At 41.7% G+C, this 271,556-nt stretch overlaps 12 protein-coding genes and 1 non-coding gene across 23 annotated transcripts; 5 read left to right on the top strand and 8 right to left on the bottom strand.

Annotated features, from left to right (window-relative positions):
• Positions 1 to 19,592: 19,592 nt before the first annotated feature.
• On the bottom strand, positions 19,593 to 78,159 carry tacr1a (tachykinin receptor 1a). Its single transcript, XM_030736909.1, is given in 7 exon segments — positions 19,593 to 22,651; positions 22,653 to 22,677; positions 33,441 to 33,637; positions 36,056 to 36,172; positions 36,174 to 36,207; positions 54,054 to 54,248; positions 77,433 to 78,159. Coding segments are annotated over 7 exon segments (1,293 nt in total). The 5' UTR covers positions 77,837 to 78,159; the 3' UTR covers positions 19,593 to 22,330.
• Positions 27,961 to 29,814, bottom strand: LOC115785366 (uncharacterized). 2 transcript variants are annotated; one of them, XM_030736910.1, is made up of 5 exons: positions 29,705 to 29,814; positions 29,310 to 29,368; positions 28,972 to 29,105; positions 28,661 to 28,797; positions 27,961 to 28,408 (listed from the first exon to the last, which is right to left on the bottom strand). In XM_030736910.1, the coding sequence occupies exons 1-5, from the start codon at positions 29,804 to 29,806 to the stop codon at positions 28,037 to 28,039; spliced, it is 804 nt and encodes a 267-aa protein (XP_030592770.1). In that variant the 5' UTR covers positions 29,807 to 29,814; the 3' UTR covers positions 27,961 to 28,036. The 2 variants fall into 2 exon arrangements, with proteins under 2 accessions (XP_030592770.1, XP_030592771.1); XM_030736911.1 differs by having other exon boundaries at positions 28,670 to 28,797.
• Positions 78,160 to 94,578: 16,419 nt separating the features above from the next.
• LOC115786342 (tetraspanin-15) lies at positions 94,579 to 115,228 on the top strand. The gene is made up of 8 exons (XM_030738459.1): positions 94,579 to 94,888; positions 99,313 to 99,498; positions 101,599 to 101,673; positions 102,454 to 102,549; positions 107,637 to 107,753; positions 109,168 to 109,218; positions 110,237 to 110,353; positions 113,910 to 115,228. Exons 1-8 carry the CDS (start codon positions 94,802 to 94,804, stop codon positions 114,243 to 114,245), a joined length of 1,065 nt encoding a protein of 354 aa, XP_030594319.1. The 5' UTR covers positions 94,579 to 94,801; the 3' UTR covers positions 114,246 to 115,228.
• On the bottom strand, positions 103,726 to 105,935 carry LOC115786343 (serine/threonine-protein kinase pim-1-like). The gene is made up of 7 exons (XM_030738460.1): positions 105,497 to 105,935; positions 105,029 to 105,123; positions 104,896 to 104,943; positions 104,568 to 104,789; positions 104,287 to 104,464; positions 104,004 to 104,177; positions 103,726 to 103,879 (listed from the first exon to the last, which is right to left on the bottom strand). The coding sequence occupies exons 2-7, from the start codon at positions 105,089 to 105,091 to the stop codon at positions 103,785 to 103,787; spliced, it is 780 nt and encodes a 259-aa protein (XP_030594320.1). The 5' UTR covers positions 105,092 to 105,123; positions 105,497 to 105,935; the 3' UTR covers positions 103,726 to 103,784.
• Positions 115,229 to 118,385: 3,157 nt separating the features above from the next.
• slc4a5a (solute carrier family 4 member 5a) lies at positions 118,386 to 169,638 on the top strand. Of its 3 annotated transcripts, none has more exons than XM_030737292.1 (26): positions 118,386 to 118,451; positions 132,686 to 132,747; positions 133,595 to 133,807; positions 137,760 to 137,889; positions 138,097 to 138,257; positions 142,346 to 142,498; positions 143,163 to 143,273; positions 144,125 to 144,180; positions 145,752 to 145,909; positions 146,015 to 146,102; positions 148,323 to 148,477; positions 148,652 to 148,780; positions 149,372 to 149,546; positions 155,856 to 155,989; positions 157,064 to 157,335; positions 158,663 to 158,724; positions 159,059 to 159,250; positions 160,399 to 160,512; positions 160,880 to 161,041; positions 161,207 to 161,385; positions 161,570 to 161,642; positions 165,064 to 165,132; positions 165,550 to 165,723; positions 166,066 to 166,275; positions 166,371 to 166,429; positions 168,888 to 169,638. In XM_030737292.1, exons 2-26 carry the CDS (start codon positions 132,690 to 132,692, stop codon positions 169,051 to 169,053), a joined length of 3,453 nt encoding a protein of 1,150 aa, XP_030593152.1. In that variant the 5' UTR covers positions 118,386 to 118,451; positions 132,686 to 132,689; the 3' UTR covers positions 169,054 to 169,638. The 3 variants fall into 3 exon arrangements, with proteins under 3 accessions (XP_030593152.1, XP_030593150.1, XP_030593151.1); XM_030737290.1 differs by lacking the exon at positions 118,386 to 118,451 and adding an exon at positions 119,983 to 120,001; XM_030737291.1 differs by lacking the exon at positions 118,386 to 118,451 and adding an exon at positions 131,233 to 131,260 and having other exon boundaries at positions 132,689 to 132,747.
• Positions 169,639 to 169,674: 36 nt separating this feature from the next.
• On the bottom strand, positions 169,675 to 176,339 carry ogfod2 (2-oxoglutarate and iron-dependent oxygenase domain containing 2). The gene is given in 10 exon segments (XM_030737301.1): positions 169,675 to 170,879; positions 171,142 to 171,399; position 172,445; positions 172,533 to 172,659; positions 173,219 to 173,318; positions 173,403 to 173,513; positions 175,886 to 175,942; positions 176,047 to 176,087; positions 176,090 to 176,149; positions 176,152 to 176,339. Coding segments are annotated over 10 exon segments (1,131 nt in total). The 5' UTR covers positions 176,261 to 176,339; the 3' UTR covers positions 169,675 to 170,612.
• A 535-nt stretch (positions 176,340 to 176,874) lies between these two features.
• On the bottom strand, positions 176,875 to 177,878 carry LOC115785564 (immediate early response 3-interacting protein 1-like). The gene is given in 4 exon segments (XM_030737300.1): positions 176,875 to 177,331; positions 177,439 to 177,540; positions 177,789 to 177,836; positions 177,839 to 177,878. Coding segments are annotated over 4 exon segments (246 nt in total). The 3' UTR covers positions 176,875 to 177,275.
• Positions 177,879 to 179,154: 1,276 nt separating this feature from the next.
• Positions 179,155 to 189,064, bottom strand: LOC115785563 (mothers against decapentaplegic homolog 2). Of its 6 annotated transcripts, none has more exons than XM_030737299.1 (11): positions 188,813 to 188,950; positions 186,092 to 186,502; positions 184,711 to 184,800; positions 184,323 to 184,516; positions 184,021 to 184,155; positions 183,826 to 183,888; positions 183,410 to 183,463; positions 182,310 to 182,522; positions 182,047 to 182,184; positions 181,523 to 181,667; positions 179,155 to 180,801 (listed from the first exon to the last, which is right to left on the bottom strand). In XM_030737299.1, the coding sequence occupies exons 2-11, from the start codon at positions 186,325 to 186,327 to the stop codon at positions 180,678 to 180,680; spliced, it is 1,392 nt and encodes a 463-aa protein (XP_030593159.1). In that variant the 5' UTR covers positions 186,328 to 186,502; positions 188,813 to 188,950; the 3' UTR covers positions 179,155 to 180,677. The 6 variants fall into 6 exon arrangements, with proteins under 6 accessions (XP_030593159.1, XP_030593154.1, XP_030593155.1 ...); XM_030737295.1 differs by having other exon boundaries at positions 180,678 to 180,801; positions 183,814 to 183,888; positions 188,943 to 189,064; XM_030737293.1 differs by having other exon boundaries at positions 180,678 to 180,801; positions 183,814 to 183,888.
• Positions 189,065 to 189,449: 385 nt separating this feature from the next.
• LOC115786075 (low-density lipoprotein receptor-related protein 8) lies at positions 189,450 to 201,742 on the top strand. The gene is given in 22 exon segments (XM_075074399.1): positions 189,450 to 189,511; positions 189,598 to 189,753; positions 190,042 to 190,257; positions 190,366 to 190,587; positions 192,183 to 192,398; positions 192,782 to 193,011; positions 193,670 to 193,799; positions 194,218 to 194,323; positions 194,325 to 194,406; positions 194,620 to 194,806; positions 195,596 to 195,808; positions 195,916 to 196,066; positions 196,068 to 196,097; positions 196,186 to 196,387; positions 196,752 to 196,916; positions 197,249 to 197,449; positions 199,051 to 199,600; positions 199,673 to 199,792; positions 199,972 to 200,079; positions 200,206 to 200,439; positions 200,525 to 200,897; positions 201,498 to 201,742. Coding segments are annotated over 22 exon segments (4,062 nt in total). The 5' UTR covers positions 189,450 to 189,459; the 3' UTR covers positions 201,616 to 201,742.
• Positions 201,743 to 204,434: 2,692 nt separating this feature from the next.
• rchy1 (ring finger and CHY zinc finger domain containing 1) lies at positions 204,435 to 211,384 on the bottom strand. Of its 2 annotated transcripts, none has more exons than XM_030736993.1 (9): positions 211,271 to 211,384; positions 209,381 to 209,500; positions 209,108 to 209,223; positions 208,826 to 208,904; positions 208,676 to 208,720; positions 208,522 to 208,580; positions 206,681 to 206,710; positions 206,305 to 206,425; positions 204,435 to 206,081 (listed from the first exon to the last, which is right to left on the bottom strand). In XM_030736993.1, exons 2-9 carry the CDS (start codon positions 209,435 to 209,437, stop codon positions 205,920 to 205,922), a joined length of 669 nt encoding a protein of 222 aa, XP_030592853.1. In that variant the 5' UTR covers positions 209,438 to 209,500; positions 211,271 to 211,384; the 3' UTR covers positions 204,435 to 205,919. The 2 variants fall into 2 exon arrangements, with proteins under 2 accessions (XP_030592853.1, XP_030592852.1); XM_030736992.1 differs by having other exon boundaries at positions 211,239 to 211,289.
• A 5,034-nt stretch (positions 211,385 to 216,418) lies between these two features.
• trnag-ccc (transfer RNA glycine (anticodon CCC)) lies at positions 216,419 to 216,489 on the top strand. The gene has a single exon. It is a non-coding gene; the product is annotated as a tRNA-Gly (tRNA).
• Positions 216,490 to 216,842: 353 nt separating this feature from the next.
• Positions 216,843 to 227,060, top strand: LOC115785410 (nucleolysin TIA-1-like). 2 transcript variants are annotated; one of them, XM_030736991.1, is made up of 12 exons: positions 216,843 to 217,070; positions 217,805 to 217,901; positions 218,120 to 218,218; positions 219,030 to 219,083; positions 219,379 to 219,467; positions 219,714 to 219,789; positions 219,999 to 220,107; positions 220,202 to 220,297; positions 221,681 to 221,765; positions 223,402 to 223,540; positions 224,069 to 224,217; positions 225,691 to 227,060. In XM_030736991.1, the coding sequence occupies exons 1-12, from the start codon at positions 217,042 to 217,044 to the stop codon at positions 225,827 to 225,829; spliced, it is 1,161 nt and encodes a 386-aa protein (XP_030592851.1). In that variant the 5' UTR covers positions 216,843 to 217,041; the 3' UTR covers positions 225,830 to 227,060. The 2 variants fall into 2 exon arrangements, with proteins under 2 accessions (XP_030592851.1, XP_030592850.1); XM_030736990.1 differs by having other exon boundaries at positions 216,847 to 217,070; positions 224,066 to 224,217.
• Positions 227,061 to 237,188: 10,128 nt separating this feature from the next.
• On the bottom strand, positions 237,189 to 241,338 carry LOC115786207 (uncharacterized protein K02A2.6-like). Its single transcript, XM_030738262.1, has one exon. The coding sequence runs from the start codon at positions 241,336 to 241,338 to the stop codon at positions 237,490 to 237,492; it is 3,849 nt and encodes a 1,282-aa protein (XP_030594122.1). The 3' UTR covers positions 237,189 to 237,489.
• Positions 241,339 to 271,556: the final 30,218 nt, after the last annotated feature.

Here is a 271,556-nt window from a genome sequence, read left to right as displayed (position 1 = left end):
CCATTGAGAGCATCATGCGTGGGAGCATCACCACCTGGATGGGAAACTGCACCAAGCAGGACTTCATGGCCCTAAAAAGGGTGGTCCGTTCAGCTGAACGCACCATCAGAACCACCCTCCCCAACCTGCAGGACATTTACACCAAGCAGTGCAGGCTGAGGGCCATGAAGATCCTAAAACAGCCCAGCCACCCCGGACACTCTCTCTTCTCCCTGCTCCCATCAGGCCGGCGTTACCGCTGCCAGAGGACTAAGACTGAAAGGTTGAAGAAGAGTTTTTACCCACAAGCCATCCGTCTGCTCAACTTTGAGCCCTAAACTGGACTATTATTGCATAATGTAAATATTATAATATTCTATAATTCCATGTAAAGTGTGTATAGTGTATAGTGTGAATTACTTATTTTTATTTTTATTCTTATTTATATGTGTGTGTATATATGGTTGCAGGTACAAAATACATGTCACTGTGCATTGTACTGTGTATAACTTCGTATGTGACAAATAAACACTATCTTATCTTATCTTATCATATGTGAAAAGCTGTTGTCTAAAGAGGTATAGGAATGCATCTCCAGTGATGAGTTGCTGACTACTGTGGTTTGAACATCTATGGGTTTGGTGAATATGAGCAGAAGGTCAGAAGTGATGTGCTGGAGGCTGAAGGCTGCATATTTAACTGTTACCTGTGCACTGATCCAGTAATGATTTCTAAGAGCTTCATCGACTGGAACTGGATTTGACCCTGAAGGGATGCAATCCACATTTTTAAATGAATTTGAGGAAAATTAATAGATAGTAACTGATATGTCACTGTTCGTCATGTGGGCGATGAACAAACACGCAGAAACCAAGTAAAATGACCCGTTCTCAGTTTTCTTCAATAGGTATATCTGTTAATTACAGGGTGTACCCTGCATCTCGCCCTATGACAGCTGGCATAGGCTCCAGCTCTCCCACGGTTAGAGATTCCACCGTGTTGAAGGTGGAGTGCATTTCCAGGCTGATATGCAATAAAACTCTCACTATCAACCTGAAAAATCTGCAGATTTGAATATGTATTATCATGACTCTCTAGGGTGGCACAATGTGTGCGTATCCTGACTAGAATGTGTTTCTGTCCTCAGTGGGCTGTTCTGCAATGCTGCTGACGGTGAAGTAAAATGATATGATACTCTGCTCAGCTCTCTACCACTTGCTTGAGCTCTCACCTACGCCAGTCAGAAAGCACATGCAGTCACTCAAGGGCATTAACTTACCTGGAGTTAATGCACAGCCATAAATAAACATATCCTGCCTGGGAAAAGCCCTTGAGATGTTTCATCTCATTTTCAAGTGGGTCCGAGCAAATGTTCATGCAAGAAATGGAACTGGATGCATATACAACCCACATTTGTAAGTCTAGTCTCGTGAGGACATGCTGTCATTCAGCCGCCCTCTGTAAATTAATATATTCCAAGTCTGCACAAATGTTTGGCTTCAGCACAATATGCCAGAAACAATGTGTATTTCTTTGGTTGCACAAGTAACTTAATCAAATCTGAGATCCTAGCTGGCAAAATACACAGACCTGTTATCGCCCCGCTCAGCAATGAGCAGCAGCATTCAGCTAACAGTGTGTAAATGTAACTTTTAATGCTAATGTTAAATGTGGCTGTTGTTGCTTCTGCAAAAATTATTTTGTGTAAAGGAAGTATCATGCGGGCAGCACGGTGGCGCAGTGGTTAGCACTGCTGTCTTACAGTTAGAATACCATCTGGGAGGCCTGGGTTCGATTCTACCTTGGCCTGAGCGCCTCTCTCTCTCTCTCTCTGTGTGGAGTTTGTATGTTCTCCCCGTGTCTGCGTGGGTTTAAACCGCGTACTCAGGTTTCCTCCCACAGTCCATATACATGCCCTTACTGGGGTTAGGTTAATTGGCCGCTCTAAATTACCCATAGGTGTGAGCGTGGATGGTTGTCTGTGTTGGCCCTGTGACAGGCTGGTGACCTGTACAGTGTGCACCCTGCCTCTTGCCCTATGTCAGCAGGTATAGGTTCCACCGACCCTGAACAGGATAAGTGGAAGTGACTGGATGGATGGAAGTTTAATGTCATAACACAATTGCAAGAGGAGTGTTTTTTGTAGTGCCAACAATGCTAACAGGGTGATTGCTTGAAGCAACTCACAAAACTCATTACACACACACACACACACACATTATATGTTGTGTTAACATTTCAAGCTTATAAATGTTCATTTTAGGACCTCATAAAGCTCACTGTTATTAACATTTTATGTATCAAACTAAACTCAGCATGTTAAATATGAACATTTAGCAGTTTGTACTGGAGCCAGTTCACTTTATTGAAGCAACTCTACAACTACAATGTGCAAAAGGAGCTCCTTTGTTTCCAAGGAGCCATACTTTGTTGCCATTTTTAAAGTGGTCTTGAACAATAGTTCATCCAGGTTTTCTGAAGGTCTTTCAAAGTGTTTCTTTGGACATTGGCTGCTTTTTCACCCATTTTCTGTCCAGTTCTTGTGCCTGACCTGAAAAAGGTCAGGCACAAGAACTGTTTTTAATTGAATTGTAATTGAATTTTAATTGAAGAATGTTTTTAATTGAACCACTAACACTGACCTATGAATCATTCAAGCATAAAAAAAGTGCCTAACTCCAGCAATGAGCCCATGTTGTGTCTACACATATCAGACAACTTAGCAAAGAGTCTGTCATGGTCCTGGGCCTTTTGCTTCCCCTGTCTTGTCCCCCCCCCCCCGTCATGTCTGGCAGTTTTCGCAAACAGAATCATGATCCAAAAGCATTGTTGTACCAAATTACCATATTTGCTTTTACAAATATGCTGTCTGTGTCTTTTTTCTGAGTTTTCCCCTTTTTGTTATTCGAGGAACGAAAGGCAGCCAACTTAACTTTCAACTTTCAAACAAACTTTGTTTTTCTTTATTGTATTTTCACCCACGTTCGCGTGAGTGAGTGAGTGAGTTTTACCCCATCTAATGAGACAGCAGGACTTTAAATAAATCAATTGCAGGGATATGTTCATTATAAACACATTTGTGGCAAGTCACAAAGAGAAGCAAATGAGAAACTAAATAGTTCTGCAGTGTATGTATTGAATAAATGTAAGAATTTGTTTTTTCTACATTTTCATACAGTTCATACTTTTATGCTGTTCTATAAGATCGTGAATGTTTGTAATTTTCATTTACAGCTGTTTTCTTTACATATTTTCAAACATGGTCATTCAGTAGTTTACCATAACTGTTTAGTCAGCAGGTCAGTAGGACCATAATAATGTGGCCTTAAGCCAACCATTTACTTAACCATGGTAACAACTACGTAGGCGATCATGCACTTGTCACCCATTGTCACAATTCTTGATCTGATTGGTAACTCAAGCATGAGGTGATTAAGTGAAAGTCTTAAAATAAACTGGGTTTTCTGGAGTAAGCATGACTCCTCTGACTCAGGCCAGAGCCACTATTGTGAGAGGGTGTTCTGAGAGGCAGCCACAAGTTCCTGAAAAGACCTGTTTTCCTCCTTTACAAGATGCCTGTAAAAACTGAGGACAACTGGGTTTCAGTTTGTCTTTCATCCAGCATGATTCACAAAATACCAGGGGGTCATGAGTAGGAATTAATGCTTGGATGACTTTTGTGTACTTGGATACATTTTCATTGATTATCGCTGTTAGCATTTGCAAGCATTAAATAAAGCATATGACCTCCAGTTAAACTGTCCAGCAAAAGGTCCTGGTTGAGGAGCCAGACGAAGAGCGATTCCAATGACCCTTAGGGCAGACACACTAAGGGTCCCCACCCTGGATCCAGGCCTGGGGAGGGAGCTCAAGGGAGAGCGCCTGGTGGCCCAGCCTTAGCCCATGGGGCATGGCCGGGCACAGTGCAAAGAGGAGACATGGGCGCACCCTCCGGTAGGCCCACCACCCACAGGAGGCTCCGTAGGGATTGGGTGTATTGTGTATGTGTGTCTGACTGATTGTCTCCAAACACAGAAATATCCCCCTTATTAGGAAAAGTATACTTACCTGTACAGTTCAGTAGGGGTACAGTATATTTAGCTTTTTTTTTTTTTGTTCCTGCATGTCTGTCAGGTTGTCTTTGTAACTTGTATTGAGCGTTCCAGTCTTAAACTTCCAGTGTTCTCTCAGTGTTGTCAATTTTTGATTGTTTTCCTGTAGTTTGTCTCAGCCATCTTTCAGCTGAGTTTGTTTGCTTTCATACTGACTGATTTTCTGTGTATGAAACCTTTTGCCAGACTGTTTTCTGGACCTTGATCTGTCCTTGAGTATTTCGTGTTGAGCCTTTCCAACTTTCATTTTCTTGCATCTCTGAGTGTTTTCAACTTTTGCCTCAGGCGTCTCCCTTTAGATGGTCTCAGAGAAGTGCAATTACAGTCATGTGAAAAAGAAAGTTTTCACAGGACTTTGTGCAGTCCTGTGAGTCATTGATTTCACTGTGAACTCTATTCTGGAGTCAGATATGAGGTCATCTGTCTGAATGGCTGAAAAAGAAGAATCAAGGCGTTGCAGTGATTGTAACCAGATTGAAATGCTGCCGAGGGACATTAAAAGTGCTGTGGGTAAATGAATGAAGCAACATTGTAAAGAGTGGGACAAAATTCCTCCATGACGATGTGAGAGACCGATAAGGTCATCCAGAAAACAATTACCACAAGTTATTGCTGCTAGAGGTGGTTCTAAAAGCTACTGATTCATGGAGAGTATTCATCGTTTCACATGACTGCATGGATTCCTAAAAAACTTACAGTTCACTTTTTTATTAGAAACTACACGTTACCCTGGTCTAAAAGGGTAATTCAGAGGATATTAAATAAACCTAAGTAAACAGAGGCAACTTTATGTTGAGCAGTTTATAAAAGGTGGCAGTTTTAGAAAGAAGATGACTGCATACTTTAAACCTCCCAAAAACAGTATCTGCAGATCTGCTGTACTGATGTCTGATTCTTTGGTTTTTAGGCTTGCGCTCCTGCTTTGGCTTTCATCTGTTCTTTTTTCACTCTGACAATGTTTTAGGGTTACAGTGTTAATTCAGTGCAGTACTCTGTAAATGTATTATTGTTACTGTAAACTTCCTGCTGTGCTGAGCTTGGTGTTCCCTTGTGGTAGTGACAGATGTCAAGAAAATTGGGCATACTATAGTGAATATTTCTATAATGATGTGGCTGCCTAAAATAACTTTGCCATACAACCCGCACTATGCTTTAGATAATACTGTCCATGACTCAGTGTGATAAAGTTCTTATGTCCAATATTTACCATCTATATCAATCCAGTGGCACTTGATAAGTCTGCATTATAATCTGATCAAAATATTGATGAAAGCCATTTAAGTAGTATTGGTTCTCTTCAGGGACAGCATGGTGGAACAGTGGTTAGCACTGCTGCCTCACAATTAGACTATCAAGGCCTGAGTTCAATTCCACCTTGGACCAGGTCACTCCCTCTCTCTTTGTGTGGAGTTTGCATGTTCTCCCCATGTCTGTGTGGGTTTTTTCCAGTTATCTCCCACAGTCCAAAGACATGCACTTACTGGGGTTAGGTTAACTGGAAACTCTAAATTGCCCATAGGTGTGGATGTTGTCTGTCTCTCTGTGTTGGCCCTGCGACAGGCTGGCGACCTGTTCAGGGTGTACCCTGCCTCTCGCCCTATGTCAGCTGGGATAGGCTCCAGCCCTCCCACGACCCTGAACAGGATAAGTGGATGGATGGATGTTTCTCTTCAGCATCAATATTAAAAGATATTTAGTTTTAAAAAATGTCCACACCTTTACAGCAGAATGTTTTATATGCAGTAATAATAAGAATAACAAAAAATAAGCACAGATGGTGCTGCCGGGAGTTTGTGGTTATACTGATGGACTGTAGATGTTTGCTCACCGATTCTCCCTTCATTGGTTTGGAAAATGACAGGAAGCAGATGCAGTGCAGCGCAGACGTGATAATTACGAGCTTTAATGAAAAATCAGACGGTTGTGATTTTCTCGTATGACTGGAGTTTCTCCCAGACCAGAGGCAGCGGTCAGAGAAGACTGTTTCTGTATCTGTGTGTGAACATCATTTCAGTCCATAAAAACCTGCAATAAACATCCCTCACTGTTGCTTAATGAGCTTCAGGCTGTTGCGCCACATTCAGTTGTTACAGGCTTTGCTACCCTGAAAATAATACAGAACAGAACCACTCTATACAAAGCTGATTTTAACAAGTTACCACATAATAATTCAGGTCTTTAAATGACCATTCGTCGCATGTTTTAAAAATGACATTTCTAAACCACATCTTCAGTTGTGTAAAATGCTCTGCCTGTTTTAGTTATTTGAATGCATTTTTTTCTGCCTTGCGATGCATTTTAATTAATTTCAAAATCAATTATGACTTAACATAATTTAGAATGAACATTAAATCATAAAGTTTTTAAATGTTGCAAAACAGTTATGAGCAAAGACATTTTCTTAGCAGAGTTGTTATGAGATATTGTCACAGTCCCCCTTGTCCTGCAGGTGTGGACCAGCTTTCTCTCGCTCTCTCTCCACTGTGGGTGCAGGTGTGGGTATCACTAGCCAGTTTTTTTGTAGTGGTCTCTGCACTTGCAGTAATATAGCTCAGAACTTGTAACTCTTAACTACTTAACTTTGCTTAAGTATTGTCAGTTTTGTACTTACCTTTGTTGGAAAGCCTGCTAAAAACATATCTCCAAATGTGCACCACCCACTCTCACCCCACCTGCCATCACTAGTCACCTGCCCTAAAACTTTCAGCAGTGGAGCTTTGCCCTGGAGAAAAAGAGAAGAAACTAGATACCTGTTAGATTACTTACATAAAGAAGCTCAAACTTTGTTCCCAGATTAATTGGCTCTGGAGAAAGAGAAAAAAACTCTGATTCCTGTTTAGTAACCCGCCTAAAGACACTTACCTGAGTACAGTTGCTGCCTGTGAGCTTGTCTAAAAACACTAAAAGTTGTGAAAAGTTGTAGTTGTCATACTCACCTGTGATGTTCATGTTATTCATCTTGAACTTTCTGTTAACTGGTTCACTTTTTGACCTTATCCTGCATTTGAGTTCTTCAGTGAAACCTCAACAGATTTGGAGAAACAGGAGAACGCTGAGACTTTGAAAAGATCAATAACACTCTGACACCACTCTGATGCCTCTGTGGTTAATGCAGCTTGTTACCTTAGTTACTGTAAACAACAAATGCCTGGACATGCTCAAGTGAACTATGCCCTGGCCCACTTGAAAAGGTAGGTGTGTCTCAGTGGGACTCCAAACACAAACCTTCAATGCTTCTCAGTGACAACAATTTATACCCAATTAAGCCACAAAATGCATAAAATCATCATCCTTATCTTACTCTGCAAGAGTGCTTTTCAAGAGTGCATGAAAGCAAGCACATGTGCTCAAAGAGGAGTTGGATGCTGAGATAAACTGATGTGTGCTTAGGTCTGGATCATTCAGACCTGTGTGAACCAGGCTAATGGGTGAGGGTGGACAATTGTCTTTGGGCACGTTATAAGTGCTTACTGTCAGCACACCCCAAGTTGCAGTTGATTAAAAATCCCTAGCAGAAAAACTGTTTATTGAAAACTGATGATTGATGAAAAGGCTGCCCAGTCCTTAAGTAGCTGCTGATGGCAAAAATGGCAATCCAGTAAGTGTAGTGGTGATGAAGAGGAACAGTGATGGGAGGATGTGGTAGCAGCTAGTGGAAACAATGCTTCTTACCATTTCATTACTCAAGGGGAAACTGAGGTTGTCATCACTATTTGCACAGCTCTCAAAACCAGTCTGCCACATCACCTGTGAAAGGTGTACACTTAAACTACAATATTAGAAACCACAATAATATAAATACAGAAATTGTCATGGTTCCCATGTCCTCAGTGTCATTCTCTCATGAGTGTGGGAATGTATTTGATAAGTTGCTGCCTTGGAAGGTGTGGCAGTGATCAAGATCTTGAAGCAGCTGCGTGTGCACATGTGATTGTCATCATTCATTATTCTTCTCAGGGTTGCAGGGGGGTTGGAGTTTATCCCAGCTGTCATAGGGCGAGAAGAAGGGTACACCCTGTACAGGTCACCAGCCAGCCTGTCACAGGGCTAACACAGAGAGACAAATAATCATTCACACTTATGATCAATTAGGAACCACTAATTAACCTAACCCCACTAACTGCATGACTTTGGACTGTGGGAGGAAACTGAAGAACTACGGAGAACACCCATGCAAACATGGGGAGAACATGCAAAGTCCACACAGAAAGGCCCAGGTCAAGGTGGATTTGAACCCAGGCCTTCTCACTGTGAGGCAACAGTGCTAACCACCATGCCAGTAATCATTTATTAATAACACCAAAGACAGTAAAGGTAGACATAGCACCATGCAGTCCTGTTTTAAAGACTTGATTAACAGTTTGATCGTTGCCATCTTGGTTAAAAAAAACAAAAAAAACCTGGATGGACCTGCTGGCTCTATCAATGATCCTCTACTTTGAAACACAGTACACCAAAATTTACAAAATATAAATAATTGTTTTATTCAATGTTATCTGAAATGAGGAAAGTGTTTAGAAGGGTCGTCTTTTTGCAACCACAGCTATCACCATCTGGTGGTCATTAAAAGGAATGCAGGCACAAAGCACTTCAGCACTGGCTTCATTTTTCTGACCTGAAAGCTACGTCCACATCTGCATTTATACTGTCTATGAATAATACCAACAAAATTTTGAAAGATTATTAAATACAAAAGAAATATTTGGCTAAAATAATCTCCCAGCATGGTCTGGTCTAGACCTGGGTTTAACCTCTTAACATTAACCATGTCACCAGTGACCAGGTGTAAGTACTAGGATCATGATCACCCCTTTTTAACAAAATGTTTCTAAATTTGGTATCCACAAATGGAAAAGCCATTAACAGAAAAACAAATGCTAGCTGCTCACTACTACTCCTATTTTTCTGTGCTAAACTAATGATCTAAAAGGTTTGAATGCCAGTGTAGTTGTAAGTAACCAAAAAAAGGTAATTCTAGGTTTGTAAAAATATATCCCCATTCATGATGCATCATACAAGATCCAATTTTAATGTTGTAGCCACAGATGCATAACAGGGAATCTCTTGGTATCGATAGTGACCAAAGGTTCAGTCCCATGCATAACAAATCCCAGCTTCAGCACCAGCTGGGATTTGTTATGCATGCAGTGTGCTCTGGCTGAAGGTCCGGTGCCGGACCTGACATGTTTTTAACTGATATCAACAGCACACTGAGCCTGTGCCTTGTCTGTGTGCTCTCATATATATATATATATATATATATATATATATATATATATATATATTTATATACAGGGGTTGGACAATGAAACTGAAACACCTGGTTTTAGACCACAGTAATTTATTAGTATGGTGTAGGGCCTCCTTTTGTGGCCAATACAGCGTCAATTCGTCTTGGGAATGACATATACAAGTCCTGCACAGTGGTCAGAGGGATTTTAAGCCATTCTTCTTGCAGGATAGTGGGCAGGTCACGATGTGATGCTGGTGGAGGAAAACATTTCCTGACTCGCTCCTCCAAACACCCCAAAGTGGCTCAATAATATTTAGATCTGATGACTGTGCGGGCCATGGGAGATGTTCAACTTCACTTTCATGTTCATCAAACCAATCTTTCACCAGTCTTGCTGTGTGTATTGGTGCATTGTCATCCTGATAAACGGCACTGCCTTCAGGATACAATGTTTGAACCATTGGATGGTCCTCCAGAATGGTCCGGTAGTCCTTGGCAGTGACACGCCCATCTAGCACAAGTATTGGGCCAAGGGAATGCCATGATATGGCAGCTCAAACCATCACTGATCCACCCCCATGCTTCACTCTGGGCATGCAACAGTCTGGGTGGTACGCTTCTTTGGGGCTTCTCCACACCGTAACTCTCCCGGATGTGGGCAAAACAGTAAAGGTAGACTCATCAGAGAACAATACATGTTTCACATTGTCCACAGCCCAAGATTTGCGCTCCTTGCACCATTGAAACCGACGTTTGGCACTGGCACGAGTGACCAAAGGTTTGGCTATAGCAGCCCGGCCGTCTATATTGACCCTGTAGAGCTCCCGACGGACAGTTTTGGTGGAAACAGGAGTTGAGGTGCACATTTAATTCTGCCGTGATTTGGGCAGCCGTGGTTTTATGTTTTATGGATACAATCCGGGTTAGCACCCGAACATCCCTTTCAGACAGCTTCCTCTTGCGTCCACAGTTAATCCTGTTGGATGTGGTTCGTCCTTCTTGGTGGTATGCTGACATTACCCTGGATACTGTGGCTCTTGATACATCACAAAGACTTGCTGTCTTGGTCACAGGTGCGCCAGCAAGACATGCACCAACAATTTGTCCTCTTTTGAACTCTGGTATGTCACCCATAATGTTGTGTGCATTGCAATATTTTGAGCAAAACTCTGCTCTTACCCTGCTAATTGAACCTTCACACTCTGCTCTTACTGGTGCAATGTGCAATTAATGAAGACTGGCCACCAGGCTGGTCCAATTTAGCCATGAAACCTCCCACACTAAAATGACAGGTGTTTCAGTTTCATTGTCCAACCCCTGTATATATATATATATATATATATATATATATATATATATATATATATATATATATATATATATATATATATATATATATATATATATATATATATATATATTAGTACCATCCCATTGTTTCCACTTATCCTTTCACAACAGATGTTGTGTGATCTGGAGACAAAAGAAAACACTCATTTATTTTACATTTTGTTGCTTTTATTGAGCACAAACCCCACGTTGTCACTTGTAAATAATCCTACAATTATTCTTTTACTTTAGCAGACATCAAAATTGACACCTTTTTCTTTTTTTGGACAAAAGCACAGATTAGAAACACCTGTTGCACATTAAATGTAACTGCACAAATGCAAGTTAAAAGTAGGAGGCAGTAACAGATACACAGTCACTTTAGTGGAGTACTCGCACTGAAAACACACACACACACACACACACACACACACAAAAGATAAACACTTTTTTTTTTCTCCTTTTTTAGTAGCAAAAGCATGATGGAAACAGCAGTACAGTGTATAACCCAGACTGACGAACATGGCTGTGTCTGAAAAGTGCTATACCACTACTTGCTGTCCTTTCAGATGCATGTGTCTTTTTAAAGTACACTTTTCACTCCCATGTGATCAGAGACACCAGGTCAGATATTTTTTCCACACACTGTGTAGTTAGTTACATATTTCTGCACACTGGACTTCAAATATATCATAATTAACTAATGATAAAATGCTGACTTTCAACTTTAAAGCCATTTAGAGTTTAAAAGAAAAACTTGGGTAGCAGTAGAAATTGTAGTTTTGTACCGTTTAGGGTGGGTTTGCATTTGAAAGGCCAAAAGTTCTTCTTGGTTGGATGTGAATGTGATCACCTCAAAGTAAAACTGAGAGTCAGCACTGACAAGGACGATGCTGTGATATATTTTTCATCATGTCAGCACATCAGAAAAAGACTAGAATCAACAATGTGTTAAACCTCCATGCTCTGCTGTGTGATTTCCCAGAGGCCTGTCTAAGACATTTGGTTAGCCCCGCGCCTCTTTGTTCCTAATGAAAAAGGGAATGTTGGAAAAACTGGTCAATAATGTGTGACTTAACGTTTAAAAGGGGCTCTGAATTTGGTGTAGATGTGATTGTGAAGTGTTTGTTTGTCAGTCTGTCTGTGTTAGCTCTGAGATGGACCATTCAGTGTGCCCGCCTCTCACCCTCTGACTGTGGGGACTGTACATTAGATAAGTGGTTAAAAAAAGGTTACTCATTTTCTAAAGTAGCTGGGCACTGTAGATTTGAGCTAAGTGTAAACAGTGTGTTTGGTGAGGCCTGAATTCAAATACAATATCATACACTGGTGAGCATTTCAAGTGGATTTAAGCTCTGAATTTAATTTGTAAATTGTATTGAAGGATCAATTTGATGTTGATTTTGGTCTTTTCATTGGTTCAGTTCTGCCTGTTACTGGATCTTTGTGTTGTTACTCATATCTAAAATTTGCTTAGCAGTTCAAAAAGGTCTGTTGTTGAGGCCACTGACAGCTTTCCCCACTCAGAGGTTAGGCAATACAGCAAGATTTGCACCAGTCAGTCCCAACATTAAAGCCATCGATCATCTTGTCACAATGCAACGCTGTTCAGCAAAACCACTGTCTCTGACATTTATGTGGACGTTACTTTGACCTGGTTTTCATACTCCCTAGAAACAGATCAGATCAAACATCAGGTTCCTGTGCTGGATGTGCAAGAACCAAGCGGCAGCATCTGGGCCTCAAAAATAAAGCCAACATAGAATGCCCAAACTGCAGGGTCTATGTAGCTGGCAAACTCTGTATGCCCAAAGAGGGACCTGTAACCGATAACTCTTTGCCAGGCTTCACCTCTGCTAATTTCAGCCACTGAGCAACATCTCTCATCCATGCTTGTGGTGCTTTTGGATCAATTGTAATGTAATTATCTGCCAAAGAAACGTGGCATGCTGTGAGGCAGAGCCTTGTCAAGAGGACTGTGCTTCTGTTTGATGAGTGAAATCAAAACAGCCTTGCGACAGAGTGGAGGCTTCAAAATGCTGAATTCAAACACCAATGGGTAACGTCAGTAGTTTTCTCAAATTTTTAGGGGCACACTGCACACTATGCTGAGATATGCTAATGTTTTCGGCTAATAGTTATTTTTTTAATCACCTTGGTGCAAAAATACTATTTCATGCCTGACAAACGGTGTCATCTTTGGCATTTTTATGAATTCAGCTGAAGAAATGGAAACAAATTATGTTTTTTCTTTTTGCTTGTTTTTTTGACAGGCTGCTAGTAACAAAGTACCTGAAGATAAAATTTAAAACTTTTTTATCTGCTGAGTTAGGAGCCTTTTTTCATGCTTGAATGATCTATAGGTCAGTGTTAAGTGGCTTAACAAATAAAAAAATTAAAAGAAAGTATTCCTCTAAAAATGGTCAGGCACACGGACTAATCTGAAAATGAGCGAAAAAGCAGCAAATGTCCAAGGAAAAACTTTGAAAGACCTTCGGAAAACCTGGAGAACTATTGCTCAAGAGCACTAAAAAAAAAAAAATGACAAGAAAGTCTGGCTCCTTGGAAGCAAAATACTTAAATGAATGATGGTGTGAGACTTTTGCACAGTACTTTATACAGTTTATCCACAAAAGCCGCGCCCCACAAGCCACAGGACCCAAAGGAACCACCGTCAGCATTAAGGTGTGAGACATCACAGCGGTACAAGACGGAGCATTTTTGGTAGCAGGAAGGGGGCTTACACAACACTGGATAGGTGGTTTTAATATTGTGGCAGAAGAGTGTCTGACCAACACATCATTGTTAAACATCACAGCACAAGGCTCATCCTGACTTGAACAAACTGTTACCAATGTGGCGAAACAGTGATACAGACGCAGCATCTCTGCCGCACCCTGGGAAAGATATGTAACCATTTATATTGTAATAGGTACTAGTTCTGTAAGATGTCTCTTTATGACACAGAGCACATGTTCCCCCAGAGTCCTCCAAGGACACAATTCAAACAACATATGTACTGTAAGGCTGCACTGTACATTTTGTGGTGCATTAAATATGGTTACAACACAGCACACATACAGATATCTCTATGTCATGGTTCCAGGTGTGTTCTCTATTGAGCTCAGAGTCAAAGAGTCACATTCAAAAGTAGATTCACAAAAGGGACCACTGGACAGCTTAGCATTTGTACAACATGTGAAAAAAATGTATATTTAAGAGTCTTTTCACAAAGCAACAACACAGAGCCTGACTGCAGCACAGCTCACAGTCATACTGCAGAGGCTGTCACTGCAGTTTACTTAGTTTCCAAATGTGAAGATTGCTTCTTATATTCAGACACACCTGTCAGTATGATACAGTTTTCTCTCATCGTCTGGTCAGTAGTGCACTTTGATATTAAGTGCACTGTGATTAAAGTAGCTACAGATAAAAGGCTTGTTGTATGGAACACACCAATCTGCTCCCACCTTCATGAACAAACATGTGAGAAAACATCCATGTCACTGGATCTTTTTATTTTATTCACCCCATTAAGTGATGAGACCTGCAAGCAAGCATGTACATTATACCGTGTGTGTGTGTCTGTGTTTAGCTAGTAGTCCTCTAAACTTCTTTTCTGTGATTAGCATGATTAGAGAGTGAAGGATGGCTAGAAACACAGGAAGAGATGGTGCTGATGAGGACATTCACCCCGCTTTGTGGCCTGCCTGGCGCCTCTCCTCAGCAACAAGCAGGCATATTTGTCTCCATCACTACAGCTCTCATCAGCGATGGCTGCGTGAGAGCTGTGTGTGTGTGTAGAGAGAGAGAGAGACAGAGAGAGCACTCGCTGAACAAAGTTGATTACACATTCATTAAAACCCCAGCCTCTTGTTCACCCGCTCCACTTGACCTGTCCAAGTGAGAGGCGGATGAGTGAGCGCACTCTGCATTCAGGACACGCTGTGGATTATTTCTGGCTCTATGCTTATGATTAGGGCACTGCAGTCAAATGAAAAATAAATAAATAAAAGATGATGGGATGATAAAATGGGTTTTGGAGTGTGGGTTCACAGTACCCCTACATCCCTCTCTGGGTCAGATAGCTGATGCCACATTATAATAGATGCCATGGATTTTTTGCATCATATTAGACATGTGATTTGCCCCATAAATGTGTTTGGAAGGCTTGCTTGGGATTCAAATTAATTTTAATTTTTAAAGCTTGCGCTGATTTATATCACATTATAGTTTGTTAAACCATGTCTGCATGGCTGAATGGGGTCACCTGCCTACAGCTTGACTGACAGTTACCTGTATTACAAAAGAAAAAGAAAAACAAAAAGGGTAGGAATATATGATAATATTGCAGTGAACAGCCAAAGTGAACAATTCTGATGGGGGTTGGGGGGGTTGGGGGGATGGAGCTTTAAATATTTTTATTGCTATCCTCGTGCATCTCTTCAGTTATAGCCTGGAATGAATAGCACAAACCTAAACCTGAAGCTAACTTTGAGACTCCTGTGGAGAAGGCCATCTCTGTGACCTCAGTGTCCCTTACAAGGGAGTCAAAGATTAAAAACATCACAAGGTGGTTCCAGGAAATTAAACAAAAAAAAACAAGCATAATTCTGTTACACATAAAGGGCACATTCGCTGCTTGATACCTTTTCTCTACGTAGGTTTCCCTCTTCAGATGAAACAAAACAGCCTCAGGAGTCACTTGAAATGAACTGTGCAGCTTATAGACGAGGGGATCCCTTTGTATTAAAGGTTATGAGCAAGTGTTACTAATTGGTTCATTTTCCAGTAGTGAGGCCCCAGCAGGAAAACATGCCACTGGATATACCCACAGTGCAAGTGATCCATCATGCACTCTGTAAAGGAAAGATGGATGCAGCCTCCGTGTCTGAAAGGTGAAACCTGAAGAAGTCAATGAGAGCACCCCCCTTGGCTCCTTTAGAGGGCTCCTGAGCATGATTGGGGTTATCACTACATGTATTCTTACTGACTACTGCATGATATGAAACATATCATCACCATTTTCCAGAAGGGTGATAAAACAAGATGTGTTTACCATGTGATTGACACGCCATGCCTGTATGAGCATGCAGTGTCCCCTTCCTCATCGCATCCAGTTTTCAGAACACTAAGACGGCAACAGCAAAATGCTCAGCTTGAGGCTTCACAGTGGGACTTTGCTAACCTATGGGCACCATCATGATGGCTATGTGCATTTTATTTATGCAGTCTAATTACACCTAGCACTGGTTATGGGTGCAGGTTCTGAGTGAACTCATATTCTATTAATTTATCATCTAAAAAAATTAGCTATAAAGGAATGTTGTAGCATTTTTTTGATTGATAAATATTTGATCTCTTTGAATGTTGGGGCTGATGATTTACAAGCATATCACAGTGTGTATCTTTACAAATAATATTTAGGAGACAAGCAAAAATGTTAGTTATTGGGATTTAGTTAGCTTTTGTGAAGATCTTCCCAAACCCTTCCCAGACACAGTACCCTCTTCAGATCCCAGTGGGAGGGGTGGTTGATTTACAGCTCTATCTTGGCCAGAGTTACTGTAAAATTCTGTTTACAGCCAGTTACACAGTCACACTTAATGTATAGTAACAGTGATACATATGAGGTGTGATTCAAAAGATTCCAAGATGGGGTCTATAAAAATTAAAAACCTTATCTGATTTAAATTTGGCAAATTTCCTCTTCAAATGACCCCAGCCCTGTTCTGTCCTCTTGCACATGTGGCTTTGCATTGATCCTTCAACTCAATTTTCATTGTTTGGGATTGGGCAAAGTTGCGACAAGGTGTATCTGTCGCTCTCCACATTTCAAATCTGCTCTTCCTCAGATCCTTCAGGACGTTACACTAGAAACCTGTGTGGAAAGTCTTTCCCTGGGTCAGCAGTTCACACCGCACAGTCCTGTGCATATTGTAGAAGAAAAAGACCAAGCAGGCTCCTGGGAGCTGTTCTCCACCTTATGTGATGTATTTGGGTTTGAAGACTGTGAGCTTAAAACTGTTCGTAATCATGGCCATAGTCATAGTCGGACACCCAGTTTGCATCACCAGCGCTGATCCTTTACATCAGATGCAGGTTACAGTTGATGTTTGATTGAAGTTTGAGCTCTATGGAGCACATAGTGCAATTATATTATCTATCCCACTCTAAGAGCCTCTAAAATATGTTTTGACAAATTAAAACCCTTCTCATAATGCTGAATGTGTCCTGTTGTAGAACAAAAATCCCACAGTAGAGACTGGTTTATATGTATCTGTCCTTGAGATGGTCCGCGTTTGTAAACACAATAATAATCTCTTGAACATTTACTGGACGAGCTCATTTGCCTGCAGTATTTCAGCCAAGGAACATTTTCCTGTTCAACTCACTGAATCCAAATGATCCTTCCAGGGTAGGAGGCATCGAGGGTGCAGGTCTTATTTAGAGGGTAATCGAGTTACTGTGTTCAAATAACATCAACCTCCTGCTCTCATTCTCCTCTGGCTCAATCTATTTGAGGCTATGCTGCTGAAACATAACAATGCTGAAATTGCTAAATCAAACATAACCAATAGAGCAGATGCTCTAACTGCTGTTACTGTTCCAGGATAGTAAAACACAAATTTGAATTATTGTGGATACTTGAAAAATCAAAGGTCCTAGAAACGTGTTTTCAGTTAGCTTTCATTGAACTTGAAATGATAGGATGCGGCATGAACACACAAGCCAAAATAATCAAATTTATGGTTATTTCATGTATGGAGTTGATTTATATTTTCCCACCATGTTCTCCTCAGATGTGGATGTTGATGAATTGGACAGCCATTGTGGACTAAATCAGGATTTAGCAGTAATTTGAATAAAGATTTCACTGTTTACTGTCATCAGATGTCATCGATTTGGGCTTTGATGGTTATTTACTCACTAATTCATATTTAGTTTTTTAAAGAAATTGAGCTGTCCTGTTGCTAGTCTCACAAAGGTTGGGACTGGTCCATGTTTACCACAGTGTTAGCATCCCCTCTTCATTTAGTGACAGTCTTTTGGGAGAGGAATATTGTCCCATTCTTGTCTGATAGAGGATTCTAGCTGCTCAACAATCCTGGGTCTTCTTTGTTGTATTTCTAATTTCATGATGCTCCAAATGCTTTTGAATTGAGGGCTGATAACTTGATAACAATTTGTAGATGCAGTTTTACGCCGATTGGCGAACCTCTGCCCATCTTTACTTCTGAGAAACTCTGCCTCCCTAAGATGCTTTATTAACACCCATTCATGTTTCTGACCTGCTGCAAGTAAATAATTACTGTTAACCTAATTACTTGCAAAATTTTCCTCCAGCTGTTTTTTAGTACCCCTTACTTTCCAGCCTTTTGTGGCCCCATCTCAACTTTGTGTTGGGCAATGTGTTGCTATCATCAAATTCAAAATTACCTACCGTAATATTTTCATGTAATAGTAAAACGGTCTCAGTTTAATATCTGAATGAAATATGGGTTATGGGATTTACACAGCTTCCCAACTCTTTTGAAATTGGGGTTGTATGTAGTAAAAGTAATGTTATTAATTACTTTAGAAGCTGACGAGGTGTTGACTGAACAGGGAAACAGTACTTGCCCTGGTGATGCAACACTCTTGTAGGCTTTTTATGGCCACCAATCTTAATTATTTAATGTGTTTTTCAGTGAAATCCGGTTTTGTTTTGGTTTTCTGTTTCAGACAGGGCAGACTGGGGCTAATTAGTCTTCTTTAATCTTGTGAGACATATTAGGCTTGGTGACTGGATATTATTGCAAAAAAATGTAACTTAGGAGGTGACTAAGTACGCTAATGCTAGTTCTGATCTGAAAGAGACAGGCATTTTGTACTGCCTTTGTTATCATTTGGATTTACAGTTTATTTCAATCCAGCAGTGCAAGTCAGTACTCCAACTGTGAATCATGTGACATTTTCTTTGGTGAAAGAAAATATAGAAATAACTGGCGCTTTACTCATAAAGTGCACTACCTCCATCTTAGTAGTGCTAGCATCAGCAGCCTTGGGTTTCTTCCATCCTCACGTCCCTGTCCTGGTGCAGGATATGGTTTCCCCTGCTTTTGGTTACTTGGTTATATAACTGGCTGTAAGGGCTGGTGGCCGGTGGTGTCCAACCATCTTTGACTAGTATTTTCTGGCGCTAACTCGCAAAGGCGGCAACATTTAAACATCTAGTCGACGTTCATCCCTAGTTAGTAATATCGCCTCCCAGCAACAAGGTGCTGGGTTTGGATCTCCTGGTCGGCTGGGGCCTATCAGTGGAGTTTGTTCTCCCTCTGGCTGTGTTAAATTTCCCCCACAGTCTAAATTTTATCCTTGTTATGATATTGGTGATTCTAAATGGACTTTAGGTGTGGATGTGACAGTGTGTGGTTAGCTCTCTTTCTATGTTGACCATGTGATGGAGTAGCAGCCTGTCCAGGGTGCCCTCTGCACCTCACCAGTGACCCTAGTTGGACGAGCATGTTGATAAAATGGATAAATATTCCTTCTTACTTTTGAGTAGATGCACTCGACTACCACTCAACATAATTGTGTGGTATGTGCATATGAAACCTCAAAGCTATATTCTGATGGTCTCATCAATCAACTGATGACTTGGCCAAGCAATTTAAAAAACTATGTCCATTACTCGCTGCTTTGCCGTGGTCAACGCTGGAATGTTAACTCTGGTGATAACATGCTTGGTATTTATCTTTCCTTTTCCCCTCCCCGCATTAATGTGACCTTCAATGTCAACAAGACAATGCTCTGAAAAAAGCGATATCATTTAATGAATGTGATGTAGTTATGTTGCTTCACAGCTGCTTCTCACTTTCATGTCAGCTGACACTGGAATTTATAACAACAGGCCTTGTGTGCCGAGAATAGATCAGCAGCCAGGAGGGAGCGTGTGAGAGGTATGTGTGTCTGTGTGAAAAATCAATGATGGGTGTCAGCAGGTGATCACTCTGTCTTGTATGCACACACTGAAAACAATATCCATCTTGGAACTATGTTTAACCAAGAGCTGACTGAAGTGTTCAGTATGTGAGAGCAGTGAGTGATTCCCAGTGCAAAGCCAAGTAAAAATGCCAAAACCTCTTTACTTAATTTCAGTTAAAAAAAACAAACAACAACAACAAAAAAAATCACTGAAATACTTATTAAAATGGATTTAGCTGTTGTTCTCGCACTGCGTGTGTTCTTGTCTGACAAGTGATAGTTCTGCAGTGTGTAGCAGATGTGTGTAGCTCAGGCTGTGTGTTTGTTCTGCACACAGCAAGTAATGCAAAATTTTGTATATTTAGCTGTTAGCACACTGCAGGATATTTGTATTCAAATATTCTGGCTTTCATAAATTAACTCAACTTTGTGTAAAGCACCACACATGAACTATTTCACAGATATCAGAACAGCAGTAAATATCTTATATCTAAATATCTACACAAAGTTTCTTGAAAGTTTTTAAATTTAAGATAGTTTCTTCTCCAAGAACAATGTGACCACAAGTTTACACCTCGCTGTGAATGTTTACTGCTGTGGGAGGTAATGACGGTTTGACCCTACAGTATGGCCTTGTGGCCATTTACATAGCTGGTGCCTTTTCCTGGACCTCAGCAGAATGTTTTGTTTTATTTTTGTTTTTGTCTTTTTTTTTTTTTTTTTAACAGACATTATGCTAAGCAGCAAGGTGCAACACTGGACATTAAAGAGCCACAGGTAACAGGCTTCACATTCAAGGACAAAAAGTCTACAAAGAACTCTAAACCTGATGCTAACTTGTGTCCTCTTGTAGCTGGATTACATTTTGGACTGACAGCTTAAAGAGTACTTGAAAGAAGTGATCACCACACATCATGCAAAGAAGGTTAAAGGTAACTTCAGCCGCATTAACAATATAACCTACACAGCTTAAACATTGTGCACCAGATTCACCCCAAATCAGATTTCCTTATTCATCAGTCATGTAGTGCCACTTATTCAACTAGGGTTGAGTTGCCCAGTTGTGGATTCTTAAAGCGTAAAAAAATAAAAAATAAATACACACCAAAACAAATGTTTTCATAGGTCTTATAAATTTGGGAGAAGTCCTCCTTTTTTGTCTGTCTGCAGGTAGGCTACTGATTTTGGTACTTAGAAACATGTTCTTGCAGTTTCTTTTAGCTCCAACATCGGAGGTACACACCAGCACAAGAGGAACCTTTGAGTGTTTAGTACATGTTGATGAATATGAAGGAAACCCATGCAAGTATAAGCAGAGACATGGAAGGACTTTTAAATTAGCTTTGCAAAAAACAGATGGATCTTAAAACGTGTGGAAACGTACTGGTTCAATTATTATTACGCCTTTATCCAACTTCTAGCTGACTAATACATCATGCTGAGCAAACATAAGAAAAAGCTCTCAAAGGTGTGATTCTCAGGGGACCATTCGAGTGGGTAGTTACCCTCAGTGAGTGCCTGTTTGGTCTGAAAGCATTCTAAATCTGATTTTGGGGTGAACAATCCCTTGAAAAGATAATTTCATATTGGTGCCAGCTGAAAGAATAGAGGACCTAATAGGAGTTACAGAAAGTTTCACATTTTGAAAGTGGTGCCTTGCTTTCCACATCACAAATGAAGTGTTATGTCTGATAAAGGTGGAGCAGGTTAGACAGACTCCAAAAGATAGAACACCGCATCATTTCTTTTCTGGATCATGTTGATGGCAGTGTTGAACAAATTTAATGGTGCTGTTTAGGACTGATACTGTGCAGGTGGGGTTTTTGACAAAATGTTTGTCTTCTCTTTGTCAGAAATTATGCCTCCAGCAGCTGAAGTCAATGTGTAGCCTGATGACGATGGAGGAGCCAGATGCTGCTGGTGTTTACTTTGACTGCCAGAACTCCTCAGGAGAACCTTCAGAGCGCCTCTTCAACCAGACAGGCGCTGGCTCTGCACCTTGGATTGCTCAAAAAGTCCTGCTCAGGGAGTTAGAGTTGGCAAGTTCAGAGTTAATTATGCTTTGTTGTTTACAGTTCTCACCTCCCCTTGTGGAAGAGCCTTCTAACTGAAACCCTACATCTGCCTGTGTTTCAGTTTCTGCTAGAGAGTGCCTGCTTCCACTTTTTTTTAAAACCCAGACTTTGTTTGGAGAGATCCCGCTGTTAAAATGCTGTGTTTACAGCATGTTGGTCTCATGTGGTAGTCTCACTCTAAAATAGACTGTGAAGTCGCGCAGCCTGTGTGAATCTTCTCTCTGCTCTGAGAGATGACTAGTGTGACATGCAGAAGCTGTGAAGAATGACGGTGATAGCATCTGCTTCAGTTTATATTTTGAGCTGGCATGTGCTCGTGTTGTTGAAGCACTCGCCATTGCGTTCTGGCACCTAGCAAACCTTACCAACGGCAGCTGATCATTAGCTCTGAATAGGATAAATACTTTCTGCAAGGGTGATGTAAGTGAAGCGACTGCTCTTTGAACAGTGACAAAATTTTCTAGCATGACGATCCAGTAAACACACTCGAAAAATCTATTCTTTAAAAATTCACAGACAAATGTGCACACTCTCACTGTACTTTGCATGAATGCACACAGGCAAAAGTAGCAGTGTTAACAGTCAACTCACACTCTCTCCCCGCTGTCCAGCAAAATGCTGCCTGTACTTGAGGTTTATTCCTCCAGGTTGTTACTGGAGTAGAAACTGGACATCTCTGATATTGTTTTGGAGACACTCCAGGATGATGAGCCATTCGAGGTGAGGTCCAGGGAGGAGCTGTGCGGTCTGACCTCAACCATAGCCCCGCCAGCCCCATGGCCTCCTGTAACTTTGACCTTGCGCTGCTCTATGTCATCCCCAACCTGTAGAACAGTAGATACGGTGGTCTCCATCCTGCTGGCCTTGTAAACGCTTGTCTGGGTCTGAAGATAGCGAGTAGACTTGAGTTCCAGGCCTTCGTAAGAGCCTTGAGGGACGCAGGGGCAGCAGTGGAAATGCTTGTTTAAAACCAGCTCGAAACCTGAGGAGAAAAAGCAAAAACAAATCTGGGTTTATGCCATTTGGCTGCAACGGTGGCTCAGATTTATCCATCAGCCACAGTTGCTTCACCACAAAAGATGCCCTGGTTTCAAACCTGTGCAGGGACCTTTTCTGTGGAGTTTGAATGTTCTCAAGGTTCTCCGTTTAGGAGCAGATCCACATGCCACTTTAATGCCTCCTATCTTTGCCCAGGACCAGTTTCACAAAGGGGATCATTTATCTCAAGAGTTTCACTTCCTGGTAAAAATAAAAGTAAAAAAACAAAAACAGTCCTTCAATTCACTAACGAATCTGGAGGGATGAACACTCCTGACAATAAAGCAGCTACAATATGAGAGGGGAGCCCTTCCCAGACCCTATAAAGGCTAAATCTCCTTTAGCTGCCATCCCAAATGTTAGCAACATACTTTGACAAAGCGCCAATTGCACACAAATACAGCAGTTAAATGGATTCAAGCTACAAAACACTGTAAAACACAGCAGGAGTCCTTGAAATGATGACCCTCTCCTAGTTCACATACCATTAACTCAGTTTATGAAAAATTAGAATGAACCTGAGCCTGTTAAACAATAGAAAAGGATCAATAGTTACACACTGTGAAGCTTCACTTTTGACTTTTAGTGCACCACAAGATGATGTTTTCATGCACAACTGCTCTTGATTAGACAATAATTAACAAAGCAGCACCGTCTTAAATCACACAGTAGTAGTCAAAGGTCAGGTCACATCAATGTAGCGTCTGCTGTGAGTATCTTGTATGTCTAACAGTGAACAAATACACATGTTTAAAAGCACACATCAGAACTATGGGCTTTGTATGATCATCAGGCACATCTGGCCCTCTTGTTGTCCCTGACCAGACCACATGAGGTCAACAAAAGGTCAATTTATACTATAGCATCACTCTTAAATGAGTATGCCATCATAAATTTGATCCTCTTTCAGCCACCTAACACTCTTTAATTAACTCCCCATCAGAGAATGGCTTATTGTTTTTACAATTATACAACTTTGTTACTTTAATTTTGAAGTGACTGCTACTGGTTTTATTTATTTGTTATATATTTGTTTTCATACCTACATATATGCAAGCAAGCTTCACTGTAAATGAGTTGTAACAGGTTTATAAGAGATGTGACTTTGCCAGCCCCAAAAGATGTCAGCTCACATTAAAAAAAGAAAGACTGATACATAATATAGAGTTTTTGAGAAGGCATGGACTTCTGAGTATTTATTTACTAAAGTCAGAGGTAAAGTTGTGGATGATGGAAGATGGCAGTGCATATAGATACAGTAGCTCAGCACTGTGAAGAGGTTCTCATTAATAGGTATTCTATTAGTTTACTTGTTAGTGAGTACCAAATATGCTTATGTGAGCAAGAAATATAGCCAGCTGTTTGATGGCTATTAGCAGTGTTTTCAACCAGCATGACTTCCCGATGGAGATCATGAGGACACTGGGATCTCCGCAGATTACTGTTCCAGCTGGGAGATGGCGCAGAGACAGGAAATAGAAAGAGGACTGTAAAGCTGGCATACGTGTTAGGCCCACACAGACCTCCACTGCCAAGTCTCTTTGTAGCAAACGTATGATCACTTCCCACAAATGGAAGAGTTAACACTCACCATGTGTTATGTCCCCGGTCTATGGGTACATGGACATAACATGAGATTGCGACTACCCCACTCCAACCACACCCAAGAAAAGGCCAGCAACACAGAACATCTGGAGATGCAATCAGCAGTTTACTTCTTCAGACATGATGCAATGCCAAAACAATAAACAAAAAATGCTACAGTTTCCTATCCTTACCTAACCAAAAACAAAAGGGAAACAAAAGACAAATATCTAACCTATGATCCTAGCCAATAAACGATAGAAAACTGGTCAACAAAAATGGCTTCTCACTCCTACCTGACTGCTGCAGTGCTCAATATATACAGTGTGTCAATGTTTATAATTTTCAATATACAAAACTATTTACAAAATGCGTGGTTACCATTAACAATACTGGAAACACACATTAGCACACTCCATTCACTCTGAAACACTAGCAAAATGCCTGGCTGTTTGTTGGGCCTGGGGGAGACAAGGAGAGAGGCAAGGTGGCTGTCAAGCTGGAGCATAAGAGGATGCTGCCCATCCAATCAACCAATTCCACACCAGGCACTTCCTCTGCCTGGCCAGTCAGCAGGCCTCCACTATGACAGCCCAACACACACACACACTGTGGAGGGAGGAGAGAAACAAAGCACACACCCCACATACTCTCCTGTGGGAGGGCCAAGCAGGAAAACAACACATATACAATCCATCAGAAGAACGTGCAGGACTGCCATCCCAACTCATAATCCTGGAGGAGGCTAACAGGTTACAATACAGGATGAATATGTCAGTAAGAGTGGGCAGGGTGGACGTGTTACACAAATAACAGCTGGTGACACTCACTGCTCATTGCAGACTAGGAGTGTTTGACTATAAAGTGTTGCATTTTCTACCTGCTAAGGAAATACTTGACTGCCATGATCACCGCTGTTGACATTCCCCCTTGAGCTAACACTGCTTACAGCCCGGGCTATTTGTTAACTTCTATTAGCAAGCAACAGAGTACCGGTACCCACCTGGATGGAGTGTTTGTAATAGCAGAAGAAACCTGAAGAATGTGCCTCCTAAATTAGATTAGCATGACTGTTATTACACAAGACGAGAAAACATGCTCGACCATAGTACAGCAACATCAAGCAGGGTTTCTCATAATCGACTCTCCCCCAAGTCTGACCACATCTCTTGTAAGGTCAGACACTGAGGTTGGATGAGAAGGCCTGAAACGCGCAATCTAAAGTCTAATACATCCCAAAGGTCTTCTATAAGGTTCAGGGGTCCATCTCCTGACAACAACCCCACACCATAATCCCCCATCCACAAACTTTACACTTGGCACAGTGCAGTCAGACGAGTACGTTCTCCTGGCAACCGCCAAACCCAGACTTGACCACTGAATTGCCAGATGGAGAAGCGTGATTCGTCACTCCAGAGAACACGTCTCCACTGCTCTAGAGTCCAGTGGTGGTGTGCTTTGCACAACTACTGCGTCCGAAACTTTGCATTCCGCTGGTGAAGGCTTGGATGCATTTGCTTGGCCATGGAAACCCATTCCATGAAGCTCTCTATGCGCTGTTCTTGAGCTAATCTGAAGTTTGTAGGTCTGTAGCGATTGACTCTACAGAAAGTTGGCGACCTCTGCGCACTATGCTCCTCCGCAGGCGCAGAGCTTCTGGGGGGGCTGGGAGGTTGGCACACCCCCAGCCCGGGCCTAGAGAGGGCCTGGATGGGAGACAGGATAGAGATTTCAGGTAGCCAGGCCTCTATCACGTCCAAGGAGAACTGGACAAGGGGGGACTCTCCTGAGTGCATCCAGATGAGCAATGGTGTAAGGCCAAAGGTACAGCCTACTTTACATCACCCATGAGTCATTGTTTTACATGAGGGGTTTTAAAGGCTGCCACAGTCAGGACTGAGTCATGGTTGCTAAAAACTTTACAAGACGCGACTGACTTTATTGATGTAGTAAGTGTAAAATATTGAATAAAAATGTTGTGCTGCATGACTGGCTTTATTTTCTCTCTTACATTTAACTTTATGACACGCAAAATTTTCAAGTGGATCACTGATATTTTCTCCAAGTGTATTTTGGGTGAAACTCGTCACCAACCGTCCACCAACGTCATCATCAGTCACTTGGCAACATTTTTACGGACTAAGCTAACATGAGTGGCACTTCATAACATACACATTCCCGCTGTTGCAGGCATGTGTATCTTGTAAAATGATGTTATGATGAGCTTTATTATTTGGGTATAAAGGGCCCGGTCATTTGCCCTGCCCCGGCCCGGCTCTGATTTGTTCCTCTAGTGCTCCTCAGCATCACTGACCCCACTCTATGATTTACGTGGCCTACCACTTTGTGGCTGAGTTGCTGTCGTTTGTAATCGCTTCCACTTTGTTATGATACCACTAACAGCTGACTGTGCTCCTGAGAGCGACCCCTTCTTTCACAAATGTAGAAGCAGTCTGCATGCCTAGGTGCTTGGTTTCATACACCTGTGGCCATGGAAGTGATTGGAACACCTGAATTCGATTATTAGGATTGGTGAGTGAATACTTTTGGCAATATAGTGTATAAGTCTACTCACAATCCAATGTCATCATTAAATTGGCAGATGACACAACTGTGTTGGGCCTGATCAGCAGAGGAAGATGAGACAGCATACAGGAGGAGGTGCAGAGGTTGACAGACTGGTGTGCAGCTAACAACCTGACTTAAACATCAAGAAACAAAGGAGCCCATTGTTGATTTAGTAGAAAAAGGTGGAAATATATGGGGAAGGTGTGGAACATTTAAGTTCCTGGGTATATCTATACTGGACACATGGACACAACATAATCTGATTCAAGAAGGCACAGCAGCGAGTACACCTCCTGAGTGCTCTCAGGAAGATCAACCTGCCACAACATCTGCTGGTGTCTTTCTATCACTGTTCTATTGAGTGTCCTGACCTATGGCAGCTTGGTGTGGTACAGCACACAGTAAAATGGGCAGTGTTAATGCAACACTAAAAGAGTCAATTTTAACACTGAGCCAGTGAACATATGGTCCCGCCCTGTACAGTGTTAAAATTACACTGAGCTCAGCGTTACATTTTCAGAGTTGATTTTACTCTGATTAGAGTTAAATTTAGCTATAGAGTAAAATTTAATCAGCACTCACATTGTTAATATACTTTTACTCTATGACATAAATAACACTCACAGTGTTATTTAAATATGACACTGCTACTTTAAGTGTTATTCTAAATCAACTCCTACAATTTTTCTTAACAAGTGTAAGATCTATTTACTGTTAATTAATTTAACTCTAAACAGTGTTAATGTGTAACCAATTCAGTCAGTGTCAAAAAAATTTACACAATTATATACTGTTTTTATAAACCTATTGTTAATATTTCTTACGACATACAGCCAAAGATATTTGTAGCACAAAAAGAACCCATCTTCCTTGTCTTATTAATTTATTAAGTTCAGTACAAAATAAATGCACTTAAAGGCTTCTCTGCATTTTCAGTTTGATTAGAAAGAAAAAACTTTCTAAGACAATGTGAATTTACTGGAACATCTTTATCCATTTATCTAAGAAATACATATTTTTTGAAGAACTTGACATTAGTGCCATTTTTAACAACGACAAATATCAATTGGTCAGTGACAAAGTTAAAAGCACCCATTTTCTTAAGGTCACATAAAATTTTACACAAAAGCTTTTCAAATTAGATCTTTAGATTACCAGTGACCAATTAGGAATATGTTGTTGCCGATGAAATTCTGTAGCCCCAGTTGAAAGTAATTTTGTGTTTGACATGGAGAGAGAGAGTGTTCACTACAAAGTTCTGAAGCAATTTCAGCACCTTCCTTTAACTCTCCAAGTTCCAAGACGTACATGTTGTGGAGGATTTGATTATAAACAGTTCCAAATACGAAGTGAAAAATTTCATCAAAAGCTCCAAGTGAGCTGGCTGACTTGCATGGTACGACCTGCTTGTCCAGAACAATGAAGAACTCATGAATGGTGCTCCTCTTTGTCCCAACAGCAAGTGGGTAGGGCTGCGTAGTGGAGTTCATGGCATCAGCATGTTCCTGGACACTTGTTCCACTCTAAGTATGAAAAAAAGGAAAAATAAGTGGGATTTAAAATTTCTGTCAAAAACTGCCAGAAGCTTTCCCTGTCAAAGTTCAAATCAACACCTAACCAACACTCTCTGCCCCCAAATAGAAGAATACATAGCAATAAAAGGAATGAAATTGGTTCCATATAATTTTAAAACAGAATCCATTTCATATATGAAAAGAATCATAGCAAAAGAGGAGAAAGGGAACAGGTAATAGTTGTTGCAAAAATTAACATACATTACAAACCTTCTGGAAGACCACATGGTGCTCCTCATCCTGGGATGGAGAAACCTTCCCACGTCTTTTGTAACCCTGACAGGAAGGAGGAATCAGGTGGAACAGGAGAATGATGGAAGCAAGATCACTGTCCCAGCCTGTGAGAACAGAAATAACACAGAACATGAAAATAAAGAAAAAAAATTAGAAGGCTATTCCTTTAAAGCCGAAACATAAAGAAATCCAATAGAAAATTCAATTAAATAAAAATTCTTTACAATTCCTCCAGCTACTATTAATACTTAGGTTTAAGTCCTACAGAATAAAACTACCAGAGGTAAGGGTCTCATCCAGTTCCTCCTCACTTGAAGCTCCTTCAGCACAGTAGATCACTTCTTCAAGGTCGGTTGAGGTAGGGAGAGTCTTGCTCTGCTGGATCACTTTATGCTTGAAAACAGTCGGCCACCTAAAGTAAAAGGCATTCTATTAATTGAGCACAGAAAATAAGACAAGAAGTACAACACTCATCAAAAAATAAAAACACATTGAAAATAATCACTGCAAACCATACACTACCATGTTGAAAAATTATGTAAAATAAAAACAAATGTATTCCAATATAAAACGAATGTTTGCAGTTTATGGGGGAAAAAAAAATGTTGGCACTAACCTCTCCAAAAACCTGGTAGCTACATCTTCTCCAAATTCCAGAATGAAGTCTTGCTCAATCTAAACATATGGAAAAAGAGCTTATTGCAATATAACACAAAGCCAATTCATCTCCAGGCCTTTATTTCAGGGGCAGGTTTGTTTAAAGAGGTTATTAATTTAAAAAACAAAGATCTTACTGGATTGTGTGATCAACTCATGATCAGAAACTAACTTCTTTGATTTAATTTTTTTGACCAAACCTACTTAGGTAAAGCATCAAAAGTAAAGTGTGGAGTTTGCCCAAAATGAGATGTATAGCTATTTTAGAAGGTTTTCATTTTAGAGAACAAGTCAATTCACTTATGAACACACAATTGTACATCAACAGGCTATTTGTGTAAAATGCTGAATTACCAAGCCTCTGACATCTCTGAAGCGAGGAAATTCAGTCAAGACGCTGGATGATCTGTTTTCGTCCAGGACCATCTTGCAACGGTAATCAAACATCATCTTCATTTTGTTCCTGATGGCGGCCTCATCAGAATATTTCATGAAGGAATTAGCTTCCTTATATGGCTCTTCTCTTAGGGTCACCAGGGTTAAATGAAGCATCTCCTCTGGCTGTTGGTCCACACCCAGTCAGCTGACATGATGATCTTCTCCCCTCTGATAAGGTGCTCTTCCTCTGGATGATTTTAAGCCTCCATGCTAAGTAGCCACTTTAACCATAATAGAAATCTTCCTTTAAAATAGGTTAACAGGCTATTTTATTAGAAAGGCAGCATTTGGGTCAAAAGATAAAGAATTTAAAACAACTTGGATATTGGATTTAATACTTACATATCCATTTTTGGAATAAGGATCACGCAGGTTTGGGAACTTTTCAATCATGCCTTGAGCATACATCTCTCTCACATGTTGTGGTGGTGCTGTCCTAAAGGAGCAAATTAAATTAGGGCTGCAACTTTAGTAATTAAGTATTCTATCGATAATTCCATTGATTACTGAAGTAATTGGATAAGAATTACAGTTCATCTGCATATTTTAACTTCCGTACAGCAGTTTTTCCCTGTGTGAAACAAACAGGGTGGATGAAGCAGCTACAAAGTTGTCTTTTCTTCACTTGCTGATCAGGTGGTTGATGGAGGACTTCCAGCTGCTTCCCAGTAAACGTTTAATAGTGGGTGGTTCGGGGGGGGGGGGCTTCTTTTGGATGCTAGAAAAACGTCTCCTTTTGCTCCACCTGAGCTCACGTCTCAGTAAGGGCTCCGCCTCTTTAGGTGTGTATGAAGCAAGCAGCAATAATAGCAGCGATCTAGCCGGTGTGGAGTCCGCGGGGTGTGCTCCTGTCTGCTAAATGCTGTGACAGCAGAATTCTGAAAGTAAACCGATTTTCTCAGCCCAGTGCAAGGCGTCTCAGCGCCTGGCGATCAACGACTAAAACACTGTTTTGACTCAAGAATTACTTTAAACAAACCACAAACGTAGTTGATCATTTGATATTCATCTGAGGACGATTTCATGTTCGTTGATAGTAACAAGCATAACTTTAATAGAATACCATTAAAAAGTAGAAATAGCTGAGATTTAATTAACACCGACGATACATTTCATGCTGTTTCAGAGGAACCGCAGCTCCCGCAGAAGGAGTTTCCCCCGAGGCAAATTGAAAACATAACCCGGGGGAGCTCGAGGCAGGTGTCTGAAGTCAATTCCCAAAATCAGCCCTGAAGTATATTTTATAGGTTCCTATCAACGTTTGGAAGCGTAGTGACCCGTTAATGCAATTTTATGTCTAAAATGCCATCTTTATTTAATGCTAAATATAGGATAACATTTTGAAGGTTTAAGCTAGCTAACAACTCCTCAAACATCTGTCACGTGAAAAGCATATTTTTTTCTGTCTGAAGAACCATGTTATTTTAATATGCTGCTTTGAGTGTAACGACAGTGAAAATTCAGGAAAAAATGAAAAATTGAGGAAACTTACCGAGACTTTTCCAGCAAGGCGGAGAAGTTGAAAATGGCGCCGATAAAATTCTCTTCGGTCTGGCACAAAGTGCAAGGGGGCGGAGCTTTTCAGAGTACTTTTTTACACTCAGTTTGGAGAATTTTCATTAACACTGCATTATAGTGTTTTAGTAACTCTAACCGAGTGCATTTCCTTTAACACTTGACAAGTTACACTGTAAAGAGTTATTTTTAAAAAACCTGTTTTAACTCTGAATATATACACCAACACTGCAGAACATAAGGAGGCATTTTACACCCACTGGTGTTGAACTGACTCTTATAGAGTTTACATGTTCTGACACTGCTTATTTGACACTCAGGATTTTACTGTGCAGCAGCTCTGCAGCTAACAAAAAGACCCTGCAGAGAGTCATCAGAACTGCAGAGAAAACACACACCTACCTGCCCTGGATGGTATCTTCACCTCCTGCTGCCTTTGGAAAGCAACAAAAACCATAAAGGACTCATCACAAAGTGTGTCCCTGAAGTCAGGGGTGCAATGCCAGGCAGTGGCAGCACAGCAGCAGGATGGGGTTAACTGAGAAACCGCGAGCCGAACTGGTGTTCTTCTCAACAACCAACAAATCAACTCTACTTCTCTGTGGGGTTAGCCCTAATAAAAACTCAGCAGAGCATTTAGCAGCTAAAGAGATATTTCCCTCAGGAGTTGGTCAGAGACTGAATATTAGACCTAAATTTGTCTGATGGACTGAGAAACAACTTTAAATAGATGCTAATGAAGCTCTGTGGATTCCGGTTGTGTAAACAGACTGGTAACACATTACTCATTTCAACTTCATAATGAAATCTGTGTAGCTTGCTGCACAGCCTCCAAGTAAACAAAAAGTCAGTTAATGCAGGCTTAAAGGACACAGGTGGTTATTTTTTCCCTCCTTTTCTTACTGGTAGACTACACTGTGACAATAACATCCATCCAATGTTACATGTATCCTCCAGATATTATAAATGCAAAGGAAACTATAAATCTGGTGCATGTGTGCGCCAGATTATTAATGTTAACTCTACAGAGCAGCTTCACACCAAAGAGAATAGAAGATCATGTGAGTCTACAATAGAATGAACTGTCAATGGCACCTCAGGCAAGAAGATCACAGATAAGGTCAGCTGTATGTATGTTATCTACTTTTTTTTTAACTACCCTATGAATGAATACCAATTATATACTTTATTTTCAGAAAAGAGTATAATGTAATGTTGGAGGTGCTTTCTTGATTGTATGGATAACAGATTAATATTAAAAAACTCACTATGCTTATTGTAAGCCAAGCATTCAGTCAAAGATTGTTTATTACTGTGTTACAGCTTGTGTTACATAACTGTAGAAGTTTCACAGACATAGACAGTGACAAAAAAAAAAACGTAAAAACTGGTGAGCACACAAAATGTGTAAATATCCCTGCGTTCATTAACACATTTGCAGGTGTTACCAAAAAAAAAAAAAAAAAAAGAGACTAAAAATTAATTGGAACATTGCAGCGAACACTACTGACAAAATAATTACAGAAGTGTTTTCCAATTGATTTTGTAATTTAGATGAGGAAATCACGGTAGCCTGATAGGAAACAGCTCTGTTAATGTTTTCAGTGGGACTCAGCTACTTTCAGATCCTAACTTTAGTCTGAGATGTGGAGCGTTTCCAGATGAATAATCTCAAAGTGAGCAGGAGCGACCTCTTTGAGGCAGCTGAGTTTTAAAGTGCTTGTCACTAAAACAGCAGTAGAGCATTAACGATTCATATGGTGCACGTAACAGTTTGTGTCTGTTGACCGTCACTTACGTTTACACCATTATAATGTTCTCTCTAGTAGAATTTCACATAATGTCAAGGAAAAACAAAAATGTAAGTGACACTGTGTGCCACTCTTGTCAGCTATAAAGAACAACTCTTTGATGTAGTTGAATAAGACAATTGCATCCTGAGGGTGCTGTCCACAAATTTGAAGCATACAGAGGGATGCAGTCATGTTAGTATGATCAAGAGAAATGCCTCATGCAGCTGAACCCATTACATAAAAATAAAGATAGTACTGAACGCCAATATTTAGAATGTGGAACTAATGAGGTGGTCTGTGGCAGAAGTATTTGTGTGCACAAGGGTGTGGAGATGCTAACTAACCTGTCGTTTAGGCAGCAGTAGATGATGGGGTTGTACATGGTGGAGCTCATGGCCAACCACATGATACCAAGGTAGACCTGCTGGATGAATGTTTCCTCAGCCATGCTAGGGAAGAACTGGTGCAGCAAGAAGTAGACATGGTAGGGCAGCCAGCAGATGGCAAAAGTACACACTACCACAATCATCATCTTCACCACCTGTTGGATACACAACAGCACAATTATGCTTTGTGTTGTAGATTTAGGGTTAGAGTAAAATTAAGGGTAGACAAATTACAAATTGGTATCTTTTATTAATGTTAAAAAACCTTAAGGTTATTATTGGTATGATTAAAATGACAGACATTTCAGCATCCATCCATCCATCCATCTTCGCAGGGTGATGGAGCCTATCTCAGCTGACCCTGAACAAGTTCCCATCTCTGGGCTAACACTGAGACAGACAACCTTTCACATTTATACACCAATTCTGAAAAACAGAATGCAATGATTTGCAAATCTCAAAAAAACCCAATAGAACATAGAAAACACAGAAAACAGATCTGTTTTAACATGTGTTTAAAGTGAGAAAATGTACCAATTTGAGGAAAATGTTGGCTAATTTTGAATTTGATGGCAGCAACATGTCTTAAAAAGATTGGGACAGGACAACAAAAGGCTGGAAAAGTAAGCAGTATTAAAAAAAACAAAACAAAACAGTTGAAGGAACATTTTGCAACTAACTAGGTTAACTGGCAACAGGTCATTAAAATGATTAGGTATAAAAAGAGCATCTCAGAGTTTCTCAGAAGTAAAGGTGAGCAGAGGTTCACCAATCTGCCAAAAGCTACATGTACAATTTGTGGAACAAATGCAGAATAATGTTCCTTAGTGTAAAAGACTTTGCCTCTCATTATCTAAGGTAAGAAAAATTCACCAAAGGTTTCTGAGAATCTGGAACAATCTCTGTGCCCAAGGGAAAAGGCCAAAAATTAAAAAGTTATACCTTCTCGGGCTCATTTAAAATGGACAATGGCAAAGTGGAAAACTGCTCTGTGGAAATTCTTTTTGGGAAACATGGATGACGCATCATCTGGACTAAAAAGGACAGGGACCATCAGGCTTGTTATCAGTTCAAAAACCTACGTCTGTGATTGTATGAGGATGCATTAGTGGCTATGAAATTGGCAGCTTGCACATGATATGTTTCCTAAGTTCTATTGTGAACAAAATATGCCTTTTTGAGATTTACAAATCATTGCATTCTGTTTTTATTTACATTTGGTAACACAGTGCACCAACTTTTTCAGAACCACAGATTAACCCAACATGCTATGAAGCACCCAGAAAAAAACCCCACACACAAACCGCCATTGAGCCCCACCATAGTAGGAGCCCTTCACCAAATAAGACACAGAGCCTGTAAAAGGTGTTCGTCACAGCAGTGTTACATCAGGTGTTCTCAATTGCCAGCTTGGTTTGTTATCGCCTAATGACGAGACTGCATGCTGCACTGCATTGATTGTTTCCCCCGAGGACTCAGCATTCACCTTCTGTTTTATTTACCGATCTGTGGGCTAACAGAGCCAACAAATCTGTCTGTGCTCAAAAACCTCAGCTGCTTTGAAATCGCTCTGTGACAAAATAAAAATATAACAGACACACCACCAGTGCAGTCAATAACAGACAGCGCTCAGTGACATTTAATCGAAAATATGAAAGATGAAAATGTTACAGATTGATCTCTATGTTTTGACAAACGTTTTTCGGTATGTTTTATTTTTAATTGTGAGAAACAGAAAAAGTCCAATAATAACAGTGCTTTAAGAAAAGGCTAACTAATGTGCATACAGTGCTAGCATGCTGAACTTTAGCAGATATTTACTATGTTCACCATCATCAGGCTTGGATACTAAAATCTGCCAGTTGGCACTGAACACAAGGGTGTAGTTAGTGGGAATGCAATTAGCATTGCAGGTTTTGGAGAAATCAAAGTGACCTCGTTATGGCTGTTAAAAAAGTGACAATACAATTTACCCAGAGGAGGCATGACTGTCTACACCTAATGAACAAACCATGCATCCAATATTAATTAATGAATGCCACTGAAAAGAAACATCCACCTCATCACCTATTCACAAGTCAGTAGGATACATCCTCTGGGGACCATGAATGTCTGGGCAACAATTACCTGTAATTCATCAAATACTTACTGTCTCGCTCTCAGACACTGCAGTTTATAGAGCAAAGCCATTCTAAGCTTATGCAGAACTAGACTCCACAAAAGCTGCTAAAAAAAATGTATCAAATTGAAGATGTTTATCATCATCATCATCATCATCTTGAAAGTATAACTGCACCTCCCAAGAATGGGCCCATGAAAAGAGAGAAATGGGTAGATAAGGCAGGGATAAAGAGCTAATGGTGAAAAGAGAAGATTAAAAGGCCGTGATTGGCTGAAAGAACAATAAGTGGTCTGAAAAAACAGCGTAAAATAGGAAAAGGGAATGAGAGCTGGGATTCAGGTGTGTGGTGCTATGATGATTATTTTATCACAAGGGGAGACATCAATCACATCCTGCTCAGGGCTGCAGAGCACAGACGTTAGATTAGTGAGGAAGCCCAAGTGCAGGTTACCTTGCGTTTGGCAGTCAGCTGCTCCTTGTAGCGGTCAGAAGAGTCCCCGGGGATCTCACTGGCCCAGAGAGTCAGTCCCACCACCAGATAAGCACAACCCATCACCATCAGTGGAAGGGAAATAGATCAGGATGACCACACACACGTAATACCTACAACAAGACATATATGCCACATCATTACAAATATTTCTATCCATTTAATACATACACGTTGGTAGGAGGTGACCTAAAGGTGTCAGTAAAAATCCAGAAGCCTTTGATCTTTATTCAGATACACGTGCTGCCCTTGCTCAAAGAGTCTGAAACTGGCAGCTCTGTGGATGTTTTATTTGTATCACTGCATAAAGTAATACTTGATTTGTGAATTGTTCCAGAGTGAGGCTGAGCTTGCAGTGTGCCCATCATTACTCAAGAGTTTCTGTTGTGCTGATGCTGTTGGTGAGGCAGTAATGGGGTGAGGAAGAGCATAATTTCCTGAGGGTTTTACAGCCCCATTGGTGTGAGCCATAGTGCACGGTGAGTTTGTTTTTGAATCCAACCTAAATAGTGTCAGAAACATTTCTTTGTCCCTGCCTGATTTTCCTGTGTTGTTGTCAAAGAGCGATGTGGTTGCAGTGCATCTGATAACAGGATGTTTAAATCAATTACTATTAGTTATTGATAAAAGTTTGGTGCAAGTTTTTGAATGTGATGTAAAAGAGCACTTATTATGCTGCTGAACGTCCACTGCACATGATAAGGCAGTCAGGCATTACAAAAGTCGCTAGTGTACCAAAATAGATAAGGTGTGAGCAGGAAAACCAAATCAATTATCTGAAAGCGCTCTGAGCTCATTTGTAGTTGGAATTTCCTGCTGTACATAGTAAAAGGTCTCCAGTACCCCGAAACACTGATAGCAAAATAATGAAGCTTCTTCGAGTGGACTGAATGAAATAATCATCACTGTCTTTGCCTGAATAATTAAGAGATAGCTTTACTTTATAACAAAATTTCAGATGTGAGAGTGGCAGTCAGACCTCTTCTCTGTCCAATAAATTTAATCCCTTCATGGAGTAATTAGTTATGACAGTTTCTGCATTTAGCTAATGATTTGCAAACATATCACACACACAGTGTTTGATCATGTTAGCACACTGTAAAATGTGGTGCACTGTGTATTGTGGTCTGTTAATGTTTGCATGAATGCATTAATGTCCATTAAAATGTGGAAAATTGTGTTATATATCGCTGATCTGTGCAGAGGAAGTGTGTTTAACTGTGTTCAGAGACCCCCTGATTCCAGCAGCCCGAGGAGGAAAGTCTGATTTTCTCTCTGGCCATGCTGCAGATGGACCTCAAGGACCCTTATGAGGCAATAAACTACAATTTTGTTAATTATTTTGAATACCCAGGAACAGATAAGCTTTTAGTAATACCCTACCACCACCACCACCACCACACACACACACAGATTGTGACCCTGTCAAAGTAAAGCATATCAGTGCTTTAAGCCATGCGCAGTTAAACTTTAACAGACAAGTCTGCATTATGGAGATAACGCAGTACATTTTTAAAAAGACTCCTTTACTGCAGTGGAAGGCAAATAATGGTAATGTACGTGGTCCTACAGTATATGGAAAAGATTACTGAAAATAAATAAGGACTGGAATCCAAAACAGAGGAAGCTGTAGCTTATAAATGGCATTATGCCTTCCACCCTCTCCACCAAGGAGGTTACTATGTGGATGTTAGTCTCAGTCTGTTCTCAAAACTAAGCAGCAACCTCAGGGTCTAAAAAATGAAGCCAACACAGAAGAGCAAAATGCTGCCATTCCTTGAATGTCTGGCTCTAAAAGTGAGTCAATCTCCACAGATTACCATGTTAATGTGTAACTGTGCAGAAATAAAATGAATGGAAAACAAACTAAAAACTGTCACGTAATACTGTGGCAGGCAAGGCAGAGGACCCCAATGCAGGACTCAAAAGGTGAAAGTGAATTAAATTTAAGCTTTATTAGCAAGTTTAGAACGAAAGGCTGGGCTGGCCGGGAGCCAGCTGCACAAACTACAAACTCACTGCAACTTAACTAGAACTGAGCACAAGCACAGAAATAAGGGCACACAGCAGGGAAACTAATGATGAAGATATGAGGAAAACTCAGGGCTTAAATAAAAAAGGGATAATGAGGGGAGTGGAGACAGCTGGGAACACAGGCGAACAAAATGACACTAATGAGACAAGGGAAGCAAACAGAACACAACATACAGGGAACAGAAGATGGGCAAAATATAACAAAATGAGGAAACAGAGACATGGACTTGACACAACACACTGGGAAACACTGGGGAACTAGTAATCAAACCATAACTAAATAACCAAGAACATGAGTCAAATAACTAACGTAAGACCTGAAAATACAAACTGCAGACCCATAAAAAACGAAGGCAAAAGCAAGCCAAGAAACAGAACACACAGAAAATGAAACAATAACAGAACTTCAGTGAGAAAAACATAAAACACTGGGCAAAAGGCCCAGGACCAAGACAAAAACGGTTTTAGTCTCAAATTAAACACTTTCCCACACAACATCCATACTGTACTTTTTAAAAAAATTATATTTGGAACTGTTTTAATGACCTAAATATGGGCTTTTATGGCTGCCAATTGTCAAAATCCAATGAGACCTATGGGCTTTTCCAACCCCACATTTTCTTTATTATCTCATACTCTGCTCTGGTGCAGTCCCTCAGTTCATCCTCTGTCTGAATTTTTTTTGTCACTTTTTCTAAACAAAAGGCTTGAATGGAAAGTTACCTGGGCTGCTGTGCTCACAGCCAGAGTTACATGCCAAAGATCAGGATATCAGCTCTCACTGACGTACAGATCCAAGAGTGTTTTTAGAGTATGCTATAGTGGCAGCATCGCTGTTTTTGGAACAGTACATCTGGATTTGAATCCCAGTCAAGGTGTGCATCCAGTAAGGGTTCCCAGGCTAGAAGCCCTGTGCCACCCAAGCCTACCTCAGAACATGAGTGAGAGACACTAAACTAGCTCAGACATCACTCGGCTTAACAAGGTCTGCGTCAGATGTTGGGGGAGGACATACCGAGGACAAGTGGGCTACTAGAACAGAGCACATATGGACAAGGCCTGAGAAGATGGAATTGATGGAATGGCACTAAGACAGCCGACCTAATGAGAGCATCCATAGTGCGAACTATGGATGTACACATACAAGGTAGATCTGTGCAAACTATGGAAAAGGCACAGGACAATGACAGCAAAAGTAACTCATATAACCCCTTGTATGTATACATTATTCCGAACATAAGATTAAGTGTAATACTATTAAAAGTACTATTAAAAGCTTAAGCCACCTCGGTCAAATATGTAGTTGCTCCAAAAACGAGTAATGGTTAGCATGAGTCAGGAGTTGATATTATAAATATATCTTTTGAAGAAACTGTGGCTTCATCTTTCACATTGCCATACATCACATTTTATGGAAATCATACATACTCAGATTTTCCTTAAATTTAATATGCAACTGGGACACAGCCATGTTCTTGTTGGTGCATGTTGCTTGTTGGCACACCATAATAATGTTGTTTGTGACATTTTTAACACTTTGCATGAACAGGGAGGAGAAGTATGTAAGGTTCACAGGTCGCAGGTCACAGGTCACACAAGTGCAAGAGCCTTCACTTTAAGGCTGAGGAAGATCAATTCATACAAAAGTGAAGCAGCTGGAATTCGCCTACGTTCAGATGTGATTTGTATGCACACTGGTACTTTAAGTTCTTAAGTAAACCTTTAAGTATGTATGCGGCTGGTTTGTGAGTGTTTGAGTGTACTCTTCTGAGTGACAGTCACATCAAGTATATCCTCTGCTTAGTGTCTTTGGTATTCCCTTTATTGAATCTTTTGCCAGAGAGGTGGGAAATTGGGTGTAACAGGGAGCTAAGTCCCTTACAGAAAACATGTATTAACAGTAGTAATCATTTGCAGTTCATCAAGTAAATTTCTTAGTTTCCATATCTGCTAGAACAAGGCAAAATTAAACGCTGGTTTATATCTCAGTCTTATCAAGCTTAAAAAAAAAAAAAAATGATGACAACGAAAGCAAACTGCGGCATGCTTTAAAAAACAAGATAGTAACACTCTAGTCTCACTTCCTCTCTCTCTCTCTCTCTCTTTCCTTTGCCATAATGCAGTAAACAGTCATGCCAGTAAGAACTGCCAGTGTCACCCTATCAGGGTCTGTTTTCTGAGGTCCCCAGCCTCCCACTGTGTTTCAACACTATCTCCAAATGGTGCATTTTTATTCAGACACACTGCACATTATAGAATTGCTGAAAATGACACACTTATGACACCAGATGCCGTGTCCATCCAAATGGCATATGCACTCATTCTGAAGAGCTCCTTCATCCTGTCTCCTCCAGACAGTGAATCACGAAGCAGACGTGTAAAGCAAACAGAGAGCTGACTGATTCATTCACTGATGCTGCAGATTTGCATGATTGAAGTGGCTTTATATATCTGTATCTATATCTATATCTATATATTTGTATACATACAGCATTACAGAAAAAGCTGCCTTTGCGTATACGTTGGCTCTATACAGTGTAAAGAAACAGTGCTGCCATAATGAAATGGCTCAATCTAATTATGGTAATGAATGAAAGGTCAGAGAGACTCGTAAGCTTCCACAATATGGACATCTAAATCTCACAAATTGCCCTACAAGAAGTCAGGTTTATCCATAAACACTGGCTTATCTGTTTATCTGTTATTAGCTTGTTTATTTTTGAACTTCTGAGTTTGCATGATTTCGACTTTTGGTCTTATGATTCTCTGTATTTGAACGTTCCCATTTCCCTCATGCTTATGATTATGGTCATGATCCCAGCTGAATCACTAGCATATCCCAGTCACACTGGCAAAGAGACCAGCTAGCATTGGCCAATAGTATCCACCCTTTGCACGGGAAAAATGTGTATTCCCCAACCAGTTGGCAAGTGGTTGCTTGAAGTTGCTTCTGTCACTAGGTGAAACCTTTTGCAAAGAGGTTATACAGCGCTGCACCAAAAGGCTCCTTGCGTAAGTTTCGGAGGTTTTTGGTGCAGCACCCTCTTTGTGATCTATTTACTCAGCAGCAATCTCCAGCAACCAACAACCAGTTGAGGAATATTAATTTTTTCCCTAGCAAGTGGAGGTTACCAGGGGTTGCTGAGTGGTCTCTAGGCCTTTGTGACTGATGCGTAACTTAATATTAATAACTATCACAATTTTTTTTCAGTTAGCTGCCTAGCTGAAGCTAACATAAAATTATACCATCCCACACAGATGATGCAAAATTACCATCACACTTTGTTGCATGTTGCTGTCACATGAAAATGTTGCAAATACATTTTATTTACAAAGTTACCCAAGACAATACCTAGCTTAAAGCTAGGTCAACTGGCTACTAGATGACTGTCTACCTCAGACTGTGTATAAAAGCTAAAGCAGAAGTGCCTTATAACTGAATTCTGTCTATGAAGAGACTGCCCTTGTTGCAAAAGGAAGACTGGCTGTACAGCAGTTTATGGGAAATGACCATTCAGCTTACTGGATCCTTAGCCTCAGTTAAACCTTTCCCGATGAGTTTATGGCCTCAATTACTAGTTTAAAGTCTTACTGAATACAACATGACTTTCATTTTATAAATCGGGGTTTCCAGAGTCAAAAAAAGATGGCGAAGCAGTGTATTCTTTGGGAGCAACATTCACCACTTTATTCATCACACCCTCTGTCAAAACACTAAAAAGCCTCAAGAGACAGGATTGCTGTCGCACGCAGTGAACGTCTATCATTTAAATCCATGGCCTCCATCATTTTAACACAGTTTGGTTATTCCACCTTTAAGTGCCTCTATCTATTTTCTGTGTGTTGAAGTGAGTTGACTGTGGAGCAATGTCTATGTAATTTGTAATTAGACTAAATTCCCTGAGTTTGTTTTTCCTGCCCTCCTCTGTTCTTTGTGTCAAGTCTGTGTTTTCGTTCCCGTGTTCAGTCACTTCCTGTTTTATTTTGTTAGTCTTTTGTCTCATGTGTTTTGTTTTACCTTCTGTCGTTGTTTGAGGAACTGAGTGTAGTGACCCTGAAGTATGTGCACGTCTGTTGTAATAAGACTAAGGAAAGGTGACTCAGTGGTTATTTATTATCTCCTTTTGCAGACGATACACTGGAACATCCCTTATGAGAGGGTATGTGATATCGTGCTATGCCACAATTCATAATGGCGCTCTTCAGACCGCTCACAAAAATGAATGAATGAATGAATGAAACGACCAGCATAACTAAAAAGTGACGCAATTCATGTGTCATGTCCTGGGCCGTTGGCCCAGCGTTTTGTGTTAGTTTATTTCCTGAGTGTGTCCTCCCAGTAGGTTGATGTCTTGTGTTTCCTAGTGTTGTGATATGTCTGCGTCTCTGTCCTGAGTCTGTGCCTGTTGTTTAGTCAGTATGTTCCTTGGTTTGTCACTTCCTGTTTATTTTGACAGTCTGGTTTTCCTGTGCTTTGTGTTCAGCTTTGCTTCCCCTGTGTAATTAGTTTCATTTGCCTCACCTGTTGTTCCCTGCTGTTTCCTCTTGCCCTGATTACCCAGTGTGTATTTAAGCCCTCAGTTTCCATGTGTTCCTTGTCGCGTCGTTGATGTTGTGTGCCCGTGTGTTCCTGTGCTCCCTGTGGTTCCCCTTCGTCTCCCTTCTGAACGGTTTTTGTATTGTTTTTCCCTACTTTAATAAATGCCTTTAAGTTATGCCCATCTCCGGAGTCCTGCATGTTTGTCCTTCCTCGTCCGTTTCCTCCCCGGCCATGACAGAACGACGCGACCATACTAAAGACCAGGCTAGCTCCGGCTACTTCAACGGCACTCGTCTGGCGCTGGGGGGCCCAGCATTTCAGAACAGTGCCCGTCAGCGTCCTTCATCTGCGGCTCCGCTCACTGGCTTCCCCCTTCCACTGCAGTCGCGGCGGCCACGGAGGAGGGGGAGTTCCCGGCAGCATCGGTGGGGGGCCCCCCCAGACCCGAGCGGTATAACGCCGCGGATATTGTCACAGCGTCATGCACAAACTACCGTCTCTGTGAGTAAGACTGACTCCAGTATCACAACCGTTTGGGATAAGGGGCTTTCTCACACCACCAGCTACCAGCCAGATCTCTCTTGGCTACCCGCCGATGTAGAGATAATCGATTCTCCCCTGATGGTGGACATTTTGGAGGCAGAAACTCATGCATCTCGGCCCAACAGAACAAAACAACCCACTAACAAGGACAGACGTTCACAGGACCCCGCTGCTTTTCCCCTCCCTGAGGTGGCAAAGCAGACCATCATTCGGTGGGTGGACTCGTTGGTCTTTGAGCTGCTGTCTGACCCATGCGAGATTGAGCAAAAAGCTATCACAGCCAAACTGCAAGGGCTAGTGTGTGACCATCCTTGGCTGCTGGACTCTCTGCATGGGCTCGTGAAAGACTTTGTCATCACCACCCTTCATCCACAGCCAGCGCCACAGACCTCAGCTGTAGCTCCAGCCTTCTCGTCTCCCCAGTCAGCTATAGCGCCAGCTCCTCCTCAGTCGCAGTGTTCCCAGTCAGCTGTAGCGCCAGCTCCTCCTCAGTCGCAGTGTTCCCAGTCAGCTGTAGCGCCAGCTCCTCCTCAGTCGCAGTGTTCCCAGTCAGCTGTAGCGCCAGCTCCTCCTCAGTCGCAGTGTTCCCAGTCAGCTGTAGCGCCAGCTCCTCCTCAGTCGCAGTGTTCCCAGTCAGCTGTAGCGCCAGCTCCTCCTCAGTCGCAGTGTTCCCAGTCAGCTGTAGCGCCAGCTCCTCCTCAGTCGCAGTGTTCCCAGTCAGCTGTAGCGCCAGCTCCTCCTCAGTCGCAGTGTTCCCAGTCAGCTGTAGCGCCAGCTCCTCCTCAGTCGCAGTGTTCCCAGTCAGCTGTAGCGCCAGCTCCTCCTCAGTCGCAGTGTTCCCAGTCAGCTGTAGCTCCAGCTCCTCCTCAGTCGCAGTGTTCCCAGTCAGCTGTAGCTCCAGCTCCTCCTCAGTCGCAGTGTTCCCAGTCAGCTGTAGCTCCAGCTCCTCCTCAGTCGCAGTGTTCCCAGTCAGCTGTAGCTCCAGCTCCTCCTCAGTCGCAGTCTCAGACCCCTCAGTTAGCTCCAGCTCCCTCTGCTCACCCTGCTCCCGCTCCCTTGGCTCCAGCTCCCCCTGCACCCGTACCTGTTCCGCGGGTGGGGGCAGCCACGGACGGGCTGACCTCTGCACCCGTACCTGTTCCGCGGGTGGGGGCAGCCACGGACGGGCTGACCTCTGCACCCGTACCTGTTCCGCGGGTGGGGGCAGCCACGGACGGGCTGACCTCTGCACCCGTTCCTGTTCCGCGGGTGGGGGCAACCAGGTCCAAGCCTTCGCATCGGTTTTCTGTGTTAGCTGCAGCAGCAGGGTCTCAGTCAGCTCTAGCTCCAGTCGCTCTCCCTCGCCTTCAGTCAGCTCCAGTAACTCTTCCTCGGTCCCCAGTGTCAGCTGTTTCAGTGCCCTCTCAGTCAGTTCCCTCAGCCCCTGTCTTAGTTCCTTCGGTTTTGGTCCCAGTTCCCTCAGCTCCTGCTCCTTCTGTAGCTCCAGTAGTGTCAGCTCCCTCTCAGGCCCCAGTGTCAGCTAGCTCTCGGTCTGTTTCCACGCAGCCAGATCTCCCTAGCTCTCGGTCTGTTTCCACGCAGCCAGATCTCCCTAGCTCTCGGTCTGTTTCCACGCAGCCAGATCTCCCTAGCTCTCGGTCTGTTTCCACGCAGCCAGATCTCCCTAGCTCTCGGTCTGTTTCCACGCAGCCAGATCTCCCTAGCTCTCGGTCTGTTTCCACGCAGCCAGATCTCCCTAGCTCTCGGTCTGTTTCCACGCAGCCAGATCTCCCTAGCTCCCGGTCTGTTTCCACGCAGCCAGATCTCCCTAGCTCCCGGCCTGCTTCCACGCAGCCAGTCGTCTCCCGGCCTGCTTCCACGCAGCCAGTCGTCTCCCGGCCTGCTTCCACGCAGCCAGTCGTCTCCCGGCCTGCTTCCACGCAGCCAGTCGTCTCCCGGCCTGCTTCCACGCAGCCAGTCGTCTCCCGGCCTGCTTCCACGCAGCCAGTCGTCTCCCGGCCTGCTTCCACGCAGCCAGTCGTCTCCCGGCCTGCTTCCACGCAGCCAGTCGTCTCCCGGCCTGCTTCCACGCAGCCAGTCGTCTCCCGGCCTGCTTCCACGCAGCCAGTCGTCTCCCGGCCTGCTTCCACGCAGCCAGTCGTCTCCCGGCCTGCTTCCACGCAGCCAGTCGTCTCCCGGCCTGCGTCCACGCAGTCCCCTGCACCTCGGCTATTCCCCGAGCAGCCCCTGCTGCTCAATAAAGCAGCAGTGTGCCCTGTTCCGCGGTCCCAGCCTACGCATCCGGTGCCTCACTATGTAGGCCCCGTTCAGCCCATGGGCTCAGCTCAGTCCGAGCCGATGGGGGTCTCCGCTCAGTCCGCGCCAGGGGGTCCCGCTCAGTCCGAGCGCTCCGCGCCAGGGGGTCCCGCTCAGTCCGAGCGCTCCGCGCCAGAGGGTCCCGCTCAGTCCGAGCCGATGGGGGTCTCCGCTCAGTCCGAGCGCTCCGCGCCAGAGGGTCCCGCTCAGTCCGAGCCGATGGGGGTCTCCGCTCAGTCCGAGCGCTCCGCGCCAGAGGGTCCCGCTCAGTCCGAGCGCTCCGCGCACGAGGGTCCCGCTCAGTCCGAGCCGATGGGGGTCTCCGCTCAGTCCGAGCGCTCCGAGCCAGGGGGTCCCGCTCAGTCCGAGCCGGTGGGGGTCTCTGCTCAGTCCGAGCGCTCCACGTCACCCGAGGGTTCCCCACCAGAGCCCGGGGTCGCCCTTCTCCGCCGCCGCATGCCCCGCGGTCGGCCTCCAGTGACCGCTCCCCGTCACCGCCGCCGCATGCCCCGCGGTCGGCCTCCAGTGACCCCTCCTCGTCGCCGCCGCCGCTGGGAGCGCGGTCGGCCTCCAGTGACCCCTCCTCGTCGCCGCCGCCGCTGGGAGCGCGGTCGGCCTCCAGTGACCCCTCCTCGTCGCCGCCGCCGCTGGGAGCGCGGTCGGCCTCCAGTGACCCCTCCTCGTCGCCGCCGCCGCTGGGAGCGCGGTCGGCCTCCAGTGACCCCTCCTCGTCGCCGCCGCCGCTGGGAGCGCGGTCGGCCTCCAGTGATTCCTTCTCGTCCTCGCCGCCGCCGCCGCTGGGAGCGCGGTCGGCCTCCCTCGTTGGGACTTTGCTTTGTGGCCCCTTGGCCTCTGCGGCCTCCTGAACTGTGTGTTTTTTGTTTTGGATTTCCCACTGACTCCCCTGAACTGTGGACTGTTTTTTCCCCTGCTGTTTTTGTTTTGTCATAGCTCCTGGACTGTTCCTTGTTTCGACCCCCTATTTTGGACATTGGAGCTCTCCGGCCTTGTGCCGTCGCTTTTTGTTTCATCCGGTTGTTTTTTTTGTTTTCTCATCCCCGTGTTTTTGCTCTGGTTTTTGGACTGTATTCAGCTTGTGCCATTGCTTTTCTTTGTTCGGTTCCTTGTGCTTATTGTTTTTTGCCCTTGTGCTCTACCCTTGCTCCAGTGCTTCCTTGTGTTTTTGGGTTTGTTCCTGACTTTGTTTGCTCCCTGTCTGTTTTTGTTTCGGGCCCTCCTTCCTGGTCCCCCGCCTCCCGCCCGGGTGTGGGTTTTTTTGGTGTTTTTGCCGTCGGGAGCCGGCCTTTGAGGGGGGGGGTACTGTCATGTCCTGGGCCGTTGGCCCAGCGTTTTGTGTTAGTTTATTTCCTGAGTGTGTCCTCCCAGTAGGTTGATGTCTTGTGTTTCCTAGTGTTGTGATATGTCTGCGTCTCTGTCCTGAGTCTGTGCCTGTTGTTTAGTCAGTATGTTCCTTGGTTTGTCACTTCCTGTTTATTTTGACAGTCTGGTTTTCCTGTGCTTTGTGTTCAGCTTTGCTTCCCCTGTGTAATTAGTTTCATTTGCCTCACCTGTTGTTCCCTGCTGTTTCCTCTTGCCCTGATTACCCAGTGTGTATTTAAGCCCTCAGTTTCCATGTGTTCCTTGTCGCGTCGTTGATGTTGTGTGCCCGTGTGTTCCTGTGCTCCCTGTGGTTCCCCTTCGTCTCCCTTCTGAACGGTTTTTGTATTGTTTTTCCCTACTTTAATAAATGCCTTTAAGTTATGCCCATCTCCGGAGTCCTGCATGTTTGTCCTTCCTCGTCCGTTTCCTCCCCGGCCATGACATCATGTTAATCCGCTGCTGATGTTTTGAACCTTCAGTGACTGTGAAGGCTCAGAATGTGAGCTCTGAACATTGCACTCCTTTAATAAAATCTTTTTCTTATAAAGTTGTGTGAGGAACATGGATTTATACAAAAAAAAGAGCTATATCAAAGTGATCAGAGGGAATTTAAGGTTTACAATAATAGCCATAATTTAGGATTGTCATGAATTAATTCTCAGTCACAGAAAGCCCACTTAAAAGGCAGGAGTTACACTGGGTCATCTCTGCAGCAGGTAGAGCAGACGCAGTAAGAGTGGATAGAATGAGAAACTAATCTGTGCGTGACAAACGTTTCATTTGTCTGTGGCTCAGGCGGTAGAGCAGGTCACCTACTGGCGGTTGAAGTCCTGCTGCTCCAGGCTGCATGCCAAAGTATCCTCAGGCAAGATACTGAACCCCAAGTTGCTCTCCGACACAAGCGTTGGAGTATGAATGTGTGTGAATGTTAGACAGTATAAGCACTTAGCTTAATGGAAGTGCTTGTATGAATGGCTGTGAATGGGTGAATGCAAATGTGCTGTGTAAGTGCTTCGAGCGCTCAGTCAAAGTAGAAAAGCGCTATATAAGAACTGGTCAATTACCATTTCACTTTGACATGGTGAGAACTCATGAGGTAAATGCACTTTCTGTAGTCCGACTTAAGGTCACTGTAGTTTCAACTCGCCAACAACAGGCAAGTTTTTTGGACTATTAAATTTGTTTTCCTGCCTTTGCAGTTCCCAGAATGTTGTCACCTCTGTCTCACGTCCCAATCAACACTACAGTCTTTTCCATCTTTGACAGATTTTTATTGAGATTCTTTGTGAAACTTTTCAAGTTCAGGTTCTTGATTTGTATATGAGTTTGCCTTTGTGTGCTTGTTTTTCCAAATACCAGGTCTAGTTATTTAAGCTCTTTTTTTGATTAAGTTCATCTCAAATCACTAAACTTCATATATAATCAGTGTTGACTAGCTGTTTTGTAGAACTGCTCTACACATTGCATCTACACATACTATGAACTAAAATGCCAATAGGTCAGATTAATGAGTCCCACCAATAATGAGCAAGAAAAAAAAAGCTGAAGGTTTGATTATGACCCCCAGTTGTTTGGAATCTCCCTTCCTGAGTTGACTACAGTCCCACAGGTTGAGCATTTCCAGTGCCAAAGTGTTGCATGCACTTTACAGTTCATTATGATTGTTATGGCCTTGTTGTGGGTGTATTTGGACATTCAGTGTTTCTGAGACTAGTTTTATTGATATTTGTAAAACAAACAAAACAAAAAAAACCCACTGGGTATAAAGAGTGCAGCAGGGAAGAGTGGTGGAATTAGCCAGCACGTTATGTCTAGATTTCTACTAGACCTGGGACGTGACAGTTAGAAGATGGACTCCTTGACAGAGTCATTCTCTCCAGAGGGTTCCGGCTGACCCTTGGCTCCAAGTGATGAATGACACTTTAGGGAATAGACGCTGTAATAGATCACCAGGCTGACAAACAAGCAGAATCCATTAAACCTCACTTGGAGGTCACAGCTGTACTGACAAATTATACATTGCATAATTTTAATGTGTGTGTGTGTGTGTGTGTGCATGCACACATAATATTTTTCTTTTGTGAGATGTTCTTGTGTTTAATTTCTTATGAGAAACAAACAGCAATATTCTCTCAAGGATAAAAACAATGAAAGACTCTAAAATGAGCAGATTTTGCTAATTCTTAGTCGTTTAGTGTGGTTTTCTTGCATTTGTGTGTGTGTGTGTGGGGAGGGGGGGGGGGTGTTAAAGATTTAGTCAGACATGATTAACATTAAAGACTATTGAACCAGCTGCCTTCCCTCAGCAACAGATTCATAACATCATGGCATTCACTGGTTATTTCCCTCAGCAAATACTGGAGAGTGCTAAAAGCACCAAAGTCCTTGATTGACCTGATGGCTATGGATGGAAGAATGAGGTCAACTGAGGTTAACTCTGACATCAAGGTGTTGGTCTGAGTACCAGTGGACCTCCTGGGATATCACCCATGACATTAACACATCCTCAACTGTGCTGCTGCAAGCATGCACAATCAACTCACTATAGTTAAAGCCAGAGCCCAGGTTTAGAGTTTAAGCTGCTTTTAAACAAATTTGACTAGAGAGGAGAATGTGGATCTCTGCAGATGCAAGGCATACCATTGGTCAAAGAACCTCTAAGATATTTAGAAAGAAATTTGAAACACTTTATTGAAAGTTTTACTAAAGCAAAAGTAAACTGGCCAAACAGACTTGACCTCAGCCGGTTAAGTCTGAAGAATTAGGTAGAATTCGGGTTCAGCCTAACTCTAGAATTTCTGTTTCCAATTTCTCATTGATCTCATGCAAGCTGGTCAGGGACAACCAAAGGGCTGGATGTGGCCCAGTGTGCATACCATGCCCATGTCTGCTGTAGTGGGTTAAAGGGGGACAGTTTTCTGTCTGTGTAAGCACGTAGTAACATCTATTAATACCCACCTATGAGACCTTGCATACTAATTCCCACTGACTGCAAAGACAGCAGACAGGCCATCAGATGGGGTGCAGATGGAGGGGCAACACCTACAAAGAACGACATGAGGGGTCTGACCTGGGTTCAGCTTTAATCAGAAGTGTCATTTGCAGCTTTGGTGTGAGTGTTTTCTCACTCAGCTCCAGCATGTCACTGATTACAGCTTCATTAAAAAAAGTAATAAGTGCAGCAGGCACCCCATCATGAACAATGTAATTACTGTTGCGCCATTCATAATAAGCTATATTTCCATGGAGAAATGTGACAGAAGAAGGGGAAGGCAATGACAGACTGGCAGCAGAGCCGGGTAAACATTGTTGCTGATGAGCTGAGAGGGTGCCATCAGCAGGTCTGCGATCAGAGCCATGTTGCTGTGTGAATGCCTGCGTTTGTGCGTCACTGTGTGGGTGTTTTTCTGTGTTTGCATTTATGGAATCTACCTGTGGTATTGCCGTCAAATGTGGTAGTGAACGGACGCGCCACTACAATTACAAAAAAGACAAACAGGAGAAACTGCAGGTCACTGAGGTGGTGTGAAGTGGGAGTAAATCCTTTTTAGACATGCTGTGTTCATCCAGCTTTTTCTAAAGCAGCCTTCAAAGTTTTCATAACACAGCAAGGCATCCATGTGTGCAAGGAGAAGATTAAAACGTACATTTGCACAACAATACATTTCCTCGCCTTTTCTTTGATCTTAGATCATGGGGTGAGGGGAGATGCGGTTGGAGCACTTCGACAGAAGTGACAGCTTTTGCTGTTTTCTCTGTTCAGGCAATGCATAAATGTGGTGTTAAAATGATTCATGTTAATGTAAAGTCACTGCTATGATATGAAAGCTCTCTGGTTCTTTTTTAGCAATCCAAAGAAACATGATGTTTGGAGGAAAGGGGACGGGTAAGCCCTGACTGAAGTGCCTGACCAGCCTCTCATAGAAGTAGTTAAACATTCTCAGTGCTTATTTTAACCTTCTTTAACATGCAGCATCTATCATCCAAATGAATGGCACACATCAAACCTCCATAGCACTTACAGTTTTAATTTAATTCAATTCAATTCAATTCAATTCAATTCAATTCAATTCTTTAAATAGCACCAAATCACCGCCTCAAGGCACTTTATATTGTAAGATAAAGACCCTAAAATAATATAGAAAAAACCCCAACAATCAAAACAAACCCCCTATGAGCAAGCAATTTGGGAATGGTGGGAAGGAAAAACTCCCTTTTAACAGGAAGAAACCTCCGGCAGAACCAGGCTCAGGGAGGGGCAGTCATCTGCCCCGAAACGGTTGGGAGTGAGACAGGACAAAACACATGCTGGGGAAGAGAGACAGAGATTAATAATAACTAATGATTAAATGCAGAGTGGGATATAAACAATGCATCATGGGAACCCCCCAGCAACCTAGGCCTACTGCAGCATAATTAAGGGTGGGTTCAGGGTCACCTGTTCCAGCCCTAACTACAAGCTTGTTCCATAAGGACCGTTTTAAGCCTAATCTTAAAAATAGAGAGGGTGTCTGTCTCCAGCATCCAAAGTTAGAGCTCATTCCACAGAAGAGGGGCCTGAAAGCTGAAGGCTCTGCCTCCCGTTCTACTTTTAAATACCCAGTAAAAAGCTTGGACACACTCATGTGAGTGTGTCCAAGATTTTTACTGGTACAGTAATTCATGATAAGAGTACTTGCCTGTGAATACAATCAAGCATGGTGTTAGTTCAGGCAGACTGCAAAGTCAAGCACAGCAGTAATCCCAACAGGTGAGCTGATCTTGATGATCTTAACCCATTTTGGTTCCCTCCATCCAATCCAAAGCTCAGATAGGGTGCTCTACTTAAGCTGCTGTGCCCTGCTCACAGTTGCTGCCCATCTGCAATCCACTTTGCAATCCAAATCCACCCCAGCTCCTTCTTTTTTTAATGCTTTTTCTAACTTAATCTTATATCTGTTAGTAATGTCTACTCTGCTCTGTTCTGGGGCCTTGCTGCTGCTTTTCCTGCCTCTGACTCAGGCCTGATTTAGACTTCTGTATTGGGTCTTTGTGGGGTCTACATACGTAACAGGAAACCCCTCTGGACCCTGGTAATTACAGTCCTTGTGGGCTGCGTCGACCAGACGTGTAGCTGCATTTCCAGAGAAAGGTGCACGTCAGGTTATGTTGTAGGTTAAGTTTAAATCAGGCCTCACCATGAAGATGCAACAGAGACATGCTAGGAAATATAAATTATTGCACATGAAAATACCGGTCTTCTTTTGACTGGTAATGATTGTAAAAATATATATTATTTTTTTATGTAAATTCTGGCTCTTAAGGTCCCTGTCTACACTGTAGTGTGTGTGGCTTGGATGTTTGGCCTTCCCTCTGCAGAAGGATAAATATTGTGTGACTCTAGAAGGTTCTGGTGCTAAAGGAGAAATGGATCAACATAAATTAAAGTCACAGGTTGTGGCTGTGCATTAAGGTTGATTGAATATATAAATGCGTAGTGTAAGACAATGTACAAGGTCAATATAAGTCACTAAGTGTCTGCCTGGCAGACATTTCTTCTAAATGTTCCCAGTAAAGAGAGCATTAAGCAAAAAGTCTTTTTGCTGCATGATAGATAATAACCAGTTTTAAATAAAAGTCACTGCAGAGTGCTGAAGAGAAGAAAATTAGCTACAGAATATTCAGCAGTATAAGAGATAAAACTCTGACCCCAGGTGACTGAATCAGAAAAACAGCAGGTATGCCTCAGGAGTAAAATTTCCTAAATGTTGGTTATAACTTTACTATTTGAATTCTGTGCAACCCTCAATTCCCTCAACTCTTAATTCTCTTGATCTTTTGCAATTCAAATAGCAATAAATACATTAAATAAAACAAAATAAATAAAATCAAGTCTGCATTTGGCCACTTAAGTGGATGACTGAACAGGCTTTTTCATTGATAGAATTGAGGCTGGCTTTCAGATAAGTTGGAATCAATAGCACAGCAAGGCCACTTGTTCAAAATGCACCACGTGCAGTCAGCCGGCTGTGGTTTAATAAACAGCTAAATGAGGCCATATAGGTTCTGTTGGTTTTAGCCTTCTGTTTTGTTGTCCCATACAAGGTTTAGCTGGTTGCTGTCAGACTCCACTTTCTTTGAAAGCTTGTTAATTAAGACTAAAAGCCAAGGACAAGTGTTAGTAAGCTACAATATTGTGAAAAGCTAAATTAAGTGGGGATAATGGGTCTTAGCTTTGACTTGAAGAACACTAATTTTTATACGGAAAATATTACCCTGAAACATTTCTGATAAAAAGCTTAAAGGTTACATCCATCCATTCCTCCTCTGTCCAGAGCTGCAGTTGGGATAGAGCTTATCCCAGGTGATATTACAAAACATATTCTTTGGTGCTTTTTTATTACTGAATATTCAACTGTCTTTTATGCTTTTATGTTTTTTGTTTGTTTGTTCAGTCTTAAAAGCATTCATATTCACATTCATAGTGATATTCATATTAAAATCCTTCTCATCAGATGACACGTACGGTAGCTAAAGTCAAGTACTCATAACGCAAAATGCTCCATTTCAGTATCATATACAGTGAGTGTGTCCAAACTTTTGACTGGTACTGTATATTATAATATAGGATCATAACTATTGAATGATTAATAGTAAACTGACTGGTTCTTATATAGCGCCTTTCTCTGCATGAGCACTCAAAACAGTTCATACAGCACGTCTCATTCACATAAGCACTTTCTACATCTACATACCTCCTATAATTAACTCCAAAATACAGTTAAGCAAAAGGTAGTATAACACGGACAGCAAGCAGATTGCACAAAAACTGTCCAACACTGTTGGGCATTGCCAGATCTAGCCACATGGCTCTGAGCCACCCCTGTTAGACATGCCCCTGTGCCTAATTTTTTCTTAGTAGCTTTCTTCCAAAGAGAAAATGAATGTTGAAGTAAGCCCTCAGTCAAATCTAATTGTCCTTAACTGGACTGTTTTTCCATTGGAGAGAGAGAACACCAATCTGCTAAGATGTGCCTTCAATTCCTCCACTCTGAGGCACAAAAAGCTTTCATGCTTTTATCATTTTCACATACACACAGCATCCTCCCAAATTTGGCATCAATTGGAAAGCAATTAACTGGGCTTGTTGACTATTTGAATAATTGCTCCCAAGAGAGACTCACTCACATTGTTTTGAAGTCACACACAGTGTATTCTGGCCAGTTGATATAACACACCACCCGGTCGGGGAGCTCATAAGTGTTGGAGTAGTAGTACTGAGGGAAAGCCAGGAGCAGCGCCAGAACCCAGATCACACCCACCACCACCTTGGTCTCTGTGGAGGACATGCGCTGCTGCAGAGGGTGGATGATGGCCATGTATCTGCAGAGACACAAGCAGCAGAATGATGATGAATAACACAGTGAGAGTGTTTTCAGCCTTGAGGGTAACCTCACCTGTACAGCTCAACATCTAGTAGATTCCAAATACTACAAGTAAGGAACTTTTCTAGTAAGATGATGCTCGGATTACTCAGGAGATAAATATCAAGAAAAAAATAACACTTTATATTGCCTTCCAAACCTCCAAAAAATACTACTGCTGTAAATTATGCCATAAAAGAGACCTTAATTTTGGAGCTTATGCAAAACATGCAAACCAAATGTAATGAAGCAAAAGTCAAAAGGAAGGAAAAAAGAAACAGAGGTGAATGAACTCCCTTCTATCCTTCTATGTGTTGTTTTGTTGGCTGGTTCATCAGTGTGTCATTTTATTCTGCATTCCTCTTGGTTGGATAGCAGATATAGACTGCAGACAGAGTGTGAGGTTGGCATCCTAAATTTCTGATACTCAGAATTTTGCAAAAGGCTATGCAAGGGCTTTACACCTCTCTCTCACTGTGTGACACAGAAGCACCAGTATTGTCATGATTCATTCAGGCAATCATCTTTTGTCCTGGACAGCCACAAATTGCAACACTGTCTATACTTGGCTGTCTATTAACTTGTGACGTCTGTCATGTAAACCTAAAGGAAACTAAGAGCCAGTACAAACATATTGTCCATGTGTCTGTGCTGCAGTACAAAGTTAATACAACACTGATGAGAACAGCCTTTAGAATAGTAACCACTTGGATAACATGAATATTTGTTTACCATCAGTTTTTACGTGTTATACATAGCTTATGTCTGCTGTTAGCAGGTCTGTAGTTCTCACCTTGTGCTCTGATATTACAGCAGATATGCACAGAAATATGACTCCACAGTGTTACAGAAATTATGTTGGAAGAAACTGTTACTAGGTAACAGTCATGCAAGAAAAAACAACAAAAAAAAACAGTGAAACAAAACACCAGAACTACAAGACCAGACTTTAATGCATTATATATTATCCATATCCTACATACAAGTGTGAACAAGGACAGGATAAAGGGCTATGCAGATGGAGGATTCTTTTTTTCAGTGTGGGATCACAAGTTTATTAAGTCCTTATGTGGTGTAAAAAATGTGCAAAGAGTTTCTTTTATTTGCGTTTTTGGCCACAGCGGCTTTTGTTAGCAGTGGAGAGAGACAGGAAATGGAGGAAAGATACAGGGAAAGACACGCGGGCAAATTGGCAACAGGCCGGGACACGAACCCGCGCTGCACCGCGGCATATGTATGTGGTCGCCGGCTTCACCACTAAGCCACCCAGGCGCCCGCAAAGAGTTTCTTGAGGGTAACTTGAACCACATGCCACAACACAACCTGCAGGACGTGAATATTCACACGCACTTGCCCGCGCAGCATCAACAAAAACATTTAAGAGCCTTTTTTATTTTTAGATTTACAGGTCAAACATCACATGATATTTTGATTTGTTCAAAAAATCATTTGCATTTTCATGATTAATCTTTTTTTTTTTTAATGTGCACAGGCTCCTAAAACAATGCTCCCCAGAGAGACACCAACACCGGAGCTGCAGTGTAAAAGTGTGTCATGAAATGTGTGAAGAACTCCACTCAAATAATCTCCCTTGATGTTTAAGTAGCCATATTCATGCTCCTAATCAGAGAAAAAGGGGTGCAGGAATAATTTTAAAATGACCTTGCACATCATTAACACTGAGCTTCATTTGGAAGTCTGTAAAATCATTTCATTGTGGGATCTCATTTTTCCTGAGTGAAAGTGCAATAATTTAGGGTGAGAGGAAAATACTTTCTTTCAGTTCTTATTTTAATCCTCTGTGTTGATTTTTTTACTTACATTTATTAGAGATTCGGTTGTATTGACTTACTGCACCTTAATCCCTTAAATCATGTTTTTCCTGATAGCTCAGTAGCCTTGAAGCTATGTTGATCTGGTGAAGTGCTTATGATATAGAAGTCATTTCTCAGGGACAAATTTCATTTCTTAATTTCATATATGAAAAGCCTAAAACTTTAATATTTTTGTTGTACACTGTATACTGTTATTAATTTTTGGCTCTCTTTTCAGCAAAGCTCTCCAGTCAAATGCCATCCTGAGCCAAAGAGGTCTAATTAAAGGCTTAATCCCACTAATAACCCAAATGAATCTACTCAATGGGCATTCTCAGTCTAATTATATCAAGCACAAGAGCAGGCTTTTGAAATCAAATGCTCCCCGCAGTCCACTGAAAGCAGGAGATCAGTACCTCGGCTTTACTTTAGCTCTGCTTCAAAAGACCATGTGGCTTTTTCTTCATGTAGGTGAGTCATATTCAAGCTGTTGAAGTCAGATTCAAACACACACCTGCAGAGAACAGTGGTCTGCAGTTATCACTACTACCATGCAAGCTGGACACAAGACTGTGAAAAGTATAAAAAATACATGTTTAAAAAAGCAGAGCTATGTTTCACAAGGGAATATTTTTTTTAGAGTAAGATCTGTTTTACCATTTAAAATTCCAAAAATGCCAATAAATTTTATGCCAATAATGCCAATACAAACTAAAATCTACCTGTTAAATCCAGCCACCATGTTAAACTAAAACTAAAACATTCGGCTAAGACCTGAGAAGACACAAATACTACAGACAGCAGCCACTTACAGTATCTTAGACATCAGTCATACAGGCCTATAGACTGGTTGGTGACCACCAGGCAATTTCTGGTTGCTAGGAAAAATTGTTTTTTCCCTGACCAGCTGGTGAGTGGTTGCCTGAGATTGCTGGCTGTCACCAGGTGAAATTGGTCAGCAACAAAGAGGGTGCTGCACAAAAAAAAAAAAAAACCTCTTTGTGATTGCTTTGATCACTATCTGATTGCCACAGTTGCCTGTAAGCCAAGCAATCAGTTTCACAATGACTTCCAGCAACCTCCAGCAAACACTCCCAACCACTGGGGAGTACTTGTTTCTTCCTAGTAACAAGTTGCCACACTGTAAACCCGGATAAGCTGAATCTACTTAAAAAAAACCAAGGTAACTCGTTGCCTTAATTTTTTTAAGTAATTAAATAGTTTATTTAACTCAGCCTGTTAAGTAAGCACTACTCCATTTCCAGTTGACCTAAATTGTATCTTTTAATTGACCATACTTATCTTTTATAGTTCATGAAAAAAATAAGATGTCTTTTGATCAATCAATTCCCCCTATCCTTTTCATGGTTGTGGGGGGGGGGGGGGGGGCTGGAGCCTATCCCAGCTGACAAGGCAGTAAGATACAGGGTACACCCCGTACAGGTCACCAGCCTGTTGCAGGGCTGACACAGACAACCATTCACACCTGTGGGCAATTTAGAGAGACCAATTAACCTAACCCCAGTAACTGCATGTCTTCAGATTGTGGGAGGAAACCCACACAGACACAGGGAGAACATATAAACTCCACACAAGGTGGAATTGAACCCAGACTATCAGATAGATATTCTAGCTGTGAGGCAGCAGTGCTAACCACCACACTACCATGCTGCCCAGTAACACAGATATTTTTTACAGTGTTGAACTGTGTCTGTTTAAATTTGGTAAATAAACATGATAAAACTCAGCCCTGCTGAATGCTGGTACATTAACATTTACAAATAACATTTGTCCATGGAACAATAAAAAAACTATATGAGAGAGCGTTGTGAACAAAAACACCAAATGTCAACTATTCCAACAGTGAGAGGCCAGAGCCAAGCCAGAATTGAACCCAGACCTTCTAGATGGCATTCTAACTGTGAGGTAGCACTGCTAACCATCGTGCCACCATGCAGCTGTGCAGTAATCTAGTCTGTTTAAACTGGTATAAACTAGATTTTTAGCAGGTGCAAAACTTGATGATATTAAGTTGTTTGAACTCAAACACATGATTACAATAAAATAGACCATCAAAAAGTACAGTCCACTCAGCATTAACAAGTAATGTTCACATTCTAGGTAATTTTAAGTAATATGAACTCAGTATTTTTAAGTGGAATCAAAATCTGGGTTTACAGTGCAGGCAGTCACCAACTGGTCTTTAGGATGGAGCCTTAGCTTAGCATTGAAATATTTCTAAAGCTCACTTATTACTATATTTTATTTTGTATAATCTCTATAAAAGCCTATTTTAAAGACATTTCCTGAGACTAGATGTTGCTAGAAGTTATCTGGTCCCAGTGCTAAATGGACTGGTTCTTACATAGCGCTTTTCTACTCTACTTGAGCACTCAAAACACTTGAGTCAAAGTGCCTCATTCACACAATCACCTTTTCTACACCTAAGTGCTTTCTATCTAACATTCACATTAAAAAACCTGGATTAGATTCAACTGTTTTGTCAAATTTTAGGCCTATTTCTAGGCTCCCTTTTCTATCAAAAATCTTGGAAAAAGTCATTTATAGCCAACTGAAAGCCTTTTTAGATGAAAATGATATCCTTGAAACTTTTCAGTCTGGTTTTAAGCCTCTCCATAGCACCGAGTCTGCCCTGCTAAGGGTGTTTAATGACATTTTCCTAACTACAGATGCGGGAGACTATGTGATTTTACTTCTTTTAGATCTAACGGCTGCTTTTGACACAGTGGACCACAACATTTTAATTTCTCGTCTAGAATGTTGGGTGGGTATTCGGGGCACAGCTCTGGAGTGGTTCAGGTCATATTTGACCCAGAGAACATTTTCTGTTGGCCTAAACGATTTTAGATCATCCTGTGCACCTCTGTCGTGTGGGGTGCCTCAGGGCTCAATACTTGGACCACTACTGTTCTCTCTGTATTTGCTCCCCCTTGGTTCCATTCTTAGGAAGCATAAAATTGCCTTCCACTGCTATGCAGATGACACCCAGATTTACATGCCCCTAAGTGATGCGAACGCCGTCCACACACTAACGAAATGTCTCGATGACATCAAAGCTTGGATGGCTTCAAATTTCCTGAATTTTAATGATAAAAAGATGGAGGTCATCATCTTTGGTCCGGGCATCACGGGGAGGGTCACTCCTGTGGATCTGGGTTCTTTATTTCAATATGCTAAGCCCACGGTCACAAATTTGGGTGTCAAAATGGACGAAAACCTTAAGTTGGAGGGTCAGATTAATGCTGTGGTTAAGTCTAGTTTCTTTCATCTGAGACAGCTCGCCAAAATAAAAAATATCTTGTCGAAAGATCACTTTAATACAGTGATCCATGCCTTTGTTACAACCAGGCTGGATTACTGTAATTCTTTGTATTTTGGCGTAAATCATTCCTCACTGTCTCGTCTTCAGCTTGTACAAAATGCTGCTGCACGGCTATTGACTGGAACACGTAAGAGGGAACACATCACTCCAGTTTTATCTTCTCTGCACTGGCTTCCTGTTTATTTTAGAGTTCATTTTAAAATTCTTTTATTTGTTTATAAGTCCTTAAACGGCCTTGCACCACCCTACCACGCAGAGTTGCTGCATCTACACTCCCCCTCCTGCCCGCTTAGATCTGCTGACCAACTGCTGTTGGTCATACCGAGGACTAAGCGGAGGCTCAGGGGGGACAGAGCATTCGCCGTGGCAGCTCTCAGGTTGTGGAACACTCTGCCTATGCACGTCAAACAGGCCTCTTCACTAGCTATTTTTAAATCTTCTCTTAAGACCCACCTTTTTCACCAGGCGTTCAAACAAGCTTGAGATGTTTGTATCGCAGTGTATTTATTTCTTATGTATCTATTTGTTTTTTAGTCTAATTTTATCCTGACTTTTGATTGTGTATTTTATTTTTATTTTATTGTTGCTCTTTTATTTTTATGTTACTGATGCTCTTATTTATTTTTATATTTTATTGATGCTCTTATTTCTGGGTGTTGACTTTCATGTTTGTCTTTTGTTGTTTTTATTCTTCCATGTTCAGCACTTTGGTCAGTGCTTACTGTTTTAAAGTGCTCTATAAATAAATTGGCTTGGCTTTGCTTGGCTTGGCTAGTAGGTGACCTGCTCTCCTCCACATGTCAAAGCAATCCTTTAAATTCTTATGATGAGCAGCAAATGTTTTAAATGGAACATTCCCAAAAATGATGTAACCCAATCAGAATATTTCTACAGGCAAGAATGGCCTTTTGGTTTTATTAAAGTACAAAAAATCATTTAGAGCTGTACAGCAATGCCTTTCCCTCACAACTGATTTTTGCCTGCTACTGTTTTCTAGGCTCAGCTGTCACTATTCTGTGTCACTGAACTGAACCTCTCCACCATCTTTGAGGTGTTTTGAGAAATTTAAATGCAATTATCTGACAACATGGAAATCTCATTCTTGATTATCCGCATGTTTGATTTGCAGTGATTTTTATGCTGAATGCCGTTCCTGATGCTACCTTCCCCATTTACTTGCGTTTGGGACCAGCATGAGGAGTACACTGGCTCCCTTGCCTCCTTGGCTGGGTTCCCCTCGTAGATGGGTTAAGGAGTTGAGTTAGTGAAGGTAGAAATACAGTGCAGGCAGGCTGGAGTAGCACCCAGCATCTATGCCTGTCTCCTACTCTTCGACTTCAGCTCAGCCTTTAATACAATAAATCCAGTTCAATAAAAGTATAATCCCTTCAGTAAACATTTGGACATAACCAGATTGGGTGCTTTATGTAGAGTCAATGACAGAGGATTAAGCTAACTAACCTTATATTTCACACTTTGATACATACATTTCACTACAGCCCATTCATCATGGAGTAGCATAACCATAATTGGATTTAATAATAGCCATATAAGTTGTACCATGAATGGGTTGTCCAAGCAGTCACTTGGTGCCTCCCTAGCTACCCAAAACCCAACAACACACAAACATTCACAAGCACACACCCATGCACACATGCACATAATCTAAAGAGTTAAAAAAAATGTATATCCGTGATCCATGTCTCCCAGCTGCACTACCTCCAGTTGATGCCTTCTTGAAGGCTCTGTCTCATTTTCTGCATAACATCTAGTCAGTTTCTCAGCACAATAAGGATGCTGAACACTTATCTCCAACTGTGATAGAGAGCCAAGACCCTTTCCAATCTACAGTGTTTCCAAAGGCCCACATTTCTATGTCTCTGAATGAAACAGTGCTGGCTATGACCTGACCTAACCACTGTTGCAATCAGTGATGTTGAATACACCTATAATGTAGTTACAGACCATTCTTTAAAGTTTCTCTTTGTATTTGCGTTTGTGTGCCCAGTCCAAACAGGGCACCATTGCATCAAAAGAAAAAATAACGTAAAGCTAACAGGGGGATGAATAGCTTGTATAGATATTTATATTCATCTGTTTCAATACACTCAAATTGATTTAATTAAATTCAATTTCAATTCAATTATAATTATATAGTGCCAAATCACAATGAACCTAGCCTCTAGGTAAGGTAAAGACCCTGCAATAATTACAGAGAAAACCCAACAATCAAAACGACCCCCTACAAGCAAGCATTTGGTGACAGTGGGAAGGAAAAACTCCCTTTTAACAGGAAGAAACCTCCAGCAGAACCAGGCTCAGGGAGGGGCAGTCATCTGCCACGACCGGCTGGGGGTGAGGGGAGAGACAGGACAAAACACATGCTGTGGAAGAGCCAGAGATTAATAATAACCGATGATTAAACGCAGAGTGGAGTATAAACAAAGTAAAAAGAGTTGAATAAAAAGAAACACTCATGGGAATCCCCCAGCAACCTAGGCCTATTGCAGTGTAACTAAGGAATGTTCAGGGCCACTTGATCCAGCCCTAACTATAAACTTTACCATCAGTCACCAGAGTCTTTAGTGTCAGCTACTGCAGCATTCTGTCAGTCCTCAGCATCTGCAGTGCCACCTCATCAGCCTTTGGAGCCACTGCAGCAACCTGCACAGTTCCAAACTGGGCAAGTGAAAAGGCCTGTGCAGCTGGGCCTCAGCCAAAGACCGTTTCACCTGCATTTGCTGACCCCAGGCGTCTTCAGTCTGTTCATGGCCTGGCCAGCCCAAAAACAAAAGAGAATCCGGCTCCGTCCAAGTGTCCCGAGCCTGAGCCAGAGAGTCCGGCTCCACCAGAGAGTCCAGAGTTCATCCGTCTGCACTGCTGGCCCCATGGCTGGCCTCTTGAACTGCTTCATCTCTGCTGCTGGCCCAGCAGCCGGCCTCCAGAACTCTTCGGTCTGACCTGCCTCTACCCATGGCCAGGCAGACCACCAGAACTATGATTGTTTGGACTCCTTTTTGATCTAGTTTTGTTTGTTCTGTTTTGCAACTACAGGGAGGCTTTTAGTGCAGCATCACATTCCTTTTGGCAACCAGTTTTACCCAGCAATAGCCAGCAACCAGTTGCCAACTGGTTGGGGAATATGTATTTTTCCTCTCATGACTGGTGGTTGTAAGACATTTGCCAACCAGTTTCCAGGTGTAAACAAAGCCATGGCCTTTCAACTGGTATTTTTCTCTATATTTATGTTTGGTCTGAAACATTTTATGTCATGATTGGTGGAAAAGGAGTTCAAATGGAGCAGTTGCTATCAAATATAGCACAATTAAAGTGAAAACTTAAATTTATGGAAAACAAATGAAGATCCTGAAGTCCCTGAACATTGCAACAGCAGGACCAAATCTAACATCTAAATCTAACAAACGTTGATCTTGGCTATACGAAATATCAATAATTATTATTTATATAAGAATTGTGACTAATGACTGCTTCATACATTCAAACCCTTTTTCACTTCCCTTGCAATCTCATTACATTTCAGTTTAAGCACATTGGTTCTGTTAGATTAAATCTTCTGTTGAAGCCGATATTTTTTTTTAAAAAAACCAACGCTTCTAGGGCCAAAAGTCATTTCATTTTCATGGACTTGCTGGTAGAGATCTCTGCTCCCTGTGTTTCCATTCCCTTCATCCATATCTGGATAAACACACCTTTGAGACTTTGCACTTCAAACATTTGTCTGTGGGCAATATCTGATTCCTCTCAATAGGATTCCTTCTCTTAAGGTAGCAGGCAGCTTGTGCAGCCAGGGCTAGATTTAATGTCTGACACACCTCCAATTATCCACAAATAGAACCTTAAATTGCAATGGCAATGCAGCGGTTCAATATAAACACCATGAGGCTGCTGGGCAGTTTTCCCAAGATGTAAGTGATTACGAAGGAGGCAGTGAAGGTAACAGATGAAATTACCTGCCTTCTAGGTGCTTTTTTTTTCTTTCTTTCTTTCCAAATTGTATTTGAAAGTAGGCTGTCGTAATTTAACCATGAATTTATTTTCTATGGTCCTTGGACTTTTTTGTTTTTCTGCAGAGGAGCATCACCTACCTGAGCTTTGTTGCCAACCATGTCCATCCCTTTATGACCACATTGTGTCCATCTTCCAAAGGCTGTGTCCAGCAGAATAATGTGCCGTGTCACAAAGCTCAGGTCATCTCAAAATGGTTTCATAAACATGGAAATGAGTTCTCTGTACTCAAACAGCCTCCACAGTCACCAGATCTGAATCCAGTAGAGGACCTTTAGGATTTGGTGGAACAGGAGATTTGCAGATTTGCAGTCTGCAGCAATCTTGCTATACTGACAGCAAGGTGTACCCAACAAAGTGTCAGTCTATCTGAGCTGCAAATTTCCCATCTCGACCCTCCACCACCCTATCATCTACCTCTAAGCTTCAGTGAGATGTTTCACTCATCACTCCCCAGTGTCTTTGCTATGATCTTGGAGCTACTAAATATGAGCTGTGTGTGGTGTGAACTAAAAATATATAACACTGTTTGGCTATTTTCTGACCTCGTCCTTTTTAGTGTTTTCTAGAATATTTAAGTCAGATTCTATACAACTTGAAGCTTTTCTGGATTTGTCTTCACTGTTCATGGAGTGGCTTTCTGTAAGTTTTTCCCACCTCTTGTCCAATTGATGTTTTTTTTGTTGTTGTTTTCAGTTGCTTGTGTTTTGTCTATTGTTTTGTGTTTTCTTAGTTTGTAGTACAGTGAGCTTTCAGGACCACCATACTCATTTATCTTATGGCTTAATTTTTTAAAATTACAATAAAGACACCAAATGAAATAACAACATTAATAACAGTAACCACCAGTCAGCTAAGTACCCTCGATTAGGCGCATTAGGCAATTTTTTTCAAGCTCTAATTTGAGTTGATTTTTGTTCAGTGACAGGAAATGACAAGTGTTGATAGCAGTGTTTATTATTCACTCAGAGGCTACATGGCTCCGCGGCAGCTTTTCAAAAATATCTAAATATGTGAGACTGACTGATGGATGTGCATTTACAGATGTGAGAGCGAGTAGTCTTTCGCAACGCGTGGAATGAAACATGTAGCACAAAAATAAAAAAGTTTACTGTTTTACTTAGATTGTGTTTGGCAGTGTATATAATAGTATTTCCCCTTATTACTACTTTCTTTATACAAAATTAGTTAAAATCAGAAAAAAAAAAGTGCTGCATTTCTCTAAGGCTGATCCAAAAGGTGCTCAAACACCAGCTCATTATAGAAAAAGGGTTGCTTAGGCACTCTGTTTAGGATAAAATCATGTACCTAGTTTATTCTTGGAGCAATTCAACAAGCAAAACAGACCAACGCGTATTGACTCCAAGTCTTTATCAGGGTCTGACAAATATACAATCAGTCAGGATTAAATACCAGCCCAGGGTGGCAATCAACCAACACCTGTGGTAAAGTATTTTAACCCCCTAATATAAGTCTTCTTATTTTAGGCGCTTCTGTGACAAACACGTCCATGACTTCTCAGATGTGTAACCATAGTAACACTTCACATCAACCTATACCAGCGAATAAGCAGTTCAAACAGCGCTTTGCTGTGTTTATGTCAGTCCTTGTATTTTAGCAGTTTCTCATTAGTGATGACTAAAACATGAGCACACAGCTATTATCTCTGCTGGGAAATCACGAGAAATGCCCTTCCTGCCTTCTCCTATACTCTTATGTGTGGTTCAGGCCAATATGAGTTTCTTAACGATCCAAAACACATACAAGGTAACAAGTTTTCCATAAGTTTTTTTGACAGTTGTTGGGAAGTACTGAATTTTAGCTACATCTTGTCGTTGCTTGCTGATAGATGAGCTGCAGTCATGTTATTATCATGATTAGCACGAGTGATTCTTCTGCTTGATCACAAATTACTAGCAGACCCTACAGTTTGCTAGATAGCTCTGTGTTCACCTGTTAAAGTCTCTTTCCTGCAAACTTTAACAGGACTTTAAATGTTGTAAGAATGATGAGTTGAAGAAGCGGTACAGTAGATTTACTTTATGAAGAGCCATATGACAATTAGAGCTCAGTCAGGATAAACTTCAACATGTTCAGAACTACATCATTGCAAAGCATACCCCACCTGACCACCACACTGACCTTCCTGCAGAGGCATACTGTCAGTATCATGGAAGGAGATGAGCAACTGCCATAACCACATGATCAACCTGCTGGAGACCGTCATGTCTCAGCTACACCAAAGTGTACTCACTCAAGTGTACTCACTCATCCTACTTGTTCATTTGAATGCTGCTAGTATGATTCATATAGAATTATTATGCTGTATGTCAGATACTAAGACATATTTTGATAACGTTTTGTATTTTATATTAGGTCTATATTTGTAAAACATGAACTACCATACTGAAAGGAACTGCATTTAGTCGTGTGCTGGAATTTAAAGACAAATCAGTTCTAGTGGAACAACATAACACTGGCATGCAGGTTTTTTGGAATGTAAACTAATTGTTAAATAAATTTTGGTTAATAAATAAATAAATAAAAATCTGTCTCTGAATTTTAGGTACGCTATATTGCCAAAAGTATTTGCAGATCTGATGATGCGATTAGAAAATGGATCACGCCCCTCCAGGTCTCACTGTCATTGATCACGTAAGTATTGAAGTCTCCCAGTAGGATGATAGAGTCACCGGATGGAGCACTCTTGAGCACTTTGCCCAGCAACTCCAAGAAGGCTGGGTACTCTGAACTGTCATTTGGCACATAAGTGCAAAAAGTTGTCAGGACCTGTTCCCCAGCCCAAAGGCACAGGAAAGCAACCTTCTCATCCACAGCTGAAAACTCCAACGTACAGGTAGCAAGCCGAGGAAATACAATAATACCCATCGCAGCTTTCCGCCTCTCACTGAGGGCAACTCCAGACTGGAACAGAGTCCAGCCCCTCTCCAGGAGACTGGTTCCAGAGCTCAAGCCATGCGTTGAGGCAAGCCTGACTAAAGCTAGCCGGTATCTCTCAACCTCATGTACTTGCTCAGGCTCCTTCCCCACCATAACCCCCCCTCCACTAAGCTTTACACTTGGCACAATGCAGTCAGACAAGTACCGTTCTGCTGGCAACCGCCAAACCCAGACTCATCCATCGGATTGCCAGATGGAGAAGCGCAATTCATCACTCCAGAGAACACATCTCCACTGCTCTAGAATCCAGTGGCAGCGTGTTTTATACTACTGCATCCAACGCTTTGCATTGCGCTGGTGATGTAAGGCTTTGATGCAGCTGCTCAGCCATGGAAACCCATTCCATGAAGCTCTCTACGCACTGTTCTTGAGCTAATCTGAAGTGAACATCAAGTTTGGAGGTCTGTAGCGATTGACTCTGATGAAAGTTGATGACCTCAGCGCACTATGCACCTCATCATCCGCTGACCTCGCTCTGTGATTTTACATGGCCTACCATGAGTTGCTGTTGTTTCCAATCACTTCCACTTTGTTATAATTCCACTAACAGCTGACTGTGGAATATTTAGTAGCAAATAAATTTCACGACTGAACTTGTTGCACAGGTGGCATCCTATCACGGTACCATGCTGGGATTCACTGAGCTTCTGAGAGTGACCCATTCTTTCACAAATGTTTGTAGAAGCCCTCTAAATGCCTAGTTGCTTGGATTTATACACCTGTAGCCAAGGAAATGATCGGAACACCTGAATTCAATGATTTGGATGGGTGAGTGAATACTTTTGGCAATATGGTGTATTTTTTCCCTAGTAAAAGTACAAAATGGAATGAACCTGTGGAGTACCAGGCCATAAAGGTACATTTTTGTCACTAAGGGTGCACAAATGTTCTTTTAAACATACAGACAAGAAGGCACAAAAATTTGCCATATTCAAAGCTGGAGGGATAAAGGATTTATACCATTTCCAATCATGTGCCTTGATTTCTTTAGGTGCACCAGAGATATATTGCTGCCAGAGCACACGGGAGCAATGCTCATTTAGCATAATCAGTTTTGGTCCAGAGAACACAGCAGTGTTTGTTCACATATGGCTTCTTCTTCTTGTGCACAGAGATTTCCTGGAATCTTTTGATGATACTATGTATCGATATTATGTAGAATATAGAGAATGCTGTGCCTTTATTTTCTCAGAGACCTGGCTTTCGAACAGTGTGCCTAACTCGGCGATGCAGCTGCAAACACATACACTCTACTGAGGGGACAGATCAGCAGCATCAGGGAAGAACAAAAGAGGCGGTGTTTGTGCTTACATCAACCACAGGTGGTTAACAAACACTGCTTGCCAGATGCTGAACTGTTACTACTGAAGTGCAGATAACTAACTTCAAACAGTCTGACCACATCTCCCTGTTCCATCACTTCTGTTTATCCTTTTCAGGGTCGCCATAGGGCGAGAGACAGGGTACACCCTGCACAGGTCGCCATCCCATCGCAGGGCCAACACAGAGAGACAGACAACCATTCACACTCACACCTATAGGCAATTTAGAGTGACCAATTAACCTAACCCCAGTAACTGCATGTCTTTGGACTGTGGGAGGAAACCCACGCAGTCACGGGGACAACACGCAAACTCCACACAGAGAGGCCTGGGCCAAGATGGAATTGAACCCTGACCTTCTAGATGTTATTGTAGCTGTGAGGCAGTAGTGCTAACCACCACACCACCGTGCTGCCTGTTCCGCTATCCAGCATACAGACAAATCCTCAGGCGAACACCCCCAGTGAGTAAACATGTTAAAGTATAGAACAAGCACACAGACATGGTGCTGCAGGACTGCTTTAATAGTACTGACTGGGATGTTTTAAAAGCTGCTGCAGTGCGTGAGATCTGCTCTGTTGACCTAGAGGAATATGCAATAGGAGTAACCAGCTACATCAGTACATGCACTGAGAACTACCATCATCCTCCTGCCCAAGAAGAACCCAGTCACCAGCCTCAATGTCAGTTGCACTGACACCCACCATTATGAAGACCCACTTCAGTTTGCTTACTGACAGAACAGGTCGATAAGCAAAGAGGATGCTGTGAACGCTGCCACCCCCAAGGTTGTGTACTCAGTCCGATGCTGTACACTCTCTTTACTCATGACTGTGTTGCTTCCCAGCACAACACCAGTATCATCAAGTTTGCTGATGATACCACAGTAATTGGACTAATCACTGGAGGTAATGAGACAGCATATAGGAGAGAGGTGGCAGACCTGGTAGCATGGTGCCAGGACAACAATCTTTCCTTAAATACCAACAAGACTAAGGAAATGATTGAGGATGGTGCAACACACACCACTCCATATAGGGAGAGAAGTGGTGGAGAGGGTGAACACCTTCAAATTCCTGGGCACTCACATCAGTGACGATCTTTCCTGGTCACATAACACCACTCACCTGGTAAAGAAGTCACAGCAGCGTTTGTATCTCCTGAGACGGCTGAAGAAGTTTGGCATGCCAGCTGAAATTCTTAGCAGCTTTTACAGGGGCACCATCGAGAGCTCCCCAATGGCCTCATAGTCTGGTTTGGGAACTGCTCTGCACAGGAGAGAATGGCTCCTCAGAGGGTAGTGAAGACTGCCAGATCCATCTCAGGAGTTGCCTTACCATCACTGGAGGACATTTACCACACCAGGGTCATCAGAACAGCACGGAACATTATAAAAGATCCAACACACCCACAACACGGCCTCTTTACACTCCTGCCACCAGGGCGGCGGTATCGGGTTGCGAAATCAAGAACCACCAGAATGACGAACAGCTTTTTTGCACAGGCTATTCGACTCGTGAACTGCCACCTCTGACATACACATACACAGTGCTCTGCTTTGTATTTTGGACTGCAAATTCCACTATATGCATATGATACTTTACACCTCTGACACTTTACACAAAATTGTTTACAATAACCCTGTTCCAGTGCACAAACATACTTCATTCACTGGAGTGGTCTATATTTTTAGATATTTCAATATTTATTATTATTGAGCCAGAGCAGAAGAAGTACAGAGTAAGAATGTCATTGTTCAGTGTAACTGTCTGTTTACTGTGCACATGACAATAAAACGCTCTTGAATCTTGAATCTCTTGTACTGCAGATGATGAGAAAGTCAAAGTCTTCAAACTTTTACAATGTGGAGCATTATTTTAAAATGATTCCATTTCCATTTCTTTGCACATTTCTTTCCATTTTGACTCCTAAAAGGCTCCACCTCTCTAGGATGCTATTTTAAGAGAGAAAGTATCATATATCTACCTCAGTAAACAAACACAGGTCCCATGGTTCCACGAAGATGGCTGTTTAGCATGCTTTCTATTATAGTGTTTAACATCTCGGCCTCTTTGGACATAAATATGCTGACTTTGCAGTCTGCCTGTGTCCTTCTAGTTCTATTATTTGAAATACTTATAAATACTTTAAAATAAATTAATACTTGATTTCTTTTAAAGGTCTAAAGCCGAAGCTGAGACAACCCCATGATATTGTATTGTTTGTTTTTGTCTTTTTTGTTTTGTTTTTTTAATCTCTCAGTTTGTTGTTGTATTAATATTTCTTGCACTTTCCATGATTAATAAAATGAACTGAATTACTACCACAAGCGTCACTATACACTCTGATTTTACTACCCTGTGACCCCTGTGGTAGTAAAAGGGTTAATGGTTGAATTTTTGTGGAATGTATAATTGGATGCTGAACTGGATTGTGTTTTTGCACATTAAATAACACATAAAACTAACAGGATTAAATGTGTGTATGGTTTGGAAGTCAAATGGGGAAAAAAAAAAAACTTAATAACTACAAACAAAAATTACACTCAAATCTCTTCCGGCTGATTTGCAAACATAAGAAAGCAGGACTTCTCTGTCAGTATTTTTCCTGATTATAGTCATGTCAGAGAATCCTCTTGTTAGGAGCCATCAGATTCTTCCCATTTTTTCATGCACAGAGCATGAATCACAGAGAAGCAGAAGGGAGGCAGAGGCCAGAATAACTTCCCGTGATGGTCCCTTTGGAGATAGCAGATGCAACAGGAAAGGGAGAAGTGGAAATTGGAGGAAGGACATGAGATGGAGAGCTGGAGAGGAGAACACATTAAGCTGTAGCAGGTATGTAGCAAGCTATCTGTTCCTGTGACCTGTTCTGCCTGGGACAAGCAGTCCTTTAACTACAGCAGGTAAATATAAAAGATACTTCAGTGATTTTTAATTTCTTTGTTTACTCCTCAATCGCATGACTGAGTTGTTGATTAATTGGTGCCCTTAAAGGATTCCTTTATGAATGCCAGTGACATTTATCACACTGCAGGGACTTCAAAACAATATATTGTTACACCTTTAAACTGTATCATTTGTCATGGTCCACAAAAGCAGTGGAGATGGAACAGATCCTGAGGCCGGTCGCGGCGGTAGTGGCAGGACTCCTTGTGAGGCTTGGCAGTGTCGGAAGCAGAGGTGCTCAGGTGGCATGACTGGTGGCTGGCCATGGCGGTTGCTCTGGTAGCTCTGGTGGTGGTTCTGGAGGTAGTGTGGGTTACTCTGAAGGCTGACGAGAAGCTGGAGACTCTGAAAGCTGATGTGGAGCTGGAGACTAAAGATTGATGACACGACACTGAAGGCTGGGACGACTAAGCAGATTCAGTTCCTCAGGTGATGACGTCCTCACCTGAGTAACTGGTACAGGTGCAGGGACCGGCTGTGCTCTGCAAACCCTCACATTGAGAACAGGAATGGGCCCGAGGACCAGCTGGACCCAAGCCACCCACAGCTGAGGAACGGGTCTGGGTGCAGGGTGCTCAGGCACAGAGGACGCCTCAGTCAAAGCCGCAGTCGTTGAAGGGGGCCACAAAGGTGCATCGCACACAGTCTTTAGACTCCAAACAGTCCTTTCCACTCGCTTGCTCACTCACTTGCTCACTCACACATGACAAAATATCTTTTTTGTTGTGAGCTGGCTCAAAAATAAAACATGGATTATTGTTTCTCTTTTTTACTGAGCTGGAAATTAAATCTTGAGTCTCACTCACAGAGAGAAAGTTCTTTGATGGCCCGGAGCCACCACGCATGGGCAGAAAAGCAGATGAGAGCTAAGGATGCACAGGGCGCGCAGCATGGATCGCTGTCGAGGAGGACAGCTACCACAGCAAGTCTAGCTGCTGTGGTGGAGTGAGTGGTGAGCAGCATTGTCAAGGTCCCTTCCACCAGCCAGGACCTGAGCGTGTGGTGACTCAGGTACTGGGACGAGCCACAGCTTCTCTTCCATGACGCGAAGAGCCACTAGCTGCCTGTCACAGTGGTCAGAGTCTACTGTCACGGTCTGCGAAAGAAGACCATATGGCGTGTGGAGGGTGAGGACCCAAATGCGGGACTCACAAGCAAGCAGATGGGGATAAATATAAATTGAGCCATTATTGAGGCTGAGAACATGAGTAAACAAATATATCAAGGTAGTTAAAGAACTGCAGTTCCTCATGTGGCCACTTCATGTTAGGTACAGGAGCCAGTCAGTTACCATAGATTTCCATGTTAAAAGCTCAACTTTCAAATTAAATAAAAGCCATTCTAAGCATAACTGTTTACCAGGATTATAATACTTCTTGGATTTTACATTATAGTTCAGTTTTATTTATTTTTAGCTTTTTTCCTCTAATTCAGTTAGTTTTTTTTTAATTAGTTTTTAGAGTGATTTGCTAATTTTTATATTTTTTTATTTTCCACAACAAGACACTTGCTTCTCTTTGTCTCGCTCTCTTACTCAAATAAATACCATACAGGTCTCTGCTGCTTTCTCCCAACTTTTGCATTATATTGCAGACGGTGCAGTGACACACACACACACACACACACACACACACACACACACACACACACACACACACACACACACACACACACACACACACACACACATTATTTTGTTTGTTTTCGTTAACTGTAATAACCTTGCTGTTTACTTTTTTCTGGTAAGATGAATTTGTTTTAATCAGAATCAGGATAGCTGAAGCAGGTGCTAGAATCTGATGTTTTGGGGAGCAGATTTTATCTCTGAGCGTCCTTGACGGTGACTTCTCCAGGAATGCTGCTGCCTGTTCACGCTTAAAGTAAACTAATAGAAACAAAGTATTTTGTTTCTACAACAAATTCAATTTCAGGTCCTGGTCCCCATAATGACATTATGTCAAATCTTGTAGGGCATTTAACTAAGGTTAAATATGGAAAAGAGGTTCCTGGTTGTACAGCATAACAGTTTCATTAAGTAACTTTTAGCTGGTCCATTAATAGCTTAGACAATATTAGGCTAATTCACCTGTAATGCATATATACATGATGCTAATTGGCATATATTTTATGTCTGACTCATCCTGTCTAATCAGTTTATAGAGTTTCTTTAGACAAATGGGCACTTGAATATGCATACTTGTGCCTCCGCACCAGCTCATTCAGAATTATCAGTGTGTGTAATTGCAGCCTTTCGTCTCTGAATAAACTTTACATTGATTTTTGCCAGTGTCTCTTAAAGACAGAACAGCTACCAGTGACAGTTGCACAGATGACAGAAACTGAAGAGAAATATGGGCCCCCTGAAAGAGACAATCAGAAATTTCAGTCACACCCTTCACAGTGCGGTGAGCACAATGATTATTAGTACGCTGAATACTATTTAACAATATCCAGCAATGTGTGCTCTCTAACCCCTGCAAACTGGAGCATACCCCTGGACGCCTCATGCAAAACAGCTGGTGAAGAGCCAGTACACACGGTATATATTTTTATGTAGATGCATTCATTTACTCAGATGGGCAATTTAGGACTTCTCTTTCACAATATCTGTGGAGTTCAAGAGTGTGGTCCTGAAGAGACCCACACAACCTATTGGACTGGGCACCAGCAGATATTTTTAAATTCATCATTAAAACTGAAGTACTGAATCTACTCATTACACTCGTGATAGTGTTGGGAATTTTTATCACTTTATATTGGTATTTACTGCTACTATTTTATATCACTTATTAGTACTTATATCAGTCAAACACATTGGATTAATGAACACTGTATGCTGTAGATTAGTAGGATAAAACTGAGGCCTGTTATATTTACTCCCATGGATGTTCAGGGCCTCACTTTTATCACCTGTTAAATCCGCTCTCACTCATGTTTAGAGCCTCACTCCCACCTGGTGAACACTTTGGGTTCATTGTTAGGGCTTTACTTTTATTTAATGCACAACTTTTGGTTCACATGACACCGTGTCACCTTTATGATATAATTCAAGTTGCTTAGGACTATGTGCCCTTGAAATATGGTTTTGTAGACCCACCTGTGCTTGTGTAATATGAATAAGTGTGGGTATAATTTCTGTCTAATTAGATAAAAGACTGTCCAAGAGAGTTTTTATAGCGGAAGTCTTAAAAAGACTTCCTAAGGAGTACTTTGGAGCAGTAGTTTCAGCTTGAAAAAGCCATCATTTTGACAACTGTTAAAACTGCTGTAGATTATGAAGAGCCCCAGTGAACTGTGTCCTTGAGCCTGTGCAAAAAGGAGCGAAACTAGTGGCGTCCATAGTGGGTTGGTCGGCGATCAGGTTTCAGGAGATGACACTTTATGCAAATGGAGAGGGGTCACCATCAACTGCTGCTGTTTTTGGCACCTGTAAAATGTGGCTCATTGCATTATGTGATTGCTTGCACTAAGCAGAAAGAACACTTCATGCCATTAAGGCCTTTCTGAAAGCATCATCTCTATAATTTTACACACTCAGAATGTAGACACTTAATAATATGGATGACATCATTCATCCTGGAAAAATACTGTGCACTGTGTTGCTGTATATACTCAATAATCATGAGGAGTGGTGAGTTTTGAGTTCAAGAGGCTGAACTGTCGCACAAACGTAGGTCATGTCCCGCAAATATGGTGCATTCACAGCAAGCTAGCTTATTGCTAGCATATGAATTGAGGTTTTGCAGACACGTGACCACTAACAATGTGACGTTAAGTTGTCTGCCATTTTGGATGTGTGACAATCACGGTGACAATGTAGGGTCAAGTGAATAAGTCACAGACGTAAAGACTGTTCCACAACCATCTGGAAACCACCGATTTACAGTTTAGACTTTTCCAAAATTTACTATCTCTCATCCAGCAGTTAGCAAGTATTTGCAGACAAACATGAGAAACTACAGGTAAGTGTGGCAACACACCAGCAACCAAAGCAATCACTATGAGGTTTTTGGTGCAGCACCTTCTTTAAAATCAGTTTCACCCAGTGAGATCCAGCCACCTCCAAGAACCACAGCCAACCAGTCAGGGAATACTCCCTTCTCCCTAGCAACTGGTGGTTGCCTCATGTCCAATATGGTGAACAACTCTTCAGCAATGTGTGCATGATGTCATGTGAGAAGCCTCACACACTGCACACTGTCTATAAGGCCTGATAAAATACAGACCATAAAAAAACTGCAGCCATGCAACCAAGTTGTACATAGCCCCAGGCTGTATGAGGATTCAAACCCAATCATTAAAATACTGAACAATCAATTAATTTGTTGTAGTCTTTTCCTCACTACAATAATTAGAAATTTTAGGCTTGTACGGTATGTTGAGAAATTCTCTCAGGTCCCTCTACACAAAATCCAGGGTGAAAGTAACAGAAAACTGGATTTTACAAAGGACCCAATGAATCTGGATATGGCCCCAGCAGATGTTTCTACAGCTGAGATTTCTTTTTCCCAATTACCTCAATGCAATCAGCACTGGAGCAGTACACTGATTTCAGCACTGCTAATCTGTGGCTAGTGCAGTGTAAGAGCACCACAGGAACGACTGCAGAAAGGATGGAAATGAAAAAAAGTCTTCTCAGCTACAGCAACACTGCCTCCTCTCCCCTATTTATCACATAGATCAAACAGATATTATCTATTTGAAATAAATGAATTCATATTTATATAATTATACAGTACAGCCATACAAACTGGTTCAGAAGGTGTGTCCTCAGCCCCCTCTTCTACTCCCTCTTCACACATGACTGTTCTCCTATTCACACCATTGTCAAATTTGCAGATGACACCACCGCTGTAGGACTGAACAAGAACAAAGACGAACCTACAGGGAGGAGCACTGAGATCTGTGGCGATGATGTGACAGTGACTACCTGGACCTAAATAAAACCAAAACCAAGGTGATTATAATAGATTTCAGGAGATCCAAATGATCTGCGCACTCCACCCTCTACATTGACGAAGAGGAGGTAGAGAGGGTGGAGAGCTTAAAGTTTCTCAAGCTCTCCACCTTGGTGAGCCTCACCTGGTCCAAGCACATCTCTCACCAGGTGGGGAAAGCAGAACAGAGACTATATTTCCACAGGAACTTGCATCAAACCCACCTCCCCTGATACCTACAGTTCAGGTTCTACCACTCCACCACTGAGAGCCTCCTGACCTACGGCTGTGTGGCTCAACTGCTGCATGGTGGAGGACAGATAAAAACCTGCAGCGGGTGGGGAAAGCATCAGAACGGGTGATAGGGTCCACAACCCCCCTCATGGACATCTACATGAGCAGACTCCAATGGAAAGCCAGTATAGTTAATAACCCCTCTCACCCTGGACACTCCCTTTTTAACCCCCTCCCTTCTGGAGAATGCTACAGGTCACTCATGTCAAAAACAGACAGACTCAACAACAGTTTCTACACACAGGCTTCCCCTCACCTCCTGAATGAAGACCTGATGATCCTTTTTTTTCTTTTCCTATATTTTATATTGTTATTTTTATATATGGATTTATGCTGCAACTGATGAAGAGCTGCCAAACTATTTTTCATTGTTCCTGCAACAGTGACAATAACTTTATCTCATAAAGAGCTGAAATATTAACCATGAACTGAGTGCTGTCTGTCAGTGATGGATCACAGTGGGAGCTTACCACCTCTGAAATATTCATCTCTGAAATATATATATATACACACACACACACACACACACACACACACACACACACACACACACACACACACACACACACACACACACACACACACACACACACGTGTGTGTTTCAGACTGAGGGGCACATGTCTTCACTCATTCCCACACACAGATAATCACCCACACTGAAATATGGATACTGCACAGTTTCACGCACACAACACACAAGGACATACACACGTAGACATACAGACACGAGCAGAAAGCCAAGAATTTGCAGCAACACACCCATTATCACTCACACAAACACACACACATGAACAGAGCAGAGCTTTCTATGCATTCATTTTGATTCAGCATTATTAAGGTGCTGCCCCATTGATGAAAAGTGTTCCCACACAATAACGTTCATTAAGAGGAAGCAAAGACTTAGATGTGAAGATATAAATCCCCCAAAGGTTGTTTTCAGTCACAGGAGCATAAGTTATGACATGAAGACATAATATACAATTATGTACTGCTTTTACCAACAGCTTTGCTCTATTTTACTTGCCAAAGGCTTACTTAATCCAGAAGGCAATGAACTGATAACCATGACTCCTGGGTGGGGGTCTGTGTACTTCCTGTGCGTCATGCATTCTTTCGCCATATGCAAACAGAAGGGGTAGTGAAGGAAAGTGATGAATGAAGTTTCTAATTTAATTTGAAACTATTTTTTTCGAAGAGCACAAAGAGTCAGTAATATTTAACCAAACGAGTAAAAACAACGTGACAGCCGTTTCAACCTTTTACACACACCTAAACGTTTTTAGAAACCAGTAACGGTCTGTGTTTCATTTGATTACATTTTGATTGATATTATTTATGTAGGTGTGTACTCTGCGCTTTGATGAAATTCTGAAACATAAACTGTGTGATTTTATTAGATGACCCAAGGTTTTAGGGGTGTTTTCCAAGACACCTGGCAGACATTCACCATTTCTCGTGCATTTTGAAAGCAGAAAGGCTGTGGAAACAGCAGCTTACCTGTCCAGGGCGATGGCAGTCATTGAATAGATGCTGGCAAATACAGCGGCGATCGGAAAGAAGTTGTGGAAGCGGCAGTAGGCCAGTCCAAAGTACCACTCGTTGTGCACTGCGTAGGTAAAGTTGATCACCGTGTTGAACGCAGACATGGAAGCTTCAGCGAACGCAAGGTTCAGGAGAAAATAATTGGTGACAGTCCTCATGCGCTTGTGTGCCATAATTATCCAGATGACGGTGATATTACCTACTACGGACACAATAACTATGCAACTGTAGGCGATGGCCCAGAGGACGATTTTCCAGACCGGCTGCACAAACTGGTTCCAGTATAAGGTGATGTTATTGGTGTCGTTGGAGTTGGTGGTCCAAATTGACGCATTGGTAGTATTGAATAAAGGCTCCATTTTGCTGGTTACAGCCAAAAGGGTCACGAAACTACTGGATAAAGCGGCAGTTGATTACTCAACAAAGTTAACGATGCCAAACGCAAAGCAAATAATGGAAAGTTCCCGAAAGCTTCACGCTCGTTTTGAAGTCCACAGTTGTAGTCCGTGAAGACTCCGCGCTCCTGCAAATAGTAGATTCAACGAATCAGAGGAGGTATTTGAAATAGAAACTTCCATATCAATCTTTGCACCTTTCCCTCTTTTTGCTGTGCGTAAAAACGGAAACACGTCTTTTACGCGCATTACAGCACCAGCACAAGTCTGCCGCTGGTGACAGCTCCGCTCCGTCTGTCTCTCAGTGTGTGTGTGTGTGTGTGTGTGTGCGTGCGTGTGTGTTGTCCTCCTGCTGCTCCTCTTCTCAAACTGAGCGGCTGCACACCGGCTCTTATGAAGCGAGCTTCTGCGCATCCGGCGAACAGGCGGGCTCGGTAATTATGATTATGGATGAGCGCAGGTAACTTATTCACTCCATCCATTTAGACCGTAAGTGGATGCCAACTGGATTTCCACGCCTAAATACCTCATCTAATGTAATTTGCTTATAATTCCTTCACGAACAATTATGATGTACATAACAATACTACTAATAATATACAATAAAATGTTTTTTTGTGGCATTATTGGCGCAATTTATATAAATGCCACCTGTGAAAACGTGTCATAATTACAACGTAAGATAGGGACACGTTGTTTGGCCTTTCGTTAAAATACCCCAAAGTTGCACATTACATAAAAATTACTTACAGTATCATTTATGTCTGTGTTCATGAAAGTACTCACTACTTAAAATACTGTTCAGTTTGTCGCTTCTTGCTCTTCTGTACCTGAATTTTAGAGTTATTACTTTAAGAATAATTACGTGGTAAATGTTGTAAAATCACATCATAAGTTTTGCACTACATTATGAAGTGCTACCAAAAATTATTTTTCTAACTGTTGCTTGTAATGTGATGCCGGTCCCACAATGAACACTACCCCCTCTTGTGGTATTGCATTCCAGACTGGGGTGATTTGATTGGCGATTGATTGCTTCACGGGATATAAAGATGCGAGTAATGCACCTCTACAGTGTCTTATGGCAAGGAGAAAGATGTGGGATTGATCCAGAATCCATTAGATCTGTCAAAGAAAGCAACGTGAGAGGATGAATGAATTCATTAAGAAGGCTACTTTGGGGCTTGCCATTGGACTATTTATAGTACTGGAAGACTGGAGAGTGTGAAGCTTAACTCTTCTCACTCTGTGATGGTGGAATAAGGGAATCTTTGGTGCCAAGAATGAAGTAGCAGTGATAAATATTTTAACCTTCTGGCATTTATATGTGTTTTTAATAGTCTACTGACCTCTCCAAGTACTTTAAACTGCAAGCAACATTAACACTTAGCTATTGAATAGTGTTTGTTACATAACTACACAATGTGCATTACTGGTTTAAACTCTTTAGAGAACAGTCTTTGCATTTAAGAGTCAGTTTGCTTTTGTTTACTGAGGAAGTGCTGCTTCAGTCCTGAGCACCACTCAGTAAGACGCTTGTATGGATCGACTGTCTTGCAGAAATCAAATAGAATTCTATGAACGGTCTGCAGCTTCCAGATGTGACGAGGCGCGTTATATTTTTCTAAAGCCAAGAATTCAAGGCCGGCCTTTCTTTAATAGAAAGCTGGTGATTACCACAATAATACTGCATTCTTATGAATAAATTCATAACTTCGACACTGTTTTCTGCCTCTGTCTGCACTGTTCTTTTTATTGCACTGCATTTATTGCTTTCACGAATGCTGGCTCTGTGTGAATGCTGACTGCTCAGCATCCAGTATCTCATGTAGGCCACCTCCTGTAGGACCCCTTTGTTGGCTGCCTTATTACTGTAACAAAAAAAAGAGAGAGAGAGACTGCACTTTTAATATTTTGACTACCTTCAGCCATTTGCTGGCCATATATTTTAATTAAATTAATATTTGATTCTAGTGGTATCAGGTCAGAACTGCCTCTTGAGACTCTGTCCTATGATAGTTCTAGATGCCATATTTCAGAACCTTTTTAATGAATTAATTTCCCCTGAACAAGCTGCGCTTCCACAGTGTCCTTGGGCAATACACTGAACCACATAATGAGCTAATTTTCATGGGAATGTAATAGAAATGTGAGTAACCCATACACAGAGGTTAAAGTGGGAGTTCCGGTGAAGCGGTCCAGCATGGAGAAAAAATTATTTGGCAATAAGTCAGGTAATAATTTGTATTGTGAGTTGTAGTACATATTTCTTTGTGTGCAGGCTGTGATCAGCTGACCTGTGCTGCTCTGAGGTTAACTGTTCTTTGTGGATTTAGCCAATGATATTCAACAAGATATAAGCAGATGTTACAGTACATGAGTTACTGTCTTGTTTTCTCCAGCTACCAAGACACAAGGTGTGACAAACTGCACAGAAAAAAGTTTGTGTTTGGTGATATCTGTTGAGCTGTTTCAAAAGATGCATTTGAAAGGACCTTGCCACTTGAAAAATGTTACTCCGTTTATGCTCATTCATGTTCAGTAGCAAGCTGCTGAAGTACCACAACAACTTTGGCACCTTCTGGATCATTCTGGCCCACTTAAAACCTTGCCCAAACATGAGAGTAGGCATACAACAAGAAGAACAAAAAAAAAGCAGTATTTGCAGTATTCCTAAAATCAAAAAACAAACACGGGGTAACACTGATGATTTAAAATTGTCCAAGTAAGGGTGGCTGTTCTTGCCGATGCTGCAATCAAGTGTACAGTTCAGACAAAAATTAGTGGTAAGTTAGCTAGCTAAAACAGCAACAACAACTATACTGGTATAACTGAACATAAAAAAAGATTAAAAAGCTAACTACCAGAAAGGATCTGGAGGGCTCATGAAGACCTCAGTCACACAGGCCTAGAGATGGTCGCTAGAGAAAAGTGTGTATCCCCTGACTGGTTGGCAAATGGTTGCTGGAGGTTGGTGGCAGTGGCCAAGTGAACTCAGTCACAAAACGAGTGCAGCACCAAAATCCTTCTTACAATTGCTTTGCTCGCTAGTAGATTACCGTGGTGGCTATAAGTCTGTAAACAATCAGTAACTACAAGCTTTAGTGAAACCGTGATGGAAACCAGAAACAGAGAATATTTGCCTTCAAAGTAAATGCTGTGACTTTACAGTTTGCATCGCACTTTTCACATTTTCACACTTGTCCACAGTTTTGTTCCTAGTTTTACTACTGCCTGGCAAGAAGTTTATGTCATGTTTGTGTTAGACAACTTTGTGCCTTCTGTGTAAAATACTAGCAACAGCAGCAATCTGGTGGTTACTACATGGAAAAACTGACTAGTCTCTAGGTCTGCTTGAGTGGGGCTGTTATTGAAAGCAAAGAACGCAGAATGAAAGGTCTGTTATCACCCAAAGGGACGGGAGCCTACGCAGAGGAAGAAAACCATTTTGTGGTGTGTGTTTCACCCGTAAGAGCTGTCTGGCTTTCTGCAATTTTTGCTTTTCATATAATATCAGTGAATTGTGTCCCAACTAGGCCACACTAATATGCCCCCCCCCCTCCAAAAAAAATCTCTGAAGATAAATTTTGTGCCAGTTTGGCTCCTCCTGCTCAAGGACATTGCTGTTGACTCAGGGGAAGCTTCGATCCCCTCGTAACTGTCCACTTCATCCCAACAGTCAGAGCACCATCATGGAGAATGAAAGGCTGGGAGAAGAAGCAAAAGCTGTGAACGATAACAGACTGGCGTGAATAAAAGTTAAATATTCCCCCTCATTTCAGCCCATTTCCAGCTGCGTCCACATTTCACTGCACAGCCCTAGCCATGAAATTACCAGGTCAGGCTCAATAACCTTCACTTCCAAGGCGTGCATGCAGGATGAGAGACATGCTCTCATATAGAGTCCTCTACACTCACTAACAGTGTGCACTGAAATCTCTTACTTATAATTAAATTAGGCTGTAAGTCAATCAGCTGATTAAGTGGAATTATATAAAAAATAAATATTTACTCTCTGGGCACATTTCTTTTTGTGTTTAAATGTTTTTCTCCTTCTAAAATGTGCAGCATGGTCCTGCTGCTGAGTTTTAATTGGAGCTGTTGTAATTACTGTGCTAATGTTAGAATCTTTAGGAGAAAAAAAATGAACAATTTTTGCTTCTTTAGTTTAGCCTGCAAGCATGCCAGTATTTCTAATTAGCATCTGTTGAGGCTGATGGAACGATAATGGTTTTGTAAGTATTCTTAATAAGCCAAAAAACTACAGTTGGGTCCATAATTTGCTGGACAAAGACATTGTTTTGTAGTTTTGCCTTTGTACACCACTACAGTGGGCTTTACATCAAAATTTATTCCTAATTTAAAGACAGAGGATTTCCAACAAAGCGCAAACCACCGGTTATATTCAAGAGCAAGAAGGCCAGATTAGACCTGCCAGAAAACATCTAAAAGAACGTGTAGAGTTTCAAAAAAATAAAATAAAATCTTTGGATGCATGAAACCAAGAGGAACCAGTGCCAGTGGAACCAGGCCACTAGTGTTTATTGATGATGTGACTGCTGATAGAAATAGCAGGATATATGACCCAAAAATAATGACCCAAAGCATACTGCAAAAACAACCAAGGTTATGTATTAAAATCCCCATGATTCCTAAACAGTTAATGCTAAAAAATTTTGTTAAACCCCTTGAATTAAAGCTGAAGGTCTGCACTTAATTGTTTTAAAGTCCACTGTGGTGGTGTACGGAGGATAAACTAAAAAAAAGTGTCTTTAAATTTAAAATCCTTCAGATAAATTGTAGTGATGCTTGATGCAAACCCAGAGAATTACCTAGATTATATTTTTAAAAATTCAAATGAAAGTATAAAAATTCTACCAGTTGGCTTCCAGTAGTTGTTGGTACATATAAACCTTATGATGGTGCATTCATAAAGTCAGTAGAGTGAATCCTCTGGGGACCATGAATATCTGAACAAAGCCATGAAATCTTCAGTTCAGGCCAACAGAGCAGAATGGAGCCACTACAAAACTAAACAAAGTCCTAATTTTCATAAAGATATTGTGTGTGTGTTTTTTAAACAGTCCAAACAATAGTAGTGAACTTTTATATGAGTTGAGCCACCATTTTTTCTTTCTAAATATCAGATGCTTTAGAGAGACAGGAAGAATTTGATTCTGTAACTTTACTTGAGTCATGTGATTATGTTGTATAAGCCACAGACAAGAGCAACAACTAGAGCCCCATCACACTTCTAATGTCCTGTCCTTAATTGGGACAGCTACTGTTTTGAATTTAATTTTCTTCCAGAATGACTGTTTTTATTATATTTTAATGAAAAGACTGTGCAGACCAACTGGCAGCACAGTTTAGAGACTCTGCATCTGTTTCATTTTTTTCATCTTAGACGCACAGAATAATTACTGCCTGGTTTAAACTTGAAAGCAACATTTTGATGTCTGTGGTCATCTAGGCTCATGTAACGCCGCTCTGGCAACTATTTGTTGATCCCTCCTTTCCTCTTTCAATTAAACACATAAGATACCCATCGTCTCCTTGCTGGATTAAAATGCCACTTGTAATACTTCTTAACGTTACATATATTAACTGCCAACACACGACTTTCCCGTGAGGTCAGCAAGAGCACCAATCAAATTACACAAAGGTCAAATCAGTTTTACATTCTACAGTATATCCTACAAACCACTGGGTTTTAATAGACTGTTTCAGTATGTCAGTCCAAGGCCAGGACATATTTAGTAGAACTCATTTGATCAAATTAGTATTTGATACACAGGGGCATTCAATAGTCCAGTTTTTATTGTCTATTTTTGCTTAAATTTCAGAAGTTGCTGAAACTGAAAGCTGTTTTGCTTCTTTGTCAAGAAGCAAATTATTATTTTTTCCCAAATTATCAGAAAAAAATATTTGCCAGTCACATTTGGTTTTCAAATTTAAAGAAAAGCTGGCTTTGTCTTAACTTCTAAAAGCTGTCAGTGCACGTCTTCATGGCAGCATGTGCCTTCTTAAATCCAACTGCTGTGATGGAAAGGGGTGTTGTATGGGTTTGATGTGAATATAATAACCCCAGACAGTCAGAGTAAAAGTGGCACATTGTAGACGAGCAATGAAAGTGCTAAACCTGACAGCTGGTTTGTGTTGTAATGGAAAGAGCATAGTCGTGATTGCTTTAAAATGGCTCTCATTCATTCACTTATGTATATTATGTGTTTCGTCACTGGAAAAATTGAATTTTGTAGTTATATAAAGATTACTGAATGAAACAATCATCACATCATCTCCATTGTTCAATTCTTGATTCCGCTGAGGGCTATAAGCACAGCTATGGCTACATGACTCAAGTAGTGCAGTTTGATCTTAGAGAACTGAAGGCAATCTTGTCTGACAAATGCATGCAGCTGCTGAGAAGTACCAAGTTAAATTCCTCATCTTTTTACCAAGTCAGCTAACTACTTTTGCATTGATTAAAAAGATCTTAAATGAAGAGTGTGGAAGAGATTTAACATGTACATCCACCTCTGCACTCAACATTGAAATGATGTAACCGCAACAGAATCTCCAAGTGAAGAATGGGTTGTTAAGCACATATCCACTTTAAATAAATTAGGCTACCGTGTGGGAGCAAGCCATAACTGATTGGAGCCGTTCATTTTCTGCTGTTTTTATGTGATGACAGTTGAATGGCAAAAGCTAAATTGTGATGAACGGATGCACCTCAAGCCCTGCAACAGACAAGTGGTTAAGAAAATTTATGGATGGACGGGTGCACCACGCACAACTGCATCTCTTTGTCATAGTGTGCATGGTTGTTGCTGATCCTCCTTCCTCCAAGCCTGTTGGGTTGAGCAAGCTGCCACGCCCCTTTGAGGTGGTGCGCCTGACTTCCGCTGTTCAGCCAGACCCCGTGTGCCATTAGCCTCATCAGTCACCGTATAAAGAGACCAGCTCCTGCATCCACTCTCCGCCAGATTGTCTGCCTCCCAAGCGTGCTAATCAGGCTCACTCTTGGCTCCTTGTGGTAACTGTGATTCCCTGTGTTAATTGCTGTTCCCTGTGTTCTCAGAAATACCTCGCTGTCTGAAGAACTCTCGCCAATTTCCTGTAAGACTAACTACTGGCCTTCTGGCTGTGACACTCTTTCTTGTAAACGGGCATCCACATAGGTGCATGGAGATGAGAATAAAGTCTAAAGAGGTCCAAATTTAGAGGCACTTTATTGCTATAGCCCAGTGGATTTTGTCATATGGCCCTGATAATGACCCCCAGTGAAGGCCACAAGATGAAATATATGGATTCAGCATTGCCCTGTTGGACTTACCATAGACAGCAGCTAGGGAACAAACAGATGTGATCGTTTTGTTTATTTCTTGCATCCATTTTCCTTGCTAAAGGAAGATGCCTTCATTTCACACACTGCAACTTTCAGTCACTTTCAACAGTTCAGTCAGACACACGAGTATTTTATGGTAGCAGTAGTAAAGTAGTCTTGAGCTGTTGCCTCAAGCAGAGGTGAAAAGGACTCTGGGTGCCTGACTTGTTTCTGAAGCTACACCCTGAAGTTTTTTTTTCCCAATCGTTTCCAGTCTGTTACAGTACATACTAAAATCATTTATTGTTGTGACGGTTGTAGTTGGTTATTATGTAGTAATAATCAAAAATAAATATGTTTTTTTACTTTTTAAAAAATAAGATACACACACCCACCCCACACTCATCTTTTAGTATCACATGTATAAAAAGACATTTTTTCACACTCAAAAAGTGGCAAAACTGTGTTGCTGCTAGACAAGCATTTTGATTGCATAATCACACTTTCAACCGGCAAGAACACAGTGTACTGAAGCTGAGCAACCTCACCCTATATTGGTAGCTGGGTATAGACTAAATTTGGTAGGTATATTTAGTTTCCAGATGTTACGGCACTGATATAACTGAGATTCTGTCATCAAAAGCCTCAAAGCAGTGGATCAAAGCTGAGGAACAGAGAGAGAGATAGGACCAGAGTCAGAAGCTGTAAGATTAGTCAGGGACAAGGACAGAGAGGTCACTGAGAAATTACACAGGAAGGCATGATGTTGCTTTGCATCACAAGGGTTGCAAAAATTCAAGCTATCAGGTCCAGACAGATTCCACATTGTTAAAGATTAGAGGGAGAACTCCATGAGGAAGTACTGGACAGGTCAGGACCCCACGTATACTGTAGATATTGATGATTGAAAGAAAAAAAAAAATCAGAGCATTATATCACTGTAATCTGTTGGCTAAACTGATAGATCCTTTTAGTAGAGTTCAATTCTAGTCAGTCTCCGTGCAGTTCACCTTATCTCAAGTGAGGGAAAACGTACAGGAACAGACTGTCACAGTTGCGGCTGTGTGATGGAAGGGGTGGGCCCAAACGCAGGAGACAGAACTAAACTTAAACTGCTTTATTTGCAGGTGACTTGAATAATTAAAAAAAACACAATACACAAAAACCCAAAATCTCAACCATGGCAACATCAAACACAAAGCCTGGGAGAAAGATCAAAACAAAACACTAACCTGGAAAAGAGCAACAAGGAAAAGAGAAAAACTTAAATACACACAAGGAAATGAGGGAGAGTGGAAACAGCAGGGAACAACAGGTGAAATAAATGAACCTAATAACACAGGGGGAAGCAAAACTAAACACAAAGCACAAGGAAAACAAGACTGTCAAAATAAAACAGGAAGTGACTCAAGGGAACAGAGACGCAGACCTGACACTGAACACCCAGAAACACAAGGAACTAGAAAATCAAAACATAACCAAACCCCACAACAAAAGGAAAACCCCAGAACAGACAAAATAAAGCTAAAACAAAACACATAGGGTCAAATGGACCCCGGACCATGACACAGATAACATTGTGACAAACAAATCATCAAAAGAACAGGTTCTAATTTTGCCCTAATTTCCTTCTGGATCAATAAAGTATCTCTCTATGCAACTGAGCTCATTTACGTTGCTGTCTGTCATTAAATCACTATATAAACAACAACCATATAAACAACAACCATATAAAATACACTGCTCAAAAAAATAAAGGGAACACTCAAATAACACATCCTAGATCTGAATGAATGAAATATTCTCATTGAATACTTTGTTCTGTACAAAGTTGAATGTGTTGACAACAAAATCACACAAAAATCATCAATGGAAATCAAATTTATTAACCAATGGAGGCCTGGATTTGGAGTCACACACAAAATTAAAGTGAAAAAACACAATACAGGCTGATCCAACTTTGATTTAATGTCCTTAAAACAAGTCAAAATGAGGCTCAGTATTGTGTGTGGCCTCCACGTGCCTGTATGACCTCCCTACAATGCCTGGGCATGCTCCTGATGGTCTCCTGAGGGATCTCCTCCCAGACCTGGACTAAAGCATCCGCCAACTCCTGGACAGTCTGGGGTGCAACGTGACGCTGGTGGATGGAGCGAGACATGATGTCCCAGATGTGCTCAATTGGATTCAGGTCTGGGGAATGGGCGGGCCAGTCCATAGCTTCAATGCCTTCATCTTGCAGGAACTGCTGACACACTCCAGCCACATGAGGTCTAGCATTGTCCTGCATTAGGAGGAACCCAGGGCCAACTGCACCAGCATATGGTCTCACAAGGGGTCTGAGGATCTCATCTCGGTACCTAATGGCAGTCATGCTACCTCTGGCGAGCACATGGAGGGCTGTGCGGCCCTCCAAAGAAATGCCACCCCACACCATTACTGACCCACTGCCAAACCGGTCATGCTGAAGGATGTTGCAGGCAGCAGATCGCTCTCCACGGCGTCTCCAGACTCTGTCACGTCTGTCAAATGTGCTCAGTGTGAACCTGCTTTCATCTGTGAAGAGCACAGGGCGCCAGTGGTGAATTTGCCAATCTTGGTGTTCTCTGGCAAATGCCAAGCGCCCTGCACGGTGTTAGGCTGTGAGCACAACCCCCATCTGTGGACATCAGGCCCTCATACCATCCTCATGGAGTCAGTTTATAACCGTTTGTGCAGACACATGCACATTTGTGGCCTGCTGGAGGTCATTTTGCAGGGCTCTGGCAGTGCTCCTCCTGTTCTTCCTTGCACAAAGGCGGAGGTAGCGGTCCTGCTGCTGGGTTGTTGCCCTCCTACGGCCTCCTCCACATCTCCAGGTGTACTGGCCTATCTCCTGGTAGTGCCTCCAGCCTCTGGACACTACGCTGACAGACACAGCAAACCTTCTTGCCACAGCTCGCATTGATGTGCCATCCTGGATGAGCTGCACTACCTGAGCCACTTGTGTGGGTTGTGGAGTCTGTCTCGTGCTACCACGAGTGTGAAAGCACCACCAACATTCAAAAGTGACCAAAACATCAGCCAGAAAGCATAGGTACTGAGAAGTGGTCTGTGGTCCCCACCTGGAGAACCACTCCTTTATTGAGTGTGTCTTGCTAATTGCCAATAATTTCCACCTGCTGTCTATTCCATTTGCACAACAGCATATGAAATTGATTGTCAATCAGTGTTGCTTCCTAAGTGGACAGTTTGATTTCACAGAAGTTTGATTTACTTGGAGTTATATTGTGTTGTTTAAGTGTTTCCTTTATTTTTTTTGAGCAGTGTATATACTAGGATATGCTACTGTATATGATACATAACATAAGAGTATGTGCCTCACAGCTTATTGTCATCTTAAAAGGCAGTGGCTCTGTGTGGGTACGCATGGTTTGAAGTGTGGGAAGCAGGTTGGCAGAGAAAGTGTTGGATTCAGATGACTTAACACAAGAAATGAGCCAGGTCTCTGAGCTGAAACTCAGTTCTGCGACTGCAAACTGTCTTCCAGTCTGAACCCGAGGGACCTGAGGGACATGAAAATATTTCTGAATTCCAGATGAACCTTAAGATTGATTGGTTTATCAGTGGTTTTGGCCTAATGGTCCTACTACCGGTCACAGATCTCCATTCCAGTAGTATGTATGCAGGCAGGGATGATATATTTATTTAATTCAATATAGATCAATGGAATATCTTGAGGAGTTAGAGAAGCAACGGGAAAGATGAGGGTTGTAGTGTTGTAGTCAAGACCACCTAACCCGAGACCGAGACAAGACCAAGACCAGAGGGTATCGAGACCGAGACAAGACCAAGACTTTTAGGGTCCGAGACCAGTCGAGACCAAGACCGAGGGGGGGCGAGACCGAGACAAGACCAAGACCAGTGCCTGACACTACATGACACAATAAAATGTGAAACATGATCAAAATCACTTCTCAAATTGATCTGAAAGATCCGCATTCCCATAAAATTACCCTGATATTAAAAACTCACAGCTCAAATAAATATAACCATCTTTATTTAATACTCCTGGGTGACTTCCATCATTTATCACAGAATGTAAAACAATTATTCATAGTTCATCACAATAGTCTTAACTTTTCTCTGCCTTTCATAAACTATGCATAAAGTTGTGTTGTTTTTAAACCAACAACCTTTGTAAAAATGGGTGCTTTTTCAAAACCACATAGGTAAATGTGTAAAACTGAAAAAATGGCAAACACTCATCAACAGTAAGAACTAAAGCCTTTAATCTTATACAGATTAAAGCTGCAGGATGTAACTTTTATAAAAAATCTGGTTTTTACATATTTGTTAAAACTGTCACCATGTCAGACAGTATGAGACCGATAATCTGCGAAAAAAATGGAGCTCCTCCACCTCCTCCCTGAAAAGCTCCCAGTCAAAAACAACCAGTCAGAGCCAGGAGGAGGGTCTTAGCACTGTCAATCACTCCTGGTGTATGCTGCTCAATGTAGTTGTGTGCAACACTTCATAATTTGGTATCGATCCTATGCCACAGGGCCATTATCACCGATACTGATACCAATACTTTTTAATAATTATGAAGAATTTCCATGAAGTTTAACTGGTTTGAGATTTTTTTCCTTTGGATCATTAATTAGTTAAAACCCAGAATAGAATTGGGCAAAGTTTATATGTAAGTAGAAAATACTTTATCAAAATAAAAGTTATTGTTCTGAAACAATAGAATAAAACAATTTTCCCCATACATTGATGTCTGGAATTTTTTTTCATAAATTAAGTGTACAAAATCATCACTCAAGAACAAATGCAAACTTTTTTCCAGGTAGATTTTTCAGAAAGTATAATAAAAAAATTTTATAAAAAATGTCCCTTCATTCACTAATTTTCTACAAATTTACATTTAAATTTGATTTAAATGTTTCATAGCAAAATCCTTTTTTTTCCCAAATAAAATATGTTATGCATCACATGACAGTATAACAAAACACTGTGGGGAGGGGAGGAGCAAAGTGCTCTGTGCTGTGACAGGAGCGACACTTAGACAGTCAGCTCGCATCTTTGATGAAACCGCAGCACTGCATACAGGAGAGAAACTGAAGCCAAAGTATCGATCTCATCACACTGATATTGATCAATACCAATACCAATGTTGGCATCCATATTATCGATATTAGGATCAATCTGCCCACCACTAGCTCAATGTACTAATGGCGGAGAAACAACTTACTTACTTCTCTGCTGTTACCATTGGTGGTGGCCATGGTAACTTCCGGGTTCTAGCAAGAAATATTTCTCACCCCAGCACTAATGCTAATGCTAATTAGTAAGCTAATACTAACCACTAAATGCCGCTCCCACTTGTTAATTGAGTGATGGGGCCTAAGACATAACCAGAAAGCAGTAATCAGTTTTTTTGGACGTGTAGTTACATTTCTTGAGGTGCATGTCAGGTTTGGTTCAGAGAGGATTTTCAGTTATGCACAAAGGATCAATGCAGAACTCTAAATCAGGCCTTATTAGATTGATAGAATGATCATTTTTGCATATAATCCAGAAAAGTTACATTTATACATCAAGTATTTAATGTGTCCCAGAGTGCCGTTTCCTTCCACTGTGTTTGCAGAAATCACATAAAAAAATACACAACAAAAACATAATCCAGATTCCTCGGCTGCTAATAGCATTTCCTACATTTGAATATCAGCCACCATATTGTGAGCATAAACTATCACGTTTTTAATGCAACAATAGGAAGTGACATCATCTTGCTGGGAACTGTAGTATTTTATTCTTGAAGGCCTCTCATAGCTCTACTGGTGCTTAAAAATTAATGTTTGACTATGGCTTTCTGAATACAAGTAGGGCTGCAACTATCAATTATTTTAGTAAACAAGTATTCAGTTGATTACTCCGTCAATTAATCAAGTAATTGGATAAGAAATAATTTTTCATTTTAACAATTCATCAGCATATTTTAACTTCCGTACTGCAGATGTTTCTCTGTGTGAAACAAACAGGGTGGATGGAGCTGCTACAAAGTTCTCTGTTCTTCATGTTGCTGATCAGGTGGTTGATAAAAACATTTTGAAGGAGCCCCTCTGTACTGAAGGGGGTGGAGGGGGCACCAAACGATTGCTAGTGCTAATGGCAGCCCCCCTTTCCCCAGTACACTGTGGTTATTGATCTGTTCTGGTGGCTACAGCTGATGTACAGAAAAAATAACAACTGACATCCTCTGCACAACACGTGCGCACATTCAAACATGTGCACTCACAGCACAGAGAAGTAGGGGCGTGAAAAAACATCTCAGCGATCCACTCGTGTTAAAGGGTTTGGTTGGTTTTGGTTTTTTTGGAAATGCTCCGCTTACACGAAGACACCTGAGCTGCAGAGCTGAAACGAAACATCAAAGCAACAAATTTGTGTCGAGGATTTTTAATAATCGAATTGCGTTATTCCAAGAATCGTTGCAGCCCTAAAACTTGCATTAAATTTTTAGTTTGTGTATCAAAATACATGAAGGTTGGTATTTACCTTTCATGCTGGGATTTTTTTGTTGAATCGGAAGCCTGAAATTTTCCTTTGATCTTCATTTTCCCTCTTACTTCTCTTCGTGTTCATGCCGGTTGTTATTTCGATTTATGCAGCACACGCGTGACCATAGTGAGATCAAACATACACACTGTGAATGAAACTGTCCGTGCTCTGTGGTAGATTGCAAACTGAGGTGAAATGATACAGACGTAAGCAGCGATAATAGCAGCGACCTAGCCGGGGCGGAGTCTGTGAGGTGCGCTCCTTTGAGAGGCAGAGGAGCGCAATCTTTGTTGGATTTGAATCAGTACGTTTTGCATCCAATAAAAGCAAAGATGTTAACAAATAAATTGGACAGTATTCTGGTAATTTAGTGATATTTTCACAGCTGTGGTCTTGACTGGTCTTGAAATAAAATCCCGAGTCCGCAAGGTCCGAGTCCATGACAAGACCGAGACCAAATGCGGTCGAGTCCATGACAAGACCGAGACCATCAAAAAGCGGTCTCGAGACCGGTCTCGAGACCAAGACCGATCTCGAGTACTACAACACTAGAGGGTTGTCAGTGTGAATCTGAACAGAGCATTACCATTCATTCTTACCTTTGTCCACTGATTCTTGGTAATCGTCCATGCATGCAGTGGAGAAAAGTGTTCCTTCCACTGCAGCCCCATGCTTGATAACATAATTATTTATTGATTCCCGAGGAAAATTGCCCTTTTCATTTCCTCTATTTACTCTAAGGTCAGAGGTGAAGGATAGACAGAACCATGTCCCATTTAGAGACCAATACGGCTTAGGGATTCCAGTAATTGAATAAATTTAAAATTTGTATGACTCATACCATGTCAGGCTTCACTGTGCAACACACAGAGTGGTGCTGACACAGGGGGCAAGGCTGCACACCATCTAAAAATTCACACAGCTACACAGCTGTGACTGTGCCTCTATTGAAGACTAAATGAATGAGAAGAACTTGAGAAAAAGGCAGAGATAAAACATATTTTAAAGGTGATGATCTCAGAAAAAGAAACACCTCTGATAATATACTTTGAATCTACTTGTGAATGCCTTAATAATCATAAAAGCAAGCCAAACACAGTATGACCAACATGTAACAAGTGGAGGCAACAAATGATGCAACTTGAAGCAAGAGCTGGGATTAGCTGTGAGTCTAGAGGCAGGCATTACAAATACACATAGCAACTTATTACTACCCCTGGACTTTTTACACACACAAATATATTTTGACATGTTCTGTTTGTATTCATTTGAATAGCTTTCATTGATTATAGCATTTATATATCATTGAAAAGAAATGCAACATATACTCACAAGCCAATTTATTAGGTACAACTTGCAAGTACCTGGTTGGACCTGTTTTTTACCTTCAGAACTGCCTTAATTCTTTTTCTTTTCTTTTTTTTTTTTTTTTTTTGCATTGATTCAACAAGGTGGAAAAATCCCACAGAGATTGCCATGATAGCATCACACAGTTGCTGGAAATCTCCTGTTCTACCATATCCACCACATCCCAAAGGTACTCTACTGGATTGAGATCTGATTACTGTGGAGGCCATTTGAGTACAGTGAACTCATTGTCATGTTCAAGAAACCAGTTTGCAATGATTTGAGATTTGTGACATGACTGGCTGGCAGGAGCCATCAGAAGATGGGTACGCTGTAGTCAAAAAGGGAAAGACATGGTCAGCAACAATACTCAGGTGGGCTGTAGCATTTAAATAATGCTCAGTTGGTAGTAAGGGGCTTGAAGTGTTCCAAGAAAACATCCCTCACAGGATTACACCACCACCAGCAGCTTTCATATTAATTACTCCAAATTCTGACCCTACATCCGAATGGTGCATCAGAACTTGAGACTCATCAGCACAGGCAATGTTTTTTGCTAATCTTCTATTGTCTAGTTTGGGTGAGCCCACACAAATTGTATCCTCAGTTTCCTGTTCTTAGCTGACAGGAGGGCTCCTAATGTGGTCTTCTGCTGCTGTAGCCCATCTGCTTCAAGCTTTGACATGCTGTCCATTCAGAAATGCTCTTCTGCATACCTTGGTTGTAACAAATGGTTATTTGATTTTCTGTTAGCTTGAAGCAGTCTGGCCATTCCTCTTTGACCTCTGAAATCAACAAGACATGTTCACCCAGAGAAATGCTGCTTACTGGATATTTTCTCTTCTTCAGACCATTCTCTGTAACCTTAGAGAGAGATAGTTGAGCAGGAAAATCCCAGCAGATTAGCAGTTTTTGAAATACTCAGACCAGACGTCTGGCATCAACAACCATGCCATTTCAAAAGCCACTTAAATCAACTTTCTTCCCCATTCTGATGCTCAGCTTGAACGTCAGTGGGTTGTCTTAACATGTTGATGTGCCTAAATGCACTGGGTTGCTGTAAAGTGTCCAGTGATTGTACACTGCTTTTAACAATCCCCACTGCCTGTATGCTAATTTTATTTCATTTCTAAATATCTAAAACCTGTTTATTTACCAACAACTATGAACCACTTATCGAGTTTCCCCCCTTAGAATTCTACTTTTTCAAAGGCAGACTTTTGTCAGCTTTTTGCCACCTTAGGAAGTCATCCAGCACCTTTATCCTAAATATAGGCCGCATCTTAATGTGGGAATTACTTTACATTGCTACGTTTTTTTTCCAACAACGCTGAAAAAATAAATATATTAAAATAACTACTAGTAATTGAACTAAACGTGAAACAGTGTCACACGTGTACAGTATCTGGCTGTTAAATTAAATTAAATTAAATGAGTTTGTGTGCACTGCCCCTTTAAGAATGTAGTCAAAACAAAGCGTGGACTGGCCGGCCGCACGGAAGTGTTTTGTTTCGGTGGTTACCCACAATAATATGAGAGAAATGAGAGGTGCTACGTTAACAAAAAACAACTAGGTCTCCTACAAGTTTTTTTTTTTTTATGGTTCCTCAACAACATTTTATTTTTCATTCATTTTTTAATATCGCCCGAACTAAACGGAAGCTAGCTAGTTAGCTTTTTAGCTAGCTTTATTATCGCAAGCAACCATGCCTCCCTACTCTGAACTGAGAAAAACCAACTACTTCTACTACATCATCAAATTCACCTTAAATATCTACTCAATGCTCTTCTCGGTAAGTTTCTGGTCCGATTATTGATGTCAGCCTTCGTAATAAGTTCATTTGAGCTGCAACAGTGTCTGCTAACTGAAGACCTGAAGCATCCAACATCATTCCAAACATCACTGGAAACACCGGTGTTTAAATGTGCCGTCTGCTCTAGAGTCATGTGCATTTTGTAGAATATAGCTCAAGCAATATTTCAAAACTATATCATCTACTCTGGGATTCGGCACGTATCACTCAACAAAGATTAATGGCATTTGAATTGCAAAAGTGAGTTGAAATCACTCACTCGCCTAGCACATAAGCTAACTTCCACCTACATAGGGGCTCAGCTTTAGACTAGATATGAGTGATCTAATAGAAAGGACCGTTCCTGTGATCGATAGCACACTTTCCATTCTCTAAAGGATGAGAATTATTAGGGAAAGTAGTCATAATCATAACTTTGTGCATTTGTTGTTGAGAAATATGCTATTAAATTGCCGTGATTTTTTTTTTCCAGTGGAGTTTGGTTTGGGATTCTCTGGGCACTAGCTAGGTGGTTAACGTCTGCAGACGCACATTTTCCCATAAGGCGCCGTGTGTCGTCTTGAAAAATAATCTGTTGTAACACACGAATTGTGGGCTGCCTTTTTAATATAACAAAAGACCGAGATATTCATTACTGTATTTAGCGTTGAAACAATACACAGGGATCTGTGGCTAACCAGCAGCACCGTGGTGCAGGGCGTTGGATCCAGTTAAAGGTACGATGATGTGAGTAAATAGTTCGCCGACAGAAAATCCGGGCAGGCTCAAATATGTTAATTCAGGTTCTTTTTCTTATTGTTATAATTCTTAATCAAACGTTGTATTATTTGTGTAAATTTTGGTAATTGAGGGGTGTCAACTTGAAATTGCATTTTATTCATATGTTTAACCGTATTTAATCCTCACACATCTACAAAACAGTTATTGAATATAAATAGCATTATTACACCGAATATTCTGTTTATTACTTTAAGGCAAGACAAGTTGAGCAAACAGAAATTTATTTAATTTACCCTTAACTAGGCCAGCGGACAAATTAACTCTAATTTGTATTTTATCAAAGTAAACATTGATGTTTAATGCCCATTTTTAATAGGACAAAGCTGGGCACAGATTTATGGAAAGGTTGCATCAAAATCTGATATTACAATATGTCCTGCACAAGTTGCACTTAATGCAACTCAATGTCTGCAGGCAGGTACTTTGGCAGCTTCATAAACACTCTGCTTGACTTTGTTCATGTTATTCTTTCTTAAAGCAACTAGAATTAATTAAGGATCCAGCAAACACTTAAAATGCTGGAGGAGTCCTTGAATGTCTTGCCAAGACATTAAGAAGTAAAGATGAGTCATTCTTAGCACGTGTTTTTTTCTGCATCTCAGCATCATTTACTCACCTTGAATCCACAATTCCATAGTAATATTCAGTTAACCTGCTTGTGTGTGTGTGTGTATGTGTGTGTATATGTGTGTGTGTGTGTGTGTGTGTGTGTGTGTGTGTGTGTGTGTGTAAGCACACTTTTCAGTGTGACTGAACATCAGCACCTTGATTTCATTACCCCCCCAGAGTACCATTCATACAGTCAGCCTCCCCTCTCGCCTGTCTCCTTCTTCATGCTGTGATTTAGGACTGTGTGCCTCTGCTCAGTGGGCAAAAGCATCTTTGGCTAGCCGTGTAGAGCTAATTAAAGCTTTCTTTGCTGTGGGAAAGTTTAGTTGGGTTAATGTATGTTAAGTGGGATTTTAATGACAGGAATAGCGCTGCAGGTGTCTAATGGGAATTACTCGGTCTCAACAAAGAAAACATGAAAAAGTGCAGCTGCTTTCTTTCTGAGTTCCAGTCAGACGACAGTTTTTATAAATGATTCTACAAATTACAAGCAGTTATGTTTAAACTCCGTAAGGGAACACATTATGAGGACTACTACAGTCTGACATGCATGGTATGGCATGCACATGACACTTGGGCACCCTCAGAACCCATTGGGGTTTTTGGGGGGGGGGGGGGGGGGGGGGGGGGGGGGGGGGGGGGGGGGGGGTTGTGGTCCATGTCTGTTAAGTCTCTTAATTCCTTCTTATCTTCTTTACTGCTGTGGTGAAGGTTAGTGCTGACATTGGAAGTAGGAAATGAGTCAGAGGTACTGGATCTGCCAGTGCTTTATAGATGGTTGTGGATAGTAAATGGAGCTGAGGTAGATGGACCCCACTCTTAAAGCAGCTTGTCTCTGTGTCCAAATGAAAAATCAATAGCAGGGAAGCAACCACAGGCTGTTACTTCCCTTTTTTCCAGCACTTCCATTAGTTAAACAACCCTCTATTTTTCTAATATGTCAAAGGAAAGTAAAAACTAATAAAACTGTCTAGATACCAAAGTGTAAAGCAAGGGTGTGAATATGGTTCTGGGCTTGTTTGTGACGATATAATGATGACTGTGGCTCACCAACATACCATTTTGCTTCTTTTTTCTGTGGCCTTGATCATCCTTTCACATTTTGTAGCCTTTACCCAACATTATGTGAGCACTGAGGGCAGCTCCAGCACATTTTGGGTTTTGTTTACAAGAAACCAAAGCTTCTAAATCTGTGTGTGTAATAAATTTGGAAAATAATTAACTTTAGGTTTTATTCATAAAGATAATATCTCTTAGAAATGATTCCTAAATCAGCCAGACAAGAGAGTTTAAGCAGTAAAATGAGGCCATCATTACTGATATTGCATAATGCAGATTGAAAATGTCTGAAGGGGACATTTCCTGCCATGTGTTACTGCAGCAACAATGTAATCCTGCTCTGATTTGATTTCATTTGATTTGCTCAAAGAGTGATAAAACAACCTGAATGCAGGCCAAATGATGTGCCAGTGCTCTTACTTTCCCTGAAGGGTTGGGTGGTGGCCTTAAACCAAACTCAGCCAAACAAAAAAAAAATGTAAATTTGCATCAATTAAGCTTAAAAATAAATCTGCTATTAAGAAAATTGAATCCACTAGTTAATCATTGCTTTTAATTAGGGTTCAAACTCTGAAGAGCTACAACTCAGTATTTGCAGTGAGGTGGGATGGACTAGAAAAAATGAGACTTGGCTCATCAAATGGATGATGTGCAATTACTTAGCAAGAAACATGAGTCTAAATAGCTACACGGTGCTGTAATTGAGGCTTAAAAATTCAACACTAACAGCCATTTTTTGATCTTAATATTTAACAAAAAATTCCAACTCACTATACCTGAAAACAAAAGCCCCCTGTTGCACAAAAAGAACCCCACTGTTGTGGGTTTTATGCTAATTTGATAACATTAATTACAGTAGAGTAACATCTACTTGTTGGATTTTGACTGTATCCGCACCACACTGGGTTTTAGCACTGAGCTAGACAACTATGCTATAAAAGAAGAAGATTAGCAAGAAACTTAAGATTTAGCAGGCCATTACCCATAACTCTTTGCAGAATCCTGATTAAAATAGATGCTACAGGTGCTATCTTATATGTGTATGGTGACCCTGCTCAGCTTTTTCAAACCTGAAAGCCTCTCAGTGCTGATTACAGCTGAAAATTTGAGCTATTGTGCTGCTTCCTCCTTTTAAGCATAAAAATGTTTGAGCCTACAAATTGCCAGTTGTGGCAGCACTTCCCTTTGTTCTCTATATAATTTCAGTGAGTGGATATGTTGCAGGCAGCATATTGGTGCACCAGATCAGCTGGCTGGGACCTTTCTGTGTAGAGTTTGCATGTTCTCCATGTGCCTACGTGGTTCTCTCCAGGTACTCTAGTTTCCTCCCAGAGAAGGAGGTTGTGGTTGAGAGTGTGAGGTTGTCTGCCCTCTGTGTTAGCACTGTGATGGACTGGCAGCCTGTCCAGAGCTTGCCCTGCTGCTCACCAAGTAACAACTGAGATAGGCTCCAGCCCTCTGCTATGACCTCAGTTGGATGGATTGCTATAGTTGCATTTTGGATGGTCTGGGGCCTTATCCTGCTTGAGATGTAACACTGTCGTTTAACAATAATTCATTAGTTGAGCCTCCAAAGAGCCTGTCAGTATGCTGTGACCATATAAACAAAATTTCCAGTTTCAGTGAACTGCTTTTATTTTTCATTTAGTGGCTCGGCCTCATCTGTTGGCATTGGCATTTCATCTCAAAGAAAGTTTTGACTAAAATGGCATCTTAATTCTGAAAAATATTGAAGCACGTAGCAAGAGGAAGGATAAAGAAAACAAGCAAAAGTGTTGAAACAGAAAAATTAGACTTCAAAATAATTTAAAGTTGTCAGTATTGTTAGTATACTGTATACACGCCAAAATTCATCACAGCAAATCTACAGTTTTTAAAATTCTTTGGTGACTTTTCTCTGAGGTCTTCATTTCGTTACCCCCCCCTCTCACTATCTTTTCTCCCTCTCCCCCCAGCTGATGGGTCTTTGTGTGCTTTGTGTGGGAGTGTATGCTGAAGTGGAAAGGCAGAAGAATCGAACCCTGGAGGGTCTTTTCCTGGCTCCTGCCGTGGTGCTCATCCTGCTGGGCCTTGTCATGTTCACTGTGTCGGTGGTGGGCATGGTTGGATCTCTCAGGGACAATAAGACCCTGCTGCACATGGTAAGGGAGATGGAGGGGGAGAGGTGGGGACGTACATTTCATGTCCTTTTTAAACAGGACATGCTCATTTCCTAGCTTCATGGTTTTATTCCTGTGCTCAGTATTTTGAACTGAGAAACTTTGCAGACTTCTCAGTTCAAAATAATCCTAGTTTAGCTTATACTGGACCTTGGTGCAGCCCCTCCATTCATACTCAGATTTGGATATGTTTGATATGCGTATCTACCATTTATATATGACTGAAAATAAGAAGAAGCATGAAAGTCTGTTTAAAGTTAATTCTACATGATACACTGTTGGGGTCAGAAGTTTACATCCACTCATCATGAGTATGCCATGGTAATTTGGGGTTGTTAATTATTTCTTTGAACTGTTCTCTTTCCAGGTTGGAATGAAACAGCATATACCTGTAATGACTTTACAACACAAGATTTGGGTGCACAAGTTTGAATTTGTTTTGGATTTTCATTAAACCATTCATGATCAAAAGTACACAAACAGGCTCAAATATACACACACTCACTTAAATATTTTAGTGGAACTGAAGGTTCTACAGTGTCTTTTAACTTGCCAAGGCCTATTAATGTCTCATTAATGATCATGATTGACTACAACTGTTTCACTTTGCAGCATAAAAAAGGATTTGTTTGACAGCACTCAATGGATTGACCAGTACTCAGAATAATAGGAAAGTCCAAGGCTGGTTCTTATATCGCACTTTTGTACTCTAGCTGAGCGCTCAAAGAACTTCATGTCTCAGTAAAAATCTAAGAAGGAAGAATTGTAGATTTACACATGTTGGGAACGTCTTTTGGAGCCATTTCTAAACAACTGCAGATTCCAAAATCATCAGGTCAAACAATTGTATGTGAGTATCAGTCTGATGTTTCACCACTTTGCTGAGGTCTGGAAAAGGAGTCGCGCTCAGATGAGAGGAAATTAGGTAATGGAATGGATACAGCTTAAAAGCCGGATCCTTGCCAGGAAACCAACCAGTTTAAATGAACTCTACCAATTCTGCCATATTGCAGTCAAATATGCTGTTCTTTTTGATACAGGATTACCTTTTTCATGTTTAATGTTGAGAAGTTTGTGAAGTTGACATTTGGTTTCAGAATGAAGCAGGTAAATGGGAGTAAAACATTTATTTAAGCATGTTTGTGGATATATTTGTGTGTAAATATACAAATCACTAAAAACATCAAACCTTGTGTATGACATGCATTCAGAGCCTGTATGGCACCAGTAATTCATAAAACTTTAAACTGTTGATCACCCTTTTCTCCAGCACATCTTTGTTTGGCAGTTATAGAGAAAAAAAAGGGATCGGGGTTGTGTTGCTGTGTTTGCTGTGTAACAATCTAATTAGCTATAGCTAAATAACTTGAATTGAAAAGGAGGGGTTAAAAGTTGGCAATAAAAAAATGTAACGTCTCTGCTTATTCTGTGATGAAAAGAACTCATTTTATATAATAAGGGTCATAGAGGTAATGGGGAAATATGAATTATGTTCCCTTGTACTGTTGTTCTCTTTGTAGCAAGTGTTTCTTACCCAGGTTTCTTTTTTTGTTTGTTTTGTTTCTGACAAATTGAAAAACTCTTTTATTAATAACTGTTGTATTAAGGCAATCTGTGCTGGAACCAGTTCTTCAAAGTTTTCTGTTAAAACAGAAATTAATGTAAAGCTTACATTTGCAACAGCTAACCAGTGCATATTCAAGCCATATTGTGTAGTAGCAGATCATCTGCAGATTTGTGGATTTAAAAAATAAAACAAACAAAAAAAAAACTTTAAATAATAGGTTTAACTGTAAATGACCTAATGAACTGACAGTTATTCAGTTGGTGGCTTTTTTTCAGCTTATGGATCCATTTACTTTGTAAGTCTGTATTTTAAGAATTGAATAAAGAAAAAGCGCTTTATCCTGTGTCTCTTTGTGTTGAGCAACTGAAGCGAGCCACTGGTTTTAGTCAAATTTGGTCAATTACAGAGTTCAATTTGTTCTTGGGAACAATGGATATAGTTTTTTTAGGATGTTGACACACTGTTGTCTGTTATACTTTTATGCTGTCTGACTCATTGTCTTTCACCTTCCACAGTTCCTTTGTGTTCTCTGTGTGTTGCTGCTTCTTCAGGCAATTGCCCTCGCCACAGCTCTGATCTTTGAGAAGAAGGTAAACATCATCTCATGTCCTCCACATATCTATCCAGTGCATTTGGGATGTTTTTGGATAGTTTTCAATCCCTTCAATAATTTGTTTCTTCATCAATCTAAATACAACACTCCACACTGACTGGCCACAATGGAGAGTGTGGAAGTAGTTAATTTATTAGAAACAGAAGACTGGAATATCCATTTACATTTGTATTCAGACCCTTTGTTATAATACCTGCAGTTGTTCATGCTATGGTGCATCCTGCTTCTGAAAATGGTCTTTAAGCTAAAACTCAAAGCAATATGCCTAATTGGCAATTATATTTAGTGAATTCGAAGGCATGCACGTACCTCTAGATCAGGGGTGTCCAAACTTGCGGCTCGCGGGCCACATCTGGTCACGCCCACTTCCGGTCCGCGAATTGATGTCAAAAATAACATACAATTTGGCCCTTTAAGTTACTTTTTTGACATTTTGCTTAACCCTCTTAATTGGAGGGGAAGGCGAAATGTCAAAAAAGTGCTGCCAAAGGTGCTTTTTTTTTTTTTCCAAGTGAAGAGTCTGAATACTTGTATAAAATATTTCAGTCTTTTAGTAAGTCTAAGCAAAAACAAACTGAATCACTTTCAAAATGAACCTGAAACGTAACAAAATGTGGAAAACTTGAAAGGGTCTGAAAACATTTTGAATGTGGTGTTATAACCAGCCAGGTCACTATTTCTTCATGGTACTTTATGATTGCCAATATTTATAACCATGACGCCTTCTGCTCTGTGTTTCTCCTTCTGTTTTATCTAGACATCTTCCTTGTTTCAGAGCAGTATACGAGAAGGAATTAAACACTATTACGATGATCTCGACTTCAAAAACATCCTGGATTATGTGCAACAAAAGGTAATGTTATATTAGAAAATGTTTCAAGGTTTCACACATTGTGCCTTCAGAGATGCTCTTCTGCATCTCTTGGTTATAACAAGTTCATATTTGAGTCACTGTTGACTTAATTTCAGCTCTGAGCAGTCTGCCCATCCTTGTCTGATCTCTGACATCAGATGTTTTCACCCAGAGAGCTGCTGCTCACTGGATGTTTTCTCTTTTTCACACCATTCTCTGTAAAACCTAAAGATGGTTGTGCAGGAACATCTGAGTAGATCAGAGGTTTCAGAAATACTCAGACCAGCCACATTCGGAGTCCCAGTGAGCTACAGATCCACTGTAGTTAACATGTGTTAGGACATTAAATGTAAGCTTTAAATCCAGATTTATCAAATATCACTTGCTGAGTAATGCTTACTTTTGAAATGAATCTCTCTAGTCACCAGTTAGCTACATAGCTGCAAGTAACTGGTGACTGTTGAGGCCTCAAATTAAGTGACGTTAATTAAGTCCCTGTCTTGCAACACGTTAATGTTACGCCAAAGTCCAACCTCACAGTGGCCTGTGGTCATTCTGTGCTAAAAGTCACTTATTCATTTACATTTGTGCTGTTTTAAATAGAAGCTGTCAAGGCCACCGACCTTAACAGGTGGAAACAATTTAACAAAACAACAGAATTACAACAACAAGCTACATAACAAGATAAAACTCATAAAGAAAGTTGGAGTTGATTTGTTTTGTTTTTATGTATTTATTTCTATAGTCCAAATTTGGGCAGAGTTATGTAATCTTTGGCCCAGGTTAATAATAATAATAAGAAGAAAAACAGCTACTACTGCTACTAATAAGAACAAAACAACTAAAACAATATTAATATGAACAACAAAAGAACAAGACTACTATTATTACTACTAAGATTAATAATGAAAAGAACAATAACAATACTACTACTAATAATAAGAATAATAACCATACTACTACTAATAAGAACAACAATATTAGTAAGAATAACAAGAAATCCCCTATGAGCAAGCACTTTGGCGACAGTGGGGAGGAAAAACTCCCTTTTAAAAGGAAGAAACCTCCGGCAGAACCAGGCTCAGGGAGGGGCAGTCATCTGCCGCGACTGGTAACTATAAAGTAATTAATTAAACTAAAGTAAATAAACAAAAACCAAATAAGTATAGAAAGAAAGAAAGAGAAAGAAAGAAAAGCCCAGTCATCTCGGCAAGTGCTTGAAGCGTGACTGGAGCTTAATTCTGCAGCCAGGGGTGCTGCTGAAGCTGCTCCAAGGTGGGCCGCTGTTCGAGGTCTAGAGTTAAACACTGCCTCATAAAATTCTGGCAGTCTGATTAGAGAGAGGACAGAAAACAGAGCAAAGATCAGTAAACTGCAGCAATCATTTGGAACTGGTAAACAAAACATTTCTACAGTGTCAGCACCAAAACACAGCTATTCTACCATTGTCTCACCTCGGGATTGGCGATTGTTAAAATAAAGTCTCCCATTGCGGAGCCTGTATCTGTCAAAACATCGCTTTGCATGCAGCATTTCGTAGAGCATCGCGCCCAGCTGCCAGACTGTGGTGGGGGCAGCCCTATAAAGCCCACATTTGAAAAACTCCGGAGGGGCGTACCGTCTGCTTCCTGCAATGAACAGACAGAAGGGAAGGACGAGGAACAGGATCAGACTGAAATCAAAATCATCACTCTGCAGAGCAACGGCTGAATGAAGACCAGAAGCCAGATGTCATACCAAATAAGTTAAAGTACGGTTCTTCCTGTACCAAGCAGCTGCACCCAAAGACTATGACTCGCACTCGAGGGTCATTGGAGCCCGTTTCAATGAGCAGATTTGCGAGCTTGATATCACGGTGGAAGACGCCTTCTCTGTGCATCATTAAGGCTGCATCCACCAGCTGCTTCATGATGTTCTGAAACACAAAGAGCACAATTACAAAGCTGAAGAAGGGACTGATTCCCGACAGTGTGGCACCTATCAGACAAGCTCTGTGGAGCTTCTCTGGATTTTAGTACCTTAGCAACTTCCTCCTCCAGACATCCACCATTGTCCAGCATATAGTTGAGCAGGGTCACACATGGGTCTGGTCTTTCCATGACCAGAAAAACCTCCTTCTCTAGGTCATACCATTCTAGAATTGAGACAACTGCAGAAGAGCCTACTGCTGATGGTATACCGCCCACCTTCAAGATGGAGAGAGCTTCCACTGGGAACATGATTGGCTCCCCATTTATGTCCTAAAAAAAGAAAAGTGAATGAGTGCATGAGTTTTTCTGTCTGGTTTCCTCAGAAACAGCAAAGGTACAGGAAGATGAAACATTTTTAAATGTTCGAATCACTTACCACTCTTTGACGTTCCACATATTCCTTACGGATCTGTTTGATCGCCACCTACAAATCAGTCAGGAGTATTTTGGTTAGTACAGGGAATGGTGGCAATGTGCATGAGATATAAGAATATATGTGTGATACTCACTGGTAAGTTGTCTGACTTTCTTCTCCCAGCAAAAACTGAACCAAAGCCTCCTCGTCCCAGCATGTCAAGCACCGTGTACTTCTCCTCGAAGAGAGCTGCACAAACACAGATACACGTTTTAGTGTTGTAAATGGTTCACATTTAGAAAAAGCACCTGGAAGCTAAACACAGGTCCAAAACACTGTTGGTGAGACCTGTTGTGGAGGAGACCGATGCTGTGCTGCAACTGATTGTTTGACTTCTGAAATATTTGTACTGCTTACTGACCATTTGACCATAACACTCTGAGGCCTGAAACTGACGTCTGTTTGCATCAAATTACTATGATTACTATTAGTGAAAGAAATTCAATGAGGGTAAATGTGGCCAGTGTTGATGGAAAAAGGCTTAAAACCTGCAGGCTAATAGACCCGCAAACCTGACTTAAGCTTAAGCTCACTGTTAGTGTCTATCACACTTTCAGTTTACCTCTATCGCTTGAGAATTGGAGGAATGCTGTCCCACTGCTTGGTGTGGAGGCTGTTGGACCTGGGGAGGGATCACGGGCGCACTCCCTGTTTGTTGTCCCAGGAGCCTGTGATGCCGGCAGCTTCTCAGCTGTGTCTTGCTCCTTCCAGTTAGTCCCTTCAGTGGCTTCATTGGACTTTGTGCCGCTCGGTCCAGACTTCTGCCTTTTTTCAGGTGTCCCTCTTTCAGTGCTGGCCTTCCTTTTGATGCCCTTTGATGGCGCAGCCTCGAATGCCAACTGAGCAGGTCCACTGGCAGACCTCTGCCTTTTTCTGGGGGACTCTGCTGTTGTGTTGGCCTTCCTCTTCTTTGCAGACACGCTGCAATTTTCTCCCAGGCTGCGGCCACAGCCCTCTACAAATGAGATAAACCCAGTTATTATCAAGCTGCATGTACTGCAGTTATTCCTTATTTCTATTTCACCTGGAATGGCTTCCACTTAGCTGTGTCTTGTCAAGAGTTAATTTCTTACCTCATGAAGCTGGTTGAGAGAATGCAAAAAGTGTGCAAAGCTGTAATCAAAGCAAAAGGTGCCTCTACTTTGAGGAATCTTAAATCTAAAACATATTTTGGTTTGTTGAACACTTTTAAGTTTATGACATGATTCCTTCATAGTCTGGATGAATTCAGTGTCAATTTACAGTATAGGAAAAAAATATCATTGATGGAGAAGGTGTGTCCAAACTTTTGACTGGTACTGTATATCAGTGAAGTTGTCTTGCAGTCTGTGCGGCATCCAATCACTTACTGCATAGAACAACAGAATCACAGACAATTACTTTTAAATGCAAAGTAAAACAACTGATTAGACAAAGAGTGGTTTAAAATTTTCAAAAATCTGCCCAAAAAAATCAAAAACTATCTGATTTAAATTTGGCTGATACCCACTTCATTGTCATTTTCTGGGCATGTCTTCCAACATGGCTGGAAGTCGATATTCTGACACATTCTGAACACTTTGCTCTGTGATTTCGCCCTTAACCTAAAAAGGTGCACGGAGAGCAAGCGTCAGTCCCTCTTTCAAGCTGGCCTGGCTCTGATGCGGAGGATCATCCCTGTTGATGAGCGCTGGGTCTCCAGCTATAACCCAAACAAACAGCTGTTTTTCAGTGGAACTGTCTGCAGTGATTTGAACCACTTTGCAAAAAAGAAAAAAAAAATCCCCAATTTGACACATGGCAGGAGATCCAGTGCTCACAAGTGCAAGTGGGATTTCCTGGAACAGATCTCTGATATTAGTACAAGATGTGATGAAAAGGTTGGGAGACTGTTCCTGCTGCATACAAATGAATTATGGTTTGGTCGTGGACAGGAACCAAGTGCTAACAATAACGGTGGAGAATCTGTGTGGTGTTTCACGATGAACATCATGACCTGTGTAATCTGCACAAAGTGACTGCTTCATAGGGAATGGCAGCCAAATTTAAATCCAGTCCAGTTTTTGCCCTTTATTTGCACTGCACTTAGATTGTGCCTCAGCTCCACTGACCTAATACTCTACAGACACAGGCTCTTTACTTATTGAACTTTAAAAATTGGCTGTATAGGGCATTTAAGCTTTCACTGTGTACTCATTAATTATATGTGGCTTCTCAACTGTTGCAGCCTTTTCAAAGCCTTTCTATCAAGGGATACTTTTTCATCAGTGGAGAGTGCAGTAAATCCTGCTTCTTGGCTTGCTTGTCCTTTTTTTTTAAAATTTTTTTTAACTCTCTGCTTGTAAAAATGTCTTATCTGTACAGCCAGTGTGCTCTCTTGTGTAATAGCATGCAGCTGTGGTCAGGTGATTGCAGAGTTGAATATGTCCTTTGTTGTCTAGGAAAGAACTTTCTCCTTGAAGTGCTTTAAAATGATAGCCTTTAACTGATTGTCAGGAACTCTCCTGTCTTTACACGACCACACAATTCCTACAGCGTTACCACAGTGAGATTTCTGTAGGGGTGAGTATACAGAGAGATAAACTGTCTTGGATGTGGATGAGTGAACTTCAGTGTGCTCGACTCTGAGACACTGCTTTGAATTGGACAGACAGTCTTTTGTTTTGTTTTTGCTCCATGCTTGGTTCCTGATGTCCTTTTCTCTACCCTGATTTATCTTCCAGTTTTCATGTTGTGGAGGAGATGAGTATAAGGACTGGGGAGTCAACCAGTACCATTTCTGCAATGGTACTGGTCCACTAGCCTGTGGGGTTCCGTACACCTGTTGTGTTCGCCGCAAGGTGAGTTCAGACAACAAACATACGCAGAGAATACAGATATGGCACGAAAACTCATAAAAACATCCATACCTGCTGTTCTGGGTGCTTGTTGAGGGTGTAGTTACACGTTATTTCTGATCACTGAGAGAAAAATCAGTTGCTACCTTTCAGTTCAGTTGCTGGTCCAGGTACTGTTCACATTGACTAAACAAACCAAGAGCAGAATACATAAAGTCAACTGACAGGAGGCTTAGTCAGTTGGTACATTTAGCTCTACATGGGCCCATCTGAGGGAATCTAATTTGGGAATGTCTTGCAGCTTTTACCTGAACGTACATGGCTCAAAGAGTTTGACTCATGAATCGAGTCTGTAACTGGACTGTATCTGTGAGACTAAATACAGTTGTTCTTACTATAACATCACAGGTTAATACCTAAACACCAAGGCTTCTTAATTTTTTCCTTTTCTCTACAGCTGTTATCTAATGTGTGTTTCTAGCCTTCCATTGCTGTTAAGCAGTTTTACACATATAAGGCTGCTTCCAAATATTAAAAAAGGGAAAAAAGAAACAGGCAGTTATATATACTGTAGCATATTTGATAGTACTACATTGAGTGATGTTATATTGAATGAAAAAATTGTGCAACTGCTACAGTTGTACTGCAAGATTACTTCAACAGACATTTGTTTTAACTAGTTTTTACTCTCTGATTTGTAAGGGAAAAATCTCTGCGCTCTAATGCTTCTGCACATTTGTGTTCCTGTGGTTACCAGATAATCTAAAAATAATCTAAAAAAAAAAATCGAAGGAAGCCCTGTAACGTCCCCAAAAACTAAATTGATGGCATGAATTAGTCATTCAGGAAGTTACTGTACTGCTAGCCACTAAAGCAGAAAGTGAGGTTTGAAGTACTTGTTTTTCAGACAGGTGCATAGCTGCGTGGACATTTGTAATCTGGATGACACAAAGAGAAACACATCATCCAGCTAATAGGAAACGTGGTGCGATGCAAAGGTGTATGAGCCTTTGGCTGATTTTTGGCCCCCTCCATCCTCATATGGCCAGTATCATTCCTGTTCCTGTGCTCAAAGCACTGATACTGTTTCTGGAAGCAGCAGAGTGTGCTGAAGAAATTAATAACAGAGTTATCATCTCTCTCTCTGTCTCGCTCTCTCTCTCTCACACACACACACACACACACACACACAGAGCAGCAATACAAGAGTTCCTTATGAAGGATGAACATTGGCTACTTTGGTGCGTTATCAGTTTCCGTCTATCATGGCTGCAGCCATTTTTCCAAGGTTTGAGTTACGTTCTAGTTGGCAGGACAGGAACACCCCCTTGAGGATCTTCACTGTCACATGCCTCTGTGGTCTGTGGTGTTGTCTCTGGTCACCTTGGCTCAGACTTGTCTCTGACTTTTTGCACAGGTGGGAGAGGTCATCAACACCCTGTGTGGTTACCAGACTCTGGATAAACAGGTAAGAATGACCAAACACATTTTATAGTGTGGTTTTTGTATCTATGACTTAACAACTGATATTTCTGGACCCCTTAAGAAACATATCTCTCTGATATCACTGAAACAGCATCTGTATATGACTGAATGTAATTTGGTCCATATATCTTTAACATGTGGGAATCTACACACAAATAACTCCCTTTGAACAATGTGGCCAACATAACACACACAATGACACAGGTGATATATATAATTTTAACATCTTTCTGATACATGGGTAAAAAAACAAACAAAAAAAATGTTTTTCTTTATCTGACATTAATAGGATTTAGTGTTTTTGGGAATAAAAATACTGTATTTATTTTTAATGGATGTCACTTGTTTGACTTTTCCTCTGTAACTAAGCTAATGGCTAAACGTGGAAAGTGATCTACTTCACACCAGTCAGTCACAGCATTAAAACCACCTGCCTGGTGTTGCGTGGGTCTCCCCTGTGCTGCCAAAACACCTCCACCCACTGGACCTCAGACTGTCTGTTGTATTTGGCACTGGGGCATTGGCAGCAGAATCCTTTGGGTCCAGTGGGCTTTTAGGGTGGGGCCTGAGTGGTCGGGCTTAATCCAGCACATTCCGTGCATGCTTGACTGGATTAGGATCTGGGGGGTTCTGTTGGCCGGGTCAGTGCCTTGAACTCTCCGTTGGGGTCCTTAAACCCTTCCTGAGCTGTATTCTTCTGGGTGAAGCAACTGCTGTTTGGGAGTGCTGTCAGGATGTAGGGGGTGTACTTGCCCTGTAACAGTGTTTTTGTGGTTGTTCATATAAAACATAAATTCACACAAATGCCAGGACCCAAGTTTCCCCAGATGATCACTGCATTGTAAAAACATCTGTGTTAAACACTTAAACCTGTCTGTGGTTTTAATGCTGTGGCTGATCAAAGTTTCAATTGTGGAGTTTTAAAAGTTCTCTATTTCAGCTAAGTTTGAGTTTGAAAATGAAACTTTCCTTTTGTCATCTTCCTCTGGACTGTGTATCAGCGTGAATCCCTGCATGAGCTGATCCATGTGCGAGGCTGCATCCATGCAGTCAACCTCTGGATGAGTGACAACATTGGAACAACCGTTGCACTCTGCTGCGCCATTGGGCTACCACAGGTAATTGAAAACTCTACACAGCGACTCACTGAAACTGAACTTTTGGAAACCTGCATTCAAACCGATTCCACCTCTCCAGCGGCGTCTTTTTATCAAAACTGTAAGCCCCCCACTTACTGTGACAGTCAAGCTAATTTGCTTTTTAATTGTCCTACCTGGCAAAGAATCCCTTTTTTTTTTTTTTTTTTTTTTTTTTTTTTCTTCTACTGCCAAAAACTCAACTAAGTTTCAGCAGCTTCCATCAGTGGCCCAGGATGTGACAGTCTCATTATTTCAAACTCAATAAATCATTGTCTCCTGCACAAGACTATGTTGTCCCTTGCATAAATTTAGATTTGTTACAGCCTTCTTCAGAGAGGATTATTGTGCGTCATACAAGCTGCAGAAAAATTAGCCCAGCTAAGAGCAGTTCTGTTAAGTACCTCTGGCTTTAATCAAAACAGAACTCAGATCAGGCTGTTTTTAAAATGCAGTTAAGCTTTGAATTGATTTTATTATGAGGTCATGATGGGAGGTTCTTGACAGCACAGTTTCAGTGTCTTAGTGTTTAGGGTAACACAAAAAATGAGAATGGGAAGCGTGTTAACATGCAGATATTCAGTGAGTGTGGATGATGTTTACATTGTCATAGTCTCACTGTAATAAAATGAAATAAAAATCAAACTGCAGTGCTGACTGATAAATATGTTACCACATTTATCGCTTCCTTTTGTTGAGACAAAAGCTTAAAAAACCAGCCTCCCTCTGACTCCTTGTCATGCAGCTTCACAGTGGAATGTATCCAGTCCTATGCTGGGATGATAATAAATGACTGTCAGCTTTTAAGGAGTTCCACTTCAGATTTTGAAAAAGCACCTTCTGTGCAGTCTCAAAGGTTGCACAAAAAACATTACAATAATAACCTTTGAGGAGGTACTTTCATACACAGTGCCTTGCTTTCAGGTTCTCAGTTATAATTGGCCAAATTAACATAGTCATAAAGATCTAGAATATATGTGGGAACTATGTGTTTTGCCAGACCTTCACTGCAGCTTCTTTCTCGTGCTGGCAGAATTAGCATTGCAGAATATTTCTACTTTTTACCATCAAAAACTCCTGGCTGCCTTTTAATAATCACCGGTGGCTTCATGTCATTATAAGCCAGGTCTCCATGGCATCAAAGTACCTAATTTGTGTTTTATAGGTGATGTTGTACACTTCAGATCACAAACCGGTCCATGTTTTTCCCCGTCCTTTATTCTTTCTTTTCATTGTCGTACTGCATGATCCTAGCATCCCTGGTCCAAAGCAGGCCACTCCAGTATTACTGTAGTTTTTTTTTTTTTTAGATTTTGTTTTTGCAGAGTGTAACATAGCCTTGCTTTTCCTGTGGCTCACAAATGGTTTGCATCTTGTAGTGAACTCTCCGTATTTGTCTTCATGAAGTCGTCTCCTTTTGGTAGATTAACTAGTGTCATTTTGGGCTAGAAAAGTTACTTTCAAATTAAATGCGATGTAATACATTTGCCATGGATGGGTTAGTGATTTGATATGAAATTTGCTCTAAATATACCTTTAGGGGAAACTGTATCTTAGTAGTGTTACCAGGGGACCTCATCTGATTTAGAATTGACTCCCTGTTTTGCATGAGGTGCAAAAGACATCAAAATGCTCTATTCCATGTTGCTCTGCATCTTATCCATCTCCTCTCATCCTGTTGTTACTCTTCTGATAATAACTCCTGAATTTGAAATATCAAATTTGCACAGGATTAAGATCACAGATGACCTGTGATTATCACAAATTACTAGAGCTCCTCGGGTAATACTACCAGGACTTAGGAGAAGGACTTCAGAATTAGCCAAATTAGTGCTGTAATTAATATTCTACTACATATTCATAAAAAATCCTCTTGGTTTACAAATACAAATTTATTTGTGTGTGTTTATGCATGATTTATTAATTTATATTATGTGAGTTCTGGTGAAAAGACAGTGATGTTTCATTCAAATCTGCATAAACAGACACTAATGAATCATTTATTCAATTTATGGTCTCCTGCAGCCCTCTAATGGTTGATCTGCATGTGTAGTGCCAGGTGGTCTTTTTGGGAGGACCGCTGAACTCTTTCTGTGTTTGGAAGTAGCTGAAGCCTGGTTGTGTCATGTTGGGCATCTACTGATCCCTCAGTTTTGTTTGTTGATTTTTATCTTGAATTCTAAATATAACTAATTTCATTATTTGTGTGTGTGTGTGTGTGGGGGGGGGGGTTCTGCTGTTGTATTGCAGCACCAGCACTCACATGACTCTCTTCACAGCACAGCAGTGGCTGAAGCTACAGAAGGAAAATTCTTTTACTACTGTGAGAGTTTCTGTCAAACTGTGCTGGCAGCTCACGTTAACAAAGTACACCGATCTGAGTTCAGTACCTCAAACAACAGCACTGGCACCAACTTGCAGAGCAAATTTTTTGCATTATTGTTATTCGCTGTCAGCGAAAGCCCTGACTGGTTCACATACCAGCCATGCCACTGTGTGCAGCGTATAGAACAAAACCATGTCTGTCCACTGATTGGAACATGGCATTTTCAGTCCCTGGCTCCCTCCAGTTAGCATGTCGAAGTGTCCCTCAGCAACTGAACTAACTAGTTACAAATACTTAAAGTGCTTAAAGGCGTAGAAGAAAGTGCTATGTGAGTGTGAGGATGTGAATGTGGATGTTTGAAGTAAAAAGCATTTAGTGCTTACTTAGAGTAGAAAAGCACGATAGAAGTACCAGCCCGTCCGCCAACCTCTCCAAGAAAAGGTAAAACAAGGGCTGGCAAAGGACTAGTGTGGATGAGTGGCATTGACTTCTTGTAACTTCTGTACCAAATCCAACATCAAATCTAAGCAGAAAATCTGTTTTTCCATAATACACTAAAAGAAAAAGAATTTGTCCCCTTCTTGATTTCTATTTTTTTTTCTTTTTGTCACACATGGGACAAATCCTTTTTCACGGCGCTGCGTTTGGCTTGGTGCCAAGTATGTGACAAGATGCTTAGAGCAAAGACTGGCAGACTGGTTTTTGTTAGAGTTGAAGTTGGTGTCTCTGCAGGGAATTAGAGTCCTTAGGCAGAACAGCATGAATCCTCAACATGTAGAACTTTAACCTGGCAGGATCTTCATGTGTGAGTTGTTAGCAGTTCTCACATAATTTTTCCAGCGCTGTACATTTGATGGTTGATTGATCAGTTTTGTGCTGCAATAACAAGCTGATTAATAAATGCATTACAGATAGAAAAGTGATAAATTCTGATAGTCCATCAATTTTATCTTATATTAGGTTTTGGTGCAGCCATGTCCTCTCTCATTAGGGATGACAACATCCAGAGCCCATACACTGACTTCATTGTTTCAAGCTGGCCATGTTTAATGCACATTTCCACAATTGTAACAGTAGATAGATAGATATAGTATATATACAGGAAATAAGGGACAATGTGAGATCCCTAAGAAGTATTTTCATTTATTTTTTCTCTCGATAGCAGTGATTACTGATAATAGGCTGACAGTATTTGGATTCTCTCTGCTGCAGCTGCTGGGCATCATCCTGAGCTGCGTCTTCTGGAACCTGCTGGTGGAGATGAGCGAGTCGACCGACATGGTGGACTTCAAGCTGAAGAAGTCTGAGTTTGAGTACAGCGAGTTGGACCTGGCTGGCGCCGGATGGTGCTTGTGCCTGCCAAGGGACGGTGGCTACCTGCCCATCCCTGCCGCCGAGCCTGAACTCGATCCCATTGACATTCACCTGGAGAAGCTCAAGAAGCAGCCGCTCCGTACACACTCTCAGCTCCGAGAACTGCAGCAGTCCAGATCTGCCACTGGGCTGGATGAAGTAGACGTTGGTCGCAAGCATAAAAGGGAACACTGAGTGCTCTTTTTTTTTTTTTTTTTTTTAATTATTATTTTGCCCTGTCATGCCTTTTGGGGGTTTTGCCTTTTTTCTGTCATTGTAGTAATTTCATTTGTTGGAATTGTGTTGCACTACTTAATGGCTTAACATTTCTGTAATTGGATCAAAAGGAATTTGGTCAGTTAAAGTGACTAGAAGTACTTTGACACTTTGTGGGTGAATATGTTTACAAAAAAATCTGAAGGAACAACATGCAGCACCAACTTTTTCTACATTTGTTTGTGACCGTTGATCTTCAAAGGTTTACGGCACTAAATCATATTTTATTTAATTTTTATAGCCTTTAAAAATGAACAACAGGATGTCTCGTGCTAAAGCTTACCTCAGGCTGTTTTGAAAATAGCCCAGTAGTCAGAGCACAATTTGGTGTATAAATTATGGTACCTTGAAAAGATGTTTTTCAGTGTTGGAGAAATAGGATAGCCAAGTACGTCTTGCGTGTAGCGTCTGTGACGGATGTATACAGTTTGTGCATTATTTGGTTTTATTATGATTTCTATTTAATTTTGTGCAGTGTACATTGTAAGGCTGATAGCTGTGAAATAACATGGGATGCATGTTTTGTACTGTATATAAAGTAAGTTTAAAGCAGGAAAAAAAAACCCAACAAAAAAACTCAGTCTGTGTGTTAGGCTCTCATTGGGGGGTGGGGGGGTCCATCTACTCCATTTTTTTTAACTTATCTTTTTATTCCTCCCATCTTTTAAAGGAACAACTATAAAGGGATTATCCAGATTACTAATCCAGTGAGCAATCAACTGACAGTGACAGTTTTTATATCTGAGTAATGCACTGTTTTGAGCTTTCCTTTAGCTCCCGCCTTGTATCAACACTACTGTTCATGTCAATAAAGCTGAATTTATGTACTGACGTTATTTTTATTTTTATTTTTTTTGCAGGATTGTTTGTTTGCATATAAACTGAATAAAGAATGAAATGCTTTATGGCCTCCAAAAGGAGTTATTTGCCAGCAGGAGTGTTTCTACAATAACACAAGAAATGACTGCAGTCAGAAATCCAAGTAAACTCGTGGATTTCTTTAACCCTGTGAGAAGTCTCTGTTAATAAGTAACCTCTAAACTCTGTACTATCAGAATATCTGATGTTTGAATTTTAAAAATTGTTATCAAGTCAAGGGGCAAATCATGTCCTTTCTCCAAAACAGTTCATGCAGGACTTCAGAGGGATAAAGCCAGGTCTGCATGTATGGATACCGACTTGAACCCAAAATTCTGCTGCTGCAGTTGTAGGCTGAGCACAGCCGGTATGCCACCATGGCTTTTTTTTTTTCTTTTCTTTCAATTTTCTTTTTTTTTTTTTCTTTGCAATTTTTTGTACTTTGCAGCCAGAAGTTACCACATTTGGATGTGAAGGTGGAGTTATCAGCCAACACTAGCAAACTGCATCCATTAAGTGTCCAAGTGAAGTAACAGACAAATAAATCACTGAATTTGGCTCACCAAAGTTGGAGTACTGGTTTGAGTTGTACTGTGGCCATGTGAGCCTTCCTGCCACAAACACTTCTTCCTTATGCCTGGCACATTAAACTTGGATTGATTTGTCTGTTGTTTTTTTTTTTGTTTGTTTGTTTGTTCAATACATGGAGTTTTGCACAGAACAAAGAAAGTGTTCGGTGGTCGGTGCCAGGCTAGAATTTCTCCATTTTTCTAATGTCTGGGTTATGTTATGCTAATGACATCCTGCAGCACATCAGGAGCAGGTAACCCTGAACCATCCCTTAGTTATGCTGCTGTAGGCTTGGGCTGCTGGGAGACTTCCCATGATGCACTGAGGATGTCTTTTCACTCTCCAGGTCTTTATATACCAGTACAGCATGTCAAAATTCTCTCCTGCCTCCCTGTCCTTTTTCCTTCTCTTTCCCCTCACCCCCAACCAGCTGAGGCAGATAGATGCCCCTCCCTGATCCTGCTTCTGCTGTAGGTTTATTCCTGTTAAAAGGTGACATGTTATTTCTTACCATTGTTAGTGCTGTTCAAAGGGCATGTCCCTGTGCTGGGATTTACAGTATACCTTACAGTATAAAGCTCCTTGGGGTAACTTGTGTTTTGCTGCTATATAAATAAAACTGAACTGAATCGACATCTCAGATAGAAAGTGAAAAGTAAATAGAAATCTAGAGGGGCAAAAACTATATTGGTCCACATCTAAATAGTGATTCTCCACTTTTAAAACACATCTCTTGTTTCACAAAGTCTGGTTTTTCTCATGTACTGTCTCCATTAAGCCCTATTTTTTTTGATGAGATAATAACAGTCGTATTAATCTCAAGCAATGCATGAATACACACAGCTTGCTCTCCACCTGCAAGCCACCTCTCCTCACTTCTCACGTCCTCACTCTCCCCACTGTTTCAGCGAGTGGGATAATTACACCAAAAAGATGTTTAGTTAAAAAAAAAAAAAAAAAAAACACTCACTGGCCTGAGGATGTGCAGGATGTGTGCACACAGACAAGCCACGGTTAGGATAATTTAGACATGGATTTTGTTGACACGTACATACACAATTCCTGCAGCTGTAGCTGTCACAAAACAGGCTCAATCCTGGTGTTACTTGCTGCAAAGGTCACGTGTTGCGCTGAAATATACCATCCCAGGATTCTTGGAAAATTGTCGATATTATGCCAGTCATCACAGCATACAGAAACACACACTGTCAACAACCTACGGCATATCATGAAGGGAGCTGGGGGAGTAAAATGATATGGTTTTGTTTTTGATCATTAAGTCCTATTCTATTATCACCATTCCCAGAATTGAAGCTTTTAGGAATGTGTAATTTTTTTTATTATTATTTGTTAGGTAAGAAAATTATTTCATGTCATTCGTTGTCTTATGATAAATTTCATTTGTTAAAAATAACAAAAACAAAAGCAGCACTTAAAGGTTATATTTGCAAGGAGTTTGTTACAACTTGTAGCAACACACTAGTGCTGAGTGGCCTCTAGTGATTGTGTCAGGCGCCATTAGTAGCTTCAACAAATACTCCAAAATATGTCATGTCAAGGCAAAGTGGCCTCTTGTGGCTGCAGGAACTATAATGTTGTAATAGGCCTACAAAGTCTGCATAGGGAGGAGGTTGGGGTGGATGGATGTGTTAATAAAATGCCGGGCACAGAGGAGTAATGTTTCTTTCCCCTGCAGTGAACCAGAGCCAGATTCTCGCATAGCACACCAAAATGGCTACCTGTGAGGTCCAAAAATAAATACATAAATAAAAAATCACTGCTCACACTGCTGTAAACTGTTGAGCAAAATGTGTTTAACTAACCACGTTTCACTTTGTGTAGGAGTCTTTGAGTCAGTAAGTTTGTCTAAAGAAAGCCTGTATGAGGCGCAATCATTTTCACAATTAAATGATGACATTGTGGTGGCCACATATATGCACATTTCACACCAGAATGCCCCAAGCTCTTATTGCGAAGAGAGAGACCGGAATAGATCTGGAAAAGGCGGGAGAGAGAGGCCTGGAATAAAAGGGCTTGACTCCTCCTTTTGCGGGCAGTTATATTTGGAGTTCTAGTTGTTGTGAGTTTTACCGCCAATAAAGCTGAGACTACATACCTGCTCGTGTCTCCTTCCACCGACTCCTACATTGGTGACCCCGACTAAAGAACATGTCTGCTGACGACAGCTCAACGGCCGCGGCCGCTGTTTCCTCACCAGCCGCCGCCGTTTCTCCCGCTATTTTTGCGGCCACGGTCAAGCTCCCGGAGTTCTGGCAGCACGATCCAGAGCCTTGGTTCCAGCATGTGGAGGCCCAGTTTCACCTCCGCGGGATCACCTCAGACGACACCAAGTATTACCATGTCGTCGCGGCGCTGGACTCTGCTTCTACCCGCCGGCTGATGGGACTGCTCCGGAACCCGCCGCCTGCTAACAAGTATGGAGCGCTGAAGGAGAACCTGCTGCGGATTTATCAGCTTTCAGACGAAGAGCGGGCTGATCGCCTGTTGTCCCTGAATGGCTTGGGAGATGGTAAACCCTCCGAGCTGATGGAGCACATGCTGGCTCTGCTCGGCCCGGGCGACGCTTCGTTTCTCTTTACGCATCTGTTCCTGCGCCAGTGTTACCGGCGCCAGCCCTAGGGGAAGCTGGGCGGTAGCAAGCGGCACACAGCTGAGGTCAGGCTGTGTTGCCCGCGGGTGAGAATTAATGCAGTGGCTGTGGAAAAGACGGAGAGGAGACGATGACAACAGGCCACCAGCTCGTTTAATTCTGACATCATGAGAAAAACCAAACTCATTGCTTACAATAAACATCAAATGATATAAAAACAACTTCAATAATTATTGGTAATAAACCAAAACTACAGTAGACAAATAACTTGTTCATAAAGTGCAAATAATATGATACATAACGCCCAAATAATGCACATTTCAAACAGGACAGTAATAAATTGTAACAAAATAATGTAAACAAACCATTTGTATTTCCATTTGTACAATAGCTTACTTCGATTTGACTGTAATATAGCTTAACCCACTCTATGATGCTGCTTCAGACAGCTTCCGTAGCTTTACCTCACTTCCAGTATAACACACCCACGCACACACCCCCAAACACACCCCCAAGAGCTTATTAGCCCCATAACCGGAAGTATGCCTGATGGCGGGTAACACACTGAAAAGACTTAACATGGCGGTCTGACTTCGCCCTAAAGTCAGAGAGTAATCATACACAATATAATCCAAACTGACCTCCTCTTATTAAAGGCACTTCTGTAAATCACACCGCTTGTATAGTGCCTAACAGCAACTTCTTTTACTACTGTCTCCTCTAGCCCCGAGCAATGGCGGACTTGCGATAGAAATGAAGCTGCCTGCCTTACTGGCAAATACAACTCTTTCCCACACTAAAACACACTTAAACATTCCCATCTTATTCAAAACGTTTGTACATAACTCCACACTCATTAAGATAACTTTAGAACAAGGTTTGGATCACTAAAAGAACTTTGATCGCTTACCTGTGGAAAAGACGGAGAGGAGACGATGACAACAGGCCACCAGCTCGTTAATTCTGACGCTGCGGCTGCGTATCGGCCCTCTAGTCTCCACAGTAATGCAATAGCACCCCCTATTGGTGACATACATTTTGTGCCTCTGACTTAAGAAATACACATTAGTATATTTAAAAAAAATAGAGGGGGTCTCTGTTTTAACACAAAATTTGTTTCAATCCGTTACACCAGCTCCCCCCTCCCGTACGCACCGCGCTAGCCAGCTCCGCTCTGATACGGGCCAAGGATTACCGCGGGCTAGCTGAAGAGACGGACAAGATTTTGCTGGCATCCAGGCATTCCGGTGTGCATGCACTTTTACCGAGTGCGGCTCTACAAGGGACGGAGACTAGAGAAGCCGGTGCTGTGGCCGCCGTCGCAGAGCGCCGGAGGAAGGAGAGCGTGCTCTGCTTCTATCATCGCCGGTTCGGAGTGAAGGCGAAGCGCTGCATTCCGCCGTGTACCTTCCAGCACCAGGGAAACGAGAGGGCCGGTGCTCACTAGCAGCTGTGTGCGCTGGCAGCTCGGACAAGCTGCTCTTCATTGAGGACACTGCTTCGGGACGCCGTCTGCTTGTGGACTCGGGTGCTCAGCGTAGCATCATGCCGGCTTCAGCTGCAGACGCCTTGGGACAATGTCACGGACCCCTGCTGGACGCGGCGACGGTACCCCCATTCGCACATATGGAATGAGGTTGGTGACTGTGTGTTTCAAGGGACGTCAGTTTAACTGGGACTTTGTGATAGCGTCTGTGTCAGTACCTATACTCGGCGCTGATTTCTTGTGTGCTTTCAGGTTGTTGGTCGATGTAGCTAATAGGTGCTTGATAGATGCTGTGTCTTTTGATACCTACCCCTGTACACTTGGTAGTCCTGGCCCCTGCCCCTCGCTAACATGCTTGCCACAGGTGATGAGTACCAGCGTTTGCTTGCCGAGTTTCCCACCCTCACGGTTCCCACCTTCTCTGCAGCCGTAGCTAAACATGGTGTGGAGCATTACATTACCACTGTGGGTCCGCCGGTTTTTGCGCGTGCACGCCGTCTCGATGCCGCGAAGTTAGCGATAGCCAGGGAGGAGTTTGCAAACATGGAGCGCCTTGGTATTGTGCGTCGCTCAAACAGCCCGTGGGCGTCCCCGTTGCACATGGTCCCTAAAGCTGACGGTGGGTGGCGCCCTTGTGGGGATTTTAGGCGCCTTAATAATGCGACGACTAATGACAGGTACCCGGTTCCCCACATTCAAGATTTTTGGTTCATCTTGCGGGGGCAACTATTTTTTCAAAGGTGGATTTGGTGAGGGGATACCATCAGGTTCCTGTCCATCCGCGTGATGTGCCCAAGACCACGGTTATCACTCCTTTTGGCCTTTTCGAGTTTTTGCGAATGCCCTTCGGTCTGAAGGGCGCGGCACAGACGTTTCAGCGCCTCATGGACTCCGTTTTGCGTGGTATGCCATTTTTGTTCGTCTATCTGGATGACATACTGGTTGCCAGCCCTTCCGCCGCGGAGCATTCAGTGCACCTCCGCCAGTTGTTTGAGCGTCTCAGTGAGCACGGTTTGATTGTGAATCCAGCTAATGCCAGTTCGGTCTGCCGGCCATAGAGTTTTTGGGACACCTCGTTTCGCCCAAGGGGCGTTTCCACTGCCCGCTAAGGTGGAGGCGGTTTCTGCTTTTCCGCGCCCTTCCTCAGTGAAGCCCCTGCAGGAGTTTTTGGGGATGGTGAACTTTTATAACCGTTTCATCCCCCGGGCTGCTCACCTCATGCACCCTCTGTACAATGCACTTAAGGGCAAGAAAGGCAACCAAGAGATAGAGTGGACACCTGAGCGGGTGCAGGCATTTGACAGTGCCAAAGCTGCTCTTGCCAACGCTGCCCTGCTGGCCCACCCATCTCCCGAGGCGCCTGTTGCCCTTACTACCGATGCCTCCGATTTTGCAGTCGGGGCCGTGTGCGAACAATGGGTGGGTGGTGCTTGGCAGCCCCTCGCCTTTTTTAGCAGGAAGCTTCGGGATGCGGAGAGAAAGTACAGTACGTTTGACAGGGAGCTCCTTGCCCTTTTTCTCGCGACGTGTCATTTCCGGTTCCTGCTTGAGGGCCGTGACTTTACCGCTTTTGTAGACCACAAACCTCTCACATTTGCCATGGCAAAGGTTTCAGAACCATGGACTGCACGGCAGCAACGGCAGCTTTCTGCTATTTCAGAGTTTACCACTGACATTCAGCACGTCGCCGGCAAGTGTAATCGGGTGGCTGACTGTCTGTCCAGGGCGCAGGTTAGCTCTGTGCATTTGGGAGTGGACTACTCTGCCATGGCTGCCGACCAACTTACGGATACGGAGATTCAGGCTTTTAAGGTGGCCGAGTCCAGTTTGCGTTTGGAAGATGTCTCATTTCAGGATAGTGGCGTAACCCTACTTTGCGACGTCTCATTGGGCAGGCCTCGCCCCTTGGTTCCTGCTTGCTGGCGTCGGCGGGTTTTTGAGGCAGTTCATTCTCTTTCGCACCCAGGAGTTAAAGCCTCAGTTAAGTTGGTAGGGGCCAAGTTTGTGTGGCCCGGCCTCCGGAAAGAGGTCAGGGCGTGGGCTTCCTCATGTGTTGCTTGTCAGCGCGCCAAAGTGCAACGACACACCAAATCCCCTCTGGAGCACTTTCCCATACCCCAGAGAAGGTTCGAACATGTCCATGTAGACCTGGTAGGTCCATTTCCCCCTTCCCGGGGTTTCACCCATCTCCTGACAATGGTGGACAGGACGACTCGGTGGCCTGAAGCAGTTCCTTTGGCGTCAACCACCTCAGCAGATGTTGCTCGTGCGTTCGTCTCCTCCTGGGTATCTCGGTTTGGCGTACCGCTTGACTTGACATCTGACAGGGGTCCTCAGTTCACGTCTGAGCTGTGGACTGCTGTGGCGGAGAACCTTGGCGTCAGACTCCATCGCACTACCGCGTACCACCCGCAGGCCAATGGCCTTTGCGAGAGGTTCCACCGTACTATGAAGGCTGCCTTACGGGCTGCGCTGCTGGACAGCAGCTGGGTTGACCGCCTTCCTTGGGTCCTGCTGGGCCTGCGTGCGACACCTAAGGAGGACCTGCAGTCTTCTTCAGCTGAGCTGGTCCTGGGCCAGCCTTTGAGGGTTCCAGGGGAATTCCTTCCTGGTGCATCTGCTTCGGGGGCCGACAAAAGGAGCGGGCCGGTTTTCCCGGGGAATGATAGGTTTTTGGCCCCAGTAGCGGCGCATCACTGCCTTCCACAGTCATATGTGCCAAAGGACCTGATGTCTGCCAAGTACGTTTTTATCCGCCATGACGCGCACCGTTCTCCACTTCGACCTCCTTATGATGGTCCATTCCGTGTGCTAGAGGTGGGACCTAAGGATTTTTTGGTTGAGCTGGGAGGTAGTCAGGAGCGGGTTTCGGTGGATCGCCTTAAGCCTGCTCACATGTTTCCGGATGGTCCTATTGAGTTGGCCCAACCTCCGCGCCGCGGTCGTCCTCCCGTTTCTATGCCTCACTCGGAGGACCTGCCCCCAGCTGCTGTTTTTTCCCCTGCGAGGGGGCAGTCTCGCCGTAGTCGGGGCTATGCCCCTCCCTCGTTTTCACCACCTGTGGTTGCCAAGCACAGCCGTAGCGGCCGCCTCGTTCAACCCCCTAGGAGATACTCTTGATGTGGTATTTTATTTTTGCTATGTTGAGTTGAAAATGGTTGCTGTTTTTATTATTGTATTGTTTGCCATTCTGTGTGTTCAGGGGGGGCCTGTGTGGTGGCCACATATATGCACATTTCACACCAGAATGCCCCAAGCTCTTATTGCGAAGAGAGAGACCGGAATAGATCTGGAAAAGGCGGGAGAGAGAGGCCTGGAATAAAAGGGCTTGACTCCTCCTTTTGCGGGCAGTTATATTTTGAGTTCTAGCTTGTTGTGAGTTTTACCGCCAATAAAGCTGAGACTACATACCTGCTCGTGTCTCCTTCCACCGACTCCTACAACATCACTGATGATGTGGGGTATTAAAATATAGATATTTTTACTGCCTATAAGCTATAAGTGTCGGTGTTTGCTCTACAGCAAGTGTTACAGATTATTAATAAGACACCAATGAGGAACATAATCCCATCAGGGATTAATTAAATGTTGACACATGATAAGCTTTTCTTTGTTGCTCACAGCTGTTTGCAGAAGTCTTTCCTTTGAGTATACTGAATACTCCTTACATCATAGGGTTAACTGCAGCAGTGGGATATAAAAATGAGCGAGTTAGGAGCACATGTATGTGGCATGGTGATAATTTAATTAATTTTTTATAAATGTATGCTTGACACAGAGGCAGGATTCAGAACAATCAGTCTGTATGGTTATTTAGATTGGTGCACTTGTTGCTTTTAAATGCTCTATAGCATTAACCGAGATTATGGAATACCCATGAGAAAGCCAGCATGCATACAGAGACACAACTATATTCTTCACATGCTTAATATAACTGGAAAACAAAGTGATATTGTCCTTTATGCTCTGGGTCCCTAAAACTTCAGGGTTGATAAATGACTTCACATTTAACAGTCATTAAGGACATTGTGTGGATAAGTTAGAAGCCACAGTTTAATCCCTCCCGGAGAAATCATTTGGAACTGGATCATTTCCACAATGACATGATCTACCCCTATTAAATAACTTTATAAGGAGCAATAAAAACTGCTGGTAATATGTAGGAACTTAATATTTTTTAAGTGGTTAACTGACATATGTCACTATTTGATGAATGTGCCACATTCTGATTCTGTGTTTGCACCACTATTCTTCAGTTAATTCATTTCAGAGCAAAATCCCGCATCAGTCTGTTCAGTGGTGAGGAAGACCAGTAATACTGGGTCACAGCTTTTCTTTGTTTTCTTCATTGAAATTGCAAAAAAGCATTTTCCCCCAGTTACCCCACAAGACATTTGAAGAAGATGGACTAAAACATAACCTGAAACCACAGGGATCTAGAGACAGCTTGTCTACCTTCAGAGAGCATCTTGCCAAATGGAGGCAGTGTCCAAAGTGCATGGTACACCGGTCTGTTGGCTGCTCCTACTTGTGCTGCTGGTCCTTCAGCCAGCCACAGAGAAGAATAAAGTTATAACACAGAAAAAAGCTAAAGTGAAACCGGGTGCTAAAAACAATGAAAAGTGTCCACTGCATTCAGTCTGTGCTTTTGACATTGTATTTTTGATCTTGGATGCTTTTCTTGTGCTTCTCCTATTCCTGGTGAACTCTGCTGTCGCTCCCTTCCCTGCTCCAGCCGGCTTATCAGCCATTCAATCTATGCACAGTTGAACTACGTGCTGTTGATTTTATTCATCTGGACCCAGTGTTTTCAGTGGGAGAAATATTTCATCATGCATCCAAGTGACTGCTTCAGTCTCATCTGACTGCAACTTTCACAACAGTTGCATAGTGACCCAAACTAGCACCATTGCCTAACACTGAACCACAAGCTCAGTTCTATGATTGTTAATATGCAAATTGTCATGACCATTGATCAATGGCCATGGGTACTATTCACTGAGAGTTGGGGAATAGATGCAATAACATTAATTAATGTGGTGAAAGATGTACTATTAGTCCCTCTCCTCAGTTCAGAGATGGATGAATGGTCTCCTTGACTCCCTATACTGAAACCCTGTCCATGATGTGAACATCTTTGTCACTGAAACAGTGGCTACTGGAACTGTAGGTGTAAAGAGACAGCAGTCCTGGTTTGATGAGGCTGCTCTTCTATGTCGTGCCTTCTGCTTAACCAGTGGTTGTTTTGCTTTCCCTACATCCCCAGTGTATAACATGGCAAGCTTTTTTGCATTTAACAGCTATACTACACTGTTTGTGCTGGGGGACTTGACCCTTGGAACGGAACAATTTTGTTTGCTGTGTTTTGAAAATATCTTAGCTGTTCCAACCAGTTTGGGCTAGCACCATTGCCCAACAGCTATATACACGTAGGATTTTCTTATCTGGATTATTGTGCATGCATCAAGACAGCCTATGAGCATAAAAACCCCTCTCAGTAGGCTCCCCATAGGCAAAAAAACCTATGCAAATGGACGTAACTGTGGTACCCAAGCATTACCCAGTTGTGTTGGTGAGCGGCAGTGTGCACCCTGGACAGGTCACCAATCTATCACAGGGCAAACACAGAGAGACAGACAATGATTCACTTCTACAGCCAGTTTATAATCACCAGTTAATCTAACAAGCATGTCTTTAGACTGTGGGAGGAAGCTGGATTACCCAGAGAGAGGCACAGGTAGAACATCCAAAATCCACACAAAAAGGCACCAGTCAGCTGCTAGATTCAAACCCAGGAAACTTCCTGCTGTGGGGCAGGGGGGTTTCTAGAGAAGGGCATGGGGTGGCATACATGATTCCTCACAAAGTGAGGAATCATGTATTTAAAACATATTTGCAAGTCATATTAAATATAATTTCTCGTACATTGAGATCAAATTTAAAAATAAATGAAAATAAAAGTTTCTGTGTAAATATTTTCATATGTACTGTAAAAGAATTCATGTTTTATGGTAAAATACTGGCAGCTGTTGTTGCCAAAGCCTCACCATTTAAATTTGGTGACAATGTAAACTTTACAGTCATTTGCTTTAAAAAAAAAAGAAAAAAGTATGTACTATAAACCTGTTTACAGTAAACAATATTCTAAAACAAAAGATATAATGTAAACCTATTTACAGTCCTTCTCAGTGAAAGTCACTATACAATTGTGTGATATATTACAGTATCTTATTGCAATGACTAGAAAAAGTATTTCCTGCAGAAACTGCAATGTGAATGCTGAACGCTGAAAGATTGGAGCTGAAATGCCAAGAAGTGCTTAAAATAGCTGAAATCTAATTTGCTGAAAGAGCTTAACCAGCTGAGAAAGAAAAAAAAATGGAAATGCAAAACAGTTGAAATTCTCAAGAAAGCATCCAAATTGAACTTGATTTGCTGAATTTGGTGTTTTAAAACAAAATAGGGAAAGAGCCAAACTTGGAGCTGAAAAGCATCAACATGAAGAAGCCCTTAAAACTATCAAAGATGTCAGCAAACCCACTAATGCCTGGATAGTTCAAGGTCTTGGGACCTGTTTAAAGTTTGATTTTTTTCTCTTGCTCAAAGTGTGCTGAAGTAGTTACAGGCAAAACGGCAAAAATAAAATTCATGAAAAGTTAGATATTTTAAAAAGCATAAAAGTTACAAAAAAGAAAAATAAAATCACATTTCTCCAGAAAAAGCTGAACTTTTTCAAACCAGAACGGTTTCTGTAGTACAAACGGTGCAGAAGGAGTTAATGACCAAAAATCATGCAGAAGGATAACATAATGTGAATGTTTAACAGCATTCACATATAAGACTGCAGACAGAAATAGCAACTAGACAGAGAAGAGCATAAACCTCGGTCAGTGGGTGGCACTAGTGGGACAACCAGATGATCAGCATCAGCATGCTTCAACTTTTGGGTCCATAAATGTCAGAGACAGCAATGTGACTCTGAGTGTCCACCATCATGACTCAGACTGACTTTTGGCCTGGTTATCCTACCAGTGCCACCCACTGATCAAAACATGTACTCTTCTCTGTTCATATACCTCGGTTGACCATGTCCCAGCAAACTAAATGTGGAGCAAGTTTGTGTGGAGTAATGAAGAAAATGTAAATAATGCTGAGAAAACAAAGGGATTTGGAACTAAGCTTGTAAAGGACAATTATCATTTTATTTCAGTGTAACTTTTCATTTCTGTTTCTGGTTTATTTTATACATTTCATGTCCACAGGTTCTATTTATCAGTTTTACTAAATATTCACTTCAAGCAATTGTCAGTTTTATATTGTTGCATTAATACAGAAAAGTCAACAGGTTCCATCATTTTTTTGGAGAAAATGCATACGTTATACTAGAATTTACTCTTTTTTTGTGCTGTCCAATTTGCCAAATGTCAAGTTTTGCTATTCAATTTGACACCATGTTTTTTCATCATGTTTTTACACATTATTATCATCATGTTCATATATAGAGAGAGAGAGAGTGTCTTGATATTAGAAATGCCACAGCTGTAGCCCCTTTCCTGAACACATCTAAGCATAGTAGCTCTTGATGCACTGACACCAGCCTCAGTCCACTCCTTGTGATGATCTCTCAAGTTCTTGAATAAACTTTTTCATGACAGTGTTCTCAGAGCTGTGCTCATTCCTGTTGCTTGTGCACATTTTCCTATCACACATTTCCCTTCCAGTCAACTTTCCATTAATATGGCTCAATACAGCACTCTGCAAACAGCCAGCCTTTCCAGCAATGACCTTCTGTGGCTTACCCTTCTTATGGAGGGTGTCGATAACAACTGTCAGATCAGCAGTCTTCCCCCGTGTTTGTAACTGCGTACACTGAACTAGACACACAACCATAAACAGAGATATACTATAGTTGTACTGTTTGAATAGCAATTTTCTCAGACTCAAAATGAAATATTCTAAAAAAAAAAAGTAGAATCCTGGATTTCTGATGTTCATGAGCTAATCATCCAAATTAAAACCAAAAAAAAAAGGCTTGTAATATTTCACTTTATGGTGAATGAATTTCTTTTTGAATTTAATCACAGACAAAAACCCCCCACCTTTTCACAATATTCTGATTTTTTTAAGTGCACTAGTACATGTATATACTGACAACAGATCTGGTCAAAAGATGCCCCAGCAGTCATGTCAAACAAGTAAAGCTGCAATAAATGCACTTTATGGTTCAGTTAAGGCCACTGCTTCAACCCACTTTATGTTGCAATAAGGTCCATCTGATACCTTCCTATTCTTTATCGCTTTTCCACAGTCCTATACATATTGACCTATTGGCACAGTATAGAGAGACATTTTCTATTAATGGCTGGTGTTAACCATATTCTGAAACAACTTCCTGCCTGGAGCTCTCTGCTGAGTCCCAGTTGCCCATTATTGACCCAGTCACGAGAGAGATAGATAGACAGAGCGAGAGCCAGTCAGAGAAACAGACAGAGACAAATAGAAAGGAGCTTTCCTCTTTGCTGAGTTTGTACCATTTAACAGTTTGTTGGAGCTCCACTGGCATGTTTTCATTGATGCTTCCCCACAAGCAACCAAACTCTTTTCTTCTTTTGCTTAGTCCAGCTGACAACTAATCCAGGTAGGCTTTCATATTCGTTTGCCTTACTGTCGGATTCTTTTGGTTTTGTTTTGCTTTGCTTTGTTTCTCTTTGCACCATTCATTCATCTTTTGCCTGAGCTCTAAGCAGTACCATTTAATTTTCTCAGCCTGTTGAGTTTATTGAGTTTCCCTGTGTTTCCCTATCCTTAGCTCCAGGCCTAGCATATGTAAATTAAAACAACACAGTCAGTGATGTGGGGCCTCCCAAAGACTTCCACTGACACTAGAATTCTATTATCTTCAGCATGAGGAGCACACATAGCTCTTTTCAGAGGGTGTGACAGGTTTGCGTTTGTTGATCGTGTTTAAGGCAGTAACGTGTGGTGTGTGATTAATGTCCCTTAAAGTATTTTTGCTTTATTTCCACATCACACCATCCTGTTCTAAAGGGAAATAAAAGTTTGATGAACTTTGAAAAACTTTCTGAGAAGCTGATGAGATGTGAAGTCATCCTTTAAGCTTACTGAAGCACTAATGAGCCCTACTTATCCTAATAACCCAAGTCCCCTCTCAACTGACACCCACAGACACAAATTGCTTAATATTAGAAATAGTCATTTAAATTTTAATTAGTAAAGCAAGAATTCTACTTGTGGGTGACTGGTGTGTATATATACTGTATGTGCCTGCTTGTTTGTTTTATGTTTCTGTTCATTTTTCAGTTTGTGTGATTTGTAAGAAACTAGAAACTTCAGTTGTGTCAATGAAATCATACTGTCTGTTACTGTAAAAGTAGTTAAACACTTGTCACTGTAGTGAAAAACTGGAAAATTATTATTTCAGTTTCCACCACAGCTGCAAATTCCTTCAGTGTTGAAGACCGGCTCTCAGTGAACTAAATCCACATTTGGCCCACAGAGACTTGGCAGAGCGCAGTGTCCCGTGTGCATGTTTATGTACGAGTATGTGTCATGTCTCTATCAAGTGGCATGGGGTGTTTGGAAGCAGGGAGAGCCCATCGATCGGCTCGTGAGGGGGCCGCCTGCAGCTCTCGCTCCATCTGCCCACTGGGTGTGAAGGACACTGATGTGACAGCGCTAATTACAGAGGCAGGAAGCCAGCACTACAAACATTCACAGTAGCAGTTCAAGCGGGCGTTGCTGGGCTAAAGCCACCATCCACCAGCCACTTTGCACCTCTCACCCCTCAGGGTGGATTGTATTTCAAGAGTTTTGTGCCAAATGAGATATTATCCACAGAGGTATTATCCACAGAGAATCGAGTTCAAAGAAACACCCTTTGGATTTAAAGGGTGTGGAAATCAGTTGTGTGTAAAACACAAGCTTCTGTGATTGATATCAAAAAACACATGACTACTACTGGATCTGATTTTTGGGGGCTCTTGCAGCTGATATAATGCAGTACATTATTACTCTTACAAAATACAAACTCTAAAACACTATTGTCAACAATTTGCTGAAAATTAGATGCCTTGGATTTTTAAAATAGAAAAATTATCAGTTGGAAACCAACTCTACGTAAACCTAATTTCAGTAGTTTGTGTCACGGACAAGCTCCAGCGTAATGGAGGAAGCCACATTATATGGATATTTGTTATGTCCTGGCAAAAGGCTTGTGTGCTCTGGGTACCTTCTAGAAACAGGTCAAGGATAACCAGAACCTAAGAGCCTTCATCAGGAACTCAATGGGGATGTGGAAAACAACACTAAAGAACAACACTAAAGGCCAACTTCAATCTAATTGCACAAGTCACCATCAACTGCACAATTTACCAAGGAGATTACCATGGAATCCCACAGGCAAATGGGAACCATGAAAAGGCCACTAGGAAATCTGTGAAAGCAGATTTCCTAGTGGCCCATTCAGTCCTGAAGTCAGCTGAATGGGAAAATCCAGGCAATCAACTCCTATGCCCTGTCAGTTGTTAGATATTCTGCTGGGATAATAAGCTGACCAAAGAAGGAGATAGAAGCCACTGACATCAAACTCCTAACCATGCATGGAGGATTTCACCCCTAATCAGCACCCTGAGACTGTACGCTAAGCAGAAGGAAGGAGGCCGAGGACTAGTGAGTGTCAGGACCACTATCCTGGATGAAGAGGAGGAAAGAAGAGGAGCAAGAACAGGAACCATCATGGAAGGACAAGTCCCTGCATGGCTTTTTTTTTAAAATAAACCTTTATTTTACCAGGAATAATGTTTAAGAACCAGTTCTCATTTCCAAACATGACCTGGCCAAGAGGCCCCAATAGAATCAGGTCCACTACACATAGATACACATAAACATAACCATACCAAAAATAAATAAATAAAACAATCAATAAATAAATCCCAGATTAACATGGAGCGAGCATGTAAATCATGACAACTGGATAAAAAGCAGGAATAAGGAGAAGAATAGGTTAGTTAGCATAAAGGGGAGAGAGGGGACGCCAACGTGTGTGCGTGCTTGCACACATGTATGAGTATATATATATATATATATATATATATATATATATATTAGGGCTGGTACTTTAACGCGTTAATTTCGATTAATTAATTACGGGTAAATGAACGCGTTAAAAATTTTAACGCATTTTAATCGCACTTTGCACCGTGGAACGTTTCTCAGTGCACGAGTTCCCGGCATACAGATTATATCGACGCACAATGTCCAAATTAGGGGCCGAATCCTGCGAAGGACCCGGCCCACGTCTTTCGCAGCCCACGAACACCACAAAGGCCGGAAGTGAGCGGCTAGCCTTCATATCAGCGTCACCTGCCGTCACCTCTGCGCCTAGCAACCGTGAGTGCGAAGCACAGCTGTGTAAAAGCAGCTGTTTAAACGGAGAACGAACTTTTGCTCCTTTTTGTGGTTTAATTTTAAGTCTTTAATTCAAAATAAGCTGTTAAAACAAGCATAACACATTTCAACATCAAGGAATACAGCTGAGCGAATGATTAATTTCCAACTATAACAAGTGAGACATTAATGTTGAATAAAACTATCCAGTTATGATGCTGAACTTTAATTTCAGGAGTTTGCTTATCACAGGAGCACTTCCGCCCTTCATTGGTCTGTGTAGTAGACTGGTGGGAAAATAAACAAAATTTTGAAGTTTAAGCTTATGTATATTGATTTATTCATCAACTAAACTTAAATTAATATTTCTCATGTCAAATATTGAAATGCGATTAAAATGCGATTAATTTAGATTAATTAATTACAAAGCTTGTAATTAATTCGATTAATTTTTTTAATCGAGTCCCACCCCTAATATATATATATATATATATATATATATATATATATATATATATATATATATATATATATATATATATATATATAGGAGAAAGTGTATGTGGGTATGTACACTAGTGTGATCTGGGGTGATCAGCAAGAGCAACAGTCAACTATGATCTGTTGAATGTTATGGTTGGAAGTATCTACCACTGGCAGATAGAAGAAGGGGTTGATATCAAGAAATCCCACTAGTTGGCCTTTTTAAATACCAACACAGACTACCGCTCCTAACTTTACTAAATCTATTTTTGATTGGTTTCCTAAAACAAAATGTTGGCAGTGAATCTGAAAACTTTACGGTTTGTGTTGAAGTCTAAAACTTTGGGGCTTATTTGTTCCAAGGTGTGGCATTTTTGTGGACACATTTGTATCTTTAATGTTAACAATTATGTTGCAGTTGGTGAGTTTCATTTGCATTTAAATCCAATTTCTATGCAGCCTGCAATTGGAGTACAGTCAATAAAACCATGAACTTAAAAGGAAATCCTCCCACCATCACCATCACCACCACCCCCATCGCCACCAGCAGGAACAAGCTGGCCTTAAGCTCAGCTGGTGGAATCCGATGCCACGTGTGATAAGTTAGCCTCTCATTTGTTTTAATTATGCATTATTCTATCGACTTGGCCACCCTTTAATTATTTTGCCATTGATTTGAACAGTGACCCAATAAGCAGGTCAGTGAACAAGAGCAGCTTTTGCTGCTGGTGGTGCTGCTGCTGGAGGCTTCTCTCTGTGATATAGAGCAATGCCCAACATACACACGTGCACATATGCACAGAGGGGACGATGCTATCAAATGTGCGCTTAAAAAAGGGGAAATGGGAGACAAACACAGACATGCACACACATTTACATCATGCATTACACTGCAAACACACAGAGTCTGGCTAGAGTGTCTTGTCACTCTTTCTTCCTCTTTAGCAGGATGGAGCATGGAGACCGAGGGATGGGAGTCTCTCACCTTCACTACGAGGATGAGGAGGGTGAGTGTGTGTGCACCTGCGTGCCATCCATATAGTGGATCTATCACACACTGGCCCCATGTGCTTATGAAAGTTGGAAAGTCATTCTACCCACTTTATATTTTAATATTACCATGACTGATCACACTAACTTATAATTTTCAATTTGTTTTTAATTTCTTCTGAGAGCTTGAGAGGGTGACTGTTCTTAATGTGCTGCAAATGAGCAGTGAAGACTGACAAGAGATTGTGCGTGTGTTTTAGGGGCACTGGGGAGCTGTTATATGCATGCCTGCGTGTCTGCACGCTAAGCAGCAGCTCAGCAGGTTCTGTTGTTTTTCCAAACATCAAATATTGGCTTGCATTTCCCTGTAGTTGAGCAATTCTGTCTGGAGTTGTGTGTGCAATTAGTTTTACAGCGACATCTGAATTGCCAAGAGATGATCAAACTCACATCTTCCAGGTTTTTGTTGCAAAACAGAGGCTATACGAGCCAAGCTACAGGACTGTGACTCTGAATAGGCCTAATTTGCTTTGTTTCTGTGCCAACAGCGAATGCTGCAGTTGTTAATAACCACACAAGAGCTGTGAAACATAATTTATTCAGTTTGTTACAGTAGTTTAACATTCATTAAAACACTCTTGAGTATGAGGGATTAATGAAAAATCTCATTAGGTAATCTGCCAGTGTTTTTGGCCGTCAACCAGATCAGGGCTGTTCATCAAACATTCATTGAAACTGCCTGTGTTTGAAAAATTGTCTTCTAAATGACACCTGTTTTTACAAATTATTGCCACAGTCTGTTTATCAGCATTTTTATAGTTTATGTTGCCATAGCATTGAAGAACTGTACATACTTGTCCACAGATCATCAGTCCATCTACATTGGTGTCCCAGTTGCTCGAAGATATCGACGTAAACGCAGACGAAGGCGTTCTAGTCGAGAGGGTGATGACATGGACAGGGAGAGACATTACAGCCACCATAGACACCAAGAGCATGACCGGTACAGAGACATAGACATGGAGGAGGGACTCATGGATTCAGCTGAGCAGAGTCTCCAAGACATCAACCGTACAAGTAAGTCAGTGGTGAGAGAGACATGACATTGTACAATGAAGACTTCACCAGATCACTTCCCATTGCTTTGTCTGTCAATCACCAGTCTCTGAACTGGAAGGCTGCTTTTGTCACACTAAATATTAATATAGTGACAGAATCTGAACTCTTCAGGCTTTAAGACCTCTGTTGAGAGTCAACTTCTGCTAATTTTATGTCAGATGTTTAAATGGACTGGTTCTTTTAAAGCACTTTTCTGCTCTACCTGAGCACTCAAAGCACTTTATGCAACCTGCCTCATTCACGTCCGTTCATACAAGCATGGTTTTATACACCTACACCCATTCACACTCCAGGCTTCAGCATCTTGTTTGAGGATACTTTGGCATGCAGACTGGAGCAGCCAGGGATCAATCCACCAACAGTAGATGACCTTTTCTAGATCCTGAGCTCCATCCATCCCAAATGCTAATGATCTTGGTTAGCTCTAACCGATCAATCAAAAAAAAAAAAAATCTGTTTTCTTGGTTTGTGAAGCAGCTTTATTAAATCTTGAGAAATAACCTTGAAGTTGTCATTGTGACATCATTTAGGTCAACTCACCTCTACATCGAGGCATCACATTTTTAACATGAAACCTTAAGTATATGGTGGTTTCCTTATACTACAGTCACACTGGGGAAGATAGTGTTTGGAGATCATGACACAACTAAAACTACTGCAAATGTGTGCAATGATCTTGTGAGCTTGTTACCTTTGAAATGGCTGCTTCAGAGATGGGGATTAGGTATGTGACCATTCACGGTCAGTTGCCATTTTCAAACTGTCTTAGGCCCTTTTTCCACTGACCCGGTGCCGGTGCTGGTGCCAAGTGCTCAAACCCTTCAGCGTTTTTTTCCACCGCGAACTCACTTGGTACTCGGCTGAAAAATGGGTTCAGCTCCAGCACCACAAGCTAGCTGGTCTGATGAGAACATCTGATGATTCTGCCATCTTGACATAAAGTTTTCTAATACTATTTCATTGCAAGGTGTGTATTACATGAGAAAAGCGATGCGATTTTCACAGCTGGCTTTGGATCAGTTCATAACAGATAAAAGGACACAAAGTGCGTACTTGTTGTCTTGCTCGTAATCGCTGTCTGTGTATACCTTGTGCCACACACAGATGCTGCAGTAGTTTTGTTTGAATCATAAAATATGTTTGCAGCACAAGAAATAAAGTTTGCAAAAGTGTTCTGCCGCGTTTGTGCCCTTCAGCTTCCATTTCCAGACAAGGACTCATACGTAAAGGATCAGCTCACAAAGTGCAGTGGAAACGCAGGCCTGCGGTTGGCCGGTTCATTGGAACTGGCACCAGCACTGGCACCAGCATTGGCACGAGCACCAGCACCTCGTCAGTTGAAATGTGGTACTAGTGCATCAAGATGGCAATAAAACTGCATGCATGCAATCTGTGATAATACAACAATTAACCGTGAAAACTGCTAATTGTTACTGTCTATATACACAGAAATTCACACTAAATAAAAATTCACATTAACTGCTTACATTCAGAGTCCAGCCAGAACCTCAAACAGAAATTCCTCCATGAATATCTCCATTGTATTTTAATTTTATTTTTTCCCTACATTGTTAATGAATACTGAATCATCCAGACTATGAAGGAACACATAAGGAATCAAGTAGCAAACATAAAAGTATTAAACAAACCAAAATATGTTTTAGATTTTAGATTCTTCAAAGTAGGCAGCTTTTGCTTTGATTACAGCTTTGAACACTCTCTCAATCAGCTTCATGAGGTAATCCCCTTAAATAGTTTTCCAACATTTTCCAGTGGTTTCTTGAAGGAGTTCCCAGAGGTGTTGAGCACTTGTTGACTGCATTGCTTTCTCTCTGTGGTCCAACTCATCCCAAACCATCTCATCTGGGTTTAGATCAGGTGATTGTGGAGGCCAGGTCATCTGACGCAACACTCCATCACCCTCTTTCTTGGTCAAATAGCCCTTACATAGCCTGGAAGTGTGTTTGGGGTCATTGTTCTGTTGAAAAACAAATGATGGTCCCACTAAGCGCAAACCAGATTGGATGGCATGTTGCTGCAGAATGTTAAGGTAGCCATGCTGGTTAAGTGTGCCTTGGATTTTGAATAAATTGCCAACAGTGTCACCAGCAAAGCACCCCCATACCATCACACTTCCTCCTCCATACTTCACAGTGGGAACTACACATGCAGAAACTATCCGCGCACCTTTTCTCTGTCTTACAAAGACATGGTGTTAGGAACCAAGAATCTCAAATTTGGACCAAAGGACAGATTTCTTCTGGTCTAATGTCCATTCCTTGTGTTCCTTGGCCCAAACCATTCTGAAGTGGCTTCTTTGAAGCCATTTGACAATAAAGTCAAGATTCACGCAGTCTTCTCTGAACAGTTCATGTTGAGATGCATGTGCTACTTGAACTCTGTGAAGCATTTAGGTGGGGGCTGTTAACTTGTGGTTTCTGAGACTGGTAACTCTGATGAACTTATCCTGTGCAGCAGAGGAAACTCTTGGTCTTCCTTTTCTGGGGTGATACTGATGAGAGCCAGTTTCATCATAACGTTTGACGGTCTTTGCGACTGCACTTGAGGATACTTTCAGAGTTCTTGAAATTTTTCAGATTGACTGACCTTCATTTCTTAAAGTAATGGTGGACTTACATATTATGGATTACATAGCCCTATGTAATCCATAATATGGATTACATAGGGCTATTCACTGTATACCGACTCTACCGCTTCACAATACAACTGATGGTCTCAAACACATCAAGAGGGCAAGAAATTCAAGAAATTAACTCTGGACAAGGCACAGCTGTTAACTGAAAGCCATTCCAGGTGACTGCCTCATAAAACTGACTGAGAAAATGCCAAGATGAGCAAAACTGTCATCTAAGCAAGACGTGCCTACTTTGACGAATCTAAACTATAAAACATATGTCATGAAATGCTGTGACAGGCAGGTTTTAGGACCCCAGTGCAGGACTTGAGAGACACAGGATCAACTTTAACTTCAGCTTTCATTAGCTGGACAGAGCCAGTAGAACAAATTACAAAACACACCAGAGCAGACAGGCAGCACACACAGCAGGCGTGAACTGTTTTGGAAGTTGGCCCTGCTTTATGAGAGGTGCAATGCTAAAAGGCCAGATTGCTCCTTGTTGATCAAATAACAGTATGCTCCTCCATGTCTGTCTAGGAGCCTTTCATCATGAACAATTTCATCTGCTTTTTCTGAAATTGCTCCAGTGATGTCTCATGCATTTTCTGCACATTTCCACATTTTCCGCTGTCTTGATTGTATGCCTTCATCAGTACAGCCTTTTAGATTTTGTGGGCCTCCGTATGTGGTGGCATATGAGGCCAGCTGGAGGATGCAAAAACGTACAAGACAGCAATGAGAGAAAATAGTAACCACTTACTAAGAATGAAGTAAGTTGGATTCTTAACCAAACTCTACATCTAATAAAAAAAATGCTAGATGACAGAAAGTTTTCTTTGATTTTGCAGTACTGATTTCACAATTGCATATACTTTATAATGCAGCCTGTGATCTACTGAGCTGTTTCGGTGTACGGCTCAGGGACTAAAAATAAATGTAGCTGCAGTGGAAAAGAACATGACTATATGGGAAAGGTTGTAATTAAGTACCAGCTGAAGCTAATAATTTTATTGCAACATGAATGAATAAAAAAAAAAAATCCATGTCCATATGAGGGATTACTGTCTACTTTTGAAAATTATGCCATGTTTGTATGGAAGGTCATTTTGGTATACAAAAATAGACATCAACAAGACAGCATTTGTGTGGCAGACAAAAGCCAAAAGCCTTTTTTTCCTTATGACAACATGTTTTAGGTGAATTTTTTGGCCCCAGCTCTTTGAAAGCCAGTACAGACTAAAAATGTCAAAAACATTCTTTCCTTCCATGAAGTGTCTCCGGCAGCAGAACGGCTACGTTACATCCTAAGTGAAGATGATGACATGCCCACACCAACGCTCTTCACTGAGATGGACACTCTGCAACGAGAAGGAGACGAGCTGGAGTGGAAGGAGTCCGCCAGGTGGATGGCTACACTCAGACACACAATAGACTCAAAAACACTGTAGCTCCAATTGCTCCAGTTATGCGGTACTTGGCCTCAGGTCAGATTTGGAACATAAGGCCTGTTCTTGTGGGTTGCCTGTTCAGCCAAGTGAGTTCAACAAGTACCCCAGAGTTAAACTTTTAATTAAATAAATTTCATTATTGCATGTTTTGCTGCTTTTAGGTGGGTGAAGTTCGAGGAGAAAGTGGAGGAGGGAGGGGAGAGGTGGAGTAAACCCCATGTGTCCACGCTGTCCCTGCACAGTCTTTTTGAGCTCAGGACATGTCTCCAGTCAGGAACGGTGCTGCTGGATTTGGAAAGCTACTCACTGCCTCAAATAGTTGGTGAGATATTCAGAACTTTTCCTCTTAACTGCACTTCTTTATATGTGATTAAACAGTCAGAATTCACCACTGTTTTCAATAAGTGCACTGCGAGCCTAGCAGCTCACCAGCTATTTGGTATGGTTTCGTTACAATATATATATTTTTAAATTTATTTTACATTTACAACATATACACATAAACTTGAACACCACAGAAATATTGGACCCCACACACACCCACAAAAAAACTTGTGTCTTGTACCTTGTTGTAGCAAACTCTTTCATTTCAAGTGGTGAGATAAACAGGAATGAAAAGTCTGCTGTTTTCTGGGCTGTCCTAATCACAGACAGTATGAAAGATGGACGTCACTACCGTTATATCATTCATTACTAATGAAATCCTGCTTTGAAGGCTAGAAAAAAGTGCTTCCGTTATCACTGTCTTGGTGCTTTAGAACCGGATGCGAGAAGAAATAGGCGAGTCTGTTATTAATGATCCCACATCAGAAGTCTTTTTTGCAGCCATGGGTATCACCGCCTGGTGGCCATTAAGAAAATTGCAGGTTTAAGGGACTCAATATTAACTTCAAATTTCAAACCCAGAAGCTGTGTTCATGTTTTATACTGTCTATTGCACTAATGATGAATGAATTGTGCTAGATTTATGCTAAGTCATATATACACAAATGAAATGTTAGTATGTCAGTATACCATTTTAGTAAGTTATGACACAGTTGTGCTTTCTAAAATTACCCATAGTTTGAGTTGGCCTTGCTAAACTAATTGATAGATAATTAATTTTAATAGCTAATTTCAGTCAAAGTTCTAGAGTCAGCTTCATAGCTCTTAATTGAGTTTTTGCTGTCACATGACTGCAAAACCTCAATAACCCCAATAAAAAAATTAAAAAAAAAGGAAAGAAAATCAATGATGACATCTAGTGTTTCCCAGTTCTCAGAAAAATGAAGCACCTGCTGGTTCACTGACACTCAGTACATTTCTTGACCATTTTGTTGTTTATATAAGACCTTATTATAGTCCCTCATTTTTTCACTAGCTAGTCAAGTGATTGTCTGTTAAAACGGGTTCTCCGATATTCAAAAATAGGTCACATTTTTCTCAGTAGTAGATGGTTATTGTTGAATATATCAATAACCATCTACTACTGAGAAAAATAGGTCACATTTTTCTCAGTAGTAGATGGTTATTGATATATTTAACAATTTTGTATAGCGTAAACGTTTCCTCACTTGACTTTAGCATTGACTGTCAAAAGTTGAAGAGAGGATGGGGGGGCAAGGGGCCATTGTCCACACCTCCACCAATTTACACACCTGTCCCGAATCATTGTGCACTGTTTCTGTTTCAGCACAGGCTTATACAGCATGTTATGTATTAAAGGCATGCAAACAGTACTGTGTGATAGTCTCAAGCCACTCCTCCTTATTTCTTTTTTATATTTTGTTTGAAAATGGGAAATAGGTACAGTGACTTACTGAAACATGCAAAGATACATAGAAATGCAGTACATAAGGCAAAAACAGAGGTTTGTACTATTGTAATGAGCCTGAAAGTCAAAATTTGGTGTGACCACCTTTATTCTTCCATGCAGCCTGAACTCTCTCAGGCAGCTTTCTTCTTATTTATTTAAGCAGTCTTCAGGAATAGTTCTCCAGGCTTCTTGAAGGACATTCAAAGCTCTTCTTCGGATTTTGGCTGTCCTTTGTTCTGTTCTCTGTCAAGATGATCCCACACTGCTTCAATAATGCTGAGGTCCAGGCTCTGGGGAGATCAGTCCATGACTGTTCCTTTGTGTGTTTTTCTATCCAGGTATGCTCTGACTGTACTAGCAGTGTGTTTGGGGTCACTGTCATGCTGAAGCTGTTGCCAATCAAACACTTTCCAGACCGCTTTGCATGGTGGATCAAAATCTGGCAGTACTTTTCTGTATTCATAATTTCATCAGTTTTGCTGACATTTCACAGATGGCTTTAAACACTCATTATTGTTCCTCTGTCCTGGCCTCCTCCCTGCAAACCGATGACCATTTGAACTAAAAATTTAAAATGAGCTTTTGTGCATAAGACCTGTTGCCAATATTTTCAGTCCTGGCCCTGTGTAATGTGGCACACCTCAGCCTTTTCTCCCTGTTTCTCTTCCTGAAGAATGGCTTCTTGTCAGTCACCCTTTGACTGAGACCATTTATGGATGAATCTGTAGAACATCTGTCAGGTCTTTGCTGGATTTATTTTCTTATTTCTTAAGGACATGACTTTCAGATACTGTTCATCTGCAGTAGATAGTTGCTGTTGTTTGGACCTGACACTTCTTCTGAGATATACCAAGAGATATCCACTAACAGTTTTTTGTATTTTTTGCACCAGCAAGATGATTCCAATTTTATGCCTGTCAAACTTCATGCCTGTGTTCTCTTTTGCATTTTTCATAGATTCTGCTAAAGCAATAGGAACAAACAAATTGTGACAGACTGCTAGTAAAAAAGTCTCTAAAGATTCAATTTAAAACATGTTCTTTACAAAGTTGTCTGTCGTGCACGACTCAACACAGGTTTATGCCTTGAATTAGGTGCCATTTTATGCTTGAATGATTCATAGGTCAGTGTTAAGTGGCTTAACAAAGAAACAAGTAAAGAAACAAACAAAAAACATTCCTCTGAAAATGATACAAGAAATGGACTGAAAATGACTGAAAAAGCAGCGAACGTCCAAAGAAGAACTTTGAAAGTCCTTCAGAAAGCCTGGAACTATTGCTCAAGATCATTTTAAAAATTATATGAAATTCTGGCTCCTTGGAAAGTAAAATACAAAGAGATGAGGGGTGGCTCAAGACCTTTGCACAATATTGTAATCATCGTTTCCTGAATATTTTTTCTTTACCATCATGTTTACCAACAGCTGGTGTGTTGCTGCAGTTTTAAATCCATTACTGGCTGGTAACTTTCTTCTTCTGTGATCTTCTGGAATGGACCGACACAAGACATGACTTTAATCCATAATGACACCCCTTTTCAGATCCTCATGTTTCCCACGGCATAGCCTTATATTACCAACACTGATAAATAACCGTGTCTTGTCAGTTGTGGTGCAGTTGTGGTGCAGGCTGTTGGATGTGTGGCCCTGAATCGCAGTGCCACTGGTTCATTTTTGTTGTTCTGGCCTCTTCTAATGTGATTTGGTCTCTTTCAGAAATGATTCATTTAGTCCTTTGTGAAATGCTATTAATCTATTTAAGTGTAGGTTTCCTGTCTGCAGCTTAAATGCTGCAGGTTTTTATGCTTTTTTGGAACACGGTCAAATATTTTAAATGCGTGCACTGTGAACAGTTTTGACTAATTCTTTCTTGTCTTCTGCTGTTTAAGTATTTGATCTTTGATTCGTTTGATCTCCTTGTTCATGTGAAATAGTTTTGTCGGTATCATAAAATGTGTCCTGCTTTTCATTTAATTGAACTTTTGTGGAGCCGCAGAGCCAGACAGTTTTTATAGCACTGGCCAGGCTCAGACCATCATTATTTTAACTGGGGTGGCACAGAAACTGACATCTTCTTAATTAATTTTTTTCATGGCACTTTGCTGCAGGCAAAAGAGTCAACTTTTTTTGGTCAGTCACTCTTATCGTTTGCTTGTGCATCCATAACTGCCATGTAGAAGCACACCATGAGGAATCATGTTATAGTAAGCTTTTTTTGTGTAACCATGAGTTGATTTTTTTTTTAATGCATTGACAGTTAAACATTTCATTCACGTTTATAAAGGTCAGATGACAGATGTAAATGAAATAGTTGGTTGCATGTGGTAACAACATCAAATTTCTGCTGGCAGTCGTGCATGCAGTCCTCTAATGAACTTCATCATTAGTTGTTTGGTGGCCAGTGGCCAAGTTACAAGTTAGAAGTTCATTCTGGTTCATTTTAGATGTCGTTGACTGCATAACAGAACCACAGTCATATAATATACACAGAACTTTAGTAAACACTTATATGTGCTATAAAACTTGCATTGTATTATACAACAACAGACCACAGTATAATGAAATTCAATTCCTGTTGGGAACTCGGAACATCTGAAATTCTGCATCTTTTTTCTAGATGACATCATTGAGAGACAGATAGAGGAAGGCATGATATCCCCGGAGCTCAGAGAGAAGATCAGTTTTGTCCTGCTGAGGAAACATCGACACCAGACCAAGAAGCCAATCCACCGTTCCTTAGCTGACATTGGCAAGTCCAGCTCCTCCACCAGTGAGTGTCCAAACTTGTAACACAGATTATTGCCCGCTGTGTGCCAGTAATGCATGACAGGACCAATATTCTATAATTTTCCCAAGGGGCCACATGAGAAACTGGGATTGTTGTGGAGGGCTGCACCAATGAGCTGAACTCAGTTCTGCTCAATATTAGTTTTATCTCTTTATAATCTGCTACTGGTACAAGTGGATGTCACAGTTAGGCCCCGATTGTGGCCCCCTGGGAAAATTAATTGCCCACCCATAAGTTATAAGTTAACAGACAGTTGAGTTATAGCTCTGAAAAAATATCACATCAGTTTCAGGTCCCTGTTACTAATAATACTAAGCACATTGTTGGACAGCTGGCATACTGAAATAACACTCGGCATCCCTAACATATAGCAATTCTTTTTCTTTGGCACTGAATGCGTCATTCTGGTCCAACATATAATTTTGATGCCACTGAGAAATTAATTATGCATATATTTAACTCCCTTGCCAAATGAATGAACACTCTCCTGCAGTCAACAAGTCTCATATCCTCCACAGCGGATTTATTAATGTTTGATGAGTTAATTACCACTGTAGCATTTCCACATCTCATCAAGACACTGCGTACACATACTGTTCAATAAATCATAAATCATTTTGTTTCTCTGCTTCCCTTCCCTCGGCAGATCGGAATGCTGGGCCTCGAGGTGGGCCGGGTCTGGGGCCAGTGACCAACTTTAACAGGTCCACAGAGGACCTCCGAATGAAGCAGCAGCCCGCCAACTATGGCCGTCTGCGTGAGTGTCAAATTTAGATTTGTGAAGGCAATTTTAATAAAATTCATTATATTTTCACTTTTTTAAAGAAAGAGTAAAGAGTCAAAACCTCTGTAACCACATCATCCTCGAACCCTTAATCTCCAAACGACACATTACAGTGTCACTTGTAGATAACTGTTTATTATATGCAATATTTCTGCATATGCTTACTTGTGTACTCAAAGGATACTGATTTGTTAAAGCCATCTATCCTTATCCTGGACTTTCATTCTAACACATAGAAGATTTGTTTTTTAGTGATACCAGCGTATAAATAAGGGGCAAGCCAAATTATCTATTAGAGAGTTTTTGGTATCTTGTTCTCTGTTTGTCATTGTACATGTATCATTTTAAACTGTATCCTGATTTGGAATGATGATCTCCAAATACGAGCTGCTACAATGTACCCAGTGACCAATTTATTTGGTAGCAATAGTACAAAAGCTTTACTAGCTTAATAAGTTGCGTTTTTAGCTGGTGCACAGGCAGAAATACATAGAATGAAATATATCTTGTTACTAACTTGTAATATAATATTTTGTGTCCTTGAAATCTACACAGAGAACGGACACAGAATATTACCTAAAGTGCAGAATGTACCACAACCATTACAACCCCACCACTAAGTGTGAGAATACTAAAATGTAATTTCAACACCTTTGTTCGAAAATGCCTGAACGTCATAAAAGCAGAATTTATGAATCTAATGTAGTGCATTAGACTGTGAAAATGTACCCAATAGGTGTACCTCATGTGCCAGTTATCAATTTTAGAACTGATATAAGGTAGATATAAGGGGTAATAACCGTAAAACTGTCCCAACCTTGCAGGTCACGCCCAGAGTAGGAGTATGAATGACATTGCAGATACTCCAAGCACAGACCAGGTGAGTTATTACTGAAATGAGCTCATTATCTACAGTCCATCAGGAACACACTGGGCATCCCTAAGATATAGCATGTTTTTCAAAAAGTTTATTTAATATTTGTGTAGCTTTGGTTTGATCCTACCAAGTACTGATTCATGTTCACGTTCCCGTCTTTTATAATGCCAAATATCTATTTATCTGCATTGAGGGGATCTCTGGAGGATACATTTGTTTCTACTTTCTTGCCTTCCATTACTGGAGAGCTGACCTGTCTTGTGTGTCAGTGATGCATCTCATAATATTGAACTGCTGTTTCTCTTGAGTGGCACGAGCCTCTGTCCTGAGAATCATCCATTTTTCACTGCAGCTGCTCGCTAAGGCGATAGCAAGTGATAGAGGGAGTGTGCAAACACATAACTCACTCATTAGTGAAGCTGATGGAGTAATTGTGACTTAAACCTGGTGACGCATGCCTGAACCACTGCAAGGCCAGGCTGTTGTCGCTTGGATTAGGCTACTGGATTTTCCACTTGACAGGTCAGATTAAGTGTCACTCACTGGGAGGAATAATGTATAGAAATGAATGAATGAGTATTTGAAGGGTGTGATGTGGGCCATAAAATTTGTTAGTGCAGGATGAGTGCTGGTTGTCCACTTCCAAGAGCCCTACTTATTGTTTAGCTGGTTGTTCAGATTGTATTTAGAAGTCTACAGTTGGTTGCATGTGACCACGGACAAGTCATTGTTCATTTTGTTACAGTGTACATTTGTGTTTGTGTGTGCCACATTTTCTATGTCAATATTGAGCTGGCACTGGGGAAAGATGGATTTTACTGTCAGTCCATGTGCTTTCCTCTCACATGTAGCCACAGATTCGGGTTATGGGTTGTTGAAAAGGCTCTCCACTACCCAGTGTTATTGTGCAACAAGCCAATTTCCTGCCACACCTTCAAATGTAATCAAACAGGTCAGATTGGCTTGCCATCTCAGGTCATGGGCATTTGTTTTGTCTGTCTGATTGTGTGTGTGCATTTCTTTAAGGATTTTATACCCGTGAAACAACACAGAATTGCGTTTAACAATGCCCTCCCGGGCTAATCTGACAGGTTTGGGGAGGCTGTCAGTAATGACAAAATAAAACTTTAATGATCCTGGTAGGTAGATCCAATCACTACAGTAACCAGTACTGTCAGAATAAATGCACATGTGTCTGTCAGTTACAGCAGTTATAAAACCCCCAAGCCTGAAAAATAACTCTCTAAGATGTTATAATTTAAATAGCTTGTTCAGTATTATTACAATATATTTCCACTTTGCTTTCATAGATGAAAGAAAAGTAACAATGACAATTATTGCGTAAGTGGTTTATTTTCTGCTACAGCGTTCGGTTTAATCTCTGAAAATGTGTAAATTAGAACACATTTGAATAAACTGAAGATGGCCACATGATGCAAAAAATGAAATTAAATAAAGCATGTAAAATAAAATATGAATGCATCAAAGCTGTAACATGTAGGAACTGCACAGTCCACTACTGCAGCAAGATAATGCTTGACCATGTCCTCCCTTCGTTCCACCATTTTCTGTAGCTGAAAAATAAATTCATGAAGAAGATCCCCAGAGATGCAGAGGCGTCCAATGTCTTAGTGGGTGAAGTAGACTTCCTCAACAAACCTTTTGTAGCCTTTGTTCGCCTGGCCCAAGCTACAACCCTAGGAGGTCTGACAGAGGTCCCTGTTCCCACGAGGTAAAAATCATTTGCAATATGTCATGAGCCTTGAGCCCTACTCTACAAACTACATCTGCAGTTCCAGAACAAATAGTAACTCACATTTGTTTCCCCACTCTACAGATTTCTGTTTATTCTCCTGGGGCCCCAAGGAAAGGCCAAGTCATATAATGAGATTGGCAGAGCAATAGCAACTCTAATGGTGGATGATGTAAGTGTCTGTCTTTGTGTATTAAAATGCTTCTGTTACATGCACTCTTTATTAGACTTCACAATCTGACAGCATTTGAATGGGAAATGTGTTCAGCATGTTTAGTGTGCACTTTAGCCTGCCAGTCTACTGGGAGATCTGGTATGTTATGTTTTGATTATGTCTGGAAGTGATGCTGATTGTTAAGTATCAGTTATGAGCAGGGTTTCTATTTAGATAATGAGTCCATTGTTTGTTAATGACAGCATTATTCTCCTCCCTGAAAGCAGTTTTATTCTGTGTTATATCACTAAGCACGAAGCCAGATGTGTCATTTTAATAGCAGATACAAGCAGTAAGGAAGTGACAGGATGCTATTTTAAATGGATTCTTAGCATTTTCCCCATCCACAATTAAAGCATGATTGAAAATTTGTGGTTGGTATTTTGAAGCTGACCTATTATTAAGTATTGAGAATTATAATGTGGCATTTTAATAGGAGTTAAATCTTCCCTCTGGTGCTGGTCAGATTCAAGAGCAGTGTATGCAATGCTTTCTAATAATAGTGCCTAAGGGAAGCATGTATAGTGTAAATAAAATTGGTCCTAGCACAGAACCCTGTGGAACTTCATAATTAACCTTAGAGCATGAAAAAGACGCCCCATTTAAACTTGTGTAATTGCATGTAGTTACATTTCACCTATGGTCAGGATTGGATAGCGTAAGTCAGTGTCAGACTGAAAGTGCTCTGATGAAGCCCGTTTACATTATCAACACCAGCTTGTGGTTTTGTGTATTTATTGTTTCCACAACCATCAAAAACCATCAAAATGATTTTCTATTACATTAAATGTCTCAAGGGTCTTTCTAGAAGCAAGTCATTCTGGGCAGTTATTCTGAGGCCCCTATCTAAATTAGTGGTGAGATTAAAAACTTGGTTTGGACATCAAAAAGGGCATGCATACAATCATCAAGGAAATCCAGTAAAAATGGTCAGAGACTGATGACTTTATATGAAAATATGGTTTAAAAAATTGGTTTCCATGCAAGTTATTACACATGCACAAAGTTTACAGCTTAATTATGGCTCATTCCACAGTGACGTCTGATCAGTCTCTATCTCACCCCACTGAATAAATGTAGTCTTAATTTATCTTATGGACACTGCATACTAAGAACAACAATATCTACACTGACCTGCCATCACACAGCTGAAACTATTATGAAACTGTGCATATTTATAGATTTAGGATTCTTTGAGTGCCATGCTTCTCTCTTACAGCATCTATCATGTTCCTTCTAGACTTAACTTTGATAACTTTGGTCATGTTCAATCCTTTAATATAGCACTTTTGTGCAGTTGAAATTTACTGAAAACAACTGAATTTCCTGAATAGTAATAACACCGCCATTAGCATTAACCGCTGCTTGGTGCTAAAACATCAGCACGTCAGCCTTGTCTTAAGAAAACTGTTATAGAGTCGTTATAGAGTCGTTAGAATCTACTCAACGACAAAATGGTGCCTCTGCTTGCTGTCATTCTTACTTTGTATGTGCCAGTAATGTAGCTGACCGTTCTACAGATCAAAAGTTAGGCTATTTGAAGTGAAATCAGATGGAGAATATCAATAAAGCACCACATTTACTACCATTACAACCATCCATTTTCTGGATGGTGTCTATCCCAGCTGCCACAGTGCGAGAGGCAGGGTACACCCTGGACAGGTCGCCAGCCTGTCGCAGGGCTAACGCAGAGAGACAGACAACCATTCACACTCACATTCACACCTGTGGCCAATTTAGAATCACCAGCTAACCTAACTCCATTAACTGCATGTCTTTGGACTGTGGGAGGGAGCCAGAGTATTAGGAGAGAACCCGCGCAGACATGGGAGAACATGCAAACTCCACATATGAAGCACCGGATTCTGACCCAGGACCTTCTTGTTGTGAGGCAACACTGCCAGTTAGAACCACCACTTTGATATTTTTTTCTTTTCTGTTTTTGATAGACGCCCATTTCTAAACATTTTCACTTGTCTCTATGAGCATGATTAGTGGCTGACTGGTAGTTGTTCTTAAATAATCTAGCTGAGAACAGATAACGATATAGCCTTAATAACTGATGTTTAATAAGTCTCCAGAGTCCATCAAAGGAGCAACACATACTGATTTCTATCTCAATGATACAGGCCAAGTGAAACAGTTTTTTTTTTATTTCTCTTTCTTCCTCCCTCCCAGCTCTTCAGTGATGTGGCATACAAGGCCAGAGATCGGGAGGATCTTATTGCAGGAATAGATGAGTTTCTGGATGAAGTAATTGTGCTTCCGCCTGGGGAGTGGGATCCCAAAATCCGCATTGAGCCGCCTAAGAAGGTTCCTTCAGCTGATAAAAGGTTGGCAATAACTAACCACCCGAGTAATGCATATGAAGCGCAATTGTAAACCTCACTAAAATCAAGTCTTTTTGTTAAAGATCTAGAGTTACAGAAAAATACATTTTTCTCTGAGAAAAAGATTAAAGCTTAATACAGGGTGGAATCGTGCCTTTAAGTCAGTGTGTTCTGCAGGAAGTCTGTATTTTCCCTAAACGAGCTGGGACAGATGAACGGCACAGCTGGTGGAGGAGGAGGCCTAGCAGAAGACGAGGAGATGCCAGTTCAGCATGAGCTTGGAGAGGAGCTGGCATTCACTGGACGGTACGTAGTCCAGGCCACATGGCAAACTGCTGAGAGGTTTAAACACAAGCAGACTCTGGAAATTTGAATATAGCTTAATCAATATTTGGCAAAGTAGGCAAATTATTTAAGAACACCTGTCCTAAAAAGATGCGGACCCTCCCTTATGAGCACTTTGGCAGTGGGTACAAAAGTTAATCTTAACAATGGACAGATTTGGACTACCAGTTTCAGCTGTGGCTGGAAAACAAAGCAAGAAAACTGAATGTTTTGTTTAGAGCAGAAAACATTACTGAAAATATGATTTTATCCTGTTCGAATGCAATGATCCAATCCAATGAGCCAATGATAAACTGGGAGCAGGTTTCAGTAGTGAGTAGTACTTATTACACTTTGTCAAAGTCAAAACACAGAGGTGACTTTTTGAAATGATAGAAAATAGACTTGAAAGCGACAAGCACTGACCTCCTCTGTCTGCATGCCTAGATGTCACTTCAAATCACTGTGTGAGTGTTCATGGAAAAAGACAGATGGAAACAGTCTCTGCTTTAGAGAAAATAACATTTCATGCTGAGAAGCATCCTAACCACTGTGTTGGTTGTTGTGCAACAGGTTCTGTGGTGGGTTGTACCTGGACATAAAGCGGAAACTGCCATGGATCCCTAGTGATTTCTACGAAGGGTTCCACATTCAGTCCATCTCCGCTGTGCTTTTCATCTACTTAGGCTGCATCACCAATGCCATCACCTTTGGTGGTCTCCTTGGAGATGCTACTGACAATTACCAGGTAATGCTGAGTGCCATAATAACGACTTGTACATTTGGAGAGTGCAGTGTATGACATGCACTGCAAAGGCTACTTAGTTGGAAAGAAAATTTCTACAAATTCAAATTTTTTGTGGCTTGCAGCTGTCTCTTTTTTGTCATTTCCCTTCTGTCTGTGGATTACTATGGGATGAGAATGGAATCAGAATCAGAAATGCTTCATTGATTTCAGAGGGACATTTCAGTTGTTACAAAGAATAAATACTCAAATAATTTTAAATAAGTTAAAACCAAAAACATTCTAATAATATAAAAATCAAAAAGATACATTTCTATTATCCATACTGTATAAATGTACACATAATAAATTACACTAGTGAACTGTAGTGTCACCTATTAAGGGAGGAGTTATAGGAATGACCTCCTGTGGCGCTCTGTGATGCATTTTGGTGAGATGAGTCTTGCACTGAATGTGCGCCTGTGTCTCATCACTGTGTCATAGAGTGGGTGGAAGCTATTGTCCATAATGGCCTGCACCTTGGACAAAATCCTCCTCCCCAACACTGACTTCAGTGAGTCCAGCTCCACTCCCACAACATCACTGGCTTTGTAGATCAATTTGTTGAATCTGTTAGCATCTGCCACCCTCAGCCTGCTGCTCCAGCATGCAGCAGCATAGAGGACAGTACGTGCTACCACAGACTCATAGAAGATCCTGAGCATAGTCCTGCAGATGGTGAAGGACCTCAGGCGCCTCAAAAAATAGAGACGAATTTGGCCCTTCCTGACATGCGATACTAAACATGAATAACTCTTAGCCCAGTCCAGTTTATTGTCAATGTGCACTCCCAGATATTTGTAGTCCTCTACAGTGTCCACCACTCTGGAGTCTGTTTTCAAAAAGTAGCGTTTTTACACCATTCTTGTGTAAACAGGAGGCCTAAACGCATCAAAACTTAGTCGTTTTCATGTGAAAAAGTTCTCGTGTAACTGTAGAGGTGGTGGGTGGGGGAGGGGTGGAGGTGTGAGGTGGGCTATCACAGGAGGGGGGCAGGCTATTAGGAGGTGAAGGGAGGTGGAGTGGAGTGGACTGCTGAGGATCGGCAGCAGAGGAGTCAGGACGGGGGAGGACAGAGCCTTCAGTGTCAAACCTGTTAAAGAACAGATTTAGCTCATTGGCCCTGTCCACACTACCTCCCATTCCTCTGTTGTTGCTGGACCTGAAGCCAGTAATGGTTCTTATTCCACTCCAGACCTCGCTCATGTTGTTCTGCTGGAGTTTCCACTCCAGCTTCCTCCTGTAATTGTTTTTAGCCTCCCTAATATGTTACCTTTCCACCGCCGAGGTGCCGGTGCTCGTGCCAGTGCTGGTGTCAGTTTCAATGAACCGGTGAAATGCTTAAGAATGAGCCTGTGTTTTCACTGCGCTTTGTGAGTATGAGTGTGAGCAGGTCCTCATCTGGACATGGAAGCACAAGGGCACAAACGTAGGAGAACACGCTCCCCTTTCTTGTGCTGCAAACACATTTTACGGTCCAAACAAAACTACTGCAGCATCTGTGTGCAGCACAAGGTAAACACAGACCGCGATTATGAGCAAGACGACAGCTATATACTTTGCATCCATTTACCTGTGATATGAACTGATACAAAGCAGCAAGTTCAGCCTCAGGGCCCAACCTAATTCACAGCCGTGAAAATCGCTTCGCTTTTCTCATGTAATACACACCATGCAGTGAAATAGTGGTAGAAAACTTTACGTTGAGATGGCAGAGTCACGCCCTTCTGCCGCTTTCATCATGCGTTCTTGGTTCGAGACCAGCTAGCTTGCGGGGCCCAAGTTGAACCCGTTTTACAGCCAAGCACCAAGTGCGTTCGCAGTGGAAAAAACCGCTGAACGGTTCAAATACTGTCACCGGCACCCCGTTGGTAGAAATAGGGCCATAGCAGTCTTTGGTTCCCTCTGGATCGTTCTCACCTCCTCCCTGTCTACAGCTATGAAGGGCCTCTTCTTGTTGTTAAGGAGAGCTTCAATGCCCTTTGTTGCCCATGGCTTGTTGTTTGGGTAGCATTTAACAATCTTTGTTGGGACAGTGGCGTCCACACCGAAATTATTGTGCACACACACATTCTGTGAGCCTGTTGATGTCCTTTCCATGTGGTTCACAGAGTGTCGGCCAGTCTGTCACTTCAAAACAGTCCTGCAGTGCCTTCTAAGTCTCCTCAGACCATCTGTTTGTTGTCCATGTGGTCACAGGCTGACTCATCACCAGTGGCACATAGCAGGAACTGAGGGTCACCAAGCTGTGCTCGGGGGGGGGGGGGGGGGGGGGGGGGGGGGGGGGGGGGCAGCTGTATGCGTCTTCAACATTAGCACACACCAGGTCCAGGGTTCTTTCCTCTCTCGTGGGACAGTCCACATACTGAGTGAAGTTTGATAGTACGCAGTGACGTGGTTGAAGTGACGCCGATGTTGGGTTGGCAGGGGGGACGTAAACAGCCACAGTAATAACATGGGAGAACTCCCGTGGTAAATAATATGGCCTGAGTCCAACAGCCAACAGCTCAATATCTGGGCAACCTGCACGTTCCTTGATGGTAATGTGACCAGGGTTACACCAGCAGTTATTAACCAGCACAGCGAGCCCTCCTCTTCTGCACTTGCTGCTCTCAGTGTAACTCTGGTCGGCCCAAATAGTCTGAAAGCCATCAATGAAAACATTGTCATCCAGAATATCCTGGTGTAGCCATGTCTCTGAAAAGCACATTACACTACATTCCCAGTACTCCCTCTGACGCCTGACTAATGCTGTTAGCTCGTCCATCTTGTTAGCCAGCGAGCTCACGTCTTTAGCCCTTGCTTTTCTTGCGCCTTGTTTTGTTCCTCCTCTGCATCCCTTCTGCGGCCGTCTCTAAAGCTCTTCGGGAATGTTAGTTGTCCTGGTCACTATGCTGGCCGGCTTCAGCACAATCAGCTGATGAGTTCACAGTTGCCTTGTCAGAGTTATATACAAGTTAAAAAGAAAACAAAAAAATACAAAAGGGAGCACTGCACCAGGCTGCACACACTGTTCCGTGCATGCGCACAATATAAATAAAATAGATATAATGAGCACGGGAAACAATAAAATGTTAGTGAGAGCAACAAGTTTATCTATGCACAATCTATTTTTCAGAAGCTGTTTTTGTTGTAGATTTTTTTTTTTTTAATGAGTATAGAAACATGAAGAGTTCAAATGCAAAACCTTCTAAATCTGACTGGACACTTTTCTTTTAAAAGAGCATTTAAAAAAAAAAAATCTGGATCCTGTGGTAAATTTGAGTAATTTCATTTCACAGGCAATGGTGAGGTGCCTTTTTTCAAAAATGTAAATATAGTAATTTACCTACTTTTTAATAAATAATATTTTGTTTTGAGGCAAAACCAGCAAAATCTTCAGTCCGTCATCTGCCCAGTGTGAATGAAGGCAAAAGGCACAAATATCAGACTATGATAAAAAGATTTCTACATAAATTCTGAAGAAACCTGCTACCAGCTTATTCCTCCCAGGTTTCAGTGTGTTCGTTTATCGAACAGGAATTAGTTTACAAATTAATCTGGGTCAGAACTGCATACCATGCCCAGTGTGGTACTGGACATGAAATGAAGTACCCACACTCGCTTCTTCAGTGTTTCATATAGTCAAAGCTTATCAGTCTTGGTTACATCATATACAAAACAAGAAATGTGCAAGACAAAGGATTCCAGCAGCTGCGTCTTCCCATGACCTCGGAGTTTCTCTTTATTGTTTGTTTGGTCTCCGTCAGTGGCTGACCATTCCACCCGATAGAGTCCTGGCATCTGTTATTGATAATCTGTTATTGATAGAGACATACCCAGAACGAACACACTGTTCTTGGCTGACACCAAATATTATGTGCTTCTGTGTCATTAATCAATTATGTTTATTTTCCAGTCTAAGACAGATTTCTCAGGCAAATAAATGTAAAGATGGTAAGAGCAAACATATACCACGAGTATATTTGAAACTTCATAAAAACTCATTTCCTTCAATTCACACAGTACAACCACAGTGGCACAAAATGGCAGCAAATTTATTTTAACAATAAGAGAATAGTAGATACTAGGCCGAGGGGTTCGTGACAACCGAGGGATGGACGCATACGGGAGGCCGTGACCGCCGGATGTGGCCCGCAGGCTGCCAGTTGACGTTCCTGTCGCTGTAGATCAAAATGATGGGCAGCCTTCAGATTTTTGCATTATTGTTGAAATAATTCCACTCCACAAGAATAAATATAAAACAATTAGTAACAACACACACTGTTCAGCTCCAAAATCAAATTTGGTTCCCCTTTTCAAATGGTTAACACAATAAAGTTATGCCAACAAGAGTGACTGACTGCATCATCCTGACAAGGAGCTGAATTCATCGATAACAAAGAAGGCAGCTAGGGTTGCTAAAACAAGCAGAAGACATCCACACAATGTACAAATTTGCGAACTGTGCCCCAAATGGTCACACTATCGTGTCACCTAATAGGTGAGACCTAATCACATCAGTAGTTCAAGCACCAAAGAAAGAGCAGAAACACGGTTGATCCCTTACTTGCTCCCTAATCGGTGGTTACAGCAATGTGTGGAGGCCAGGTTGCCAAGAATGTTTTAAGATAATGTTAAAAATACAGTCACAGCTGCCCAGGTTGTTCCATTGTGATTTTATTGTGCCTCGACATTACAGATCAATTCATATGTATTCATGTCTCACAGATGAGTCCACAGTTAACGCATGCATTACCTATTGAAGCTGAACAATAGCCGCATTTAATATGACACAGACAACACATATAAACAGACAAGTAGCAGCAGTAGATTAAAATCAATGGCTGGCTGCTCAGGAAGTTCATGTGTAATTTGTGTGTCAAATTTATGAAGTTAGGTAAGATACATATTCAATCTTAAGCATCTTGAGTCTTAGTTTGTCATACCAGGGACACTGTTTTCCTCTGTTTAATTTAGTTTGTCTACAATTAAATAATCAACTTCAGCGCATCGTGATGTCATGTGAGAGAAACTACAAGACACCTTCATCAATTACATTTTGCTGCCCAGACATGATTATTTCAGTAATGTGAACCTGTCCTTGCTGGAGTATTGGGCTTTGTAAATCAGTCTTGATGTCCACTGCACTGAGGTCAGAATATATTTTTAGTTCATTGTGATTTCTGATCAGTTCTCTGTTTTTCTTGTTGAGCATCAATACCTTTGCGAACACACACACACACAGGTCCAAACAGAAATAATTTGAGATAAGTGCTTTGTCTGGCCTGTATTGCCTTCCTGTGAAGCTGAAATACAACATCCTATCCCAGGGCTCTTCAACTCCAGGCTTCGAGAGCTCCTGTCCTGCAGGTTTTAGATGTGTCCCTGATCCAACACACCTGAATCAAATGGTTGAATTACCTCCTCAGTATGCAGTCAAGTTCTCCAGAGTCCTGCTAATGACTTCTATATTTGACTCAGGTGTGTTGAAGCAGAGACACGTCTAAAACCTGCAGGACAGGGGCTCTCGAAGCCTGGAGTTGAAAAGCCCTGTCTTATCCCTTTGTCTTATGTGTAATGCTCTCAAACACAGTGGTTGCCATCATCTTACACCCACCAACACAAAAGACGTCTTTGTTCATTTTTTTTTCCTCTCTTCTTCTCATCTGGATCTTGAATTGTTGGCTTAACCCTGAAATACACGTGATTATACGTGTGTTTCATTGTGTTGCTGCTCTCTGAGTTGCATGCAGAATTCATATGGTCAAAAAAATGTAGAGTAATTTTTCCCCTCTAAAAAAGTGGCGGGGTATCTGTCCACTTTTGTCAGTGATGCAGGGAGACTCTGCTTTCACTGCACAAGCCTCACATGTCCCAGTAATGGGTGGACCAAAGAATATGTTCCCAATCCCGTTATTATTTTTTTTTAGGATTTTTTTTTCATTAAAAGTCCCTAATCTTTCACTGATTTTAGTGCCTCTTTATTGAGTCCCCCCCAATACCTTTTTTGTTTTATGAGACGTTGTAAAGGGGGACATGGAAGAAGAGCACTTCCCTTTACCATTTATTGTTATACTTTAATATATTTTGTTGGAAAGTATGTTTTATTGGGCCAGCATTAGCGATAGTGGTACAAAACTACATGTTAGTTGTCTAGGGTTAATCAGCAACATTGCAATTTTTAGCTGCATTTAAAATTCACAAATTGGTGTGTGAATCTCAATCCACAGCAGCTCCTGTTTCAAACTGATTAACTCTCTGTCTCTCTGCCAAACCTTCCTCTGCCAACAGGGGGTGATGGAGAGTTTCCTGGGTACAGCCTTGGCTGGTTCTGTATTCTGTCTCTTCGGTGGTCAGCCCCTCATCATTCTCAGCTCCACTGGGCCCATCCTCATCTTTGAAAAGCTCCTGTTTGAATTCAGCAAGTGAGCCTCTTTAGATCGTACATAACCTGCAGTAGATTTATATAGTGGGAAGATTTATATCCTGCGAAGCTCTGCAGACACCTTCTGTAATATCAGGATTAAACATCTTCTCACCTCACTACATTATTATGTTTAGTTTGCATTAAAATCCTTCTAAGGTGAAGAGTTTCAGTTTAACTGCTGAATATAGTATGTCAGAGTATATGAATAGCTTTGATTTACTTCAGGCTGAATTTAAAATGCAGTTACTGAAGACCTGCATTGCTAGATAAAGAAGAAAAAGATTTTGCCTTATTGTAATTCGCTGCTTACTTTAACCAGAAAACAACAGGAGAGGCTCTTTCACAGTTTTGATCTTTGCTCTGAATGCAACTACTGTACAGAGAATGGGATCGCTGTAAGAGGGCCCAGCAGATGACATATACCATGACTAATACATGACTAATAACACCAGCAGTTTAGTTGGTGTTGTATTGTCCTCATGAGTCTGCATGTGTCTGTGACTGTGGCAAAATGTAGTCCTAGAGACAACTAATGTTGCAGGAACTACCACAGAGAGAGCTTTGAATATTTCACATTTCAGTATATTTGCCTGCATGCAGAGAGATTTTGTCAACCAGAGAGCATCACAGATGTGAAAGACGCAGTCAAAAATATTCACGCCCAGAAAGCTGGCTTTAAGTAATTTGATTACATGTAAATTTTACATGTAATTTTGCTACATGAGTACAATGTAAATCATTAAATTTAATGAAATCTGTTTTAATGAAATTTACTTGACTGATATACATTCAGTACATTAATTAACATAAACATTAATTAACAGTAGGCTTCCAAATGTCATCTCATTGGTGATCATGTGATATATTAACGCCATTTATCTAAGTACGGACTTCCTGGTTCAACTGTCAGGACCAGTTGCAAGGACCTCACACACATGTGGTTGTTTACACAAGTCTTTGTCTATGAACACTCCAACAATGCTGCTTATCCCTAACAGCTTGTCTATATTGAGTTGTGTGCCTGAACGCAGCATTGCGCTCACTATTCTTTTCTAACCTCTCACTTCCGCAGGAACAACGGCATAGATTACATGGAGCTGCGTCTGTGGATCGGCATGCACTCATGCCTACAGTGTTTCATCCTTGTAGCCACAGATGCCAGTTACATCATCAAATATATGACGCGCTTTACTGAGGAGGGCTTCTCCAGCCTCATATCCTTCATCTTCATCTCCGATGCCATTAAGAAGATGGTGGGAGCCTTCAAATATTATCCCATCAACACAGACTTCAAGCCTGACTATGTCACCACCTACAAGTGCGAGTGCCTGGCCCCAGACCCGAGTGAGTTCACCCCTTGACTCAGGGATAGAGAGAAAAGGGAGATTATTAACAAGGAGACAGTAGGGCTACAAGTGGCTCATTAGACTGACATCACAGGCAGATTAGAGAAGAGAGCAAACTCAGTGGTATTGTGACATAATGACTTGGCTTTATTGTTTAATTATTATTTATAATAACATATGAATAAATGTAGTATAGCAAACTTAATTAAATTTATTATGGATATGAGTCATGATAGGTCATGAACCAAGCAGGATTTATTAACCATATCTGCTGATAACTGACAAAAAAGAATCTTTATTTATTTCATCTTTGATGCTTATTTAAAAATGAATACTGAGTTAAAACAAATTTATTAAGCATAGTAGAAAAGTGGATGGATGGATGGATGGATGGATGGATGGTAGAAAACTGAGCTAAAATGAATGGATGTCAAAGTAACAGTTTGAATGCACCTCAGTTTTTAGTTGATTAGGTAATGATTCAAAATCACATGTGTCCCTTTAAGGTCTGAATAAAATGTTTGCCTCCTACAAAGAAATGTTAGATCTTTTGTTGTCCATCGGTTTCCTTTGCAGTGTGTGCACTGATAGTGTGGTGTTCACTTTAATGGCACACAAAGTTTCATGGTGTTCACACATCATTAATGTGTCTCCTAACAGATGCCTCCTGTGGTTATTTTAGGCTGCCACATTTCACATTATTTAGTCATGTTGAAGAATCAGTTATGCTGTTTTTCTCAATCTGCGCTGAATTTTTTTTTCCAGCTAAAAAAACGGATATTGCTGTACAGAAATATCAACAATATGTTAGAGGCAATTTATTACTAGTGTCAACATCACACAGTTTATCCACCAGAGAGGACTGAGAAATGACTATTATATTAGCTCTGTGGACATCTTTTCATCATTTCTTTATAACCATGTTTATGATGATATCTGGAGTGATGAACAGCTTTATTCTTCTTGGGTTGAGGGGTTGATGACTTAGATATCATAGCATTAGTCTGTGGTTCTCACTAATTCTTCTACCTTTGTTTTTAAGTGCAAATAATTGGCAGTAATTTCTGCAGACACTGATTTCTGTAATTGATGTGTATCTTGTTTGCTTTTGCCATGCACAAACAATTTGGCTGCCGTCTCTTGCAAGTGAGTACCTTTGTGTCTGTCTGCATGGGACTCGGATTGCTCTCTGTCCAGCTGCTGGATTTTCATTACATTTTGTGTTTCTTCTTTCTTCCCCTTTTGTTTTTTTCATCACCCCGTCTACACCTCCTGACTCATTACCTGGCTGTTCCCTATTCTCTCACTCCCCCGTCCATGAACAGTGGCTGCAATGATCTTCAATGGTTTAGCTCCAATGCCAGATAACAGCTCTAGTGTCTCTGGGGTGAGTGCTTGCTTTCATTCAGTGTTTAATTTTCTACTTTTTGGTGCATCATATTTCAGGATAAATGTTTACAGAGTTGGTGACATTGCAGCTGCAGACAACATTATAATTGTTAGAGAAAAGCAAAATGGTTTGTTTACCACTAACCCAGGTATCAGCTCTGTGTCACAAATAAGTCGCTTTCCCTCCTCTGTGTGTGTCTCTCCATCAACCCCATCAATCTTTCACTATTACTAACTTTGCATACGTGCCGACAATTTTCACTCTCTACACATCTTTGTCGAAACACTACACTCTTCTTCATCCTTTCTTACTACTGCCACCACCATCCCAGTTGAATGTGACAGCTCTGGACTGGAGCCAGCTGAGCAAGAAGGAGTGTGTGAAGTACGGAGGCTCTCTGGTGGGAAAGTCCTGCAAGTACGTCCCCGATCTGGCCCTCATGTCCTTCATCCTCTTCTTTGGCACCTACTCCATGACCGTCTCCCTCAAGAAATTCAAGTTTAGCCGCTACTTCCCTACCAAGGTGATTAAACTATCCATCCATGTATCTATTGTTTTAACCAAGTTACAAAATGCTTTTGCAAAATAAGTAATTTTAAATTAAATTAAATGGGTTGTTTTCTTATATAAAAATACAAAAATTTATTACCAATATAAGTAGGCCCCTAGACAATAAATGGTGGAGGTATGCACTGGAGAGAAGAGGAATGAAATCAGTAGAAACAAGACAGAATACATGTGTGTGAATGAGAGGGAGACAGGTGTAACAGTGAAGCTGTGAGGAGCAGAGGTAGAGAAGGTGGATGAGTTTAAATACTTTGGGTCAACCATTCAAAGCAATGGACGATTCACAAGAGAGGTGAAGAAGAGACTGGAGGCAGCGTGGAGAGGGTAGAGATGAGTGTCAGGTGTGATTTGTGACAAAAGGATAACAGCAAGAGTGAAAGGGACGATTTACAAGATGGTAGTGAGACCTGCTATGATGGATGTTCTATGGTTTGAAGATGATGGCACTGACAAAAAGACAGGAGGCAGAGCTGAAGATGTTAAGATGTTCAGTGGGAGTGACCAGGATGGACTGAAATGAGTACATCAGAGGGACAGCTCGGGGTGAGCAGTTTGGAGACAAAGTTAGAGGCAAGGCTGAGATGGTTTGGACATGTGCAGAGGAGGGAGAGTGGATATACTGGACAGAGGATGCTGAAGGTGGAGCTGCCAGGCAGGAGGAAAAGAGGAAGACTTCAGGGGAGGTTCATGGATGTAATGAAGGAGGACATGCAGAGGTGTGACAGAAGAGGATGCTGAGATAAGGTGAGAGAGAGGCAGAAGAAGAAGGAGAGTATAAACAAAACGTGCCTGTCATGTTTTGGAAAGTGTGGGACTTTTCAGGTAGAAAAACGTGTTATTTGATGGTGATTCTTTTAATCTACACAGTTACCTTTTTAACAGGAAGTGGAGAGTCAAACAGACAAAGAAGTAAACCTAATCCCACTATTCTTTTTCCAGGATTATGTTTGACTTAAGTGAAACTTGGCAGGTTACATTTTCTTTTGGATATTCATGAGTAGTTTCCTGCACATCAGACCTCTAAAGCATCTGTGTTTTAAGCTCTGCATAGAAATGTTTATATTTGGAATACAGACTGTTTTCTTTTTCTGTGTTTGGCACCAGCTGAGGAAACTCATCAGTGACTTCTCCATCTTCATGTCCATCATGACGTTTGTTGGGCTGGATATGTTAATGGGACTCAAAACTCCCAAGCTCATAGTCCCAACAGAATTTAAGGTAATACATTATGACCAATTTTAGAAGATAATCAGTTACAAAGTATTTCCAAAATTAACAGCTCCATGACATGTCAGTGTTTTAAGGATTAGTAGTGAATTTCCTGGGCTGATGTGTCTGCATTTTGAATGAAATGTCCAACAAAAGTGTTGAGTTTAATACTGCCCTTATATAGCTGGCTTTGCAGGCACACCCTTTGATTTTCTACAGACTGCAAATCTAAACTAAGAGTTTTACCAGTCTTCTGCTCTAACTCTCCACAAAATAAAGTAAATATGCACATTTCACTATACTGAGGAGATCTACTATACCAGCTTATATTTATGTTACAATAATGGTGGAAATCAAACCTCTTGTCTCCCAATAGCCAACTCGGCCGGATCGTGGCTGGCTTGTGATGCCATTTGGGAAGAATCCGTGGTGGGTGTATCTGGCCAGCTTTGTCCCTGCCCTCCTTGTCACTATCCTCATCTTCATGGACCAGCAGATCAGCGCTGTCATTGTTAACCGCAAGGAGAACAAACTTAAGGTAGGTGTGCTACTGGTTTGCACTGCTGGTACACATTTTCCAGTCAAAGTAACATCAAAGCCAGATTAACATTCAGGAGACAGCAAAATGAATTCAGATAGAATCCTATCAACTTCTGCCCCTAATGAGATCTTTTAAATAAAATGATCTTTGTTTCCCCTGCAGAAAGGCTGTGGCTACCACTTGGATCTGTTCTGGGTTGGGATCCTGATGGCCACATGCTCCTTCTTGGGCCTGCCCTGGTACGTGGCTGCCACTGTCATCTCTATCGCTCACATCGACTCTCTGAGGATGGAGAGTGAATCCAGCGCTCCAGGAGAGCAGCCGCAGTTCCTCGGGGTCAGGTTCGTCCACAGTAGCATAAAAACAAAGAGCACAGAAATAAAAAGGAAAGTGCGGGCAGCCACAACCAATACCAAAGAACAAAAGATCCACTTTTCTAAATCTTTTGTAGCTGACATAAAGGAAAGCTTTGTGAGACTGACTCCACACTCTTTTATGTGTATTTCATCAATTTCAAATATACAGAGAACAGCGAGTGACAGGCATATTGGTGTTTGTTCTCACTGGAGTCTCCATCTTCCTTGCTCCTGTACTGAAGGTATGAGGCACACAGTGGATGGTGTTTTTTTTTTTTTTTTGTTGTAACTGCATTATGAAACATGAACATTATGTGTCTTTTTTGCATGGTATTTCCTGTATCTTTTTAGAAAGGATTTTTGCCAAAAAATCACCTAAATTGAGGGTACTCACCACTTTACTGACAGAACAACAAATGCTTCTTGATCTGTCTGTCCATCCATCCATCCATCCATCCATCCATCCATCCATCCATCCATCCATCCATCCATCCATTTTCTTTGGTTTATCCGGGGCTGGGTCACGGGGTCAGTAGCCTAAGCAGAGAACCCTCTCCCCAGCTACTTCCTCCAACTCATCCAGGGGGACCCCAAAGTGTTCCCAGGTCAGCTGAGAGATATGATCTCTCCAGCATGTCCTGGGTCTGTCCTAGGCCTCCACCCGGTAGGACGTGCCCGGAACAACTCAGGAGGAGGCATCCTAGTCAGTTGCCTGAACCACCTCGACTGGCTCCTTTGGATGTAGAGCAGCAGCTCTACTCTGAGGCCCTCCTGAATGACTGCCCTCCTCACCCTCTCTCCAAGGGAGAGGCCAGCCACCCGTCTGAGGAAGCTCATTTCTGCCACTTGTATTCGTGATCTTGACGTACGTTGACCGGTAAATCAAGAGCTTCACTTTCACACTCAGTTCCCTCTTCACCACGACAGACCGGTGCAGCGTTTGCACCACTGCATACGCAGCCCCCAATCCGTCTGTCAGTCTGTTGCTCCCTTCTCCCATCACACATGAACAAGACCCTGAGATACTTAAACTCCACCTGGGGCAGCAACTAGTTCCCTGACCCAGAGTGGGCACTCCACCCTTTTCCGTCTGAGGGCCATGGCCTCCGACTTAGAGATGCTAATTCTCATGCCAGCCACTTCACACTCAGCTGAAAACCGCATCGTTCCTCTTGAATCTGAGGTTCAACTAATGAATGGACCCTCCTTTCCAGCACCCTGGCATAGACCTTACCGGGGAGGCTGAGAAGTGTGATCCCCTGATAGGTGGAGCACACCCTCCAGTCTCTCTTCTTAAAGATGGGGACCACCACCCCAGTCTGCCAATCCAGTGACACCGCCCCAGATCTCCATGCAATGTTGAAGAGGCGTGTCAACCAAGACAGCCCCACAACATCCAGAGCCTTCAGGAACTCAAGGCAAATCTAGTCCACCCCAGGGGCCCCGGCACCAGGGAGTTGTTTAACCAACTCAGTGACCTCACCCCCGGTGATGGGCTAGTTGTCCCCTTCATCCCCAGACTCTGCTTCCACTACAGAAGGCATTTCAATGGGATTAAGGAGGCCCTCGAAGTATTCCTGCCACCTGTCAGCAGCGCCCCACCAGCACCGTAAACCGTGTGGGTAGAACACCGCTTTCCCCTCCTGAGTCACCCAACAGTTTGCCAGAATTGCTTCAAAGCTGTCCAATAGTCTTTTTCCATGGCCTCACCAAACTCCTCCCACACCCGAGTTTTTGTTTCAGCCACCGCCAGAGCCGCGTTCCACTTGGCCTGCCGGTACCCCTTAGCTGCCTCCGGAGTCCCACAGACTAACTAAGCCCAATAAGACTCTTTGTTCAGCTTGATGGCTCCCTTCACCTCTGGTGACCACCATCTGGTTTGGGGATTACAACCACAACAGGTATCAACCACCTTGCAGCCACAGCTCTGAGCAGCAGCCTCAATAATAGAGGTGTGGAACATGGTCCATTCAGACTCAGTGTCCTCAGCCTCCCTTGGAATGCTGTCAAAGTTTTGCCGGAAGTGGGAGTTGAAGATCTTGCGGACTTGGGCTTCTGTCAAGCGTTCCCAGCGCACCCTCACAGTACATTTAGGTGTACCTGATCACCACTTGATCCAACTCCCCACCTGGTGGTGATCAGGTGACAGCTCAGCTTCTCTCTTCACCCGAGTGTCCAGAACATACGGGTGAAATATATCGAAGTCATTGGCAGGACTCTGGAGAACTTGACTGCATACTGAGGAGGTAATTCAGCCATTTGATTCAGGTGTGTTGGATCAGGGACACATCTAAAACCTGCAGGACACCGGACCTCGAGGCCTGGATTTGAGGATCCCTGGCCTAGGGTGTCCTGGTGCCACATGCACTTACGGACATTCTTATATTCAGACATGGTGTTCGTTATGGACAAACTCTGGTTTGCACAGAGTCCAATAACAAAACACCATCTGGGATTAGATCAAGCAGGCCGTTCCTCCCAATCACGCCCCTCCAGATCTCACTGTCATTGCTCACATGAGCGTAGGAGTCTCCCAGTAGGACAATGGAGTCACTGGATGGAGCACCCTTGAGCACTCCGCCCAGTGACTCCAAGAAGGGTGGGTACTCTAAAATGTCATTTGGCACATAAGCACAAACAACAGTCAGGACCCATTCCCAGCCTGAAGGCACAGGGAAGCGACCCTCTTGAACACTGGACATTATATTGAAGTAATGTACAGGCAGCAAGCCGAGGGGATACAAGAATACCCACCCCAGCTTGCTGACTCTCACCAAGAGCAACTCCAGACTGGAGCAGAGTCCAGCCCCTCTCTAGGAGACTGGTTCCAGAGCCCAGGCCATGTGGTGAGATGAGCCTGACTATATCTAGCCAGTATCTCTCAACCTCACGCAATAGCTCAGGCTCCTTCCCCACTAGAGAGGTGACATTCCGTGTCCCGATAGCCAGTGCCTCCACTCTTGGCCACTGCCCGACACACATTGCACCCGACCCGTACAACACCTCCTGTGGGTGGTGGGCCTACAGGAGGGCGAGCCCATGTCTCCTCTTCGGACTGCGCCCAGCTGGGTACCACGGGCTAATGCCCAGGCACCAGATGCTCTCCCTTGAGCTCCCTCCCCAGGCCTGGCTCCAGGGTGATGCCCCGGTAGTCCTATCCTGAGCTGGGTAAACAGTTCCCTTGATGTGTCTTCCATAGGGGTTGTTGGAATCGCTGGCCCCTCACCCAGGACCAGTTTGCCATGGGAGACCCTACCTGGGGGCAAAGGCCCCGGACAACATAGTTCCTGGGATCACTGGGACACACACACACCCCTCCACTACGAGAAGGTGGCGATTCACAGAGGAGATGGTTCTTGATATTAAATAAATTGGGATTATGAAATAATAATAATGTGCAATAAATAGATTAAAATATATAACTAAATCAACAAATTATGAAAGAAATAATTTAAACAAACTTAAGCTACCACATTTTGAAGCCTCCATGTTAGTTTGGTTAGCAAGCTGTGTCCACAAACTCTTACCAGGGCAACGCACAGACACACACATATCTTCTAATTTATGCAAAGAAACAGACTCACGGTAGAATTTCACTCAAATTGTGATGTTGTGAACTGTCTTAATTATAACTTACATGTATGTCGCTACTATTGCTTGCAGTTCATCCCCATGCCTGTGCTGTACGGTGTTTTCCTCTACATGGGTGTAGCATCCCTCAGTGGAATCCAGGTACTGTATGCAGGCCAGCTGGACTTACATACGATAATAAAGTGAGTTATTGCAGCTAGGCAGCTTACTTATTGCTTTTCTGACAGCAGATGGAAAGTGGTTTATTTAAAGCTTCTAAGCAAAAAAAAAAACCCCAAAAAAACAGGTAAGCAGATACCAGAGTGTCCATGTAGGTTTGGTGCATTGCATGAAACATGTACATAACCTTTGTGGCAAGGTATGTTTCTGGTACTCAGGTGTTTTAGTATAATAGCCAACAGCAATAATTAGAAACCTACAGCTCAGGGCTCTGTGACCCCCCATAACACTGTGCAGCCAAGCAGAGCAGGGATGCATACAAGTCTTTAACCAATCATGATGTTTGTAAGTTTATGTGTATTTAACATAATCCCCCTCTTATATCATTGCGTTCCACAGTTCTGGGACAGGATAAAGTTGTACATGATGCCTTCCAAGCACCAACCAGACTACACCTACCTGCGTCATGTTCCTCTCAGGAGGGTACATCTGTTCACTCTGATCCAGATTACATGTCTGGCTGTGCTCTGGGTCCTCAAGTCCACCTTCTTGGCCATCATATTTCCAGTCATGGTAAATGCGGTTAAATACTCCCATTTGCAGCACAGTTTTGCATGATTCCTGTGTTGTGTGATGGGTGGAGGTGAGAGGCAAGTGAGACAGAGGCTGCTGCTAAAACTATGCAAATCCACTCCACATATAGATGCTATAAGTGTGATTAACGTGATAGAGGTTTAATACCGTTTTTAAAGAATGTAAATAGTGCTCTGATTTTACTGTGCATAGTGGTTCCTGTTAACATCATCTATGCACGGCATCCAGCTAAATCATATTCACAGCATAACTGATATATGAGATGAATATTAACAGGAGCTGAAACAAGGCCTGTCTTGGTTTGTCTCTGCCAAACACCAGATCCTGGGTCTGATGGTGGTCAGAAAGATGCTTGACATGGTCTTCTCCCAGCACGACTTGGCTTGGCTGGATGACCTCCTGCCTGAAAAAGAGAAGAAGAAAAAGGATGATGACAAGAAGAAGGAGAAAGAGAAAGAGAAGGAGAAGGGGAAAGAGAAAGAGAAAGAGAAAGAGAGGAAGAAGCACAAACCTGATGACAGTGAGGAAGAGGTGGGAAACGCGAGCTTCTGCTTCCCCCTACAGGACTGAAAATCCATGGCATGATGCACTGTGTCTGTAATCTATGTGTATGTGATTGCTTGCAGGAAAAGTACCACAGCTATGCGAACCACTCACCCAGCTCTGAGTCAGACTTGGATCGAAGGTACTGTGTTCTCAAACTCCACATCCCATACAAAGATCTCGTTTATCCTGATGTCACACAGACTGAGTGGGGAGCATACTGTCAGGCTGCAGCCACACGCAGGGCTCTTTAAAACACACACACACACACACACACACACACACACACACACACACACACACACACACACACACACACACACACACACACACACACACACACACACAAAAAGATATGTCAAAGCGCAATCATATGAAGCTGCACTGAGTCCAGTATAAGATTTAAAAAAGAGATTATTTTGAACTCTGAGACATGCAAAGCTGCTCTTTGTACTAGAGTCTAACAATAAAAAGTAAAAGTATAGTACTCCTGCTCCAGTTACAATTACATACAGGATATATCAAAATTGAATATTGTCTGGGTTCATCATTACTCCTTACAAGCAAAGACCCAACAGTAATAACTTAGACTCAGCCTGCAGGTATGCCACAAAAAAACAAAAAAAATGAGCACAACAGAAGTTTTGGTGGAAAACCAAATTAGACTCCACTGTTTTTTGGACATGTCTGTTATTTATATATTTATTTTGAAACAGTAAATGTCATTTTAATCCCTAAAATTAATGCACAAGTTTTCAGTATAATACAGACATTTCAAAATATGGCCAAAAAGTGCAGAAATCTGTATGGCTCATTACCACTAGAGGGAAATGATAACATGTTTGTGTTGTTTGGCTGAACTGAAATACAGACAAAACAAGAAACTTGAACTGGGTGGCTTATCAAAATGATCACAGCAAACGCTAACCTTAAAACTGACAAATTCTTGGGTAGACTCAGTCGCATGAAAATAGACCATAAAATGGGTTTTGTCATAGTGATATGTCTTTTCATATTGCTATATTGATTTGTTAATGAGAAATTCAGTTCATTGCGTCTATATTTTCCTTCATATGTTTCTTTCTTTAATTAATGTAAATATGCACGTTCAGTCCCACAGTTGCAGGGAAATTATCCAAAGATTATACTGTGTCATGTTTGAGTTCAGTCTCCTCTCCATGCTCTTTAAGGCAATGCAGATGATTGTTTAATGTGATGAACAGTGTAATCCTGCTTCTGCTCTTCCTCAGTGATGTTTTCAATGTCTGACAGTCTGTGGCTGAGCTGCCCTTTGTACACACAACTCAGCACATTGTGTCATTTTTAACATAGTGTGTGAGGAATGGAAACAGATGAATAAGTTAGTGTTTGGTCTTTTCAGTTCTGTGTATCTGGTACATAGAGAGGATATATTGTAGGCCTCTGTATATACAACTGTATATTCAACCATGTGCAGCAAACATCGTTTTGGTTGTTTCTTTTTCTTCCATGTGCTGACTCTCTTTAGTACATCAGTCACACCTGCATGTGTAATGTAGTCAAATCCCACCTCGCCAAACCCCCCTCACCTGGAGCCACAGCAGTTCAGTGCATGTATATTTTGCATTGAAAGTGCAGCCTGTGCTCATTTTGCATTTGTCATATTTAACAATAACTATTTTAACTTTGGGCTGTTTGCCCTTTCAAATGTTCCCATCATGTCTGCATTGCTTTATTAGAGGCATGGTTTGGAATTGAGCGTATGAACGTGTTTGTATACGTGCTCCCACCTGTGGAATCAGATAAATTACGCTCTGTGATGTTCTTTTACCGAAAGATTTATGCAAACATAGAATACGCTGATCACCAGACCATTGAAACTTATTGCACTCAGTCATTTTTGAACAGATCATTTTTACAACATGCTCTGATTTGATGTAAAAGACAGGCATGCATAAAAGTGTAAACAAAATCAAAAACACTGGAAATTAGAGTTAAATTTATGATCGCAAATGACCATCTAATAAAAACAGGATATTTGATTATTATTTTATTCAAATATACTCATATAATTAAGTCATATAATTAAGCTGTATTTGTTCAGTAAAAACTATGCCAGGCCCTTGCGCTCACATTTACTGTTAATTTAGACCATAGCCTGTATATAAAAGATGGACATAGCCACCATGATGTCACCCAGTTTTTAGTGAAGTCCCCTTATGAAAGCCAGCTGACCATTCATTTCCCACAGATGTCTGTTCAACTAGACTTGATTTAGAAGCCAAAGCAGTTGCCCCTTGCTGGTCATTAGAGTTTAAGGCACTTAAGCATTGTAAGAGTTGTCCTTCATTTACGTACAGTCTGTGATTTAGTCTTACATAGTCTGGGATCCCATCAGCCGGTCTGCTGACTGCCTATGGGGGCAGCAGCTATAATATTTTGGGACTGATTTCACTCATTAACTCATCACTGGCATGAGCTGCTGTAGTCATGATGTCTCACAGCCAAGGTCCACCACCCTTCCCCTCCCCTCCTGGTAGCCCCTCTGTGTCTCTGGCTGTGGGTGTGTACAGTACCTGGTGTGTATGTGTGTGTGGTAACTGGACCTTGCCCTTCCTCAGCATCACCCTCCACTTGAAGATCTCCTGCCCTTCATCACCGGCCATGCCTATGGGCCGAGGGATGGCGTGCCCGGTGCCCCAGGTCAAGATCGAGATGGAGTCAGACTACGACTCAGACATCGACCACCACCGGCCCCGTGACATGAGCAGTGAGACTACATTATAAGGCTGAGACACGATATCTTGTTGACTGAACACCACCAAACCAAGTGTGGGCAGACTACTGAACGCAGACAGTGCTGACCCACAGACAGCACAAGAGGGCACAGACAACTGACAGCTGAACACATTGAGATGGGACTGATGCAATAACTACATGTGGAAAAGTTTAAAGCATCTGATTTTAAACTGCTCCATTTGGCATACTTTGCTCCGGATAGTATAATGAAAACTATATATATATGTATTTGTATAATATAAAGGACTGTAACAAGCATAAATATGTATCTGTATAGAGTAATCTCTCTGTCATGGAAATGTATCTTTATTATTAATAGCTATATATTGATATTGTACTATCATTGTAATTACACTAAAACCAAACTACACAAGGCCCCCAACTTATTGTACAATGAGTTCACATAAGTTTGTGTGTACAGAACAAAGCATTATATTAGTAACCAGAACTACTGTCTAAAGCCATGCCTTTTGTTGCATTTGTGTTTTGGTGTGTGTTTGAATATGCTGCAGTGCACCTGATCCCTCCCCCCCAAACTTCCCTTCAGTTCAACACCACACAGGCACAAGCAGGAGTAAAAAAAGAAACAACCAAAAGGCCACAATGTTGTGATGTTTGTTGAAAAGAATCCATTTATTTTGTTCGATGCAGCCAACAGGTTCATATTTGTGTTCTTTAAAAATCTGTGACACCCATTACTTCAACCACAAGCCTAAGGCATTTACACACAAAGAATATTAATGAACTAACAGAATGTGTAATTAAACTTCCATTATTTCAAACTGTGACTGTGTGTGTTTTCCCCCTCAGAGACATACAGCAGTATTATAGCAGCCAGATGTTGATCATCCCAGATGTTCATCCATTCTTTCCAATCTAAAACAGACGAGGCACAACTTGCTAAAACGTGAAACACGAGGGGATTACAGCAACAGCTCAAGATTAGCAATGTGGACTTTTTCACATGAATCAGTGGCTGCAGATTTTAAAAAAGAACAAATGTTGCGACAGAACATATGCTGTCTTCTTAACACGAATGCACTGATACGGTATGCCACATGTACCTGCATGAATTCTGACTTTACTGAGCGAACTGGGTAACAAAGACATGACGGAGACAGAGGCACTTTAAGACTGAAAAACAGAAAAATTCAGCCAACAGCAAAGAAGTTGGTAGAAGAAAAACTTCCAGGGGCAAAAAGGCTTTTTTAAACCTTGTTTCAGGACAAAGTTTTAAATCGTTTTATCAGATCTGACTGACGATCCTATACATGCAATATTTATGTTCAGTTATCGACTGAAAATCAAAGTTATTGTGAAGCATTATTTAAATTATCCACCAAAAATGGCTGCTTAGTGGCAAAATTTGCTTCTAGAAAGACTGTCATAAAATGGGACGCTAAATTGAATTATTACCATTCATAAAAGAAATAAATATTAATCATTCCAATTTGGAACAGATTCAAACTGCTTCATAAGAGTTCATTCATTTTAATGTCTTTCTATAATCAGCTGGTGCAGCCATGAGTCAGAAGCAGCTGGAAGCATCATGTCAGTGTGCATGAGATGTTCTGCGGTGGTTCAGAGTGTTTGGTGAAGCCATCGGCAAAGCCTTCTGCTTCCACCAGCGAGGGTGTCCTGTTGCACATGGGGCACAGTTTGTTTCGTTCCTGTGAGGCTCTCATCCAGATGATGAGGTTCCAGCGCTGGCCAGAGGAGATGGGTAGAGCACCGTGCATGTGTTGACCCCGGTGAAGGAGGCCCTCAGTCACTCTGTGTTCAACCTCTGAGCACTCCGTCTCACTGACAGGAACCTGCAGAAGGCAAAAACCCACTTAATACATATATCACTGATCCTCTCACCATTAGAAATAAGAGGTAAAAATATTAAAGATCAGCCACAAACAAAAATCATGGTGCTTCTTTTGATTCTGGTTTTACAAATAGTTTATGTGATTAATAATTTACTATTAATGATACATTTCATTTCAGATTATTTTATTATTTATATACTTCATTTTCACCTTTATGTTTTTAGTTCTACACCATGAAAATTATAATCATAAATCACAGCACCTGTCTCATATCACCAAAATAAAGGTTGCCCTCAGTGAATTCTTTGCCCAGTGAAACATTCAGGGTGACCTCTGCATTATCGTAGTGGTAGCTCAGGTCCAGGTCTTCATTCATATCATATTTGACCACAAAGGCCTTGTGGCTGTCCAGACAGCACCCCCCACAGTCTGGGTAAAGCAGGGAGGTGAGTGGCATCAAGTACTGCTCACGGAGAGGTGTGATGAAGCCCTCGTCAAAGTCCAGCTCATTAAGAAGAATCTGAGGACAGAAATAATACATATCTAAAATTAACAGAATTAATAAAATCACAAATACAATAATTTGCAAATTTTTTAAACCTTGCACGTAATAAAAAAAAATGCAACAGAGACAGCATAGCCAAGTAATGCTTGTAACCTCTTCTAAAACCTCAATAAAATTTGCTAAATTATTAAGAAAAAACCCAAAAAGATCGCATTGCATCAGTGATGGTATGGATAGTATGGATAACTTGGACATGAGTGAAGGCACCACCCATGCTGAACAACGTTATCACAACATAGGGAATGAACACAGGTGCTGCAGTCAGACCCCACTGCCCACTGAAAACCAATGACTCACTGTGAAACAAAACATGAAAAACAAGGCCTTGACTCCCAGGCCAGAATGGGAAAACACGTAACTTTCAGAACTGCTTTCCTCAGCTCCAAACACAGAGTTGTTTAAAAAAAGAAGTGATGCAACAGAGTGGAAAACATGCTCTGGCACAACTTCTTTAATAAATGGTGATCTGATCAAATTTAAAATGAGCTTACATTCATTAAAACAAACAACAAATTCTAAATTTGGAGGCAGCTGTAGCTCAGCTGGTAGAGCAGGTTTGTCTACCAATCGGAAGGTGAATCGATTGCTCCCCGGCTCCTTCAGCATATGTATGGCAGCATCCTTTGATTGAACCCCGAGTGAGTGTGCATGTGTGTGACTGTTAGATAAAAAGCGCTTAGGCATAGATAAAAGCACACTAACCGTATCTTTGTATCATTTTTCAAATACACGTAGGGTTCAAATCCTTCTACTGAATTTGAATCTGAAGCTTGAAATACTCAAAAAAAAAGAAATTAAAACTGTGTGTGTGTGTATGTATGCATGTGTATATATATATATATATTTTTTTTTTTTTTTTTTTTTTTGTTTTTTTAAGTGTGCACTATATTGAATAAATGTCCCCCAAAATTTCATGAAAATTCATGAGTTCATAAGTTTTTGCATTCTTCATGTAATAGATTTCCATTAAATTACATGAGCAATGCAACCATAGCAGCACTCTCCAAATGTATAGCACAAACATGGAATATGTATGACTAAGGACACAGTTAAGGGTTGTGTTCAGAGATTTCAGAAGAATTTATTACCCCCATAGGTGGTTCATGGTGTTGGGTCTTCCTTTAGGGGCTGCAGACTGCTCAAAGTGCTCTAGCTCCTCCACCAGCTCCTCACAGAAGCTCTTCTTGAACACAGGGAACCGATATACTCTTGGAGCTGCAACACAGAGGAAACAACAGAGGAGTCAACGATGCTCATAAAATTATAGCACCAACACAAAGAAGGGTTAATGACAATAAAATGCCTGGGTGCCTGTGATTCTAGTCCGTTCTTCAGCGTTTCTCCAATCACTGCTTTGCATTTGTTATAAATCAGTAGCTCAAATTCATCCATTTTCCTCCATTTATCCTTGTAAAGGTCGTGGGAGGGCTGGAGCCTATCCCAGCTGTCATAGGGCGACCCTGGACAGGTCGCCAGCCCGTTGCAAGGCTAACACAGAGAGACGGACAACCATTCACACTCACCTTCACCTTCACACCTGCGGGCAGTTGAGAATCACCAAATAACCTAACCCCACTAACTGCAGCAGGAAACTGGAAACTCAGAGAAAACCCACACAGAAAGGTCAAGGTGGATTTGAACCCAGGACCTCCTTGCTATGAGGCTAACCACTTCACCACTTCAGTGGATATAATTTCTTTGCATTCAAATTGAGTTATCACTTCATATTTTAATCTCTGCCCCTGAGAGGAGCTAAAAGCACTTCCCAGCTTACCTGCCTGTTCCTCCAACAAGCCTAAGAGACCTTCTTCAGTGGCACGGCCGCTCTGACAGTACTCAAGAATCTGCTTGAACTCTGGAGCGAGGTAGGACTCCTGAGGGGAAGTGGAGTGCAAACGTGTTTTAACAAGGTGTTAATGTCACACTAATAATAATGCTAATGACGGTGCAGTGACTACCTGTAGATGATAGACATGAGGATGGAGAGGCTGGTACACATCTTTGATAGCAGCAACTCTTTCAGCAGATGTCACATTTAGACGCTGTCGCCTGTCCACTTCCTGGGAAATCTAAACAGAGCGTCATACGGTTCACTTTCAGTCTGTTAGTAATGCAACTGTTGCAAAGATTTTAGCCGCTTAAGGTCATGATTTTTGATTTGTTAGCTCAGCTGCTACTCATAAAATATCAATTATGTTATCTCACATTATGGGCTGGTCCTCCCTTTGTTAAGTGCCATATATAGAGAGCCTTGTTATTGGAAATGATGGCTTAAGCTTTAATTATCTGTTTCAAATCTCTGCCAGATCTTTCTTGGGGTAAAAGAAGTTTTGCAAACCCACCACATCTGTCATGCAGATATTCCAGCTGCAGTTTGGTTTCCTCCTGTTAATGCAGCTGCAAAAGGAGGAACAGAGCTCAGCATGACCGGATCAGATAGTTTCATGGAAACCTTTGTTATATTGCACATTATCTCTAAGTCCTGATGTAAACTGGTGGCAAAGTCATTTAGTTCATACAGTCTGCATACAGTCCAATTTGATTTTAAGTGGGACAAATTAGTAAAACTACTGCATAATAACATACATGAAAACAAATCTTTTAATATTCAGGAAACATTCTTATTTTCTCATTTAATGAGCACATCATCTACAAAAAGATGAACAGCCTAAGATGTCTTAAGAAAGATAAAAGAAATTTCAATATATCCCAGTTTTTCCACATTTATTAAGTCTACTGCATTTACAGTTTACACAGATTTAATCTATGAAGGCACGACGCAGTCACATGTAGTTTTTTTTTTTTTTTTTTTAAGAAAACAATCGTATTTTCTGTCAATGCGACGACATCTGTTCACTGCTGTTTAGTAATGTCTGCATCACATCACCACACCAGAAATAAGAATGAGCCTTTTCACAGCAAATTTTCACACTTTCTTAAAGCACAAGCTTTTAAAACTATCAGACTGTTTGATTTGGGAAAATGCTGCTTAGGTTTATCTTCAAACTTCTTAAGGAGTTTAACCTTTTAAGATACTGACTGTGCTGATGCATTTGGATCCAGGGCTGTGGTCGGCACGAACTTGTTACTTGTGAAGTTACTTTTGACAAACACATTTAATTTAACAGTGGAAGTCTGGAGATGCATATTTTCATCATTTTCTCTTAATTTGTTTTCTGATTTTGCATAAACTCACTTATGTATGTTTTGCTCTAAACTCCATTTCCCCATCAAACAGTTTGGCCTGACACAGTAGGACACTTATGAATATAAGACTGACATGTTCTTTAAATCATTTAAACCAGTTTCAGTTCTTGTGACTGGTTCTTGCATATGGCCTGCTGTGTTTTACATGACATAAAAAGGTATGGTCTGTTATGTTATGGAAAACTGCATTCAGGACTTAGAGCTAATGTGCAATATAGTAAAAGCTTCCATGAAACTATCTGAGCTGATCAATGCTGAGCTCTGCACCTCCTTTTGCCAGTCACAGTAGCAAGAAGTAGGAGGAAACCAAACTTTGCAGCTGGAAATAGCCTGCATGACCAGATGTGTGGGGTTTGCAAAACTTCTTTTACCCCAAGAAAGACCTGGAAGAGATTTGGAACAGATAATTAAAGATTAGGCCAACAAATACAACCATAAGCTGAGTAATCACAGTTGTTCCAGTTACAGACAGAATTTTATTTTTCCACACAGCTCCAATAGTAGCTACTAATGACAGCTACTGAACTCATCATTCACATCCACAATGAGTTCCATCATCAGCAGATTAGTTTTGTTTTGTTCATATTTGAACACAAATCCACACATACTGTATACCCCCAGCAAAATGACAGGAAGCTATCGAATGAACACATCCCACCGTACTAAACTGTACCTTCATTCTCTGACAGCATCCCTCTGCAAGGACTCAGAAATAAGACCAACTAGACAGCTGGGCCATGTTTATATTCTACATTGTTGTGAAATGAACTTTTTTTTAAAAAAGGACAATAATCTTAAAATACTTTAAACTTTGGATGTAACAAGATCGGATACTGCAGTACCAAGTTAATGCCAAAATGTATGCCCACTGTTTCCAAAAATTGATTTAGAAGTTACTACTTCTCTATAAAGCAACACTTCTTGATACCATAATAGATAGCTCTCTGATATTTGTAAAGATAATTAGCAAAGCTTTTAATTGCGGCTTTCCATTTGATGTGCTGTTAGGGCAAAATGCTGTAGTGTTACTAGCTTTTCATGCCTAAAACCTCTGTCTATTCACATTTTACTCTTTTTTTACAGATCACAGACGCAGTTTATTGTTGCTTTTGGTCTGTTGTAGCTCCCCAGCAGGAAGTCGAGTCCCCCCAGTGTGACAGTGTTTACTGTCCTGACGGAGCCGTGACACACGTACAGACTGCGGGTAACACAACTACACCCGCGGACTTCTTACCTTGTGGAGGACGTCTTTCAAACTGTCGGCCGTGCCACAGCTCCACTTCCTCAGCAGCTGCGCAGCAATAATTAGCAAACAATGCACACCTGTTAGCTCACAAAGCGACCACTACAGGTACTACTGCTCACGTCAGCATGTAGCAGACTAGCGTCACTCACTGCGCGGTACTCCAGCTTGAACTGCTGCTCGGACACAAAGCAACATGGAGCCTGTATTCATCCAGGAAGATGTTATCAGTCGTGAAGCAGTTACAGGTATAAACCGAGGCTTTCTGTTGCCCTCGTTGGTCATCGCTACCCGTTCAAGGATCATTAACGGCTTAAAGCTCACCGACACGGTCACGCGCACAGGTTCACGTTCAGGGACAAACATGTCACTTCCGGTTCAAACCTCCTCCAAATTAAAAGCACAAGACGACTACGTCCCATCCCATTGTTGGTCCATTTTTACATCTTACGTCTTGATATTTTTGTTGGACCTCACTGTTTTCCTTAGCATTTTCAGTCGTCTAATAAGTTTTTCAAAGAAAAAGTTAACATGCTTGTAATCATGAATGGCACGAACTAAAATGCCTGCAGTTTTTAAACTACACTTCTTACAATTTGCTTTGGAAGGTGCCGCGCCTAGAGGAAAACTGAATACATTTTTTTTAAAATTCATTCCATGGCCACCACCATACAGCTGTACTCAAGGCTTACATACCCTGGCCGAATTTGTGTACACTGCCCTCCAGTGGTCTCACTGTATAAGTCCAGTATTACCTACAGTAATATTGACACGTATCGTTGCCGACGGTAAAGTACACATGAACAGACAGTGAGGCCACAACTCTGTGCAGTCCAATTATCACTTCAGAATATACATGTACTATGACAGCTACCATTCAGCAAAGGTTAGTTCTACTGCATTCAACGCTGTTTCCGAGTACAGCAAAACGCTCTGGGACAGCACGCCTTCAACTCATCAGCAACGAAACTCGCGCTCGGTGAAGGTTTAAAAAAGTATTTATTGTCGAGCATTTCTACATCATCACATATTCGTTACATTATCTGACATGTTCTAGAGTATAAGTTACAGCTGTTTACAGTCGGCCCTTCTGACCAATTATCAATTAGTTCAGTGTAATAATATTTATTCTTATCAGATTTTTGAAAAAGTGCAAAACTATATAGCATTTCATTGTTTTATTCAAAACGAAGAGCATTAGTCATTTTTATTGGCTGCGAAGAGACCTTAACAAAAAAAACTCTGTGTAGAAATATACAGACAACATTCATGTCCGGGTTGAAGAGGACAGTGTGTGTGTGTGTCACAGACAGTTTCTTCAGTGGGTCCTAGAGCGATGGAGATGTTTGACTGGTTGTCCGGTCCCCACTCTCAAACTTATTCATCCAAAGAGAAGCAGCAGCACGATGCAGACTGAATTCACAGCGATCAGAGGCACTGCAGGGCGGGACAGTACATGGTCTGAGCCAAGACAACTTAAGTTTGTGTGAATCAATACTGTGTTTATATTGCGTCTGTGTGTGTGTGGTAGAGTGGACACCCACCTCTCATCACGGTCCTGACAGAGCGGATAAGGTTCATTAGCTGCACTTTGATGCCTGGTTCATCGCCAAATCCTCCGACACTTTGGTCCACTCCCCAGCCAACTGGAAACAGCCAGGTAACGACAGTTTGGTTACATCACAGTCGAAATTAAAGGTATAAAATATAGTAACTAAAAACAACACAAGTCTTTCTGTCAGGCAGATAGAAGGCTGTGCAGCAACTTAAATAAAGCTACACCGCAACTATTATCCTTAAATGCTCTGTTTTAGCATTAGCCCACTTAAGGGCTAAGCCACTTTCATACTAAATGCGTTGTGACCAGCTTAAACGTTTAATTACAGAGGCTTACTTTTACTTAGAAATATTTCTTCGTGTAGTACAGCGACAGCATTGACGACAGAATCGCTGCTTGAATGAGGGAGTATAGGGTAAATGCCATTTTGTCCCGACAAGCAGCTAGCTGTGTGTTAGCTGGAGCTGATACTGTTTACATCCGGAGGCGCTCTCCTGTGATTGGTGGTGGGGTTAGCGGGAGTAGGCGGAGCCTCAGCACCAACTGCTGACGTACCTGCAGCTGGTGAAGATGATTGGCTCCAGGGTTGTGTGACAAAGCTTTCCTTATATCGCCGTAGCTCTTACTCGCTGCTTGGCTCAGGAGAACATCATTTATATTTATATTAGATTTATATACACCATTTACACCGTTTTAGAAGCTTGTCTGAAAGAAAGCAACCAAACTTCTCCAATGTGCGGGCAGCTGAGGAAAAAGTCTTGTGGCTGATAGAAAACCCTGGAGCGTGACAGGAACAGCAAGCAGCACAGTTATTACGATGATAGTAACTTTTTCTAATGTCAAGAGGTATTATTATTCTTAGCAATAACCACTGGGACACAGAAGATCCTTTTTTTCAGCAATTGAGAATGTATTATAATCAGTGATTTTACCCCCACTTTGGGAGCCATGGGGGGGTCAGTGTATCTCAACAGATGTCCTCAATTTCTCTACTTAATAAACACAAGACATTGAATCATGAGAATAAAAATCTTTATTAGTGTTTTATGAAGTCTGCATAATATGCGCACGCCTGAGAAGCTTATGGTCAGGGAAAAAAAAAACAAAAAAAAAAAACAAAACAACAAAAAAAACTGCTATCAATACCGCCCTCGACTGGGGAAAACAACTGCCACATCTACTGTACTGACTGCTTTGCAAAAAGATTATGTTAAATACACACATACTGTACTACTGTTTGTATATATGTATATGCATGTTCTGGTCCACATCAGTTTTTGTGATGTAATTTTTTTTTCACATTCATATGTTGTAGGCCAAAGTCAAAACAATGTAACACTGGACCCTAACACTTGGTTCAGTTCCCCAAATCCAAACTTCACTAGGTGCACTTAAAGTACAATCACTACTGCCATATGGTAAACGTATTTTTAGGGGTGGGGACATGTTAAACTCGCAACAGCCACATGATGAGTTCAGGCTATAAAGTCCTGTTGTACATACTGTATTTTATAGACAGAACAAGTACGATACAAACATTAACACAGAATGTCCCAGTGTGCAGGCACATTCGCTCTTCCCACGGGAGAAAATACAAACTTTTTCGATGTTCCTGTAACATTTTGAAAGCCGATTATATCTGGATCACATTAACTTGCTTGACTAAAGCACCAGAAGGCTACAAGAGGTCATGTGTTTTTTTTTTTGTTTTTTTTAAAAAAAAAAGGGGGGGGGGGCTGAATGAATAAATGGCCATTACAAAGTTTTACATGCTGCTGGAATCAAACCATGACAGAAAAGCTGATTTCAGGCAAATCTGTTGCTGTTTTAGTGTACTTTAAATGCACCAGATTTCTTCAGAAGAGACAGAGGGTAGATACAGGCTGCACATCATGTGTGGCAGTGATAGTTTTTTTTTCTTGTTTTTTTTTTTTTTGTTTGTTTTGTTTTTTTTGTTTTTTTAAATCCAAGACAAAGAGCTGCTTAGAAATTTTGGGAAAAATGAAGGAATGATCCATGGCCTCCTTGTCGCTTTAGAAACAACTGTGGTCTTTAAAATATTATTTTAATAAAAAGTGAACGACAGAAATTTTAAGTATATTTATATATAAAAATACATGAGAATACAAAAGTAGCAAAACAATGGGGATATAGGCTAAACAGAATGAATTCAGTGAAACCTTCAAATTCTCCCGGTGAACTGCTCTATGCTTCACCTCGGAGAGTCCCGGGACTCCCAGAGTCTGTCAAAAAAAAAAAAAAAAAAAACACTTCTTTTTTGATTAACAGCTGATATTCTCTGGTCCCTGCCCAGTGCACCTGCAAAGCCTGGCCCACCACCTCTTCAGCATCCATACCAGGCTGCTCAGTGGTGATGTAAATCAACTAAACCAAGGACACGTAAGGGTGCCATATAATGACAAAAATCATAAACTCTTGTCAGACTGAGTTAGCACTTAGTTTTTGAAATATTTATTTAACCAACACTCTCTTGTCCGTTAAGAGGAATGTCTTAGAACGACACCCATCAAGAGTTAAAAAAAAAAAAATAATAAAAATAAAATAAGGGGTGTGCGGGGAGGTCATTCTGGCAAAGACAATTCAATCTTTTTTTTTTTTTTAAAAACACTATGTGGCGTTTCCTTGAGAGGGGAACGGCCACCAAGGCCATCATTTCTTCACCAAGCCACCTTCCCCTGACAAGAGATGGGGCCAAGTTTCCCAGAGAAAAGTAAACTTATGTTAACAATGTTTGGGGTGGGCTCAAAACAAAAGAAAACAAAAAAAGGTTTAGCATTCAAAAACAGATCATGTTACTCATACAAGCAATCTTCAATACTGAGAAACTATTCACAGATATTTTTGGTATCTCCCCTACTTCCCAGACTAAAAACCAATATACATTTTATTTGTACCACAAATAGATCTAATATCAAGGATTTGGGGGTAAAACAATTTTAACAAGGTGCATGACAGATGGGTAACAAAGTGCCAATTTTTTTTTTTGTTGTTGTTTTACTCAAAAGTCTGTATCTGCGTGTATGTGTGTAAAGTTAAGAGGGATGTGGAACTGGGCCACAAATACTATGAACTATGTCACAGAAAAATCATTCTGTGGGGTTTCCTTTTTTTAAATGAAAGGACTCACAAGTTTAGAATTTAATGATCTTTGTAATGGGCTTTTTTTTTTTTTTTTCTTCTTCCAGGGGGGTTTCCTTTGCTGCTTTAGGACATACTGGAGCAGCGTGCAGACGGGGAACCCATCTGGGTCAGAACTTTGTCCAGCCACTGCAAGGGACCGTTCAAATGCAGCTCGATCCAGCAAGGAGTGCTTGTGACAGTCTGCCGCCTGGAAAATAAAGATATTTTTATGAGCTGACGTAGCCTTTTCATGCCTCACGACATGTGACTTATGATGCTTCAGGATGAGTGTTGTTTATGTGAAGCATGCATTTCTGCAGCCAGGAAGAGGATGGTGTGGTTTGTAGCTCTCTACTTGAAATTTATTGTGAAAGCAATGCGTGACACTAAATCTGACTCCCACTCCCCATCCAGCAAACACTCCTGAAATGAACTGAACCATTTGTATCCCTTGAAAAAACATTTGTTGCTGTCACTAATAATAAGCTCAAGCTACATGCATATAAAATTTTTAAAAGGTTACTGCCTTTGCTAGTCAGCAACAGAAATAATTGGTTAAACTATTAACCATTAATGATCCATATCCTGTCTATGGTTGAGTCTAAGATGTTACACAGTTGTCTAGATTTAATTTGGCCTCAGTTTTGGCTGGTCTATGAATTTCTCACATTTACACAAGTCTGATTTTCTTTTTTTGCTCCTGAAGTTTGACTAATAAATTAGTCACCAGGAGCATATTTACTACTGAGAAAGCAAAACTTTCCTTTGAATCCTTGACTCTGTAGCCCAAAGGCTGCTTTAAAGTTCAGTGTGTGAGGCTCCAGTAAGATTAACCCTTAAAGTTCCTCATATTAAGTCACTAAATTAGTGCCAAGTATGACTAGAAATCTTAGTTCAAACAAACATGCAGTCTAAACACTGGTGCTCACCTGTACTCAGCTCCCCAACCTTTAACAAAGCTCATGCGGATGGTGCACATCCTGGTGAGCTGGTAGACGGCCTCAAAGCCCTGGTTGACTGACTGAGCCAGCAGAGCTGCAAATTCCTGGTTGTTAAAGATTTTTAGATTACAACCTGAAAGAAGAGAGAAAAACGGGCTGTTGGTTCTCGCCGATGGAAAAAAGACTAAACACAACAAGCCTTTGGTTGGAAGTGGTTTCGATCAGCGATTCAGTTCATTTAGCAGCTTTTATTCCTCAGTTCACCATTTCACAGAACTCCTTTAAATGCCTTTTTATTCTGACATACTGTAAATTAGCATTCTGAGTACATGGCAGAGAAGTGGACTGTACTTCAGTGGTGCTTTGAAAGGTTGCTATGGAAGCTGTGACACTGGGGCTGTAATTGCTGTTTTCACCTTAAAGCAGGACGTTACATAATATCCAGAGAGAGAGAGAAACCTTTATCATCTTATTTCCTACATTACTCCAGCGGGCCATCCTAAGCATCTCACCTGGAGGAATTTTACACACTGTTGCTGGATGCCAACCATACCGCTGGTTGCAGTTTGGACTCTGGACAAAGATGGCGCTATCACTCAGGCACTCAGCAAACACCTCTCCTCCAATATAGTAGAGTCTCACTCCTCTTCCTGTAAACACACACAGAACCCGTTGGGTGAATATGTGAGGAAGGTCATTTGAAAGCTCAAACAAAACTGCCACAAATTTCTTACGGACCATTTATACAGCCAACATATGTAAATCGGTGCCGTACCTATGTGCCTTCGGGTCATCTCCACAGTGGCGTTCCTGTTAACATTAGACAGCAGGCCCAGGCAGAAACGTTCAGAGTTTGACGGATCTGTGAATCCATCCACTGTCAGCGAGGGCTGAGAGGCGTGAAACGTCTCCCCGACGCGTTGGTTCAGCTCATAGTACGCTATAGAGCACCAGAAGGCCGGCTCTGAGTAAGTCACTGGCTGCAGGTCTACAGGAGAGACTGAGTCAGGTTTATGCCAGCAAAACTTTGCTACACACTCTTACACTCTACATAGCAAACTTTTTTCTTGAAAAATAGCTCGAGTTTCATGTGATTTGCAAGAGCACAAGCATGACAGAACATGACTTGTTAGGCTTCAAGCCTACAGGCTTGTGGTCGTCCAGTTGGCCAGACCAATTAGTGACCTATACAGGCAGCTACAGCTGTGTTTTATAGTGTGATGAGAGGTTGTTTTAAAGAGTTTATCATAGGTGGAACTATAGCATCAGTTTTATAAGAATTACAGAAAATGTCTTCATTGGAAGAAGAGCAAACAGCAGCACTGAAAGCTTTTCTCATGCAAAAGACGTGTCTGCTCTTCCACTGACAGGCAAATACAAGAACTATCCAAAACCACCACCTCACTAATTTATCATCATTATTAGTATCATCATCATTACTGTTATTATAGTCCATCTGCTTTCTTGTTGATGGATTTGTCGCCTACATTCAAACCAAACGTATGGTCTCCCAGCCTGCTAACTGCTTTCAAACAGATGTAGTTTTGTTGAGTCGGTTTTCAATTTCAGCGAGTTCCATTGTTGAGCTTATCTGTTAGATGCTTTCCACGGGTTTTGTGTCTCCCATCTTTTAAAACTGCCACTATTAATCCACTTTCCAATCATAATTTAATGTGAAAGTTACTTCAAAGACCTTTCACTGGTCAGCTTCCTGCCTGCTTATCAAACAATCTTTCACTCATGTCATTACTGCCTGCCCTTCTACACATGTTTTCAATATGGTCACTTTATTTTTTACATTTTTCCACTCCGATTTGTCAGATTTAATATATTCAGTTATACGTTTGATTGAGTAGAGTTAAAAACAACGCTTACCCATGCTGTGATTGACAGGAGACAGAGTGCTGGGGGAGAGCTCTGCAGGAGAACCTAACAAGGAAACAAGATGGCTTAAAAATGGCTAAAAGCTGGATCTTAGAATGAACCTGGTGACTTGCAAAGAAAAGCCAAGATGATACCATAAAACTGGTCTATTTGCTTTCCAGTGTGAAAGCCACAACAATCCTTTTGGAAATTGAGGTATAGTACAGATTTTAACCCTATGCAGCATAACAGAGGGTAACAGGTAGAGTCAAGGTGGAGAACTGAGATTTGGTCCTAAGACAGACTTTGTAACACTTCCTTATCACTTTCAAATACTGATGGACAGGTGTGACATCTCGCTGGTGAGGTGAGACAGACAGACATAAAAAGGAGAAGGATGTGCTAGTCTAGGGTACCTGTGTCCATACTTTGATTCATCTGTTGATCACTGGCCTCTCCATCCTCACTGATGTAGCCTGGTGGAGGCGTTTCTGTTGAAATGATGCAGGGAGGAAGACACAAAAAGATGACGCATTATGAATTTATTAAAATCTTGGAAGCATGTCTTCACTCACATCACATTTTCTTTCCGGACGTGGTGTAAATATGAAAGGCAAACTCACCTGGTATATAGTTGTTTGGAGGTTCGATTCCTGTAGGAAAGTTTGTGTTCTCAGGTATGGAATGAGTGTAGTCATCTAGAGGTGGCAGCTCTGGCAGGATTTCTGAGTGTCTTGGCACGAGAACAGGAGGCAACACTACAGTGTTGGATAAATTGTCAGAAGAGATTTACAGATTTAGAAAAACGGCTTTAAAGTGCATCCACTCACCATTCAGTACAACTTCATGCGTTTAAACAGCCACGATAAAACAACCATGAAGCACATTTTCAGAAATAAATGCTCTCTGAACAGATTTCTCTCACCTGGGGTCTCCACCCTCTGGTAGTGGTAAGGGTTGATGCAGACTTCATCCTTCTTGAGGTGGAAGGCATACTCACAGGCCTCAATGGCCCGCAGCTCGTGGTGGCTGTGAAGGTCCGGCCATCGCCACAAGCGGCAGTAGATAACATGGGGAAGGCCCTTCCTGTGGGAGACCTGCAGGCGGCCATCCAGGGATCTGATTGAACAGCAGACAGGAGATGGTGGTGAGACAGGTAGAACACAGGAGGGGGTGACACATAATATGGCCAGGTAGGGGAGGTAATGAGATAGATTGACGAGAAACAAAGATGTTCTCAACGTCCGTCACCTCCGACACTAATGACAACTCGCCCACATCAAAGTTGTATACACAATAGTTGAGATAGTCACCTGGTTTGGTCAGGGTAGTTGTATAGGCCTGATGTATCCCACTGTTCTATCGTATTTGGTGTACTCAGTCCCCATATTTCAGAGCAATTGCTGTGCACAGAGAAAACAACAAAAACAAAAACAAAAAACAAATGATAAACATGGGACATGACTCATTCAGAAATATCAGTATGGGTATGTGAACACTAAAAGGCCTCTTTTATTGGAGTCTCATGGCAAAATAAAGACATCAAATTCACTTTTGGCTGTGGAAATGAAAGATGGGAACTTCAAATAAGAGAAGCCTTTTTAACAGAATTAAGGGGAAAAAAAAAAAAAACAAAACATGGAATTTGCTAGCACACACAATGAGTAAGACAAAGGGCATTCTTCACATTGTGGCATTGTATCAAAAACTCAAAATAACTCTCTCACTACGGTTGTTTATGTCAGAACTTATCTGGAGACATTCAAACAAACACTGAAGACACACAATGGCACAAAAGAAGGGGGGGTGGGGGGTGGAAGAGGCAACCTTGGCAAAAAACAAAAAACTTCCAGACATTCTCAAAACACTGACAAAAAAACGGGCAAAATGTGGAATGAAGACAAATGGAGAGTAGTTGCTTCTGAATAACAGGACAGTAACAAATTCTACATGTTACAAGCTACAAATACACAACATGTATTAGACTTGGTGATTTTAGTGGGATCTCTAAACTGACATTTTAAGTTGCAGTTGTCTGGTTCAAGACAAAGCAGGAAATCAATTTTTGTACATTAACCACAGAAGCTTCCAGATCATGACATTCATGACCTTTCTACTGTAGGAAACTGTGATTACAACCTAATGCTCAAGAGACACCTGTCAAAGTGGCAGACAGGGCAGTTTAGGCCACTAACTACCAGCTACTCTATCTCTAAAGCATAGATGGCCTAGAACAGTTCTCAGGAGATAAAGCCCAGTTATCTATAGACATACAAACATCCGACGTGGTACTTGGTGAAACATCAGCAAAAGATGTCTGTATTAACACTGTGTTCCTACTGAATGCAAGTCTGGGTCATCAAGGCTGACTGACAAAGAGACACATCTTTTGAGTTTTTCATGTTTCTCTCCCATGGAGTAATACAGACTGCAACACCAAATATAGTTGAAGAAAAAAAAAAAAAGCAATTATTTTTCATTCAGCTCATTTTTTTTCAACCCCTAAAAAGGAAATTTTCACATTTTTTGTAGATTTCCACAAAAAAAAAAACAAAAAACAAAAACAAAACAAAGAAGAACCCACACAAAATAGACTTAAGAAAAAAACTATGTGCAAGAACAGCTTCTGCTAACTGCAGAAAGCTTTTAGTCACAGAAACAAGGAAAAGCAGAATCAACAGTTAAGCATTGTACCTGGGGATGGTAACACACTTGGTGTTGCCGTTCTGTGTGGTGATAGCCTTCTCTAGCTCATCTAGCTGGCCTGTCTTCTTCAACTTCTTTACTAAGCTCTTCACAGCCTTCTCACACCACTTCTCCTCTTGCCCGTTCTGCTCCCCGCTGCCCGCTCCTCCCGGGCCGCTGGTCGATTTCTTCCAGCCCAAAAGCCTCTTCACCACAGGAGGGGTGAATGGCAATATGGAGGACATTTTAAACTGGACAAGCCAGGAGTCTCCACAGGACTTAACGCAAGCTTTCTCTCACACACAGACAAGAGGGGACCGGGAGCTACACTTTCCCTTGCTCTCAGGAGCCCCTCTAGTGACCGCTGAGTCTCAGAGTGGATGCCACTGCTAGCAGTGTATACTCAAATGAGATGGACACCTTGGAAGAGAGGCACACAAAATACATCATTACAAACAAAATAAGACAGATATATTTACATTTATCCTTAAAAAAATAAAAGGCATTTACAGTAATATGCAAAAGTCTTGAGCCAGCCCCCATTTCTTTGTTTTTGCTAGGAAAATAGGAAATAGGTGCAAACATAAACAGAAATACAACATATAAGGCAATTATTCTTCAATTATTATTCTTCAACATAGCCTGAACTCTCTCAGGCAGCTTTCTTCTAATTTCTAAATAGTTTCAAAAATAGTTCTCCAGGCGTCTTCAAGGACATTCAAAGCTCTTCTTTGGATGTTGGCTGCTGTTTTTTCTGTTCTCTGACAAGGTGTTCCCACACTGCTTCAAAAATGTTGAGGTTCAGGCTCCAGGGAGGCCAATTGGGAGAGGCCAGGGAGTTTATTGTATTGACAGTGTGTTTGGGATTATTGTCATGCTGAAAAATGAAGTTGTTGCTAATCAGACACTTTATAGATAGTTCTGCATGGTGGATCAAATCAGAGTTTTTTTTCCCTGTTTTTATAATTCCATCAATCCCACCAACACCACTGGCTGAAATGGAGCCCCAAACCATGATAGAACCTCTGCTGTATGTTACAGATGCTACACACACACATACACTCACTGTTGCACCTCGCCTCCATAAATATTGATATGAACCAAACATTTCAATGGATTCACTCTATCAGACCTGTTGCCACTGATTTTCAGTCCAGTTCTTGTGTAGCGTGGTATACCCCAGCCTTTTCTCCCCATTTCCCTTCCTTAGGAATGCCTTCTTGACAGCCACTCTTCCACTCAGACCATTTCTGATGAGATTTCAGTTTACAGTAATTCTTAAGGACACGACTTTCTGATATTGTTCATCTGCTGTAGTTAGTTTTTTGGGTTTTTTTTAGGCCTGCCACTTCATCTTTGGTCCTCCACTTGTATAGTTTCTCCATTTTTTTGAAGGACACACTACACACAGTGCTGATATATGCCAAGTTTTCAGCTAATAGTTCTTAGGCAATCAACTTGTTGGTGCAAAAACACTATTTGGCACTTTTCATAGATTCAAGTTGTCTGTTAGAGACAACTTACTGGGATGAACTAGTATTTTGTGTAGACAAATACTGGTTCATCCCTTGACTTAGGTGCCTTTGTTTAAAAGTTTGAATCAATTCATAGGTCAGTATTAAATGGCTTAACATACAAAAACAACACTTCTTTGAAAATGGTCAGGTACAAGGACTGGATTGAAAATGGATTTAAAAAAGAAAAGAAAAGTAAAGGAAAGAAAAGGAAAGAAGCCAATAGCCAAAGAAACACTTGGAAATACCTTCAGAAAGCCGGTAGAACTATTGCTCAAGACCACTTTAAGAAACGACAAGAAAGTCTGGCTCCTTGGAAGCTAAATATAGAGAAAAGGTTTGGCTCAAATCTTTTACAAATTGTTGCATTATTCAGTGTTACTTCAAACAGAACAGTAGGGCTGTTTGGTCAGCAGAGCTGCTTCTTGAGTGAAGTTAAGAAATGCCCCCCCCTCATGTTAGCTCGTCACAAACACTGCCTGGCACCTCAACTCACTATAGTCTGTAAAATAATAACGCTAAAACACGCGGTGGGTCTCTTCCGTGTGCTGAAACAAACATAAGCAGCTGGGGGTAAAACAGTGAATGCTCTCAGATGAGTCTAAGTATTTAATGACAGCCTCCCTATGCTAGCACAACTGGCTTTGGAAGGCCGGCTGCTAGCTGCCTGTGGGGAAGGAGGGGGAGGCTGCCTGAGTCCATGCACCACCAAATCGGTTCATCACAGCTAGCTCGCAAAATTCAGCAATAATCTAAGATAAAAGGGAAATGCACGAAGCTCTAGCTAACGAAATTCAATGAGCTGCAGGCAGCTTGCGAAGCAGCCCTCATCTAGCTAAGGCAGCTAACGTTAGCTTAAGTAAGCTAGCTGCCAGCTTGTTATCAAAAATCCTTTTGTTGTGATCCACGAAAAAGCCTCCTATGCGCAACAGTCAAGCTGCGCTACTTTCTACCTACCATCAGCTAGGCAGATACACACAGGACACACTGTATCAACTCTCACAAAATGTCACCACACAGTTCTCAACAATGTAGCGTTTCATTTGAACGAAGATGCCCGCTGTCTGTGTCTTTTACTCCAGCACGGGCACCAGAATGAGCTAGCATCTTGGACGAACTCTTCCAAACTGAGCTCTGGCTGCCGCTGGCTAACGAAGCTACACAAAACAACACGCTTCAAAGTCGACAAACCCGCTCCGATCGCTTCAATAGTTACCCCAGTCTTAAAATCCCACTCTCCGGTTTCTCAGAAGGCGATGCGCGCAGCGCTAAACGCCTCGGTGGCATAAAAACGCCTGCACGGTACTGTGCTGCGGCTAATTTTGACAAGGCTCTCGTCAACTTACCACCGCCGATACCCAAGCTAGTTAGCCAGGTTGGCTGGACCGGAAAAACACAGCAAACATGTTGGCTCCGTGCGAGCGCTTAAGCCCACCCATCCAAAATGTGATTGGAGGACTTGAAGAAGTCTTAACTGAACACTGGCTCACGTCCTTGACAATCTTCTTGTTTATCTGACAGCATGTGTTTGTATCTGTCATCATTTAGAGAGGATTGGAGGCAAAAAGTAGTTTATAACAGAATCTTTTAAAACATTGTTACTCGCGTTACCCTTATTTACATTTTCCAACAAAATTTTATAGTAAATTAAACAAAAATAAAAGATAGTTTAGTATAAGTTTTATTTTTTTCACTCTGGTTTATGTATGATAATGTATCCTTAGAGATAGCACTGCTGCTCAGGTTGTAGTCAGGAGCTCCTCCCCTCAGGCAGGTGTTTAATTAAATTCTATTGCCGTCACCTGGTGCCGTTATAAAATGCTACATCTATGCCGTTCGCAGGTTTTGGTCCGTTTTGTGGCAATGGGTGGATGTTTGTTTCTCTGTCTGGCGTTGTTATCGGGGTTCCTACAGGGTGAGTGTAGTTGTACCCAAATTGCCTTTCTAGTTTTTGTTTGTATGTTCTTTGCTAATTAATTTATCTTAACTCAATCCAAGCAGTTGTTTCAGCTGGAAGCGGTCTCAGAAGTTGCACCCGGGACTCTAAACTGTGCAAGGATGGCTCAGAGTGTGTCCTCTACAGATATCTGTGTGATGGAGAGAAGGACTGTGTGGATGGTTCAGATGAAGAGGACTGTGAAACATCATGCACCAAAGGTACAAATGGATATGCTTATCAAACAGGGGAATTTATTAGGCACACTTAATTAAAACAACAGTTTTAAGCTTCAGCTTGTAGTTTTTGCAGTTAATTTTATATCTGTAGAATGCTGTACAGTTCATAAAACTATATCCGTAACAATCATGCAGTCAACTCAGCACCTCTAAAACAGTAAACAAAAGAACCTTCAGGACTTTACTGCAGGATCTTTTTACTAGCAGTAGCATGCATGTGACTGATAACTCCTTAACTACCTTTAATGTCACATGTCTGCACACACACAGATCAGTTCCAGTGTGCCCATGGAAAGATGTGCATAGACAAGAACCAGATGTGTGATGGCGTGCCTCAGTGTCAGGACCGCTCTGATGAACTTCAGTGTGTGACGCTAATGAGAGGCTGTGCGCACCACTGTGACAACAAGACTCGCTGCCTTCCTGCATATTTCCTCTGTGATGGCGAGAAGGACTGTGTAGATGGCACAGATGAAGTCAATTGTGGTACCTTCTAATGACCTGAGAGCAGTGAATTGACATGTATATGTAGGACCTGTATATTTTTTGGCTTTGAATTATAATCCCCCCCCCAATTTTATTTGGCATATCTAGCAGAGGACAAATGGGAAGAAGAGACCAGTACAACCTCTGCGCCCTCAGTCTCTGTCGGCCCATCTAAACCATCTACCTCGTCTAACCCCATTAAGTGTTCGCTTGGCTTCACACCATGCAGTGACAACACAGAGTGTATCCGGAACAACTATTTCTGCGATGGCGAAACAGACTGCAGAGATGGTTCAGATGAGGCCAAATGCTCATCATCTTGTGAAAGGGGTAACTATGTATCAGCTCTAATTCTCTTAACATGGCTTTACCGCCATCTAGTGAGTAACATTGGTTTCACATCAATATTGGTGCACAGATAGTAAACACTTGGGCTTTATACTATGCTGACATTACAGAGCCAGAGGACTAGATGTAGACCCAAGTGTGGCAGTAAACAGTGATATTTTTATTTATTTGTTTTTAGGATTAAAATCTCTCCTTGCAACTGAACCCCACCATAGAAGTCACCAAACTGTCAGTTGATATTAGATAAGATAAGATAAGATAAGATAGTGTTTATTTGTCACATGCACAGTTATACACAGTACAATGCACAGTGAAATGTATTTTGTACCTGCAACCTTATATACACACACATATAAATAAGAAGAATAAAAATAAAAAAAAGTAATTCACACTATACACTATACTCTATATACTATACACTATACACACTTTTTAAATTATAATATTTACACTGTGCAATAATGGTCCAGTTAGGGCTCAGAGTTGAGCAGACGGATGGCTTGTGGGTAAAAACTCTTCTTCAACCTTTCAGTCTTAGCCCTCAGGCAGCGGTAACGCCGGCCTGATGGGAGCAGGGAGAAGAGAGAGTGTCCGGGGTGGCTGGGCTGTTTTAGGATCTTCATGGCCCTCAGCCTGCACTGCTTGGTGTAAATGTCCTGCAGGTTGGGGAGGGTGGTTCTGATGGTCCGTTCAGCTGAACGAACCACCCTTTTTAGGGCCATGAAGTCCTGCTTGGTGCAGTTTCCCATCCAGGTGGTGATGCTCCCACGCATGATGCTCTCAATGGTGCAGGTGTAAAAGTTCCTGAGCACCTTGAGTGGGAGCTTGAAGTCTCTCAGCCGCCTGAGGAGGTAGAGACGCTGTCTGGCCTTCTTCACAGTGATGTTTATGTGTTGAGTCCAGGACAGGTCCTGTGAGATGGTCACTCCCAGGTATTTGAAAGTGTCCACTCTTTCCACCTCAGCACCACTGATGACAAGTGGATGGTAGTCCCTCTGCTGCTTCCTGCTGAAGTCCACGATCAGTTCCTTTGTTTTGCTGACGTTGAGCAGGAGGTGGTTCTCCTGGCACCAGTTCTCCAGGCGGGAGACCTCTCTCCTGTAGGCTGTCTCCTCATTGTGAGAGATTAGTCCCACAACAGCAGTGTCGTCAGCAAACTTGATGATGACGTTGGACTCTGATGTGGCCTCGCAGTCATGGGTGTACAGTGAGTACAGCAGAGGGCTGAGCACACAGCCTTGGGGGGATCCGGTGTTGAGGGTGAGGGAGGATGAGGTGAGGTGACCCACTCGTACCACCTGTGGTCTGCTGGTCAGGAAGCTGTGAACCCACCTGCACAGGGATGGGCCCAGGCCCAGGTCCAGCAGCTTAGAGACCAGCCTGGAGGGAACTATGGTGTTGAATGCTGAGCTGTAATCTACAAACAGCACTCTCACATAGTTCCCCTTACCAGTGTCTATGTAACCCACAGTAGGAACGTTTGTTTTTGCAGATTTTACAAGTGTATGTACAAGCATGAGTAAAACTTAAGTGCGAAATTGCTGTCAATGATAGATTATACAATCTGTCCTCTGTAGACCAGTTCCAGTGTGCCCATGGAAAGATGTGCATCGAGAAGAGCCAGGTGTGTGATGGCGTGGCTCATTGTCAGGACCGTTCAGATGAACTGGAATGCAACAAGCACATGGAGGGCTGTTCTCACCAATGTGATGACAAGAGCAGCTGCATTCCCAGCAGCTTCCTGTGTGATGGGGAAAAGGACTGCGCTGACGGCAGTGATGAGTCTGACTGTGGTATGTGAGGAAACTAATGTTCTACCTGCATTCAACTTTGCTTGTATACAAGTCATCTTGGGGGGTGGCTCAGTAGCTCAGTAGGTAGAGCAGGTCACCTACTGATCGGAAGGTCAGCGGTTCTACATGCCAATGTATCCTTGGGCAAGATACTTAACCCCAAGTTGCTCTCCGACGCAACTGTCGGTGTGTGAACGTTAGCTAATTAAAAAGCACTTAGCTTAATTAATCATGGAAGTGCTTGTATGAATGGGTGTGCATGGGTAAATGTAAAATGTGTTGTATAAGCGCTTTGAGTGCTCAGACTGAGTAGAAAAGCGCTATATAAGAACTAGTCCATTTACCATCTTTAATGATATCCTTGTCACATTTTGCCAACACAGACAAGGAGGATTGCAGTGGCACTGAATTTAAGTGTATCAGTGGCCAGTGTGTGTCAGCCACAATGCGCTGCGATGGTCACCCAGACTGCCGGGACCGTTCGGATGAGGAGGACTGCACCAAAGTATCAGCCTGCAACACCAAACTTAGCTGTCCTCAGAGCAATGAGTGTCTAGTGCAGGAGTGGATCTGTGATGGAGACCAGGACTGCAAAGATGGCACTGATGAGAAGGTGGGTGCTAAAGGCAACTTCACACATGCTAGATTTGAAAGAGCAATAATAAAAATACTGTCAGCCACCAGTGCTGACAGTATCTTTTATGGGGGTTTCTAGAGTGACTAATCAGATGAGCTGTTTCATACACATCCAGCAAATTCTTAGACCCATTTTATCCATCCCAAAAGGCCTAGTTGTAAGTGAAACACCTTTTTGATGCCATTTTTGCTGGGTGGTCATAAAATGAAGAGAAATTACTGAAATATTAGCCGTGATATTTTACCTCAAACATCCAGTATGCTTGTCTTAATCACAAAAGAATACTGAAGAAATGTTTTCCTTTTGAAACATGATGCTTATTGGCCTATGGGAGGTGACGTATGTGATCAGTCTATGTGCAATAACTGACACCAGTGCGTCATAATTATGACCCCTGGTCATAATTATTTAATTGGCAAAGCTAAGTAACCTTTACAATCACTTAAAAGCTCAGATTTTACACATCACAGCAGCTGCAAATTCTTATCAATGTTAAAATGAATTCCCTGCACCCATGAAACAACTTCTGTCACCAGAAGCAAACATAGTTTATTAAACATGAATGTCATTTTGTCTAGATCAAAATGTAAAGTGCATGTTTGACAATGATAAAGAGAACAGTTTGGTCCTTCAGGATTGTCCTGTGGCTCCAGTGAACTGTGGAGAGTTCCAGTGGTTGTGTAAATCAAAGACCATGTGCATCTCTACAGCCTGGATGTGTGACGGTATGAAGGACTGCAACGATGGCAGTGATGAGACTGAATGTGAGTCATGTTGCAGAATGAATTTGTTTACAGACTTAAACATCAAGAAAAAAATCAAATTGAATGTTGAAGTGATGAGTTGTAGCATTAAAGGGCTGTTACACTTATGAATTCCATAATTTTACCATCTGCTGTATATGCATGGACAGAAATGTGACCTGTTTCAGTGTAAAATGGATAACTGACAAAAAATGCATTTAAAAAAAAAAAAAAAAAAAAAAAAAAACACGCTTACCTGACAATGTACTATTTACAAAATAAAACTCAATTTATATATCGAACTGGCATGCTTAGATATGAGACCAGTAAAATGCCAGCAAGGGTAATTTTAACCTAAATGTAATAAATGGTTTTCTTGTACTTTAAATTGCTGCTGAAACCTGTTTGTGTGCTGCATGAATGCTGCTTGTGCTTGCAGGTCTGGTGGCCACATGTGCCCCTCACCAGTTCCAGTGTGGCAGCCAGGAGTGCCTGGATCCAACCCTGGTGTGCAATGGCATTACCAACTGTGCAGATGGCTCAGATGGGAGGCAGCTGCCAGATGAACTGTGCAGAGGCAGATAGCACGCGCTGCTCTCAGGACTGCTACAAGACACCACAGGGACCGGTGAGGACTCTGCATCTTAAACTCTGTGCTTGACTAAATTTAGTCAGTGCAGAGGTCTTAAAATGGGCTGAATGGTGTATGTAGTAATACAATGTAAAGTCTGTCTATTCTGGATAAATTATCCCTTGATCAATTAAAGATGTGTATGATGGCTGAGTCAGCAGTGACTTTGAGTAATCTAAATGTTAGATTTGTATTTGGTGTTGTCTGTAGCGCTGTCACTGTGCAGCAGGGTTTAGGCTCATGGAGGATGGGCTGACGTGTGCGGACATTGACGAGTGTGACGTTCAGACACCAAGTGTGTGCAGTCAGCTTTGCATCAATACTCCAGGCTCGTACAAATGCGACTGTCAGCTAGGCTTCATAATGGAGGCAGATGGACACCACTGCAAAATCACCGGTAAAGCTCTTTTAATTACACACAGCATTCAGTGACTGGCCAAATCCAATGCAGCATGTTGAAATTTCAGTGACGGCTGCAGGCACACCAAAATCACATGTTTGTCCTTAGCCCATCTGAATCTCTTGAGTTTAATGAAATTCACAATAGTTTTTGCTACATTGTGTTTCATGTCTAGACAAACAGAAAAGTATTTCTCCTCAACTCTTGCCTTGGCAGAATAAACTGAAGCACCCACTTTCTTGCTGAGTCAGATTAGAGTACAACTACACACACATTTCTGTTCAAGAAATAAGCCACATGCAGGAGACCACTGACTTAGAACCTGGAAGCAGGGGTAAATGCAGAGTAGGCAGCACTCCAGTGTGTGAGACACATGTTTTCGCTTCATTCTCACACACAAACATGGGCCAGGAATCAGATGGTGTAGGAGTTGCTACAGCAGATGGATTTGCATATTTGAGGTGGCAGACTTTTATGCTGGATGGTTTTCCTGATGCAACCCTCTGAGGGATTTGTCTCCCATTCTCAAATCAGGGTTCTCATGTGTGGTACAAATGTGTCAATCACTTGAATATCTGTTTAATAATGTTTAAAAAAAAAAAAAATAGTTGCTGTCTGCTGGAAGTCTTTTTTTGGTTCTAACACTCAAGACTCTAACATTGAGGCTCTTTGCTGTTTAACCTTTTTTTTTTTTTTTTTTTAATTAAGACTAAATAAAGGGGGAACAAATGCTTTAACCATTATGATCTTTCATTTATTTATTTATTTTTTCTCCCATTCCCTCAGGTGAGCCTTTCCTGTTGTCCTCAGTCCAAACAGATATCTACATGTATGGCTTGCGCAGTGGCAGCTTGGTTATGTTGCCCTCTTCTGCAAAGAAGGCCATCCTGTCTCTAGACTATGACTGGAAGGGACAGAAGGTCTTCTGGGTCAGTCTGGATGCAGATGCTGTAATGTGGTCCTCCCTAGACCAGAATATGACAGGAACTCTGATTAAAGGTTGGTACAACTCAAATGTGGTTGGCATATTGACGTCAGAGGAATGGTTCACTGTCCTGTCTTAAAAGTGAATCAAGGCACAGTCGTTTTGCCCTTTGTTTCTACAGGTGTCCGGGCTGATTCTATAGCTGTGGACTGGCTCGGGAGGAACCTGTACTGGATCAATGGGGTGAAGAGTCATATCGCTGCCATCAAACTGGCAACAGTCTCTGCAAGGTCACTGGATCAGAGCATCATCCTGGATGAAGACTTGGATCAGCCCCGCTCTTGCTTTGCTACCACATAAAGGGTCAGTATGAATAAAAATAAGTGTGTGGGGGGGGGAGCAAACTGTCTTTTAGAATGAGCAGCATTTCTGATTGATCTTTTTCTATCAGGCTGATGTTCTGGACAGAGATTGGTAATGTAGTGAAGATTGAGCGTGCTGGGATGGATGGGTCAGAGAGGAGGGCAGTGGTAAACTCGAGTTTGGGCTGGCCAGGTGGTGTGGCTGTAGATGCCATCTCTGAGAGGGTCTACTGGACTGACGAAAGACTGAGGGCAATTGGATCTGCAGCACTGGATGGTGATGACATTTGGGTAATGTATAGGTTTTCTTTTTTTCTTAAATCTTGGGTGGTTTTTGTTTGTTAATCAAGTTTTTACTTTTTTATATTGCTGCTAGTTTTTGCCAGGACTCCCTTTTAAAATATGTTAAATCTCAGTGAGATTTTTCTGGTAAAAGGTTAAATTAAAAATTCCAAAAGGTTATCAAGCTCTTCTTCCCATAACTAAAAATGCCACTTCAGGGAAACCTTTTCCCTAAATGACCCAAGAATATGAATTGCATGTTTTATGCTGTCATGTTTTAGAAAAAAAAAAAACTAAAACCTAACAAAGTGACAAATTATACTATTTTTTTTTTTTTTTTTTTTTAATTTATTTTTTTTTTCTCCCCCCCAAGATACTACAGATGAAAGAGACCACCAACCCCTTTTCTGTGGTTGTGTTCAATGACATGATATACTGGTCTGATCCCAAGAAACGAGTGGTGCAGGCTGCTCACAAAGTTACCGGTAAAAACCATCAAGTTCTATTGAAAAGACCCAGACAACCATTTGCTGTGACGGTGAGTAGTGGATGTTGAATTAAGACATGGTAGGAAATAAGATGCTATTTTTGGATCATTTCATGTTAAGTGCTTATAGCCACTGTTAAGCTGCCCACACAAAGCTATTCCATTATGTCTGGAGGGTTCCTTTCTGAAGCGATTAAGCTGTTTGCACAGCCTAATGGTTAGTCCTGGAAAGACTGCTGAAATGATTTTGAAATGTTGGGTACTTTTTTTTTTTTTTTTTTTTTTTTTTTTTTTTAAGAAATTTAATTTCTTGTCAACAAAGGTAAACTTGGAGGTTCCTGTTTTTTGTTTTTTTGTTTTTTTTTTCTTCTACTTGGTGTCAGATCATCCACCCAACACTCCAGGTGGGCATTGAGGGCCCCTGCAAGAAGATGGGTTGTTCCCACATGTGTGTGCTTGCCCCTGGACCCAGAGCTGTGTGCAAATGTCCCTCTGGTCTGTTACTGGCAGAGGATGGCCTCACCTGCGCCAACCTGGTCAACTCAGCATTTCTGCTGTTGCTGTCTCCTTCTACTGTCACTCAGGTTTTTTCCTAACAGCATAATTTCCCTCACTCTAACCTACATTACCAGAATGTACTCTAAAGCAGGGGTGTCAAACACATGGCATGCAGGCTAGATCCAGCCCACTACATGGCTTTGAAAAAATGTAGAAATTTCAATGCATAAGTATTTTTACTGTCGTAGTGACAAAGACATAAAATATAGCCTGTCATATCACAGTAATGGATCAATAACTGAAAGGGGGGAAAAAATTAAGTTTAGTATTCAATTAGTTTTTTTTTTTTTTTTTTTTTTTCCCCCACTATTTATAATGGAATCTCTTTAAATGTTAAATTGGACACTTTACTGCGAATTCATTTTTATCTTATTTCTTGATTAGTGTTACAATGTAAGCCTGGTGTGCCTTGCTGAGTTTCTTTGATTTACTTAATGTGTCAACTTTTCCACATTAAAGAAATTATCAAAAGTGCACTCTTTTTAAAACTCATCAGATTTATGTATAAACTGCTAAGGGGAACAATTTGGATTTTTTTTTTTTTTTTTTAAATTAGATTATAGGCACTGGCTTTACTAGTCCAGCCTACTGATGACACTGGGCTGTATGTGGCGACCGATGTGACAAATTAGGCATCTTGCCAAGGGTTACTAAATGATCAATAAAATGTCTTCAATTTGGTACAAAGCTTCAAAATGGTGAATTGGCTTGACACCGAATCAGGAAGCCAGATTAGACTTAGAATACTTTAGGAAGATGAAACCAAGAATAACTTGGGCATGTATGCCTGCCAGTGGCACTGGGTCACTAGTGTGTATTGATGGGACTAGTGATAGAAGTAGCAAGATGAATTGTGAAGTGTACAGACTTATACACTTGGTATAGATTCAAATGCTGTAAAACTAATCAGACCGCACTTACTGGTGCACATGGATAATGACCCAAAACGTACTGCAAAAGCAAGCCAAGACTTTCTCAAGGCAAATAGAATGTGGAGTCAGTCACCTGATCTCAACCAAACAGAGCAGTTAAATACAAATGTGAATACATATTTGTATATTTATATGCAGCTGAAGGTGCCTGCAGAGCATGTCAAAGTAGAAATGCAGTATTTAGTGATATCCATGGTTTTTAGATTTCAGGCAGTCATTGACCACAAAAGATATTCATGCAAGTATTTAAAAAAAAAAAAAAATGGGGGATGGTGTATAAAAATGGCTGTAATTCCTAAACGGTTAATGGCGAATATTTGTACAATCTCTTGAAATAAGGCTGAAAGTCTACAGTTAAATCACTCTTCATTGTTTGATTCTAAAAGCCACTGGTGTTGTACAGAGGCAAATTAGTCATTGTCCAAATACTTATGGATCTAATTGTTTTTGCATGAGGTTAAGAAATGCTAGCAAGGTTACTTAACAAGTTGCCCTATAAACCATGAGGGTTCAGACTAGAGAATACCAGAGTTTCACTCAAAACTGAAGTACAGTTTTTGTGGACAGGCGGTACCACGCAGCAAGCCATATGACTAAGCAGATAATTCCATCAAAATTCTTTAAAAAAAAAAAAAAATGAAAATGGACAATAGACAGTTATAAACATGCTTATCTAATCCCAGTATTCTCTGTAGATCTACTTGCAGTCCCAACACACTGCAGCAGAGGTGAAGGGCTGGCCTGAACATCTGGCTCTGCAGATACCAAGTGTGAACAAAGCCATTATCATGGACTACAGCCTAAATGAACACACACTATTTGTGACAGATGATGCCACTACCTCACTCAGGTCTTTCAAGCTGAAGGACTCGCTTTTGACATCTCAGGGCCAGCTTCTTGAACTGTTGGATGACACCATCACTGCCATGGCTCTTGACTGGATAACGCTTAACATCTACTGGAGCAGTGACAAACAGTCCCGCCTACAGGTCACTGCTGCCACAGGGACACATACAGCTATTCTCATAAAGGAAGGGATCAGGAGAGTGGAGTCCATTGCCCTTCACCCACCCAGTGGAAAAGTTTGTTTCACAAATATGGATCTGCAGGTTTCAGGCAAAACGGCAACTATAGAGTGTGCCAGCATGGATGGTGCTGAACGAAGAGCAGTGTGGAAGGATGCCGTCCAGCCAACATCTTTGGTCTTCTCTAATAACGGGGATAAAATTTTCTGGGCTGACACTAGTAAGGTTTACTTAAATGTTTAAGTGTTCAAAAAGGTTGCTCTCTTAATAACTAAGGTCAAAATGTTCTCAGGTTTGGGGACCATTGGCTCTATCCTGATTGATGGATCTGGATATACAGAGTTGAAAGCTGATGATGGCCTGGCTGCTGTGGCTCTGTGTGATGACCACCTCCTCTGGATGACGGTCATTGGTAAGAGCTCAAGTAGTATGTACTGTAATGACTGACTATAATTAACCTTAAATGACCTCTGCTTGCACAGCACACAGTTTTAATAAGTCATTACTTCAGAACATGGATAATACCTCTACAGGAATAAACACATTTCAGTATAGTTTAATGGTACAGCTGTGGCCTTTCTGTCTCTTCAGACAAGACCAGGCTTTGGTACAGAGAAGATCAGCAGGATAAGAAATTATGGTTTGAGGTTGGCACACAAGTGGTCAGCTTAAAGGCATTCAGCAAGTCCAGTCAGATGGGTATGTAAGAACCACAAATGGAACCACCTGGCTTATGAAACTAACCTGCCCTAAATTTAGATGTGTTTAAATGTTATGCCAAAAACCAAACCTCCTGCTGCTTAACTATCTACTTGGTTTCATCAGGCTCTAACCAGTGCACAGAAAACAATGGCAACTGTGAGCACCTGTGCCTCGCCCCCCCCGGAGGTCGCACGTGCAAGTGCTCCCATGACCACTTCCTTCTGAACGACACTCACTGTAGCCCGGAGCAACACTGCCCAGCTGGCAGCAGGCCGTGCTTGGATCAACTCTCATGCCAGCCTGTGGAGAAGTTCTGCAATGGGCAAGCAGACTGCACTGACCACTCCGACGAAAACTGTGCGTCATAAAATTTAAAGCACAAAATAAGTCAATTAGATAGTGACACCTTACTGCATCTGTTTTTGGCTAAAACGTTTTTTAGGTGTTGGTACGAAGCAGCGGTCAGGAGCTGAGGTCTTTGCTCCCACTCAGCCTCACAGCTCTCCTCCTTCCAGTCTCCCTCCTCTTTCTGAAGTCACAGGTCAGAACACAACGCTGAATGTCAGCACTCGGCTCATGAACCTGGACGCCCAGCAGTGCAGCCAGAGGCTCTGCAGTAACAACGGACACTGTGTAGAGAGGAAGGGAGTTACTACGTGTGTGTGTTCACTGGGCTACAGTGGTGATTCCTGTCAAGACCATCTCCTAAAAACCATGCAGGGTTCCATTGTATATGCCGCCGTGGGTCTCGGTGCAGCAGTTGTGATCATTGTTGCAATAGTGCTGGTGAAGAGGAAGAAGAGCGCCAACTTAAGGTGTCTTTTTGTTTTTTCTCTGAAGATGACGGTCACATGGGTGTCAGCAGTTTATCCTTTTTGTCTTGTGGATTATTTTTGGGCTTGTATAACATCAGCCAGGGGATGGTGAATTAGTCTGGGAATTTGAGCTGGGTCAAATCCTTGGCTTTTTCAATGGCATGAGCCACACTTGTAAAACAGTGAAGAATCCATTTGCAAGAATGGATGTCACTTTTTAAAAAATAAATTAAAATTCCAGTGTAGATGCTGTTGCATGCACTTTGGAATTTCAATCACAAGTTTGTGTTGCCATCATGGTATTTGGAACAGAAGTCCAAATGTAATAGTGGCTCTTCACCTTCTTGGGGCCACGAATTTCTGTACAGATTTGCATAGCTTATTCAGTCTCAACCATGCAGCTGGATATGGATAATCTCACTGTTGCCATGCTAGCAGTGTGGCTATGAATGGCAATGTTTTTTTTTTTTTTTAAAGCTGAATAAGACAGTTCCTGCAGATGTTTAGTAAAATGATTTGTGTTTCTACAGTTGACATCTGAAAACACTAGAAATCTGCATTTTGCAGCAGAGCAGAATTAAACATGTTTTCTTGCTGCAGGGGAGATGGGCCAACAGCAGGAAAGGAGATGAGCATGACAGACTTGGAGAGCAAAGCAGAGACCACTCCCACATCCCATACTACCCCAGCAGAAAAGCCAGAAGTGGACCTCCCATAAACTAGCTGCTTCCTATTTTGTCGTGCTATAGTTGCGGGACAGTCTGACACGTCTTTGTTTCTTTGTAGGAAGCAGTATCCTCTATGGACTCGGATTTATGGACAAGTGACATTTTAAATAAACAGTCTGCATTTTCCACTGTTTCCTGTCATGTTATTTCAGGTTGTTTACTGTTAGACCACCATTGTTGAGTTTGACAGGCACTGCTTGAACTTGGATCACATTAGTTAGCAAAATATTGGTCAGCAAGTCTGACTTCAAATGCTTTGAAGGTCTTTTGGGTAAAATGGTTTATGGAGGATACAAGTGTACAAGGGGGGGGTTGTTTATACAGTGACCTGAAATGCGTACTGTGCGAAAGTCTCGAGTCAGCTCATTTCTCACCCTGAACTGAGGCAGCTTTGTCATTTCTTAGTCTTTAGGAATAGTTCTCCAGGCTCCTTGAAGGACATTCCCAAGTAACAGTGTCTGAATGTATTTAAAATTGGTTCATTGCTAAGTTGTCATGTATGCACTGGTTTATCCCTGGAGTTTGGTGCCTTTTTTGTTTGACTGGTTCATAGGTCAGTGTTAAGTAGTTTAAATTTAAATTTAAGAAGGGGAAAAAAATCCTGTGAAACTGGTCAGTACAAGGACTGGACTGAAAATGAGTGAAAAAGCTGCCCCCCCCCCCCAAAAAAAAATGTTGAAAGACCTTCAGAAATCCTGGAGATCTATTGCCTAAGACCACTTAACATCAAACTGAGGGTAAGGGGGGAAGAGAACTCCAACAAAATTAAAAACTCTACTCTGAAACTATTGCTTACAACATTAGTGAGACAAATGTTTTTTTTTGGGGGGGGGGGGGGCATTTTGCTAGTAACACTTGTGGATGGACACTTGTGTAATCTCCAGTCTTTGCAAATTTCTGAAGCCTTTTATATCTATTTAAATTCTAAACCATTTTAAACCAATACCACAAAACACATGTTTACCATGCTTATGAATAGGCACTTCTGGTGTACTTATTCTTTAATCATTGTCCTAGAATTTTTTTTTTTTTTTTTTGCACTTTCTAATTTCAGTTTAGCTGGGGGTGTTTAATGATTTAGCTTTCATGGCTTTATGAATCAGAGCTAAAGTGCATATTGCATGTTATACTGCCAGGAACAGGAAACCAGTGATGGACCGGCACCCACACAAATCAAAAAAGAAGCCCAACCCAGCTGTTCTATTGTTGTTTAAAACTGAGAAGACGTGAGCATGTACTGTATTCCTTTGGTTGAGATTTTAAAATCAGTCTGGAGTGTTTCTATGGTGAGGAGGATACTCGATCATTAAGGTAGGGTCTGAATCAGAATAGCATTTCATGTATGGCAATCTTTGGTGTAGATGCTGAACAACTTCACCAATATTCAGGAATGCATTTAATTCATTTGTCTTCAATTTCTTTAAGTATTAATAGACAGATCTCTTGCTTCAGTTAATGCGGCAATACCATCATTTAAAAAAACCTTTATGCTCAAGCCAGTTAAAATCCCACATTCAAAATGCTGCCAAACATTAGTAAAATGCAAATCATCAAAAGGAATTAAGCAGATTTATGCCACTAGAAATTTTTTAACAATATTTGACTTGGAAAGTATTTTTAACTGAACAAAGCAAAACTGTAAAAAAAATAAAAATTCCAGTATTTGTCTTACACAGATGCACCAAGTGCAATTTACCAATATGGTGCTTTTGGCTTCTGTTTCAACAAATGCAGGAAAGACAGCAATGGCAGTTCTGGGGGCCGCCCTTTGCACTGTCTTCATGGTGACTCTAGTAACAGCTAAACCAGTGAGTAACTATACTGCTCTGCTGCTACATATTCCCACTGTATAGGAATGTTAGTGATCTTGTCACATTGTTTTACTGTAAAACAGGTTTGTCTGAATGAAGTGGAGGATTCACCCAAGTCATTAGAATCCAGTGAGTCCAGTTCATCAGAAGAAACGGCCGCTCATGGTAGGTCTTCACAGGATCCCCTGCAGTCAGACACACCTGAGGATATGGAGGAGAACAACCCCCTGGACACTGCACCACTTCCCTCTGCAGATGCAGGGCCTTCTCTGGCCATGCCAAACCCTGAAGACCCACAAACCTCAGCTGATGCAGATGCTTTACAACTCCTGCCAGATGATCCTTCACATACCACGATGGGTGTAGACATTTCTTTGAATGCACCCGGTTCTGATCCGGATCCTACAAAGGACTCTCTAACTGCTGACACTATGCATATCCCAACAGACACAGACGCCCCACATCCTCCAGCACTTTCAGAAACTGGTGTAATCACAGGGACAAATCAACCACAAGTCATAACCACATACGAAGGATCCCTCCAGGATGTCATTCCACCCTTTCCTACATGTATCATCCAACCAACACCTTTGCCATTCTCCAGTGCCTCACCGCTATTAGTCTCCACTGGAACCACCCTGAATGGTGGTCCTGTTTGTTTCACTTTCCAGGTCACAACCCCTGAGCCAGATCCACCTAGAGGAGACAGCATTTGACCCCCAACAGAAATTGCTATTCATTTAAGTTTTAATTCAGCCTAGGTTACCAGGTGAGACCACATTATGGCTGTACATATACACAGCGCTGACTTAACTATCACCTGTATATAAGCAAAATATCCCAGCTACACTCGGCTTTTACTTTGATTTCACTTTTCCTTCATCAGTGGCAACTGGAAAAAAATGGTGCTAATGTATATGCTGTATATATACATACAGTGAACACATCTGAAACTCTTGTAATGATAGAAGTGCAGTGGCAATAAATATATTCATAAGCAGCTGAAAATGAAACTGATTAAATGCTTGTCTTCAATCCAGTAAACTATTCAGAAGATAATCCAGTAATGTTTTGTAAAATGATGTTTAATGTGAATTGTATTCAGTCAGTACAGTTCAGCAAACCTGACTCCTGCAAGGGGCCAACATGCAAAAATAATCAGGGGCCATTATCAGAGCTCACAACCACAGACTGTATATAAAAAGGGAAGCCTCACTGCCAGCATCTTGGTATTTTGAATCTGAATGGGGCGGCATGTTGATCTAAATGTGAAACAGACACTGCATGCTCAGCGGTAGCAGCTGTCACACACAAGGTTACCACACTATACAGCATGCCCTCCTTTACTGTCTTTTACTCTAAAATAGGGACCATAATTTACAAATTAAACGTCATGCATTGTACAGTTAAACTTGAATCTAACAATTAAGACCATAAACCTATGAAGAATGCATTACTGAGGTCATAAATCAAGTGAGAAAACAGGGCAATCATTCTATATACTCTAACTTCGTTTGCAACCAGAAGTCACCCCCCTGCTCATCATTTGAAAGAAAGCAGATTTAAGGCACTTCCTCACAGGCTTCACATTTCACACACATCCATCTTTAATATACAGTCTGTGGCCATAACAGAAATACAGTATTGTACTATACGGTAATGCCTGTATGTTTACGAGCAGTAAACACTAAACAGCTGGTTACAGACAGAAATATGCTCATCTGCTCGGCCAGCTCTTGGGCCACACACACACACACACACAACACACAATAAGTGGGGCTTAATAACAGTTTTAAAGACAAAAGGTTCAGCAAGATTATATCTGATTGAGCCTTTGTGTCCAATGTTTGTCTTTAAACAAGAATTTGAACATATACTATTTTCATCCCTTGTAGAATCAAGTTCCAATTAAAAATTCTAGAGAGGGGGATCCACAATGAGAAACTAAACCCTGAATGAAGAAACAATGCCATTTGTTAAATCTTTGACTGACAGGGCATCTATGCAAGTAACTGCACACGCTGAGCAGCGCCAATGACAGACACACATTAGTTAACACTTGATCTTATTCAGATCATTTAAATAAGACATGGCACAGACACTTAACTCATCAGATGTATCAGGCTGTCACAAATGACCACAACTGCACAACATTGACGTCATCGTCTGTGTGGCGTTTGCATGTTTCAATCATTCCTCATTCTATAAACATGCAGGTCATACAAGCTACGCTTCTAAATTGTCTTTTTTAGTCAGTATGGTGATCCCGTACAGGGAATCCCACCCAGTGGATCCTGGGAAAGATTCCATCCAGGGAGAGGGTTAGGCGGTATGGAAAATAGATAAATAGATTTTTGTATGTACAAACTGGGAACACTGGCTCAAATCTAGTTTTACACTAGTTGTATTTTACTATAATTAAGTGTACCAGTTACATGCCATCCATCCTGGTCGAGCAGGTACTCTTAATGCTGTGTGGGAGACTACTGTTGATCGTGCTGCTGTGGCTCCGCGTCCTGCTCGGGCTGCTGCAGCTGGATGAGTCCTCCGTCCTGCGCTGTGTTGTAGGAACCACAGCTGGTGCATTTCATTCCCAGCACATGGAAAGGCACTGTGCAGTGGGCTTGGCAGTCATTACACATGATCTAGAGTAAGGAAGGCGAAAAAATAAATAAATAATTGAACAGAACGAATACCAGTTTGACATTTATTACTTCTAACAATCACCATGTTTTTCTGAACTGTACAAACTACATTAAATAAAATGCAAATTTAAGAATGTCATGTACCCTCCATCATGAAATCAACCTGACTTTTACCTAAGCTGCAGAAATACACTAATAATTTATTGTGTTATTGAGGTCTTACTTTGACCATTGCTCCCTGGTACTCAGTGGGCATCGGTGACTGAGCGATCTCCTTATCCATCTGTTCCCAGTGGTCCTGCATGTCCCAAGCAGAGTGCATGCACAGTGGGCAGCGATATGCACTGAAAGAGGCACAGAAAAAAAAAAAAAAAAAAAAATCATGTGAAAGGCCCAAACAAGAGAACGCAACATGTAACGATCTCTCAGGTTTTCCTCAGGAAAACCTTTACAGATTACAGAAACCTTTTTTCTATTATTCTTGATGTTTAATAAATCAACTTAGAAAAAGCAGACTATAACCTGGTCACTTAATTGCAACAAAACCCTATTTAACACAATAAAAAAAGTCACCAGAAAAAGGAGTTCATTAAACATACCCTGTTCTGACCATGTCATCAAAGCAGGTCCTGTGGAGGAACATAAACAAACACAATTACTTTTATGTCACAACAGCTCATGAAGATAAACTACTACAGATAACACATTTCTTCAGATATTTTTATCTGCAGTCAGTGTGTCAGTGGTACTTTTACCTTGTGAGTCTGTGATTGTCATTATGACAAATGTGGCCTGCTCTGTGGCAGGAGTTACCACAAAGGTAGCTTGAAGACTATGTGTTTGTCTGTGGGCAGATACTGTCAGTGTTGCAAACATTTAATGTCTTGGTCAGATATTGTCTGATCTCAACTCATTTTTTTGGCTAATTTCCCCACTAATGCATGAAATATTAAGAGTCTTAATCAGGGTTCTAGCCAGAAAAAATTTTAGCCGAGCGCGTCTGTGTTGGGTGCTGTGTTGGGCTTCCTAACTAACATCAGCTTGCTGGCTCCTTTAGCAAGCTGACATGGCATTTAATGCCATGTCAGCTTGCTAACTTAGTGACGGTGAATAGTTAGATAATATGTATGTAATATTCTGTGACAGTGGTTGGGCCTATGGGTCACTGAAGGCACCTGAATCTGAATGGACCATGTGACTTGATGCCAGTGGGGAGTGTGGATCCCTCTAGTCTGTGTTACGATGCTCTGAAAATAAGAAGCACCTGCAAGTATTGGTAATAAAAATTCCTTAAGCAACATGTCAGTGTGTTATCCTTGTGCATCTACGAAGACAAGAAACAAGACAAGCTCCTGGGATTCTATATTTAATAGGAAACCCAAAATTGTCCTTTGACCTCCCTTTTTCCTATAATTCCCCCTCGGTTTCACACTGGTTGCTATTTTATCCCCAAAAGCGTGAACAGGACCACTGCAAAATCACGTCCACATTGTGAACAAAAATGGCCATGTCCAGTGGTAGATTGCAAATTGAGGTGAAATAATACTACAGTAGAGTGATCTAGCCAGAGGGGAAAAAAGGAAAAAAAAAACAACAACACAAAAAAAAAGTCTGGTATTGGTAACGAGGTGTGCGTGGAGTGTGCGTGGAGTGTGCGTGGAGTGCGCGTGGAGTGCGCGTGGAGTGCGCGTGGAGTGCGCGTGGAGTGCGCGTGGAGTGCGCGCCCGCCTGCTAATTGCAGTGATAGAACAGTTCCAATAGCAAACTGATGAAATTCTCAGTCCATCAAGGCGCCCTCAGCATGTCACAGCACCGGGCGATCAACCGTTGGCTAGAACCCTGATAATAAATTGAGTCTGCCTCGCTATGGTCATAAGCCCCATTTATACAACACAGTTTCAAAATGAAAACAGCTAAATTTTGATGCGTTTCGGCCTCCTGTTTACACGAGAACGGAGAGAAAACTATACTTTTTGGAAAAGGGCTCCAGAGTGGAGCGTTTCTGAAATGCTCCGGCCTCCGTCTCCGTGTAAACAAACGAAAATGATGCTTTTTAGAAACGGGGACACTCGCACATGCGCACTATGGTTGCGGCTCCTACATCCACACTGCCAACTTGTGGCCTGGCAATAGGAACTGCACCGTTTTAAGCGCTTCCATTTCCATGTAAACGAGTACATTTCTGAAACCACTTTTCGAAAACGACAACAGCAAAACGACACCGTTTCTACTGAAAACATCACGTAAACGGGGCCTTAGAGAAAAAAAAACCTGGATGTGTTAATAGAATTACTGAGCTATGGTAAAAAAAACCCAAAAAGAAACAGTACAGCAAATATTGTGACTTAATACTCTTCTTTAGCTGTTCTATACTATAGGCTCTATACTATTAAACCCCAAAACCCCGAACTGAAAGTATCCAGAGAGTCATGAGTCCTACTTGTGTAAAAGATGGCCACATGGAAGAACATGAGCACCAATTCTGGATGTGTGAATATCCTGTGTGAAAACAAAGAAAGAAAACATACATTAAACAAACAAAAGAGTTCAATAAAAAGCCAAAATCGCTCTCTATGTCCCATTCACGTTGTTACCTCCATGCAGACAGGACAGTTCTGCCTTGAAACATTTTCAACACACTGAAACATAAAAAATAAAGGTAAATTAAAATAGGGAGGGTGCGCATTTGCTCAAAATATAGATAGGTGTGGGTGAGTCAGGAACACATACAAAACGATAATCACCTTGTGGTTTCCTCGCAGATCCTGAGCTAAACACAAATTGCACTTCTCGCAGTGAAAGTACTTCTCTCTGGGCCCAATCCTGTAGAGGCACATTTGAAAAGTCACTGCACGACTGATTTTGCTGTCAGCTGATTCAGGAACAATGAAATATCAGCAAGCCAACACACTCATAACACCACTGTGATTCTGTTTCTGACAGTTATGAATAACTATTATCGTTATTAACTCTACTAAAGTTATAAATAGAAGATCATAAACATGAATTATACGTAATCTGTTTACCTGCAGATTCCACAGGGCTGACAGTGGTACTGCTTCTTATCTTTGTCGAACAAGTGGCAAATGTCGCAGTAATACTCCCCAAACAGCAAATGACACTGCTGACAAGTCTGCTGTGTCTATAAAAGTAGAACATTTGTACAGCTTTTTTTCCTTCATGTGAGTTAACAATCAGCAGTACAACTCAAACACTGAGGTGACATGTAACATCACTGAGTAGTCCTGCTGTAACTGACAGTGGAGCTGAAACACATTAATTAGTTTTTCCTCAGTTACCTGCTGCACTGTCAGACACGCCGAGCACTGCACCTCTCTGACTTTGAATCGATCCATCTGGTGGTTCTCCTCGGCATCGTGGCACAGCCGACATACGTACAGTTTACCGCAGCAAGGTGCCTGCAGCACAGCAGAAATGTGATTACACAGGGCCCATTCAGTGATGGGCATGTTAGTCCTATCAAAGTTTAGCTTAAGGAGGTTCCTAACTAAGCGAAGTGACCTGGAAGTATCTGTTGGCACCCATAATAATAGCTGATCAAATTCTCTACATTTAGCACAGGCTACACTGAAGCATCCTTTATGAAAAGAAAGGGGATATGTAAGGAAAAGAAATAATGCTGTCCTACAATTCATAACTGTACACTTAAAGTTAACCTGTTTTGACATTTGATAGCAATAAAAATACACTAAATCTAACCTTTTAACCTGAAGACCGAGGAAAACGGTGGTTTTAGGGAATCTTGAAACTCTACATGCCATCTCTCTGTGGTGACATAGTTCAAGAGGTACCTTGACACTGTCACGACAATAGTGTTTTTGTGTGTGCGTACATATATAAATAAAGATATATAGACAGATAAACATTACAATTTCCCCCAAACTGCAGTAAGTCATAAGATCTTCTCTCTCTAAAACAACTGAAAATAAAGTGCTCTGATTGTGTCTCAACTGTTTGCGTGCTGCATATGCATGGAACGGACCAGCTCATAACCATGCATGCATGAGGGTAACTGGCTGGTGACCAGTCAGGGCCAAGAGTGCTGAAAATCATCAGATTCCAGTCCCTGGCAGGTCGAGCGGTGCATCTCTATCTGCAATGTAACTAAAAATCTACAAAATAAACTAATTAGAATCAGTTTAATCTGAGCTAATTGAGATTAAAACATATCAAAAGACGGGGTGGCGGTTATAAGCACCTGAGCCTGCTGCATTTTAGTATGTGTGGGAAGCATATGGTAGTTACAAGGCTTTGATATAGCAGGAAGGGCATGTTGTAATGATATAATGGTTGTATAATACATCCCAAGTTCCAGGAAGTTCTTGCCATTTTTACTTTTGATTCTAAAGAGATTATTTGGCCCGAGTCATACTGTGAAAGCATGAAATATGAACAGTGTAATTAAGTAATTAAAGTGTACCTAAAATAAATGATTAATATTACACCTTTCTTTGACCCCCGACGTTTTCCACCTAGGTCAAGTAAAAAAGATTAATAAACTAAAATGTTAAGTTCTATTAAACTTTATTTTCTTTTGTGCCAGATAAATAAATACAACTCTCATTCTTACATTATGCCAAAGTAAAAACATCAACATCAACTGATTGACTATTACGGTCAATCTCACTGTACATTCTGTATAATGACAATAAAGGCATTCTATTCATCTGACAGGTCAAAAAATACAACCGCCTGTATGGGGTTTGTTTTAGCTGGCCTTTCCACAGACCGTATAAAAGCTGTTTATAATTCATTTTTAAAGAAACCTTCATCGTGTGTCAATATAAAAGTTTTATATCGTTTGTGAGTGGTTCTCGTCTCTTCCGCGCCTAACCGTGATGGGCGGGACTAAGACCGGAGAGAAATACGCGAGAAAAGCTCCACAAAGTCTGACGTCTCTCAGTTCAACAGTTTCATGCAGCCACCATACAGAAACATGCTGTCTGAACCATGAAATGCTCTTTCATGCTGTTACAGCTGCGGTTACAGCTCTAATAAATATTCAGCTAGCTCGCTAACTGTGACCATTCCCTAGCAGACAGATACAGACGAGCTACTGCTACGCTTATTCAACGCCCATTTGCCTCCATCGTATATTTAATCCAAATGTGTGGACATATTTTACAGTTTACTCACTTTCAATAAACAACTACGAACGTAATGCTCACAGCCAGCAGGAGAAGCCATGTTTCCTCCAAACGGAGCTCTTCTTCCTTCTCCGCTTTAGCTGCCTGCTAGCATAGACATATGTCTATGCCTGCTAGCCTCCCCTGGTGTTTATGTCATCATTGCAGTTGCATTGGCGCCACCTGCTGCTTCGGAGTGTGGATCGGCGACTGTACAAATCCCACCCAGTGACAGCAAATCAAACCCAGTCATTTATACGGTCGTTTATGAAGCTAAATTTGTCTCAATATTATTTAGCTCCATAGTCGTTGATCCTACCCATTAATATTGTGTGTCTAATAAGATTAAAGGAAGTTAAAGATGCTCAGACCACTTGACCGGTTCGCTGTAGTCTTTGCTGAGCTCCTGAACTCATTTTCAACCTAAATGATTTCACATAAACTAAAAGAATGCTTTTCTTTGTGTAATTTAAGTTGAACTGACCTATATGTCATCTGTTGCAAATGACCTGTTCTTTCCCTGTACATCTCTTATTGCTGAAATAACCTTATTGTTTAAGTTGTAATGAATCCCTTTTCCGTCAAAAGTCGAGGCCATCACCACTTTTCCACACCCAGTCACTGTCAAAGCCCTGCAGGAGTTTCTAGGCATGGTAATTCTACCACCGTTTTCTCCCTGGGGCCCGCCCAAACCATGCGACCCTTATCGAGGCCCTGAAAGGCAGCACACACCATACAGCCTGTGGGCTGGAGCCCGGAAAGAGACAAGGCTTTTGTCGACGCTAAGTCAGCCTTGGCTAAGGCCGCCATGTTGGCCCATCCAAGGGCCTCCCCTCCGCCCCAATCGCACGTACCCACGGATGCCTCGGAACACGCAGTCGGTGCGGTTTACGAACAGTGGGTGGGTGATGCTTGGCAGCCCCTTGCCTTTTTCAGCAGGCAATTGCGCCCCAGCGAACGGAAGTATAGCACCTTCGACCTGGAGCTCCTTGGTGTATACCTCGCCATCCGACACTTTCGTTTGCTGCTGGAGGGACGCCAGTTCACCGTTTTGTGGACCACAAGCCTCTGACGTTCGCCATGTCCAAAGTCACTCAGCCATGGTCCGGCAGGCAGCAACGGCAGCTGACTTACATTTCGGAATTCACAACGGACATTGCACACCTTTCCAGAAAGAACAACCATGTCGCAGACTGCCTCTCCCGTGCTATCGCAGGGGCGGTGCACCTCGGTTTGGACTATGGCAGCATGGCAGCTGACCAGGCCACAGACACGGAAGTGCAGGCTTGCCGTTCATCCAATACTGGGCTGCGCCTACAAGATGTGACATTCGACGAGGCTGGCACCACTCTGCTTTGCGACATCTCCATGGGCCCTCCTAGGCCTGTGGTGCCTGCGAAATGGAGGCAACCCGTTTTTGATGCCATCCACGGCCTCTCGCATCCTGGAACCAAGGCCTCACAACGGCTGGTGGCAGCCAAGTTTGTGTGGCATGGACTTAAAAAGGACGTGAGGGACTGGGCAAACACCTGTGTGGCATGCCAACGTGCCAAAGTAAACCGCCACACTAAAGCGCCCACTGGAACAGTTTCGAGTGCCGGAACGGCGATTCGACCACGTCAACATCGACCTAGTCGGCCCACTTCCACCCTCGCAGGGTTACACCCATGTGCTCACCTATGGTCGACAGGACCACACGGTGGGCGGAGGCTGTTCCTCTCTCATCCATAACATCAGCGGATGTGGCACGGGCATTTATTGGCACTGGGTGTCCCGTTTGGCACCCCTTCAGACATTTCCTCAGACCGTGGCGTTCAGTTTACCTCTGAACTTTGGAACGCTGTTGCAGCGAGCTTGGGGGTTAAAACTCCACCGCACCACGGCCTACCACCCCCAGAGTAATGGCCTCTGTGAACGTTTCACAGGTCGATGAAAGCCTCCTTGCGGGCCAGCCTGACGGGCAGTTCCTGGGCTGGACAAACTCCCATGGGTCATGCTGGGCATCCGGACAGCACCTAAGGAAGACCTCCAGGCCTCCTCCGCGGAGCTGGTCTATGGCCAGCCGCTGCGGGTCCCTGGGGATTCGTCCCCAGCACCACGACCCCTTGATCAGCTGCACTCCAGCGCTCCAGCCTGTTGGACAATGCCAGACGGTTTGCTCCACTTCCTACTTCCTGCCATGGTTTGGCCGAACTCTCACGTCCCCAGGGGCCTGCAGTCTACGGGCTACGTTTTCATTCGAGTAGATGGTCGCCGCGGACCCCTCCGGCCGCCTTATGAGGGCCCCTTCCGTGTCATGGGCACTGGAGCCAAGCACTTTGTGGTGGACGTGGGGGGCAAAGCGGAGACTATATCCGTGGACCCGCCTTAAAACCAGCTCACCTAGATCCGGCTGGGCCGGTCGAGTTGGCGCTGCCCCCCCAAAACGAGGTCGGCCCCCTGACTAGGCCCCCTTTCCCGTTCCGCCTGCCCCTCAACCATGCCGCAGCAGAGCCCCTCAGCCGGCCACTGAGGACGCGGTTCTGCCTCCTCCCGTTCGGCGGAGCCGTGCGGGCGTTTGCTTCGCCCACCACGCGTTGATGTTTTCCTTCTTCAGGTTTCTGTTGTAGTGAATTCTGGGGGGGCATGTGTAGTGCTATCAACACTGATGGCATAATTCACTTTTGTATACATGTCCGGTTATGGTTATGGTTATGGTTAGGTTGTTTGTCACCGTCTTTAATGTTGTGATTCATGTAATGGTCGCGGTCTCTTTAAGAGTCCCGATGACGTTGTTTTTGCTGTTGGTGTTTGTTTGGCTAGCTCTTTTCCGGTGTTAATAAACACGACTCACGGAGTCTTAAAGTGAGAGTTTCCCGTTCGTTTTTCCACGCAAGGTTAAATTCCACACCTCGCCTTTGTCTGCATTGATGGCTTTCCACCACACTTTGCTTATGGGTGTCTAAGCAAAAGCTTTTTTTCCCCCAAATCTCTTCATTTTCCTCCAGACCTATGACCACATGAACCCATGAACATAACTTGTTCAATAAGCTGGGGGTGTGCTTGTAAAGAGGATGTAAGGATCTCAGACTTTAGCAGATTCAAAGGTTTTCTGGTTTATTTTTGTATAGATAATGCATAAACTCCCACACTGCTTGATATTTGCTTTATTCTGACAGATTTATTCTTTTCAGGGAGCCAAAAAAATCCGCTCTTGTTGGTGATGCTCTGGGTCTATTCAGCTGAGTGCTGTGGTGAGAGTCAGTTTCCTAACATGGACTGAAACTAAGACCTTTGTGATTAGATGGACCTGATATGTATATGAACTAAGCTTCCTCATCAAACAGGAAGTTTTATTTTGTTACATACTTTTTTCTTTTTCTTGTGTTTTTATGTCCTCAGATGGGGACAATGGGTTTATTTTACATGGCTTAAGTATAAAACACTATTGAGCTGAACGAAGTATAAAGTGCAGCAAAGCCAAAATGTAATGTCCCTATATGTGGATGCAGGGTCTTGGGCGTTTAAAGGTCTACGTTATTTACCCCACTATCTTCACCAAGTGGGTGGTGATATGCATCTATTAGCAATGTAACAGATGCATACCACCACCTACTTTACTTTTATTATGAGCAGGAACCCAACACAGTTGTACCTGCATTCCCAATACATCTGTTAACAACTGTGGATAATATAGAGCTGACATTACCACTGATCATTTCTAAGTCTCCCCATGAGATCTGCATACATTTGTCACAAAGTTGAAAATATTATGTGTGTTTTTGTGAAAGAAAATGTCACATATTCTCAAACTGTAACTTAAATTTCTGACATACTTTCAGGAAGGTGTCAGTACAGAGATAAGTCTTTGTCCATACTTGATCATTTCAGAAATGACTCCATAGTCATGTGACAATTTTCAGTGATCAGTGATCAACTATGTCGTGTGTGTCTCTGGTGTTTGTAGGACAAACATCAGGTAAGAAATGGCTTCATCAAGTACTATTAATCCCTAATGATGACAGGATTTTTACTTCCAAAAAATTGGTTTCAACACACATGCACATGTGTGAAATTGTTACATTTAATCATTTCTTACAGGCTTTCTCACTCTCACAGCAGAAAAGTCATTCTCACCACTCTTAATGCGGTTCTCAAAAGAGTTAAGGCATTTTTCATAACACAGACTCACCTGTGCAAAAGACACTGCAACAATCAAAACCTTCTTTGTCAAAACATGAAGTCAGTCAATCACTTCATCTCTGTGACCAATGAATTAAAACCCTTTCACCATTGTTTTATGACTTAAACATGATTTTTTTTTGTACTGTAATCAAAACCTTACTGCATTTGGAAAGAGGACTGCAAAATGTGGGCCTAATGCAGTGGTCAGACACAAAAATGAAATGTAAAGGATTAATTTGAAACTTTACAAAATTGCTGAAATAGAGAAATGCACAATGATACCTGTGAAACTATATGCATCAGAAACAAAGAAAAAATATACAATCTGACAATATAGCACTAACTACTGTATAGTCTAGTACAGTCCTGCTACATACATTCAGCAGCCACTTTATTAGGTACACCTGTTCAGCTGCTTGTTACGCAAGTATCTAATTGGCCAATCACGGGTCAGCAATTCAAAGCATTTAGGCATCTATACATGGTCAAGACAGTCTGCTGAAGTTCAAACTGAGCATCAGAAAGAAAGGTGAGTGAAAGTGGCATGGCTGTTGGTCTGAGTATTTCAGAAAATGCTGATCTGCTGGGATTTTCCCACACAAACATCTCTAGAGTTTACAGAGAATGGTCTGAAGAAAGAGAAAATATCCAGTGACTCACCAAAATTGGACAACAACATTGGAAAAACATTATTCCAATGGCCAACAACTGTGTGATGAATATTTCCAACATGCACTTGGGTGTAATTAGCTGTGCCATGACATGCACTTGTGACATTATGTAGAGATGATTCCTTATCCAGTTCAGGGTCATATGGAGCTGGAGGTAATGCAATGCTGACAGTATTCAGGAAAGTGAGCAAACTAGAGCTCTGACTGACACAAGTCTGAATTGCAAAATGAGGAATGGGTGATGGAAGTCTTGTTTTCACCTTCTTTCTTAAGGATTCTGTTGTCACTCAGGTTTCTAGGCCACAGACTGTAACAGGAGTCCTGATATATCTGACTCCTGAATAGCTTCTCCACAGCGCCGCTGGTGTAGTGGTATCATGCAAGATTCCCATTCTTGCGACCCGGGTTCGATTCCCGGGCGGCGCACGCGTTTTGCGCCAGCGATGATTACCAAATCTCAACATGTTAGGCCTGGATTTCTCACAGAGTCGAGTGTGTCGCTTAACACTTACAAAGACGTTTTATCATAAATTAAAACGAATACACTTAGAAGCCAAATTCCAGATGTGCACAGCTGTTATTCTCTCTAACGTCTTTGGTCTTTGGCTGGCCTAGCACTGATCAGGAATTGGGAAATACAAATGTTATTCCCCAAAGCTAATGTTAACTATCGGTGTGTGACACGTATGGAATGAAAGGTGGGGGCACATCTTTGTGTGTGGGAGAAGGAGCGCTTGATTTTGGCTTCATTTCAGCGCGCAGGTTTACGCTGCTGACGCCGCTCCTCCGCCATCTTCAACTTCCTATTGTTTGCATCAGACTGAGGCTGTCTGCGGTGTGTGCCAGAGAGAGAGGGTCGATCGCGGAGAGATACTAAATAGTAGATATAGTCTTTACGTTCGGGTCGTTCAGGTTTAGCACCAGCCATTTGTATGTCACTGGATTAAATACTTCTCAGGACGCGACCACTAAACCTTGATGATGGAGGACGATCAACCCAGAACCTTGTGAGTATCAGCGTCCTCGTCTATGCTCTGGAATGGGAAGGCTTCGTCTAAACTACGGCGCGTCCGAAATATTTCCACGTTGTTGTTTCATTTAATAGCTTTTAAACATTGTCATCAAGGGTATTTCATTTCCATTATTATTTATTACCCTATATGTATGCCATACGACAGTTGCAACTCTTTATTTGTTGGGATTACTTGGCTAAATAGACGGAACCTTAATTTGCTTGGAAACGAAACTGAATGGTAGCTAGTGCTAGCTAGCACCAGCTAAAGATGTGAACACATCCAGCAGGTCTTTTCTTTGAAAGTACTCCCGTTTTCGTGCAATGCTAGCTAAAATTAACGAAGACTCTGCGGTTTGTTGCCACTCTAAACGCTATAGCTAAACCGAAGTAAGAAGGATATTGTTTTATAAAGTAGCACACTGCCGAGACACTTAGCTCCAGGCCCGCTTGAACCGGTTAGCGTTATCGTTAGCTAGCTGGCAGACAAGCCACGTCAACGCTCGTGGACACAGCGCGGGACACTTCCAGCGAGGGGGTGAAGTTACTGAAATTATTTTTGTAAAACAAAGACTGCCCCCAGCAATATTTAGTACCAATTCATTGTTGTGTTTTATGTCGCTATAAGGCATTGTTGTGGGGTGTAGCTAGCCCGGTTAACTAGCCTTTGTTTGCATGCTACTTCCTGTTTGACGAAAACTCAACTCCCACATCTCTCTCCCTGTGCAGGTATGTGGGGAATCTGTCCAGGGATGTCACCGAGCCCCTCATTCTGCAGGTCTTCACACAGATAGGGCCCTGCAAGAGCTGTAAAATGATAGTTGATGTGAGTGTTTTTCCCTCTGCTGTGTATAGTACGGTGTGGCCTCAATCAACGGCTTTGGCGCTTCCAATTTGGCCTGTCTGTAAATGTGGAGTGTCATTTTTCTCTTCTAGTCCATTATATTGGACCTTACACATCCAACAGTAATAGGTGATTTTTTTTTTTTTTAATTGTTTCCTGTAATTTTTGACTTAAAATCAGTCTTGTTTTCCCATTAACAGACAGCCGGAAATGATCCGTACTGCTTTGTGGAGTTCTATGACCACAGGCATGCTGCTGCCTCATTGGCAGCAATGAATGGAAGGAAAATAATGGGTAAGGTAAGCTATCGTATCTACAGGGTGAGTGGGGATGGGTGGGATTTGGGTATGAAAATTGTTGTTTTGTAACATGAAAGAAAAACTATTGGCCTTTGCATTCATATAATATTTACTGGATATTCTAAATGACAAGGGGAGGCTGCTGGAGAAAGATATGACAGTTTCTTTCTATAATTAAAAAGTGGTTCCACCAGGGCCTCTCAGTCTTTATGTTCAAGAAATATACACAGTTCTTTTGGTAGGTGTGAGCTGTCTATCTTTATGTGGCTTAAATGCTTCAAGCAGAGTGCAGGAATATAATTCAGGGCTCCAAAACACATCGTGTATTAGGGGCTTGATAATGCCCCGCTATCTAGAGCAATAGAAGAAATGACTAACATTGTAAACAGCAACATTTAAGAGACCCCAGGGGCTGATAAAAGAATTTAAAGTGGTGCGGGAATGGTGTAATAATGAGTTCAGTGTTGGGACTTTAACCTGATACTCAAATAGCTGTGGTGCTGAACTAAGAAATGAGTCTGCTTAGATGAGATGCATGTATTATATTTTCTATCAAAGGCATGAGTTGTTCCCCTCTTTTTTTTTTTTTCTTTTTTTTTTAATCATTCATTGTTTAGATTCTGGGCTTTTTAAACATGCATAGATTTTCTTAAGCTAATTGAGAGCTTATATTTTGTTTCAAAATCAGCTTCAAAGTAACTTTTTATTTGTTTAAAATCAACCTCTAACTTGCCTATTGGAGATTACCAGGTTTTACTGTATATTGTAAACATACTCCACCTGCCTTGCTCTTTCTCTGCTCTTCTCACAGGAAGTCAAAGTCAACTGGGCCACGACACCAACCAGCCAGAAAAAGACACAAGTAGTAAGTAAAACTACTTGAATATGGGGTAATGAAGTTTTGAACATTAATGCACTGAAAGCGTCTCCATGATAATGCTGATGAATCGATATCACACAGCTGTTTTGATGCGATTACTTTATTCAGTTGTCTAAAATGTGGTTTTGGCTGACTTTGTTCTTTTTGTCCTACCTCTGTTAACAAACTGATACCAATCAGCAGTTCCAAACAGAAACTAACATTCCTGGAAAGTATAAGCTTGAAACCGAGTATGTATTGTAATGTATGCAGGTCTAAACCATGTTTTCCCTCCAAATAGATCATTTTCATGTTTTTGTTGGAGGACCTGAGCCCGGAAATAACCACAGAAGACGTCAAAGCTGCCTTTGGTCCTTTTGGCAGGATATCGTAAGTGTCAAGCTCATATTTACCATAGAACATTGTTAAATCAGAGTTAAGAGCGTACTGTACTACATTGCAGCAATATGATTGCCTATCTTGCCATATACTTGATAAATATAATGTGAAAGAATGGAAGAAATCTCAGGCACATAAAGTGCCTAGTTTATTTAGACTTGTTACACCTCTTATAGTGGAGGCTTCAGCTGTGCTGCATGTTCGTGATGAGCTGCTGTTTGTGATTTTTGTCCACAGAGATGCTCGTGTTGTGAAAGACATGGCTACAGGGAAATCTAAAGGCTATGGCTTTGTGTCTTTCTTTAACAAATGGGTAAGTAGGCTTCGTGTGTGTTTTTAATATTGCTGTTAATGAGTCTTTGAAGCATTTCTGTCAATGAATTCTGCTTCAAAGAATAGAAGCACTCTCTTGGTATATTAACATTGTCACATAGATTGCTTCTTGATTGGTTTGCAGTGCTTCTGAATTGTTTCATCTTGTTAAGACTTCCAGTGGATAAAATAACATTATCTTCATTCTAGGATGCCGAGAATGCCATTCAGCACATGGGCGGGCAGTGGCTAGGAGGAAGACAGATTCGAACTAACTGGGCCACAAGAAAGCCCCCTGCCCCAAAGGCCACCCATGAAAGTGCGTTATATATCATTTATAAGATTTTTTTTTTTTTTTTTCCCCTTCAGATATAGAGTGGGTGCATTAACAGAAACCTGTCTTTTGCCACCAGGTAACTCCAAACACCTATCTTTTGATGAAGTAGTGAATCAGTCCAGCCCCAGTAACTGCACTGTATACTGCGGTGGAGTCAGCACAGGACTGACAGGTAATCTATGAGTACCACTGACAACACAACTGTGATAATGATAATAGTAATAATAATACAGAATAGTGATAAATCTGCGATAGTATCTGCTATTAAAATTCAGGTGGGTGACTGCTCTTATTTAAACTTTTTATGATTATTCAGAAGTCTTTCAAGCATGCTGCTGCCCCTAGGAGTGTAACATTATGCAAGTATCACTGTTCGGTATGAAGTTTGGTTTTGAAATCATGTTCAGTACTGCAAAGTGATCCAAAAAGTGTATATCATTCCTTTCTCACAATTAAATGGCCAATTAAAGCCACTGGTACAAGTTCAGCGTTAAAAAATTTAGCAAAGTAATGCACCAGTCTTTTCTTTTTTACACTGACGACCATCTTTTGCTAAAGTGACCAGAGGCTTACTATTTATGATCAGTGTGAGCTCCACAGTGTCAGGCTAATTAACCTGCACAGTGTGAGCAGAGCCGATTCTGGCTGTGCTGTGAGTTAACACAAAGCACGTGCAAAATAAAGTTGGCATATTGTCTGCACAGTTTTCAAGCTAACCCTGCTAGCATGCTGTAGTTTTTTTTTTTTTTTTTTTTAATTTTCTTCTTCCCCTGGAGGTATGTTCGCATAAATGGACTACTGAGTGTAACTGTTTGTCTGAAACCAAGCATTTGAACCAAGCGCTGTCCACAAAGTTTAAGGATGGATACATAAATCATTTCAGCTGTAGTGGCCACAGTTTTTTGTTGTCTTAAAAAATATAAATAGTAAATAATAAATGTAAATGCCTTTTTTTTTTTTTTTTTCTTCCCAATAAAACACTTTGGTCACGTCTTTATAAGAAAAAGTTAATAAAGGTACATTTTTGCTGCATTTTTCACATTTTATAGGTGCAGTAACAAATGAGAATATTTATTAGTAACAGCAGAGAGATTGGAACAAACTGGGACTAAAGTAATCTTATAAGGCTATCGAGCTAACAACGCCAGCTGTTGCTCGAGTGCAGAGTGAGTTTAACGTTGTCATACATACGTCAGTTCAAATTCGGAGATTAAAAAAAAAAAATAGGCATCACGAGTTCTGGTGCACATACTGCAGGAATATCAAGATATGGCCGCATAATATTCGGTAGGACAGATTTTCTGAGGAAACGGTAAATTATAGCCAGTCTGTTGTTAGTCATTGTAACATTTTAGTTTAGGCCATGAGGTCATTCTAAAGTCTGGTGGTGTCATCAAAAGCAGAACCAGTCTATGATTATAAAGATGCTTACCAGCTACAGACATGTACATGGGGCTTCCAGTAGGACAGGGTCCTTGAGCAGCGGTTACTTTCTCAGGACACATTAACCCGTACAGAAACAGTATCTGATATTCTCCTTCTGTATGGCTTTTAGAGCAACTGATGAGACAGACCTTCTCCCCCTTTGGACAAATCATGGAAGTCAGAGTTTTTCCCGACAAAGGATATTCATTTGTCAGGTATGTGGAAGTTCTTCTGCTTTCTTCTCCATTTCTGTCAGACTTTATTGCTGAGGTTTATAGTTGCAAGAAAAAGTTAAGCTGCTAGTGTACCTGCCACATTGACCGCTCGGTGCACTGCCGGTGATTTCATCACACAGCAACATCCATTTATGCTCCCCGTTACGGGGCAGGTACCTTCGGCGGTATTCTCCTGAATGATAGGCATCTTCAAACTGCAACATCTCCCTTTGTATAATCTGTTAGTCTCTGAGCTTCTGTACTGATAGATCATTAAAATGGTGGGAAAAACCCACACAGTCGTATGCTTGTCTTCAACCTGGCTGTGGTCACAGCTGCACAACGTGCCATGGTACAAAAATCGAGAGTTGCGTGACCTGCAGAAACAGCGGTGAGCAACAGCAGAAGTGACGTCAGTTTGGCGTCACCTTTGTTTCTGAGGCACTTGTGGCCGGTATAAAAGGACCGTTTATGAAGCCTTTGGAATGAGCTGGATTCCCCCACACTGTCATAATGGTAGACAAACATTGCTAGGGATGTTCCTGGTGACTATATTTCATAGTTGACTAAACAAGAAAAAAAATTAGACTTATCGACTAGTCTAAAACTAAGAAACACTCACATATAAAGTCAAACTTTAAGCCTGTTTAAAGGACAATGTCAAAAACTATCTAAACAAAGGCATTTGAAACCATTAACCACGTTCTTCAATATTGAATCGCACTTTAAATGCTGCTTAACTGTGGCACCGCACATCGTGCATTGTGAACGCTGTATGTTATTCTCCAGACAATGAAGAAAAAACCCTTAAATTTATGTTAAATATATGAAAACGCATTACTGCAGATGATGTTTACGTGTCATTAAAATATGAGAAAAGAACACTCGAAAAACGAATAAATTGTGACGTGAAAGTGTGGCGCATTGTGCCGCGCTTTATGAAGGATGCTCGTCCTACAATTCGTAACACGCATCTCAATAAAAGTTAAAATCTAGAATGATAAAACAGTACAATACAAACATCCATCCATCCACTTTCTTCCACTTTTCCGGGGCTGGGTCACGGGACCGCAACCTGAGCAGTGAAGCTCAGACCTCCCTCAGCCTCCTCCTCCTCCTCCTCCTCCTCCAGCTCAGGCCTGATTCAGACTTGAGTGCTAGTTCTTTGTAGAGCTGTGATGTAATCTCCTTAAGTGGGCGATGTTGTTGCTGACGTTTATGCCTGTTCAGGTGCATCGCGTGTGTTAATTACCTTTCGGTCGTGTCCCGGTGTTTTACGTGCTGGGACTTTTTTCTAGTTCAGTACTAAATAGAAACGCTGCAGCACTGTGGATACCAAGGATATTTTCATGATGTGAACTTCTTGCATCATATGCACCTGCAGGTTTGTGTTTTTTACATGTGTGTTGCAACACATTTGAAGTATCAGTTTTAGTCATGTGCATGTTAGATATCTGCTGCCATTAATAGCTCAGCCATTAGTAGCCAAGGAGTCTCTCAGTAATAGTTTATCCTCTTCTCCCAGTTTGCTAAAGCAAACACATGCACTGTGGACACCATTGCTGAGTGGATATTTATGAAATGATGTTCAGCGTTTCCTTAGTTTCTCTCTGTCTCTCTCTCCCCATTTGTCCAGGTTTAACTCCCATGAGTCAGCAGCTCATGCCATTGTGTCAGTGAATGGCTCTTCAATAGAGGGCCACATAGTCAAATGCTACTGGGGTAAAGAGACCCCAGACATGATGAACTCAATGCAGCAGATGTCTGTGCCCCAGGTAAGGGTGCTATGGCCTGTATAAAGAGAACAGCATCTGCATACTGACTTGGTAGTGCTGTCGTGATTTAGTTCATCTTGAACATCAGCTTTTCTTTTTTTTTTTTTTTCTTTTTTTTAAACGGAAGTGTTGAATGCCACAGCAGTTTGTTTGGGGACGTATGAGCGTTACAAAAGTACCTGAGCATTTCAATGGTATAACAATCAGAGACAAAATACAGTATGTTGTAAAGAAATTAGTATTTTTAAGATGCTGACATACTCAGGGAAAATTACCTATTTGTCCAACTTGAAATGTTTTTAAAACCTGTCACTGCAACATGGTCACCTCATGTTTATGCAGTTATTCATGGCGAAGTTTTGAAAGTTCCCAGGAGAAAAAAAACAGACATACCCAGTAATGACCTCATAGCTTTATGCAAATGTTTAATCTGCAAATTGCCAGTTAATTCAAAGAATCTCACGGCAGTGGGACCACTGCTGTTAAACCATACTAAAGTCATCCTTTTTGTACTGTACCTTACAGCAGAACAAGATGGGCTTTGCTGCAGCCCAGCCTTATGGTCAGTGGGGCCAGTGGTACGGCAACGGGCCCCAGATCGGCCAGTATGTCCCCAACGGGTGGCAGGTCCCCACCTACGGTGTCTACGGCCAAGCTTGGAACCAGCAAGGCTTCAAGTAAGTAGTACAGGGCTCCCCTTCTCTGCCTCCTCCTACTCCCAACACCATCAGAGTTCAAGACCGGGCCAGTGAGAGCCATCTCTGGCTACAAGAGGGAGCTGTGACCTCCCTCTCCCCTCCAACCCCACCTCCTCAACCCTTCCCTCACGAGCCCCTCAACTTGAGAAGATTGAGACATAAACAAATACACATATAACACACCCCAAAGAATCTGACCGGAAGTTTTGTTGGTAATCGTGCTTCATTGTATAGTTACTTTGTACACAGTTCATGGTAATACCTGAAAGCTTTTGTTGTTTTGTCACTTGAATTATAATATTTCATAATGGCTCAGAGCATTGGATGTAAGAAAAGCTACTTAAACAAGCTAAAGTAAAAGTTTTTGGATTTTTAAAGGTAATTGACTAAACACAAAAGGACCAAATGCTCAAAGCAAAGTTTTTTACTGGCTGTCCTCTCCTGGGATAGCTTGCTGATGATGAATCCACTTCCCATGGTGTGTACGGACTGGCATCTTTAAGGCTGTTCACTTGTTTTTTTTCTCCTTTTTTTGTATGTCTTCATTTTTGTCATAGCTTTTGACTTTTTCTTTTTGATTTCACTGATTTTTATTTTTCACTGATGTGATTTGTATATGAGTGAGTTGGAAATGTTGAGTATCATTTGTAGCTTACCTTAATTTGCTTTTATCTGGACAGTTTATGTGCAGTGATGTTTTGTGCACCCAAGATTAATAAAGGACAGGTCTCAAGTTGCTAACAGTCTAATATTTGTGGTGAACAGCTACCTAAATACTCTGCATTAGGGTGTCAGGCAGATGTGGGATCAGTGTGTTTGATTGTCCAGTGTACAGTAAATGCACAGTGGTTTAGACTGAGGCTACTCCTCTCTTGACTTTAAATTTGAAGATGATCTTTATCCTGTGTGTCTCCACACTGAATCTTCACACTGAACTTTTGTTGCCTGAACCATAAAGGCAGTAAAAACAAAGCCTGTGAAAACTGGGAGAGAATTTATTCTCTTATACTTTGTGGCCAAATGTAGAGAAAAGATGTCTGCACTGTACACAGTGTGGTTTATCAGTCTGTAGGCTGGTTACAGCTGGGTTTGTGGTTATCAGCAGTCGGGGGGGGGGTAAGAAGAGAATATTTAGCTTGCTGCACTTAGCCTGTATGCTGTCTGCTTATCCACCCATATATAATCAAATTCCTTTTGATTTTCCCCCAACAAAAAACCCCTTCCCTTCCTGTTTTTTGCTAGCTTGATTTTTACCTAGCCTTCCTCACCCTCACAGCCTCTGATAACTCTGTTTGCCACCTTGTTCTCATTCTAGCCTGTCCAGATTTCAGTAGCTTTAATACAAACCGTTTCTTTGGCTCCCTTTCGCCTTGTCTCTTCTAACCTGCTGGCATTTTGTCTTCTCTCTCTCTCTCTCTCTCTCTTTACCTCATTATTTTTTTTTTTTTGCAGTCACTTACCGGCCAGTGCTGGGTGGACTGGCATGAGCGCCATCAGTAACGGTGGGGTTATGGAGCCTACACAGGGATTGAATGGGAGTATGCTAGCCAACCAGCCCGGTATGGGAGCCGCAGGATACCCCACACACTGATCAGTGGGCAGGGTGGGAGATTTGTCAACCATCAGCCTCTTATTGGCTGTACGGTGCCCTGCGGGGCTGTGTAACACTGCCTCCATTTGTGGCAGGACTAAGACTTACTGGGATGTGGAACCTAATGAGAAGGTTGACGTCTGTGAGATGTAAATGGGTTTTCTTTGGGTGGGCTGAGGTAAAGGGAGCCAGGGAGCAGCAGTTTGACCCACACAGGTATTTACACCCTTTGTGGTAGGCAAGACTGGCCATGAACCAGGGCTCTTACCATTTTTAAGTTAACTGTAAATGAGTATAAAGTTGTAAAGGAGAATCTTTTTCCTGGGTTTTACAGATTGCTTCCATTTTCACTTCTTTCCTCTCAACCACTGAGAGTTTTTTTTGTTTTGTTTTGTTTTTTTTTTTAACTAATTCATGCTAAGTTATGATCCTTAATTATTTGAGGGATGGAAATTTAATTAATTTGTTCTGATTTTCTCTTGGATTAAAATCAATTGCAGGGATTGTTGCCACTGCTGTTTCTCTGTAAGGGCAGATAAATATTGCACAGTTCTTTCCTCTTGGACTTGCTAGACAAATTTGACTACCAAGAGCATTTCTTTCTTTTTTTTTTTTTTTTATTTCCATTTCTCCTTCATATCTTTGACAGCCTCAAATCTTTTTCGCCACATGTAAATAACCATCCATTCACCATTTGAAACGATGTAAGTAAAATGCTACTGTTAACTGTGGGTGCTTGCTTTCATTTTTGTTTTGATAACTCGACAGTTAACTCCAACATTGTACGTAGCAGAGTGGCACTATCAAAGGTGACTCTGGCACAGTGCAACTCATGACTCTTCCATGCAGGGATAAGACAGCATTGCTATGCAGTGCATACTTAAAATTTAACACAATTCAAACGTTAAAGTGTGAACGTGTTTGACACTTCTGATGTTTTTTTTAAATATCTATTGAAACGCCAGTATTTTATATCAGACAAATCTGAGTGTATTCAGCTTTACACTTGCTCTTTTTGCCAGAGAGATGGAGAGGCCTACATTGTAACTGTTGCCTTATAGAGCTGGTTTCTTTTAGCTGACAAGATACTCTTTTTAATTAGGCAGTGCCTACCGACCTTTTCAGACCTTTTTGTTTAGAAAGGTGTTAGCCCTGAGAACTGATGACTCTGCTACTGTAATCAATGTTTTCTTGCTTTGTCCAATTAAAATGCTAATGCACATAAACCACACTTTGCCTTTTTTTTGTTTTTTTTGTTGTATTGGAGGATCAAATGGAAAAACTACATCTTGACGACTGCGTCCAAAACTTATTTGGTTTCAAAGTAACTAATTTCTTTCCTGCTATGAGCACATCACATGAAACAACTGGAAAAATCTTAGAAATCATGGCCTGTCAATATTTGCTTGTTAGGAAGAAAAGCTGCAGATATATATCATGGTGTAGTTCAGCCAAATATTTGAATCTGCTTTAATCTTGTAGCATCTGCAGTCTTGTGTATGTTGAAGAGAGATTCTGTCCAGCTGGACCAGGGGAACTTTATTTGGTACCAAAGCACGTAGAGAATGCTGACAGATATCCCACCAAAATGCAGAAACACAAAGGTACAACAAGTCCATCAGAAATCAGGCGATGTGACTGCAAAACTCTTGATCTGCTTTGAATGGCTTTGAAGGTGGAAATGATGCACATAATATAACCATATTACAATGATGCCAAAAACAAAAGCCAGTCACACTGCAGCTAAAAATAGCTTAAAGCTTTTATTGCATTGCACTGCATGAAATATATTTACCCTTTATAAAGTAAATGGACTGGTACTTATACCAATCAAGCATAACATTTTGACCGCCTGCCTAATATTGTATTGGTCCCCATTTTGCTGCCAAAACAGCCCTGACCTGTCGAGGCATGGACTCCACTAGACCCCTGAAGGTGTGCTGTGGTATCTGGCACCAAGATGTGAGCGAGAGATCCTTTAAGTCCTGTAATTTGTGAGGTGGGGCGATTGCAGGTGCATTATCCTGCTGAAAGAGGCCAAATACATCAAGGAATATTGTTTCCATGAAAGGGTGTAGACAGTCTTAGGTGCTTAGGTAGGTGGTACGTGTCAACGTAACATCCACGTGGAAGGCAGGACACAAGGTTTCCAAGCAGAACATTGCCCAAAGCATCGCACGGCCTCTGCTGGCTTGCCATCTTCTCATAGTGCATCCTGGTGCCAGGCATTCCCCAGGTAAGTGATGCACATGCACCAGCCATCAATGTGATGTAAAAAAAAAAAAAAAAAGTGATTCATCAGACCAGGGCACCTTCCATTGCTCTGTGGTCCAGCTCTGATGTGCACGTGCCCTTGTTGGTGCTTTCAGCAGAGGATGCGGGTCAACATAGGCACCATAACTGGTCTGCAGCTAAGCAGCCCCATACACACAAACTGTGACACGTGTATTTTCACACCTTTCTGTCAGAACCAGCATGAGCTTTTCTGGCAATTTGAGCTAAAATAGCTCGTCTGTTGGATCGGACTGCACGGGCCAGCCTTCGCCCCCCACGTGCATCTATGAGCCTCGGCCTCCCGTGACCCTGGCACTGGCTCACCGCTGTTCCTTCCTTGGTGCATTTTTCACACACTTCTGATACTGATCACTGCAGACTGGAAACACCCCACAAGAGATGCAGTTTTAGATCCTCTGACCCAGTCTAGCCATCACAGTTTGGACCTTGTCAAACTTTGACCCCTGTCAAAATCAGCGTTATCCGCTTCAGTGATCATAATGTAATGACTCATCAGTGTATTTAACACTTTTCTACTCAATTTGAGCATTCAAAACACTTTCTCAGTACAAACCTTATTCACACTAGTGTTTTCCCCCCTTTTAATCTAAAATTCACACATCAGGGTTGACATCTTGCCTAAAGGTACTTTAACATGCAGGCTGGAGTAGCCAGGGATCAAACCACTGACTTTCTGGCAGACAACCATCGCTGCTTCCTGAGCCACAGCCGTGATAGTTTCAACAACTTCTAAGAAAACTGAAGATACATTTAAGTTTTAATTAAAAAGAAAAAACTGGCTAAAATGCTATTTCTTTCAGCTACTTTCCCACCTTGATCATTTTACATGCACATTCCCTCTAAATCTAGTTAGCTGCATTTCTGTGGAGCTCCACAGTTTATTACAAACACAAGTGAGACTCGCACACATTCTTTTCTGTGCATTCAGGTTGTCTCTTCCATTAATCCTCAGTCCATTAAAGCACTGGATTCTATTAATTTATTTACACCTTATTCATTCTAGTGCTTAAGACAAAAATGGAAATAGCTATTCTGTTCACTCTGAGGATTCCAGATTCCCAGTAGTTCCCAAAGTTTTAACTTCGCCTCCTGGCTAGAAGTGAAATGCTGGATAACCTGCCTGTTGATGCTTTTCAGGTGGTATTTTAGAAGCTGATGTTTTACTCTCATTGTGTCAGTGATTTAGATTTTCGCAGTTGACTCGCTGTGTTTTGATTGGCTGTGTCCAGAAAGTTTTCATTTTGATTTTGTGATGTTTTCTTAAAACGTGCCAAAACAGGCAGCGCCTTCAGGCAGGTTCAAACCCAGAACCTTCTTGCCCAGAGGCCACAGTGCTAACCACAGCAACACTGTGCTGCCCAGTGTAAAAAAAAAAAAAAAAATCCACATAATACACATTTAAAATTTGTTATGTTTAATATTACAAGTTACACTTGTTACAGCTGGGATCTGTTAGCAGTTTTAAGCCAGTACTACATAAACAATGTTGCCTGTCTATGGCATGAACTTTATGCTAAGTTTAGACACCAAATATATCACTGATCCTGAAGGCTCTGTTGAAGCTGTTCGTATAGGACATTCACATTTGGAATTTTACTAATCCAGTCACAGGTACCAATAACAGCTGGATCATCAGATTTCAAAACAGCTCATAGAGGCTTGGTAGCAGGCTCAGAAAGCCCCGGGTTCACTGTGCGGTACGTCCTCTCATTTTTAGATGGTCATTATTTCAGCTGGTTCTGTACTCACATGACTTCTTTTCCTGTATGAGTGTAGTTAAAACAAATTAATGGGAACTCTTTCCAGCCTCCCTGCTTGACACCTGTGAATGAAAACCTGTGCACTAGATGGCGCCCTCAGTCCATGCTTCCTACATGTTGCTGTGGAGCAGCTGGCTTGCTTTGCTGTAATTTAGCACAGTGTCCCTCAGACCATCAGTCAGTCTGTCAGCATGTCAAATGGCTGTCTGTCTCATCAGAGTGAGTGAGTGAGAGCTTGTTATCTGTCTTACACACACACACACACACACACACACACACACACACACAGAAACTTTGTGACTTTCAGTCTAAACCCCATTTTTTTCAGTAAAAAAAAAAAAAGTGTTATGTGTCTCTTTTAGATTTGAGTCTAGAGCATAGTGAGCTCTGTACATATACTATATGTGCGTGTTCATATGGGTGTTGTCAGGTATCAGTGCCAGCTCTCTTCAGCCTGAGTTATTGGTTCTTGGACTGCCATGCAGTCTGGCTGGCTGGAATAACAGGCAGCAAGAGCTGACAGGCTGATAAATGGTTTGTCTCTTCACAGCTGCTCAGCCAGGACCCGACTGGGCTTTAATGGACGGAGAGTCTGTTAGAGATGGAGGGGGGAGAGAGATGTCAGGAGATGACTTAGTGAGCAGATTACAGCTGAAATCAATCAAAGCAGCCATGCTCGGTTTCTCTTTTTGTCTGCCCTGCTTCCTTTCTCTCAGCTTTTTATGCTGCTGTTGTTGTGGTATTCGAACAAATGCTCAGTCTTTGCTCTGAAATATACTCGTATACCGGTTACAAAGCTCAAGTGTGTGTTGGAGAGGATAAAGGCCTAATTTAACATTTAAAAACTGATGTGTTGTTGTGATCTTGCAGCTTACAGCGATCCTTTTTCATTCCTTTTATCTAGCATTACATTATGCCCAGAATTCATCCGCATTCTTTGACAAAGTTAATATTCTTTTAGTTCAGGTCCTGTAACCTTTAGCTTCTTGGCTCTAGTTACATCTATTAAAGGTTATTCCTTTTTAAGGAGTGCAATTAGCCCCAAATGCTAACATAATATGTAATATATACACATTTTTTAGCTTGAAGGCTACTTTTAATCACTAAATTAAGAGCCAAAATAGGGTGACAGGATCATCATTAGAACATGAAAACACAGCAGTATTTCAGAAAACATGACAACATTTCGCTCAGTGAGGACGATGTTTTTTTTCCATCTGATGAATGGAGCCCCAGTCTCTGGTGACAGGTTGATGTCATTTCCTGTTTCTGTGCTACTCAGCAGTGTCCTTGCAGGAGTCTTAAATTGAATTTGGAAGGATGGAAGAGGAGACTTGACTTATGAGGGATTATTTTAACAAAAGACATCCATATGATGTATTTCTCACTATTTCTCAACATGTTGTGATATTAAAATGTTTCTTCCAAACCCCGAAAGCACCGTGTGAAGACTGACAAGGTTGGGCAATATTATGTAGACATTTGCATGCTTGTTAAGAGCTGTATACCCTTTATGACCACACTCAGCTAAAGAAGGAACATTTATGGGGAAAAGTATGGCTTGTAAAGAATAAATGAACTTCATTCATTCTGAACATCCTTTGTTGTAAATATTTCTTTTATGCCCCCAGCCTCTTTTTCCTCATTTTCAAGCTCAGTGTAAAACAAGAGCAGTACTCTTTTTTATGAAATACTTTTATGTTATTTAAACGTCAATGGCATCTCAGGGCCACTTGTGCGGAGTCTACCTTTGGACTTAGTCTATACCATATAAAGCTGTGTAACTTCCTCCTCTTACAAACACTAAAACTCAGTTTTGCTCGCTTGGTTGTTTACAGCCTTACTTGGTCTGACCAGGACCTTATGTTGGCCAATGTTGCAAACTTTAGGTAAATTTATAACTTACAACTCAGTATGTTGTGTCTTCTACACTTGGCATTTTAAAGAATTGTATAAATGGCTTTAAAGTGGTTAAAATCATCATATTGCTCACTCAGTTATTACCCGAAGCAACAGTGAGGTGAGTTCACCTTGGATTCCCTTTGTGTATTCATTGGCAGTGTAAGTACACCTTTGCAGGACAGAATAGGGTACGAAGAAACACTTTATTTAACATAATATTATCTGTAAAAGATAAATGAATGTTAACTTTTATCTATTTTCTCAACAGCTTATGCATTTCAGGGTTGTGGGGGTGAAAGGCGGGGTACCCCACTAGTGCAGGGCCAACCATTAGTGTTGTAATCATTCACACTTATAATCACTCCTATGGTCAATTTATGACTAATTAACCTAACGTGGTTAGGCTAGCATGTGCTTGGACTGTAGGAAGAAGTTGGAGTACCTGGAGGAAACCCACACAGTCACGGGGAGAACATGCAAACTCCACACACCAAGAACTTTCTTCCTGTGAGGCGATAGTGCTAACCACAGTATCATTTTATGGTTTGGCATAATAGTTGATGGTCATGTAGTAAATGTTCATGTATATTGTTAAGTATGCTATTTTACACAGCCCTGGAAGTGGCTGGCAGACAAACTTGAGAAAGACAGACTGCTCAGCTCACTAAGAGAGCCAGACTTCAAAGAGGGGGTGCCCTGCAAGCCATGTGCCAGCTTAATGTTACTGTTTGCTGACATTAAATTTGGCGAGTGTTTAATATGTGCAAATAACAAACAGAAAACTGACCATCAGCACTAAACCACAGTGTTCACATTCATGGTAAACTGTGCACCTGGAGTAGAAGGAAGGGTGTTTTTGACATTTTCATCTATTGCCTGTCTGATAGTTTGGACTCAGTTCATCACTGTTTGTGGTCTAAACTAAATTCTTATCCAAATGTAATATAATACATTGTAGAATGGAAGATTGGAAACATGTTGACTGGTCTGATGAGTCTCAGTTTCCTCTGTGACAGAAATGTCCATCCCTTTATGACCACAGTGTATCCATCTTCTGATGGCTGCTTCCAACAGGATAACCCATCTCGTCGCAAAGCTCCAATCATCGCAAACTGTTTTTTTTTTTTTTGTTTTTTTTTAACCTTGACAATGAGTTCTCTGATCTCAAATGGCCTCCACAGTCAACAGATCTCAATCTGTTGATGTGGGATGTGGTGGAACAGGAGATCCACATCACGGATGTGAGGCTGACTAATCGGCAGCAACTGCTATCATGTCAATATGGACCAAAATCTCTGAGGAATATTTCCAGCACCTTGTTGAATCAGTCGTGAATAATTAACGCAGCTCCGAAGGGTCCAACCCACTAGCACGACTAGCGAGCTGATATGCATGTCAACTCAAAGTCTTGCCAATCTTGTCAAAATATGACTGCCTGCTCTTCTTCCAAATCAAACATGCAGTGGCGACCCCTTGTGCCTACGAGCAGCCAAAAGTACGCACAGATTCTGTTTTGTTCCACATGTGAAGGATGGGGCAACCCCTGTGCTGGCAACAAACATTTGTTTTGATATTTATTACACAACCCTGTGTTCAAAAAGGGTGCTGCCTTCTCCTCATTTAAAAAATGTAATTATTGCACTTCTTCTTTCATTGCTGCGTGTCAGCTCGTGTGTTTCCTGCAGCACGGGATTTTTGTATCAGGTTGCGACAGTTTTGCGTGTGAAGCTAAACAGTGAGGCCACAGAGTACATCCAGATACCTTGGAACTTCTGAGAATAGCAGGCGTCTGTGCACAGTTCACTTCTTTTGCGAGCTTCAAACCTTCCTTTTACGTGAGTGCGCAGCTTCTTCTGATGAACTTGACGAATAAAGGAGGACATAAGGTCAAACCGAATTAACAATACAGGTCATTTCCTCTATAGTGAAACCAGGGTGGTCTCTAGCACAGGATATGATGTTCACGATGAATTAGATTCACTACAAATCGTCAGTTGTCATTTCACAACACCGCCTCTCCATCACATCCCTCACCCTGCTGCAGCTGTCCGCGCCGTCTCTTTTGGTGATGTGCGTTTCTTCTGGATGGAGTCAAACTGCTGGACGACCGTGTGTGCGCATTTCAGGTGGCTGATTGAGTACTGTACAAAGTGCGCTGAGGCAGAAACAAAAACGCTGAGGAAAGCGGCGAGGACTTGTGGGACAAGAGGTGCCCTGTGAATTGTTTGAGTGAACAGGGTCCGTGTGTGTTTGTCTGTGTTTCCATGCAAGTGACAGCTTGCTGCAGTGGCTGACAGCAAATAAACATGTTCCAGTAATTAACCTTGACAGGCCCAATGTGGTGCCAACAGCAGAAACCTGCTAATGACACAATTAATCCATAATTAAGGCATTCTGTCACACCACAGTCACACACACAGTCACTGAGTATTGTGTGTGTGTTGGAAGGATCGGTAGGGAAATGCAGTATATGCTAGAATGGGAGCGACGCACTTTCAGAAATGTTTTTATTGCAAAAGCTCAACAGTAAAAAGCTTCTCTCTGCTTTTACTTATATCTTAATGTAAGAAAAGATCAAAATACAGAAACTCAAAGGCTTAGAAATGTAATCAGTGGAAATACTGACCTTGCATCTATATTCACCATTCCTATTGTGATGGCAGAGTTTCCATAGTTCTCTTATTTTAGATGGTAGACCTCGTGTTAATATTGCTGCCTATTAATCATCAGGCAATGTCTATGCCAGGTTCCGAGCAGATGTATAAATTAAATTATGTGGAGCAATTCAGCAGCCAATAAAATGATAAATGGGATAATGTTGAGAAATGTGTTGGTGGCATTTCATGGTGCCGTACCGTAATCCTCCAGCTTTGTCTTCAGTAACTGAAAAGCATGCTCTGCTGGGGTGAGATCAGGTGGCTGATTTGGCCACTGTTGCTTTTGCAGTAGTCTTTGGGTCATTATCCATTTGCACTCCGGCAAGCTGTCTGATCAGTTTTGCAGCATTTGGCTGAATCTGAGCAGAGACTACAGCCCTGTACACCTCACACTTCATCCTGCTGCTTCTATCAGCAGTCACATCATCAGTGAATACTAGAGACCCACTGGCAGCCATACAGGCCCATGGCATAACATTGCCTCTACCATGGTTGATAAATGATATGCTTCTGTTTCTCTTCTTCTTCATACTTTTCTCTTCCCGTTATTTTAATGGTTTTTTTTTTTGGGGGGGGGGGGGGGGGGGGGGGGTCATTGAATTGCACTATCTTGTGTGTTACTTGCCATTCTTTGGCTTATTGTGGGCTTTTGTGTGTAGCGGTTCAAGGGACTAGTCTAAGGGCAAGTTCCTCTGTAGGGTGGCTGGTGACAGAAAATAAAATCTAAACATGAAGCCTGGCTGCCACCCGTGCAATTGCCAGTGACCGCTACAACACTTGGTATCAACTCCAGATATTTAATCTATTTAATGTGTCATGAAATAATGAGAAAACAGGTCTCACATATCCATGGAACTGTATAAAAGTGGCTGTAATTCCTGAACAGTTAATGCATAAATATCTCTGGTCATCCTTGATGGATCACCAAGACCATAACCTTAATAACACTTAATCAGATGGTCTTCATCTTCTTCCTGGGATTTCCAAATTGATGCCATAGAAGCATCTGCAAAAATCTTGGACGAGTTGGTTCTTACCACAATAATGACAATCACAGGAAATGACAGCATTCTCAGTGGTTTATATTTATTATGATTTTAGCAGTTCTTATTCCTGGTTCTTACTTAGCCATTTGTTTTTGAATTGATATGGTGAATAAAGTGACTGAGGCTCATATGCACCTGATTAAGAGCTACTGAGACCTGGTAACTATGTGATCTAAAACTTGTGCTTCCAGGAGATTTGCGCCACCTAAAGATTCCACTGCCGGGAGCACTGGCAGCTGGCAGCATTTTTAAATGATGATTTCACTTATTGAGGGCAAAATGTTATCCTAACCTACCTGGCCCTGTGTGAAAAAGTAATTGCACCCTAAACTAAACCTAATGACTGGTTGTGCCCCCCTTGGCAGCAACAACTGCAATCAAGCATTTGTCATAACTGGCAATGAGTTTTTCACATCACTGTGGAGGAATTTTGGCCCACTCTTCTTTGCAGAATTGTTTTAATTCAGCTACAGTGGAGAGTTTTCAAGCATGACCAGCCTGTTTAAGGTCATGCCAAAGCATCCCAGTGGGATTTAAATCTGAACTTTGACTAGGCCACTCCAAAACCTTCATTTTGCTTTTTTGAGTCATTCAGAGGTGGACTTGCTGGTTTGTTTGGGATCATTGTCCTGCGACATAATCTGAGTGCTTTTGGGCTTCAGGGCATGAACTGATGGTCTCTGTGTTCCTTTTGGTCAGCAGTGGTTTTCTCCTTGAACTCTCCCAAGGATGCCATTTTTGTCTTTTTCTTATTGTTGATTCATGAACTTTGACCTTAACTTAGAAAAGTGAGGTCTGCAGTTCTTTAGATGTTCTGGGTTCTTTTGTGATCTCCTGGACGAGTCATTGATGCCCGCTTGGAGTCATTTTGGTTGGCCGGCCACTCCTGGGAAGATTCATCACTGTTCCGAGTTTTTTCCATTTGTAGATACAGTAATGGCTCTCACTGTGGTTCCCTGGAGTCCCAAAGCCTTAGAAATAGCTTTGTAACCATTTCCAGACTGATGGTGTCACGGTCCTGGGCCATTTGCCCAGTGCTTTGAGGTTTGTTCTTTTGAGGTTCTGTCATTATTGTATTTCTTCTGTGTTCTGAGTTTGCTTATGGGTTTTGATCCCTAGTTTGTTGTAGTTATACTTATTGTGTTTCATTCCCATTTCTTTTTGTTCTTCTTGTCTCCCTCGCGTCTCTGTGTTCCTGTGTCTGTTTGGTTCCTCTGTGTCATCGTGTGTTCTATATTTAGTTGTATTCCCTGTGTTGCATCAAGTCTGGGTTTGTATCATGTTTGGTCTCTTCCTGTTTTATTTTGACAGTCTCCTGTTCCTTGTGTGTTGTGTTCAGTTTTGCTTTCCCTGTCTCCTTAGTGTCATTCAGTCCACCTGCCCTTCCCAGCTATATTGTCTGTGTTCTTCAGGTCTTTGTCGTGTTACCGTCAGTGTTCCTGCGGTCCACGGTTTGTGAGTTTTCTGTAATCCTGCCTGCCACACAGCACATTATAACAGATGGATGTCAGTGACTTTGTTTCTCAGCTGTTTGAGCTTTTTTCCTGTAACATCTTCAGGAAATAATCATTCATATTCAGCTTGATCTCACTTTAATGACCCAGCAGACCAACATGCACACATAACACTGTACGAGCGGCAGACATCTTTTTTTTGGCACGCTTGTTCTACTCAAGAACACAGTTACAACAATGCTTATAATAGTCTCAGTCTGCCCCCTACTGGGCTCAATGTTACTGCAGCATTAACACATATTGCTGACAACATCAAATAACAAATACTCGTGCAGAAAGCAAATATGTAAGAACAATTAAACATCTACGATACCACATCTCCTCCCCTTCAAGTTGACAGCTTGTACTTGTCTGAAACGTTAAACAGTGGCAGTATAATATACACCAACATAGAACAATATTATATATATTTTTTCTTTTTTTTTTTTTTACTACAAAGAAACATCTGTGAACTTAGAGCACATAACTTCTCCAAGAAAAAAGTCTCTATCTAACAAAGTCTTTGAGATGCACAGGTGAACGTCTCTCTCGCTGAGAACGTCGCACCTCAGGCGCAGCTGGTGCATCAGGCTGAGCCTGGATGTTTGGAGCAGGTGGCAGCTCCTGAGGATCACATGACAAGGCTTGTGAAGTTGTGTCCATTATGGTGGGTAAGCAGTTGTGGGAGCCCGAGTCTGTGTCAGGTCCCGGTTCCCCCTCTGTGTCTAGTTCACTTGGGACAGTGTCTTTTAATCTGGATCTCACCTGATCCACATGTCGTTTCAGGGTTTGACCATTTCCAATGGTGACAGTGTATGACACAGGACCTGATGAGCTCAAGATAACAGCTGGGATCCACTTTGGACCGTAGGAGTAGTTTCTGATGAACACCTTGTCTCCTGGTGCAAAACTTCTCAGTTTCTTCTTTGTGTCATGACTCTCTTTCTGTTTCAGTTGTTTTTGCTGCACTTTGGTTTTTACATCAGGCATGAGCAGGTCAAAAGCTGATCTGAGTCTCCGAGACATCATCAACTCCGCTGGTGACAAGCCTGTTGTTGCATGCGGCGTAATGCGATAACTGAACAGAAATCTTGACAGTCTTGTTTGCAGTGTGTCACCTTTTACTTTCTTCATCCCCTCCTTGAAGGTCTGGACTGCCCTCTCTGCCAGGCCATTGGAAGATGGATGAAAAGGTGCTGATCTCACATGATCAATTCCATTTCGCTTCATGAATGTCGCAAATTCAGCACTTGTAAAACATGTTCCATTGTCTGATACCAACATTTTCGGCAGACCGAACACACTGAAACTCTGTCTCAGTTTCTCGATGGTAGCCTGTGATGTAGGCGATTTCACTGGGTAAATGTCCATCCATTTAGAATGAGCATCCACAATGAGGAGAAACATTTCACCTAAGAATGGCCCTGCATAATCCACATGAATCCTTGACCACGGTGATTCTGGCCATTCCCAGGGGTGTAATGGTGCAGTGGGTGGTGATTTGTGGTGTTTTTGACACTCGTCACATGACTGTACCTCTCTTTCGATACTCTCATCCATCCCCGGCCACCATACATATGACCTTGCCAGGCCCTTCATCTTTGACATGCCTGTGTGAGTCTGGTGCAGAAGTTTCAGTATTTTGTCTCTGCCTTTGGTGGGGATAATTACTCTAGCTCCCCAGAGCACACATCCATCCCTCACACTCAGTTCCATTTTTCTTTGTTGATATGGTTTGAAGCGAGTATCGGTCTGTGCCGGCCAGCCCTTTAAGGTATACTCATGAACTTGGGACAAGATGATATCCTTAGCTGTCCAGCGTTTGAGCTGTGTGGTGTCCACAAGTGTGTCATCTAATACATCCATCATTAAGACTTGTTCTGTCATCTCTTTTTCAGGGGCCGTGTCTGGTACAGGTAATCTGCTAAGCGCATCTGCATTTGCATGGTGTTTTCCAGGTTTGTACACAATGTGGTACTCATAGGCACTCAATGTCACAGCCCATCTTTGCACTCTTGGTGAGCCCATCTGTGGTATAGGCTTCTTCATGTTGAAAAGAGAAATCAGGGGCTTATGGTCTGTATAAATAGTGAAGACTCGACCATACAAATATTTGTGGAATTTCTGGATGCCAAACATTACAGCCAAACCTTCTTTGTCAAGCTGAGAATATCTCTTTTCAGCTGGAGAGAGTGTGCGTGACATGAACCCCAGGGGTCTTTCACTGCCATCATTCATCTTGTGTGACAAAACGGCGCCCACACCGTATGGAGATGCGTCACAAGAGAGAATTAACTCTTGGTCTGCTGAGTAATGAACCAACACATCTGCTGAGTTCAACAGAGCCTTTGATTTCTGAAAAGCTTCTTCTTGCTTCTTTTGCCATGTCCAACGCATGTCCTTCCTTAAGAGTTCATGCAGGGGGGCCAGCAGTGTTGCCAGATTGGGAAGGAACTTGTTGTAATAGTTTAGCAAACCTAAGTATGCTTTGAGTTCTGTGACACTTGTAGGAGTAGGAGCGTCCATGATGGCTTTAACTTTCTTTTCTACAGGGTGCAGCCCCTGTGCATCCACTTTGTGCCCCAAGTACTCCACGTCATTTTGCATGAAGACACACTTACTTCTTTTCAATCGTAAGCCTGCCTCTTTCAACCTGACCAACACCTCATCCAGGTTCTTTAGATGATCTGCCTCATTCACCCCGCTCACCAAAATGTCATCTAAATACACAGCCAATAGGGGTATCCCTTTCAAAAGGCCTTCCATGGTCCTCTGGAAAATGGCTGGAGCAGAAGCCACTCCAAAAGGCAGTCTGTTATATGTGAACAGCCCCCGGTGTGTGTTCACTGTCACATACTTTTTGGACTTGTCATCCAGGAGTATTTGCTGGTAAGCGTGGCTCATATCCAGTTTTGAGAACTGCTTTCCTCCAGAAAGTGCAGCAAACAGGTCCTCCACTCTGGGTATTGGATACTGTTCCAGAGAAGCTACTGTGTTTACAGTAAGCTTGTAGTCTCCACACAACCTTACTGTCCCTATAGGCTTCAGAATCGGCACAACAGGTGCCGCCCATTCAGCATATTTCACAGGTGAGATTATGTTTTCTTTTAGCAGTCGGTCTATTTCCTCATCTACTTTTGCTCGCATGGCAAACGGAACTGATCGTGGACGGAAAAATCGTGGGGTAGCATCCCGTTTTACATGAATGGTTGCTTTTGTGCCTTTCAGGGTGCCCAACTCCTCTTTGAACACATCCTCATGTTTGCTTAAAACTTGCTGTAGTGTGTTATTTTCTGTTGTCTTTACCTGGTGCACCTTCTTAGCTTTGTGTTTGTTTTTGATTTCTCTCCAGTCCAGGTGTATTTCCTCTAGCCAGCCTCGTCCTAGCAAGCTGGGGCCATCCCCTTCGACCACCACAAGGGGCAGTGTTTTCCTCTGCTGCTTGTACCTGACTCTGACAGCTGTTACACCAATCACCTTCACAGGATCCCCTGTGTATGATTCCAGCTTGATTTTGGCAGGCCTCAGGCTGGGGAGTTTGCAGCATTTCCAAGTCTGTTCATTTGTAACTGTTAGGCAGCATCCAGTATCAATTTCAAAGGTTAAAACTTGATCATTAAGTTCCATATCCACAGTGTAGGGGTCTACTTTTCTCAGGTGCACTGCACTCCGGCGCCCTAATCTGTACAGTTTACTCTGATGCTCTTGGATACACTTGATACAGTTAAGTGCGAATGAGTCCTCTTCTGAGCTCTCACTTTTACTTCCATCACCTATCTCATGAACTTTGTGAGAATGGTAGTGTGAACTCTGCTTTTTGTCTGTCTTTTCAGTTTTTAGTCCATACTTCTTCTGGTTCTGTTTAGCTTTGTTCCTACATGCTCTTGTTATGTGGCCTACTTTGCCACAAACATAACATTTTTCTTGTTTGTACTTACAGTTGGCTGCTGTGTGATTGGTTCCTTTGCATCGATAACAGTCTCTGCTTTCTCCTTTAAATGTACGAGCCTCCTGCGACCCTCGGGTGACGCTGAAACATTTTGCTGTCGCACCTGAGGTCCGTAGGTCCTGGGCATTTTTATTTACGGTCTCCAGTGACACAGCGATTGACAGAGCCTTGTCAAACGTGAGGTCTGTTTCTGACAGGAGACGCCTCTGAATTCTGTCGTCATTAATTCCGCAGACGATCCGGTCTCTCAGCCTCTGTTGCAACGTGTTGCCATAGTTACAATCCTGCGCTAAGCGACGCAGCTCGGCCACGTACTCCATGACAGTTTCACTGGGCTTGCGGTTGCGGGAATCAAATTTGTACCTTTGCACAATTTCACTGGGCTTTGGTTCAAAGTGGTTTTTCATCAGTTACAAGCTCTTGGAAAGTTTTGTCCTTTGGCTTGGCTGGGCTGAGAAGGTTACGCATCAGGCTGTAGGTCGATGCTCCAACGACACTTATTAATATTGCCTTTTGCCTGTCTGCGTTAGTAATCCCATTAGCTGCGAAAAACTGCTCCAGTATTTCACTGTACTCATTAGGGTTTAATATTTTTCCCGAAAATGACATGAATCAAATCCCGGGAAATGACGAGCCATTTCCCGGGAATCCCGGGAAAAAGTTTATTTATTTTTTTTATTTTAATTAGGCCTTCTGTAGCCTGTGTCGGCCTTAACCTATTCTGATATTGTAGAGGTAGCTTTCCAGCTATGTCCTGTTATGCCCAGTAGGGGGTAACGTCGGCTTGATTAACGCAATAAAACCTACATCTCGACATTGGAGTGCTCGAGCTATGCGGTGTTGTATCGTTCCTCAACACTCCCTTAACAAATATAATTCGAATATTCCTCCATTGTACATGGAATTATTCCAAGATATTTTACAACTGCTGGTGCAAAACAATACGGTTCATCTCCACAGCATTGATAAAGACTCAGCCACGCTGTCGTGGCGACATCTGTTGCACTATATCTCCACCAGTGGAACGCTGTAATAGTCATTGAAAAGTTAACTACGGTACTACACTATAATATGACATAACACAGGGCCTTGAGTAATGCACTACGACTTGGTCATTGCCATTCTGACAACAGCAAATTTATAACACCGTGTCTGAGGGTTAAAGTAGGTTCGCTGTGAATCGTCTTTTGAAAAACTGGCCAATCCTTATAGCCTAAAAAATATACATTTTACTCAACTCCATTTTAAAAGCGAAATATGTTAAAGCAATCTATTTCATGATAATTTCTTCACACATTAGGCCCGTATCCTAATTCATGGTTGTTAGTAAGCGGCTGCAAACGAGGAAAAGAAACACTCGAAGTTAAACAGATATTTCTTTATTGTTCAGGGCAGGCATATTTTATAGGCTATATAATGCAATATAACAATATATAATAATATAAAATGATATAATACAAAATACTTTAGGGTAAACACATTGCCTACGATTTCAACAAATTAAAGAGGAAAAAAGTACAACTGTGTAATACCTCTATTAAAACGCTTGAGATGAAGGCTGAAGCCTTAAACGGAGGCTGAACGTGCCTGAAATGAAGAGTAATGCTTTTCGCATTAAACGAACCCTTCTCTCAATATTTCCTTAAATTTAACATTCTGAAGCTTTCTTTTCTTTCTGAAAGTCAAATCGACGCGCGCGACTTTTTTCCCGGTTTCCCGTCTAACGTTTCCCGGGAAACGGGAAATGGTTCTGATCGCATTTCCCGGGAATCCCGGATCCCGGGATTAAACCCTAGTACTCATCCCACGTTTGGCTTTTGGGATCGTACGGTGCCAACGTACCGATTGTAGCCATGTTTCCTCTTCGTATCCCCGCTCTCTCTCCCTCTGTCTTTTAGCCAAACCTGTCGCAGGCTCCCGTCACTCTTTTTGTTTTACTTCTCTTCTGAGTAATCCTCGTCGCCAAAAAGATGTAACATCTTCAGGAAATAATCATTCATATTCAGCTTGATCTCACTTTAATGACCCAGCAGACCAACATGCACACATAACACTGTACGAGCGGCAGACATCTTTTTTTTGGCACGCTTGTTCTACTCAAGAACACAGTTACAACAATGCTTATAATAGTCTCAGTCTGCCCCCTACTGGGCTCAATGTTACTGCAGCATTAACACATATTGCTGACAACATCAAATAACAAATACTCGTGCAGAAAGCAAATATGTAAGAACAATTAAACATCTACGATACCACATTTCCCATAATAAATGAAAACATCATTTGAAAACAGCATTTACTCAGGTTATCTTTGTCTAATATTAAAATTTGTTTGATGATCTGAAACATGTAAGTGTGACATAAATGCAAAAAAAAAAAAAAAAAAAAAAAAAGAAATCAGGGGTGGGCTGAATGATGATAATACATTTAAACAGCACTTCCAAACATGCGCCAAGTACAAATACATTCTCAAAATATTCACATTTAATTAACCATCCATTTACAAAACAGATAATGAACAGTCTGAGGTATCTTAACAAAGCTCAGTTTCTCTGCCATTACAGAGAAATACTATTGTTGTAATGCAAACACACGTCCCATCTTACTACCTTCAATTTAGTATGGCAGGCCATGGCTAACTACTGTGTCTGTAACAAAGGCTTCAGGTCTCTGGCTGGGATGAATTAACTCTCATTCAGTTGCAGCACAGTGCTTCATGGTGCAAAAAACCCCTCTAAAAGACCAAAAAAACAAACAAACAAAAAACAAACTATGAATTGATCTAGCCTCTACTCCAAGGCCAGTTTTAACACATCTAAATGAACGAGGCGGGGACTGGTTGAATGAAAATTGTTGGACTGATGAAGTCAGTTGCTCTGCAGTCATGCAAAAAACCTCACTGCAGATTCTTCCTGCGTCAGCCAATGTTTTGCTACAATATTGTGTTGCTTAAGGAGTCCAGTCACAGCTAGGATGTGCAAGCTAAGCAAGAAGCTACAGAAATGTGAAAAAGCTACCTATTTTCATACTTAATTTTCTGTTTATCTCAGTTTCTCTGGCTCCATTGTTTACTTATCAGATTCCAGATTTTCTCTCCTTGTGCTGGTGCAGCGAGTCTGCTGAGTAACCAGCAGATCTCAATTTCATGGGAGCCTAAGGGTAGAGCAAGATCTGAACACAGACCACAGCCCACTGAGACTATTTTTATACAAATTACATATGCTAGAAGCGTCTATTGGGAAATTATTGCTGAAGACATTTACATCATGTCAGCATTCATGTCCAGTTTTTCCTTGAAGCAGTTGTTGCTTTAATAGCCGAGATGTAGTGAACATTTGGAGATTTCAAAGTTTTAACGGTTAACAGAATCGGAGTGGAGATACTTTTTAAAGTAAATGCTACTACCTTTAAAAAGACCTATTCGAGATTGGAGGGACTCATAAATGTTTTATGATAATATTAGGATCAACAAATCTATTTTTGCAAACACAGGAGTCACCCCTCCTGCAACAAATAGAGGTTTAAGGCGCTTCTGCACTGGCTTTATTTTTCAGACCTGGTACTAAGAAGACAGTACTACAGTACTACTAATGGAAAGCACACTTATAAATGTAGAGTCAAATATATCAGTTAGAGTCAGATAATCAAACTGAATTTCTCTCACAGTGTGAAAAAGGTGGCTAGGATTTCATGCGATGCTTATAATAAAATGAATCGATAGAATAAGTGTTTCGGCCTGCCCACCGTATTGAGCAGCACTGAGTTGAATGCAGACTATTGAAACTGGGCCAAATAAAATAAAAGAACATTTATAGTATCAGACCAGCTGATATCCCGTTGCACAAAACGACAACACTTGCCCGACACTTGAGCTACCCATTATTTCAACTCTGCTGACGCTACACAAACTTTACAGTGCCAAGTCCTGTTCACAGCCCTGCCACGCTGTTTATAACTTTGACAGCTTTATTATGTACTTTGTATACAGCGTCAGCAACGAGTCACATTCCTGGCGTTCATAAATAGACTTACAGGTGATTTTGTGGCTGTCAGGGTGTTTGCTAGACAGTCATGACTGATTTATAGTCAGAGTGTCAAACACAACCTGAGTAATCCAGCAGGAAAAGAAAGACGAAACTGTGCTCTCAGGTATGCTGCAACTGTGTAAACACCCACAGACACAGACACACACACACTTGCAGAAAAAACACACAATGCAGACAGTTGTGTTTTTAAATTCTGGTTCCTGTGTGTGTTTTAGATATGTTTGTGCTGCGTTCAGTGCACTGTATGTGTGACAATAGTTCACCCCACGCACACAAAAACACACACACACACACACACACACACACACTGGTGATTGTTTTTGTCAGGGTGTGTCAGCACCACTGACAGGCAGGAGGAGACGATGAAGGACACTGGTTGGCTGAGGCTCAGGCCGAGCCACTTCCTGTACGCGCACAGTTTAGTTGGAGTCTTGGAGAAGTCCTATGTAGGACAAAGGCAGCCTGCGGCTAACTCCCCCTCCCTATTACCACTGTCTGTAACGCTCCAAATGAAGAAGAAAAAAATCCCTCATCTCGCTTGACTCATCGCTCATCACTAGCAAAGAGAGACTACAAGAGCTGCGTGGATCAAAGACTAGATGTCTTGTCCCCCTCCCCTTCCTTAAATTCATCTAAAAAACCACAGTGAGGGCTGTATGTATGTATGCATGCATGCGTGTGTGTCTGCGCGTGTGTGCTGGAAGGGAGCAGCTTGCCAAGCTCCTCAACTTGAAGCGTGTGTTTATGTACTTTGTCACTCAAGAAAATGAGATGTGTAAATCCAAATGTCAGCGAAGAAGAGATTTCTGACAGCGCCGAGCATCATGTTCCAGATTTTTTCCTCCTCCTTCACTTTTGGCTGGCTGGACGCACTGCTGACTGCTTCACGGCTGAAAGAGAGAGAAGATCTGAGCACTGATAGGAAGGAACGAGAAGAAGGGGGAATGATGGTAGATTATATTTCACGAAAAAAAAAGGGGGCCATATAACAGCCAAGGTCAGCTCTGTGTGTGCAACTGTCAGTGTATGACAGCATGCACTTACTACTTATGGATGGTTTCTGTTTGCGTGTGTGTGCACGCGAGCAGATGCTTTCAGAGTACAGATTGGACTGAGGCTTCTTGCAGTATTCCAGTCACACAGTAATGGAGGGGAAGATATGTATGTGGACTGTGTGTGTGTGTGTGTGCATATGTGTGTATATGTCGCCAGCATTCAGTGGCCCTGCCATTCAGTGGTACGCACGCAGGGTTGACAGCTCCCGCTTAAAATGTGTCACTCGACATTACCCAGAAAGCACCAGAGAGAGAGGGGAAGGGTGAGTGGAATGGAGGATGGGGCTGTAGATGTGTGTGTGTGTGTGAGTCTGTGTGGCACTTGCTAATAAACAGAAACACAGTGATACAATAGTTTGTCCCCCTCCTTTTTTTTTTTTTTTAACTACTACATGTGTATTCTGAGCCAATAACCAGATGCTGTTGCTCAGATCTGATTCGTAAGTTGCACTGGTTCTTGACTCTAGGGCTAGAGGCACCCAAGGGTTCCTGACAGAAGTCTTGTACACACACACACACACACCCCCACCATGCAAAACGAGCAGGTTCCTTTCACAGGGTAAAGAAGCGTTACCTAATAATGTCACTTACAATACAACTGGAAAGCCATCAAATATTTGATTTATATAGAAATCGAGCAGAGTTAGTTCAAGCAGGCCACAAAGTTCAGCTGCAATGGAAGCCCACACACAGGGCTCAGCTCATGCTCTGCTATTTAGTCTGCACACCTGCAAGCTGCTTTGGAACCCACCATCTCCTCCTCTCATGCTGTTTTCAACATCATATCTCTAGATACTGATGCGTCCTCCATTCTGTGCCCAGGTCTTGCTGCTATTCTCTGAGTCAAACATACAGGCCTGTGCACATAAACGTGAGCTGCATTTTAGTAGCAAGTTTTACATTCCTACTAAAATGCAGCTCATTGCTGAGAACAAGCAGAAGCTCAAACTTAGACTTAAAAAATGAAAATAACACAATCTGTCAATGTTGCACATTTGCACCTTCAATTAATTATGAGAAAAGTTTCTTGTACTCAGAAACATGAACGGAAGCTCCATGAAGACATTGTTTCTGCTTGCTAATCAAGTGCAGCACATGACAAAGTCAACAACTTTGGCGTCACACAAATCGGACAGACTAAATATGAACATCGCTTCCACGGTTTTCTCATTTCATTGTTTTGACTTGGTATAGAAATTAAAAGCATTTAAAACAAATTTGGATTCATACATAAATAACAAAATAAAATCTAATGAATAAAACACACACATGGACTCTGAGCATACACAAAACTCTTTAGTCCGAACAGGAGCGATGATAAATAGAGTAGCCGAAATTAGAAACGCTTTCAGATTGTTTTTGCACTTTTAAAATGCAACGCCGGTTTTGGTGTCACATTTAAGGACATGCTTTTTCATTTTTAAATTACAAATTTGTGTGTTAAGCAAATGTGATGTAAAGAGAGAGCGAGAGAGAGAGTGCTGGAGCAGAGTTCAGACCTGGTCCTGGGTTCCATACAGTAGTTACACTGTTTCCTTAAGATGAATGCAGTGATAATTTGTTAATATTAAAAATATGTTAAATGTCACAGCTTAAGATCATGCGGTACCTTCAGAGAGGTGTCCAATTTTGTTTGGCACCTTAACGCTAAATGACACTGAAACAACATTTGTGCTTCAAGCATATAAACATGCACCTGGTGAACCTTGCCAAGTACGCCAGGTGCATACCGAGTATTAAGGCTGGTAAATCTGACTAACTAGACTGGGGCTAAAAAGGTTTCTTTCTTGCTGTGTTTATGCTTGTTATGATAAATTGAAAAATACAGTAGGTGTTTGGCTGTGTAAAGCGGTCAGATCAAGCTGGATTACAGGAGTTAAGAGCCACATGTCAAAACACGTCTTTCAGCCTGCCCTGGGGCTCCATAACAACAACCCCCATCCCTCGAAAATCCAACCACCACCATTCTTCTCATGTCACTCAGTCCCTATCCAAAGGCACAATCAACACTCTCAGCTCCATTTCCTGCCAATGTGCATGCTGACATGACACACACACACACACACATGCTATACACATTCACAAGCAACAAAAGGTAATATCAGTTACATGTAGTGCCCCTAGCATTGTGTGCATGAGAACGGTAGAATTTTTAAAAATGTAAATCAGTAAATCTTCCTTGTGTCTTGTGTTTGGGTTTGTAGGAGCTATGTACAGCAATTTTTCAGATACATAAGAGCAGTTTTCTGTCATTCATACTTTATACTGAATTTATCGTTTTTTTGCATTGATATTATATAAATGTGTGATGAACCCAAGAGGCAACCCCCCTTGAAAAATGAAATGCAGTTTTTGAAACCAACTACATGAGTCTCTCCCATAGATTGTACGATATATAAAATACAAAGAAACCTCCAGCAGAACCAGGTTCAGGGAGGGGCGGCCATCTGCCGCAGCCGGTTGGGGGTGAGGGGAGGGAGACAGGACAGAAGACATGCTGTGGAAGAGAGCCAGAGATTAATAATAACTAATGATTAAATGCAGAGTGGAGTATAAACAGAGTAAAAAGAGGTGTATGAAAAAAGCAATACTCAGTGCATCATGGGACCCCCCCCCCCCCCCCCCCCCAACAGCATAGGCCTATTGCAGTGTAACTCAGGGATGGTTTAGGGTCACCTGATCCGGACTGTTCAGATTGGAGGACATGTTGCAAAATACAGTAGTAAAAACAGAGATTGATGTTACAGAGGTTGAAGCCATCTTTTCTACAGTCTTTGTGGTTGGTCCCCAAACCTTTTTATATTGGTCATGGTGTATACTGTGTTCTAATAACATCTTAGTTTTATGTCGTTCATCATCCTTTATCCGTAGTGTATATGAAGTCCCTGAACACTGAGTTTCTACCTAAATTTATGCACATTTTAACAATGAAGTTTATATTTTATTTTGTATTTCTGTGTAGTCATAATCAAATGCCTGAATGCCACTAAATTATAGCAGATTCAATTATAGTTCAGGGTTTTTACACCTTATAATAAAAAGATATTTTCATAGCTTACTGCAGATACACACTGTCGGGAGACATTGTTTGAGAAGCGAGTTTATGCCAGCCACTGGTCCCTCAAATTCCTTCGCTTTACATTTCTGTCTCAGGTTTAACTTGGCAACACACTTCAGCCCCCCAGGCAAAAACACAACATACGCCACCAGACGCCAGATTTCCACCACTCCAAGGGAAGGATGCCATTGCTTTGCATATTCCTTTTAACTAGCTGAACTTCTGTTTTCGCTTTGCAGCAGTCATTATAAAAATTAGTATTCTTTCCAAGGCTGCCAGATCTCATAAGGGGCCTGAGTACATTTTTCAATTTTTTTTTTTTGCCTTGGTTATAAAAAAAAACCCTGGATGTTGTGAAACAAGCTTGGCATTGGAATAATGTGTAACCTGGTTTGTATTTTTGTGTAGCTTAGAGAGTAAAGCGGTTCAGTGCATGTCACTAACCCCAGCAGTGGTTGGCTGTCACTTAGGCCAGCTGTATTAAAGATGTATGCATTGGTTCAGGGAGGCGCTTTGGGTAAAAATGTTAAATATTATGTTTCTTTCTCATTTCCTGCCTCCTTTGATTTCTCTAAGAAGAAAAGAGATACTTTAAGAACCGATATTTCAAGTTCCCTTATGACAGACAGAAGAGAAGAAGAGGACTAACTGAAGGAGATAAAAGTGATGGACGGCATGCTAAGTAGATATTTTACTCCAGTGTAAGTGTGTCATGACAGGGAGGATTATGATGTGACACAGAGCTGCTTGGTAGGCCTAAAGCCACTGATTGACACATGTCAGTGATATTTGTAAAAGGCTCTACCAATGGGTGTCAGATAAGTCAATCAGGCTGAGTGAAACAACATGTGTCTGACATTGTCGGTTATGAATTTTACATGAACTTGATGCCGCAGTGCTGCATTTTCCCAGAGGCAGGAAAATTGTTGAGGAGAAATGGGGGTTTGGGTGGGTTGGGGTGGGGGTGGGGGTGGGGTCGCAGCTCAGGCTGGGACTTGATTGATCACCCCTCTTGCCCCCCACTGAAGATGATTGGTAACTGCTTTACTGATAAAAGCAAGCAACACTCGATCACATAACAAACCAGATGTTTTACAGTGACCTCATAAGTTGACTTATATAACCTATTGATACTTACTTAACTTGCAGTAGTTATTTATATTAAAGGGTGCACTTTAATTCACTGTAAATATGGGCCACTGGATTCACAGTCTGTGTAGGCTCTGCATAGGACCAATGCACAACCATCCCAGGCTTTTAAGCAGAGCCTTTTACAAATATCACTGACACCGTCATTCTCAGTCTGCTCACCAAGGATTCCAGTGAGCTGCCGTGGAGAGGGTTGTGACCTGGTGTGATAAACATAAAACTTCACATAAATACCTGCAAGACTGTTGAGGTGATGTTGGATCCCAGATCAGCTGGTGACCAGAACCCTGTAATCATACACAATAAAGCCATTAAACAGGTGACCTCATACAAATACCTTGGTGTTCACATTGACAGTGACCTGAGTTGGCGGACACATGTTGCCACGGTGTCCGCCAGCATTCATCAGCATCTTCATTATCTGCGCAGACTCCGTTTATTCAGAGTTTGTAAAAATATAATGGTAATTTTCTATAGAGCAACAATAGAGTCAGTACTCCGGTACGGTCTAACTAGCTGGTTTGGAAATTTAACAGTTAAATCCAAAACGCAAATCCATAATCTAATAAGAACAGCGGGCAAAATTATGGGTCACACTCCCCCCAACCTTCAATAACTCTTTGACCGAGCAATTATTGCACAGGCAAATAGCATCTTGACGGACAGCTCCCATGTTCTGCACACGGAGTATGTGCTGCTGAATTCAGGAAGGAGGTACAGGGTTCCTCTTTGTAAATATAACAGGTACAAACTTTCATTTATACCCCTATCAATCAAGGCAATCAACGAGCTAACATGATGAAGAAGTACATATGGCAAGTTGTATAGGTTCTTAAATTGTATATTGGTTTTATATTTACAGTTCTATTTTTTCTATGTAAATTATTCTGTTTTATTGTTTTTTATTGTATTTATCGTATTGAGTGGTGGTCTTGTTCTGTTTTATTGTGCAGGGGTACCCTCTTCTTCTTCTTTTTAAACCAAGATAAATTTCTCCCAAGGGAGACAAATAAAGAATCTTGACTTGACTTGACTTCCCTCATCCTTCCTGTCCCTGGCCACCTCCTACAGCTCTTTGGGAAGAGGGTGCACTGTGATGTTCCCAAGTCAGCTGAGAGACATAATCTATCCAACATGTTCTAGGAGGTACCTAGGAAGCATACAGGTCAGATGCCTAAATCACTTCAACTTTTGATCCAGTGGAGCAGCTGCTCTCCTCTTAGCCTTTCCTGAGGTCCCGACATTCTTTGAAGGAAACTCACTTCCCTGTATCCACGATCATGTTGTGGTCAGTACCCACAGCTCATGTTTCATAGGTGAGGAAGAGTAGATAGAAAATAGAACACAGATTACCGCAGCAGACCAACAAAGCTACTCCATCTTTGTAGATGCTGCACCAGTTCCTCTGTCAATCTCTCCCTCTGTTATTCGCCAACTATTGAACAAGACCACAGGATACTCGAACTCCTCCACACAAAAATGGCAACTAACAAAAATATGTTCTAAATCTCATGTTCTTCTTCTTTTCTCCTCTGACTCCTCCATGGTTATAAACCATAAACACACGTGTGTGCACTTGGCCAGGGGGTAAGGGAAACACTGTTGTTGCTGACTGAGATCACAGGACTAAGGCAGAGAGTAGTGGGGCTTGACTGGCTATGTGACTATGACCCAGGTAGAAATTCAACCTCAAATGTCCTTATTAACAGCCCCGCATCCCTGAAAGCAATGGATGGATGGATATTTATGAACTGAAATATTTATTTATTGATTAAAAAGTCATTTATTATCCTCTCAGTGGCAAGTGAGTTTTCAGTATCATGCTTTGTCTTACACGTGTGTGTACGTGAGGGTATAAATGTGTACGTTCTGTCAAAGCAGAAACAACTGATATCTCAGGTTGTTTGCATGTTATGAAGTAGGTTTGATCTCTGGCATGCTGTGTTTGGGTGTAAAATGCAGTCAAGTGTTTTATCTCATCAGACGCAGACGCAACACAACACAACACAACCCTCACCACACACACACACACACACAAAAACAGATACACAGCTGCCAAAGAAAACCAATGGTCTTGGGTGGCATTGTTTTTTTTTTTTGTTTGTTTTTTGTTTTTTTTTGCGTGTGGTTTAACAAACTCACACAATCTCAGCATGACCACATACGTGCTTCTGTTTGCCTCTTTTTTGCTGCCAGTTTTTCTTTCCCAATCCTTCCTCCTCCTCATCATCTCTGCCTGGCATTAATGTAGGAGTGATTGAGGAGGGCTGTATGAGCAGGCTGACAGAGCTCATCTCTGGCCCATGATGCATGGCTTCCCTGGGCCTCCCTGCTGCCCCATTACACCCTGATTAATTGGCCCTGCTTAAGTCAATAACTCATCCGTTAAAAAACAAAAAGCTCCAGTGGAGAGGAGGAGGAGGAGATAGGGAGAGGCAATGAAGGACACAAGAGAGGCGAGCAAGTGTAAAAAAAGGCAAAAAAAGAAGGAGAAGAAACAAAGATAACAGAGGAGATGAATGGAGTGAGATGAGCTAAAAATGCTCTGACTGCACTTATTTGCTAGCATATCTCTGAATATCTCTCATTTTTTATATTATTCCTCACATTATTTTGTAAGTGTCAGACACTTTTTGAAGGAAGCTTACCCTTACACTGGATTCTAGTTGAAACAAAAAAGTGTCAGAAGTCTCTGAACATTCTGTCAAATTTCACGTATGCAATTTCCAACCGCATCAGCAGGCATTGAAGCAGCCACTGTCAGTCATCAGCATGGGCACGATATTGATCCTTGCTTTGATTCAGAGGAGGTTGAATTTTGTCTCAAGTTTCCTCTGAGATTATTACTAACATGCAGCAATGTCACTGTTGATGGAAACAGTTAAACAGCTGCAAATGATAACTGTCGCATGTCTGTGCTTATCTGCGCTCATGTAACAATCTGGATCACAGCTGCAAATATTATCTGCAAGGACAGTTTTCTAAGTGCCTCAAAATCTCAATCATGGACAAAAGGGAATTTGTAGATATGAAGCACTGGGCCACCTGATATATTATGTCATAATCTGAGTATGCACCTTTTTTGTGCATGGATGAAGATGGGCATCTTGGATGCATGTCAAAATCTGGCAGGAAATCTGTCTCCTTCTGGTTGATAGCAGACTTGGCTGTGTTTTGGTTGACAGAATGGCACACTCTGTCTCAAGCTTAAAAACTGCACCCAGAAATGTTTTGACTGTTAGAAATCCTGCTCTGATTGAAGGCAGTTAAACTCAGTTCACTATACCAATAGCAGCACGTCTTTCATTATCTTTGCTTACTTGCTCACTTACAGTTCTCAGCAGAACTCCCAATAAAACTTTATGGTCTTATTCAGCAGCTTTTTGTTGCTCCTTTTTTTTTTTTTTTTTGCTGACATATTGGTTTCTTTGAATGTACTTTTAACTCTTTCACCCTTGTAGGTCTACTAGGGCCAATCCTTGTTTCTCTTTTCTGAACTAAGTGGTTTCTGCCACATTTCAGGCCTGCTTCCAGAACAAAATGACATCAGAATTAGTGAGGCTGATCTCTGCCTATACAGCTTACTAGGGCTACCGTCGGAAAAACCTGGACTCTATTCTAATGGTCATTAAACCACGTTTTTATTGAGGTGTCAAAACTTGCCATTAAGGGTACAGGGGAGGTCGTTAAATGTCGTCTTCATGGGGGAAAGAGTCAATGCTGTCAAGTGGCACCTAGAGCATCTGCAGTTTTTGCTATATTGGCTTAATTTTTTCAGCCTCAGATGCCGTTCAGTGCATGAATGGCGAAATAACAATATGAATGTATTTTAGTGGTTTGGTTATTCAGCTCCAGTTAAAGTAATTTTCAAGCATTAAACTGAATAAGAAAACCCAATTAGTTCCAGTTTGGCGACTGTGACCTAGAAATTCTTGTAGTTGTATAACTTTATCACTTGGAAATAAGTATATGAAAAGAAAACATCTTATGATTAGCAGCTGGTACTTAATAAGTCTTCCTATTGTTAACTTAAAAACCGAAAACAAATCCCATTAGTGTTTCCAATGTGCCTTTTACATCACTTTACCCATTAGCAACGGATCTGTTAGCCTAGCTTCAAAATAGACTCACCACAGTCGTCACTTATAGTGAGACCTAACCCACCTTTATGGAGAAACAAAGAGATGTACCAATCTATACTATCTGCTATAGGACTCCTCTGGGCAAGGTACTGACATTGTTACAAACAAATTATCAGGTGTCATCAAAAAGTTCCAATCAGGCCATAAAAAAATATAAATATAACTGAATCAAACTTGGCTGATCTTCACACTGATGGCTTTCAGCACTGTTGCTATCTTTAATTTTTCTTTAGCGCTGTAATGACGTCCTTTGCCTCTGGACTTCCTTAGCTGTATCAAAACAGGAAGTGAAAGGGGGTGATGTAGCACGCAGACAAATCAGCTGAGTAAGGCTATTGTTGAGATTGTGTTGGTGTGGTCAAAATGATTGATTCACAGTGAAACCCTGGAAGAAAAGATAGACATGCTCTTGGTCCCATGTCTGATCTCACACACTGTCTTCAGGCTTCTGGGTCATAACTGGAGACCCGGCTTTCACCACAGTGATAATCCTCCAGACAAAAGTCACGATAGTTTGAAGGAGAAGTTGATGCCTGCTCTCTTATAAGAGTCCAGAGATGCACCAGCCAAATGTACCTCAAACATCAATATTAACATTTAATTACTATTAAAAACACAATAAAACTACAAATGTCCTCTTTTTAACTTATTGAACTTATAATTTAACCAATGTACTGTGCTGGAGTTTCCATGGCTATTTAACTGACTTTTATGCATATTTAGGTCATGTTCAGTATATTAATTTCTAACCCATGACATCTTCTTTCAACAAGCACAGCTCAGATTTTAGACTGCAGTGATGATTAGCCCCTTCAGGTCTTAAAAAAATCATAATGCATGCAGGTAGTTGACCTGTGGGGAAAAAGAGATCTCTAATGCTGTGCTGTTACTCAGAATAATACTTAACATAGCCCATAACCCATTGCTGACTATGTGATGGTGGGGTAAAAATGGTGCTTGGCTCACTCACTGGAACTTCAAGGTGTCAGCTAAATGCATTCCAAGATATTAATAAATAATATCCTTTTTTACTCAGTAGACAATTCTTGCTTGTCATAGCAGGAAAGGCACAGGTGGAGCTAGTCCTGAGTACGTCTGCAATCGCTCCTTTTATGCTTCTGAATTATATCAGTTCTTCATCACTTTATCTGAAAGTGCTATTTTACTCATTGTCCTCTCAAAAATGTCTCAGGGTAATGTAACATCAGGGATGACAAAAGTGTATTCAGTTTATTGCTTACTATGGGGTTTAACAACATTATAAAGTGTTTGGTATCTCCGAATGAGAGAACAGCAATAAAGATTTGCCATCTGTGATTCATTTTTCCAGGGGGTAAAAGTTTGTTGAGTTATCCATATTAATTGCAAATATACCACAGACATCATTAGACTGACTCATGTAGGCAAGTATACAGATATTTATAGTATACTCATACATGTTCAGTAATGAACTGTATGCTGTTTGATGAGCCCTTGCTTTCTACTGCACTGCCTACTGCTGTCTCTCCTGTCTGCTATAACCCAGCTTGGAACACACACACACACCCTCCCCATACAGCTGCAGACCATAGATCATAGCCCTGGAAAGCAGATTACACCTAATCACCACAGACACTTAGATCATGGTTCTGATCAAATAACAGCTCAGCTGTAATGTCAACATGCACACACGCACATATCCACTCGCTGAGCGATGGATCTGAGAGCAGAGCCTCTGTTATCTTTGTTATGGTTTGGAGAGCTGACATGTTTGACAGCAGTGAATGTAAGTAGCAGTGTTATGACATGTCTGAGCGACCATGAAAAAGGCCAAATACTGTAGGGCCCAGGACTGGGCTGCTCTTCACACTGGCCCTGACATGAAGAAGATAAGAGTGAATAAACACAACGAGCTGCAGTGGACTCTTCCATTGTTGGTGCACTGAAGAGGCTTTTGTTTGGAGACATCTCTGGATTTATTGGTTTGTTCAGATTGTGTATATCCATGTGTACAGAGGAAGGCGAAACCAGACAAAGCAGAAAATGTAGAAAAGAAGAAGCTGGTTAATAAGTTAGTTGGTCATTGTTCCATCATCTTTCCATCTGCCTGTGTACAATCATCACCATCTTTTAATCTTCACTCTCCAGCAGATAACGCAGACAGCCTGGCTCCTTCCTGCTCAGCATGCAGATATGACCTATATCAAATGCTCTCTCTCTCTTTTTCTCTCTTTCTGTGTCTCTCTCATACACACGAGCGCACATACAGGGGCAGAGCCGAGCTGTCACAGCACACACATGAGTCTCGCCTGGCCTCTGAGGAAATACGGCCCAGCTCCAGTCATAAATAATAATGGGATTGGCTACATGACATGTTGAGTGATGGGGCCCCTCTCAGAACTCATTTACATGGCTTTGTGTAGCAATCATCGGCCTGCTAATGTAGCGCTAAGCAAATGAGCCTTTTGGAATATTGTGCAATTTATCGCGAGTCAACTGGCACCGGGCGGGTGCTCTATAAATCACATGCTATAACACATGCCCCGAATGACAGCTAAATCAACATGGAGTAATTGCTTTGAAATGTGGAGGAAGTGAGCAAGCGAGCTGGACAAAGCAATGGTGGTGGTGGCGGCAGCAGCAGGGTGTTGCTGGAAATGTAACATACAGATGTTTTGGGGAGCTGTTGGAACCAGTGAATTGGAGCAGGCCAGTGATGGGTTTGACCAATTTCAGTAAAAGTTGAGAGCTCTGACTGACCAGCAGAGGGAGTGGCAGATGACTTGAGAACACCGAACACCCACACTCGCAGCACCGGCAGCAAGCTGCTTGTGGACTATTCAGTGAATGGTCGTCAGCCGCTTTGAATGAGTAACCGAATTGTGTGGGTGTGTGTGGAGGGGTCTGTTTGAGGCTGTCAGCACTGGTGAGTGAGTGTGTGTGTGTGTGTGTGTGTGTGTGTGTGTGTCCTGTGTGTGAGAGACTGTGAGTGAGTAAACACAATCCTGTCCATCAGTGTCTATTACCCTGACAGCGAGTGAGATTAATGACCACAGGGTCAAAGAGAGTCACACCATCTCCCCCCATGTGAACACACGCACACACACAACAGAGGAGCGGAGAAATATGATCACACACTCACAAATGCATGGACTTCAGTGCACATCCTTATACAAAGAAGGGCATGACAAGGGGTAAAAACAAAGATAAAAAGTGAAAATGAAACAGAATTTACTGCTGTTTTTTATTTGCTTAGAGATAAGACTTTTTTTTCTTTTTGCAACTTTAATAATTTAATACCATATATGATACAAACTGTATATTCATCTATGTTAGAATGAGTCTGTCAACAGCTGTTCTGTTTTTTCTCCTTCTCCTTCTGGTACATGGCTTTACATCTGCTAAGTGTGATACTATGGACAACAGTGGTTGCTAGGTTTCTGTTAATGTCTGCAATTGGTGCAGGAGATTTGACCTACAGTCAGCCAGGAACTTTTTTTTTTTACCATTTGCTGCTGAAAGCTGCCAGTAGACAGGAGTGAATGAGCCAGGAAATGGCTCAAAGAAGCTAAAAAGCTTTACAGGTCCTTGGGGAAGTGCAGAGGTGATGGGATTCATCCTATTAAGCACAACACATTTGGAATTTAATTCATCTGACCAGTTGTTGGTAATTCAGCAGATCAAATTTACATATTTGTCAGTCAAATAATTTAAAAAAGGAACACACACACACACACACAAAAAACACCATTATTTTTGTTTATTCTGAAGCCACAAATGATAATCTATGTTTCAGTTACATTTAAGTTGTCTTCAACTAGCCTTCTGAATTGGTTGGGGCACCTGCCTAGGATGCCTCCTGGACACCTCAGAGACAAGGTGTTTCAGTCATATCCAAGCAGGAGGAGACCATCTCTAAGACCTTGTTAGCTTTCATGGGAATACCTCAGTGTCAGCTGGAGGTGGTGGTGGCAGCACAAAGGTGAAGTTTGGTGAGGCAACTCTACGTAGATTACTGCCCACATGACCTGGACCAGGATGAGCTGTAAAGGATGGATGGATGGATGGATGGATGGATGGATGGTTTAGCTTGTTCAGAGACCATAACATGAAAGCATGACAAAGCGTCTGCCCCCTGCTCACACCTTTGATGTTCAGTTTTTTTTGCAAACTCTGCAGGTTTTCAATTCATGTTTTAGCAACAAGTGCTAGATGCTACCTGCCCAAATGCTACACCTTCACTTCTGATGGTGTCTAGTATTATAGATTGCTCGCACCTATCTCTGCAGCTAAGATGATATATTTAACATCTTTAGGGTATGTAATGCTGTGGTTGGGTAAAAATAAATGGACTGACCCATTAAGAAAACTCTTGACCAACACTGTACATATACATCATGTATTGGAACAGCTGACTTCTTGGCAAGCATCGGTCAAAGGAAGTCACTTTGAACAGAATGCCTTAACAACTCTGTTATTAATGATGCAGGCTGCTCAGCGATCTTAATTCCATTTGCATAATGAGCCGGAGCTGATAAGCCACTCATCAGAGTTAATGGAGTGGCTTTCATTAATTAAAACATCTCATTCCCACTGCTGCCTTCATTACTACGCCAGATGGTTGTCATTACACTGCTGTTTGTCAGTCAGAGACTTGACACTGCACTGTAAAGAGCTAGTTAATATTACTAACAGAGCAGGGGGAGGTAGTACATGTGGGAATTAGTTTTGGGACCTGTTTCCCCCTGCAGCAAAGTTAGATTAGATCAGATGTGAAGTTTCCATGATGCTCTACTAGCTCAGACCACCATGAGTCCTCACTTTTGCAGGCAGAACCATTCACCCCTCACCTTTAACGGTCAAATCCTCATTCCTTCTCTGTTCCCATGTATAATGGCCTAAAGAAGTGTTGCCTCGAGACACTGAACTTTCACACCAAGCAGAGCTGACTTTGTCCCCACTGTGAACCCATGAGCTTCACCTGGGTCGACTTAACCCAATTTAGACCTTTCACTCCTGTCTATCGTCACATTCACTAATAAAAGGACTGACAGGAGTATCACATTTAACAAGGAGCACACAGGAAAGAGGCGTGTGCCCATCCTAAATCAAGCTGTACTCTGAACCAGCCAACTTTATATTGGCAATGTTTCAAACCCAATGTCTGTGTCAAGCAATATACACTTAGAGGGAAATTCAGTATGTGGTTCTACTAAGTTTAATATTAGAAGCAGTTGAGGGTGGTAGTGCGTGTACGGAGTATAAATTGCACTGAGATATTTTGTTCCAGTAAAGTTAGATTAGTTCGTTAGTTTGTGGTGTCCAGGTTCCACAGGGATTTGCCATGCACATGCATATAAGTGTGACAGTGTAGGTCAACCTCAGATTGGACCTGATTTCCTCTGAGCCTGTCTTCCACATTAGTGTCACTCATTAGTGTACGTTGTTTAAGATTTGAGGAGGAAATGCAGAAAAATGAGCTGAGACTGAAGTACATTTTGACTGAGACACAAGCAGGCCTGGGATTTCCAACACTGTCTTGTCACACACAGGATTTTTGATGCATTTCAATAAGCTGTGATTCCAGTGCGACAATTCCCGATGGAAACTTGAGTCCCAGTTGCTGAGTAATTTCATCAGCAGTGTAAAAAAAAAAAAAAAATGCAGAAATATTTGACTCACAGATTATATCTGTTCCTGCAATTGAATTTCAGATTTTATAGAAGATTACTAAATAAGTAGGCTAGACGAAACTATTTAAAAAATGCTGACTGTGGCCCAGTAGAGCAGCTGCATCGATCTCATGTTTATTCATTGTGACTCAGTCGCTAAAACAATAAGTAAATGCCAAAACTGCTGCTAGTGTTGATTTCACCCATGCAAGCAGTCAGCTTAATAACTGCCAATCCCCTTTTGGTCTAGAATGAGTTTGGTCTTTTCACCTAGAAAGCAACTATTTGTTAAACTTTGTTAAAGGGGATTTCTGTCATTCAAAGCGATGCATTAAGCTTGCTCCAAATTAGAAAATTTTAGCATGCTAACAGATTATATATGATCTTATCTATTGGTCTGTTAGCATTTAGTTCGAGTCGGTGCCTAAGCGGAGCCTCAAAGAGCTGCTTTTGTTGCTGTGCTGGCTCCCCTAATGTGTATTATAATGGGGTGAATTTATGGCAGAGCTTGCAGAGTTGTATTGTTTTTCTTTAGATTTGAAAAATGTATCAAATAAAGTGCCCAATGACTTTACTCCTATAATTTTTTACAGCAGCAAGTAGCTTTATGCACAGACTATGTATAGTTGTATAGAGCCACATAATGGTAATGCTAGCAATGCTAGCAAGGTTGGTTAGCAAGCTGCATTCATAAACTGCATGAGTGCATACCACAGACACAGATACCTGCTGATTAGTGCCAAGTAACCAACTAATAAAACACTTCGCAGTCAGCAATTACACACTTGTCAATCAAAGTGTAACATTAAGCAGGCACCTCCTGTGCAGTTGTGGTGAAGGGGTAAATAGCTAAACAGACCAAACCAGATTATAAGAATGTTAATTTCATTGTGTAAGTTGGGCATTTTAATATGGGAGTCTGTGGGGAATGACTCACTTTTTGGAGCCAGTCTCAAGTGGCCACTGAAGGAACTCCAGTTTTTGGCACTTTCACATCGGCTTCATTTTTCATTAGTTTGATTATTATTTATTATATAATGTTAAACACAGAAAATTGTAATAAGAATACAGCATAATGTTAGACTGATGTCCTAAGAAATTGTATTAGCTTTAATGACTGACGATGATCAAGTCACACTCAAGCAAAACTTCACACAGTCAGTCTGAATTTAACCTTATGAAGGTCTCTTGGACAGGGCAGATAAAACATCAGAAAAGCTGCTGACAGGCAGAGTCACCAGGATTAAACTATATAACTCACTTCCCAGGTAAGTCTGTGCAACAAGCAGGTCTGAAAACTCACTCCTCCCAGCATCCAGCAGGAGGAAGACAGCTGATAAAGGCTGGGTGGTCTCCGCCTGCAGGCTGTTCAGCCTGTGATTCTTCAGAGATCGTTCGATTTTAGCCTGTAGGATACAGAAACAGAGAGAGGGAGAGAAGAAGGTATATGCACGCCAGTGTATGTGTGTGTATGTGTGTGTATGGGTAAGCGAGAGAGAGGGGGCTGAGGGGTGAGTTAGATTGGGACAACATTATCTTCTCAGCGTCACCTGGTAATTGTGCCTCGTTCAGTTCAATCTAACTGTCCATTCCACTTAGTCTCTCTCTAGCCACACACACACACACACACACACACACACACACACACACACACACACACACACACACACACACACACACACACACACCAAAAGGCTGTACGAATACAGTATGGTAGACAGCGCAGTTGAGTTGCGCACACACACACACACACACACACACACACACACACACACACACGCTCGTCACCGTGCTCTGGATGAGTGCAACTGCTCTCTAGCTCACTGCTCCGAGGTTGAGGGGCTCCAATTAGTCGGCGCTGGTTCTCCTCTTACCCCCCCCCCCCTTCCTCGTACCCTCCCTCAGATTGCCCGGCTCTGCTGTCAGAGCTAATCGAGCCGCTACCACCTCCCACCGCAACAGACAGGCCTTGTCACCGCCGCTCGGCAAAGGTCAGAGCCTGGCAATTAAAGCTACCCACTGGGGGGTGTGAATAGGGGTTTGGCAGCGGGGAGGAGGGGGGAGGTACAGGGACAGTAGCAACCCTGTACCAACCTCTCATCATGATAACCAACAAGAGTAGCTGTGGTGAAAGCCTGACACACATACAGAAGAACATCCACACGCACACAGATGAAAAGCAAAACTGTAGGATGCTGGCAAATGATCCACAGAACCATAGCATTTTCCTGCGGTCAGAGGTCAAGGGAAATGAACACACACGCGTGGAGGAAAAACACTGACATCACACTCATTTCTTGTCATGTCCACAGTAGCACGGTGCAAACTTTCTCATCGACATGAATGTGACAGCAGAAACCATCTCAATCCTCTGTTTAACAGTCTCCCTGCCTCTGTCCTTGTGCTCCTCACCTCTCCTCTCCCTTATGCCCCCTTCCTTGCCTCCCCCATTCTCTTCACGCCCCCCTCCCTTCATCCCTTCAGTGCTCCTTCACTCCCAGCTAGACTAATCTGTGCCATCGGCCCCTCCTCTGCCATCCGTCAGAGCCCTCACATTGTTTTGACGTCTAGTTAATTCTGGCCCCGATGATTTATCAAACTCTTATTACGGCCTGCTGAAAGCCTCATTTATTGTCCTGATGTATGGTAATGATAGCCCTGTGCTACTGCCTGCCCTGAATCTTAACCAACACACTTTTGTCCTCTCTTCTTGTCTCTTCTCTTCCTTGTGGATCCCCTCTGTCTATCGCTGCATACAGCTCCTCTGTGCTGTTGCGATATCCTCAGTGGTTTTGCGTTTTTTTCCCCTCTGTGGCTCTACACTCTCTGTTTTTGTGCTTCTGTCTGTCTCTGTCACTTCTCTCTTTGGCTATTGTTTCCTCTTTTGAGCTATTCCATCAATGTCTCTTTTAATCCCCCCGTGATACGGTCATCTCCTGTTCTGTCTCATTCCACCTGTCTGTCTCATTTTGAAACGAGAAGCCTTGATGCAGCTTGGGACAAAACTGGAATGCAGCCAGACACTAAATATCACAGTCACGGGCCTTTTCTCAACCTGACATGGATGCCTACATCAGCTGATACATACGCATCAGACCCCATAGTTACTGAAAAAAAAAGTCACGAGACATTTTGCTCCTGCAGCAGATCATCAGATATCGCAGATCTAGAATTACCCCCGCGGCCCTGACACAAAAACAAAACACTCCTGCTGAATAATTCAGACTGCAGCAGGATCTTAGGGGCATTAGCCTTCGATGGAGTGCAATAAAAGCTGGTGAGAAATCAATGGAGCGAGACTACACTCATTGTCCACAAAGCAAGATCCATTCCTAATGTGTCTGCAGTCGTTTAAGTTGAAAGCTCAGTATTTGTTATTCCGATGGTTGATATCTTCCTCTCCGATGATCTAGCTGCAAGTTTATGTTATGGAAAGACACGAGAGGAAAAACTGAAAATGTACTTCATGAAAAGGCTTCCACGAATAAAAAGGAAATCACCCATTTAATTTTTTTCTGATTAACTGAAGCAATATTGTAAAAAAAAAAAGAAAAAAAGAGTGGCCCAAAATTCCTCCATAACAATTTGAGAGACTGATAAAGTCATACAGAAAACAATTACTTCAAGTTATTGCTGTTAAGTTATCCTTTCACATACAAGTAAAGTCAAGTCAGACAACGTTATGGTTATAAAAACAGAAGTGGGGAGCAGTGGCTTGAAAAATGGCAACGTTAATTGATGACTGGTTAACACTAGACTAATGGGCCGGGAACATTTATCTCACCAACTCCCCAAATGACTTTGAGTTCACGAAGACTCGTTTGCTCTTGCAGCTAATAGACCAATAGTCTTGCCATTGCTTGTGGTGGAGACACTTTACACTTGAATTTAGCAGATTTATCTGTTAGATTTACCAGAGGCACTGAAAATGATTTTTAATGTGTTAGTGTCAGCACTCTCTGACTTCCCTTTACTGTCTGTAACACTTACCTCAAAGTCCATTCATTCATTCTCAATATTTGCATCTTTAAAAGTTGTTCAGAGATACATTTGAATGTTTTTGTCTGCAAAAAATGTTAAGTTAGAGTATGCTGGAAAAGCCGGCCACTTAAGCTCTTAGGTAAAGTTGTTCAAACAGAAGGACACTGCATTTTTTACGGATTGTTTTCACCCATGGATCTATATACATTTGGTGGTCTAGTGAGTTTATACAGCATAACGGTGTATGTAGGATTATCAAAAATAATAACAGAGACCATTTATTGTGATGAAAGATCATGATGCAACAGTGTGGCTGAGTATATTGTATTATTTATTGTAACAATGGAGCTGTGTGACTCAGAGGATAAACTATTTGAGGTTTTGACCACATAAGGAAAACTAGGAAAAAAAATGCAGCTTAATAACAGTAGTAAAAGTTGTCCAACTGTAATTCATTACTTTTGTGTTTGACAGTCTGACTAAAAGCTATCATTACTCTGGTTATGCGATGAAACATCAGAGAGAAGGGTCATTGACTCATACAGCTCCCAGATGTACTGTATTTGTGATGATAATGTCTTCTGACATGTTTGTGTCTCGCTAGCTTCTTGATCGTGCTGTTTACAGAATGGAAACATTTCTGAAGCTACAATCATCTGAATTAAAAAAAAAACAAAAAATTCAATAATGAACACGAGTGTTTTTGTGAAAGCTCTGCAGGAATAAAATCATGTTGTAATGACCAAAATGTGTCAAACTGCATCTTCTCCTTTAGACCTTTTCACTGCCTCCTGCTGTCTGATCACAGTGTATTCTCTCCTCACCACCCCCGTTGCCTCCTGCACTGACGGGGGGGCTTTACATACTAAATTGGCCTGTAACTTTACCTTAACGTCTCTGAGCATCTCATTCAAAAACAGGCTAATGAAGAGTGAAGGCAGCCTGTGTACTGCGGCCCGCAGCAACACAAAGCACATGTGGGTTCAGCGATTTCAGGTGTGTTCTTATGTGTTTGTGAGTGTGCTTTTATCACTTTTATCATACATGTGAATGAGAGCAAGCTGTGGTGCAATTGTACATACATAGCCTTTATATATATGAGGAAAGGATGGCAGGGCAAGGGAAGGGGAAATGGGATCCCATCTGTGTGTGTGTGTGTGTGTGTGTGTGTGTGTGTGTGTGTGTGTGTGTGTGTGTGTGTGTGTGTGTGTGTGTGTGTGTGAGTGTGAGTGTGTGATTTTGTGCCAAAGAAGTTGGGATCACCGGTGATGTTAATGGCTCCTGACAAACTGGCGAAAGGGACCAACAAGGAAATTGAGATCATATCAGGAGACATGTAGACGTGTCAGTTACTCACAATGCACAATACACACACACACACACACACACACACACACACACACACACACACACACACACACACACACACACACACACACACACACACACACACACACTATTGTTTCTTTTTCTCTTTCCCTTCTCTCCCTCTGTTGCTGCTGAAGGACATGTAGTGAGTGAGGTCAAGCATTAGTACTGTTATCTGATGACTGTGTGTGTGTGTGTGTGTGTGTGTGTGTGTGTGTGTGTGTGTGTGTGTGTGTGTGTGTGTGTGTGTGTGGTGGTCATGCTATCCGTCAGCTAGCTGTCTGCCAGGACTCTCCATTAGGCCTTGAACCTGAGTGATGGCTGTGCTGGTCCTCTAGTCACAGCGCCACATGCCCATACATCACCCAGACACACACACACACACACACACACACACACACACACACACACACACACACACACACACACACACACACACACACACACACACACACCTGGGACTTCAAATGAATGGTACTGTGCCATACTTCACATGTCACACTGACAAGGCCTGAGCGCGCACACACACACACACACACACACACACACACACACACACACACACACACACACACACACACACACACACACACACACACACACTTGCTGATCTCTTCACTCAGCACACAGGAGCTGCTGGTGGAGCTGTAGTTAGATGTGACTGCACTTTACTGGTGACTTCATTAAAGAATATGTATTGTGCCATTAGGCAACTGGAGGTCACCTTTAGTGTCTCAGCTGGTCTAACACACCATTCATTCTCTCACATAAAATCCAATCATCTCTCTTTCTCTGCCCCCCCCATTCATCCATCACCCCGTGGTTCTGCTCTCCTTGACCTAATTAGGGAAGCGATACCTGATCTTTCACCTTTCAATGATGTCACTCGCAGGCTACTTCATCAACATCCCCTCTCGCCTATTTTCTCTCCTTCTTTTTCATTCTCTATCACTTTCTCAGCCCCCTCTTTCTATCTTTTCTTCACTCTCTCATCCCATCTCCCCTTCCCTTGCCCTGCCATCCATTCATCTCACACCCTGCAATCCTCTTTCTCTCTCCCTCACCTTGCCATCCTCCTCCACCTCCCTCCACCTCGACTCCACTTTTCATCTCTCCTCTCCTCAGCTCCTTATTGCTCTATCAATCTCTCTGACAGAAGATCAATATCAGCTCCGGCTGCTTTTCTTCCCTTCCCTCTCCACCCCTCTCTTCTCACTTTCAAGCCCATCTCCCGGCCTGCTGTAGGATCTGTTTTAGTAGGAAATGTGGCTCTCCATTACTTCTCTCCCTCACTCTCTGTGGTTGTTAACCATTTCCATCACTGTTTTACAACCTGCTCGCTTTCAGCTGTTATCAGAAAGGTAAACACCTGCTTGTGCTTTATTTCCTGTGGGTCTTGTTTTTCTTTTTTTTATTCTTACATAATTCCATGTGGTACTTTTGAATTATTCACAACAAGAGGATACCTATGCTTGATGCACGCTTGTGTCTGCATTTGAGACAAGTTAGTATGAATTATAGATTGATATTAAGAGTTTGTATAGGAAAAGTAGAAACTTCATTCAAATTGTTTAGTTTTGAGAACTGAAAACCAAAGCATAAAAAGAGAAAAGAATAAACTAAAGCAGGCAGAATTTTTGGCTCGCACACAGAACTTGTTTTTTTTCCTTCTCACAGAGCACATGTACTATGCACCAACCAGCCACAACATTGGAACCACTTATCATCTTGTTACAGTGTAATGCTCCTGGCATTCATTTACAGTTTACTTTGAAATGTACCACCCACCTAACACACTGCTACTGACAACGGCACTCCCCGATGGCAGATTCCTTCCCCCACAAAACAATATGCGCCACCACACTGTAAAAAGTGCAACTTTATTTAACAGCTCGCAGGGCAAAGACATGGCTTCCAAATTCCCCAGATCCCAATCTGATTAAGGGGCAAAAAAGGCAAATGGAGGCCCTACCGCTAACCCCATATGATTCAAAGCATCCACTGCCAATGCGCCAGTGCCACAGGAGATTCTCAGAGGTCCAACACAATGTTAGGCAGGTGGTTTTAATGGAGCAGCTGTTTAGTGGACATGTGGCGTTGATCCTTAAGCTGCATCCACAGCCAGTTGCTTGGACATTCCTGGCTCTGGTTGGCAGGGTGACCCTCTAATGAATTAAGTTCACATTGCTATCATTGCTATCATTCACCTGGAAGTTGAATAAAGCTTCTCAGGGCCACTTCCCATTGTTAGCAGTTATTTCGCCCATAGTTGCCTGAAGTCGTAGAATGTCATTCACTTTCTATGGTCTCTGTTTTCCACGCCACTTCCAGATTGAATCCAGCTTTATGGAAGATCAGCCTCCTGCAAACACAAGATTTCTTGATAGTTTTAATCCTGTGAGGTCTGCGTCATCATTGGTGATCATTCTGTGTTTTGGAGTAAAGAAAGACTAACAAGACTTGGAAGAACAATTTTAAAATCACAAAAATGACATATTCTGATTGTATATGGTTAGGGTTAGGGTTAGGGGGTCATCACTGATGATGAGTTAGCCTTCATAGGGTTAAAATGAAGCTACAATGTAAAATGTTCTTTTAGGTTGGTGCCCGAGCAAAGGTCATCAAATCATCCGTGAGGTAATCTCAGCAAATTCCAAATAATGAGTAATTATGTATGGTATAGAATATAATCCAAATAGATAGTCCAAAGTCATTGCTGTATCATTTTCAACAGTCTTTCAGCTTTATCGTGCTGGTTTTCAAATACTGGGATTTTGAAGTCTGCAAATATTGAGTAATGACTATATAAAGGACTGAACCACATTTAAATTTTCTTACAGTAAATCATGTCCTCTTATTAAATATTCAAACATTCTACTGTATCAGTCTTACATTTACATTTACAGAATACAAACTTTCGCTTAATTTGATACAATTAAAAGGACTTCAGTTTAAAGGTCATCAACGTATTTTTAATAATAAGCAAGGCTTCAAAGGTTTGACGGACAGCTCCTGTGGATTCAAGTGTCATAGCTGCTTTTATCAAGTACCTGGTAAGGTGCCCTGTGGTGTAGCATCCCGACCCTCTGAGACAGGTTGCAACACGTGACGTCCATGCCAAGGCAGCAGTCAGACAGGCTGTGCTGCCAGCCTTTCCAATTACAGAGACATTAGCAGGCAGCGAGCGGCAGCTAATTTGACAAGCTGAAATGATGCCCATTCATATCCACCCTGCTTCACTGGCCCAGGGTAAATATTTCCCCAAGCTCAGTATAAATAGAAAGACAATATTTGAACAGCTGAGAGGAGCGACAGAGAGAGTGAGGAAGGGAAGGTGGTAGAAGGGAACTGAAGGAGAGATCTTAATCCTTTATTTATACATACAATCCATATTCATAAAAAAGCTGCTGCTTAAGGTGAAATTAGAGTCTTTGCTGCACAGGACAGAAATATTAACTGATACAAGAATCTTCTGGTCTAAATAATGATTTTTGTTGAGCCTGGATCACAGGCGCTTTGACTGAGGGAAACTTGATAACGGATTTAATAAATAAAGTAAAAAGACTCAAGCTCAAACTGAGCATCTATTTTTTACTGGAACTCGATTTCCAAAGAAGTTGGGAAACTATGAAAATAAAAATAAAAACAGGAAGCAATGATTTGATTTTTTTTTTTTTTAATAATTAAATCTACTACGATGTGACAATGCATTAAAAACAGAATTCTGCAGTGCACATTAAATGCAAATTGAAACTTTGCTTGGGCAAAGTAGAAAATTGTCCTGCAGTGTGACCTATCAAAATTTCAAATTCCTTTTGGAAATCATGGAAACTGTGCCATCACGACTACAAAAGAAGAGGGACCATAAGCGTTGTTATGAGCTGTGATGGTACGGTGGTGCAACTCGCAAAGTCAAGTCAATTTTATTTGCATAACTCAACACTGCAGTGGCCAAAAGGCTTTACAGCCACACATGGGAGAGAGAGAGGTAATCTGTCAGTAATGTAACATTATTTAGAGGGCGGCTGCTCCAGAGCAGCCGCCCTCACTGCATTATCAATTTTTCTTTTTAATTTGACAGTGGATGATGTGAGGGTGTGGGTCAGAACATAAACTGAAAACTTTCAGCAATGCCACATGGTCCAAGAACTTTTAAGGCTTTATACGTTATTTTAACACCAATTAAGAAATATTCTGGGATCCAGTAGTTCAATTATAATGATGCAACACTCCCATTTGCTGGGACTGGCATTAGTCACTTGTGACCTCCTGTGACTGGGTTTGTGTCTCCTTTTTTGTGTGTAAGGCAAATATCTTAGCCAGTAGACCCATAGACCATAGACCCACCAGCTAACTGATTCTGAATTAGGAGATTATATTTGATTTTACAACAAAGTAAAATAAATGACATTAATTAATTGTCAGTATTAAGGGACTACCTATTGTTTCATCAGGTTCTGACAACATAGTTTTTGTTCAGTTCAATTCAATTTTATTGAAACTGTTCTGACTTCTGCAAGGACTTTGCTAATCACGAAGGACATGACTCTCTCTTTAAAAGAAGTTTCACTAGAGCCATTTTGAACACAGAGGGAGAGAATCCCAGAGCGGGACTTGTTAACGATGGTTGATGAGTTTTAAAGGCTGCAGTTCAAAAGAGGAGAGGGGACGGGATCAAGTGGTGAGGTGGAGGGTTTCATCACAGTCTCTCACAGTTTTGACAGAAATGGGAGACGCTGGCTCACAGCTGGTGGTTTTACACAAGGTTGTCTGCAAGAATTGCAGGAGTCTCAGATAACATCTGCTCTCATATCTGAAATATTTTTGTTGAAAAACTTGGCAAATTCTTAGAGGCATGACCAAGCTGTTCCTTGTTCTTCCTTCTTTCTTGGCAGACTCAAAAGCATCAGGTATTAGGTTGTTAAGGACTATATTCTACTGTGTGATAAGACACAGCAGGGACAGAGACTGAAACGTGGGTTATAAACAGCTCCCACGCTCATAGATAAATTCATTAATATCAATGTTTATAATTAGGTTCAAAATTTCACAACCGTTGGTTAAACACTGCTGTTTGCATGGATTACCATTAAAATGAAAAATTAAAATGTCAAACAAGTCATAACAAGTGATATTAGTTCAGAGGATTCCAGTGTTTGGTGTAGGTTATAGTTAGCAGAGCTCGGAGACACGATATTGTGGTCTGTTGAGATGGTCACTGGGTCAGAATAGTTGATGAAAGAATCATGAGTATTTTGGCTTTTTGTGACTAAAAGACATGAGAGATTACAAGTTGTTCCCTGACATGCCTTTCACAATGTACGTGATATCATTGGGAAGAAAAGTGCTAGCTAGCAATTTCATAGAAAAGAAACAGACAAAACAGTTTGAAGAGTTTAAAAAAGAGAAACTATTGGTTAGCTTGCATTCAGAAAAAACGACGACAACAACAACAAAATCTCAGTGCAATACAATGTTTTTAGTGTTCAGTCTCATTCATCTGGTAACTTAAAAATACCAAAGTGACAGGATTTAGTGTAGGCACAGAAGTGGCCTTGTCCACAGATGGCCTTCTGTACATACTCAAATTTGAGGTCTATGTTTTCTGCCCGTGCCACACAGGCTTTAGGAGGCAAAAGGCAACCTGACGGAGGATCTCCCTAACTAACCTCGCACTGGTACTGAAACTTGAAAAAGGATAACGCAGACCAGCAATGGAGAATGTTTTCCTTCAAAGTAAAGTGGTACCTTATGCTGAAATCACCACATTTCAAAAGGTGAAATGTTTACTTTGAAGGTGAATGGTTTCTGTTTCTGTTTTGTGTTACACCTTTCACTGTTTCGCTCCCACTCTGTGGTTAGTTAGCATGTGTTTCCAGAGACAAGTTGGTATCTTGTCTACAAACTATAGGCGACTGCAGGAATCTGCTAGCAACCAAAGCAATTGAAAGGAGAGACAGAAAACAATCATTCACCAGCCAGTTGGGGAATTCGCATTTCTGCCGAGTGACTGGTGATTAGCAGCGGGTCACGGACCAGTCTCTGGGCCTGCGTGACTCGGGCTTTAACAATAAATTTCAGTGTCTGCCATCAACATCAGCAACCTAAACTAAAAACTACTTACCTTTTATGTTGAAATAATGGTTGGACAGACACAAACTCCTGTCTCCTGAGT

The sequence above is a fragment of the Archocentrus centrarchus genome, chromosome 9 (assembly GCF_007364275.1).
Source record: "Archocentrus centrarchus isolate MPI-CPG fArcCen1 chromosome 9, fArcCen1, whole genome shotgun sequence".
Lineage (NCBI taxonomy): Eukaryota > Metazoa > Chordata > Actinopteri > Cichliformes > Cichlidae > Archocentrus > Archocentrus centrarchus.
Note: the sequence above shows the minus strand (reverse complement) of the source record. Positions and strands in the feature narration are given on the sequence as shown.

Excerpts from the sequence above, each read along its gene's own strand:
- LOC115786343 (XM_030738460.1), bottom strand. The coding sequence starts at position 105,091 with ATGCTGGGACGAGGAGGCTTTGGTTCAGTTTTTGCTGGGAGAAGAAAG. Across the intron at positions 104,790-104,895 it reads ATGTGGAACGTCAAAGAGTG|GACATAAATGGGGAGCCAAT; the intron begins GTAAGTGATTCG and ends TTCTTTTTTTAG. Across the intron at positions 104,465-104,567 it reads TGGAGGAGGAAGTTGCTAAG|AACATCATGAAGCAGCTGGT; the intron begins GTACTAAAATCC and ends TTTGTGTTTCAG.
- LOC115786342 (XM_030738459.1), top strand. The coding sequence starts at position 94,802 with ATGCCTCCCTACTCTGAACTGAGAAAAACCAACTACTTCTACTACATC. Across the intron at positions 94,889-99,312 it reads TCTACTCAATGCTCTTCTCG|CTGATGGGTCTTTGTGTGCT; the intron begins GTAAGTTTCTGG and ends CTCTCCCCCCAG. Across the intron at positions 99,499-101,598 it reads ATAAGACCCTGCTGCACATG|TTCCTTTGTGTTCTCTGTGT; the intron begins GTAAGGGAGATG and ends CACCTTCCACAG.
- LOC115785563 (XM_030737295.1), bottom strand. The coding sequence starts at position 186,327 with ATGTCCTCCATATTGCCATTCACCCCTCCTGTGGTGAAGAGGCTTTTG. Across the intron at positions 184,801-186,091 it reads AAGTGTGTTACCATCCCCAG|CAATTGCTCTGAAATATGGG; the intron begins GTACAATGCTTA and ends CTCTGTGCACAG. Across the intron at positions 184,156-184,322 it reads CCAGAGGGTGGAGACCCCAG|TGTTGCCTCCTGTTCTCGTG; the intron begins GTGAGAGAAATC and ends CCAACACTGTAG.
- slc4a5a (XM_030737290.1), top strand. Across the intron at positions 144,181-145,751 it reads ATACTCCAAGCACAGACCAG|CTGAAAAATAAATTCATGAA; the intron begins GTGAGTTATTAC and ends CATTTTCTGTAG. Across the intron at positions 161,042-161,206 it reads GCAAGGAGAACAAACTTAAG|AAAGGCTGTGGCTACCACTT; the intron begins GTAGGTGTGCTA and ends TTTCCCCTGCAG.
- LOC115785366 (XM_030736910.1), bottom strand. The coding sequence starts at position 29,806 with ATGAAGATGATGTTTGATTACCGTTGCAAGATGGTCCTGGACGAAAAC. Across the intron at positions 29,369-29,704 it reads TCAGAGATGTCAGAGGCTTG|ATTGAGCAAGACTTCATTCT; the intron begins GTAATTCAGCAT and ends CCATATGTTTAG. Across the intron at positions 28,409-28,660 it reads TCTTCCAGAAGGTTTGTAAT|AGTGGAACAAGTGTCCAGGA; the intron begins GTATGTTAATTT and ends TTTCATACTTAG.
- LOC115786207 (XM_030738262.1), bottom strand. The coding sequence starts at position 241,338 with ATGAAAAACCACTTTGAACCAAAGCCCAGTGAAATTGTGCAAAGGTAC.
- rchy1 (XM_030736992.1), bottom strand. The coding sequence starts at position 211,289 with ATGGCTTCTCCTGCTGGCTGTGAGCATTACGTTCGTAGTTGTTTATTG. Across the intron at positions 208,721-208,825 it reads ATCTGCGAGGAAACCACAAG|TGTGTTGAAAATGTTTCAAG; the intron begins GTGATTATCGTT and ends TTTATGTTTCAG. Across the intron at positions 206,711-208,521 it reads TGTGGCCATCTTTTACACAA|GACCTGCTTTGATGACATGG; the intron begins GTAGGACTCATG and ends GTTCCTCCACAG.
- LOC115785410 (XM_030736990.1), top strand. The coding sequence starts at position 217,042 with ATGATGGAGGACGATCAACCCAGAACCTT. Across the intron at positions 219,468-219,713 it reads GGTCCTTTTGGCAGGATATC|AGATGCTCGTGTTGTGAAAG; the intron begins GTAAGTGTCAAG and ends TTTTGTCCACAG. Across the intron at positions 220,108-220,201 it reads CCCAAAGGCCACCCATGAAA|GTAACTCCAAACACCTATCT; the intron begins GTGCGTTATATA and ends TTTTGCCACCAG.